At 37.6% G+C, this 250,716-nt stretch overlaps 3 protein-coding genes and 1 pseudogene across 20 annotated transcripts; 2 read left to right on the forward strand and 2 right to left on the reverse strand.

The window, feature by feature from the left end:
• Nucleotides 1-14,401: 14,401 nt before the first annotated feature.
• Nucleotides 14,402-43,908, reverse strand: METTL4 (methyltransferase 4, N6-adenosine). 14 transcript variants are annotated; one of them, XM_086373074.1, is made up of 11 exons: nt 43,571-43,908; nt 42,480-42,662; nt 41,592-41,726; nt 40,540-40,936; nt 38,727-38,789; nt 34,685-35,054; nt 32,139-32,208; nt 25,883-26,057; nt 23,400-23,506; nt 22,922-23,016; nt 14,402-17,861 (listed from the first exon to the last, which is right to left on the reverse strand). In XM_086373074.1, the coding sequence occupies exons 4-11, from the start codon at nt 40,927-40,929 to the stop codon at nt 17,716-17,718; spliced, it is 1,416 nt and encodes a 471-aa protein (XP_086229200.1). In that variant the 5' UTR covers nt 40,930-40,936; nt 41,592-41,726; nt 42,480-42,662; nt 43,571-43,908; the 3' UTR covers nt 14,402-17,715. The 14 variants fall into 14 exon arrangements, with proteins under 14 accessions (XP_086229200.1, XP_086229205.1, XP_086229210.1 ...); XM_086373079.1 differs by having other exon boundaries at nt 22,922-23,013; nt 43,571-43,887; XM_086373084.1 differs by lacking the exon at nt 42,480-42,662 and having other exon boundaries at nt 14,402-17,626; nt 22,922-23,013.
• A 13-nt stretch (nt 43,909-43,921) lies between these two features.
• Nucleotides 43,922-77,537, forward strand: NDC80 (NDC80 kinetochore complex component). Of its 3 annotated transcripts, XM_086373071.1 has the most exons (17): nt 43,922-44,111; nt 45,717-45,826; nt 47,532-47,609; nt 50,531-50,654; nt 50,760-50,932; nt 51,610-51,712; nt 53,552-53,641; nt 55,791-55,884; nt 56,932-57,038; nt 57,835-57,979; nt 59,378-59,583; nt 63,282-63,434; nt 65,765-65,854; nt 73,288-73,380; nt 73,890-74,020; nt 74,801-74,903; nt 77,099-77,537. In XM_086373071.1, the coding sequence occupies exons 2-17, from the start codon at nt 45,726-45,728 to the stop codon at nt 77,234-77,236; spliced, it is 1,929 nt and encodes a 642-aa protein (XP_086229197.1). In that variant the 5' UTR covers nt 43,922-44,111; nt 45,717-45,725; the 3' UTR covers nt 77,237-77,537. The 3 variants fall into 3 exon arrangements, with proteins under 3 accessions (XP_086229197.1, XP_086229198.1, XP_086229196.1); XM_086373070.1 differs by lacking the exon at nt 43,922-44,111 and having other exon boundaries at nt 45,711-45,826; XM_086373072.1 differs by lacking the exons at nt 73,288-73,380; nt 73,890-74,020; nt 74,801-74,903; nt 77,099-77,537 and adding an exon at nt 68,629-70,698 and having other exon boundaries at nt 43,928-44,111.
• A 4,730-nt stretch (nt 77,538-82,267) lies between these two features.
• LOC147346084 (small nucleolar RNA SNORA70) lies at nt 82,268-82,391 on the reverse strand (annotated as a pseudogene).
• A 29,199-nt stretch (nt 82,392-111,590) lies between these two features.
• Nucleotides 111,591-239,575, forward strand: SMCHD1 (structural maintenance of chromosomes flexible hinge domain containing 1). Of its 3 annotated transcripts, none has more exons than XM_086373087.1 (48): nt 111,591-112,650; nt 124,760-124,835; nt 125,579-125,740; nt 128,700-128,782; nt 129,424-129,554; nt 147,390-147,504; nt 147,627-147,746; nt 149,069-149,235; nt 152,697-152,787; nt 153,724-153,934; nt 155,881-156,001; nt 156,080-156,263; nt 158,235-158,429; nt 160,126-160,239; nt 161,045-161,151; nt 161,841-161,923; nt 162,104-162,217; nt 166,091-166,168; nt 166,248-166,367; nt 171,286-171,430; nt 173,958-174,054; nt 175,488-175,560; nt 177,093-177,232; nt 178,905-179,039; nt 181,139-181,366; nt 183,501-183,649; nt 184,524-184,612; nt 185,015-185,133; nt 187,175-187,342; nt 189,788-189,913; nt 195,242-195,321; nt 195,556-195,713; nt 197,521-197,636; nt 198,662-198,726; nt 201,412-201,499; nt 202,122-202,253; nt 203,153-203,302; nt 207,198-207,324; nt 207,490-207,609; nt 208,545-208,630; nt 209,211-209,333; nt 210,892-211,082; nt 212,802-212,911; nt 213,292-213,362; nt 220,016-220,187; nt 229,894-230,052; nt 230,349-230,451; nt 239,335-239,575. In XM_086373087.1, the coding sequence occupies exons 1-48, from the start codon at nt 112,474-112,476 to the stop codon at nt 239,387-239,389; spliced, it is 6,024 nt and encodes a 2,007-aa protein (XP_086229213.1). In that variant the 5' UTR covers nt 111,591-112,473; the 3' UTR covers nt 239,390-239,575. The 3 variants fall into 3 exon arrangements, 2 of the variants coding, with proteins under 2 accessions (XP_086229213.1, XP_086229214.1); XM_086373088.1 differs by lacking the exon at nt 239,335-239,575 and adding an exon at nt 236,894-237,934; XR_015153908.1 differs by lacking the exons at nt 183,501-183,649; nt 201,412-201,499; nt 202,122-202,253; ... (10 more) ...; nt 230,349-230,451; nt 239,335-239,575 and having other exon boundaries at nt 198,662-198,690.
• Nucleotides 239,576-250,716: the final 11,141 nt, after the last annotated feature.

The following is a 250,716-nucleotide window of genomic DNA, read 5'->3' on the forward strand; positions in this document are numbered from 1 at the left end:
TAAGAAGTTGTTAGAATTGGGTGGTGGTGTTAAACATTGAGGACATCATAGGTGATTTTTTATAATAAGGGCTAGGTGTCCTGAGGAGAGAGGGCCTAATTGAATCGGTGTTCAAGTGGTTGAAAGGAAAGCAATTTTGACCAGCCACCAAAAAGTGGTTTTGAGACCCAGATAAAAGAAAAACAAAAAAAAAAAAACTGTCTCTCCCCAAAAGGAAGGAGGAGACCAGGGGGAAATAGCTCTGTCCTTATACTAGAGTAACTGTTTCATATCCTTTTTTTCCAAGATACATGACAGATGACCAAATGATGTTTCCTTTTAAGATGTATCTCCCACAAGCAATTTTTTAAAAAAGCTAGGATGTAGATTTGCAATTTTTCACCATATTTCATCCTTGTTTCTTCAACTCTAGAACTGTTAATGTGCGACTGTACCATCTTTGTAGGGTAAGTACTACATGGAGAAAGTTAAATTATTCATTACATGGAATATTTACCTTATGATTTAGACAACTCAGGTTGTTACCGTACCAAACAGAGAGTGAGACAAACTAGGAAGGGCAACGGAGCTTCCTAGAGAAGGCCAAAGTATCTGTCCACTTGTCAACAAGTTCATGGAAGCCCACAGGTTAAAAGATCTGAAACCAGTCACTCACGACCAGTCCTCCACACCAGGAGCCAAGACACCTCTACCCAAGTCACACTGCCTTCTACTTTGAGGGTGATCAATAATGCGTGCTCAGCCATGTCCAGTTCTTTGTGACCCCATGGACTGTAGCCCACCAAGCTCCTCTGTCCATGGGATTTTCCAGGCAAGAATACTGGAATGGGTTACTCAACCCAGGGATTGAAACCACATCTCTTGCATCTCCTGCCTTGGGAGGAAGATTCTTTACCACTGTGTCATGTGGGAAGTCCATTTTGAGGGTAGGAAATCAGAATAAACAAAATCCAGTCTAAATTTTTAAAATTACAACATATGAGTTTTAAACTTGGAAACCTTTGAGAATCTATAAGCTCACAACTACCCCACATCACACCAACCAACACAGAATTTTCTTTAAAATACTAGGTAAAGAATAGATTGTGAAAACAAAATGTTGGCCACCCAGGGAACTTACCTGTGATTTGGAACTGGTTGAAAGTATGCATGTTAAATCGCTTCAGTCGTGTCCGACTATGTGTGATCCTATGGACTGTAGCCTGCCAGGCTTCTCTGTTTGTGGGATTCTCCAGGCAAGAATACTGGAGTGGGTTGCCATTTCCTCCTGCAGGGGATCTTCCAAACCCAAGGATTGTACCTGCATCTCCTGAGTCTCCTGCATCGGCATGCGGATTCTTTACCACTAGCACCACCTGAGAAACCCGGTTAAAAGTATGAAACTGGGGAATTCGCTGGAGGGCCAGTGGTTAGGACTCAGAGCTTTCACTGCCAGGGTCTGGGTTCAATCCCTGGTTGAGAAACTAAGATTCCACAAGCTGTGCAGCATGGCCAAAAAAATAAATAAATTTTTTGAAAAATAAAACCCACCATAGGGTACTGAAATATACAGAGAAAAAAATCAAAACAATCTTCCGCGTCTTTCAGAAAGCTTACTTGTCTCCCTTTCCAAGATGCAGTACTTATTGTTATCCCTCTTCAGATGCATCTACCCACATACTCCCAGCAAGTTTATTTACTGTTTCTGTTTTGTCTTATCGCTCCAGTTAAATTGCAAATTTCAAGTGATCAGGACTGTACCTCTCTCAGCCCTTCTGGCAATGCTAGACACCAAGAAGCATTCCTACTAAATTCTTTTTTTTTTTTTTTACTTTGGTAAATTCTTATATGATTAATTAATTAAGCAAATTTGATTAACCCCTACATTTCTCTAACATTGTTTTCTTGCCATCTATTATTTTTTGTGGTTTTATTTAAATGTAATTGCAATTAAAGTAAATAAAATACGTTTATGGCGGATGTTATAAACTTAAAAGTAAGAAAAATATGTCAGACACATCATCAAAAATTAAACATACTTTTTATGTATTTATAAATTCTCAGGTCTTAGTTGCAGCAGGCAGGCTCTTCCTCGCAGCGTGCAGGCTTAGTTGTCCTGACGCATGTGGGATCTTAGTTCCCCAATCAGGGATCAAACCTGCATCCCCTGCATTAGAAGGTGGACTCTTAACTACTGAACCACAAGGGAAGTCTCAAAAATAAATATACTTTTATTATTGAACGGCACCTGGTTTTAGCAAGAGAATAATGGTGAGCTCTTAGAAGAAATAGACCAAAATGTATATCTGATTAATAAGGAATGTTTTGTCCTACATATTAAACTCCTAATAAGTTGTTTTTTATTTTAATATATCATTCTAATAGGTTCTTTTGCATTAATTTTACTATTGAAAGTTACCATCTTACTTCCAGAGTCACTTCCTTAAAGATAACTTTTATCTCAATAAGTCTGAGAAAATATAAATCTAAGCAAGACAACTTAGAATAACTTAATTTATAGAGATTTGCATTTACAGCCACATTATTAAATTCAAAATTAAAGGTGAGCACTGCCTAATCGTATGTCCCTGGCCAGTTTTGCAGAAACCCCAATCTAGAAGACAGCACAAAAGCCAGTGATTTGATTTCTCATGTTTTGTTCATTACAGAGAAAATTACAATGAGGGAAAGAGATCAACAAAAAGTCATGTGTAAGGAACTTGAATTCCTCAAGGAACAGAGGCAAAATATTAGGTCAGATCAGTGATTCTCACCCTGTGCTGAAAGCTGAAACCTGACATGCTTCTAAAAAATAGCAATGCTTGGGCCCCAGCCCAAGATTCTAATTTATTTGTCTGGGAGAGTCCCAGGCATCTGTAGTTTTGAACGTCCCTCCAATGATTTTAATGTAGAGCTGGAGTTGAGAATCATTAGATTAAATGATATAAGATTACACATAAACCTTTAAAAAAAAAATCTTACATTTTCCCTCTGTCTACTTCCAGTCCCAATTCAGGCAAAGTTAGAACTGTCCTTTAAGAAGAACTTGCTTTATGTAGAAATAAAAATCAACATACACACACACATATAATATCCTGTCACTTGCAGGATATTCATTGAGGAGAGAATGCAGCCAACATCCACAGAGAAGCATAACTAAGGTTTCCCTTGAAATCCATCATCAAAATTATTCTGTGTGTAGCTAGAGCCAAAATCGTAAAAACTAAGTTTATAAATAATGTTAATTAACTCTTTTATTCTTTTGTATCTACATGGACTCTTTTGGTTTAAAGTGATAAAACTGAAATCAGCCTAGTTTAAATGAAAGAAAACGGGGGAGTGGATGAATCAGCTAAAAACTGCAAAGGATCGTCACAGATCCACATTATCCACATTAGATCCAGGGCCCAATGTTACCGAGACGTGCTTTCTCACTCCCCTAGAACTCCCGTGTTCCCATTCTTAGTTATGCTTCTCTGTGGATGTTGGCTACATTCTCTCCTCAATGAATATCCTGCAAGTGACAGGAGCCCCAGGTTCGCATCTTTGCAGCAACCTTACCTAAAAGGCAAAATGTGATCTCTCCTGCTCCTCCAGAAGAAAAGTCCCAGACAGTGACTCTGATTGACATAAGCTGTATCACAGGCCCATGCTAAAAATGTCAACATATTACCTATCTACAAATAAATCACTTGAAAGCCAAACTGAGTTTTAAAACATTAACAGGAATGGACATAGGAAAGAAGTAGAGAGATTCAAAGACCAATCAGCAGAACTCTGTTTGTCTGAAACAAAATAACATATTACAGGAGATGCAATAGTTGATTTACAGAAATAGTCAAAGGTCATATCAAGAACAGACTTTTATCTTAAAGTGATGAACTTGATTTTTATTCTGAGAGCTGAGAGGGCCACAAAAGGATTTCAGCGGAAGAATGAGATGATCAGATTTGTTTTAGCAAGATGACTTTGGCATGTGGGAATAGACGGAACAGAAAGCATTTTAAAAATAGAAATCCGTTAGAAAGATATTTCAGCTTTCCGCATGAAAGGACATCTAAACTCATACTAAGGCAACAGTAAAACAAACAAAAACAGGAAATGGACTCAAGAGAGTTTAAGGAACTGGTTATCTACATTAAACGAAGTGGTGTATGGAGTACTCAGAAAGGGAGAGGGTACAGAATGACTCAGTGATTTCTGGCTTGAGAAACTTGGAAGATAGTGATGCTATCCACTAAGAGAATTCCGGAATAGAGGCAGATTTGGAAGGGGATTATCAATTCTGTTTAACATATTGAAGTAGACTTATCTATAGGATCCAAATGGAGATCAATTCGTACTATAAATTCAGCCTAAAGATCAACCTTAATTGTAAAGTCATGGCGTTAGGTGATTTGTGCATAACTCCACTGACGTTCACTTTTCAGGACACAGGAAGAAGTAGGAGCAGTTAGCAGAATGGGGTACCATGTATTTTTAACAAATAAGGAGTTGGGGGGGGGTAGTATATAATCCCAACCAGAATGGTGTAAAGGGTATTCTAGCTGACAGCATAAGCCCCAAAGGAGGTCCAACGAGAGAGGAGAGACATTTTGAAGGGTTAGCAAGGACAAATGACCACGGACTTCACCTCACCCCTTCCCAGGTCTGTAGTTTGTAGCACTGAAGAGGATGATAAGGGAGTGGGGATTCTGGAGGAAAGCCAGGTGCTCAGGTTTAGATTTCTTTCTTTTTCTGGCTCCCCAGTGTCCAAACCATACCTTGGCCGTGGGAAGAAAAAAGAAAAGAAGCCAAAGCAGCAGCAGTCTCCGTCCCCCTTGCCCAGTGAAAAGAGAACTTGTGTCCAGGTCCGGCCAGCTCCACGGTTGACACTCCCCCTAGAGGCAGTCATGGAAGAGTGCAGCCAACCTGAGAAATTCTCCACGGTTCAGGTGGGGTGGGGCTTATTGTTTTGAGGAGAGTCCTAACTTTTTTTTAAGGTTATACTCCACTTATGTCTGGCTCTCCTCCCCCAGAGACTCGCCACCCTATCAGCATGCATGCCCATTTTCTTCTGAGCCTGGTTCTCAATCCTTCCCATTATTAGACATCTTCACAATGAATTTTTTCTTCTTAAGTTAACCAAAGTTGGTTTCTCTTGTTTGCAACAAGCAACTCTAACAGGTACAGGTGACAAGTACTTTCAGAGGCAGAATGAAGGATGCACTATACTAAAGTCCCTGGCTCTCCTAAGACCTCTAAACTGTAATATTAGAAGCGTCACAGAGTTGCTAGACATAAAAGCAAAAGTTCAAAGGAGAAAAGTGATGTGACAAAGGAAAAATTAAAGCATTTCCATGTCCAAATACACCATAGCTAAAATTAAAAGGCAAATCAAAAGTACATAAGAAAATGTTGAGGTGTCCTACGGCTTTCCAAAATTAGGAATATTTCTCTTCTCTCGTCAAGACCATGTGTTGGTTGTTTTGATCCCCATAAGAAAGAAATTATATGAGACAAAACTTGTCAAAAGATTTTAGTCTCTATTTCTCATCAAATGTGGAGCCTTGTAGTACTGCCTGCACAATTCCTACACGCTGCCTGGAGGTGAGATTCCACAACCAGGTAGGCATTTCTGGGTTTGAGAGATGGTAAAATACCCTTGGCAATGAGTCTCTTGGATGATTTTCCTTGACCTTGACAGTGAAGCTTCCACTGATGCGTCTACAGTCTTTTCAAGGCAGGGCAGAGGATGGAGGGAGAAGTAAGAAGAGGATCATGTTCCCATCGTTTCACTTGGGCAAGAAGTTACAATTTCAACTGCATATCTAGTTATAATTTCCCTTTACCTTACGTGGGCTACTGAAAGAAACACTTGAAGGCAAACAACCATGATTGCTAACTAAAAAGGTTTTTAGCAGATGAGTAGCCCTTCCATGTTTTCTTGTGATGATCACATAGCCCACCTCTGGGAAGGGCACAAAAGCGAGGGTCAACTCACTTACACACAGCAGGTTATGGTCACACTCTATAGTCTCCCATCTGCTTCCCATGAGAAGGAAAAATTATTTCACAGTCATTAGGTCTCATGGAGGAAAGGTTCTGATGTTCTTCCAATCCATATAAAATCACTTTGTCTCTGCTCCTTCGGCTCTTAACTGTTGGATTCAGCTGCACTTCCATGGCAGTAAACTTATATATGACTGATAATAACAACTGATATGTTACACTTCAATGAACTCAGTTCTGAAACTACAGAATCCTTTTCCATGATAGGCAGCCCTGTTAATCTGGACGACTCCAGCACGTAGGAGGTCCAAATAGCAGGTGAAAAAGCTGGCAAAGAGGGCAGTGAAGGGGACAGTTTGAGAGGAAAAGGTTGCTACACAGAGCCAGGCTGGAATAGCCACACTGGAAAGGGCACAGGCCTAAAGGGGCTGACATTTCAGGGACATGGAAGATGCCAGGGCTTGGAGGCACAGTGAGATTAACTAGTCATCACAGGTTACTGCGCTGGGACAGAATTGCTTATTGTGTGTTGCCTTTGTTAACTGCAGTGCAGGCAGAAATCTCTACTGTACAGAGGACTGATCTGATCTGTGCTCTGAATTGAACATCGGTTTAAAAAAAAAAGAAAAAACTTTTATGCTTTAGCAAATTATAGCTGCTAGTGGACTGAGTTCCCAAGTGAGAGTGAGGCCCATATCACAAGGGAAGTGACCAGCATTCTGATGACCTTTTAAGGAAGCAGAGTAAGGGACATCAAGGCGATGCTCTGTCCTTACCCACAAACTCACAGGACTCCCGTTCTACTTTCATCTTTACACAATTTTTCAATCACTTTGCTTCTATTCTATATGCTATCTGGTGATTATAAACTGTAAGCCCAGGAGGCCAAGGACAGTGTCTGTCTTTTTCCACACTATCTCCCCAGCACAGTTCCTGATAGGTAGGTATACAATAAATATTTGAGCTAGTAAATGAATTACATTGTTGACCCAAGGGCCAAACACTCTACCTCCCACTTTTTCAAGATGTACCAAAAAACTCAAGAGAAAATGTCTAAAATATTCTCACGTCACTTTTTTAGGCTCTTTTTCTCGGGTATGAGCCAAAGTATTAGTTTACAGGTTAAGGACTTAAAGCAAACTTAAAGCAAACAATAGAAATTGCACATAGGATGCTAAGAATATTATAAAAATGAAGTATATCAACACATGATGCCTTCTAGGTTTCACTGCTTTGGGGACAAGCTCCATATATTCATTTCATCCCTACAGACACTTTGCCTCTGCCAGGTGAATGCATGCTCTACTCTGTTTAGACGGGGCGGTGGTGGGCACATGACTACCAGATAGCAGCATTTGTGTGGTTTTACACAGAAATGTCTTCATGTATAGAAGGGAGTTTTCTAAAATATCGAGTTCCACAGATACTTCAGCAATCAACTGTGGAACACTGAAAAAAAAAATGACATGAAAAACCTGAATGATAACATAAGAAATACAGTAAAATCCTAAAGTATATTTTGCATAGTAACAATCCTTACCAATATATGTCTTTTAGCAAATATTTGTGACTACTTAAAGAAACGGGGTACAGATTTGTAGCCCTTAAATATTTCAGAAAATAATTGCTTCTAAGTGCAAAACAAATTGACTAATACTCTCTTTGTAAGTTTTTTTTTTTACTTTAGCAACTTTAAATCATTCATAAACTATACATTTACAATTGGGCTACTATTATAGGACATCTTGTGGAGTTATTCAAATCATTAAGTTTCTTCAGTTATTAAATTTAACTTAAAAAGGATTTTCCCCTTGAAGAAGGTAAGGTAAGAAGGTAAGGTACAGTCCTCTTCCCATCCTTAACTCTTCCAGTCTTTCTACTCCACTAAAATGGATTTTTCTCAGCAAAACCATGAAGATTATGGCAATATTATATCTTCTTTAAAATTTCTGCAGCTCTGAATCCTCTGCTAATCCCCTGCTTCTGGAAAACTTTCTCTCTTCCATTTGGGGAGAAAGGAGAACCGGGTGTGAGACCTAACTCCGCCTGCAGGTAGGACTTAACCTCTCTGGGACGCATAAATAAAAGAGGAATACAAGAATATCCTACAGGGTTGTTGTGAGGAAAACTAAGACCCTGTATGTAGCAGCCCTTTGTAAACTGTAAAGTTTTAGAGACACAGTAGTGTATTGTGTTTGGCATGTAAAATTTCAGCTCGCCCTGTCCAAGATCTCTCCCTGCTCTATTCACCTTCAACACAAGTATCTCCAATCCAACATTCAACATACATTTATTGAGTTCCTACCGTGCAATAAAGCACTATGCTAAGAGCTAAAGATCAAAAGAAGGAATAGTCAAGAGGAAGGAGGAAACCGTACAGGCTCAGCTGTCCCATTGTATTTGATAGAATAGAACAACCTTGAGACATATCATGTACAGAATAATCAAAAAGCTTGACATTTTTTTCAACCAAAGCTTTTTTTCTCATTTTCCTTTCTTTCTGCTTTTTCGCTTGCTAACTTTTAAGAATGTCAAGAAAGGAAACATACATTTTATCTAATTAAAAACTTTCAGAGCTGAACATGCTTTACAACAATGTGCCCTTGGAGACAATGAACCATCTTTTCCATCAGTACATATAACATCAAAATGTGATGTAATAACAAAAATATTATATTTCTTAGTCTTCACCAGTGGAAAGGCTGACAGAAGCTCTTGAGTCCTTGATTCCTCCATTTACTGCCTAACCTCAGCAGAGATCCACAAGAGCATGTTCCTGGTCCAAAGCCTGAGAACTCTCCTACCCAGGGGAGCTTGGACGGACCATGAGTAATGCAAAGCCCCTTCCAAGGCTATAATCGTACCCTCCCCTCATCCTCTGTACTCCACCCTAGTCCTTCTAGGCTTTCCAAGGGCGAGAGTGAAAGGGGAGGTAGCCCTGGGCCACACTGGAGAGAGGGGCAGTGAAAGAGAAGGAAAAGGGAGAAGAGATCCAAACTAGATGCTTGCTCCCCAACAAATCTTGCAGAAAAAGCACTTTTAACCTCTTTATACTTCCCTCTGAAACTTCCCTCTTTATGTCAAGTTCTACCCCACAGTCTAGTTGTATGTGCCTGAGGACTTCTTTAAACATCTAAATTACTTTTCCCTGGAAGGGAGGGACAAGCAAGCATGGTTCCATGAGCCCACAGAGAGTAAAGAGTAAGCCTCTACATTATCAATTTAACCAGTTTGATCATGTTTTCTTTTATGAAGCTCAGTACTGAATTTGTCAAAATGATAAAAAACCATTCACAAAGGAGGAAACATAAGTGGCTTTTTTTTTTTAATTTATCTGTGGGTGTATATGTGTGTGTGTGCTCAGTCGCTCAGTCCTGTCTCTTTTGTCACCCCATGGACTGTAACTGTTCTGGCTCCTCTGTCCATGGGATTTCCCAGGCAAGAATACTGGAGCAGGTTGCCATTTCCTACTCCAGGGGATCTTCCTGATCCAGGGATTAAACCCACTTCTCTAGTGTCTCCTGCATGGACAGGCAGATTCTTTACCACTGCGCCTCCTGGGAACACAAGATTTATTTGGATCTGCCCATATCTGCTATGTCTATTAAGCTTTTGGTTTTAGTTTCAATCTTGGTGAGCTAAGAGAACACAAATCTCTCCCTGTCAAATGGCCTGAGTACCTCTGAAACTCCACTTTAATTAGTTGAATTAGGTCAAAATACACGTAAAGATTAGTATTTAGAGAATAATTGCTACCAAGATGAAATCAATAGGAAGGAAACTTTACAATTGAAAAGAAGTAGATACAAGAAAATCTGTGTCCTCTCTCAATCTGCCTAAAAACAGGGTCCCTTCTCTTTATCTGGAAGGACAAAGGTTAGTCCTCAGAGACAACCTTAGACCCTATCAGCCTGGAGAAGAACACCAGAGGAATCTACATAACAAACTTTACCAACTAGCCTTTTATCTCCACCCCTGGAAGCCTGAAACTGCTTTTCTTTGTCCTGCTATTTCTCCACAAATTTATTATTGTTTGTTGAAGATGCTATATAAGCTGGAATTCTAAACCACCTAGAGGAGTTACTCTTTTCCCTCTGGGCATCTCATGTGTAAATTATATATACATATGTATATATATATATATATATTCATTATTCTATTGTTAAAAAATTTTGTGGATTTGGGTCTTGTCTGATGGGAGTGAATGGGAATTTCAAACAAGATCCATTGGTTCTTGAGAATTTTACATCAGTAGACACAATACTAACATGGACTGAACAGGAGAGAGTATAAAGTGAAAAAAGAAAAGGCTATCAAATCTCCCAAATTCTACGGACAGGAAGCAGGCCAATAAAATAATTCAACTGTAAATACATGCTACCTTTCATACAAAAGGAGAACTCAAACTATTAGGTATAAAATAAGCTACAAGGATCTATTATACAACATGGGGGATATAGCCAATATTTTGTAATAACTATAAACATGACATGTGCATGCGAAGTTGCTTTGGTCATGTCCAACTCTTTGCGACACTACGGACCGTAGCCCACCAGGCTTGTGTTAGGGTTAGGGATTCTCCAGGCAAGAATATTGGAGTGGCATTATCAGAGAAAAGCAAATCAAAACCACAGTGAGGTACCATCTCACGCCAGTCAGAATGGCTGCTATCAAAAAGTCTACAAACAATGCTGGAGAGGATGCGGAGAAAAGGGAACCCTCTTACACTGTTGGTGGGAATGCAAACTAGTACAGCCACTATGGAGAACAGTGTGGAGATTCCTTATAAAACTAGAAATAGAACTGCCATATGACCCAGTAATCCCACTGCTGGGCATACACACCGAGGAAACCAGAATTGAAAGAGACACGTGTACCCCAATGTTCATCGCAGCACTGTTTACAATAGCCAGGACATGGAAGCAACCTAGATGTCCATCAGCAGATGAATGGATAAGAAAGCTGTGGTACATATACACAATGGAATATTACCCAGCTATTAAAAAGAATGCATTTGAATCAGTTCTAATGAGGTGGATGAAACTGGAGCTTATTATACACAGTGAAATAAGTCAGAAGGGGTTCCCTGGTGGCTCAGAGGTTAAAGTATCTGCCCTCAATGCAGAAGACCCAGGTTCGATCCCTGGGTTGGGAAGATCCCCTGGAGAAGGAAATGGCAACCCACTCCAGTACTCTTTCCTGGAGAATCCCATAGAGGGAAGAGCCTGGTAGGCTACAGTCCACGGGGTCGCAAAGAGTCGGACACGACTGAGCTACTTCACTTCACTTAAGTCAAAAAGAAAAACACCAATACAGTATATTAACGCATATATATGGAATTTAGAAAGATGGTAACGATGACTCTATATGCGAGACAGCAAAAGAGACACAGATGTAAAGAACAGACTTTTGGACTCTGTGGGAGAAGGCGAGGGTGGGATGATTTGAGAGAATAGCATTGAAACATGTATATTATATGTGAAACAGATCACCAGTCCAGTTTCGATGCATGAGACAGGGTGCTCAGGGCTGGTGCACTGGGATAACCCTGAGGGATGGGATAGGGAGGGAGGTGGGAGGGGGGTTCAGGATGGGGAACACATGTATACCCATGGCTGATTCATGTCAATGTATGGCAAAAATCACTACAATATTGTAATTAGCCTCCAATCAAATTAATTAATTAAAAAAAAAAAATACTGGAGTGGGTTGCCAAGCCCTCCTCCAGGGGACCTTCCCCACCCAGGGATTGAACCTACATCTCTTACATCTCTCTTACATCTCCTGTATTGGCAGGAGGGTTCTTTATTAGCGCCACCTGGGAAGCCCATAAATGTGGTATAGCATTTTATAAACTGTGAATCACCATGTTGTACACCAGTAAATTACTGTAGATCAACTATACTTCAATGTTTCAAAAAAAATAATGACTCAAAGATGGAAACAAAAGCAGAGAGCAGAATCAGAGCTCAGAGGATGGAGCCAAGAACCCAAAATGCAGAGCTGAAAACCACACATTACTGCCTGGCCTTGAAGCTCTAATCAAGGAAGTCTGCCTGGAGTTTACCTGGCTGGACTTTTAAACTGCTTTGGATAAGGAGACAAGTAAAAATGCTATTTGCTCCCCATTCTCCCCTATTTTTTAACTGGAAAAGCTGTAACTCTTATGCCAAGCCCATTCAACCACTATGGAAGTGTTGGAGGCAGGTCACATTTTCTTTAGTTCCACAGATCCACAGATGGAGAACTTTGCCCAGGAGCTGTACTTAATGGATTACACCAGAGCCTGTTCTAATCTGATTTAGATGATGAGATATGGGACTTTTAAGCTGGTAGAATTTATGAGAGACTCTGGACTTGAACTGATGCTGTAATGGAATGATTCCATTTCGAACCTGAGGACAGGGTAAATGTATTTCACTTGTGGGACAGACATGGATTGTTGGGGGTCAGGGGTTGGGTTGTTAGGCAGAATCTTAAGAATGAACTCCCAGTGACCTTCTTGCTTGTATAACCCTCTCCCCTTTGAGTTTGGTGGGGACCTGTGACATGATGAATTATCACTCCCATGACTATGTTTCATTGTATGAAAAAAGGGAGATTAACTAGGTGGGTCAATCTAATCACAAAAGCATTTTAAAAACAGAATTTTCTCTAGGTGGCAACACAAGGCAAAGTCAGAGAATCAAAGGGTAAGAAGCACTCAATGCGCTACTGTGACCTTGAAGATGGAGGGAGTCATGTGCAAGGATCAGAGGACAGCCTCTAGAAGTTGAGTTGACTCCTAGCCAATGGCCCCCAAGGAAACAACTGAATTTTGCTATCAATCTGAATGAACTTGAAAATGGATTCTTCCAGGGAGTTCCCAGGTGGTCTAGTGGTTAGGACTTGCTTTCACAGCTGTGGCCTGGCCTCAAGGCTACAAACGACCACTCATTCACCTTAGCTGTCATCCAAAGCTACCTCATTGCTGTGTCACAGTTATCTGATGACCAGGCCAAAAATTAATCCGTAAAAGTGGTTGAAAGAAAGTTTTCCTCATGCTCTCCACTCCTAGAGATCAATTCATTTTTATACAGCCCCAAGTATTTGCACTGATACTGAAATAGTCCAATAATTTTCACTCAAGTTCACAAGAAGCCTTAGAAAATCTAGGTTAACTCCTCGGAATATTTAGAAGAAATATTCCATAAAATTATCATGGTATTCTGGTATTCTGACTTGCTTTCAAGCTGGAGCAGATTGATCAATAGAGTCATGAATTTAAGATTCTCTATGGAGTTTGGGGTTGGTCTACACAATTGAACACTGAAGGCAGATAACCAAGGTGCATCAAATTATTTGCACCTGTACTTCTGTCCAGTCCAAGTACCTCTTGCAGAAGGGCTTCCTTAAAAATGTGAATTAAAAAATGGCTATTCTGACTGAGGAAATGCAATTGCATGGTAAATGTGCTAACAGCCCATGTTAAAGGGTTTAGCAGCCCAGCTGACTCTTGAGTAGCACACAGGCTGTCAGTCCAGCTAATGTCACTAAAATCCCTAACAAAAAAATATTGTGTTCAAAATCCAAGACTGACTGGCATCATATATTGAAAAAGTTATTTTGGATGACTACCTATGAACCATTCTAAATTTGCTTCAGGCCACATGGTGGATCCTGATTAGTAGCTGATAATGCTTACTATTAAGACCTCAAGTTCATTAGCAAACATGGTACAACATGAAGTGTCCCAACTGAGGAAACAGAATAGAATTCACGTCTTGGTTATCACTTATTAACCATGTAGGCTCACCTCTATGAACCTGTTCCCTCATTATAACTTCAACTTCATAAGACTGCTTTGAGGATAAAGTGACATAACTGAAGTAAAAGAACTCTGATAACCAGAAAACTATGCCAATAGTGTTGTGGTGCTTCCCAGCATGTGGTAACCCAATGGGACATGATATGAGTCAAATGAGGTGAATTAAGCAGCATCTTCTGGAGAAGGAAATGGCAACCCACTCCAGTGTTCTTGCCTGGAGAATCCCATGGACGGAGAAGCCTGGTAGGCTGCAGTCCATGGGGTCGCACAGAGTCGGACACGACTGAAGCGACTTGGCAGCAGCAGCAGCAAGCAGCGTCTTCAATGAAGGGAAAGCCCTTTAAGGTGATTATAATCCTCCTCTGAATCACAGTCAGTAAAAAATCCATTGTCTCTCTGAAGCCAAATACATAAAAATTGCTGAAGATAGGTCTCTAGAGTTCCAAGCCTGAAAAGGTAAGATTTGGGGGCCTAGGGTTTTCTGGTGAGAGTGAGTTTGAGTCCAGAATCTTAACTAGAACAGGACAAGGCAGATAGAATCTACAAGGTCAGAACAAAGGCAGCAACTAAAGTAAGGCTCAAAGTTAAGACTCTGAAACTCACATACTCAAAGAATGAACAAACTTCAAAAACAGCATTTTTATTTGGCAAAATCAGCAAACAAATTGGCAATCCTGACAGTCAGTCAGTCATTTCAATCTAACATTTTACTTAGTAGATAAACATTTATAGAAAATCTGTAAATAGTACAAACACTTTTCTCAAAATGCTAAAAGGCCAAACACAATAGATTACATAGTCTATGTTTTCATCTGTATGAAATTCTAAAAAATGCAAAACTAATGATACAAAACAAATCATTATTTGCCAATGGCAAAGGTGGGAGGATATGACTGACTGCAAATGGACACATGAATTTCAGGGGATGAAGGAAATGTTCTATATAATGTTTATGGTTGTAGACAGACATCTATATATACATCTTCAAAACTCACTGAATTCTACACTGAAAACTGGAGAATGTTACTCTGTGAAAAAATATACCTCAAAAAAAATTGTAAAGGTTACACATAAGTCAGCATGCTTTTCAAAGAATCATTCCAGTAAAAATATTTTACTTGTAAAAAAATATTTGTAGAAAATCTGGAAATAAGATATAAAATTTTTTCACAATCATAAGCAGCGGTTACTTTTTTACTTTAATTTTCTAATTTAAATTTTACATTGGGGTATAGTTGATTTACAATGTTGTTAGTTTCAGGGGTACAGCAGTGATTCAGTTATACACATATATACATCCATTCTTTTTCAGATTCCCTTCCCATATAGGTTGTTTTAGAACACTGAGTATAGTTCCCTGTACTATACAGTAGGTCCTTGTTGATTATTTTGTGTATCTGTTAATCCCAAACTCCTAATTTATCCACCCCCCCAGCCTTTCTCCTTTGCTAACCATATATTTGTTTTCAAAGACCGTAAGTCTGTTTCTGTTTTGTAAATAAATGCATTTGTATCAACTTTTTAGACTTCATATAAGTGGTATTGTATGCAATTTGTCTTTCTCTGACTTATTTCACTTAGTAAAATAATCTCTAGGTCCATCCACATTGCCCCAGATGGTATTATTTCTTTTTTATGGCTAACAGTCTACTGTACATATATCACATCTTCTTTATCCATTCCTCTGTCGATGGACATTTAGGCTGCTTCCATGTTTAGACTGCTGTGAATAATGCCACAGTGAACACAGGGATGCACGTATCTTTTTGAACTATGGTTTTCTCTGGATATGAGCCCAGAAATGGGATTGCTGGATCACATGGTAGATTTTGGTTTTTAAGCAATGTCCATACTATTCTCCATAGTGGTTGTATCAATTTACATTCCCAACACTGCAAGAGGGTTCCCTTTTCTCCACACCCTCTTTTATTGTTTGTAGACTTTTGATGATGGTCATTCTGACCAGTGTGAGGTGATACCTCACTTCTTTAAAAATTAGCAATGCCGAGCATCTTTACATGTGTTTTTTGGCCATCTGTATGTATTTTTTGGAGAAATGCCTATTTACATCTGCCCTTTTTTTTTTTTGACTGGGTTATTTTTGGGTTTTTGATATTGAGCTGCAAGAGCTATTTGTATTATTTTGGAGATTAATCTTTGTTGGTCACTTCATTTACAAATATTAAAATATTCTTCCATTCTGTGAGTTGTCTTTTCACTTTGCTTATGGTTGCCTTTACTGTGCAAAAGCTTTTAAGCTTAATTGGGTCCCATTTCTGTATTTTTTATTTTATTTTCATTGTCTATGAGGTAGATCCAAAAAAATATTGCTGCAATTTATGTCAAAGACTATTATGCCTATGTTTTCCTATAAGAGTTTATAGTATCTGGTCTTACATTTAGGCCTTTAATCCATTTTGAGTTTACTCTTGTGTACAGTGTTAGAGAATATTCTAACTTCCTTCTTTAATATATAGCTGTGTTCCCAGTGTCACTTACTGAAGAGACTGTCTTTTCTCCATTGTATATTCTTGCCTCCTTTATTGTAGATTAACTAACCATAGGTGCATGGGTTTATATCTAGGCATTCCATCTTGTTCCATTGATCTATATTTCTGTTTCTGTTCCAGTACAATACTGCTTTGATTACTGTAGCTTTGTAGTATAAAGTCAGGGAGCCTGATTTCTCCAACTCCATTTTTCTTTGTCAGAATTGCTTTGGATATCCTGAGTTTTTCACGTTTCCATACAAATTTTAAAATTTTTGTTCCAGCTCTGTGAAAAATTCTATTGATAATCTGTTAGGGATTGCACTGAATCTGTACATTGCCTTGGGTAGTATAGTAATTTTGACAATATTGAGTCTTCCAATCCAAGAAGTATGTCTTTCCATCTGTTTGTGTCATATTCCATCTCTTTCATCAGCATGTCACAGTTTTTGGAGTTTTTCCTAGCTTTTTCCTGTAGTTGATTTCTAATCTCATAGTATTGTGGTTGGAAAATATGTTTGATGTGATTTCAACTTTTTAAAATTTACTGAGGTTTGTTTTGAGATCCAGCATGTGATCCATCCATAGAGTGTTCCAAGTGCACTAGAGAAGAATGTGTATTCTGCTGCTTTCAGATGGAATAGTCTATAAATATCAATTAAGTTCAAGCAATGTTTACTTTATAACATTATAAGAATTTTTTTTTCCTTCTAGAGGAACAAGCAAAAGTAAAAAGTACTTGAAAAGTGACCGTGAATGCAATTTAAAACCCTCCAAAAAAAGTCTCATGAACTCAGTACAATGACGTGGTACTTGACAGGTCTTTGAATGTTTTCCAGAATGTAACACTAAACAAGAAGTTCTAAATTCAGGTTGTACAGGAGTCAAGTAGAACATATAACTGATTGGCATGGGGCAAGGTTACTGAAGTAAGCTGGAGAGTACATGGCCCTTCCCGAATGAGTTGGCATCACTGGGTCCCACAGACTGATGTCAGGAAAAAGTACAGACTATTGTATAGCCAGAGTTGCTGATAATTAAAGACTTAGTATGTGAAATTTCCTGATTTCTTGAAATTCTCTGATGGTTCAAAATTTTTTTTACACCACCATGTGGGCTAAACAAAACACATCCATATGCAGAATTATGACTTCAGGTCCATAACGCATGCTTTCTGAACTTTTTCAATAACAAAGTCTTACCTTCTTTCAAACGGCTTACTTCTTTCATTCGTAGAGAGTCCAGGATAATGTGGAATACTAGTGCACCTGAAGTCAAATTCATCTTGAAATTATATGATGGTCAGTCACTTCTAGTCACTTTGCTGAAAAGCAAAGTTCTGTTTACATCTCTAAGCGTACTGGTTGGTAAAAAAAGGAAAATATAAATCAGAATGAAAGGAGAAGGAGTGAGGAAAAACTGAAGAAAAACACAATTTTAGGAGCCTAGTCAGCTTTTAGACTTCAGAGCAACAAAATAATCCATGTGTTGAAATTTGAGAACTTCATTGCCCCAACTAGTCCAACCTGGCTGTAAATTTCGAGCAAACAATTCCAAACATTCTCCCTCTGGCTTGATATAGTCTTTTAGAACCTCTGTCCAAAAACGAGAAAAGAAAAAAAAAAAAAACACAAAAATTATTATTAAGGAAGGAATCAAAGTCCTTTAGTAGTTAAGAGGAGAAAAGCAGAGATGTTTCCTTAAAAAAGAAAAACAGCAAGTTAACTTCAAGGATTTCATCATAGACTTCACTATTTGTAGTTAGAAAGTCATTTGAAATAAACACCCCTGAGATCGAGAACAATACCATCAGAACTTTCAATAGTCCTAATTTATCACTTTTCATTTTTAGAGGAGAAAGGAAGATTTTAACACCCACACCGGTGACTTTTCAGTTTTCCAATAATGCTGACATAGCTCCCGAGTACTAGCTTAATTTATTTTTTAATAAATGTAATCCATGCATGGACAAAAGTACATACGAATAATACAAAGACAATCCACTTTACAAACTAAGATAAATATCATTGTAAGTCTCCACAAAAACATACTTAAGTGTTAAGAGTTGGAAACACAGATAAATATTCAGAACATATACCTAACAAATAACTCTTACCTCCTCAGCTATAATTTGGCAGTACTGAGAACACTCCTTCACTTCCAAATTACAGATACTTCTTTACCTAAAATTTCACTGTATTATTTCTACAGTTAAATATTCCTTGTTCAATATATTCATAACTACTGAACATTGTATTTGTTGGGAAAACGGCATCTCATCTATACATTGGCTAAATAGCTGTAATCTACACTAACAGAAGCTTTTTTTTAAGCACATGTTCATTTGAATGACAAATATTTAAATCAGTTTAACCTTGATCATGTTGCTGGTTAGCTTATTCTTCAACAGGAACTTAGTATGAAAATAACAATTCAAGTATGAAAAGTCATTAGAACAGGCAAAATATAGTTCCTAATGGCTTTATAGGATTGAGCTTTAAAGAAATCCATCAAATTCTCTTTAGGAATGATAAGGGTTTCTTAGAAATACTTCATAGAGATTAGATTTAAAAGCTAATATATGAAAAATTTTATATTTCATAATGTTCTTTAGTTGCTCTCACAACAAAGTAATTGTTTGTCTGAAAGCACTGATCCTGTCTATCAAAAATCAAAGAATCAAAAGTATTCATTGCCTACAACTCAAACAAACTCAAGTCTGGACTTTGATAGCTTCTAGGAGATGCTGACATGACAGTTCTAGTCCTTTCGTAACTATGTAACTAAATGCTACTAAACTTGAGTGAGAAACATTTCCCCAGAGTCTTGAAGGACAATAAACTTTTATATCACATTTCCATGTTTTGCCCCATGAATTCAATGCCTCACCAGGCTCAACTCACTTTTAAAGTGGTCTAACATTATACTGAAGCAAGGTTTTGTTTTCTTATTTCTGCTTGTTTGTTCAGTTCTTCAGTACAAAGATGTTAATGACTCTACTTTGGCATTTTAAACTGGAATCCAAACTGGAATCAGCCAATCAAAAATGTTTACTATTTCTGAGCACCCATTATAAGTGCTACAGGACTTAAAAGAAACAGATATCCATGTTTTCTAAGACTTCACAAACTAACAGAAAAAGATGGTCAGGTATTTGAAGTGAAAAAAATACATAAAACCTAAACCCATTTATCATCTCCCACTTTATCAATGGAACACATTTTGGCATCACTTTTTTCCTTTTTAGTTGCAAAACACAGAAAATCAAGGAGTGAAGTTTTTACAGTGCTAACTACATATGTTTAATTTCAAAACAAAGCAAAAGAAACAGAAGAAAATTAATGGAAATGTTTTATTCTTACTAATTTTAAATATCAATTTAAATGAAAATGCAAGATCTTAAAAGTTCTCATCACAAGAAAAAACATTGTAATTATGTGTAGACTTATTGTGATCAGTGAAAATGTACATATACCTTGAATCATTATATTACACACCTGAAACTAATATGGTGTTCTATGGCATTTATATCTCAATTTTTAAAAGTAAATTCACATGTATAAATTTAAATATGACATATATATAAATAATTACATAACATCTGGCATTAGTAAAACATACTTCTAACCAATGGAGAGGAAATAATTTATATATAGCTAGTTCATTCCCCTTCTGCTTGGGAGCAAGAGGCGGCTGGGGGGAAAGTACTCATATGTCAGTGCATAGAATCTCATACAAACTGTTAGTGAGTAAAGCAGTGAAAAGCAGCAGAAATTTCTCTAAGGAGCAATATAAAAAACAAAATTTTGATTCAAATACTTTTATTTCATTATATTCCTACCTTAAATCTTTAAACTTAAAAGATTATAAATTTACATTAGGCTGGAAAGCCATAGCTATTGTTGGCTTATGTTTCAATCTACAGGAAGAAATTTCAAAACTTAAAAAGAGTAAATGCATCATTTTGATATGGAATATGCTGCCAATTTGGTGTTTTTTATATTTTGCAGTAGAAAAAACAAACTAAAACTTGTTTGAAAAAAAAAAAAACCACCTTGGTGCTTTTAGAAGCTAAGGAGAGAGGAGATCATTTCATTCTGTGAATTTGCAAAAAGCACTTTAAGAATATTTACATGTAAAAGTTCTAAGCATTACATAGACAGCATGTATTATACCAAATCCTAGGGTTATAATTTCAGAGTAAAACATAGGCAGAAATCTGAAAGTTGCTTTCTGATGGCTTCATGTAGGTCTACATCCAAAACACAGACACTTGCTATACAGAAACATGAACTCAAAAATAAAGGATTATAAATACTGCTTGTCTACCAGTACTTCACCAAAACATAAGAATTACATATATTGAATCATGCAAAAAATTTCTCCCCAAAATCTAACTTTTCTTTTTAAATAGTCTCAATCCTAAAAATGTGTTTGTGCTGCTCTCTACTGGGAATACAGAAGAACTGCACTTCATAAATAGAAGCTATAAAATATAGGGCTAATTTTTATTAATAGTAATAAAACACTAATTTTAATCACTATTTTATAAAACCTTGTATCTTAAGACTCATCTTTAAACATAATCTGTGTAAAATGAATTGAGAAATAGTTTAACCATCATTTGGGAATGAAAGGTTTTTTGGGTCTGGCTTTTGGATTTTTAAAAGTAAAAAAAATAAGCTCTAAAGACAAACCCTTTATTAAACTTTGATACTCACCAAATGATAAAGAAAATTCCAATGAGAAGAATACAACTTAGATTTCCTCCACTGAGTATAACTGGTAGCAAACATAATTTTTTTCTCAAAGAACAGTACAGATTTTCCATTTAAGTCAAATGTTTACTTGCATTAAAGACTCTATCATAGTCCAAAGTTTAAAGGCAATTATTCACTGAGAATGCCTCTAGGTCAAAAAATGGATCAACAGGTAGACATCTGAATATTTCTCAAATGAATTAACACTAAAGACTCTTCTGCATAGGAAATCTAAGATATAAGAAATCTGGAGTGTTACCAATAAACATCCTTTTGGGAATGTGAATTCACCTTCCTATGTATCCTAGCTCATGAACTTTGAATGTCAAATTTAGTATTTCTCAGGGACTTATATTCCTTCCTATTTTTTTATTCTTTCAGTTGAAAAACTTAGCATTTACTGATCTTCTACTATGTGTGACAGACTCTCAAATGCAACCAATCCTCACAGCTCTGAAAGACTAAATATCATTATTCGCTCTTCAAACGACGACTCTGAGGTGGAAAATTATGAGTACCTCGCTCAAGTAGCAGAGCCTGGATTCAAGGTCTTTTAGGTCAATCTGAAAAGCCAAAACTTTCCACTATTCCTTGCTGTTTAGTTTCATTAAATGATGAACATCATACTAAAGCATTAAGACTAGTAAGAACTGCAGGATACTACTACCTTTCCAACGGTTCAGAAAAGCAACACTACTCAACATAAAACTGAGACTGTCTACCATATATCAAGGGAATTGTAAGCATCTCTCTGACTGCTTTCTAAGCTCTAGGCTTTAGAACAAGCAAGGGGTGGAGCCCTGACAATACAATAAAGACCCCAGAACTACAGTCCTCAGAAGTACCACCAGTCTTTACTCAGTTGCGCCAGTGATGGGATAAGAGCCCCATTAGTCAGGGGACCCTAAAACACAGTGGGAGAAGAAAGACTGAGGTAAGGTAAGACGAGTCTACACAGTCACCTGGGTGTTCACACGGCTCCATTTCCGCTTCAACAGAGTTTGGACCTAACAGACCCTTTTTCCAGCCACCCTCTAGACTTCTTTCAGGTCACAACCTCCAAGACCATTCAGCACCATTTTTGCGGTGAGCCCCTTACTGCCAACCACAATGATGCGCTCCAAGACCCATAAGAATTATTCCACCCAGCGGAGGAGGTGGTCAGCCACTGCTGGGTGGGTCTCCAACACCCACCTCTCTGTGGGCTTTGATTCGAGGCCACGATGTGCCCCTGGAGGGCTCCCGACCCCGCTCCTCCCATGTGCTGGCCCGGCAGCCTCTGAAGATGCAGAGCCAGCGCAGTGGCAGCGGCAGCGTCCTCCTCTTCCCTGACACGCCCGAGCCGCCCCCAGACAAGTGGGACAAAGCACTGGATGCCGCCACAGGCCTGGAGAAGGCCGCTCTGGATCTGCATGCCCTGGGTTCTGCCCACATAGATCCCCCATCTCTCTGCCTTCCTGAAGCGCCACCTCCTGGATGTGGTGACCACCTGACCAACCTCTGCAGGCCAGCCAGGTTGGTACTTCCTGGAAAGGCTGACACTCCCACAGCACAAGAGGCCAGCAAGCCCAGCTCCGCTCGAAGGCCAGGCTCCCCCACTTGATGTCAGGGCCTCTGGCTGAGCCCCTCCCTGGTTAACCACCTGGAGCCCTCTCCCCAAAGCCAGGGACCAAATGCAAACAATAAAAGGTTTCTGGAGCAAAAAAAGAAAAAAAAAACAACAACAACAACAATCAATTCTCTATCTCACCAATTCTTCTATATGATTTTAGAATATTAATTAAAATAACACATATCGTATTGAATTTCCAAATCTCTAGACCATTCAAATGTAACATTCAATCCTTTTGTCAATTTCATAAAAGTCATAACAATTCTATTTTATAGAAACATACCAGCAAGAGGTGGCTTATGTGAATGGAGCGTACAGGGCACACTGACAATTAACTTGTGGTCTGGAATGGGCAGCTCTTTTACATCTGCATTCCTACTGAAACAGAACAACAATGTAATTGTATTTTAAAGGACAATTTATTACTTTTAAGCCACAGTTGTCTTTGATTTCTTTTCACCTTTCAAATAGCACCTCCATTTATAATAATTTAAGAAGAGAAATAATAATGGAAATCAACAATTTAAGTATTAAGAAATTTCAGATAGTTTTCTCTTCTACAATAATAACTATTGCACATTAGATAAAGCAAATGATAATATACAATTTCATGTGCCATTAGCATTCACACTTTTCTTGTTTGGGCCATTTCCAGATTTTCAAAAATGTAAAAACTAAGGAAAACCAATGATTACTGTGTTAAGTTTTGAAAGCCTGAAAATTAATACATTTATACAATTTTGAAAAATCACCCTTCCTACCTTAACAGTAAAGCAGCTTTTTCTGGAACTCTTCCCAATATAAGACCTTCATAAGGCTTTTTGTGTGGAGAATCTAATGGGAACACAAACTCTCCTGAACTGGTGATCTGACAAAAAGGAGACAGAAACAAAAACAACCCATACACCTGTAAATCCCATACACCAGGAAAGGATTGTTTTTTTTTCCTTCCAGTATACAGTTTCTACCAAAGAAAAAGAATTATTAAACCTCAAGGCTACTGCTATCCAATAAAAATATAATGTGGGCCACAGATGGAAGCCCATGTAATTTAAAATTTCTAGTACCAACATTTAAAAAAAGCAAGAAGAATGAGGCAAAATTCATTTTAACTATATTTTAATTTTAAATTATTTTTAATTTAATGTAACATATCTAAAATATTATCATTTTAGTATGTAGCCAATTCAAAAAATTACTGAGGTATGTTACAGTCTTTCATATTAAGTATTTTAAATCCAAAATGTGACATTTATTAGCTCATCTCAACGTGGACCAGTCACCTTTCAAGTGCTGAAGAGCTACACATAGCTAGTGACACACCACACCATACCATACCATAGTGGGCAGGGCAGCTTTACACGACTAAAAAATTATTTTAAATTTCTATCATCTTGCACATAAAACTCTTGGTTTTTCATTAAAATATGTTACTAGAAACCATGCCATCATTTATTCATTTGTTCATTCAAATAACATTTACCTGTATTACTAGCAATGTGACTAAGTACATGACGATAAAGTATTTTCCTTTATTTATAGGAAACAGTGTCATTAAATACTGTCAAGAGCTAAAATTAATAATGAAAGTAGCTTGGGAACTGATGAGACAGACAATGCAAGTTCTAACCTCTTGGCATTAAAAATCCAGAAATTCAATCTCATCATTTCATCCTGGAGTGATTGATCAGACTCCCAGAGACTCACTCCAACTAATCAAACTCAAAACACAATTTAAAATAATATTCAATTAGTTAATTAAGCATGGAGGCAGATATTTTCACTATCATAATACTCATATCTATCCTCTATGGAATCCTTTAGCGTATATCAAGGTACTAAAAACCAAACCAGTAAAGTCCTTTTATCTCCTCTAGGGCCTACAAATAGCAACAGCTATTCCACACAGTGCTGTATAAACACTGGCAAATTCTGATGCTTTGGATGTCCTTTATACTCAATGCAGACTACTCCATCTGATGTAACAATATGTGCAAACACCTAACAAGTATTTCATATTTTTACATATTTTATATATTTCATAAATAAGTAAAACATATTTTTGTTTTAAACTATCATACCACCTCTTAGAACTGATTCCTACCAGAAATGAACAGTCTTAGTTTTCATGTATTAACATTTTACTGGTTTTAATTTCAGAAGGTAACCTTTTCCTGACTTTGGTCCCAGTTTCTAACTATGAAAGGAAAGGACTGTCGTAACAGAGTAGAATGGAGTTTTATATGCCCATAACGATCCTATTGCAAATTAACCAGAGCTAAGCCCAAAGTACAACTGTAAAAGCAAACAATTATCAGCACTTGTTTGCCAAGTGCCATAAAATAGGTGCAAATAAACAATGTACACAGCTTTCAGAAGATACCCCAGTTACTACAAAGCACACAAAGCACATTAAACATAGACCTCTCCTCTGTCTAAAATGAATAGACGAGTAATATTAATGTTAAACATTCAGTCCCTAAAACCTGGTTTGTTTTTTTTAAAGTTTAGGAGGCTTTTGCGGAATTCATTTAAGTAGACAGTGTATCTTTAAAAGGACAGCCAATGAACTTTGAACAACACACCACTTTTCTATATTTTTGGTATTCTTGAAACCAAGCAAAGATTAATATTAAAGACCTTTCAACTCATTAAGGAGTTAGAATCATTTCTTTCAAAAACAAGCACTGAGGAACACAGTTAAGATTCACAGTATAAAAGGCCTTGCTTCCAGCATTTTCCCAACTCTTCCACACTAGGTTTCTTTGCTATTTTCCTTTCCATCCCCAGCAACATAAGGGGGAAAAAATGACAAAGAAAAGAAAAAAGAAAAAGTCACAAAGGGCAGCTGAAGTTTTGGATGAGTAAAGAGGAAGAAGATCAACAGTAAGACAATTTCTATGTTTAGTGATGGACAAATCCCCCAAGGTTTTTGCTTATTGTCTGTTAAACTACAGACCATCAGAGCTCTTTAAAATGTCATCCTGATATCTACCTGAGTGATTTCCTAAGACCAGGAGTTTGGGGTTCTACTCCAAAAAGATACAGAACAAAGAGGTAAAAAGCCTTGAGAATAAGAAGACAAAGGTATTTAGCAGCAAAGTAAATGTTTTAATTAGACCATGCTGAAGAAGTAGAGTGATGCCATGTTAAACATTAAAAAGTAGGAGCTATCTTTATGTGACTTGTACATTGCACCTTATGAACAAATAAAGTTAACGGATACGTTAACTTTGGAACTTACTTTTACCCAGTGCCATTCAGCAACTACCTCCACAGACCAAGACGGGTAAAGCTCTTCCTTGACAAAACGCAGGTGCTTCTGTCTATTTGTCACCCACGTAACAACAAGACAGCTTGGAGCAGCCAGCTTAGGGACAGGGATCTGCTTTATCTGCAGTGGTGATAAATAACTATATCTAAAAATAAACAGAAAAAAATATTAGCAAAATCGAGGCCAAAGAGAAAAATAAGCAAGGAGAGGACCTGTATAACACTGATTCCACAAACACAAAGCTCCTACAATTCTTTATTTGTGTAACTAAATACAAAGCCACAGTGACACCCAGTGGACATGCTGTTTCACAGATAAGTTGGAAATACCACTTTTCATTTTTACTAACTCAAAATGATCAGGCCATATTTTTTTATCACTTCTGAATGTATTACATTTCAGTAATTTTACTAATATTTTCTATATGTTTTTATACCATATAAAATTAAGCAAATATCATCTTGTGATGATCTGTACACTACACATGTGCTTGTGAATTCGCTAAGTTGTGTCCAAATCTTTTGGGACCCCATGGACTGTAGCCCACCAGGCTCCCCCGTCCATGGGATTCTCCAGGCAAGAATACTGGAGTGGGTTGCCATGCCCGCCTCCAGGGGATCTTCCCAACCCAACTCAGGGATTGAACCCGTGTCTCTTACATCTCCTGCATTGGCAGGGAGGTTCTTTACCACTAGCGCAATCTGGGAAGCCCAGAGACTCCATTAACACTCTGGAAACTGTCTCAATATCCCACCACATTTCCAACACTCAATCTATCATCCTGTTTCTTTCATCCTTCAGTCAATTCTACTGAGCTCTCTGAAACACTCATGCTTTCATTACAAAAAAATTCTACAGCCCTGAACCTCCTGGCCATCAGTAGTACAATGTCTAGTTTCTCTTGTTAGAACTCTACTTGTTCCATAACACCCCATCAAACCAGCGTGGTCATTTGTCCAATCCCAACATACACAGTCATGAAAGGAGAGGCCGGTATTCTCCTGGCTGCCCTCCAGTTTCAGGCTGTCAGTCATTTACCGTTGTGTGAAACCTCCTTCTCTTTGAGAATTATGCTATCTAGCCTCCAGCCTTCTTATGGAACCCATTACATCCTCACTCTCCATACTCAATAAAAACTTAAGTTCTAAGATCTTTATGCCTAGCCAACATAAATCTTGCAAGTATCCTGGGTGATGTCAAAGGACAATCTAAATAATGTGCATGCTCAACTATTCTTCCCCTAATAAATACAATTGTATGCACTAACTATGATCACCAGCCCCTTACTCCTTAACTCTACAACTCCTGCAAACCTCCAATCTTAAATTCAATTCAATACAATTCTATTCAACTTCATACAGAAAAAAATCAGATGGAGAAAAATGCTAAACTGAAAATTGGCAATCCATTCTCAGGCTCTCAAAACTACTCATCAATTATTTTACTTACCCTTGGTCAACTACTACAAACTCTCATCTCTTCTTAAGTCCTTTGCCCAAACACACTCTTGGCAGATGAAATATGCCAAATATCAGTCAAAATAAAGGTCTTTAGACTCTTTCAACCACCTAACCCTCTGCCAGGTGTATGATGAGGGTGTATAATAACCCTCATTGTACACCTTCACTTACCTATTTCTCTTATTTTTCTCTTAAAGGAAACAGCATGGTTTCATGTGTTTAAAGTATATCCCTCCAGCTGTGTTTATTCCCATCTTCTAGTCTATCAGTAATGCTAAGTACTCTCCTCCTTCTGTATTTTCAACCTCTCTAGTAGTTTCTTACTATCAGCCTATAAATATGCTTATACTATACACTTTTATTTTTTATTCACTTTTTTGTTATTGTTTTTCTACATACTATACACTTTTAAAGGAAGAAAGAAGAGAAAAGACTTGGGGGAGGATGGGTGGAGAAGAAGGAAAAAGAAAAGAGGAGAAGAGAAAAATAACAGAAAAGAAAAAAGAAATTCCCTCAGTTAGGTCTCCTATCTACAAATATGCTAGTTTACTTCAGTCACTCAATCGTGTCTGACCCTTTGTGACCCCATGCACTGCAACATGCCAGGCCTCCCTGTCCATCCCCAACTCCTGGAGTTTACTCAAACTCATGCCCATTCAGTCGGTGATGCCATCCAACCATCTCATCCTCTGTCGTCCCCTTCTCCTTCTGCCTTCAATCTTTCCCAGCATCGGGGGCTTTTCAAATGAGTCAGCTCTTCGCATCAGGTGGCCAAAGTATTGGAGTTTCAGCTTCAGCATCAGTCCTTCCAATGAATATTCAGGACTGATTTCCTTTAGGATGGACTGGTTGGATCTCCGTGCAGTCCAAGGGATTCTCAAGAGTCTTCTCCAACACCACAGTTCAAAAGTGCCAATTCTTCGGTGCTCAGCTTTCTTTACAGTCCATCTCTCACATCCATACACGACTGCTGGAAAAATCATAGCCTTGACTAGACGGACTTTTGTTGGCAAAGTAATGTCTCTGCTTTTTAATATGCTGTCTAGATTGGTCATAACTTTCCTTCCAAGGAGTAAGCATCCTTTAATTTCATGGCTGCAGTCACCATCTGCAGTGATTTTGGAGCCCCCCAAAAATAAAGTCAGTCATTGTGTCCACTGTTTCCCCACCTATTTCCCCTGAAGTGATGGGACCAGATGCCATGATCTTAGTTTTCTGAATGTTGAGCTTTAAGCCAACTTTCTCACTCTCCTCTCTCACTTTCATCAAGAGGCTCTTTAGTTCTTCACTTTCTGCCATAAGGGTGGTGTCATCTCCGTATCTGAGGTTATTGATATTTCTCCCAGCAATCTTGATTCCAGCCTGTGCTTCCTCCAGCCCAGTGTTTCTCATGATGTATTCTGCATATAAGTTAAATAAGCAGGGTGACAATATACAGCCTTGACGTACTCCTTTTCCTATTTGGAACCAGTCTGTTGTTCCATGTCCAGTTCTAACTGTTGCTTCCTGACCGGCATACACGTTTCTCAAGAGGCAGGTCAGGTGGTCTGGTATGCCCATCTTTCAGAATTTTCCACAGTTTATTGTGATCCACACAAAGGCTTTGGCATAGTCAATAACCAGCAACAGATGTTTTTCTAGAACTCTCTTGCTTTTTCGATGATCCAGCAGATGTTGGCAATTTGATCTCTGGTTCCTCTGCCTTTTCCAAAACCAGCTTGAACATGTGGAATTTCATAGCTCATGTATTGCTGAAGCCTGGCTTGGAGAATTTTGAGCATTACTTTGCTAGCGTGTGAGATGAGTGCAATTGTGCTATAGTTTGAGCATTCTTTGGCATTGCCTTTCTTTGGGATTGGAATGAAAACTGACCTTTTCCAGTCCTGTGGCCACTGCTGAGTTTTCCAAATATGCTGGCATATTGAGTGTAGTACTTTCATCTTTTAGGATTTAAAATAGTTCAACTGGAATTCCATCACCTCCACTAGCTTTGTTCATAGTGATGCTTTCCAAGGCCAACTTGACTTCACATTCCAGGATGGCTGGCTCTAGGTGAGTGATCACACCATCGTGATTATCTGCATCATGAAGATCTTTTCTGTACAGTTCTTCTGTGTATTCTTGCCACCTCTTCTTAATATCTTCTGCTTCTGTTAGGTCCATACCCTTTCTGTCCTTTATTGAGCCCGCCTTTGTATGAAGTGTTCCCTTGGTATCTCTAATTTTCTTGACAAGATCTCTAGTCTTTCCCATTCTATTATTTTCCTCTATTTCTTTGCACTGATTACTGAGAAGGCTTTCTTATCTCCCCTTGCTATTCTTTGGAACTCTGCATTTAAATGGGTATATCTTCTCTTTTCTCCTTTGCTTTTCACGTCTCTTCTTTTCACAGCTACTTGTAAGGCCTCCTCAGATAGCCATTTTGCTTTGTTGCATTTCTTTTTCTTGGGGATGGTCTTGATCCCTTTCTCCTGTACAATGTCATGAACCTCCATCTATATTTCATCAGGCACTCTATCAGATCTAGTCCCTTAAATCTATTTCTCACTTTCACTGTATAATCATAAGGGATTTGATTTAGGTCATACCTGAATGCGTGGCGCTGGAGTGGCAAGCCGCTGAGAGGAAATATCCCTGCTGTTTACCTGGGGCCAAACTATGGTGGAGGTAATATAGATAACGATGACCTCCTTCAAAAGATCCCATGCATGTACTACACTCAGTGCCCCCAACCCTGCAGCAGGCCACCACCGACCCACGCCTCCGCCAGAGACTCCTGGACATTCACGGGCAAGTCTGGGTCAGTCTCTTGTGGGGTCACTCCTTTCTCCTGGGTTCTGGTGCACAGGTTCTGTTGCGCCCTCAAGAGTCTATTTCCCAGTCCTGTGTAAGTTCTGGCGGCTCTGTGGTGGGGATAATGGCGACCTCCTCCAAGAAGGCTTATGCCATATCCAGGTCTGCTGCACCCAGAGCCCCCGTCCCTGTGGCAGGCCACTGCTGACCCATACCTCCACAGGAGATGCTCAAACACAGTTCTGTCTCAGTCTCTGTGGGGTCCCTGGGTCCTGGTGCACACAAGGTTTGTTTATGCCCTCTGAGCGTCTCTGGTGAGAATGGGGTTTGATTCTAAACACAAATTCACCCCTCCTACTGTCTTGCTGGGACTTCTCCTTTGCCCTTGGACGTGGGGTATCTCCTCACAGCCATTCCAGCACCTACCATCTTACTGGGGTTTCTCTGACCCTGGACATGGGGTATCTCTTCATGGCCAGTCCAGCAAAGCACAGCCACAGCTCATGACCTTGGACGTAGGGGATCTCCTCATGGCCGCTATCTATGATATGCTATGGACTGGCCTATCTATGTAATGCATAGTAATCTCTTTTCCTTGGCAGCTTTAATTCCATTTGGAATTTTAATTTCTCTTTACCATGTATCCTAACATACTCATAAATTCCAGGGATTAAGATAAGGACATGGAAGGGAGTGTGGAACAGGGGTAGGGGGTGGGGATGGAAAGAAACTATTTTGCCTATTACAGATGGTAAAACTGGGAACAATGCATCAACAATTACAGTATCTCCCTGTGTGATTCTTATTAATAAAAGAAACTATAAAATTGAAAAGGAAAATAATTACCTATTTTGATTACTGTACTACGATTATATAAGAAAATATCTTTGTTTTCAAGAAATGCAGAATAAATATTTCAGAGTAACTTACTCTTTCTCCTAAATAACTTATTCTCAAACTGTTCAGAAAAAAATTATATATATATATATATATATATATATACAGATATCTACACACACACACACACACACAAATACACACATATAGAGAATAGATAGATGAATTCTTTGTATGATCCTTGCAACTTTTAAGAGGAAAAAATCCAATTATTGGTACAGTTCATAAACAAAAAACATAAGGAAACTGAAGATAACTGTGGAGAAGAAGAAATTTCATATGAAGTTTAAGTCAAGGTAACAGAAATTGTTCAGTCTAGAAGACTGAAAAGTGAGACGAAATATAACCGAAGATATTCACCGGAACTAGAGGGGAAATTTTAGTTTTTTGAAAAGCTATTTAACTTCGTCTTATTTACTAACTGAACTTATCACTCTAAAAGGTTACATAAACTGAACAGTGGCATAAATTAAAACAAATTCAGAATGAATTAGACAACTTCATTCATAGCATATTACTAATACTATATTTTGGCACATAGTTCAAAACTTTAGAATTTGATATCAAAGAAGGCAAAATGAAAGGTGGAGTTGCGCAGTCATGCAACTGACTCTTTGCAACCCCATGGACTGTAGCCTACCAGGCTCCTGTCCATGGAATTTTCCAGGCAAGAGTACTGGAGTGGGTTGCCACTTCCTTCTCCAGGGGATCTTCCCGACCTAGGGATTGAATCCGTTTCCCACATTGCAGGCAGACGCTTTACCATATGAGCCACCAGGGAAGCCCCAAAGAAAGCAAAAATGTTGTCTTTTGGTGTTATAGAAACATTTCTGAACTAATTCAGTCAGCAACCTTCATCTTTAATATATTATTTTTAACATTCTTATACCTATATATAGTTCTAGTTTAAGAGACTTACCTACTTAACCTACCCACTTAATGGAATTAAACTTTTAAAACTAAAGTGTTTTAGTTTTTCAGACACTTTGTACCATAAAGTAACACTTTCAGTTTATGTAACTATAATGCACAAACAACAATAGCTTTCAGAAAGCATATGTAACAGATACACTTACCTGTTACTTCTTTTAACCGATTTGTTCTGCCATGGTGGATCTATCACAATCACATCATATGTTTTCTTACCTGAAAACAAAGAAAGGATTTCAGAAAATACCTTCTACTTGTATCACTTTAAAAACTAAACATGTTCTTCAACAATGAAGTGCATTCACTATGGACATAAATATGCTGGCAAATATATTTAAATATGCTGGTAAAAAAAGGATTTGTGGCATTTATTCAAATAGAATAGTTCATCCAAAAAAATTGAGATTCCCCTTATAATTTAGTACCTCTGGGATTTTAATGTAATTGCACCTGTTGCACCCTTCCTAAAAATAACTACAGCTCCCTTAGCTAGACATTGTGCTGTCACTTCGGTAATGTCTGATTCTATGACCTTATGGACTGTAGTCTGCCAGGCTCCTCTGTCCATAGGATTCTCCAGGCAAGAATACTGAAATGGGCTGCCATGCCCTCCTCCAGGGGATCTTCCCAACCCAGGGATCGAACCCGCATCTCTTCTCTTGCATTTGCAGGTGGGTTCTTTACCACTAGTGCCCCCTGGGAAGCCCCTAGCTAGACATCGATGATTTGTAAATGCCCTATGTAAGTCTTGGCAGCTATATTAAAATGGTCCTTTCAAACACAGGATGGATGTGGGGTTTTTTGCTTTTTTTTTCTTCACTTTTTACATGAAATAAAACTTAAATTTCTTAACTGACATACTGACCTTAATATTGATAAAATGTCCCCAGTTGTCTATTAGTATCCTTTTCCCTGGTCCAGGATCCCCAGCAAAATCACATTTAATAGCTATGTCTCATAAATTTCTTCCAATGTGGAAAAGTTCCTCAGTTTTTATCTTTTTTGACCTTAATACTTTTGAAGACTACTACTGGCTGGTCATCAGCAGGAAGCACAGGGTGTCAGAATGTCTCATGATTAGTGATACCACCTTGAGCCATTTGTTTGGTTAAAGTGCTGTCAGCCAGGTTTCTCCAGTTCTACCTCAGTAATTATTAACTATCTGGTAGGGACATACTTTAGGAGAAGGCAATGGCACCCCACTCCAGTACTCTTGCCTGGAAAATCCCATGGACGGAGGAGCCTGGTGGGCTGCAGTCCATGGGGTTGCTAAGAGTCGAATGCAACTGAGCGACTTCACTTTCACTTTTCACTTTCATGCATTGGAGAAGGAAATGGCAACCCACTCCAGTGTTCTTGCCTAGAGAATCCCATGGACAGAGAAGCCTGGTAGGCTGCCGTCTATGGGGTCGCACAAAGTCAGACACAACGGAAGCAACTTAGCAGCAGCAGCAGCAGCAGGGACATACTTGAAGACTCTGCAAATATCCTGCATCTCATCTTTTCACCCACTATTTTGACACCCAAGTACTATGCTATGTGTCAAACGGGAATTTCCTAGTTACATCATTCCACCTACATTTATTAATTGGGATTTTACTATAAGGAAAAACTGTCCCTTTCCCTTTTATACACAAAGGTATCTTTTTGTAAATGGAGGATCTCATAAGTAAGCAAAAGAATGCAAATTAAAATAAGGATGTAATGGCTGTTAAACAATTAGAGTAACAAAGATGAGAAAGACTGGGGGGGAAAAATGTTCAAATATTGCATGATTTTCTCATTATTTTGTCATCTTGTCATTTACCGTGAAGAATTTATGACACTGTGACATGAATAACCACTCATGTTTAAAATGACTCGAAAGTAATTAAAAGAAGCTTTTCATTAATAAGCTATGTTACTTTAATAACTTAAAATTTTGCTCCAAAATGTACAAGTAACAGTATATAGCAGATTAAATTCAATTTAATCACTATACCTCTTATCTCATCCCTTAGAATATTATGATAGTTATAATTTATTGGAAACATATCATTGAGCTAAGCTTGTGATGCAAATTATCTCAACTAATCCTCAAAATTACCCTCAGAAGTAGGTATCATCATATCCATTTTATAGATTAGGAAACAGCTCAGTTTTGTGAGGTGTCTAAAGACTCAAGTCTCATAGTTTCAAGCTTAAGACTCATAGTTAAGCTTCAGAAATCTAAATTCAAATTTACATGTAGATAACTCTGAACATCAATATCTAAATTTTCAACTTTATACATGAAAATACTTTTGAGAAACTTTAGATAATAAACTTGAAAATAGCTTAAAGGCTAAGAATAGTTTGGGAATTAACATTCATATCTGAAGCATTTCTACTTTGCTATGAATAAAAGTTAAAATTACTTGGTCAAACACAATTATACCCTGAATTCCTAAGTATAGAGCAGTAACTATATTTATCCTCTTGGGGACTAGTTAAGTTTTTGATACTTTGTTTGTAGTAAGATTTATTTTTTTAATTTTTAAAGCATAAGTCAGCACTTTAAAACTGAATTTAAAGTCTTAAATTAAAAAAGAAAATACAGAGAAAATTATTCACCCTATTCACAAAATGCTGATGCTCATTCAACATTCAGACTTGCTCTTGACTTTTGAGGCCACAGAAAAATTATCTAACAATAAACATAATAACTACTTACAGTTCAGAAGTGGGTGCATACAAGAAATGTCAGACAAAAGAAAACTGCTTTTTGGTGGCAGCAGGTATTTCTGTCCCATTAAAGTAATAATTTTTGTAAAGCCAGAGGTATTCTCAACTATCCGTGAAAACAAATCCTGCTCTGTAACAGAGGTATCATCTTCCATCAACTGTAACGTCTGAAGCTCCGTTTCATTCAGAGAAGGCAAATGCTTTGCCATTTCACATAATTCTGACAAATTACAGGTATCAAGTGGTAAAGTAATGGGCTCACTGCACTTGTTCGGTTTTTCAGAACATGAATGAAGAAAGCCACTTGTGAGACCTTCTTGGATTAACTGTGAAGATCCATCCAAAATCAGCCCCCTGATCTGTAAGAGAATTTTTTAAGTATATTATTAAAACATCACTGACATTAAAACAATTTTCTAAATAATAAAGTTTCCTACTACGCTTTGAATATTTCAACTTATGGATTAAAACCAACATTCTTAATGCTTACAATAAAATAATTTTATACTACAAGAAAAAGAAAGTGTGACTATACCTTTGAATGGCTATTTCCTAACTGTGGAATAATACAAATCTCGTAAACTCACTGGAAACTAAATAACCAAGCAATATATATCTTTAAAAATCCTTAAAAATTTATAAGATGAATTTGATAATGCTTCTAGAAGTGAAAATTCTAATCTATAAGAAGACTTAAGTTTTAATCACATTTAATCTTAATTTTTCTATTAATTTTAAAATAAACATATCTTTGATTTCATAAAAATATAGCTTGAATTGTTAAAGAAGAAAAAGTCAACTCTATAAAATGAATATATTAAATAAGTTTTGCAATAACAGAACCAAAATAATTATAAAAGTAAAAGCCAGTACTGCTTCTGGATAAGATGGAGTACTTTTCATCTGAAATTACTTTTAAAAAATTATTTTCAGAAAAAAGGCTTTCAGACTTTGGGTGGATGTCAAGCACTGCAGAATATTATTATTAATACAATTACACATGTATTATGTACTCAGTCATGTCCAGCTCTTTGCGGCCCTATGGACTGTAGTCCACCAGGCTTCTCCTCTCCCCATGGGATTCTCCAGGCAAAAATTCTCCATGGCTGACATTCTCCCACCATGTCCTCCTCCAGGGGATCTTCCCAACCCAGGGACTGAACCTGCATCTTTTGCATCTCCTGCATTGGCAGGCGGATTCTTTACCATTGCGCCACCTGGGAAGCCCCAGAATTGTACTCCCTAAATAAAAATAGAATCCAATTGCTCCAGCTTACTGCCTTGAGAAAGTTTTCATGTAGCAGGACAGGAAGGAGACCCGTTCAGAGACCAGCAGTCTCTCGGAGCCAAGGAACCAGAGCTGGGAGTCTGGAAAGGCCAAGGCGGCAAGAGTTTGCAGGGAGAACACCAGAGCAGAGAGCTGCACAGACAGAGAGCTCTTAAGAGTTGCAGAAGGTCAAGTTTCCAGCTGAGCAGTGATCAGTACATACATGTGACTTCTTAATTTAATAAACTCGTTACTTTAATACTTTGATCTAAATCTGTTTTAATAAAATCTTAGACCTAAACTCGCTAACTTGTTAGCTTCCAAATAAAGTAAAATCTCAGACAGTGCATCATTGTTCTTGACAGGGGTATTGGGTGCATAACAGATTTTGTGTCAGTAAAAGGAAATAATCATCAGCCTTAGACTAAAATCCTCATTCTAAACTCACCCAAGCAAAATCTACCCAACAAGTGATAGACCAATAAACCAAAAATCTCTAAAGACAGAAGTTCTGAACAACACTATCAATCCACTTAACCTAACTGACATTCATAGAACACTGTATCCAACAACTAAAGAATACATATTCAAAAATACATAAAAAATAGCACACAATACAGTCACAAAGATAATTCACACGCTGGACTATAAAATAAAACTCAATAAATTTAAAAGGACTGACATCAGAGTATATTCTTATACTCCAATGGATTTAAGCTAGAAATCAATAACAAGAAGATATTAAGATAAACATCAAATATCTGAAAATGAAATTGCAGACTTCTAAATAATTCATATAGGTCAAAGATCAAATCACAAGGGAAATTAGAAAATATTTTGAAGTGAATGAAAGTGAAAATACAACATATCCAAATACATGGAATGCAACTAAAGCAGCAATTCAAGGGAAACTTACAGCTTTACATGCTTATATTAGAAAAGAAAAATGATCTAAACTCACTGACAAAAGGCTCTACTTTAAGAAGTTATTAACAGAAAAAAAGCAAAGTAAGCCAAAAGGAAGAAAATAATAGAGGACAAATATCAGCAGGATAGAAAACAGACAATAAGGAAAATTAACTCAGTTAAAAGCTTGTTCTTTGAATATACTTGACATCACTTTATGTGTCTGATAAAGGATTAATATTTGGAATATAAAAGAACTCCAAAAACAACAACAAAAACCCAATTTAAAAATGAGCAAAGGACATAAACAGACATTTCTCCAAAGAAGACATACAAACGGCCAACAGCACTTACAAATATGTTCAACATCAAAGATCACCAGAAAAATGTAAATCAAAACCACAATGAGACACCACTCTTACCCATTAGGATGGCAACCGAAAAAAATAAAAACAAAAATAAGTGCTGACATGGATATGGAGAAACTGGAAATGCTTATGCACTGCTGGTGGGAAGGCAGAATGGTACCACCACTGCGGAATACACTAAGGCAGTTCCTCAAAAAATTAGAAACAGAATTATCATATGATCCAGTAAGGCCACTTCTGGGTATATTCCAAAAAAACCCTGAAAGTAGAGACACTCATGTTTCTGCGTGAGTGCATAAACATGTATGTGTTTACACATGTTTATATATACATGTTTTATGTGCACACTCATGTCTATAGTAGCATTATTCACTACAGCCAAAAGGTAGAAACATCCCAAATGTGGATGAACAGAACAGATAAATAAAATGTGGCACATAGCGGGAAGAGGAAATGAGGAGTTACTGTTTAATGGGTAGAATTTCAGTTGGGATGGCAAAATCATCCTGGATATAAATAATGGTGATGATTAGACAATGTGAATGTACTCAGTGCCACTAACTTGTACACCTAAAAACGGTTAAAGTGGTAAATTTCATGTTATATATATGTATAGCCACAAAAAAGAAAAAAAACTACCAAAAAAATTTTTTTAAAGACTGGTTCTTTGAAAAATACAACCAAAAAACAAGCCCCAAGCTAGAAAAGAAAGAATACAAATCACCAACATAGCAATGAAAAGGGTGATCACTTATCATCACAAATCCTATAAACATTAAAAGCATGGAAAAAGAATACTATGAACAACGTCATGCCAATAAATTTGACAACTTGGATGAAATGGACAAGTTTCTTGGAAAATATAACTTGCCAAAACTGTCATAAGCAAATCAGAAAATCTGAAAATCCCTGTGCTCTATTAAAGAACCTGATATTGTTACTAAAAAACCTTCCCCAAAAGGAAACTCCAGGCCTAGATAATCTCACTGGTGAATTACATCAAATATTCAAGGATGAATCAACATTAATCCTAAACAACTTTAACAAAGAATGTAGGAGGTACAGCAATGAAAAGACTCAACATTATTAGTCACTAGGGAAATGCAAGCTAAAAACCTCAATAAGATATCACCACACTCATACAGCATAAGTTTGTTTATGTGAAATATATGCTTAAGCAATGTAGCATAAGTTTATCCCATCTTTTACCTACTGATAGTAGACTCTTATAACTTAAAAAATTTCGAGACTTTACCAATATAGCATATGTTTATTTATGTTAAATGTATGTTAAGTATATGGAGTTCTAATAAAAATAGATTTAAATTGTTAATTACTATAGAAGTAACAATAAACCACTCCACTGTTAAATTCTAACCTTGATCAAAATGATTGCCTGATTTTTAAGACCACTCTATTCACATTGTCCATTTACTTATACTAGTTCACATTAACCTTCCAATGTCATCAATGAACATTTTACACCATACCTTTCTGTGGTATTCCATAGCATCCAGTTCACCTTGATTGAAAGCAACACATCTCTTACGCTTCTAAAGAGTAAATTACAGGGAAAAAATTTTGTGGCCATCCACCACAATATTCATATTTTGAAATACATTAATATTTCTTTTTTATTTACCACATTTTCCATATTGTCTATCTCATTCTATAAGAGGTAATAATTAACTGCTGCTGCTGCTGCTGCTGCTAAGTCACTTCAGGCATGTCCGACTCTGTGCGACCCAATAGACAGCAGCCCACCAGGCTCCCCTGTCCCTTGGATTCTCCAGGCAAGAACACTGGAGTGGGCTGCCATTTCCTTCTCCAATGCATGAAAGTGAAAAGTGAAAGGAAAGTCTCTCAGTCATGTCCGACCGTCAGCGACCCCATGGACTCCAGCCTTCTCGGCTCCTCCATCCATGGGATTTTCCAGGCAAGAGTACTGGAGTGGGGTGCCACTGCCTTCTCCAAATAATTAACTACTGAGGTTGAAATAAGTGCAAAGAGTATGGACTAGGGAGGTAAGCTTTCTCAAATAATAATAATTATTATTACTATTACTACAAACTTAATGGGTGATAAAAGGCCACCTAGCTATTAGAAAGAACTAGAACGATATAATATAAAATGTAGCACTGACATCCATGGACACAAGGAAACTGATACTGTAGTAAAGAGTCAACAGTGAAATCTATCAGTTGCTATGTGGGGTAATTATTCTGAACTTTCTTAATTTCTACACCAAAAAAAAATCTGCAATGTACTTTTAATAGATCTTTACACATAATCTGAAGATTGAGTACAGATAAGATATATCTGTTCTACATGTAACAACTCCAAAGAACATGTGAGTACAATACACAGCAAGGACTTTCTACTTGTTGTTGCTGAAATCTCAGTGCCTACATGGTTGCAAACTCCTAGCAGGCTAACAAAAGTTTTTTGGCTGATGAATAAATGGAATCTCTATTACTTTCCTTATTATACATCTCAACATGCTTTCTTATATTGGTATCTTTCTTCCTCACCCAACTATAAGGTCCAAAAAGCAGATTATATTTATCTTGTTTCCTCACTCTGTTTGCAACAGCACATAGAAACATTTATTGGTTGAATAATGAATGTAACTCCTATCTCTAACAACAACAAAAAAAAAGTTAATATAATCTATCTGAAATGGACTTGGTATAATCATCTCTGAATTCTTCAAGTACATAAAAAGTATTTAAAGCATAATTAATTTGACCCTAATGGCATTCTCAAAACTTCTGATAACACCAATATGTATACAAATATATATACTTTCAGAATATATACATTTCCCATAGTAACTTTCTAGTTTTATTACTAGAAATCTTTCAAAAACATTACCCTTCTTCCAAACATTTATTATACAAGTTTATCCCCAAAGGAAAAATCTCTAAAATTCCCCCCAAATCTATATACTGCTTTAGAATTTTATAGAGAACAAAACATGTTTTTAAGCAAAAATATATGTAAAAAACATGCAATTCATACAGAAACCTAAGCAGACAGGGTTTTTTTATTGTGTAGCTTTGTTTGTTAATTTACAGAGCATTCACTTTTGAATCAACTTTGCTTACTTTTGAGATACGCAAATTTGGTTTTCTAAAAATGGTAGAATGTTAGCAAAAAATTAAAATTACTCTGGATATGCTAAAGTATCACTATGATTTATTGACTATTCTTTAGAATTAGTAAATCACAAGATATTTAAGACATTGGAATGATACATTTGTGTTCTGTATAGAAAAATAAAAATTTCTTAAGAGTTATTACCTTGCCATTAATAGAAATGAAGATTTCTTTCTTAACATCATTTACTAGATCTTCCTTTTCTTTACTTTCTTGGCACTCTTTGTGATTAGCGGAAGTTATATAAGGTTTGCTGATATCAAACAGTTCAGATCGAAATACATATTTCTGTATGAACATTTCACAATTTCCTCTATCATCATTCTCTGGCTTACTGGTAGAAGGAACAAATGTAGCAGAGGCTCCAAAAGAGGACACAGAATCCATGTGAAGAGAATCAAGGTGAACAGAAGAAGTAGGCCGGCTTTTACTACAACAAGGCTCACGATGCTGGTGAAGTTCATAGCTTATCTTGTTAATGAAAGCGAGGTGATCCAGCAGCCATCCTGGTGATAGCTCATGCACCACAGACATTCTCTTCCTTTAAAACATACAAACACCTCTTGGAATTAGAGACTAGAAGTAAAATCCTAGTTTGACTAGAAGTAAAACTTCCCTGAGAAATTCTTAAATGTCCTGTTTTTCAATAAAAATATACTTCATACACATGTAGATTTTATGTGCAAGTATATAAACTTGAATGTACACAGAAGCAAATTTAAAATTTTTAAGTTGTTAATATGTATAGTAGGACTAAGAAAAACTAAAATAAAACATTGCAATGAAACATTAAAACGGTATAAACTTTTTTAATATTGATTTTTTAATTGAAGGATAATTAGTTTACAGAATTTTGCTGTTTTCTGTCAAACCTCAACGTGAATCAGCCATAGATATACATATATCCCCTCCTTTTTGAACGTCACTCCCAATTCCCTCCCCATCCCACCCGTCTAGGTTGACACAGAGCCCTTGTTGGAGTTTCCTGAGACATACAGCAAATTCCCATTGGTTATCTATTTTACATATGGTAATCTAAGTTTGCATGTTACTCTCTCCAGACATCTCACCCTCTCCTCCCTGCTCCCCATGTCCATAAGTCTATTCTCTATATCTAAAACAATGTAAACTTTTAATTTCAGGGTTGATAATTCAAAAATTTCATCCAACTTGACCAAAGAGGGTGAAAACCTGACCTTTTTTCTGGAATCCCAAAGAGATCCTCCTGTTTCTTGAGCCTCCATACAACCTCCCGCTTGGCACTTGGCTCTAGCCAGTAGGTCTACAGCCTACAAGTCACGAAGACACTGAATCCTAAAATGGTGAGTGTCCTGTCAAACCAAAGAATATTGCATTACCTATGAGAATTCAGCCTTTTAAACGACATAAGCCTAGAGAAGGCCACAGAATTTCCATAGGAGCTGTTAGGGTGTCAGCTCATTTTTAAACCACACTTACTACAGTAAGCCCCTCCAGCACAACTGCTTTACTAATCACTGCTACCAACGGAGTTCAGAAAGAGTCAAAACAGCAAAATGCAATTGTAACAGGATATCAGAAGCACTAACCCCTAGCAAAACTGCAAGGTAAAGAGTCCAGATCTGCGATTGGTTCTGAGCAGTCCTCTTCTGGCAACTAGGTTTTTTCAGAACTTATCTTTTCCTGAAAGACAGTTTTTAGGGAATTCCTTGGTACGCCAGTGATTAGGACTCTGGGCTTTCACAGAGTCTGGATTCCAGGTTCTTGGTTCCAGTCCCAGTCAGGGAACTAAGATCCCATAGGCCGAATGGCACAGCCAAAAAAAAAAAAAGACCAAAAAAGGCATTCAGTTCTGGATTTTGCTTACTAAAAGTTGTGTAGTGGAGAACTTAAAAGGTGATATAGAATAAGAAATAAAATAAGAAATACATTAAGCAGTTAATAGCACAGTTAATAACAGTAGCAATGTATATAGATTCAAATTTCTAACATCATTTGCATTAGCATTATGACCATGGACCAGTTATTTGATTTCACTGAGCTTCGATTTAATCATTTTAGGACATCTTAGGGGGCAATTCAGAGAATTAAATAAGGTAACTAACTTTTAAGTGTTGTGCTCGTGTTTCACACAAAGCAATCAAATAAACGCTGCTGGTGACAGTAATTCTGTTACTGGTCCTCCCTTCAGAATCAGCAAGACTTCCCAGGTGGCTCAGTGGTAAAGAATCCGTCTGCCAAAGGAGACACGGGAGACGGGGATTTCATCCCTGGATCAGAAAGATCCCCTGGAGGAAGAAATGGCAACTCACTCCAGTATTCTTGCCTGGAAAATCCCATGAGCAGTGGAGCCTGGCGGGCTACAGCCCACGGGTTATCAAGAGTCATCACTTGTGGCGAAGTGGTCCTAAAACGGAGAGTGCAAGCTAGAAGTGTAGATGGGAAGGCTGAAACTCACACAGGAAAGGTGACTTGCCCTAAAGTATGTGTAGGTGATCCCAGGACGAAAGAGCAGATAAAACCAAGGAGGGTCTTGGAATGCAAGAATAGAAAAACCAGACCCTTATGGTCCTTCCCTCTCCATACTGTAACTATTAATTGAACAGTATAACCTGTCTCCCCTCCTACTCCTTAAAGAGAAGGTATTTGCCCTACTCTTCCCCCACCCAGGATACACGCCTCATCCAATCTGCAAATGACCCGCAAGACCCCTATTCCACTCCTTGTACCCTAGGTATAAAAGTGGACTAAGGACCCCTGTTCAACGTCGGTTTTCCTTAGAGTTGGCCCGCTGTTCTAACAGCGTCTCCCATTCTAATAAACTTTATTTCCCTCTCATTCTGTCTCATGTCTGGAAATCCTTTTCCAACCCGCACCCGGACCACGACAGTATGTACAACTCGTTGATGGCACAACTGCTACAAGATCCAGGTATCCAGTCCTGGAGCTCTGAGCTCCCCTGTCACCCCCATCACTTTCCAGGTTTGGGGCTGTGTTTGACTCTGAGTTCAAACTCAGGAGAGCGGGTGATGTCCTGTTTTACCAAAGTAGCTTACTGGGCTTCCCTGCTAGCTCAGTCCGTAAAGAACCCGCCTGCATCAGCAGCGCGACCCTGAGGCGGACTGCGGCCACATTTCGCTGTCACTAACGCCTACCTCGCCGGCTTCCCAGTACTTCCAGTACTTCCCAGACTTACTTCATGAAACAGCACGCGTCTAACCCAGAGATCCTGAAAAACACGCCTTTCAGGACAAAGCGGGGGGGGCGGGGGGGTAAAAAAAATTCTCCTTTTCTAAGAGTCGACGGGAGCGACCATGTTGCTGTACGGAAAAAAAACGCGTTTCCAGGCCTGGAGCGCTCTGCTCGCTACTCAGTGACGTACAGCGCTCCGGCGTTCACCGCTAAATTCAAAGGTCGGACCTGACTTTGCAGAGGACGCTTACAGTGGCCAGGAAAAACCAGTGCAGCCAGTGAGGTGGCGGCGCGCCAGCAACACGCAAAACGTCCGGCGACGAGGAGCGGCGCGCGACAGTTGCGTACGAGAGCTGCGCAAGAAAATTGCGCACGCGCGCGCACGTCCTGCGCGATGACGTACACGCCGGCGGAGATTTTAAAATTCGAAAGGCGGCGGCGGGTGGAAGGAGTTTGTGTTTTGGCGGCTGCTATCCTGTCCAGCGGGCACTTGCAGGGTTTACAGCAATTCGGTCTTTGGATCGTCTCGGGAAGCTGGAAGAAAGGTAACTAATGATTTTTGGTTAATTTTGCTCCGGGCAGCTGGAGGGAGAACGCCAGGTCTCCAGGTTAGATTCACAAGCCCTAGGAGGCGACGTTTTGGTGTTTGTTGTTGTAACCGACCTCTCGAGTCAGTCAGTACGAGGCGCTAGTTTCCCGCAGTCCAGTACATTTCTTATGGCAGTGATTTTCCGAGGGAGAAGGGGTGGGCCAAGCGGACACTGATGGGAAGAAGAGGGCCTGGAGAGAGGAAAAAGGGAAAATTTGATGAGAGCACATAGAGGAAGACAAGATGAGGAACTGTTTGTTGTTTTTGCGTTTGAGCTATTAGTGTAACATCCCGATGCCGTGTACGGAGTACATGCAGAAGTATTAATCTCAGATTCTGAGAGTACATTTTAAGTGGAGATTGGGAGGAAACATATTGGTGAGAGTGGAAAAGTTTAATAGATACAGAAGTGTATACTGAAGAAGAAATGGGTGTGCACACAAAGAAGGAAAGAGTGTATCAGTTTCAAAGACAAAGGAGAGCTTAGAGAAAAGGATAACCACAGATGTCCATTGTCCTGGAAACCAGGGCAGGACCTGGAAAGGTGAGGAGTACAGTGTCTAATGCCTCGAAGACAAGATCCTGTTGCAGAAAAAAGCCAATTTTGACTCTAGTTAGAACTGTTTCTTTGACTTGTTTTCTGTTGCTTTTGTTATTATAATCATATATAATGGCCAACCTCAGAGAATCCTGCCCCTCTGCCTGTTAAACTAGAGTGCCTTTGTTCAGAACCCTGTCCACCTGTAGATAACAGGAAGGAAGAAATTAACACATCCCCTGCCTAAGACTTGCCATTCTAAGAGATATTTTCAAGATTAATGGCCATTTTACTTTATTTCCTCACCTCCCTGGCATCTCAGATTAATTGGCCTGTCCTGCAGCGATCAGAGTGAGGTTGGACTAAGCAACAATAGAATCCGAAGATTTGTCAGTGAAAGATACCCCAGGAGGTGGGAAGGGCGTGAGATGTGAATGTAGTCTGAGGAACTGGACACGGCCTGTAGACCAGATAATTTATCCTTGATAAAAGGGAGGTTGAAGCAAGAGGGCCAGTAATTGAAGACTATAAATGAGAAAGAGAAGGTGAAGGACAGAGCTAAAGAGGATGGCCATTAGGAAAAGAAAACAGGATGGTTTCCTTTGAGACCAAAGGAAACATCAGAGGTAGTTGTTGTCAGGTGGCCTCTGACTTCCCATCAAAATAGGCACAGCCAACAGTAGTAATGTGATCAGAGTTAGGATTCAGGGTTTTAACTACCATAAATTCCCTTGTGAAGAGGAATCATACCTTATTTACCTTTCTATTGTTTGTACTGCTTTGCACACTCCCTTGTACATGGTAGGCAGTTAGTAAGTATTTTCACTTGTTGAAAATTTTTAAAGGAAATCAAATAGATAAATATTCCCTGTAAATGAGGACTTAAGCTTACATGACAAGATAACCCAGGAAAGAACGATGAAACTTGTCTGCCTTTCTGTTTGAGGATGAAGATAATAGTTGAGGTTTAATGTACCATCTACATCTGGAAAGACTTGTTTAATACCAAATTTATGAATGCAGGTCATAAGCATGAAACGCAGTTCAGTTTCCACCGGTGGTGCTGGCCGCCTGTCTATGCAGGAATTAAGATCCCAGGACTTAAATAAACCAGGTCTCCATACCCCTCAAACGTGAGTACCTCATGCCTTATTGTCTTTGGCCGAGAAATCTGTAAACGTAGTTAATGCAAATATGTAGTGTGAGTAATAATGTGATGAATCTTGTCTGTTGTCAGCGGTACCTGATTTGGAGTCAGTGAAGGCTAGAGTGGGCCTTTACTCCACGTTGTGTCTTATCTCATTTGATAGTTAAATCTCAAAAGCCACAAACTTTGTAAGGCAATCCCTACTGCTACTGCTAAGTCACTTCAGTCGTGTCCGACTCTGTGCGACCCCATAAACGGCAGCCACCAGGCTCCCCCACCCCTGGGATTCTCCAGGCAAGAACACTGGAATGGGTTGCCATTTCCTTCTCTAATGCATAAAAGTGAAAAGTGAAAGTGAAGTCGCTCAGTCGTGTCCGACTCTCAGTGACCCCATGGACTGCAGCCTACCAGGCTCCTCCATCCATGGAATTTTCCAGGCGAGAGTACTGGAGTGGGGTGCCATCACCTTCTCTGAAGGCAATCCCTAAGGGACTGCTAATTCCCCTTCAGTGCTCTTATCATTCTTATTTTCCTGCTTTCCTCAGAGCTGCTTGTTTGAGCAGGTTCTGTGCTATAATTTTCAGTTTACTGCAGTTTAGTCAACTAGCACAGTTCTCAATCAAAACCATTACTTGCTCTGACAGTTAACTGCAGTTTAGGAGCCACCTATAGAACACTGCTTCTCTAAACTATTTCCTGGAGATTCATTGGTGTCCAAGAAAGGTGTCCAGAAGAACTTGCTATTATTGTATTCAATATCCTGTAATAATGTATAATAGTTGTAATGGGAAAAAATTTGAAAAAGTATATGCGTGTGTGTATATATATGTATATACATGCCAGCTATTACAGGAATCCCAACGAACTTTTTGGCCAACCTATATAATAAACACTTAGTTTGGTGTATACCTGTAACATCATAAATCAACTATACTTCAATCTTTTTTTTTAGGTTTTCAATAAAAAATCAACTGGGGGTGGGGAGAACGTTCAATCATAAACTAATTTTTCCCTGTGAATGATTTTCTTAAAATTAAGAGAAGGCTATTTGTAATCTATATGAGTTGTATCAATCCTATATTACCAAGGTACAAGTTACTTGCTAACTGCTCTTAAATTACTTAGGTTTACATTGTATGAGTCTCTGCTACTTTTAGAAATTTGAAATACTTATACGTTTTTTTCTTCTGAAATCAGAGAAATTTTTTGTACTTTTGCATGTTACTACTGCAAAAGATTTGTGCCTTAAATTGTCAGAAGCTAAAAGACTGCGTTTGTCAATATTTTTGGTCAGTAATTGACATAATGTATGTTCTTAAGTATAGCCACATTCTAATAAAGAGTAAGCCTCAAAGGAACAAAATTTGAGTGTGACTATCAGTCTATGATTGAAAATACCTATTTTTAAATTATTCATTTTCCTTTGAAATTGTTATCCATAAGTGTACATATTTTAAGATAATTAAAATAACAATGTAGATATGTTTTTTTTCCCTACTTCTTAACACTTTAGTTAAGCAAATGTATATTGTATTATAAGCCTATCCCATTTATAACAACTGTAATTGCTGCTGAAAATTTTCATGCTTTTGAATTATTTTTGTTGGGAATGGGTAACAAATTTCCAAAAGTCTCTTGAACTAATATTTTTCCATTCATTTGAAGAGTTTGTTTTTCTCCTTTTCTTAAAGCAAAGAGAAATCAACCTTTGGAAAATTGAACATAAACAGACCCACATCTGAAAGAAAAACCTCTGTATTTGGTAAAAGGTAATGATATTTTTTATTAATTCTAATGGAAAAGATTCTTATAGCCATACATTGAGTTAAATATTCAAAGTACAAAAAATTAGATATCATGGTCCCTTTCTACAGAAAGTTATAATCTTGTTTTCCTCTGTTTTAAATGGATAAATTGATTATATTTGCCTTAGATGATGCTGAAAGATACATCAAAACATTCAGACCACTGTTTCATTGTTACAAGTGAATTCTTGATGGAAAATTCACATAGACACTCTGGAATCAGCATTTTAACGTTAGGAATCATCATCTAGTCCAACATTTTAGTCACAGACTTTTTAATACTCTTAAATATTATCAAACCAGTCAATCCTAAAGGAAATCAATGCTGAATATTCATTGGAAGGACTGCTGCTGAAGCTCCAATACTTTGGCCACTTGATGCAAAGAGCTGACTCATCGGGAAAGACCCTGATGCTGGGAAAGATTGAGGTCAGAAAGAGAAGGGGACGACAGAGGATGGTTGGAAGCCATCACCGACTCAATGGACACGAATTTGAACATACTCTGAAAGGACGAGGAATCCTGGCGTGCTACAGTCCATGGGGTCACAAAGAGCCAGATATGACTTAGCGACTGCACAACAACAAAAACAAATATTATGGACTCTTATGGGCTATATCTGTAGATATTAACTATATTAGAAATTGAAACTGAGGGGGAAATTTTTAATATTTATTCAAGTTAAAATAACAATAACCTATTACATGTTAACATAAATAACATGCTTTATTTTAAAAAACAAAAGTATTTCACTAAGAATGGTGACATTGTTTTACGTTTTTGCAGTCTCTTAATGTCTGGCTTCATAAAAGGTAGCTAGATTCTCATCTGTTTCTGAATTCAGTCTGCTGCAGTATCTGGCATCAGGTAGCCCGCCTTTGGAAAACTCCACTGTACACTCAGGAGAGAGAGAATGAGGACGAAACGGGTGAAAAAGAACCTTAATTTTATTGTGAAAAGAGTTTTGACTTCTCAGATCCCCTAGATCACACTTTGAGAACCGCTGTCTAGAGTAGATCAGAGGTTGTCTGGAGTGAAGTAAGGATTGACTGTTTAGAGGGATGAGACTTTGGGATGATGGAAACGTTTGATCTTGATCATGGTAGAGCTTTCACAGGTGTGGACCTTGTCAAACCTCATCAAACTGTGCTTTAAGCAGGTGCATTTTACTCTAAGCAAATTATACCTCAATAAAGTTAATTTTCTTAAAGAAATTCCCAACTCCAAAACAAACTTTTTTTTTTAATCTCACCAAAACTTAAAATGTAACTTCAAGACAGGTGTTTATTTAACTACTTTGAAAATATTTAGAGATGACATATTTGTTACCTTATGAAAAATCTTTGTCATAAACCCAGGTTAAACTGTCTCTGGTGTTCATTCTAGCTGAAAAATCCTAAGGAATTTTTATAATGTAACTTTGATCTCAGAGCTAAACTTCAGAGATAATGGGGATAATGATGATAAAATCTAATGTTTGCTGAGCATTTTTGCAAGCCAGAAAAGTGCTATTTTATGTCTCTTCTACTCAATCCTCAGAACTCTCTATGTGTAGATAGTTATTGTCTTCATTTTATCGATAAGGAAATTGAAGCACTGAGACGTTAAGTAAGTTACCCAAAGTCATACAACTGGTAACAGAGATAGCATTTTTAACCACAGACTCTGGTTCTAGACCCTACACTCTTAAACTGTAAGTTGAATATTACAGTATTTTGATTGGTTAGGAAATACTTCAATAATTTCAAAAGCTATTAGTACTTTTGAAAAGTTATTAGCGTTTTGTGTAAAATAAGAGCTGAGTCTATACATGTATTCCTTGGTGAAAAAATATATGTACATATTAAAGAGTAACTACTAGCAGTAGGTAGGAGAGTGGTTCTCAAGTTAGCAAATCCTCAGGGGGGAAATTAGCTAATTAGTCAGAGCAGCAGTGAAAGAGGGCCCAAGTTACAGAACTTTGAGAGCCTGGGCAGAAGAGAATTTGTAAGCGGCAAGCAAACTTGCAGGGAGAAACTCCGTTTTGATGAACAGAGTTGAGATATTAGAGCAATGTTTGCTGTAACTCAGCTTTGTGGAGTCTGTCCAATAAAGAAAAGTACTGTTCCAAGTATAATAAACTACAATAGTTAGGTAAGTTGGGCCACAAAGATTAGCAAAAGGAATTATTATAAAGGTTTAAACAAATGAAGTTTTGTTTGGGGGGATGGCGCTTAGAATGGGGCATATATGCTATAGGTATTAATGACTAAAAAGTAGTAACATATATTTATGGTAAATCACAGTCAGATACATAATATCGCATGACAATAACATTCATGAAAAAAGCACACACAATCTATTTCAACATCTCAAAGGTAATTTTCTCACAATAAATAATGGCAAATAAAGAGATTGGAAGTAAAGGAGCCGTCATGAAGGGGTGAGTAGGGTGTTGAAAGGATCTGTGTTGTTGAAGAGACCTGGAACACTATTGGTGCAGAGAACCTGCTGGACTCAGAACACATATTTTTAGAGGATAACGTGTATGTTAGTGATGCAGAGTTAGAGAGTATTTTTTCCCGCCTCATTTTATACTTTAATCTTCATTATGTGCTCTTTTTTTCTCTGCTTTGAATAAGAGAAATCTGTTTAAATAAAAACTGAAGAATTTTAATCTTTGATGCTGATGTTAAAATATAAAATCATGGGACTTCCCTGGTGATCCAGGGACTAAGACTTCAATGCAGGTGGCCCAATGCAGGTTCCATCCCTGATCAGGGAATTAGATCCTACGTGCCGCGACTAAGACCCAGCACGGCCAAATGAATAAATACGTAAGATCGCCTTGAAATAATTCAGGCTTCACCACAGAAGGAAATAATTTTGACTGATTTTGTTTGCAGAACTAGTGGACCTGGATCCCGGAATAGTCAGTTTGGTATATTTTCTACTTCTGAAAAAATCAAGGACCCAAGACCACTTAATGACAAAGCATTTATTCAGCAATGTATTCGACAGCTCTGTGAGGTATTTTATATTCTTTAATATTGTAAACTGTGAGTGTTCTTTTTAAGTACTTTTCAATAATTTTCCTATTGTGAAACATTTGACATTTCTTAAAAATTATTGTAGTTTCTTTCAGAAAACGGTTATGCATATAGTGTATCCATGAAATCTCTACAAGCTCCTTCTGTTAAAGACTTCCTGAAGATCTTCACTTTTCTTTATGGCTTCCTCTGCCCTTCGTATGAACTTCCTGACACAAAGTTTGAAGAAGAGGTTCCAAGAATCTTTAGAGATCTTGGGTTTGTATGTTATATTTCTCTTTAGCCTAGAGAGATTATTGGAACACAGAGGAGAATGAAACTCAATAAGTGTGTAAAGATTTTGAGAAGTAGTATATTTTAAGATGGACCCTGTGGGTCACATATGCAAGGTCAATTGAAAAGACAAAAAACAACTATTTGGGAATTATTACTGAAGTACAGATGATAGATCATAAAACCCTCAACGACTCATGTGACAAGGAATAGATAGGATGGACTAGATACTGCAGATTTTATAGATCAGAAAAGACAGGTGTCAAAGCCTGGTGAGAATGGAGTGAGATAAGAGTCCAGAAAAGCCTGCGTAGGATAAACACAGGGAGAGATGGATTTGAGGAGAAGTACATACATGGGTTTTATTTAGGATACGTTGCATTTGAGGGAACAAATAATCTTTCAGAAGAGAAGTCCTGCCTATTTGATTGTAAGTCAAGTTTTGCAATTTAGGGGATACATGTACAAAGTAATTGTCAAAAAAATACACAAAATCATTTGTGAGTAAGATGACAAAGAGAATCTCAACAAATATTTTACTTCTAAACAAGTCAAGACTGTTGGTATATACTTGGAATTTTTTAAATGTAACTTCTTGCTTAATTTAGCCATTATTTTTATAAAAATTAACATGCTAGCTTATTTTTTCTAATTTTTTATAGGTATCCTTTTGCATTATCGAAAAGCTCCATGTATACAGTGGGGGCCCCTCATACGTGGCCTCACATTGTGGCAGCCTTGGTTTGGCTAATAGACTGCATCAAGGTATTTGATTTCTCATTTTAAATATATACATAGGAAAGATTTTTTTCCCCTCCTCCTCAGAATATTTTTCTCTCCCAATATTGCTTTTACCAATTAGCTCCAAGTCTGAGTCAGTTTTCAGAGCACGTTTGGTTTTATGTTCTTCAAAATGTTACTACATGAGTCCACAGGAGAGGAAGGGAAATATCCCAAAGGCAAGGAGATCGTTTGTTTTCATGAGGTTTTACAGCTAGAAACAAACAAAACCCCCAAAAATTCAAACAACAACAACAAAAAAAAAAACACAGCAAAATAATGTCAGTAGGAACTTCCCCCAAACATTTATCTCAGATTCCTCTGAGTCCTTTTCTCCTCTCATATTTTATAATATTGAGGAGTGGTGGTTTGTTAGTAAATGTAAGGGAAGTTTACTCAAGTCCATATTTCTAGTTTATATGATTTCAGATTAAAATTTTTTCAACCAAATCTTCTCAGTTCAGAATTTTCAGTTCTTGTAGTAAGGTCTTTTCTCCAGTTCTGGGGATCTGTTTGTGCCTCCATAAGGCTCACCTTGAACTTTGCAGAGTAGCAAGAGTTCTCACAAGGACCTTTGACACGGCAACAGAAACTGTCTTTATCTACCCTGATGACAGGTAGGAGATTCTGCTTTTCATCTTGGGCTATGCCCTGCATGTCTTTCAGTCTTAATTAAATCTGATTGTCACATGAGGCCTTGTCAAGTGAAGAAGAGGTAAAGGATGAGTCGACGGAGCTTGCCTGCATCCACTCTAGATACACAAAAGGGATTATGAGTGCCTTTGGAACAGGAAAGGAGCGGATAGGACAAGCAACTCTTGACTCAGGACAGTATCCCCACTCAGCAATCCTGTAAATGAGTGCTAGGCTAAGAAAATTTATTGTTCTTTTATACTCCTAATGCATAGTCCACTTTTTTTTTTTTTTTTTTTTTTAGCTCAGTGTTGATTATACTAGATATACATTGTATCTTTAGGTTTTATAGCAAATTCTTTTTAATTTTATTTTTAAAACAAGTTATAAAACAGATGTTCTGAAGTGGAATTTCTGTGCCTTAAAAACATTTAGGCATTTTCCTTCTGGCTTGTTAATTACAAACATCTGAATGTTTTGCTATAATTTATTATTTGCTATCACTTTCAGCTTAAATATTTGTTTAAATGAAGACTTTATATTGTCTTCAATATAAAATTCAACCTGAAGTACATTCTTAAACATTTTGAAGGAGTCAGTGTATAACATTTGAGCACCAAAATTAAGTTCATTTAAGAGAAATAATTATTACTGGCTTAGCTTTTTTGGCAGTTCTGTTTTCAATTCTCAGAATTATGTTAAAATGTGTAGCAATACATATGTTCTCAATGGGCTACTAACAGTGTAAAAGAGCAGCATATTTTTCTCTATTATTGTATCCAACTCTTTTGCGACCCCGTGGACTCCTCTTTTCATGGGATTTCCCGGGTAAGAATAGTAGAGTAGATTGCCATTCCATCCTCCAGGAAATCTTCCCGACCCAGGGATTGCACCTAGGTCTCCTGCATTGGCAGCCAGGTTCTTTACAACTGAACCACCAGGAAAGCATATTTTTCTGTGTAGAATAGAACTAAATATGGATCCCATCCTTTTTTAATCCTAAGGGACTTAGTTATTAAACTGTCAAAAGGATTATATTGTAAGGTTTAAAAGAATAACCTCTCAAGAGACTTTGTCATGCAATAATGTAAATGCTTCTAAAAATGACACTGAAAACAAGTTTGGCAAAACTTGAAAAATGTGTTTTTCCTCATAAAGTTAATCAGTTTAATATGTTTGTATACTGACCAGTTACATAATGCCATGAAAGAAAGCTCACCTTTATTTGATGATGGACAGCCTTGGGGAGAAGAAACTGAAGATGGAATTATGCATAATAAGGTACCTTACTTTACCATAAACATCAGTCATCTGATATTATTTACTAAGTGTGTCATTATTGAAATTAACATAGTCTTTTGTAGAACTTGTCTCTTTTGCTTCCTGAAAATCTAAAATTTATTTTTGGAAATACTAGTCAATGGATTTACTCTTGGATTCACACTATAGTTTCCTAAAAATAAATAAGCATAGAAATTTGGAAATGTTAAGTAAAAAAGACAAGGCAATTAGAATTAAAACATAACATGTTATTGTTTATGTGTAGATATAATATTTCTTTTTCTCCCCTGTCTTTTAGAATGAAGATAATCAGTACTGGCATCATTATTCTAATATATTTTGTCGACACAAAGCATAAAAGACTGGGTCTTAAAATAGATGGCATATGGGGTTTTTGTTTGTTTTGTTTTGACCATTTTAGCTAGGGTAGTTGCCACTTCTAAAAGTGACTGAGATAAAATAGTCTAAATTGGTTCCCAGACCGTCCTTTAATGGAGCCTAAACTGTAACTAACTCCGCCCTATTTCCTGAAACACACAAATTTATGTCTCCAAATGGAGCAAACACCCACCCCAAGGAATAAATTTATAGTATTGAGATTGAACATCAGTTTCCCCTAGCTTATATAAAAGACCCAATCACTATGCGGTTCCCTAAGATGAAAAATAAACATCCTGTGTTCTAATTGTGTTCTTCACTTTCTGGAACATTTGTCATAAAAAGAAAGTAGAAATAGCCTCAACCTCATCTTTTATTACTACCTAGGCAATGGTTCAAATTCAAAGGTAAATGTACTGACTGCCATGGTGTTGCCTAATTGTTTGTTTGTTTGTTTTAGACTTAATACTTCATTGGTGATCCCTGCTAGAAAAGCAGCTAGAAAGCCTCTGATCCTCTTGAGAGAATTCTCCTCCCATGTTGCAATATGTGTGCTAGACTAAATTTATTATACCTCAGTTTTTACCCAAATAAAATTATAACACCTACTAAATTAATTAAATACTAATTTCTTGATAGTCATCCTAAAGGTTAAACCAGTCAAAGTTATTCCTGCTATCTTAGCTGTTATTTCAGATGACAATATATATAAAGAAGCTCTTTGGAAATTATAAAGTACTATTTTTAAGTTATTTTAATTTTAAATTAAAAATTAATTTTTAATTTAATTTTAAAGAATTACCAAGATACCAAACTTCACCAGGTTCTGAGTCTCTGCTTTGTGGATATAGAGACTCAGTTGTTTTTTTTTAACCTTCAAAATCAAAATCAACCAAACTTAAGAAAACTGATTCACTCTTAGCAAATTCACATCCAAAGAGAAATGAAAATCTATTTATTTCCCCCCAGTGATCCGTCTTTCCAGTTACAGGAATACTCATGCCACCTATTCAGGTTACCCCTTCCGTATCAACCAAGTAATGAGAAGGTTGCTTAGTAAGCAGAGCATCAGGGCAGAGGGAATTGGTTTGTCTTAAGGGATACTGACTTCATCTAACTGTGGAAAATTCTTATCAGCTCTCCTTGCCTCCTAACAAAGGATACATCCTCAGTGACCAGAACACCTCAGAACTGCAAAATGGAGTGTTACTTTCCCTTGGCTAAATATTGAGTGCTAATATTCTACTGTTCAGATCTCCACTAACCATGCCATTTTTTTAACCTGAAGTTACAGTGTAAATTATAGCCTTTATTAATTATGTTCTGGCTTTCATAACCAAATCTTGTCAGATTAATTGGATTTAAATGATTAGCAGTTCATTTAAATTTTTCATAGGTTAGATTATCCCCAAAGATGCTTACGTTTGCATTAATAAGCATCATCTCACCTTCTCAAAACCCTTCTCTGAAGATATGGGCTTTTCTGGGTTTTTTGGTTTTTTTTTTACCATTTACTAAATAACACCTTTATTCAAATTTAAGTGTTCTTTTAATCCTCATTATTCACTTTAGAAGTAGCAGACTGAGTAAATCTGTGCAGCATAATTAATGATATTCCCTAGGTTTGTGTCTCATTTACAGGAGTTCATGTAACCACTTGGTATTCCTGACTTTCATTATTTTCATTCATATTTAAATTTTCACTTAGAAAAGTGAAACAAACTAAATAGAGATTCACAACTGAGTTTTTAAATCTGCTTCACCCAATCAGCTATTTTTGGACTACACCATAAAATGCTATGAAAGTTTCATGACTGGTGCCGACAGCTTTGACGAGATGAATGCAGAGCTGCAGTCCAAGCTGAGTAAGTGCTTTTGCTCCTAGTGTGCTGGTGTGTAGCTTATCTTATTATGCCGAATGTTTATATGAGCTCCTCACTTTGAATGTATTTAGATACCTCCTTATTTTTATTATAACTGCTTCTTAGGTGGAGAGAAATAAAGGATGTCCTTGCTTTATTATTTTAATAAGTAAAGTACCAGTTAGTGAAAAGATCTATGGTCTCCCATAATTCATGTCAGAAAGTTAAGGGGCCATTGTATTTCCAAAGAAAGAAATTATTTTTCCACTCAGCTATGATCTAGTGACATTCAGAACTTACTGGCTAACTTTTAAAAAATTTTCCATAGGTATTTTACATCATTTTCCTTTTTTTATAATAGTCATATATAAAATGCCAGAGTGGTAGGTAAAATAGATAAGTTTAAGATGTATAAAGCTATCCTCTAAAGACTATAGAATCATTCAGAATAGGAGGATACCTGCCACTCTCAACCCAAAAAATGAAAGCATTCTCTTGTGTGTCCGTGGGATAGACCTTCCTGAAGAATAGTGAGGACAGTTTCAGTGTGTCCACGTGAGAAAGGGAGCAAGCAGAGTATATGATGTTGGGTTTCTTTTTAAAGAGGAAAATTCATAGTGATCTGAAACCATAAGCACTAGTGACTTCTTTGCTATTTTGGTTATAATTAAGCATATAAATTATATTCATGTATTCAAACTATTTATTATATACACACTGTGTGCCGCCCACGGTGTCGGCACCAGGGATACAATAATGAGTGAGAGAAATCTCTGCCCTCATGCGCTTGCATTCTATTAGAGACAATAATCAAATGAACAGTAAGTCAGATGGTGGTAAGTGCTAAGAGGAAAATGAAGCAGGGTTGGGAGGCAGAGAGTGCAGTGGACCACGGGAGGGATTGCGGTTTTACAGATGGTAGGAGGTCCCTCACTGAGAGGGTTTCAAGTAGAGACTAGAGGAAGTGAGGGAGAGAGCAATGGTAAAAACGTGGGGAAGAATTTTCTAGGCAGATAAGACCTTATGAAATTTTGGGGTTTTTTTCTCCAGAGGATTTATTTAACGTAGATGCTTCCAAGCTGGAATCATTAGCAGCAAAAAACAGAGCATTGAATGAACAAATTGCAAGATTGGAGCAAGAAAGAGAAAAAGAACCGGTTAGTAAACATGGTTATCTTCAATAGGCTTACACATTTACTGACATTCTTGTATCTCCATGGAGAAAACTAGCTATTTCTTTATATATAGAGAAAAAAAAATTTTTTAATGCATTAGCAAAATGCATTAAAATGCATAAATTTGCATTAGGAAATGCATTAGCAAAATAAGCTTCTTAAAAGTTAGGTTTTTTTTATATAGGCCACAATTCCTAATGAAAACATGTTTGGTCTCCCTAGAGCTTTGTTTTCCCTTATGATCTATCTGTCTTGGACTAACAGTGTTCAGAATATGATGAAAGAATCTTATCTACTTACATCAGACCAAAAGGATCTTTAGAACAAGGTCCCCATGTTACATACCTCATGGGAGCACCAACAAGAGGCCCTGAGCTTTGTAATCAGTGGAAAGAGAATGATAATCAACGAGTTTGTATAATATATTGTATCCTGAGGGCTTTCTAAAAGCTAAATGATGATGTCCAGATATCTAATGTTATTTTGTGTATTATGATACTGAAATGTTCTATAAAATAACAGATTTTTAAATGTTTGTGCTTTTTCAACCTGGCCGTTGACTTTATCTATCCCAAATTGGCTTCTGAAAAGTACTCCTCTCGATTGGGTAATAACAGTAAACTCCCCTTCTAGTTCTTTTTGACTCCCTCTAAAACTGAAAAGAAAACTCTAATTTATTTACCTTTCTTTAAGATGAATTTGAATATTGCTTTACTTTCAAGTAAAGTATGGAATTATTGACAAGAATAACTAACTTCATATTCTTTTTCTTTTAAAGAATCGTCTAGAGTCATTGAGAAAATTGAAAACTTCTTTACAAGCAGATGTTCAGAAGTATCAGGCATACATGAGCAATTTGGAGTCTCATTCAGCCATTCTTGACCAGAAATTGAATGGTCTCGATGAAGAAATTTCTAGAGTAGGTAAGCACAACTAGTGCTGAAAGTTCATTTCGGATGGGGCGGGAGCATACACGGGGCTCAGCACATACGGAGCAACCTTGTCATTGATATCTTTCTGCCTCTTAATGGTAAATGTTGGTAGCAGGCCGCCAAGTTTTTAGTGACTTCTATATCCGTTTCCTGAGGTTGCTATAACAAATTACCACAAACTTGGTGACTTAAAACAGTGGAAATTTATCCACTCACAAAAGGCTAGAGGCTGGAAATTGGCAGGGCCACACCTTCTCTGAAGACCCTGTGGGAGAACCCATTCCTTGCCTCTTCCAGCTTCTGGAGTCCAATGGCATTCCTGAGACTGTGGCCACGCCACTCCAGTCTCTGCCTCCATCCACACACTGCCTTCTCTGTGTGCATGTCTCTCTTCTGTCTGTGTTAATTTCTCTCTGTCTTTTCAGAATATTTATGACCTTTAGGGCCCACTTCAATAATCCAGGATAGTCTCCTTACTGCAAAATACTTAATCACATCTATGAAGACTCCTTGTCCAAATAAAGTATTGTTAACAAATTCCAGGGTCTGGCACTTCACATCTTTGGGTGACCATGATTCAACCTACTATACCTTCTAACATGTTTTCAGATACCTGGCTTTTTGAAGCCAAGACCTAACCTAAGAACATATGCTGTCTGAATATAAACATATCTTCAATTCCACCTTGTAATTAATAAGCCAGGTTTTTAAATCTTTGCTAGCCTCAGTCTGCTGTATTTGCCTTATCCTCTATCGCTATCACTACCTCCTAGGCTACTCCATAGCTTAACCTGATTGAAAATAACATGAAAAGGTGCTATAAAAGCCCAACTAAAGTTTGTTTATATCTTGTGTGTTCCTAACCTTCGTTTCATAAACACATATGGATCTTAATCATAAAACTGAAAATACTGTGGCCCATGAATTGCTTCTATGGGATGCTTCTGTGGTGCCAAAGGTAGCACAAAGAAAGATATCTACACATCACAGAGCCATTGGCTGGCAGTTTACAAAATAAATAGCTATGTGGACCTACTATACTATTTTCCCAGGTCTCTGCCTAGTTTGATTTTACTCTTTTAAGGGTTTTACGCCTGAGCCTGTCTCATGTAGGAATTATATAGATACTCCTTAGGATATTTGATTTAACTCTTATTCTTTGGAATATTGATCATCTGTCATATCAAGGACAGTAATTATCTGGAGTATTTGCTAAATTGATTTATTTTTTTCCAAGTAAGTCTGATTATATATTAGCTTTGCTCTACATCAACTCTTTAAATAGTTCACACTTGGCCACTAATATTTGTTCTCCATAATGACAAGGAAATTTAGACATCTTAATCAACTAGAATTGAAGGAACTTAATTTATTTCTTTTGCAATGCAGAACTAGAATGTGAAACAATGAAACAGGAGAATTCTCGACTACAGAATATTGTTGACAACCAGAAGTACTCGGTTGCAGACGTTGAGAGAATAAATCATGAAAGAAATGAATTGCAGCAGACCATTAATAAATTAACCAAGGACCTAGAGGCTGAACAGCAGCAGTTGTGGAATGAGGAGCTGAAATATGCCCGAGGCAAAGAGGCGGTATGTCTTACCATTCCCAGAGCAGCACCTCATCAGAACTTACCTTTGTAAAGGTCCATCCCAATTTAGAAGAACTGAGTGGGTAGAATAAATTGGCTAAAGAGGTAAAATTTTTCAGCATTGACATTTTACTAAAAACAGACTCATCCCTTCATGTCAATTCAGTAACAGCCCAATTTCTCGGTCATACTTAAGATAGCCTGTATTTTCCAATAGTGAACCAAGAAATGAAGGAAAAACGTCTCTAAAGCCGTGGAAATAGTTTTCATAAGTCCCAGGCCTTTTATTCTAGAAGTGGACATGAGTCACTTCTTCATTTACGTCCTCACTGCTCAGACGTGTTTAACATCTGCTGTGTACCGCTCACCATGTCGGGTGCAAAGGGAGGATAAAAAGACATGGGAACGTAAGAAACTGCCGTTCTAGATGACGTTTCTCTTCCGTGAGGTCAGACCTCCACCACATGCTGAGGAAGCCTATAGTACACATGAGCAGGATTTTGGTGTGCGTAGTGTAGGGTGATGGATGGCGGTGGTTTTCAGAAGGCTTCCTTGCAGATGTAAGACCTGAGCTGAATTGGGAATGTGAGGAGGGAGGATTAGCCTGGCCAGGCTGGGGAGCCAGCAAGTGACGTGTGTGGGGAAGTTAGGGAGGAAGCAGCACCAGGCACTCTACTGTCCTGAGCTTTCCATGTGGCTAGAGCCTAACAGCAAGGGATGCGGCATGTGCAGAAGATGAGACTCAAGGATAAGAAAGACCAGGTGGTGAACATCCTTGTCACGTTTAGAAGCTCAGACTTTATCCTGAAAGCTCCAGGAAGCAGACCATTAATATGTTAAACACATAAGATCACATTTCAGAAAGATCTCATTTTTGATAATGTAATAAAATGGATAGAAGGAAGCAAAGCAGTCAGATAAGGATCTGTGGGAAGTAATTGGTAGAAATCACAGACTGAAGTTTAGATAAAGCTAGTGGAGATTCAAAGAAATGGGTGGATTCTGTCTGCTTAGGAGGTAGAATGAATAAGGAGATGAAAAAAAGGGGGCCGACACCAGGGTCTGGTTTGAGTGATGGGGCAGGTAATGAGTAGTATCATCCACTTAGGAACAGAAGAGATGGAGAAGTTGGCAGTCAGGAGAGGAGATGGTAGGCTAGACCTGTTGTGCCCATGCAGCATTTAAATGAAAATATCTTACAGACTATTTTACATGGGCCTGTACTGCAGCATTAAATACCTGGGTTTGCAGTATAGATTTGGTAAAAATCTGTATATACTGTCATTGGAGCCACAGGGTAGACGAATTCACCAAGGAACAATACAGAGGAGGAAGATAGAACTCTGGAAATATCAGCATCTTGGAAGTGGACAAAGGCCCCTTAAGAAAGGCCTGAAAGGAAGTAGGTTCTCGATTCCCCTACCAGGGATCAAATCTGCATCCCCTATATTGGAAGGGCAGGGCCACCAGGGAAGTCCCAGAAGGCATGTCTTTTTAAAAAGGCTCCTTTAAGCATCTACGTTTGCCTATGGGGGCAGTTCGGGTTTTTCACCCTGATCATATTGTGAAGTTCATTATAAGCATAATGAAACAGTTTCTTGGTCAGGTTTTAACTGTTTTACATTATTAAAAATCTGTATTTTACACAGCTGTGTATGTAATTCTTAATATGGAATGCACAATTCAGCCTGAGCAATAAGCACTGCCTCATTTTTTGAGCCATTTCAGCAGATTTTTGCTTTGCCTTAATTATCTGTGCTCCCTCGTACTCCTGACCTGCTCATCTCTGTACCTGTGTATAAAAGAGAAAAATACGTATTTCTAGCCAGTGATGGTGATCGCAAAGGTCTTTGAACCTAGAATTTGGTAAACCTTTGTTGTAGCCCTGGGTTTGCCAGCACGTTTATGTGACCTCAGCACAGCATCTAACTTCTCAGAGCCTCAGTTCCCTTCTTTACAAACTGAAGTGTGATTAGACCAGGTCGGTGAACCTGAAATGTCACTTCAACAGTTATTAGCACATTTTTTCTCTCAAGCACTGTGTGGGAGAGGGGAAGTCATGAATCTCTAGACTAGGTGAACTCTGTTTACTAGCTCAAACTAGCTGTATGAGTGCTGTTTTTGATTTGGAGGATCAGGCTGAAAGAAGAAAATTACCCAGGAAGTGGGTAAGCAGTGGCCTAATGAGGGGCCAGTTGGGCCATGGTCAGTGAGAAGAAAACCTTAGGGTACTGAGTAGGAGAGATTAAAGAATGGAGGCAAAATACTAAAGTCCAGCATAAAGAGTCCACCCCTTAGTTTTCTTTCCAGACTGATTTTTATCCCACCCACCACCTCTGACTGGGAATCTGCTTCTAGAGCTCTTTGCTGAGATGGGCATTGAGGCTACCTCCAGACTCTTCAGGAGGAATGTGGTGCATGTTCTCTGTCTGAACTGGCTGGGGGAAGGAGAAATGTATCTCCTCCTGCTGTCCCCACAATCTGGCAGGATGGAGCACATGGCCTTGTGAAAACTGCTTTATTACACCAACAAAATCCTAGTGAAAAACAACAATTTCTAGGATTATTTAGTATAACGCCAGAGAGAACTCCATACCTTAGTCATCCCTGGAGAGCTACTATATTACAAATTATAGTAATTGAAATGATTTCCTGATTTATTAATGTGAAATCTTAAATTTTGCATATAAGTGTTGCTTTTAAGTTTTTAGAAATTGAAGATTATTTAAGCAGGTTCTGATAGGTACTTTTGCCCTTGCCTTCTTTCAAAGTATTCATTTTATAGATGGTAACTATATGAAAACAAATTGCCTAGACTCTGCAGGTTTGTTTATTTCGTCAGATACTGAGTACTCTATGCCAAGTACTGTTCTAGTTGCAAGGGATGCAGCTGCTCTCGTGGAGCGTGCTTTCAGGTGATGGCGATGAACACATGAGTAATCTCTCTCAGGTGGTTACAAGTGCTCTGAAGGGTAAAGTAAGAGAGTAGAGAAATTGGGGGTGTTATGTTAGAGGGAAAGACTTCTGATGATGTAACTTGAACAGAACCCTGAACGGAGGGAAGAAGACCAGGAAATGTGGAATATGTTAGTAAAATATTTTTATCAAAACAGTTGAAATAACATTCAGAGACTTGAGTGACTACATTTCACTCGTTTTAAATAAATGAAATGTTTTATTTTGTACATTGACAAAGCTAAGGTTTGTTTCTGTTTGATAATTTCTCTGTCTGGTACTTTAAAAAGTGAATTTTAGTTAATACCTCAACATGGACTTTTATTCCAAACTCCTCGTCAGATAAATGGAAGAACAATACTATTTTGTTGTTGTTATTCAGTCACTAAGTCATGTCCGACTCTTTGTGACCCCATGGGCTGCAGCACGCCAGGCTTCCTTGTCATTCACTATCTCCCAGAGTTTGCTCAAACTCATGTCCATTGAGTTAGTGATGCTGTCTAACCATATTGCTTACTAATTAATTATGGTGTTAAAACTATCTTAAAATTTAGTGTGAATAAAATCTTTCATTCTTTATATTTTAAAACTGCTACTGTTACTACTAAAAATGCCAACTTTAAAACTAATGAAAAACACATAATCTTTGAATAAAGCTGCAAAAAAAAAATGCCAATTGAAAACCATATGGAATAGAATTGTTTGTTTTATTTCAGTGTTTCTTTTTGTGTTCTCTTCTTACAGATTGAAACACAATTAACAGAGTATCATAAATTGGCTAGAAAATTAAAACTTATCCCTAAGGGTGCTGAAAATTCCAAAGGTTATGACTTTGAAATTAAGTTTAATCCTGACGCTGGCGCCAACTGCCTTGTCAAATACAGAGCTCAAGTTTATGTACGTAATCGTGAGTACTTCGAAGGTTTTTAAGTGATATGATTGATGTCTGCTCATAATATTTATAACTAACAGTTTAAACTTCAGCAGGTCCATAACTCAGGACTAAATGTAGAAATACAACACTGAAACTTGCCTTCTTTCTTCCTGGTAGTAGACCCCTGCTCTCTGTTGTACCGTACTCTTCGAATTATAAAGCCTCATCTTCCTTCTCTTCCTCTAAAAGATTTTATTATATATAAAATAGATGCAAAGATTAAGACAAAAATGAGACCTGATGCTTGCTCTCAAGTTGCTACTACTCATCTCAAGGGAGAAAGACAAAATAAATACTTTATACATGCTTTATTAGAAGTCTTTACACGATATACTAACAAGATCAGTTCTTCTCAACTGAGAGAAGTCTCTACAGCAAAGGTGAACCTGGAATGAAATCTTCAAAGATGAGATATTTATGGGGTGATCTGTGGAAAGGTTTTCAGGCACAAGGACACACAGGAAGGCATGAAGTATAACAGAGCTTTAAGTACCACCAGCGGCCAATAATGAGAGTACTGTACATAATTTTCAGATATGGCCAAGGATGTAATTTGAGGAAGAAAAATTTTAAGTGCCCCCCAAAAAATGTTAATTTTCAAAATAGTTTTTAATATAAGAATGTCAATTAAAGTCTAAAACCATGTGTTTTTTTCTCTTAAGAATCATTCATTCGTTCCGTGAATTATTTATTGAGTATCAACTACATTCCATACCAGCTAGATGCTGAGATAAAATACCCAGAAAGAGGAATTCCCTGGTGGTCCAGTGGTTAGGATTCAGCCAGGTCCAGGTTAAATCTCAGGTTGGGGAACTAAAATCTCTCGAGCTGCACAGCACACCAAAAAAAAAAAAAACCACACACACACACACACATGTAAAGATACAGTCCCTACGTTCCATGTTGCAGTTTATTGGCAGACAGATTTTGATTAAATCTAAGCTTATTTTCAATAGAAAAAAAATGCATCCAATAAACAGTTAATCTTTTACTCTTGTTTCTCAAGCAGCTGCTTGGTAGGTAGGCAGATAGAGTTTACTCACCTGTGTTTTGAGTAGTTTGATGTATCAGTGCAAGAAAACAATTTCTGGATCAAATTACTGTAGAAAAGATTACCCAATGCAAAAAGAATGCATATTCTCAGAAAAGAAGAATCTTTTCTTTGCCCCCTGGAAATAGTTTTACATAATAATAGGACAATAAAAATAGCATCAAGAAGATGCAGCCCCCGCTGTCTACCAATAAGTAGTATTTGGAGAAAGGTTCTTAAAGAGATTAAAGAGGCAACTGCATCCTTCAAAAAAGAACTGCCAAAATTTAAAACTCAGCAAAGATTTCAGAAGACCTACTGAAAACATAGTAGGGTTTTGAAAACATGTAGGGTTTTGAAAACATGTAGAGTTTTCTTTTGGAGCAATGAAATTGTTACAGAATGAGAATACCTTGTGAATGTACTAAATGCCATGGAGTTGTATACTTTTTTTAAAAGAGTTGTGGGTGAGAGAACACCTCCCTCCTGCCTCCCAGTTTTGGCAAGCCAACTTGAGCAATCACCAGCTGGAAAACCATGGCCACTGAGAAGTCCTGGGACATCTGACAAAGGCAGGCATAAGCTAAGCTTTCTTACCTTGTCAGCCTCCTAGACCTCAGACTGAAAAAGCCGGTGGAAGGGGAAGTGGTGAGAGCCCCTTTTCTCTCACTCTTATGTTAAGTCCTGCCACAGGAACTCAGGAAAAGTAGAGAGGGAAATTGCCCTCTCCCTGACAGGGTCCAGATCTTCCTTGTTCCTTCTGCAGCCTCAGTCCTACTTTGCGCGGCTTCTACATCCCAGTCCTTGTTGGATAGACAATCGTCATGTTTCAAGTCTTCTGCTATTAACAACAGAGTTAGAATGAGGAGCAAAAAAAATGAAGAGGACATATAAGGCTAAAGAATTGGAAAGGATTAAGGGGAAAACGATGCATGGAGAGAACAGAGCATAAAAATAAAACCTACATATAATTTGTTTTCAAGAAAGATAACATTAAATTACATGTACTTAAAGAATGTTTAAGTAATAGCAGTGAATTTCCAGAATAGAGAAGCCAGTCTAGAATTTTGCAAGTATTCAAAACCAAAAGCAAGTTACATTCTATAGTTATGGAAATTCCAGTAAAATTAGTTTTATTTTCTTATTGATGGTGTATTAACTTAGATTTAAAACACCGTGGCTTCACTTTTCTCCAAAAGATTCCTCATGAGAGAACTTGTGGAATTATATCATATGTAACTGACATTCCTATGTGTTTTATAGGCACCACTCAAGGAACTGTTGAACCAAACTGAAGAAGAAATTAATAAAGCTCTAAATAAAAAGATGGGTTTAGAGGATACTTTAGAACAAGTAAGTAATGAAACAGTTGTTATACATACAATGTTTTGTGGTTTCCAATTGCTAAGGAATGGATTTTTAATAAAATACGAAAAATGAGTTATACCCTTGACCTAGAAACACTTGAAGTAACTTTTTAAGTAACTTAAACATTCTAAGCTTCACATATCATTAATGATGAAGTGATATGAAACTGAGTAAATCTCCCTTTTTTTCTAATGGCAAATCACCTCTTATAACTTGAGGTGATTTAGTAATATTCGTTTTTTTAGTAAAAGGAAATTGAAATAACTACCTTAGAAGTGAGTATATATCATTTGCAGTTAGAAGCTAACTAGCTATGATTGATAAGAGACTTCCGTTTACCAGATTCTTCATTCAGGACCATGGAATTCAGGGAGATTCAATTTTAAATGCCTATAAAATTCTTTTTCTGAAAGTAGGTTCAGAAAATTCCTGCTTCTGAGATACTTGAAACATACAATCACCAATATAGCTGAGAAAGAAGACTATTGTATTCGATAACCTTTAGGGTAGGGTAAACATTGTTATAATTGATTAAGAAAAGTTAAAAACTCCTCAAATACAAACAAAAGGTATTATTTACATGGCGTGGACTGTAGCCCACCAGGCTTCTCTGCCTAAGGGGATTCTCCAGGCAAAAATACTAGAGTGAGTTGCCATGCCCTCCAGCAGGGGATCTTCCCAACCCAGGGATGTAATCTAGGTCTCCCACACTTGCAGGCGGATTCTTTACCATCTGAGTCACCAGGGAAGCCTATTTGTTTATATAACACCAAACAATTAAAGCAACCGCCTAGCTAATTCAACTCTTTGAAAACTATGTTCTGGCTAACAGATTTTAAGATATAAAAGAAATCCTATCTTTTTTGAGAATAGAAGCTTGTTAACTTTTCCTCATCTGAAAATAAAATCTATGCATTTCACAAATAACTTTAAAAGTAACGCACACTTTTTTTATATTAACAAATTTTCATCAATACTTACTTTGTATTAGAATTTTTCACACCTCCCACACATAGAAAAAGTTGTTAGATAAGTGAAGAGTTTCATGATACTATTGTTATTGTAATTTAGGGCTTCTATAAATGTGTGGGTTTTGTGACTATCATGGGGAAAAGATAAGAATTAGGACTGCTTTAACGGGTGTGCCCCAGTGGTGATGGTTATTTGAGGTGAAGTGTTTAGCCCACTTCAGTACAGTTTCTCTCTGGTTGGAGTGGGCAGTAAGCCTGAAGGCTCAAAAAAGTATGAATTTCAAGCAGTAGGAGCCTCTTGACTGAAATCTGTTTCAGACTACTTGAAACTTTTTAAAGGCTATAGGCAGGAAAAATTGGGCAGGGTAGGGACGCAATTATGAAATGCCTACTATAGTTTAGGCACCATGTTAATGTCCCAAAGATCAATATAACCAAAGCTTATATGAAATACAAAGTCCCATTCAGAGAAGACTAACATATGCTATTATGCTAATCAGATTTGCTTTTTGTTTTTGTTTTTTTCTGCAAGACTCCTTTGGTCATAGAATAAAGTGACTGAGAGGGAAGGCAACTGAAATTAAGAGGTTAAGCTGTAGTACTCAAGTAGGAAATTATGGACATAAAGGGAGGAAACGAAGAAAGGGGACAGGTTGAAGAAATGTTGAGGCAGGACCCAAGCATTTTGTGGCTGAATGAATGCTAGGAGAGAAAGGAGGAGCAACAGTGACTTCTGTTTTTCTAGGGTAGGCAGCGTAAATTAGGAAGAAAACGAGGCTGGGAGTGGCCAGGGCAGTGCAGGAGATGTTGAGCTCGCTTTCCATGAGAGACGAAAAGGAAGCTGAAGCAATAGATTGAAATATAAAAAGGATACTGGGTCTGAAGCCAGGGATGTGGGTGACATTTCTTAGAATGTGTAGAAGAAAGTAGCAAAAGATTGGCAAAGGAAGGAAGTAGACGGAATAGTTGGAGAATAATCAGAAGGAGGAGGATACACTGTAAAAGTCAAGTAAAGAAGAAAGAGTGACCCTAACTAAACTCACTGTGGTAAAGAATTCACAGCGTATAGAAGGAAGTGAGAAGGGGCTTCCGTGGTGGCTCAGACAGCAAAGAATCTGCCTGCAATGCAGAAGACCCAGGTTCAAGCCCTGGGTCAGGAAGATCCCCTGGAGAAGGGAACCCACTCCAGTATCCTTGCCTGGAGAATTCCATGGACCAAAGAGTTCACAATATATACATAATCATCTTGCTGTACATCTTAAACCCATGCAATGTTTTTTTTTTTAATTGAAGGATAATTCCTTTATAGTATTGCCTTGGTTTCTACCAAACATTAACGTGAAACAGCCATAGGTCTACCCATGTAAACCCATGCAACATTATAGGTCAATTATATCTCGATAAAACTAGAAAAAAAGGGAGTGATCAGTGATGTCGTATGCTTGAGAGACTAAAACCTGAAACTGTTTTTAACTTTTATAGCCGATTAACAATGCGATAGTTTCAGGTGAACAGCAAAGGGACTGAGCCATACATATACATGTATCCATTCTCCCCCAAAACTCCCCTCCCATCCAGTCTGCCACATAACATTGAGCAGAGTTTCCTGTGCTGTACAGTAGGTCCTTGTCGGTTTCTAAGTATAACAGTGTGTACATGCCCATCCCAAACTCCCTAACTATCCCTTCCCTCCATCAACCTTAAGGTTCCCTCAGCAACCTTAAGTTCATTTCTAAGTTTGTGAGTCTGTTTCTATTTTGTAAGTTCATTTGTATCATTTCTTTTCAGATTCCACATTTAAGAGATGTCGTACAATATTTCTCCTCCTGTCTGACTTCGCTCAGTATGACAGTCTCTAGGTCCATCCTTGCTGCTGCAGATGGCATTATTTCATTTTCTTTAATGGCTGAGTGATATCCATGGTGTGTGTGTGTGTAGATATACATATGTATATCTTAATGTACATTTTCTTAATCCATTCCTGTGTCTATGGACATTTAGTTTGCTTCCACGTCTTGGCTATTGTAAATAGTGCTGCAATGAACATTAGGGTGCTAAAACTATTTTTTGATTTGACAAGTAGTTTAACCAAGTTAAGATGGCCTAAGATAAAATAGCAGTTTGAAATAGTAAAGGTTAAACAGTAGCAAAACTAATCAATCTGATAAGTACTTTAAAATAATCCCCAAAACCGTTCAAGAAAAAATGAGAAATGGATAAACTATAAATATGTAGGGAATTTACTTAATTTATGAAGTAATACAAAAATCTATCTTTAAGAAATTTTGCTTATAAGACTAGTTTAACCCTCATACCACAAAGATACCACAAAAGAAGAAAAACCAATCACACTTATGGGTATAAGTATAAAGTTTAAATAATAGCAATTAAAATTTGTTTAGCAAGTATTTTTCTTAAGAGTCTGCTATATATACCTGTACTATAATCAGTGTTGGTGATATAATATCTTTCTTTGTGAATTCTTATTTGTTTGGAAAGGTGAGTGTGAAAACAATTATAACAAATTCATAAGATTTTTGGAGTATAAATACAGCATGTTGTGGATTCTCCATACACCTACCTAAGATAAGCATAGGTTCTTTCTGAAGGAGGTGGTAGATGAGCTGAGTTGTGAATAGCAAGTAGGAGTTGGCCAGTGGATACACAAAAGGATACAAACACAGACACACATGCCTGCCTCTGAAGGCCCGGACACCAAAGACCATGATGTATTAAAGAATTACCTTGAGTCTAAGTAGGATAGGGAAGAAGCCTGGGAAAACAAAAACCTAATTCTGAAGAGACTTACTTGTTCTTACTTACTGGTAGAATTTTTATTCTGTAGGCAGCAGGTACCACTGAAGGTTTTTTAAGTAAGGGAATAAAACCTGTGTATCTTAGTAAGCTTACAGTGTTGACATTCTGAAGAATACTTTAGGAGGTACGTGTGACTGGAGACATACAATTAAGAGACCTAACAGTATCCTGAGCTGTAAATGGTAAGGAGGCAAACCAACGCTATTGCAGTGAGGATGGAGAACAGAGATTTAAAGGTTAAAACAGGGAATTCCCTGGTGATCCAGTGGTTAGGACTCTAAGCTGTCACTGCTGAGGGCCCAGGTTCGATCTCTGGTCGGGAAGCTAAAAATGCTGCAAGCTATGCAGCACTGCCAAAAAAAAAAAAGATTCGAGCAACATTAGTCATCCACTTAGAAGTGAAGGTTAAGGAAGAGAGTGAGATTAAGAATGTCCAGGAGTCCAGCTTTGGTATACAATATTAAAGAAAAGTTACTTAGGACACTTGTTAGCAGTGGTAAGTTAGACTCTGTTCAAGAGGGGCTATTACAGTGGAGTTTGGTAGTAGGTGAGAGAGATGGGGCTTATCCCAAAGGCAACAAAGAAAAGTGGGAATTTATAGCTAAGGAGCAGGGTGGGGATCAGCAGCTGGAAATATCAGAGTTGGGGTATTCTGTCTAAGCACCATCCTAATCGGTTTCTTTCTGAAGGCCGGCCAAGGTGAAAAGTCATCACCTGGAGTGTGGCACAGGATGAGGAACCTGATCAGATATTCAGGATGGGAGATTCTGGTTTAAGTGACTTGGCAGGATTCTTGCTTAAAATTGGATAACACAGAGACAAACATGAAAGCCCAAGTCAATCTAATTGAGAAGAGTTCAGAAGATCCTAAGTAGTTTGGTCAAAAAGAGATTCTTTGTCAGTGACAATGTTCTATAACCTTGATGAAAAATACAAAGAAGGTTGTAGAACAGAATTTCAGCCTGGGATATGCCGTTGCAGGTCTCTGGGACATCAAAGTAGAGAATGTCCAGTAGGCAGTTGAAGTTTGGAAATAATAAAGATACAGGTAGGTATTTTTAGCTTGCATGTAATTAACAGCCAGGAGATCCCCCAGGTATGAGAATGAGCGAGAGCTCTCCCAAGTGAGCAAATGAGAATACAGCCAGAGAGATTACTAGGAGAATGTCCAAAGTACAAGCAGAGAAAGAGAAATCTATTGAATTAGAAGAACCCCCACCCCCACCCCCAAGACTTAAAGAGGAAACAAGGAGTTTCCATGATCTTAGAGACCAGGGAAGAAAGTTTCAATAAGGAGTGGTCAGTAACCACAGGTCTTACTCAGATTAAGTCTGAAAAGCGCACATTGGCTTTAATCATAAAGATGTTCCTCCTGACATTTGCAAAAGCAACATGAACCAGAGGAGCCAGAAAGCATGTTTCTGTGGAGTGTAAATGGTGAAAAGGAAGATACTATAATCCAAATAGGTTATTCTTCATGGGCTGCTACAAATCTATTGCAGATGTTTGAATCCACGGAAAGGTGGTGAAACTGTGGCTGAAAAGTGGTGTGTGGGAAAGATTTTTGGTTTGGTGTGTGGTTTTCTTGTTTTTATAGGAGAGGGTTGTTTGGTTTTGAAGATGAGGGGGAGTTCAACAGGAAAAGGGTGAAGTTTAAAAAAGCAGGAACAAAAGACCTTGATGGATTTGAATGTGGTCCATGAAGAAATACAAAGGCATGAGATCCAGAAAAGAGCTGAAGAGGTTATTTCTCTTCATGAAGAAAATGTGTGCCCTGCATCCTTAAACTAACTGGAAGGAAGAAGGAAAGGTCTCATGTTGGTTGGTTGGTTGGTTGGTTGGAGGCAAGAAGTGATGGAATTCCAGTCTGGTGGCTTCTATCAATTATAGAAGGAAAATATCATCTGATTAATTGATGATTTCTTTGTGACTTGAGAGCTAAGAAAGAAGGGAGGGAGGAAGGAAGTCAAATATTAATAGTTAGGAGTTGCTTTGGTGACTTATTTTTAATTCCTCTCCTGTTTATTGCAATGGAATGTGTATTCATAATCAAGAGGAGGGAGAGGAAATGTCTAATTAATTGGTAAAACTGACATGGCAAGAAGCGCTGCTCAGTTAAAAGTAAACACATTTGACCAACCATGAGGGCCTAGTAGAAGTTCTGGTTATTGGAGTGTCGATTTTGGCCTTATTGCAAGTGAATTTAATAAAACAGTTTGTTTGCTTCAGAAGTAGCATCTTTAGATTGGAAGCAAAGTTTATAGCTTCAGTAACTGGTCTTTAAAATGTGAAAGGCGAGTGATGTAGAAAAAGTCCTTGGAGTTCATTTTGAGTTCTGGGCATATGCTAGTTGAATGATCCTGAGTAAACTGCATTCTTTCCAGCCCACTTTTCTCTCTCTTGAATAGGAAAGGAATGTCCCTTTCAAGATCTTTGGATGACTGAATGACAAGTACTGTGTGCAAGGAAAAAAAAAAAGACAGTACCATACTGCAAGTTTCTTAAATAAGTTTAGTCATTTTACCATCCTACCTTTCACCAAATAACAATAGCTTCACTAAATTTTTCCCAAATCGTGTGTTTTGTTTTAAATTTATGTATGTGTAGAATAATCCTTTTAAAGAAAGACATCAACTACTTTCTGTTTCCTGTTGCAAATACTATCCTCTTGATCTAGCTGAAAAACATTCTGTATTAATTACCAATATCAACTGGTATCAGCACTTGTCAACAGGAAATGAAAGAAACACTTTTTTTTTTTAAGGAACACTTTTTTTCTTCCCCATTTTGGTTTCAGCAGATCTTAAAGCTCAAACTTGAACAAGATTAAACGTTAACTTGATTACTCTTTGGAAGAATGCATTGACTATAACCAATTAGCAAATATTATCAAATAAAATCAGTTTGAGTAGTTCTCTTTAACATCCCAGAAAGTGAACACACAAATGAAAGCCACATAACTAAAGTAGATAAAAATCTAAATAAAGTTAAGACTTGAAAACGGCAGGGGAAGGAGTGGGTGGGACGAATTTAGAGAGATTCATTGACATAAATACACTACCATGTGTAAAATAGATAGTAGGAAGCGGCTGTAGGGAACTCAGCTCGGGGCTCTGTGATGACCTAGAGGGGTGGGATGGCGCGGGAGGGAAGTGATGTATGTATATGTACAGCTGATTCATGGTGTAGAGCAGACACTAACAACATTGTAAAGCAAATGATGTTCCAATTTTAAAAATAAATAAAACCTATCCATTAAATGGAAGAGAAAAAAATACCTAGAGAGCAAAACAATTTATATTTAAGGACTCTGACAGCTACAGAAAAATAGAAAAACAGATATTGGTATCTCTATTTTACTGAGAATTAAGCCAAATTTTTTTATTCCTAACTAATGCCCTACTATACCATTCTACATTTAAATATTATATATTTTTTTAAAATGCCACCTTGAAATTAACTTTTCTTGGAAAAAAATTAAATTTGTATGACATGAAAGGTAAAAGGCCACAAGAACTAGAAGAAACAAAATGGTTCAGTTAGTTGGTTGATAATACAAAAGTTTTATAACTTATGAAAAATTTTTTGGTGTATAGTTATGATTTCTCAACCAAAGTTTTATTCCTCAAGTTAAGTACAATGATCACAGAAAGCAGGAGAAGTGTACGAACTCTGAAAGAAGAAGTTCAAAAGCTGGATGATCTTTACCAACAGAAAATGAAGGTGAGAGTTTTGCCATTTGTTTAGGTTCTCCAAAGCCATGTTGATGGACTAGGCACCTGTTCCGACATCAAGCTTAAATCTTTGAGCTATATCCTATATCTTGTCTACAGTAATCTTCTTGTCCAAAGTTTATTGTAAGGAGTTATTTCTTTTCTAAAGAACTTTTTTCTGGAATTGCGCTATTTTACCATAGACCATGTTTAATACTCCACTACTACTTTGTATTTACATTTGTGATTCAGTATATTTCCTATATACAGGCTTGAAATCACTGCTAAATGAATGCAGTATAGGCCTGTTCGAAAGGTCACATTTACGTTTATAGTATAAAATTTCCAAAAGACCATTTAAAGTCTTACCACGTGTAAAGCAGTAAACAGTCCTGTGAATACAAATGATGATGCAACCTGATTTTTTTGAATGCTTGACATAAATGGTTTTTTTTCATCCCCTTGGAGTATATAGAATGTGAATATTGAAAAAACATAACTGTGACTTTATCCTGATAGGAAGCTGAGGAAGAGGACAAAAAATGTGCCGATGAGCTGGAGTCCTTGGAGAAACACAAGCACCTGCTGGAGAGCGCAGTTAACGAGGGCCTCAGTGAGGCTGTGAATGAGTTAGACGCTATTCAGCGGGAGTAAGTTCATCTCGCCAAGATCTGTGATGTGTATTTTCTGTTTAATTATTTAACATTTTTATAAAACTAGACCTGGTTTATTCGCTTGGCTTTACATTATAGAGCTGGCCTGGGGAGGAGGAGGGTGAGTAGAACTGAATGAAGTAGAGCAGCTTAAGATACTTCCCCTGGATGGTACATTCTTCTCCCATGACAGCTGTTGTCCCGTTACCTTTCCAGTCAGAAGAGAACTGAATAGTTATAATCCATAGGCTCTATGTTAATTTATATTCAAATACACTCAAAAAACTTAAAAAAAAACTTTCAGTCTGGCACTATAATCCTTAAAATCACATCTTTCTTGTTTCCTTACTTGTAGCCTAGGGATAGGAAAGTCAGGTGAAGGTGTTTGGGGCATATAGTTTTTGTTTATAATCTGAATCCAAATGCCTAAAAGTAGGACTCCCAATTCCTTCCTTCATCTGTATTTAGTGTCTTGTCCCTGAAAGCATTTACATTTATAATCCTTTTGGAGACTCAGGTAAACAGTATGCTCCCAAGTTTTATCTGTTAAAGCATGAAGGTTTGGTGCTGTTCGGTGCTGTTATTTGCATGGGATCTTTGGAAATGTTTTTATTTCTGTTTGATTGCAAACTGGACCTCTGTGAATTAGACACAGAGTAAGCAGAACATAGACAACCACACCCTGGTTTCATTGAAATACGAAAAGAAGTGAGCTAGCAAAATCTGACATATTAGGTTTTCTCCTAGACAGTTCAAACAAGAGTCTCTGTCCTACAGATACCAACTAGTCGTGCAGACCACAACTGAAGAGAGACGGAAAGTGGGAAATAACTTGCAGCGTCTTTTAGAGATGGTTGCTATACATGTCGGGTCTTTGGAGGTAAGTGTGTGAAGTCTTTCCTACAATCTAAGAAAGCTTTTTCAAACTCTGATTTATTTCTGTTTTGCTTCTATAGAAATTAAATGATCATTTTTATTTCTCTGGAGAATATGATCTAGTAAAAATTTATCAGAAGAGTCTTACATAGCGGTGTGTGTTTTGTAGTCATCTGTTTTACATAGATTTTTAACTAATGAATAATATACCCATATACTGGTATACGATTCATCGATAAAAGAAACACTGATGCATGCTACAACGTGAATGAATGTCAAAAACATAATACTCAGTGAAAGATGCAAAAGTGCGCATATTTATGACTCACTAATATAAAATGTCCAGAAAAGGCCGATCTGCAGAGGCCGAAAGTAGATTTATGTTGCCAGGGGCTAGGGTGGGAATAAGGGCAGATGGGCACAAAGATTGTGGTGAAGGTTGTGCAACTTTGTCACTTGATTAAGTTATTCTTCTTCCTTAAGGCATGTTTGTTTTCATTGAGTTATAATATAAATACAAAAAATAGCATAGCCCTTAATAAAAAATAAGTAATCTGTCTTATTTGCATAAGCAATATACAATGATATTTTACTACATCCAACAGTGTATAATGACGTGGCAGGCCATATTCTACACACCAAAAACATTAGTACATACAAGATGTAATAAAGATGAAAGAGCATGTTTTAATGACAAATATTTTTCCTGTTACAAAGCAAGAGTCAACTGAGTCAATCTGAAAATCAAATTGGCTTTATTCAGTGATTCATGTTTTGGGCAGCATCCCATGTGGCAGATAAAAAGGAGCTCCAGAAAAGACAAGGTTTAAAAAGTCAGAGGGGGTGGGACAGAGAAGTCATAAATTTAAACAGGGTAATTCAGGCAAAGTGGCAAGGTCACCTTCCTTTGTGGGACAGAAGTTCTATTTGGCAGATGACCTCACTGGTGCCAACCAGGAAATTCCAGAAGGACCAGTTATGATGACATTGCTGGGGAAGGTTGTAACTGCAGTTAGATTGAGCATTAAGTCCCACCTTAGTGATGTAGGCTTAGCTAAAGTGATTCCATTTTGAGCCTGATGTTTCTTTTTAACATTCCTTCCTGTTAATTTCATGTGTGTAAACACAGAATAAAGTATTTTGGAAACATGAAATTTATCTTATCTCCACCTTTCAAGTAGCTTGAAGGTTTAACAATAAAACTATCCCTGCAACCTGCTGAGCAGAGCTAAAATTGCTAAATCTAAAGGTCCTTAGAAATTCACTAGGAGATAAATTTAGGGGGGAGCTCATAATATCACATTAAAAGGTTTTCATTTGTTAGACAACAGAGCATGTGATCTTCTCTCCCCTCTTCTCTTCTGAGTGACATTGAACTTCCGCTCACTTGCTGGCCAGTGCTCTTCTCTGCTTAGTGGTAAAAGCTAAGAAAAGCACCCTGCAATACTGCGTCAGAAAACCTGGGTTCTACCCACGTCTTCCTAGTTCCACCACTCAGTGTCTCCGTAACCTTTCGTGGCTCCTTGTTCAAGAGTTATTGTTCATCTGGACCACAGACCAGAAAATGATTTGAGTGGTTACATTTCTGGAGGTCAGAAATCTAAAATGATCCCTTGGGGCTGCACTCCTTCTAGAAATCACAAGTAGTCCTTGGGTTGTGGTCTCTTCCTCCATCTTCAAAGCCAGTAACCCAGTATCATCTGTCCTCTCTAACCTCTCTTTGTCCTTATGCCTTCCTTCTCTGACTCCCACACAGCTGATTCCTTCTCACAGAGACCCTTAAAATTACGCTGCCCCACCAGGATTGTGCAGAATAATCTTTTCTCAAAATTCTTAACTTGTTCACATCTTCAAAGTTCCTTTGACCATGTTACATAGCATTCATAGGTTCTGGTGATCTATGGACAGCTTTTAGGAGTCACTTCAGCCTACTACACCTGGGAACAAACAAAAATTCATTAACAGTAAAATGGAAAAGTAAATGTTGGTACATTCATTCAATAGAATGTTATATAGAAGTACATGAATAAGCTATAGCTATACAAAAGGAACACAGGAGGGACTGACCAGGTAGATGTAAGAGTATTCAGTTTATTCTTATTCTTACAAACGTTGCAGTCTTATTTATAGACTTCACAATTAAATGCTTTAAAAGAAATCGATGTTTTTACATTAACAATTGCTAAATTTTTCCATTAGAAACACCTTGAGGAGCAGATTGCTAAAAACGATAGAGAGTGTAAAGAATACGCATCTGAAGATCTCTTGGAAAACATCAGAGAGATTGGAGACAAGTACAAGAAGAAAGCTGCTCTAATTCAGGCTCTTGATGAATGAAGATAAAGTATTGATTAAGCAAGAACTTTATTAGCAGTGTAAATTTTGAAACGTCCTTTGTAGGTCTGAAAACTCTTTAGCATATCCTATATCCCTCCTTACAATGAAGTCTCATGACCACATCCTCCCAAGCCCGTGAAGTATTTTTATAGCTTTTCTAAATCTAGTTCATTAACTTAAGATATGTAGAACCTGAAATTATGGTAACTTGTTGGATTGTTATATTTAGATATGAAAGACCAGTTATATTATGTACCTGGAGTTAATAAATTGCCTCAGTGCAGTGTGTTTTTTCCCCTGATTTCTCTGCCTAACTTGACATGGTTAGAAAAATAAGTATTTCGAGTATAAGAATTTTAAAGTATAATTAAACAGGAATCAGCAAACTACATAGGCCAAATCTAATCACACCCATTCATTGATGAGTCATCTGTGACTGCTTTCCCCCTACGAAAGTTTAGGGATTCTCCTGGTAGTCCAGTAGTTGGGACTCTGTGCTTCCAATGCAGGGGGCACAGGTTCAATCCCTGGTTGGGGAACTAGGCTCCTATATGCCACACAGTGTAGCCAAAAAGAAAAAAGAGCAGAATTTATTGTGTGTGACAGATCAGATGGCCTGAAAAGCCAAAAATGTGTACTATCCACCCCTTTACAGAAAGTTTGCCAGCCCCTGGGGTAAACTACACATGTTGACTCTGACTGACTGACTGAAAACCTTTCCTAATCATTCTGGACACATGGTCAGACCCACTCTTTATCCAGAGCTGAGAAACTAAATTTCTGGATCCATGCTGTCTTTACTCTGAATTTTTCAAAGCCGAAGGATGTGGAATGTGAGAATCAGAAGAAACAATCTCGTTTTTTAGAGATGAAAATTTATTCCTAGAGAAGTTCTGACTTACCTCAGGCCATGCCTCTTATTGGCAGAAGCCCCCCTCAACTGGAACCTGTGCTCAATCCTGACCACAGAAGCCCTGAAACACGAATGTTCTGGATGGGGAGGGAGTCACGTTGGAAAGTGAGGTTTTAGGGACTTCCCTAATGGTCCAGTGGTTAAGAATCCGATTTACAGTGCAGGGCATGTGGGTTCGATCCCTGGTTGGGAATCTAAGGTGCCACATACTGTGGGGCAACTAACCCAGCGGCACAACTACTGAAGCCCAAGAGCTCTGGAGCCCGTGCTCCACAAGAGAAGACTCCACACCGCATCTAGAGAAAGCACTCACACTACAACTAAGAACCCACCCACTGCAGTGAAGTGAAGACCCAGAATAATTTTTTTAAGAAGAAGCTTCTTCGACAGGTCTAAATTGTTGGGAATCTCCTTGAAGTGGCATCCGCCTCCAGTTGAACTTTCTATTCTTTGTATTCCAACTCTAATGCAAATCAGAGTGAAAAGCATGATATAATGAAGCATAAGCAGTATACAGAATGAGGCTCAGCAGGTAAAGAATCCGCCTGCAACGCAGGAGACACAAGTTCGATTCCGGGTCAGGAAGATCCCCCAGAGGAGGAAATGGCAACCCACTCCAGTATCATTGCCTGGGAAATCCCATGGACAGAGGGAGCCTGGTGCGCCATAGTCCATGGGGTTGTAAAGAGTTGAACACCATTTAGCAATTAAACACACACATGTACAGAATGGAATGTCTTTTAGGAAGGGCAGGGAGGGGGCATTCAGCCTGGAGTGTCCATTCAAAGACAAGTCATCACTGGGAGATAATTAATAGGTGTGGCAAGATTAATGGTTACCAATGTATTCAAGAATCTTGACTCTGACATCTAATAGAACCTTATTCAATGGTGGAAATGTTCTGTCTACACTAACCAGTGTGGTACCAGCCATATGAATCTACTGTGTACTCGGATGATATATATATATATATGACAAAATGCATACTCAGGGCTGTGCCACTCAGAACATAGTATGGAAACAGCATCAGCATCACTGGGGAGCTCATTAAAAATGCAGACTGTTGGCCCCACCCCAAACCTACTAAATCAGAATCTGCACTTTTTGCTGTGTATTGACACAGACTTAAACTTTTCCTAAGTTCTGGCGTATATATATATATATATATATATGTATCCTTCCATAAAATCATCCTCACAAGCTAATGAATATATCCATCACTGCTTAAGTTCCCTTGTGGCCCTTTGCAGTCCTTCGTCTTGCCCCTGCCTGACACCCCTCCCCAGGCAAACACTGATCTGCTTTCTGTTACTTTAGTTTGCATTTTCTATAAACAATCATTTTTGTTTCATAAAGCTGTGAGGTCCATGTTGCGATAGTTCATACCTTTTCATTGATGAGTAGTGTTCCATTGTATTTATTGAGTTTGTTTATTCATTTACCTGTTGATGGACATTTGGATTGTTTATAGTTTGGGCTATTTTATAAATAAAGTCATTATGAGCTTTCATGTACAGATGTTTATGTGCATATCCTTTCATTTCGCTTGGGTAAACACATAAGAGTAGAATGGCTAGTTCATATGTGGCAGAAAATGTTTCCTAACGTGGTTCCTACCTGCAGTGTATGAGCTGCTTACGTCCTTACTCACAGTTGTATGGTTTTAATTCAGCCATCCTAAGGGTATGTGGTTCTATCTACTATGATATTAATTTGCAGTTTCCTAATGAGCAAAGGTGTTAAATATCTTTTCATATGTGTTTTTTATCAACCATATATGTTATGTATATGTATTCTCCCAGCCTGTGATTTGCCTTCTCATTTTCTTAATGTGCTTAGTCACTCAGTTGTGTCCAACTCTTTTCGACCCCGTTTGTAGCATGCCAGGCTCCTCTGTCCATGGGTATTCTCTGGGCAAGATTACTGCCCTCCTTCAGGGGATCTTCCCAACCCAGGGATTGAACCCAGGTTTCCCCACATTGCAGGCGGATTCTTTACTATCTGAGTCACCAGGGAAGCCCTATTTTCTTAATGTGCCTTTTTTTTAAGTTCCCAATCTAGTCTCATATTTATACTTTTTGGGGGGAGCTATGCTTCATTGCTCAATGGCAACCCACTCCAGTACTCTTGCTTGGAAAATCCCATGGGCGGAGGTTGCAGTCCATGGGATCGCTAACAGTCGGACACGACTGAGTGACTTCACTTTCACTTTTCCCTTTCATACATTGGAGAAGGAAATGGCAACCCACTCCAGTGTTCTTGCCTGGAGAATCCCAGGGATGGGGGAGCCTGGTGGGCTGCCGTCTCGGGTCGCACAGAGTCGGACACGACTGAATCGACTTAGCAGCAGCAGCAGCAGCATGCTTCGTTGCTGCTTGGGCTTTTCTCTACTTACGGCAAATGGGGTCTAGTTTCTAGTTGCAGCTGTGGTAGGCTTCTCATTACGGTGGCTTCTCTTGTTGCAAACCCAGGTTCTGGGGCAGACAGACTTCAGTAGTTGCTGTGTAGGGCTCAGTAGTTGTGGCTCCCAGGTTCTAGAGCACAGGCTCAATAGCTGTGGCACACAGGCTTAGTTGCTCTGCAGTATGTGGGATATTCCCAGACCAGAAATTGAACCCGTGTCTCCTACATTGGCAGGCAGATTCTTCACTACTGAGCCACCAGGGAAACCCTTACTAGTGTCTTTTGAAGAATAAAAGTTTTAAATTTTGATGAGGTCAAATTTATTGCTTTATATAAACTACTTTCTGCATATCATGTAGTAAGATTTAACGAATCTTTGCCAAGCCCAAGAAATCTTTGCCAATACCACTGTGATTTACACCTATGTTTTTTCTAGAAGTTTTATACTTTTGACTACTAAGCCAAAATCTGAATTCAAGTGTGCATTTTTAAAAGGCCACTAAGTTGTTCATATGTACATTAAAATTTTAGGAGCACTGCTTTTTTTAAAAGAGAAACTCACCACTAGTTAAATATTATCCATAATGTCATACTATTTAATAGCAACTCTAGGAATGACAATAAAATTGCACTAAGTATAATCAAAATGATAACCTCAGCACAACTTGGAACATGCTCAGGAGGCAGAAATGATCCCTGTACTTTCAGTTTACACACTTTTACCTCACTCTACACACTTTCTTCTGAATTCCTAAGGACACACTTATCTCCAGAACTAACATCATTACAGTAAAACAGATATTGTTCCAGTTACAAGTTCCAAGAATCCTGGAGTCAGAAAAGGCTTTAGATATGCAGTTCAACCTTCCAGTCAATGAGGAACACCCCCCATAGCATTTCTGTAGATGGTTACCTGGCCATCGTCTGATTAGTGTGGTGATAGGACTGCTTCCAAGTGGTTCACTCCTTTGAAGCATTTAATGACAGCATCACTGCTTGTCATAACGTTCTATCTCATATTGGGCTGAAATCTGCCTTTGTGTAACTTCCTCCAGTTTCGACTTTTTGTCACAGAACAGTTGGGTGGTCATAGTTTCCAGTTCCACTCAGTGACATTGGTTGGTTATTTATTATTGTATATCTTATATTTGATCTTGTGTTTGATAAAGTCAGTCTTTCCCCATTGTTTTGATCTTTGTAATTTTACCTTGCTTTTGATGTTACTATTTTTAAGCCTTTCCTCTATAGGAGTATTTTTTCTTTTCTTTCTTCTTTTTTTTTTTTTGGACAGGAAACTGGGATTTATTGGTGGGCTTGAGGAAGGCGGGGACAGCACCGAGGGTCTCATGAGTGCAGGCCCGCCATTTGTCCAGGGGCCACGATTAGTGATTATTTGACCCCACAGCCATCCAGGATGAGCCGCTTTTCTGACATATTTTCAAATTCATCCACATGAACCTTAGTAAATTCCCACTTCTTGGAGATGTGGATCTTCTGGTGGCCAGGGAACTGGACCTTGGCCCTGCGGAGGGCCTCAGTCACATGCTCCTTGTTCTGCAGGCTGGTGTGGATGGACATTATGACTTTGCTGGTGTGGACCCTGGCCACTTCACCCTGGGTCTTTCCAAAGGCAGCACACATACCTGTCTGGAGCCTAGACTGGGACCAGCATGCCAGTTGTGACTGTCCACTGGAAAGGACTGTCCACTGGAAAGGGCTGTCCCCAAGTTCCCTGTACAGATAACAGGTGGCATACACTACCGGGAAGGCTGCTCTCTGCAGCCATTGCACATCAGCCCCCCATGGGGAACAGAACACAGTCAGTTTAATTGGCAGAAAATTATTTTCTTTTTAATTTTGAAATAATTTGACTTTTTAAAAGCTGTAAGATGAATACATACAAATAATCCCGTTCACATAAATACCATAGCTAATATTTTACTACATTTATTTATCATTCTCTCCCCCTGCCCTCCCTATTTACTTATTTATTTAGCTAGCTGTCTATCTTGACTCTCTTAGAAGCTGCAGACATGATACTCCTTTACCTCTAATACTTCAGTGCATATTTCCTAAAACCAAGGACAAGCTCTTATATAACCACAAGGCAATTTCAAAATCAGAAAATTAATATTGATATTACCTGATCTATAGAACTTACTCAAATTTTGCCAGTTGTCCCAATAATGTCCTTTATTTAGGACTTTTTTCTCCTGGTCTAAAATGCAATTCAGAATCACATATTTCATTTATTAATAGTTGCCCGATATATTTAATCTCTTCTGTACTGAAAGAAGAGATTAAATATATTGGGCAACTATTGGAGAAGACTCTTGAGAGTCCCTTGGACTGCAAGAAGATCCAACCAGTCCATTCTGAAGGAGATCGGCCCTGGGATTTCTTTGGAAGGAATGATGCTAAAGCTGAAACTCCAGTACTTTGGCCACCTCATGCGAAGAGTTGACTCATTGGAAAAGACTCTGATGCTGGGAGGGATTGGGGGCAGGAGGAGAAGGGGACGACAGAGGATGAGATGGCTGGATGGCATCACTGACTTGATGGACGTGAGTCTGAGTGAACTCCGGGAGTTGGTGTTGGACAGGGAGGCCTGGTGTGCTGCGATTCATGGGGTCGCAAAGAGTCGGACACGACTGAGTGGCTGATCTGATACTGAAAGAGTTCCTCATTCTGTCTTTGACTTTCATGACCTTGACATTTTTGAAGACTCCAGTAATTAGACTGTTGTTCAATTTTTTCTTAACATGTTCCTGTGATTATATAGGGTATATGACCTTGAAGGATATGACAGAACTGATGTCACATTCTTCTCAGTACACCGCTTCAAAAGGTACATGATGCTTATGGTTCCATTAGTGTTAACTGATTAATGCCTGATGAACTATGGACAAAGGTTCATGACATTGTACAGGAGGCAGGGATCAAGACCATCCCCAAGAAAAGGAAATGCAAAAAGGCAAAAGGTTGTCTGAGGAGGCCTTACAAATAGCTGAGGAAAGAAGAGAAGCAAAAGGCAATGGAGAAAAGGAAAGATATACCCATTTGAATGCAGAGTTCCAAAGAATAACAAGGAGAGATAAGGAAGCCTTCAGTGATCAATGCAAAGAAATAGAGGAAACCAATAGAATGAGAAAGACTAGAAATCTCTTCAAGAAAATTCGAGATACCAAGGGATTCATGCAAAGATGGGCTCGATAAAGCAAAGAAATTGCAATGGCAACCCACTCCAGTACTCTTGCCTGGAAAATCCTGTGGACGGAGGAGCCTGGTAGGCTGAAGTCCATGGGGTTGTTGAGAGTCGGACACGACTGAGCGGCTTCACTTTCACTTTCTACTTTCATGCATTGGAGAAGGAAATGGCAACCCACTCCAGTGTTCTTGCCTGGAGAATCCCAGGGACGGGGGAGCCTGGTGGGCTGCCGTCTATGGGGTCACACAGGGTCGGACATGACTGAAGCGATGCAGCAGCAGCAACAGAAGCAGAGGAGAAGGCAATGGCAACCCACTCCAGTACTCTTGCCTGGAAAATCCCATGGATGGAGGAGCCTGGTAGGCTGCAGTCCATGGGGTCACTAAGAGTCAGGCACAACTGAGCAACTTCACTTTCACTTTTCACTTTCATGCATTGGAGAAGGAAATGGCAACCCACTCCAGTGTTCTTGCCTGGAGAATCCCAGGGACAGAGGAGCCTGGTGGGCTGCCGTCTATGGGGTCGCACAGAGTCGGACACGACTGAAGCGACTTAGCAGCAGCAGCAGCAGGAGGAGGTGTTAAGAAGAGGTGGCAAGAATACACAGATGAACTATCCAAAAAGATCTTCATGACCCAGATAACCACAGATGAGTGATCACTCACCTAGAGCCAGACATCCTGGAATGTGAAGTCAAGTGGGCCTTAGGAAGCATCACTATGAACAAAGCTAGTGGAGGTGACGGAATTCCAGTTGAGCCATTTCAAATCCTAAAAGATGATGCTGTGAAAGTGCTGCACTCAATGTGCCAGCACATTTGGAAAACTCAGCAGTGGCCACAGGACTGGAAAAGGTCAGTTTTCTCTCCAATCCCAAAGAAGGGCAATGGCAAAGGATGTTCAAACTACTGCACAATTGCACTCATCTCACACACTAGCAAAGTAATGCTCAAAATTCTCCAAGCCAGACTTCAACAGTACGTGAACTGTGAACTCCCAGATGGTCAAGCTGGGTTTAGAAAAGGCAGAGGAACCAGAGATCAGATTGCCAACATGCATTGGATCATCAAAAAAGCAAGAGAATTCCAGAAAAACATCTACTTCTGTTTTATTGATTATGCAAAATCCTTTGACTGTGTAGATCACAACAAATTGTGGACAATTCTTCAAGAGATGGGAATACTAGACCACTTGACCTGCCTCTTGAGAAATCTGTATGAAGGTCAAGAAACAACAGTTAGAACTGGACATGGAACAACAGACTGGTTCGAAATAGGAAAAGGAGTACATCAAGTCTGTATATTGTCACCCTGCTTATTTAACTTATATGCAGAGTACATCATCTGAAATGTCAGGCTGGATGAAGAAGAAGCTGGAATCAAGATTGCCAGGAAAAAATATTAATAACCTCAGATATGCAGATGACACTACCCTTATGGCAGAAAGTGAAGAGAAACTGAAGAACCTCTTGATGAAAGTGAAAGAGGAGAGTGAAGAAGTTGGCTTAAAACTCAACATTCAGAAAACGAAGATCATGGCATCTGGTCCCATCACTTCATGGCAAATAGATGGGGAAACAGTGGAAACAGTGGCTGACTTTATTTTTGGAGGCTCCAAAAATCACTGCAGATGGTGACTGCAGCCATAAAATTAAAAGACGCTTGCTCCTTTGAAGAAAAGCTATGACCAATCCAGACAGCATATTAAAAAGCAGAGACATTACTTTGCCAACAAAGGTCCGTCTAGTCAAAGCTATGATTTTTCCAGTCGTCACATATGGATGTGAAAGCTGGACCATTAAGAAAGCTGAATGCCGAAAAATTGATGCTTTTGAACTGTAGTGTTGGAGAAAACTCTTGAGAGTCCCTTGAACTGCAGGGAGATCCAACCAATCCATCCTAAAGGAAGTCAGTCCTGAATATTCGTTGGAAGGACTGATGCTGAAGCTGAAACTCCAATACTTTGGCCACCTGATTCGAAGAACTGACTCATTGAAAACGACCCTGATGCTGGGAAAGATTGAAGGCAGGAGGAGAAAAGGATGACAGAGGATGAGATGGCCTGAGTTGGATGACATCACCAACTCAATAGACGTGAGTTTGAGCAAGTTCTGGGAGTTGGTGATGGACAGGGGAGCCTGGCATGGAGTCACAGAGTCGGACACGACTGAGCAACTGAACTGAATGTTAACTTTAATCACTTGGTTTGGATGGTATCTGCAAGATTACTCTTTCCTTGTAATTAAGAACTGGGGAGGAGGAACTTCCCTGGTGGTCTAGTTGTTAAGACTCTGCACTTTGAATGCAAGGGATGTTAATTCAATCCCTAGTCTGGAAACTGAGATCCCACATGCTGTGTAGTGCAGCAAAAAGACAAAAAGAGGGGAAGGGTACTTTTTGTTGTCGTTCAGTCATGTCCAACTCTTCACAACCCCATGGACTGCAGCACACCAGACTTCCCTGTCCTTCACTATCTCCTGAAATTGATATAATGTTTGTCATCAAGCTTTCACTTACTAGTTTCAACATCAGTATGTCCTGAATGAATGAATCATTACTGTGTTGCCAAAGATTGATTTTAATTGAGATATAGTTGGCACATAGTTTAAAGTGTGCAACATAATGATTTGACATTTGTATGTATTGCAAAATGACCATCACAATGAGTTTAGTTAACATCTTTCACCACAAGTAGTTACAATTTTCTGTGTGTGATGAGAACTTTTAATACCTACTCTTTTAGAAGCTTTTAAATGTACGATATAGTTTTATAAACTATAGATACCCTGTTCTAATTAAGCAATTTTAAAAATTTCTAGTTCTAGAAATTTAAAAATGCCAAAAAGTAATGTTTAAATTTCTAATTCTATTGCTTACTTCTACGTTAGTTAGTTGACATCCTACTGTAAGAAAGAACTTTCTCTTCTCTATTTATTCGTTTATATCAGTATGAACCCATGGATTCTTATTTTAATCAGTGAGTTGTAATCTGTAACTATCATCATTTATTTTGATGTTTAAAATAAACAAGATGGACATTCAGAGGGAGCGGTAGCCAGATCATTCTTGGTAGGTGGGAGTCTTTGCTTCTGGGTCTACACAGAACTCTCAGATTTGACCAGTGGGAGCCCCTGCAGGCTGGCTCCTTGTCTTTTTTGAAATTTCTCCAACACACTTTGAGCATTTCCTTGCTTTCTGGCACAAGAAAATGTTCCAGGTCCGTTCTATACTTTCCTGTCTACCCTGCAATCAGCCATTCCCTGAGGATGCCAAGTGTGTTTTAGTGGACAATAATATTTGGAAACCAAAACTAACACTGTGTGTGTTGATTGTACCTAAGGTGCCAATACATCTGGGTCATCTCCAAGTACAGAAGTAGAAAATGTAAGTATTTATATACATAAAGGCATCTATATTTATATTTATATCTGTATCAATATATTAAAAACCATGAGTTCACACCGATAGCTCCAGTTCCAATCCAACACCACACACGTGCTTGATTATGGGAGCCAGAACATAGGCCAGATATTCAAGAATTCATTGGCCTAAGGCCACTTTTTAAGAATGTGGGATTTAACCCCCTGGAAAGGACCCCAGGGGGTGGGATGAACTCACCACTCTTAGGAGGCTGGATAAGATGATGGCTTTTTCTCAGCGAAGTGGGAGTGCCTAGGTTGCTCTGACAGAGAGTACAGGAAGAAATAGAAAAGCCTTCCCTTGTGTCTCAGTGGTGAAGAACCGACCTGCCAATGCAGGAGACATGGATTCAATCCCTGGATTAGGAAGATCCCCTGGAGAAGAAAATGCGACCCACTCCAGTATTTTTGCCTCGAGAATTCCACAGACAGAGGATCCTGGCATGCTGCAGTCTATGAGGTCATAAAGAGCCAGACACGACTGACCAACTGAACAACAACAGGAAAGTCGAAGAAAGTGAGCTCACTGGAATACATAATTTGAAGCCAGATGGGCCCCCAGTGTTCCACAGGAGGACCCCAAGGACACCCCATCCATGGAGTCCATAGGGACCACCCTGGTGACAGGGGTAGCTGCACCACTGGGGAGTTCAGTGCTGGCTCCTCTGCAGGCCGGCATGACAGTGAGAGGGGTAGACAATGAGCTCATGAACATCCATGGGGATAATGGAGCGCCACAGTAACAAAGGCAGGAGGCTGCCCTCAGTGCAGAGAAAGTCAGAAAAGCAGTTCAGGGGGCTTAATTTGAACATGCCGTGGAGCTGGTTAATAGCGATGGTGATCCTGGGGCAAAAGAGAAGGGCAGAAGTTCCATATAGGTCCAGAAGCAAAGATTCCCACTTACCAAGACTAATCTGGCTACCGCTCCTTCTGAATGTCCATCTTGTCAGCCACAGAGACCAACACTGTGCCCCTGGTACAGCAAGCACTATACGCTTGCTGTTCAGTCGCTCAGTCACGTCCGACTCCTCGTGACCCCATGGACTGTAGCTCACTAGGTCTTTTCTAGCACTATCGCTAGAGGAGAACAGCTGGCCACTAGGTGGCAAATTGACCACACGAGGCCCTGTCTGTCCTGGAAGGGCAGCAATTCATCTTGGCCAGAATGGAAACCTATTCTGAGGGACAGTTTGCCTTTCCTGCCCACATAGCCTCAACTGGCAGCCCTGTCTGGGGCTTTGGGAATGCTTGACTCACCCGTGTGGAGTTCCACACACATAACATCTGATCAATGAAAGAAATAGAGGATTGAGCTCGTGACCACAGAATATACTGGTCTATTTTGGATTATCCAGGGGACTATTCTTTTTCTTTCTTTCTTTCTTTTTTGGCTGCACAGGCCTTCAGTTGCAGCATGTGAACTCTTTACTTGTGACACGTGGGACCTAGTTCCCTGACCAGGGATCAAACCTGGGCCCCCTGCATTGGGAGTAGGGGAGTCTTAGCCAGTGGACCACGAGGGAAGTCCCTCCAAGGGACTATTCTTCTAAACATGCAACTGAAATGCCAGCTTAGAGGAAGCAGTCTGAAGGGATAAGTCCCCAACCTTTAAAATACCACATATTTATGGGAATTCTCCAGCGGTCTAGTGGTTAGGACTCTGAGATTTCACGGTAGTGACTGGGATTTGATCCCTAATTGGGGAACTAAGATCCTGCAGGCCATTTGACCTGGCCAAAAAAAAAGAAAAGATGCAACATGTTTATTAAGTCAGAGAGTTCTGTGTGGAGCCAGTCGGAAGGCTTCACAGCAGTGGGAATCAAGGGGTAGAAGCCAGTGTTTCTCCAGCTACCGTCCCTCTCAGTCACCAACTGGGGACTGTGCTCATCTCAAGCCCTGAACTGCAAGGCTTAAGCTCCCATTTCTAAGGGACACATTCTCCTTGTAGGAGGTATGGTAGTACCAGATCTTCCCCACGTCATCAGGGTGGGTGATGATGCCCTGCTCCATGGGGTACTCTGGGGTCTGGACACTGAGCCTTCCTTGGATCTTGCCCCCCATGGAGCTGTCCTTCTGCCCCACACCCACCATGCAGTCTTGGTGTTGGGGCACCAGACGATGGGTGGGAACACAGCTAAGGGTATTATCTTCAGTAAAGCCAGTTTTGCATGTGTCAAAGCCACAGTCGACAACAAGCACATCCATGTCTCCCTGCCTGTGACCCTTGGAGGCTGAGTGCAGGAGCCCACAAGCCGGGATGGCTGCAGCAAGCCCTCCCCAGGTTCTCATGATGCTGTGTTTTCATCATCTACAGTTTCAGTTGGTGGTTTCTCTTTGTTCAAAGAATTGTTTAACATAGTTTGACATTTCCACATAAAAGGAGTTTTGTCCCCCTCATTTTTTTAATTTCTAGTTATTTTGCACCGTAAGCAGAGAATACTATCTCTACTATTCAGTGTTTGCACTTTACTGAGGTTTTTCTTTCTGGCCTTGTGGTTTTTGTGAATGTTCACAAGCAATTGAAAGGAAAGTGCATTTTCTTTTTTAGGATGTACTATGTGCTATTAATATATCATCAATCAGATCTACCTTATCAATTATGTTATATATAATTCTGTATTATACAATTGACAATTGTATTACTAAGGTTTCCATAATTTACTCATCTTTTATGTACTTGATCTCTCACAGACTGAGAAAAAGGAAAGTGAAGTGATTTTGCCAAGTTCTCAATAGTTAATGGTAAAATTCATCAGTAAACGGTGAAAGAGAATTGAGGCAGTTTGATTGCCGAACCTCAGCTCTGAACTATTATACCACCTGCCTTCCATGGATATTCATTAGATCTGTCTCTGTGTGGTGTCACTTGGGGTTTAAACCATTTAGTAGGAGACAGAGAAGTGTCCCGAGGGAACAATAGGAAAGCAATGGAAAGGGCACAGGAGTTTGTGAAGCAATTTAGTATAGTAGTCGGGAAGTCAGTTTATTCTCTGAGAAGCTGAATGATTGTACGAAATGTAACAAGACTCTCAAAAAAGGAACTGAAACTTAAGGGGATTATATAGGCCAGTGAAATTGCCAAGGGCATGTGTACTTAGCAAGGGTGCGGTGTGGCGGGGCAGGGTGCATGTGGTCAAGTTGGGAATGGTAAGTGGCTAATGTCAAGCAACTGAACAAGTGGGAGACACTCTCCCCCAATCATCTGCAAGAGGGTGATCATAGCCCTGGAGGTCCAGTGGCTAAGACTCCTCACTTCCAATGCAGGGGGTCCAGGTTCGATTCCTAGTCAAGGAACTAGATCCCACATGCCTCAGCTTAGAGTTCTCATGCTGCAATTAACACCTGGCACAACCAAAATAAATAAGTAAAAAAATATATTTTTTAAAAAAGAATTCCACATTTTTTTAAAAAGTAGGTGATAATAGAGGGTTATTTTATCCCTTGCAGACCTTCCAACCTCCAACTGGGAGGACCATTATCAGCTCTGAAGAGATCCCACCCACCAGACAAGTGTGGGTTGAGATACAAAGAGGGAAGGTCCCCAGTGGTTTGCCCACAAAAGGGAGGTGACGGTGCCACTGTTGTGGAGGGTGGGGTGATGAACTGCTCTCCGCTGGCAGGCTTTTCAACTGCTAAGAAAGGAGAAAGATATGTGTGCTCAAGAAGCTAGTCTTCTGCTGGCAGAAATGGGTCTGTCTTAGGAAAGTCTTTCAGTATTAGGTCTACAAGAAGACAGAGCAATGTCATTAGAGGGAAGAATTACTCCCTGCTTATCTTTCAATATCAGAAAGAGCATCAGTTCTTTACAAATCAGAGAATAAGGTAGCTATCCAGGCTCTTAAGGGAAGGTCCTTTGCTCATCAGAGTAGAGAAGGCAAAACTCCACCAGCATGAAGGGAGAGAATGGATGTAAAACTCTCAGTGTGTAGGGGGGAACTTCCCTGATGGTCTAGTGACTAAGACTCCACACTCCCAGTGCAGGGAACCCGGGTTCGATCCCCAGGTATGAAACAATTTTGGAGTAGGGAAGATGAGGTTAGGTCTCTTTGAGAGAACTGATTTTCCAGGCACCTTGGGGGAGGCAGAGTCAATGTTCAAGTTATTTGGATCCTGAAAGGGAATTCCAGATGAGCTGATCTACCTACACCTTCACGACTCACTTCTTGAAAGAGTGATTTGGAAAGGTGAAATAGCTCATCGTTTGAAACTATCCATTCTGAGACGAGCAAGGAAAGCTTTGGAATTGAATCAGGCCAGAAATGAAGCTGGCCGTGGAGAAAGGAATGAGGCTGAAGTGGCTTTAACACATCGAGCAGGAAACCTCAGATGGAAGGTAGTGAGCAAGGAGCAAATATTGAAGGCAGCAAACCCCAAATCCCGCTTTGTGGATGCTCTCAATCTGTAGGGGAGGAACTTCCCTGGTGGTCCAGTGGCTAAGACTCAGCACTCCCAATGCAGGAGGCCTGGGTTCAATCCCTGGTCAGGAAACTAGATTCCACATGCTGCAACTAAAGATCTTTAGTGCAGAGAAAGGGAACTTGAGAAGTTCCATCAAGTGAATGGGTTTCCCAGGTGGCATTAGTGGTAAAGAACCTGTCTGCTAATACAGGAGACATAAGAGACAAGGGTTCGATCCCTGGGTTGGGAAGATACCCTGTAGGAAATGGCAACCCACTCCAGTATTCTTGCCTGGAGAAACCCATGGACAGAGGAGCCTAGTGGGCTAGAGTTCATAGGGTCTGAAAGAGTCAGACATGACTGAGAAATTTAGCAAGCACATGTATTGAGTGAATAGGAAAATGTGGCTTCTAGGAGGAGAGAGTCAGGTGACCCCAGTTCTATGGTACGGCACTCAGTTGAAAAAGTCACCTGCTGCTGCTGCCGCTAAGTCGCTTCAGTCGTGTCCGATTCTGTGCGACCCCATAGATGGCAGCCCACCAGGCTCCCCCATCCCTGGGATTCTCCAGGCAAGAACACTGGAGTGGGTTGCCATTTCCTCCTCCAATACATGAAAGTGAAAAGTGAAAATGAAGTCGCTCAGTCGTGTCCGACTTGTAGCGACCCCACAGACAGCAGCCTACCAGGCTCCTCTGTCCATGGGATTTTCCAGGCAAGAGTACTGGAGTGGGGTGCCATTGCCTTCTCCGAAGAAGTCACCAGAGCCAGCCAAAGCCAGGTAAAGCCCACCAACCAAAGAAAAGATCAACAAGCCACACCTATAGGAAAAGGTTGACTTTATTGAACTTGCTGGTGTGCGGAAGAACTACTCATGGGATGTCTCAGTAAGACAGAGCGGGGTGCACGCTTGTGCCAGTCGATTCTGAGAAAGGATGGCTTGTTTGTCATTTTTCCAACCGCAGTATAGCCTTAAGTGTATTTGGTCAGAGACATTGTCAAACAATGTCAGCAAGACATTGTCATGTTTGCCTGACTGTGTCCTGTTCAAAACATTGTCTAACACAGTCTGACTAATAGCAGAGTGGCTTTGCACTTTCTCAGGTCCTAAGTGGGTTAGAGGTCGAAGATTGGGGAAGGTAATTTGGCCAACTGGAAGACCATGGAAAGGCCTCAGCAGGGTTGTGGTTCCAGAAGAGCATTTGAGGAAAAATTCAATTGAGCAGAGAAAAGGGGGGAATTTAGCTTACGTGAAGGAGGAGGCCACTCAGCAGTTATTGGAATACCTGAGATGAACCTTACGTAGAACACCCAGAAGCTCTTTCCTACACCTCCATGGGGACCCTACTCCGTGAGAAGACAGGCTCACAGGGCAAGAACAGCATTATTATGATAAGCATGTACTGTATTTCCCCCTTCCTGTTGTAGTTGGCTTTGTGCTAGAATACCTTGAGGAATTTGGCTTTTAGTTGCGAATAGTTTCTCTCTAAGGCTAGCAAAGTGGAAGACAATACATTATTAGGTTTAAACTTCCCTTTGTTCTGCAAAGGCAACAGGGGTTGGAAAGGCTTAGCTTTGAAATGAATGGTAAACACATTCTGGAAAATGGAAAGGGTTGAGAGGCTATGAATCTGAAAGTCATAAACATTCAGGGGACTCTGTGTGTATGTGTGCATGTGAATGTGCGTGCATGCACACATGTGTGTGTACACTTGTGATTCTGCTCGACTTCTTTCTTCTTTTTTGAGAAGCCTTTTTTTTTTAAGCTTTAGAACACAGGAACAGGAGGGACACACCCAACAGCGGAGGAAGCAGGAAACATCTACTCTAAAACTGAAGAACAGAAACATGAAAACTGAGAGAATCTTTTGTATATTTTTGTGTAGTTTGTTCCCACTAAACTTTCCTGAAAACATTCACACTTTGTCTGTGTGTGATTGGGAATGGAGGTGCTTGGATCTCTTTGTGCAATGAATCCAGTGTGATTTAAGCAGTTTCATTGCTGCAAACTTACTGATTGCTTTGGAGAATATTTCTTCTCTGGATCACATTTCAGAAGCATTAGGAGCTGAGTCCCACGGGGCAGCAGTGGGTCAGTTACAGGAGTAATGAAACCTCAAGCTGGAGGAAGGTCTGTAAAGAAAGAACTGGCTGGGCTGGACAAAGGTCAATTTGAATTAAGCTATCAATGATAGTGTTTACAACTTAAAAAAAAAAAAGTAGACTTGAGGCATGTGAAAAGTACAAGCCGTCCTTGTTTTTCATAATTTATATGGTTCAGTTCAGTTCAGTCACTCAGTCATGTCCGACTATTTGCGACCCCATGAACCACAGCACGCCAGGCCTCCCTGTCCATCACCAACTCCCGGAGTCCACCCAAACCCATGTCCATTGAGTCGGTGATGCCATCCAACCATCTCATCCTCTGTCATCCCCTTCTCCTCCTGCCTTCAATCTTTCCCAGCATCAGGGTCTTTTCCAATGAGTCAGCTCTTCACATCAGGTGGCCAAAGTAATGGAGTTTGAACTTCAACATCAGTCCTTCCAATGAACACCCAGGACTGATCTCCTTTAGGATGAACTGATTGATCTCCTTGCAGTCCAAGGGACTCTCAAAAGTCTTCTCTAACACTACAGTTCAAAAGCATCAATTCTCTGGTGGTCAGCTTTCTTTATAGTCCAACTCTCACATCCATACATGACTACTGGAAAAACCATAGCCTTGACTAGACAGACCTTTGACAAAGTAATATCTCTGCTTTTTAATATGCTGTCTAGGTTGGTCATAACTTTCCTTCCAAGGAGTAAGTGTCTTTTAATTTCATGGCTGCAATCACTATCTGCAGTGATTTTGGAGCCCAGAAAAATAAAGTCAGCCACTGTGTCCACTGTTTCCCCATCTATTTGCCATGAAGTGATGGGACTGGATATATTATGAGATGGCTGGATGGCATTACCGACTCGATGGACATGACTTTGAGTGAACTCCGGGAGTTGGTGATGGACAGGGAGGCCTGGCGTGCTGTGATTCATGGAATCGGACACGACTGAGCAACTGAACTGAACTGAAAAGTAAATGAGCTACTTGCTATAATATTTACGTATCTCTAGTGGGGATGTGCATGCATGCTAAGTCGCTTCAGTTGTATCCACTCTTTGCAACTCCATGGACTATATAGCCCATCAGGCTCCTCTGTCCACAGGATTCTCTAGGCAAGAATACTGGAGTGGGTTGCCATGCCCTCCTTCAGGGGATCTTCCCAACCTGCAGATCAAACCTGCATCTGTCTGTGTCTCCTGCATTGCAGGCGGGTTACCTGGGAAGCCCCTAGTGGGAATGCTATGTTCTAACTCTCTAACAAGCCAAGTGCTCTGCAGTAGGGAGGGTGAGTAGCATTCAGCTTTCAGGAAAAAGCTTAGATCTCTTTCAGGAAAGTGAAACCTAGATAGAAAATAGAAACTGTCCATGGGGAAACTTGTGTTTTTCTCCCTGGGCTTTGTTTGGGGAATACATTCAAAATAATGCAGATGTGTTCAGGGAACTACTCATTGTTAGGGAAAGATTTTTCTGCCCATTTTGGGTTCTTTTCTCAGAAAATCGTTGAGCCCTGTGACTGTGTTTGCAAACACTGATATGTACTCGGACACATCCAATTTAATGATAAATTGCATTAGACTTTCCAAGATTTAGAATATCTGGAAGAGCAGATTAATTACATCTAGTTTTCCTCATTTTATTGCTTTATGGTATATGTATTTTTATCCACAGAGCAGGAAACAACCATATTTTCAGAGCTTGAAGTGTCTAAAGATCATTTGGATCTAGGAGGTGTAGGGGAGAGAGCTACAGCACCCCCAACCCCAGGCCAGAAAGTCTTACTTGGGAGGTAAGATGTAAACTGAGTCCACTGAGTTAAACTAAGGATGTGGAGGGTGGTTGGTAGTGAAAGAAAGAGCTGGGAAGGACCATGGAAGTCTACTGAAGGGAGGAATGCAATGTCAGTGTCCTTCGCCACGAGGGCACTTATTTCCTGGGCCACTGACTCCTTGGGAGGATGGAGATGGGGACGGTCAGGGGGTGCTTTTTTTCATTCATTTTTGAAGCCCCAGTACCTGACACACAATAAGTATGTGATGGGCAACAAATGCTGCATGGATTAGTGAATAAATGAATGATCACTTCTAATAAGGCATCATGGTTATCTGTGTTTATGTGTCTGTTTTACTCATCTGTCTCAATAATTCTGTGCTGAGTATTGATGGAATCATCTTGAGTTACATAGCTTAGCAAGGAGGTAGGTTGGGCACTTAAGAGCCAGTGTTCTCACTCCTAGCTCAGTTTTCACATCCCTAACAACACATTGCTTCTTTAATGCTACCCCATTAAAACAAAATGCTCATAATAACTTGCTCCTCCTCTGAGTGCTTCTCAGAAGCTCACAAACCATGTTTTTTTTCTGACAATCCAGTTTCATTTCTTTTTAGTCATTCCTTTTATTAGTAAGCAACATTTTTTTTTTAAGCAGTGAGTTTCAATATTCAAAACTACCACCTTGTATTTTAGGTAACTATGCATTAAAATAGCACCAAAAAAAGTGGGTCCTTTTGAATTTGTCTTCATTCTTAATGTCGAACCTGTTACTATAATGTCTCAGTGATAGTAGGTGCCGTCTGAAGAAGAGTTCAGGGTACTTACCAGTATATAACTTTACCTCTAGATTCTTAATGATCAAAGCACAATGTATTAAAATTAAAACTTTCAGAAAAATTTGCCCAGAATTCAAACAAAACTAACAAGCATTCGTATCTATTTTGAATTAGATTTATGGTTTTGGGCAGACTATAATAAGTTTTCAAAAGAATGACACATTTTACTATTTCAGCACTATGTTCTATAGTTTTAGATGATTTCAAGGAAATTTAATACTTGCGAATATGCATAGAGGTTATACAGAGAACTCAACTAATGGAAAAATGATAGTTTACAATATTACATGAGCCCCAAATGAACTTATCTGTAATGTATAAGAGTTCAAACTTGGGAGACAGACAAATTTGACTTTTAGTCCTCACTGTGTGAATTCCTAGCCATATGATCCTCGGCAAGTGGTTTATCCTTTATGTTTTTGTTTCCGCAATTCTAACATAGGAGTATTCCTGGTTGCTCAAATGGTAAAGAGTCTACCTACAATGCAGGAGACCTGGGTCCAATCCTTGTGTCGGGAAGATCTCCTGGAGAAGAAAATGGCAACCTACTCCAGTGTTCTTGACTGGAGAATTCCGTGGACAAAGGAGCCTGGCGGGCTACAGTCCGTGGAGTCACAAAGAGTCTTATCTAGCAGAATTAATGAACATAACTTCCTCAATCACTCAATGAATGGCAGCTATTAATATAACATTCATAGTAAGAATATCAATCCCTAATGTATCAGTCGAGGTTTCTTAAAATATATATATATTATTTATTTAAAATTCTGACCACACCATGGGACATGCAGAATCTTAGTTTCCCACCCAGGGATTGAACCCAGGTCCCCTGCATTGGGAGTGTAGAGTCTTAACCATTGGACCACCAGGAAAAGTCTCCCAATTGAGGTTTTTATTTACAAGGAAAAGAAACTATTTCTGGCTATTTTAAAATTAGAAACAAAAAATGAAATAAAATTAGAAACAGGCCAGTGGTTAAAACTCTGTGCTTCCAATACAGGGGGTGCAAGTTCAATTTCTGGTGGGGAAATTAAGACACCACATGCTGCCCAGTGTGGCTGAAAAATAAAAACATAGAATAAATAAAAGCAGAAACAGTATTTTTGACTAGGAAGCTGAATTTGCTGGGGGGCTGGCAAACCTTACTTGAAAACTACTTGGTCAGAACACAATTAAAGCCATGAATTGGTTTTATGAGAAAAGCACAGCCCTTGCACGGTGCACACCACTCCACACTGTGGCTGCCGCATGCTGTTCAGTTCAGTTCAGTCGCTCAGTCGTGTCCGACTCTTTGCGACCCCATGAATCGCAGCACGCCAGGCCTCTCTGTCCATCACCAGCTCCCGGAGTTCACTCAGACTCACGTCCATCGAATCAGTGATGCCATCCACCATCTCATCCTCTGTCGTCCCCTTCTCCTCCTGCCCCCAATCCCTCCCATCAGCAGAGTCTTTTCCAATGAGTCAACTCTTCACATGAGGTGGCCAAAGTACTGGAGTTCCAGCTTTAGCGTCATTCCTTCCAAAGAAATCCCAGGGCTGATCTCCTTCAGAATGGACTGGTTGGATCTCCTTGCAGTCCAAGGGACTCTCAAGAGTCTTCTCCAACACCACAGTTCAAAAGCATCAATTCTTCGGCACTCAGCCTTCTTCACAGTCCAACTCTCACATCCATACATGACCACTGGAAAAATCATAGCCTTGACTAGACGGACCTTTGTTGGCAAAGTAATGTCTCTGTTTTTAAATATGCTATCTAGGTTGGTCATAACTTTCCTTCCAAGGAGTAAGCGTCTTTTAATTTCATGGCTGCAGTCACCATCTGCAGTGATTTTGGAGCCCAGAAAAATAAAGTCTGACACTGTTTTCACTGTTTCCCCATCTATTTCCCCTGAAGTGGTGGGACCAGATGCCATGATCTTCGTTTTCTGAATGTTGAGCTTTAAGCCAACTTTTTCACTCTCCACTTTCACTTTCATCAAGAGGCTTTTGAGTTCCTCTTCACTTTCTGCCATAAGGGTGGTGTCATCTGCATATCTGAGGTTATTGTTATTTCTCCCGACAATCTTGATTCCAGCTTGTGTTTCTTCCAGTCCAGCGTTTCTCATGATGTACTCTGCATAGAAGTTAATTAAGCAGGGTGACAATATACAGCCTTGACGTACTCCTTTTCCTATTTGGAACAGTCTGTTGTTCCATGTCCAGTTCTAACTGTTGCTTCCTGACCTACATACAGATTTCTCAAGAGGCAGGTCAAGAGGTCTGGTATTCCCATCTCTTTCAGAATTTTCCACAGTTTATTGTGACCCACACAGTCAAAGGCTTTGGCATAGTCAAACAAGCAGAAATAGATGTTTTTCTGGAACTCTTTTGCTTTTTCCATGATCCAGCAGATATTGGCAATTTGATCTCTGGTTCCTCTGCCTTTTCTACAACCAGCTTGAACATCTGGAAGTTCACAGTTCATGTATTGCTGAAGCCTGGCTTGGAGAATTTTGAGCATTACTTTACTAGCATGTGAGATGAGTGCAATTGTGCGGTAGTTTGAGCATTCTTTGGCATTGCCTTTCTTTGGGATTGGAATGAAAACTGACCTTTTCCAGTCCTGTGGCCACTGCTGAGTTTTCCAAATTTGCTGGCATATAGAGTGCAGCACTTTCACAGCATCGTATTTCAGGATTTGAAATAGCTCAACTGGAATTCCATCACCTCCACTAGCTTTGTTTATAGTGATGCTTTCTAGGGCCCACTTGACTTCACATTCCAGGATGTCTGGCTCTAGGGGAGTGATCACACCATCGTGATTATCTGGGTCGTGAAGATCTTTTTTGTACAGTTCTTCTGTGTATTCTTGCCACCTCTTCTTAATATCTTCTGCTTCTGTTAGGTCCATACCATTTCTGTCCTTTATCGAGCCCATCTTTGCATGAAATGTTCCCTTGGTATCTCTAATTTTCTTGAAGAGATCTCTAGTCTTTCCCATTCTGTTGTTTTCCTCTATTTCTTTGCACTGATCACTGAAGAAGGCTTTCTTATCTCTTCTTGCTATTCTTTGGAACTCTACATTCAGATGCTTATATCTTTCCTTTTCTCCTTTGCTTTTCGTTTCTCTTCTTTTCACAGCTATTTGTAAGGCCTCCCCAGACAGCCATTTTGCTTTTTTGCATTTCTTTTCCATGGAGATGGTCTTGATTCCTTCCCCCTGTACAATGTCACAAACCTCAGTCCATAGTTCATCAGGCACTCTATCTATCAGATCTAGGCCCTTAAATCTATTTCTCACTTCCACTGTATAATCATAAGGGATTTGATTTAGGTCAGACCTGAATGGTCTAGTGGTTTTCCCTACTTTCTTCAATTTAATGACTGACTGGTCACATGGGTGCCTCTCAGGGGCCTAGGAGACTGGAACAAGTTGTTTGCGACTGGCAGTCACACCTTCCACTGGAGATGTGCTGTCTGTCACTTAGGTTTATATGATGGGAAATTCTCCAAACATAGGAAGGGAGAGAGAGGGTGGATGGCCAAAAATATGCAAGTACATCTCGCACATCCCGGGAAGCAACACGTTTGGGAAACCAGTTTGACACTTCTCTTTTTCACGTGCCACATGCCCAAATCATTAGCAAATCTTTCAGCCTCATCTTCAGAATCTATGTAAAATCTGACCACCCCTCTTCAGCTCCACCATTACCAGCATAGATCAAGCCCTTATCTCCTGCCTGGATTACTGATTCAGCCTCCTGGCTGGTCTGTTGGTTTCTACATTTGGCCCCTTACAGTTTATTTCCAACCTAGAAGTCAAAGAAGTTCTCTTTAAAAATATTGTTGTTTAATCGGTAAGTCGTGTCCAACTCTTTTGCAACCCCCGGACTGTGGCCCACCAGGCTCCTCTCTCCGTGGGATTTCCCAGGGAAGAATACTGGAGTGGGTTGCCATTTTCTTCTCTAGAGGATCTTCCTGACCCAGCGATTGAAACCAAGTCTCCTGAATGGGAAAGCGGATTCTTTACCGCTGAGTCACCATGATCAGACCTCAAATCCTGTTTGAGTCCACTTATCCGAGGTACCTAGAATAGTCAAATTTATACAGGTAGATGCCAGCGGCTGGAGGTGAGGTGTGAGGAGGGGGAAGGGTGACTTGGGGTTTGATGGGGACACACTTTCAGTTTAGGAAAGTGAACGATTCAGATGGATGATGGTGAGAGGTGCCCAACAATGTGAATGTACTTGGTGCCTCTGAACTATACAGTGAAATATGGTTGAAATAGTATGCTTTATATTGTGTGACTTTTACCACAATAAAAAGCATTAAAAATATGTCAGACAGCCCCATCCAAATAAATAAAAATACATCAGACCTTATCACCCCTGTGCTCAAAGTCCTCCGATATGTCTTACTACCTTCAGTGCAAAAGCCAGAGTTATGACAGTGACCTACGATACCCTTTACAGTATTCCTTCTGTCCCCCGTTTGTCTCTGTTCACATCCTCAGTTACTGTCACAATGCCATCCATGCTTAGAACTCAGGATCTTTGTCCTTATTTTTCCCCCTGCCAGGATCATTTGTCTCACAGATCATTACAACTTGCTCCTTCACTTCCTTCAGTTTTCTGCTCAAATATCACCTTATCAGAAAATGTCCTCTGACCACTCTATAAAATTATGACCCTCTAGCCCCTGGGACTCCACATTCTTTGAAACTCTTCTCCATAGCACATTTATCTCCAACCAGACATTCTGTATGCATGTTAGTCGCTCAGTCGCGTCTGATTCTTTGCAGCCCGTGGATCGTAACCTGCCAGCCTCCTTTGTCCATGGAATTCTCCAGCCAAGAATGGAGTGGGGTGCCATTTCCGATCCAGGGGATCTTCCCAACCCAGGAACTGAACCCGTGTCCCTTTCATCTCCTTCATTAGAGGTGGATTCTTTACCTATGAGTCACCTGGAAAGTCCCATTCATGTTTATATACGAGCAAAATCAGCAGAATCCTGTTTTCCCATTTTGTTCAGTTGAGTGAAAATCATGAAAACCCAGGAAGGAGAAATTTTTATCTAAGCAGTCAGTGATTAGAAAATTTGATCCTTCTGTGCTGTTCAGGAACCTGGTATTTGTGCTGTAATTGAATCAGAATGCACAGGGTAATTAAGAACAAAATGAAAAAGGGTTTGTGCTATTTCACAATGAGCTTGATGTGGAGGCAAACAGCAACATTCCAAGCACAACTAAGTGCTTAGTATAAGCAATACCAGTCCATTTAAAAATCCTGTAATATACTCAGTTCTTTATTGAGTCATGGGCTTTGTTACCATGGAAATGCAGTTGACCACAACCTGAAGTGTCTCTTAAGTGAGAAAACACTGAGCGGGAAGAGGAGGAAGTTATCATTCTTGTGGTGACACTTAAGAACCAACTACATGACACTCCTGAAAAAGAATAAAGTGAGGTGGTTTGCTCAACAGGATCTCAAAACATACTAGGACTAGAAAATGAAGACAGTACAATAATAGCAGGGGTGGGGACAGAAATTAACCAACAGAACAGACTAGAAAATCCAAGAACAGGAAATTCTGTGGTGGTGCAGAGGTTAGGACTCTGCACTTTCAATGCAGAGGGCCGGGGTTCAATCCTTGGTCAGCGAACTAAGATCCTGCGTGCTGTGTGGTGCGGAAAACAGGGCAAAAGAAAATCCAAGAATAGAAGCATGCATTTACAGAAATTTGATATGTGATAAAAGTTACACAGTTATAGCATGGAAAAGCTGGACTACTGTTCAATAAATGATGCTCAGATACTTAATTATTCATTAAAAAAATTGGATCCCTTTTCAGTATCATGGGTAGAAATCAACTCCACACAAATTAAAGACTCAAATTTTTTAATGGAAAAATTTTAAACTTGAAGAATAAAATTTGAGGAAACTTTGGTAGTAGAGAAAGTCTTCTTTCTTTTTTCCTATTTGGCATGTAGGATCTTAGTTACCCAACCAGGGGAATAGAAGAACCTGTCCCCTGCAGTGAAAGCACAGACTCCTAACCACTGGACAGCTAGTGAATTCCCAGAAATTTTTAAGAGACAACTGTAATGGAGATGATTGACAAATTTAATCACATTAAGATCAAGTACTACTGTTCATTAAAAGATCACAGAAAGAGTAAATATAAACCATGAACTAAGGAAAGATATTATAACACATATAACCAACCAAAAGTTAATAGCCATGATATAAAGAACTTCTAAGAATCAATAGGATAAAAATAAATAAAATAAACCTATAGAAAAGGAAGCCCCAAGCATGAACAGGCATTTCACAGAAGAGGAAACACAGTTAGTAAGTAAACATATGGAAAGATGCTCAATATCACTTATAAGGAGGCAATTGCAAATTATAACCACAGTGAAACACTATTTCACATCCACCAGAATGACAATTTTTTTAAAGTAAAAAACACTCCTAAGTGTTGATAAAGAAGTAGAACAATAATAAGTCTTCTACCTGCTAGGAAACAATCTGGTGTCATTAGGTAAATTTGTAAACATACACACTCTCTTTGACACTTGACATGTATCCTGTGCAGTATATCCATTGCATAAGAACATCAGAATACACACACAAATGTTTACAGAAGCCTGATTCTACGAAGGCAAAAACCGAAAATAAATAAATAAAAAGACAAAAACAGCAAACAAGAAACCCAAATCCTGGAAATAATTAAAATGTCCATGGATAGGAGAATGGAAAAATTGTTGTGTATTCATTTCAAGAAATGCTATATAGCAGTTAAAAAAACAAATGAAATACAGCTATATGCATTAACATTATTGAATCTCATAAATATGTTGAGCCAAAAAAAGTTGCAGAAGAATGTATAAATGTATATGCAATTTGTGATTTTTCCCAGTATCAAAGGCCTTGATGCTGGGAAAGATTGAAGGCAGGAGAAGAAGTGGATGACAGAGGATGAGATGGTTAGATTGCATCACCAACTCAATGGACATGAGTTTGAGCGAACTCGGGGAGATGGTGAAGGACAGGTAAGAGAAGCCTGGAGTGCTACAGTCCATGGGGTTGCAAAGAGTCAGACATGACTGAGCGACTGAACAAAATTTATGTTTAATCTTTGTCTACTGTTCCTGGCACATAGTCCCCCAAACCCTGGAATTTCTTAAGTGATAAGAATAATAAAGGTGTTTTTGGTTATTTATAATTAGCCTCTTTCAACTACAAGTGTGTTTATGTTAACGAGGGGATTTTTGGAAAGCCTCTAAGGATGGGGCTGGTTGACAACGAAACCAACCTGGATTAGAGAGTTGGAACTTTCAGTCTTCCACTGTACCTCCCAAGATGGCAGAGGAGTTGAAAGCTGACCAGTCACCAATGGCCAAAGATTTATTTAATCAATCTTGCCTACATATGAAACCTCCATAAAAATGCAAAAGTCTTGGAGAGCTTCTGTGTTGATGAACACAGAAGAGTTTCGAGAGAGCAGAAGCCCAAAGAGCAGAGTAGCTCTGTGCTCTTTCCCCACACCTCATACTTTGCGTCTCTTCATCTAATTCTACCTGATTTGTAACTTTATTTAATTCTTTCAGAAAACATTTATTCATTTATTTGACTATGCTGAGTCTTAGCTGCCCCACATGGGATCTAGTTCCCTGTTGTTTTTCAGTCACTCAGTCACTTCTGACTCTTTGTAACCCCGTGGACTGCAGCACGTTAGGCTTCCCTATCCTTCACCATCTCCCGGAGCTTGCTCAAACTCATGTCCTTTGAGTTGGTGATGCCCTAGTTCCCTGACCAGGGGTCAAACCCGGATCCCCGGAATTGGGAGCGCAGAGTCTTAGCCACTGGACCACCAGGGAAGACCCTATTTAATTCCTTTTTAAAAGAAAGAATCTTTATTTACTTATTTACTTATTTATTTATTTTTGGCTGTGTTGGGTCTTAGCTACAGCATGCAGGCTGAGTATCTGCATCATTCAGGATCTCAGTTCCTTGACCAGAGAAGGCATTGGTGTCCCTTGCATTGGAAGGCAGATTACTAACCGCTGGACCACCAGGGACGTTCCCTGATTTGTACCTTTTATAATAAAGGTGTAAAGTAGTCAGTAAACTGTGTTCCTGAGTTCTCTGAGCTGCTCTAACAGATTAACTGAAACTGCAGTGGGGGTCACAGGACCCTCAGATTTAGAGCCCTTGGGTTAGAAGCACAGATAACAACCTACACCTCTGATTGGGCATCTGAAGTCAGGAAGGGGGACAGTCTCATAGGACCGAACCCTTAACCTGTGGTATCTGACATTTTCTCTAGGCAGATAGTGTCAGAATTGAACTAAACTGTAGGATGCCCACAAGGTGTCACAGATTGTTTCATGCATGCAAAACCTATATATCTGGTGTCACAAGTGAAGTAGAGTTATGGTAGACTATTGAGAGCAGAGGACACGCACAGCAGGAGTGTATGATTTTTCTTTTACGGTAAATAAATTCAAAACAGAAAACCTAAGGGATTTCCCTTGTGGCTCAGTGGTTAAGACTACATTGCTTCCAATGCAGGGGCTGTGAGTTTAATCCCTGCCTGCGAAACTAGCTGTGTGGTACGGCCAAAAAAATTTTTTTTTAATTTAAAAGCCAAATAACCTATTATAAACAGAAAGAAAAAGTACACATTTCAGATCAGAGAGATTACCTCATAGTAGTCAGTCAGTTCAGTCACTCAGTCGTGTCTGACTCTTTGCCACCCCATGCACTGCAGCACGCCAGGTTTCCCATCACCAACTCCCCGAGCTTGCTCAAACTCATGTCCATAGAGTTGGTAATGCCATCCAATCATCTCAGTCTCATAGTAGAGAGATGACATTTTGGGAGGGCTACACCAGGCCTCCAGAAGGTCAGGAAAGCACTTTTTCTTAAGTTGGGTGGTGGCTACACATGCTGTTTGTCTTTTAACAGACAATTAGATTATACGTACTCTTTTGAATGTATGAAATAAATATAAAGATGTAAGAACAGATTGAACAAGAAAATGTAAAGCCCTTGTAGAAATACTGGCAATTCAAGATCTTAATAAATGGTCAGTATCATTTTTCATATATAAAGAAAAAATTCAACTGCATGATTTTTATTTATTTACTTATTTATTTTTGAGCCAAGTCACCCACTTGTGGGATCTTAGTACCCTGACCAGAGATTGAACGCAGGCCCCCAGCATTGGGAGTTTGGAGTCACAACCATTGGACTGCTACGGAAATCCCTCAACTGCATGGATTTTTGAAGAAAAAAGAATCTGTCTTACAACCAAAATGTGAAAACACCAGCAGTTAATTTAAATTTTTTAAGATGCTTTATTCAAAGTTAGTTCCTTTAAATAACATGGAAATTAGAGGTAATACATCAGGAGAAAGTTGGCAAAGGCCCATGTGACTGGAAGTATATTATGAGATATTAACGTATTTTAATATGCTAAATTAAAGTCTTTGTGTGGATCACAACAAACTGTGGACAATTCTTAGAGATCAGAATACTAGACCACCTGACCTGCTTCCTGAGAAATCTGTATGCAGGTCAAGAAGCAACAACTAGAACTGGACATGTAACAACAGACTGGTTCCAAATTGGGAAAGGTGTACGTCAAGGCTGTATATTGTCACCCTGCTTATTTAACTTATATGCAAAGTACATGATGCGAAATGCCGGGCTGGATGAAGCATAAGCCGGAATCAAGATTTCTGGGGGAAATATCAATAATCTCAGATATGCAGATGACACCGTTACGGCAGAAAGAGAAGAACTAAAGATCCTCTTGATGAAAGTAAAAGGGAGAGTGAAAAGGTTGGCTTAAAACTCAACATTCAGAAAACTAACATCATGGCATCTGGTCCCATCACTTCAGGGGAAATAGATGGGAAAGCAATGGAAACAGTGAGAGATTATTTTCTTGGGCTCCAAAATCACTGCAGCTGGTGACTGCAGCCATGAAATTAAAAGATGCTTGCTCCTTGGAAGAAAAGCTATGATCAACCTAGACAGCATATTAAAAAGCAGAGATATTACTTTGCCAACAAAGGTCCATCTAGTCAAAGCTATGGTTTTTCCAGTAGTCATATATGGTTGTGAAACCTGGACCATAAAGAAAGCTGAATGCTGAAGAATTGATGCTTTTGAACTGTGGTGTTGGAGAAGACTCTTAAGAATCCCTTGGACTGCAAGGAGATCCCACCAGTCCATCCTAAAGGAAATCAGTCCTGAACATTCATTGGAAGGACTGACGTCGAAGCTGAAATTCCAATACTTTGGCCACTTGATGTGAAGAGCTGACTCATCTGAAAAGACCCTGATGCTGGGAAAGATTGAAGGCGGGAGGAGAAGGGGACAACAGAGGATGAAATGGTTGGATGGCATCACCGACTTGATGGACCTGAGTTTGAGTAAGCTCTGGGAGCTGGTGATGGACAGGGAAGCCTGGTGTGCTGCAGTCCATGGGGTCACAGAGTCAGATATGATTGAGCGACTGAACTGACAGAACATATTTTAACTTTTTTTTTTTTCTTTGATTTTCCCTCAGCCAAACACAACCAACCCCCTATACCAATTCAAGAAAATGGCAGACTCTATGCTTTCTTGCCCCAGGAGAACTTTGTCCCAGGCTACCACTTTGGTAGCCTCCAAAGAACCATGCTTCCCGTATTCCTGTTTCTCCCTTTTCATCAATCCAGGACGGTCCTGTGACCTGACTTAACCCACAGAGTGTGGCAGAAGGAATGTTGTTTCAAGTCCCAACTTAAGGTCTACAGGCTTCCACTTTTATTCTCCAGGGGAAGTCAGCCCTCAGGTAAGAAGTATTCCCACCTCTTTGTGAGAATCCCAACCTTAACTGAGAGGCGAGGTACAGAAAAGAGATCTTAGAGGTGCTGGCCAGCAAACAGCACCAAGTTGATAGCCCATGTGAGGAAGGCATTTGAAAGTGACTCCCCTAAGAACTGCCCAGACTGATACACCACGTGAACCTCGTTCCGCCAAGCCCTGCCCAAGTGGCATGAGCCAAATGAAGAAAATGATTGTTGTTTTAAACCACTGGGTTTGGAGCTAATTTGTGGTACAGTAATTGATAACTGAAACAGGGTGCAGAGTAGAAAAGATGCTTTCCCTCTGGGACTTTCCCCCCTAAAAACTGACGTTCTTAGGAGAATGCAGAGAGTTTTGGAGAGGGGATACAGAAAAGCACTTTGGAGGTGAGAAAAGGACTTAGAGGCATTCATACAGTACCTTGAAGAATGATGAAGAGGGAAGTTTCTCCAGATGCACAAGATTCCGTTTAGGCTGGTTAAGAAGAAATGGTCTTCCCTACCCTCCTAAATACATAAGCGGTCCATCTAGGGAGTTAGGATTAAAAGAGGCCTTGCAAGTGGTTCCCACATCCCAAGTGGTATAAAAGCAACAGTAAATCACTGGATCTAAAGAGGGTATATAGACAAGGGAGAGCCTCGAAGCTCACCACTCAGAGCCTGGAACTTGTTAAAACTGGAACCAGAGCTCCTAAATATTTGCTACCAGTTCCATAGATGGGGTCTCAGAGTCATATGTTACAGAAAGTGCAGAAATACAGCTGGCAAAGTCTAAACTCAAGTCACTAACACTGTCTTTACCTTTCCAGAAAGAAACACACTTACAAACTAAATTTGAGAAGATAGGAGTAGTTAAGAACTCACTTTCCTTGCCCTTTATTTTTTAGGTGTTTTCATTTTGGAGGAATTTAGTCTCATCAGCAAATCCTAACAAGATTACTCCCTTCTTCTTTCTGCCAATTTGTAATATTTTATCAAATTGTATTTGTAATATTTTATCAAATTGGCTTCATCACAGTACACACATATCAGTGCTAGCTTCCAGATTAACAGTGAATTCTGTAAACTTCCCTCTGTTATGGGAGGGGACTACTCAGGAGCTTGAACATGTGACTAGCTTTGGCCAATGACACCAGAAAACATGATGCGTGCTGAACTTTGACAGGCACTTGCATATTGGAGCTTTTTCTTTTGAGGTTCTGTGACAGCTTAAGTGGGAAACCAATCGATGCTATTAGAGATGTCTATGGAGGAATGTGAGATCCACTTCTTAACAGGCTCGGGCTAACTGCCAGCCATGTGAGTGAGACCATCATGGACCATCCAGCCCCAGTCAAGCTGCCAGTGACTGCTGCTTGTCATATGCAGTGAATTCAACAGAATTGCCCAGTTAAGCTTAGCCCAAGTTACAGAATCATGAGCAAGTAAATGGTTCCTATTTGAAGATCATGGCATCCAATCCCATCATTTCATGGCAAATAGAAAAAGTGGAGGCAGTGATAGATTTTATTTTCTTGGGCTCCAAAATCACTGTGAATGGTAACTGCAGCCATGAAATTAAAACACGCTTGTTTCTTGGAAGGAAAGCTTTGACAAACCTAGACAGCATATTAAAAAGCAAAGACATCATTTTGCTGACAAAGATCTGTATAGTTCAAAGCTGTTTTCTGGTAGTCATGTATGGATGTGGGAGTTGGACCATAAAGAAGGCTGAGTGCCAAAGAATTGATGCCTTCGAGTTGTGGTGCTGGAGAAGACTCTTGAGAGTCCCTTGAACAGCAAGAAGATCCAACCAGTCACTCCTAAAGGAAATCAGTCCTGAATATTTATTAGAAGGACTGATGCTGAAGCTCCAATACTTTGGCCACGTGATGTGAAGGGCTGACTCATTGGAAAAGACCCTGATGCTGGGAAAGACTGAAGGCAAAAGAAGAGGGCGGCAGTGGATGAGATGATTAGATAACATCACCGACTCAGTGGATGTGAATCTGAGCAACCTCTGGGAGATAGTGAAGGACAGGGAAGCCTAGCTTGTTGCAGTCCATGGGGGTCACAGAGTTGGACATGACTTAGCCACTAAACAACAACAACATCTGAAACTATTTACTGACCACTGTTCACCAATATCTACAATATAGTTAGCAATATATAGTTGGACAACATTCTGATTACTACAAAGTTACTGTTTTTCCTGATTTCTGCTGTAACACATATACTGAAAAGAACGAGCCTACATGTAAGGAATGGTTGGGTAAAGAAAAAACATACAGATCACTAGTCAAGATTGCAAACATTTGTCATTCATTTATACTACTGTATCCTAAACATCAACATCTCTAATCATCTGGTTAGTTTCACCAGCTAAGAGAGAGTCCATGCATGACTCACGATCTTTTATTTATTATGACATAAGGATTTCAAATTTTCATGAAGGAATGGTTCTCTAGAAGGAACTTTAAATGCCCATTAAAGCCTTGTGTGGCTAATTAAACACACCAGCATTTGTCTTGTTGGGCTTCCCAGATGGTGCAGTGGTAAAGCATCTGCTTGCCAATGCAGGAGACAAGACAAGTGAGTTCCATCTCCGGGACAGGAAGATTGGCTGGACAAGGAAATGGCAATCCACTCCATTATTCCTGCTTGGAGAATCCCATGGACAAAGGAGCCTGGCAGGCTACAGTCCATGGGGTCACAGAGAGTCAGACAACTGAGCACACACACATTTGTTTTCTTTCTCAGCAGTGGGGAGGTTGTTGGTAGTGATGCAATTTTTCCTTTCAGGGCTTGCTGCAAGTAAACTGTTGCATTTATATGGCCATAGATATAGATAGGAATTCTGATAAATTGTGTACATTAAATTACCCAATTTAAATTATTTGTATTTAAATCAACCAATTCATTACAGGATCATCGCTTTGATTTGAAAGGTTATGGCTTCAGGAAAAATTTCAGTTTAGCTTGAGGTGATCTGTTTCCTAGGTTTCTCAGGATGGTGGCATCCTGAAACAACACGGACTTACTCATGGTTGTGAAAAAAAATTACCTTTTTTGTTTCGGTGAATGTGAAAAAAAAAAATACCCCAAACTCAAACAACAAACATTTGTCTACAGGCAGAAACAAATCCAGAATGGTCATTGGGCATTATAGGTTAAGCATAATAAACATACACTCTGATTGAGTAACAACTATGGGAATTTTCTGTAACATTTAAAAAAAAGCTGTTCTCTAATGCAGAGGAAATAATATACCATGGTATCAAATGTTCTTTTCTCATAAACGAAGTTTTTATTTGTTCAGTGTAACCAGTACTATTGATGGGGGAAAAAAACAAAAAATAATAATTCTTCTAATACCACTCAAAATGAACATATCAACTTGATTTTCATTAGAATATTTTTCATACTAATAAGTCACAAACCAAGACCCAGATTTTTGTACGTATGGGTGAAGGTGCTAAGTTGCTTCTGACATTCGATTCACTCCAGTATTCTTGCCTAGAGAACTCCATGGACAGAGGAGCCTGGTGGGCCACAGTCTATGGGGATGCAAACTATGGGACACGACTGAGCACACACACACACACATTAAGATGAAAAACTTTGTTTTTTTGGTCATTTAAATCAAACACCATTATGTAGTGGCCTCTAATGAAAAGTTCAGTTGACTTTGAAAGCTAAAACAGAAGAGGTCAAAGAAAGCCCACAGGAGTTGAGGTTACTTTGTTCTTAGCCTTCTCCAGTATCTCTTCAGGAACATGAATGGCATCTGACCACAACACTCCTCTTCCCAATTTATCTTCCACCGTCTACTGCTCCATTCTCCCCACATGAACCCTATTATTTATGCCCCTCACAAACACATGCCCTGACACTTTTGTTCCAACTGCGTGTTCCATCTTTACTACCTTATACGTCTAGCCAAACATACAACACACACACACACACACACTCCCCTACACCCACACCCCTACGATTTTGGAGGGTCTTTATTTGGACAAGCATATCTATGCTTCTGACGTACACTAAAGATGGGTCGATCCACGTAATTAACCACGAGGGTTTGGCAAATCCAGTAAAACAGAAAATATACTTTATTACCCGAACTTTCGAAGAATCAAAAAAATCCCCCAATCTTAGTGGATTTGTTATTGTAAAACACAAATTATTGCCTAAACATTTTTAAGACCTTATGACTAAACCTAGTCCTCCAACAATGACTTTTATTTGTCGTTGAGTTAGGGTACTACAGACCAGGATTAAGATATTTAATGAAGCTCAATAAAGGCTTTCATAGGAAGCGTAGTCTATGTGAAGCCCTTTGCGAACACTATTTAACTTATTTCTGACAACTCTATAGCACAGGCGTTTCCGTGCTCGGTTCTCAGCCGCGTTTCGGCGACGGGTCGGGGAGGCGTGTGCAGCCTGAAGCGTCGGGCGCCCGGACCCTTGGAGGCGGCGGTGACGTCACACAACTGTGCGGAGGTTCTCAGGGGCCCTCTTTGTCTCGGGGGTCCACGCCCAGACTCACACAGAACCACTAGGCTCTTCGGCGTCGGTTCTTTTCGCGTGGGGCCCCACGTGCTCGCGGCAGAGGCAGGTCCAACCACGAGGACCACGGCCCTGACGCTCCCCTGAGGGCGCAGCCGGGGTCGCGGCGCCAGGAGCTCGAAGCCGGACGGGTTCGGTCCGGGGTCATGGCGAGGCGGGAAGATGCCAGGACCCTCTGGGCCGGGAGAAAATAAGTCCCTCGGGAGATTCCCTCCGCTGCTCCCGTGACTGGCTCTGCCGCCTCAGTGACTGGCTAGCCCTCCCAGAGCGCCCGCGCCTGTGAGGGATCGAGCTTCCCCGTAACTTCGTGAGGGTGAAAGAGGCCAGGCCCCGGGCAGCGGCGGCGGCAGCGGGCGCCGAAGCCCCGCCCCGGCCCGCGCGGCCTGCCGGATTCGCCCCGCCCCCTGCGCGCGGCCAGCCGCCCCTCTTCCTCCTGCGCCACAGTTCCTGGCGGCTGGCCTGGTCGCGGGTCGCGCTGCAAGCTCGCGTGGGCGGCGGCGGGCGCGGGTCCCGGCCCTGTGAAGAGCGCGCCGCGCGCCTCCTTCCCCCCCGGGAGCGGCGGGACGCGGAAGTGACGTCCTGCTCGGGCAGGAGCTCGTTTGAATCGGTTCCCGGGTGATCCTCGAGCCTGCCTCTGCTCGGCCGCCGCCGCCGCCAAGTGAGGAACTGAGCGCGCCAGGGTAGAGGCCTCGCGCCGCCCCGGGCGCTGGAGCTGAAGGCGCCAAGCGGGGCCCGCACTTCGGTTTTCAGCGCGGCGGCCACAGGCGCCGGCACGGCTGTTTGCTCTCCCCGTCCCCCAATATGGCAGCGGCGGGCGGCGGCGGGCCCTCGGTGGAGACCGGAGAGGGTGGCGGAGGCGACGGCCCCAGGACGGTGTACTTGTTTGACCGACGCGAGAAGGAGTCGGAGCTCGGGGACCGGGCGCTGCAGGTCGAGGAGCGCTCGGACTTCGCGGCGTTCCGCGCCTCCGTGTGTCAGGTACGCGACGGGGCGACAGAGGGATGCGCGGGTGAAGTTTGGATTGGGAGGGTGACGAGAAGCCCACGTTGCTCACCGCGGGGCAATAAACCTGTCACCCGGCCCGGGTCCTGCGGCCTTGGCGTCTCCCTCCAGGGTGCCCGCCATGCCCGAGGCGGCGGAGAAGCCTGGGGGCCGGGCCCGCCGCCGGGCCCGGGAGTGCGGGGCTGGCGGGTCGGTGGGCCTCCTTCTAACCCCGGCCTTGTGGCCGGGATCGCGGCGTCCGGGCGGTGGTACCGTGGGTTTCGAGAGCTCGACCTTTGCACTGAGGCCGTGCAACTCATCTTTTGAGTCGGGAAAGCTGTGTCTCTTTTGGGTGAAACTTTTTTTTTTTTTTTCAAGACAGCGGAGTTTTCCCCCGCTGGCTCTGTCAGGAATATCGTGATAGCTAGAAGTTGTGAGATTCCAGGAGTCGATTTTTCCTAGGTTCCTTCAGTGATGCAGTAATTTCACGGGTCGTGCTGTCAAGGTTTGCGGGCGCGCCCTGGCTGGTCCTTCCGTAGTGGAAACACTTGACCTAGAGTTCCTCGCAGGTGGAGCTCTCTGTGGTTTCCTGCACCCCCCAGCCCCTTGCGGGGGGAGGTCCTGAACCACTCGAAGGGTGTCCGAGGGTATCTGCGGGAACACCTGAGGACCGATATACTTCCTGTATTAGTTTGCGTGAGAAGTTAATAACTGTGTAGGCAAAGCCCTACTTTAAACTGGAAAGTGTTTTCTAGATCTGAGGTGTTGCTGGTGCCTGAGCTTTAAAGAATGGATGTTATTTATCATGAGCTGCTTCAACCACTTGGGGCTCTTTTTAAGCGACAGAGAACACCTGGCTAACCAAGAAAAAGGACTTAGTGTGAAGCAGTGTTTTAAACTTGATGTTTTAGGGCTTCCCAGGTGGCTCAGCAATAAAGAATCCGCCTGCCAATGCAGGAAATGCGGGTTCGATCCTTGGGTGGGGAAGATCCCCTGGAAAAGGAAATGGCAACCGAGTCCAGTATTCTTGCTTGGGAAATCTCACGGACAGAGGAGCCTGGCGGGCTACAGTCCATGGGGGTCGGGAAGATTCGGACACGACTGAGCACGCACGTAGGCTGATGTTTTAGTACTCTTTAATTCCGTATAGTAGTTGATGAAATAATTGAAATCAAGACCCGTAGGCAGGAAAAAAAAAAAAAAAACGATGTGAGAGCAAGCACTTTGATTTGTTCTGTTTTTCCAGGGTCTAGAATCATGCCTGGTATGTGGTAAATAGTCAAATTAGAATGACAAAATTTTACGAACTCAGAAGTTCATTCTCTGTCTGGATACAGCGCATTCCCATGTCCTTGAAAAGTGAATAAATGAATGCTCATTATTTTTGATGAATGTTTTGTATTTATCAGGGAAAGGGAAACTCTTATTTTTGTAGTTGATTATTTAAAGTATTCATATTGGTTATATAAAATCATGACACACAAAAATGACTTTAAAATGTCAGCGCATTAAAAAATTAAGGAACCAGAGAGGAAAAAATAAACCTTTTATTCACTATGAAATTTATAACCACTGTTAGTAATTGGAGTTATTTCTTTGTGTTCTTACCATCAGCCTGCATTTTTAAATAATCTTAATACATGTCTGTATTCCATTTTTTTCACTTAATATTGTCAGTATCTTTCTATTTTAATGCAAATCTTCGTAGTCAAAGTGGTCTGTTTTGAACCAGTCAGTGTTTACATATACATATCTCTTTTTGTTTGCACTTGCATTAGATTTTAAGCAGTATCGTGATAAACATGTTTGAATGCAGTCTTTTTTTTTTTTCTTTTTGAGATTTATTTTTGAGTTTAAGCCTTTTTTCCCCTCCATTTAAAAAAAATTAAACTCTAGTTGATTTACAATGTGTGTTAGTTTCAGGTGTACAGCACAGTGATTGAGTTACATATGTAAATGTTTCAAATTCTTTTCCCTTGTATACATAGGCTTATGGCTTTGTTTTCTTTGGTTTAGAATCTTAGAAGTCAAATTCTTGGATCAACGGTCAGGAATATCAAAGCTCTTGATGTGTATTTTTAAATTGTTTTTCAGAAAGGTTGTACTAATTTACCCTTCCTCTAGAAATAATTCTCCTATGTCAAAAGTGTCAGTAACTGTGTTACATGTATAGGGGAAGTGTATTAACCTCTTATTGCGGAAGTGGTAACTCACTTTTGGAGATCATGACTCACCTAAGTCAAACAGATAGTACAGAAGTTAAAATTCAGATCCAGAACCCAAGTTCTTTTTGTTACATACCATTCAAATGATATTCTTATTTATAGGGAACAGATATATTTGTTCCATTCCTTCAATATTTTAATAAGGAAAATATTCCCTTTGACTAATTCTTGTCCTCCTCCCTCCTACTTTTTCCTGCTAGAACAGAGAAGGCTTAACTTTAATTAGAGGGAAGAACTAGTAAAAAAATAAAAAGGAAGGCTAACTTTTTTTTTTTTTTTGAGAATTTAAAGCTAGATTATGCCACCTAATCCATAACTTTGTCTCCGTTACATACATGAAGAACTAAAATAAGTTCATAAGCGGTGAAACTGGGATCAGAATCTAGGTCTATTTGATTCTAAAGTTTGTTTTTGTTTTTAAACAATCTCCACAGGGCCCACACTATTTTCCATGTTAGAGGAGTAGGCAGATAGTGCACTAAATTAAAGTTTTTCATTAAAACTTAAACTAACAAGTGTTTGTAGTGCTAGGAAGTATTATGGGTCCTAAACTGTTATATGTGTAAAAGTTCACTTTGTAGAAAAAAGGAGCAGTCAAGAGGCAGGAATAGAATGTGGATTTGACAGAAGGCTTTAGACCTGTGATAAGCAGTTACTGATTCACCTGAGCCCTTGTGACCTCGCAAAATCAAAGATTAGGAAATAACTTATTTGGCTAGTTCTTAATATTCACAGTCATTAAGTCCCATTTGTGCAAACCCTCCTCTGCACACCTAATTTACAGTAAATGCCTACTTTTTCCCAGTGGTTCCACTATTCCTTGTCACCCCATTATAGCACTTGTTATAACATTGTACTTAAAAAAAATTGTCTCCATTCCTGGAGGTTAGGAGCCTTATCTAATAGTTGGTTTATAGCTGTTTAGTTAAATGAATCAATCTCTTCCTTCAAAAAAAATTTTTGTATATAGGGTATGTTATGTTAAAAATTCCAAAAGATGAAAAGAAAAAAAGTAAAAGATAGATGTAGGAAAGAGTAGAATAGTAACCTGAGAGCTAATTAATGAAAGTTCATTTTATTAAAGCTTATACCAGTGCTGATCCATGAAATCAGCTTTGAGTTTCTTAGAAGTGAAAACAAAGGAGAGATAATGAATACAAAACCCACAAAGTCTATAAAATAAAAGCATTCCAGCTGCTAAGAATGCAAACCTTTGAGAAAAATTTCTCCCTAAATTCCTCACAAATCCTGATAAAATAGACAACATTCTTATAGATAGGAGAGGCTCTTCTTATTTTGTCTTTTAATGCAAGGTACAGTCAGACATGATTTAGCAACTAAACAACAGCCCTTGTGTTATTTAGGGTATTGCAACCTGCTTTAACCAGTTACCACCCACATTTTTTTTTTAATTTATTTATTTTAATTGGAGGCTAATTAAAATATAGTGGTTTTTTCCATATATTGACATGAATCAGCCATGAGTGTACATGTGTTCCCCATCCTGAACTCCCCTCCCACCTCCCTCCCTGTCCCATCCCTCAGGGTCATCCCAGTGCACCAGCCCTGAGCATCCTGTCTCATGCATCGAACCTGGATTGGCGATCTATTTCACATACGATAATATACATGTTTCAATGCTATTCTCTCAAATCATCCCACCCTTGCCTTCTACAGAGTCCAAAAGTCTGTTCTTTACATCTGTGTCTCTTTTGCTGTCTTGCATATAGGGTCATTGTTACCATCTTTCTAAATTCCATTTATTCGTTAATATACTGTATTAGTGTTTTTCTTTCTGACTGACTTCACTCTGTATAATAGGCTCCAGTTTCATCCACCTCATTAGAACTGATTCAAATGCATTCTTTTTAATAGCTGGGTAATATTCCATTGTGTATATGTACCACAGCTTTCTTATGCATTTGTCTGCCGATGAACATCTAGGTTGCTTCCATGTCCTGACTATTATAGTTCAGTGCTGTGATGAACATTGGGGTACACATGTCTCTCTGAGTTCTGGTTTCCTTGGTGTGTATGCCCAGCAGTGGGATTGCTGGGTCTCATGGCAGTTCTGTTTCCAGTTTTTTAAGGAATCTCCACACTGTTTTCCATAGTGGCTGTACTAGTTTGCATTCCCATCAACAGTGTAAGAGGGTTTCTTTTTCTCTGCATCCTCTCCAGCATTAATTGTTTGTAGACTTTTGGATAGCAGCCATTCTGACCGGCGTGAGATGGTACCTTGTTGTGGTTTTGATTTGCATTTCTCTGATAATGACTGATGTTGAGCATCTTTTCATGTGTTTGTTAGCCATCTGTATGTCTTCTTTGGAGAAATGTCTGTTTAGTTCTTTGGCCCATTTTTTGATTGACTGCCCACATTTTTGTAGAGATTTCTCACTTAAGTGTACTCTGTGTGTTCCTGGTTTTGGGGTGATTCAGGGACAGAGTGATCGGATATAATACCAAAGCACACATCAGTAAAGGCTAGTTGTTTGTTCAAAGATATGCATTGAAGTATATAGCTTCTGATTGATCTAATCCATTAAACAAGTTTAAAGTATTTGAGGATTTTATGGTTTGCAGTTCATTAGCCCATCATAAATATTTCTTCAGACTGGCTTTTGAGAGAAGTTGGGCAGCAATAGTTTGAAGCTAACCTGAAGACATGGAGGGCCGGTTCTTTATGTTACTCATTAAATAAAAATCCATGTACTTTAACTTGAACCCAGAAAAAGGTGGAGTTGAAGTGATCTTATAAAAATGAAAAAGCCCAGTCAAGACTCTTGCCCAGTATAGAATGTCATCCTGCTTTCATTTAGAGAAGGGCAGACAATGTTTCTGTATTCAAGGCTATTTTGGTACTCATACAGGAAAGACTTTGTCAGGTAAGACAAATTTTTAGATCAAAAATATGGAGAGAGAAGGATATGACATCTTGAGTAAAAGTATAATGAATAATGTAAAAATAATTTGTTTGTGAAATACCAGAGCTAGAAAATATTTAGAAAAGTTATGAATTTGAGAAATAATTTTGTAAAGAATTATATATAAAGCAAAGAAAAAAGATAGCTTATGTATCTTGACTGAACAATAGAACCATGGAGAGAGTGTATGAAATACTTGTATATGCTTTTCAGATGTATATCAGTCTTAATTCAATTTGACACAGTTTTTTAGTAATTATAAAAATACATGTTTTGTTCTACAGGATATATAACCACATGATCTAACAGTTGGGATGTTGCAGAAATAAAGTAGTAAAGAACTGAAAAATAAAGACAGTCTTAATTATATAAAAACCTAATAAAGATGTGTGAAGACAATTTTTTTTTCTGTAAGCAAATAGAATCTTTTCTCCATCAGTCTATTGTCTATAGCTTCATTTCTCTTGGGTGTAATTGGGTAGAATATGAGTATTTTTAATTTTACTAAAGTATACCAGATTGCTCTTCAGTATGGTTCTAGCCCTGTCCACAATGTGTAAGTCCATTTTCCCTCTATGGAAAGCTATACTTAATTTGTTTTTCCTTCAAAATATAGCTGTCTTTTTAATAGAGCTTTTATTTAAATTGAAGTAAATAGTTGATTTATAGTGTTAGTTTCAAGTGTATAGCAAACTGCTTCAGATGTACACAAACACACAGATGTATATGTGTGTATATGTGTATATACACCCACACAGACTCAAACTTTTTTGGATTATTTTCCATTATAGGTTATTATAAGGTAATTGAGTATAATTTCCTGTGTTGTACAGTATGTTCTTGTTCTTTATTTTATATATGGTAGTGTATATCTGGTTTTTGTTGTTCTTTGGCTGTGCAGTTTGCGGGATCTTAGTTCTCCAACCAGAGATTGAACCCAGACCACCATAGTGAAAGCACTGAGTCCTAACCCCTGGACTGCCAGGAAATTCCCTAGTAGTGTGCATCTGTTAATCCCAGGCTCCTAGTTTATCTCTCTCCCCTGCTTTTCCCTTTGGTAACTGTAAGTCGTTTCCCATGTCTGTGAGTCTGTTTCTATTTTATAAATAATTTCATTTGTATTTTTTTTTTAAGATTCCACATATAATTGGTATCATGAGATATTTGTCTTTCACTTACTTCACTTCATGTGATAATCTTTGGGTCTATCCATGTTGCTGCAGATGGCATTATTTCATTCTTCTTTATGGCCGAGTAATACTCCATTCTTTGTGTGTGTGTCTACGTGTGTGTGTGTGTACACACACTACATCTTTATCGTCTCATCTGCTGATGGATATTCAGATTGCTTACACGTCTTGGTTATTGTAAATAGTGCTGCTATAAACATTGGGGTGCTTATATCTTTTCGAAATAGAAATTTTGTCTTTTTCAAGTATATTCCCAGGAGTGGGATTGCTGGATCTTACAGTAACTCTGTTTTTAATTTTTAAGGGAACCTACATAATGGTTCTTCATAGTGGCTGTAGCAGTTTACATTCCCACCAACAGTATAGAAGGGTTCTCTTTTCTCCATGTAGACTTTCTGATGATGGCGCTTCTGACCAGTGTGAGATGATACTTCATTTTAGTTTTGATTTGTATTTGTCTGATGATTAGTGACATTGGGCATCTTTTCATGTTCCTGATGACTGTCTTTGGAGAAATGTCTTTTTAGGTCTTCTGCCAATGTAAATTTTTTTTTTTTTTTTTTGAATACTGAGCTGTATGAGCTGTTTGTGTATTTTGGAGATTAATCCATTGTCAGGTTCTTCATTTGCAAATATATTCTCCTATTCTGTGGATTGCCTTTTCACTTTGTTTATGGTTTCCTTTGCTGTGCAAAAACTTATAAGTTTAATTAGGCCTCATTTGTATATTTTTGCTTTTGTTTTCATTACTTTAGGAGACAGATCCAAAAAAAATAATGCTGTAGTTTATGTCTAAGAGTGTTCTGCCTATGTTTTCCTCTAAGAGTTTTATGGTATTCAGTTTTATATTTACATCTTTACTCCATTTTCAGTTTATTTTTATATTTGGTGTTAGAGAATGTTCAAATTTCACTTTTTTAAACAGGTGGCTGTTCAGTTTTCCCGATACCACTTTTGGAGAGATTGTCTTTTTCCATTGTATATTCTTGCCTCCTTTGTGGTAGATTATTTGACCCTTAGTACATGGATTTATTTCTGGGCTCTATTCTGTTCCATCGACCTATGCATCTGTTTTTGTGCCAATACTATACTGTTTTGATGATTCTACTAGTTTTGTAGTATAGTCTGAAGTCAGGGAGTGTGAGTCCCCCAGCTCTGTTACCCTTTCTCAAGATTGTTTTGGCTTTTGTGTTTCCATACAACTTTTAAAAGTTTTTTTTTTCTAGTTCTGTGAAAAATCCCATTAGTAATTTGATTGGATTGCCTTGAACCTGTAGATTGCTTTGGGTAGTATGGTCATTTTAACCAAATTGATTTTTCCATTCTAAAAACCCAGTATATCTTTCCTGTTCGTGTCATCTTCAGTTTCTTTCATCCATGTCTTAAGAGTTTTTGGAGTACAGGTATTTTGCCTCCTAAGGAGGTTTATTCTTCAGAAGTTTATAAGACATTTTATTCTTTTTGATGCAATGGTAATGGGATTGTTTCCTTAATTTGTCTTTCTGATCACTTGTTAGTATATAGAAATGCAAGATTTCTATACATTAATTTGTATCCTGCAATTTTACTGAATTAATTGATGATCTCCAGTAGTTTTCTGGTGGTGTCTTTAGGATTGTCTATGTATAGTACCATGTTAGTAGATTTCTGTGGTGTCTTTAGGATTGTCTATGTATAGTACCATGTTAGCAGTTTTCTGGTGGTGTCTTTAGGGTTGTCTATGTATAGTACCATGTTAGTAGTTTTCTGTGGTGTCTTTAGGATTGTCTATGTATAGTACCATGTTAGCTGCAAGCAGTGACAACTTTACTTCTTTCTTTCCAGTTTGAATTCCTTTTATTTCTTTTTCTTCACTGGTTACTGTGGCTAGGACTTTCAAAACCATGTTGAATAAAAGTGGTGAGTGTGAGCATCCTTGTCTTGATCTTAGAGGGAATGATTTCAGCTCTTCACTGTTGAGTATGTTGTTAACTGAGTTTGTCATATGTGCGTTTTATTGTGTCGAAGTATGTTCCCTCTGTAGGGAGGTGTTTTTTTTTTTTATCATAAATGGATGTTGAATTTTATCAAAAGCTTTTTTCTGCATCTACTGAGATGAACATTCAGAAAACTAAGATCAGGGCATCTGGTCCCATCACTTCATGGCAGATAGATGGGGAAACAGTGGAAACAGTGAGAGACTTTATTTTGGGGGGCTCCAAAATCACTGCAGATGGTGACTGCAGCCATGAAATTAAAAGACACTTGCTCTTTGAAAGAAAAGTTATGACCAACCTAGACAGCATATTAAAGAGCAGTGACATTACTTTGCCAACAAAGGTCTGTCTAATCAAAGCTATGGTTTTCCCAGTAGTCACGTATTGATGTGAAAGTTGGACTCTAAAGAAAGCTGAGTGCCAAAGAATTGATGCATTTGAACTGTGGTGTTGGAAAAGACTCTTGAGAGTCCCTTAGACAGCAAGGAGATCCAGTCAGTCTATCCTAATGGAGATCAATCCTGAATATTCATTGGAAGGACTGATGCTGAAGCTGAAACTCCAATACTTTGGCCACCTGATGCGAAAAACTGACTCATTGGAAAAGACCCTGATGCTGGGAAAGATTGAAGGCAGGAGGAGAAAGGGATGACAGAGGATGAGATGGTTGGATGGCATCACTGACTCAAAGGACATGAGTTTGAGTAAACTGCAGGAGTTGGCACTGGGCAGGGAAGTCTGGTGTGCTACAGTCCATGGGGTTGCAGAGAGTCAGACACGACTGAGCGACTGAACTAACTGACTGAGATGATAATGTGGTTTTTATTCTTCGGTTTGTTCATGTGATATATCACATTGATTGATTTGAGGATGCTGAAAAATTCTTGCATCCCTGGATTAAATTCCATTTGAACATGTTTTATTCATTTAATGAGGGCAACCAGTCTGTTCTGAAGGAGATCAGCCCTGGGATTTCTTTGGAAGGAATGATGCTAAAGCTGAAACTCCAGTACTTTGGCCACCTCATGCGAAGAGTTGAGTGAGTCTGAGTGAACTCCAGGAGTTGGTGATGGGCAGGGAGGCATGGCGTGCTGCTATTCATGGGGTCGCAAAGAGTCGGACATGACTGAGCAACTGAACTGAACTAAACTAAACTATGCTTTATGTTATCAAGACTTATACTTTTTGCCAGCCTCATGGGAGTGATATCTGCTGTGTGCTAAGTCACTTCAGTTGTATCCGACTTCTTCCACCCTATGGACTGTAGCCCGCCAGGCTCTTCTACCCATGGGATTCCCCAGGCAAGAATACTGGAGTTGGCTGCTATGTCCTCCTCCAGGTTTAATTTCTCTGATAACTAGTAAAGATGAGCATCTTTTCATGTTTTCTGGTTTTTCTCCTTTATGACTTGGATTTCTTGTGTATTTTCAGGAATGCTTTTCTCTCTCAATATTATTTCTGTATTTTTCCTCCACAATTTTGGATTAAAATGTAGCTGCTTTAGTTCTCTTGGGGTTTATTTTCACGTATGTTGAGATGGGGATTTCTAAAATCTGTTTCTGTACCATTAACTGTCTCAGTATTCTTTCTCATCAGTTTGTAATGTCATTCCACTAAAATGAACCTACATATACTCATCCACATTGAACAGTTCTTATTTGCCATGCTTGCTTCATTTTTGCCTTTTGAAGCATAGTCCAGGCCTTAGTTTACTTCACTCCTGTATGCTTCAACATGCATTTTATTATCACACCATCAAAATTAACATTTTTAATGGTATTATCTAACAGTTAATTCCATGCTTAGATTTGTTTGTCTCAAAAATGTCTTTTTATTGTTGGTTTGTTTAATCAGGGTCCTTGTACTGAACTTGGTTTTTTATGTTTCTTAACTTCTTTTAAAATTTAGAGCATTTTAGCAAAATACCTTCCCCCAGTCTTTTTGTTTTTCCTAACATTGACTTGTTGAAGAAATCAAGTTGGTTTGTCTCTCATATTCCATATTCTGGATTTGTCTATTCCTTTATGGTGCAATTTAGCTTGTTCTAACTCCACATATCCCACAAACTAGAAGTTATTTTTAAAGACTTATAATTAAGATTTAGGCTCAGCTTCTCTGGGGTGGGGGAGAAAATACTTCATGGGTGGTGCTGGGACTTCATATGACATCACATCTGAAGGCACTTAATATATGGCTGTTTCACCCACTCTGTTTCTTACCACTGCCAAGTGGTGTGATCGAGCAAGTGGGATTCAAATGGGTTCAGCTGGCTTCTTTAGTAATAAAGCTTTAATTTAATGGTTCATTCATTGATAGTGCTGTTCTGATTGCCATTCCTCCATTTTTATTAACAGAAATTCTCTGCCTCCAATTGATGAGGCAAAAGAACAACTTTGCTTCATCAGTTAGAGATACATGGCTACCTAGAGATACATGGTTACCCTGAAATCTGATTGGTACAAGAAAGCAGCATAAATGGTCTACTTGCCCTTTAATTTGCTGGTGTTCAGAGTGGGGAGTTGGTTTTCAGTTAGTTTCAATAGTGACCAATAGGATTTTTAGATCACTATTGAAGACTTGAATATCATTAGTCTAGATTTTTTTTTTTTAGTAATCTTCTGTGTAAGGTTGGTTTAAATTAACTAGTTCATCATTACCTGAAATAGAAGTCAAGTCTTTTAACTGTGTGTTGCCCTATTGTTTGATTTTGGAACGAGGATGTGTTTTTTAATTTTAATGACATGTAATATTTTAATGAAAAGATTAACTCATTTTTCTAATTCTTATATTTGTTTTTTTTGTGAAATTTCAGGTTTTCATGTGTTTTTTTGGTCATTTACTTTTTCCCGTCCTTTTATTGTTCATGTTTTTTCCCTCTTTGTTGACTTTGATCTTGATTTATGAAGGCTTTTTCTCCTCAGGATGTTAGCACTTTGTTTTGTGTTGCAGTTTACTCCCCTCGTTTATAATTTGCCTTAGTTTTTTTAAAGTTATACTTTTGGAAGAGGTTATAATAGATACAATGGAGAAGGCAATGGCACCCCACTCCAGTACTCTTGCCTGGAAAATCCCGTGGATGGCGAAGCCTGGTAGGCTGCAGTCCATGGGGTCGCTAAGAGTCGGACACGACTGAGTGACTTCACTTTCCCTTTTCCCTTTCACGCATTGGAGAAGGAAATGGCGGCCCACTCCAGTGTTCTTGCCTGGAAAATCCCAGGGACGGGGGAGCCTGGTGGGCTTCCGTCTATGGGGTCACACAGAGTCGGACACGACTGAAGCGACTTAGCAGCAGCAGCATAATAGATACAAAGGTTCTTTATACAGACATCCTGCATAGCCTGGCAGTCTTTATCTCAGTGTTGTAAAGTATTAACCTCTATTTTTATTTAGTACTTCTGTTTTTACATATTTAAGTATTTAATATATATGAACATAAGTGTTAATGCTTTCCTCCAAATAAGTTTACTTTATATATCGACACAAAATAATATGTCTTTTGTCTAAGAGAGCTCTGCTGATGTTAAACACTTTCAAAATGTTCACTGTTCTTAGGTGACGTAAAATAGCAGAAAAATCTACCTTGTTAATAAGCAAATAGGTAATTTATAGATAGATTTGTGGTTAATTATGCAAAGGCAAAATTTAAAAATGTTAAAACATATTTCTCAGAAAAATGTAGTACTGTTATAATATTATAATATCCTTATCGGTATTTTCATATTTTTGTAAACTTGACTAGGGCATTTACTTCCTTTCTATAATAATTGATTTTATTCTGTTATTTTTGGTAGACACTTGGCATTTCACCTGGAGAGAAATTTGTCATTACAACAACCAGTAGGAAAGAAGTTACCTGTGATAACTTTGGTAAGCAACGTTGCGTTTATGCTTTTATATTTAATATGTTGGACGGGGGAGCCTGGTGGGCTGCTGTCTATGGGGTCGCACAGAGTCGGACACGACTGACGCGACTTAGCAGCAGCAGCAGCAGTACATTACAGGGTAATGACTATTTTATTACCTAGATAAGCATCAAAAACCATTAATATTTTTGTTTACTTTGTTGGAATGGGGGAGGAAACTGGCTCTACACATCTACTTTGTGCAGAGCTCATACTTGTCGAGCATGGTTATAAGAAAAGAGTTGATATCACTTAATGGCTATAAAAGATGAGACCTTGCTCAACATCCAACCACAGGTCTTCTGCATGGACCCTTAAGAGCTACTTCTCCTGACCCACTTGGATTCTCCCATTATCTTTTTCTACCCGGTTATGTTCTAAGATGTGCCAATTTTTCATGCCTGATTCCTTTTTTGATTTAATCATTCTTCGCATTCATATGGATAACCACTTTAATTAGTTCCTCATCTGATTTTCTGTGACAGTTTGACTTAAGAATTGAGTGTTTCAGATGAGTGGAAGTATTTGGACCTATTCCACTGATATTCTTAACACAGCATAACTGATTATAGATCAGTCCATTGTTTGGGGATTTGCCTGTATGATTTTTAAAGTCATTTCATAGATACAATTTATATATTTAAAATTATAATTTCATTGTGTTTTGGATGCTGACTTAGCACTTAAGATGTTACCTCTTGATTTCAGATGAAACTGTTAAAGATGGAGTCACTCTATACCTGCTACAGTCAGTCAATCAGTTACTACTAACAGCTACAAAAGAACGAATTGACTTCCTACCTCACTATGACACATTAGTTAAAAGTGGCATGTATGAATATTATGCAAGTGAAGGACAAAATCCTTTACGTAAGTATTCCCTTTGTACTAATTGTGATAAACTGTCACTTACCTTTATTCCCTTGATCAGACTTTTAAAAAGTTCTTTCATTCTACTTTACTCAAAGACTATGATCAGTTCTTGTGAGCCTCCTTACTTCATCTCTTCATCACAGTGTATTTGTTTTTATACCTAAGTCATCTTACATCAAAGTAAAGATACCTCTCCTTTTAAAACTAACGTAGAATGAGAATTCATTCCTTTTCAACTCATAAGAGATGGTTCCTTACACGTCTACCTCCTGTACACTCTCCTTTCCTGTTATTCTTCCTAGCTTCCTAAACTCTTCTCCCAATTATATTTATTTTACCTTGCATATTTTTTGTAGCTGAACTGCACAGCTAAGTGGTTTGTGTTCCTTATTGTTTCTTTATAATTCCCTCCCACCTTTACTATTAGACAGTTTTTATCCTACCTTAGATTATTTTGATTTAGAGAATCTCTTCCATCTGGATTCTGCGAAAGTGTTCAGGTATTCATTATAAGCTTTCTTTCTTTCTTTTTTGAACATATGGTTTGTGGGATCTCACTTCTCTGACCAGGGATTGAACCCGGGCCTTGACAGTGAAAGCCTGGAATCCTAGCCACTAGGTTACCAGGGAGCTCCCTATAAATTTTCTTTCTTTTTAAAAAAATTTATTTGTTTTTGGCTGCGCTGGATCTTCATTATGGCACATGGGCTTAGTTGCCTTGAAGCACATGCTATCTTCCCAGACTAGGGATCAAATCTGTGTCCCCTGTGTTAGCAGATGGATTCTCAACCACTGAACCACCAGGGAGGTCCCCTGTAAACTTTCTTACTAAATATTTTTTTCATTGTATATGCATTAGAGTTGGTAGAAAATTAGAAAACATAGATAAACAAAAACAACACAGAGAATATTCCCATCTCTGCCACCCAGATGTAACCACCACCAACACTTTGGTGTTTATCATTTCTGACCTTTTTATATATATATATATATATATATATACACACTTTTTTTTTTTTTGGTATTATATGGTGCATACTTTTTTTTTTCCTTTTGTTGTGCCACGTAGCTTACAGGATCTTAGTTCCCCAACCAGGGATTGAACTCAGGCCCTTGACAGTGAAAGCCCAGAGTCCAAACTACTGGATTGCCAGGGAATTCCTGATGCATTCTTTTTTAACCAACCTTTTAATTTAAGATGTAATGAACATCTTTAATATGTATGTCAATATATATTTATTTTAGGGCTTACACAGTATTTAGATAACATAATTTATTTGAACACTATATACTATTGTTGTTGGGACTTCCCTGATGGCTCAGAAGGTAAAGAATCTGCCTGCAATGCAGGAGACCCACGTGGCGCTAGTGGTAAAGAACCTGCTTGCTGGTGCAGGAGATGTAAGAGACATGGGTTCAGTCACTGGGTTGGGAGGATCCTCTGGTACGGCAACCCACTCCAGTATTCTTGCCTGGAGAGTCCTAGGGACAGAGGAACCTGGCGGTTTATAGTCTATGGGATCTCAAAGTGTCTTCCATGACTGAAGCAACTTAGCGCACAGACACCCACACACACACTGCTGTTACTAGACTATTCAGGTTATTTCAGGTTTTTTTTTTTTAATTGTTACAAATGACTGAATATTCTCGGGACTAATTCTTCTTGTACATCCTTACCTTGACTGCTGTTGTTACTGCTCTCAGCTGCAGAGCCAGGCACTGTGTCAAGCACTTTGTGAGCATTTTCTCATTTGATCCTTAATCCTGTGTGTTAGCTAACATGAAGGTAATGACCTTATTTTGCAGAAGTAACTAAGATAGCCACAGTTTTACTCTCTATAAAGTGTGGTCTGTTCAAGCTCCCTGTACATCACCTCTACTCATTATTGAGCTTGATACAGTGGTCGGGCATCACACCTAAAACTGAATTTTTCTGTCCTTCGTCTGAATTTTCCCTTTACGGAAAAAGAGGACCGTTTTTCCAGTCTTCTAGAACAAGCACTCAAAGCCACCTTGGATTTCTTTTTCTTTCTCCTTTTATATCTAATCAGATACTAAATTCTACTCATGTTTTCCTTTGAAATTTCCCTTAACTCTTTTTCTTCCCATTTCCTACAGTGTCCCTACTTTTCCATTTTCTAGTTAATACCCTTCACTAGATCTGTATACATACCTGATTTGTGATGACTACTTTCCAGCTAGTTTATAAACGGAGCCATCCCCTACATGTTTAGCGTTTGGAAGTGCTTGCTGGAATGCTACTTTGTGGGTTAATTACAGCCTAAGTTATGCTTAAGTGAAAGAGACATTAATTTAGTATGCTCACCCTTTTAATTAAGGAGATAAAAGTGGGAAGTAGTTTGGATACTGACCCTGCCGAAAGGAGAATGTTAGAAATAGTGCTGAGCCACTGATAAACTGAAGGTCAGGCTGGTTGTATAGTAGGAAATTAAGAGCAGTTTTGTGTCAGTTAAGCAGATACATTCTGCCATTTCACAAGTTGGTGTTGCAAGATACCTATATTTAAATCAGCCCTTAATAGACACTTTTATATTTGTCCCATATCCCTAAATGTGCTTAGTTTGACTTGTGCATGATGTAAGTATGTACCACAGACTACTATTTGATTTTATGGTTATGGTCTTCTGTTTGTCTCTCATGTGTGTATGTCTGTCTTTAGATTATAAACTCCTTGAAGCCAGGAATCATGGCTGGCTCACTCATGCTGTGTAGTGCCATACAAGTACTGGTTGGTAACTGCTTTTTTATGCTGGTGGTGATTGATGATGCCTTACTATGTTTGTGTCATTAGGATCAGGATAATACTTTAATTTTAGCTCTTTGGAAAATAAAAGTGATGGCTTAAGGTACTTCAGAATTCCTTCTACTTTGAACTTTTATATGAAGTATTTAGGAGGGAGAACTTAAGCAGTAATGTTTTCTCACTCTCTTCCAGCATTTGCTCTTGCAGAATTAATTGACAATTCATTGTCTGCTACTTCTCGTAACAATGGTGTTAGAAGAATACAGATCAAATTGGTAAGAGAATAATACTCTAAATCAAATTAACTTGTGTTTTTATGGAAGTACTGCAGGTTTATTGGAAAAAAATTAAAATATAAACTAAAAGTAGAAATAATTGTCTGATGTCTCTTCATTAAAATTTTTTCACTTGCCCTTTTCCTATGGATATATGTATACATGTATGTGTGATTATAGTGTACATTTTGTTTGTGATCTTCTATTTTCCCTTAGAAGTAGATTGTAAACATTGCCATATTATGGCTATTCTGCAATGTAATACACCACTGATGCAATTTGATTTATTGACTAATATAAATTATGTAATCAGTCTGTGGCTGTTGAACATTTAGATTTGTTTCCCTTTGTTTTTGCCATTGTAAGCAGTGCTGGTAGCAGGAACACCCTTATAGATCTTTGTACACATCTCTGATTAGTCCTCAAGCTACATTCTGAAAAATGGAATTTCTAGGTTAAAGGACATGAAGAATTCTAAGGCCTTTGATTCATACAGCTGGAGTGCCTTTTAGAAAATTATATTAATATACACTTCTCCAGCAATGTATGAGTGAGCCCAATGAATCACATTTTTTATATTGAACTTTTCATGTTTTTAATATTGATACAACTTTTCCTGTCTTTTTGAACTTATTTCATAGCATTTTGATGAAACACAAGGAAAACCTGCCGTTGCAGTGATAGATAATGGAAGAGGAATGACCTCTAAACAGCTTAACAACTGGGCCGTGTATAGGTTGTCAAAATTTACAAGGCAAGGTGACTTTGAAAGGTTAGAGAACCTTACTCACTTTTTTTATGGGCAGCTGGGTATTTTAATAAGGAGAAGAACTCTTCTATTTCTTTAGTTATATACATTGTCAGCATATTTATTTAGAGTTTTATAGTAAAATAGTTTTTAAGGTCAATACTTAAAAAGTCAAAACTGCATAAATCATATTGTACCCTCCATTGAATGATTTTTTCTGCATTTCCTGAAGTGTGTAGGAGTTATGTTGATATGTTGCCTACTGTGGAGTTTTCCCCCTTTTCTTAATAACTTAAGTTTGAAGAAAGCTGTATAGTGTCTAGAGCAGTAGAATGTTTTTTAAGTGGGCTTTAGAAATCACCTGATACCTCGTGCAAAATGTCCAAGGGAACCACATGTAGTTCTCTGGAGCTTACTGTGGCTCTTTCAGGGCTCTGCTTTACAAAATGTTCACAGCTGTTAGGGAGTAGAGTCTAGTCAAGAGTTTTGTATGGGAATATGTTTGTAGAAAATATCCTGAATGAGAATGTCATAAAGGAAACAATGTATACTCAAAGCTGTCAGGGATATAAAGATTTAGCTCCTTGAGATAGTTGAATTCTACTTAGAGGCATGACTCACTGTGGGATTGATGTATAAGCTATGTTTTATAATTTAGGAAACACACTTGGGGAGAATCTGTTAACATTCTTATTAAGAAGTTAGTATTTATTCATGTCCTATTTCCTTTGCTCTTAGTTGTGTCAAGGAAAGTCACCCAAGTTTAAGGATCTGTCTCAATAATGTGTAAAATTAATATAGTTAATGCATTTGCCTTCTCATTTCTGAGATTTCAGCACTCAGAATTTTCATCAACTTTGTAAAGCCTTCCAGTGCCATGATGAGAGGCAGTAAGTAAAAAGCAAGGGCTCTGGGATCATTTGGCCTCGTCTGAATTCTAGCTTTATTAGTTGTATGACACTGGTCAAGGTACTTTACTTCTATCTCAGTTTATGTATCTGTAAAATGGGGATAATACCGCCTAAGGTTTTGTGAAAACCAAATGAGTTAGTGCATGTAAAATCCTCAGAGCCTGGCAAATAATGATAAGCAGTCAGTAAATACAAGCTATCATGGTAGCTATTCGGAGAAGGCAATGGCAACCCACTCTAGTACTCTTGCCTGGAAAATCCCATGGACAGAGGAGCCTTGTAGGCTGCAGTCCATGGGGTCGCTAGGAGTCGGACACTACTGAGCAACTTCACTTTCACTTTTTACTTTCATGCATTGGAGAAGGAAATGGCAACCCACTCCAGTATTCTTGCCTGGAGAATCCCAGGGACGGGGGAGCCTGGTGGGCTGCCATCTATGGGGTCGTACAGAGTCAGACACAACTGAAGTAACTTAGCAGCAGCATGGTAGCTATTCCTTCTCATTCTTGGCCTCAGATTTTTCTGCAACTGTTGTTCTTCACCATTTTCATGAGTACATGCCACTTCAAGGATTTATAAAATAGCCATAAAGAAGACAGTGATCTTTTGTAGTCTAAAGATAGAATTTAGCATAAGATAGAAATATTCGGTAGAAATGAAAGGAGGACAGATGGCAGATTGGGGCAAAGGGTCAGAAAAATGTTAGTTAAATCAAGTGGAAGAGTTGAAAGAAGTGGAGCCTACAGTTTGTTAAAATTTCTTTAGATTTTAGCACAGCACAAACTTTTAAACCTAATTCAAATATTAGGGAAATTTTAATTTTTGGAAGAAATCTACCTGTTGCTGGGTCTGATCCTAGCTTTATGGATATTGCATCCAGAAACACAATTGTTGTTACAGCTGTCATGTACTCATACTGTATTTGAATCTAGTACCATCAGTCCCTTAACTCAGTCCAGTTTCTGTTAGTGTGAGTTGTAACCCTCCTCCCCTGCTCTTCTCTAACTTCTACTCCTATAGAAAAAAATGATCAGTTGTTTTACTGCTTCCAGTTAAGTTGTGTGTGTTTTTTTTTTTTTTTTACTGGATATAAGGATGTTCGTATATAGGGAATAGGCTATGGAAGAAAAGGAAGGATAGCCTAAAAATACAAAGCAGCTGACTGTCTTGACTATAGTTTATGTTGTAGTAGAGGAAAAGCCTAAAGTAAACCAAAAAATATATAAGCCCTTCAGTTATCGATAAGAAAATATCAAGTAACATGTTAGAGCCTGATGGCTGTCTTCTTTAGGTGAAGTGATAAGGAGAAGTGACCTCTTTCAGGTTACATTTCACTTGAGGCTGGAATGATTAGAAAAGAAACACCCAAAGTGAAAATCTAGGGGAAGAGCATTCCAAGTAGAAGGACATCAGCAAAGACAAAGACCCTGAAACTGTGATCACCTTGTTTCATTTGAGAGACAAAAAGAAGACCAATGTACTTAGAGCATTTTGAAGAGGACAGTAGGGGGGGATGAGTTGAGAGTTCTATTTTGACAATATTCTTTATAAGTCTCATTCACTTTGGTACAACCCTTTCCTCTCTTTTATTTTGAAAAATTTCAGATTAATAAATATGTTGTAAAAACATATCAAATAAAAACATGTCAAATAAAAAGCCAGCAATAAGTCAGAAAATCAGTTGTACTACTCCTGTATCCTTCACCTAGATTTATGTTAACATTTTGCCACATTTGTAATCTTCTGTTTATGTATGTATGGGTGTACACATGCATGTACACAGAACACACAGTTTCTCTTTCTAAATCATTTGTAAGTTGTAAACTCGATGATATTTTACTGCTTAGTACTGTACCATGTATTTCCTTCACAGTTATGTTCTCATAAATAGCCATAATTTCATTATTACACTCAACACATTTTTCAGTGATTCAAAATAGCTAATTATAATGTCCATATTCAGATTTCCCTTTGCCATGTCTTTCATGTCTCCTTTATTCTATAATTCCCCATATTTGTCTTTCATGAAGTCTTTTTTTTTTTTTTTTTTTTAAATAGAGTTCAGGCTAGTTGTAGAACAGTCTACCCTCTGGATCTGAGTGTTTCCTGAACACTATTCGTTCCCTCAACATTTTATAAATATTTTCAAACATACAGAAAAGTTGAAATTCTGTAGTCAATACACAACATATTCATACTAAGCTTTACCACATCTCTTTTTATTCCACTAACCTTTCAGTTTAGTTCAGTCTCTCAGTTGTGTCTGACTCTGTGAGCCCATGGAGTGCAGCACGCCAGGCCGCACTGTCCCCATGATCAACTCCTGGAGCTTGCTCAAACTCATGTCCATTGAGTCAGTGATACCATCCAACCATCTCATCCTCTGTTATCCCCTTCTCCTCCCGCCTTCAGTCTTTCCCAGCATCAGGGTCTTTTCCAGTGAGTCAGTTCTTTGCATCAGGTGGCCAAAGTATTGAAGTTTCAGCTTCAGCATCAGTACTTCCAATGAATATTCAGGACTGCTTTCCTTTAGGATGGACTGGTTGGATCTCCTTGCTGTCCAAGGGACTCTCAAGAGTCTTTTCCAACACCACAGTTCAAATGCATCAATTCTTTGGCACTCAGCTTTCTTTATAGTCCAACTTTCACATCCACACGCAACTATTGGAAGATCCATAGCTTTGACTAGACTGGCCTTTGTTGGCAAAGTAATGTCTCTGCTTTTTAATATGCTGTCTAGGTTGGTCATAGCTTTTCTTCCAAGGAGCAAGTGTCTTCTAATTTCATGGCTGCAGTCACCATCTGCAGTAATTTTGGAGCCCCCAAAAATAAAGTGTCTCACTGTTTCCATTGCTTCCCCATCTATCTGCCATGAAGTGATGAGACCAGATGCCATGATCTTAGTTTTCTGAATGTTGCACTTTAAGCCATCTCTTTCACTCTTCTCTTGCACTTTCATCAAGAGGCTCTTTAGTTCCTCTTCACTTTCTGCCATAAGGGTGGTGTCATCTGCATATCTGAGGTTGTTGATCTTTCTCCCGGCAATCTTGATTCCAGCTTGTGCTTCTTCCAGCCCAGCATTTATCATGCTATACTCCACATAGAAGTTAAATAAGCAGGGTGACAATGTACAGCCTTGACGTACTCCTTTTCCTATTTGGGACGAGTCTGCTGTTCCATGTCCAATTCTAACTGTTGCTTCTTGACCTGCATACAGATTTCTCAGGAGGCAGGTCAGGTGGTCTCGTATTCCCATCTCTTTCAGAATTTTCCACAGTTTATTGTGATCCACACAAAGGCTTTGGCATAGTCAGTAAAGCAGAAACAGATGTTTTTCTGGAACTCTTTCTTTTTCGATGATCCAGCGGATGTTGGCAATTTGATCTCTGGTTGTTCTGCCTTTTCTAAAACCAGCTTGAATATCTGGAAGTTCACAGTTCACGTATTGCTGAAGCCTGGCTTGGAGAATTTTGAGGATTACTTTGCTAGTGTGTGAGATGAGTGCAGTTGTGTGGTAGTTTGAGCATTCTTTGGCATTACCTTTCTTTGGGATTGGAATGAAAACTGACTTTTCCCAGTCCTGTGGCCACCGCTGAGTTTGTCAGATTTGCTGGCTAACCTTTAGGTCATTAAAAAAAAACCTGATAGACTTTAAAACTTTAAAAAAATTACTAAATTATTTTTGACGGTGCTGGCTCTTTGTTGCTAATGTGTGGGCTTTCTCTAGGTGTGAGAGCAGTGGCTTCTCTTGTTGCAGAGCACTGGCTCTAGGTACACAGACTTCAGTAGTTGCAGTGAGGGGGCCTCAGTAGTTGTAGCAGATGGCCCCATAGTTGTGGCTTATGGGCTTATTTGCCCCACAGCATGTGGAACCGTCCCAGAGCAACGATCATACTTGTGTCCCCTTCTTTGGCAGAGGGATTCTCATCTACTAACAACCAGGGAAGTCCAGGTCAACTTATTTTTTGGTTCAGTTCAAAGTAAATTACAGATACCAGTAAACTTTTCTCCTGCTGAGTCAAGTATTGATATCATTATGTAGAATTTAATTTTTTCTTCTGAAGTAAAATTTACCTTGAAATTTTACCCATCTGTCTTAAGTATATCTTCATTAAATGGTCGTATTTTTATGGTCATATAATTAATACCAAAGTTGTGCAGCCATCACAACTAATTCTGAACGTTTTCATTACTCCAAAAGAAACCCTGTACCCATTTATAGTCAATTCTGCCTCTCATTACAATCACTGATATACTTTGGATAGTTGTTAATCTATATTTCACTTGTGTTTCTTAGTGATTTCAGTTAACATTTTAAACAGTCCACTTTGGATAAATGCCAGTTTAATATCAATAATGCACAAAAACTTTGTTTCTATATAACTTCATTCCCCTCTCCTTTGTATTATTATTTTCATATAAATGACATCATTATACATTATAACCCTGTCAATACAGTTTTATAGTCAGTGCTTTAAACAGCTGTTTTTTAAATCAGGTTGGTGGAGAGTTGTAAAAAATACACTGTCCTTTTCTATTTATATAGTTACCTCTACTTTATTCTTTATTTTTTCTTGTATTCAGATTACTTTCTGAAGTCTTTTCAGTTCGTTCAGCAGACTCTTCTTTAGTAGCTGTTTCATAGCAGATGTGCTAATGACATATTCCCTCAGATTTTATATGTCAATATCTTAATTTCTCCTTCAGTTTTGAAGGCTACTTGTCCTGAATAAAGAATTCTTGGTTGACAGTCTTTTCCTGGCAATACTTCGAATATGTTAACCTACTGTCTTCTGATTCCATAGTTTCTGATGAGCAATCAGCTTTTAATCTTGAGTATCCCTTGTATGTGATTATTCACCTCTCTCTTTCACTTTCAAAGTTCTCTTTTTTCCTCTGGCTTTTGATACTTTGATTGTGGTATGTCTGGTTTTTAAGTTCATTATATTTGGTGTTTGTTGAACTTCTTGGAGGTCTAGATGAAGATTTTCATCAAATTGGGGGAGTTTTTGGCCATTACTCAAATATTCTTCCTCTCCTGTCCTTATGTGGTTCATCTTTGTTTCATTTCTTAGACTAAATAATTTCAGTCAACCTGTCTTTAAGTTCACTGATTCTTTCTTCTGCCTATTCATATGTGTTCATGAGTCACCTATTGAAATTTCTTTTGAGTTTTTCTTTTTTTTTAATTCCAGAATTCATTTGGTTCTTTGTAGTTTCTGTTTCTACTAATAGTCTGTATTTGGTGAAATACTGTTTTCTTACTTTTTTTACTTCATTAGAAATAATTTATTAGTTCACTGAATGTATTTAAAATAGCTGATTTATTTTTTAAATTTTTAAAAATTGAAATATAGTTGATTTACAATGCTGTGTTAATTTCTACTGTACAGCAAAGTGATTCATTTATACATACATACATATATATATATATATATTCTTTTTTAAAAACAATTATTTTCCATTATGGTTTATCACAGAATACTGAATATAGTTCCTTGTGCTATACAGTAGGACCTTGTTAATCCATCTTACATATACTGGTTTGCATCTGCTAACTGCAAACTCCCGCTCCATCCCTCTCCCACTGTCCACCCTTGGCAATTACAAGTCGGTGCTCTATGTCTTTGAGCCTGTTCTGTTTCATAAATGTTCATTTGTGTCATATTTTAGATTCCGCATATCGGTGATATCATATAGTATTTGTCTTTCTCTTTTCTGACTTCAGTTAGTGTGGTAATCTCTAGGTTTCATTCATCTTGTTGCAAATGGCATTGTTTCATTCTTTTTATGTCTGAGTAGTATTCCGTTGCATATACGTACAATACCTTTGTCATCCATTCCTTTGTCAGTGGGTATTTAGGTTGTTTCTATGTCTTGACTATTCTGAGTAGTGCTGCTGTGAACATAGGGGTGCATGTATATTTTTGTCCAGATATATGCTCAGGAGTAGGATTGCCAGATCATATGTCAGCTCTGTTTTTAGTTTTTTGAGGAAGTGCCATCATGTTTTCCATAGTGACTGCACTAAGTGACATTCCCACCACCAGTGTAGAAGGGTTGCCTTTTCTCTACATCCTCTCCAGCATTTGTTATAAAATAGCTGACTTAAATCTTAGTCTGGTAAGTCTAATTAAGACTTGGGCTTTCTCTGGGACAGTTTCTACTGAGAGCTGTTTTTCCTGTGTTTAGGTCCGATTTTAATATTTCTTGGTGTGGCACATAGCTTTCTGTTTAGAACAGGACATTTTAAATAATGTAGTGTGGCAGATCGGGAAATCAAATTAATCTCCCTTCCCAGGGTTTATTAGAACTTCTCTGTAGCTCAAACAATAAAGAATCTGCGTGCAATGCGGGAGACTTGGGTTCAATTCCTGGATCAGGAAGATCCCCTGGAGAAGGGAATGGCAGTCTTCTCCAGTATTCTTGCCTGGAGAATCTCATGGACAGAGAAGCCTGGCGGGCTACAGTCTGTGGGGTTGCAAAAAGTCAGACAGGACTGAGCGACTAACTCGCACACATACCCACAACTTATTGTTCTTTTGTCTTTTTGTTGTTTATGTAGTGACTTCCCTAGACTAATTCGGTAAAACCTGTATTCTTTATATTGTGTTGCCTCTGAAGTCTGTGCTCAGTTAATCTAATGGTCAGTTGATGATCAGACATTTTTCTTAAGTGTCTGGAACCACTGAGTCTTCCAGCTCTTGCCAAGGGGTTCTGTGTGCACATGGGCTATGTTTTTAATGTTCCTACAGGAAGTTGACTGCTCTGCCTTAGCTTGTAACTCTTGCTTGCACTGAATATCAAAGTCAGCCAGAAATGAGAGATTAGGGCCTTTTCAGTACTTTCTTGAGTATGAATACAGTCCTGAACAGGAGTGTGATCTTCTTGATTCTCGTGAATGTGTTGGAGCTTTTCAAAACCACTATTGACCTCCCATTCTCCAGCTTTTCCTTCTAAGTTTTGGGACAGATCTGTGTTTTTTTCCAACTGTTTTCATTGCCTCAGTCAGCTATGATGATAAACATCTGCCACTGATTGTTTCTGACAAATGACCCAGGGAAAATGCATTTCACACTGAGCAAATTCTGAGTTAGATCAAATAAAGACAGACCCTGCAAGTGGAGGTTTCTAGGGAACTGTCAGATCCAGTAATGGCAGTTCTATGGGGAAGGAACTTCTGGGAAATTCCAAACTTATTCCAGCAACTCCTAGGCTGTCAGTTTTCACCATGACTGCAGGGCTGTTGGTTTTCAAGGCTTCTCTAGAGCTGGTGAGAGGGGAATGGGATAGGGTATGTGAACACGTACCAGAGCTAGCAGTTTTCACCAAAGACTCATCGATGTGTCTTAAATAACCACTCCTTGGATTATTGGTAAGACGTAAATATTTGGAGTTTTGAAAAAGTTGATTTTGACAATTTTTTCAGGTATTGTTTTTGCTTTTAACAAAGTGGATTTTCATAGGTTCTTAATGTGCCATTCTGGAAGTGATCATTCAGTTAACTGGGTTTTGATGAGTGTGTAGTACACTTGTGTAATCCAAACCCCTAAGATATAGAACAGTACCTGGATATAGGAAATTTGCTCATGAATGAGGCACTGTTACAGTCATTGCCTTCCTTATAAGTTAAGTTAGATACCTAAGGACATTGTTGTATTATTGTTTTTTCATTTAATCTATTTTGTGGAAGAAAGAAAGGTGACATTAGTTAGGTCACTGGGTGGCCATAATTCAGGTATGTGTTGGATCAGTGCTACTTTCTGCACCATCAACTTGCTCAGTAATTGAAACTCTCTCAACTCAGTCAGCCATTTTTGGGAAAAAATAGCATGCCACGTGGCTCACTTCCCATGCCATTATTAGGTTGTAGAAATGGACTTCTGACAGGATTTTCCCTGATTTTTCCTAAAGAAAAAGCTCCTTTGTCTTCAGTATTTTTCTGCAATGAAGATGATCTTTCAAGTAGATACTTGTATTTACTTGAATTTAGAGACTGAGAATGTAACATGTAGCCACCCTACTTTGATTTGGTTATTTCCATTGTGTCTCACAGGCTCAGGGATATGTGGCCATTTGTCACTTTTGTTGAAGATGAATATGTCTTCATTGAATCTGATTTTTTTTTTTTCCTTCTGGTAGATTTGAGATAGATATAAATGTACATACATATAGTCACTTTACCATATTTCCTGCCAATCACTTGGATTGTTTTGTTTCTTTTTACTAATTTGATCTCTTCTATTCCTTTTTCTTTCTTTCTACAATTTTTATGATGTGGTTTCATAAAGATTTTGCTTCTCTTTTCTAACAAATAACTTGTTTCACAAAGATAATGTGTCCTCTTACATTGAATCAAGAATAAGAGTCACACACACACACACACACACACACATATCTAGTGATTTCTAAAGATTTGTTTACTTTGTGTTTTGTTTTACTGTGCTAAGAACTTGTCCTCCCTCCTGGAATCAAAGTAGGACATGTGTATCCTGCCCCTGAATTTCCGCGTTGGCTCTGATTGTGAAGCGGTGCGTTCGCCCTCCACCCCGGCTCGGAGCACCCGTGAGGGCACCGGCTGTGTTCAAGCGAGGCCGCTCCGGCTTCTCTGGTTGTCGCAACAAGCTAGAGATTTTCAAAGCTACACTTTTGAGTAAAAAGCCTTATTAAAAGGAAAACGTGATTTAAAAAAAAAAAAGAATAAGAGTGAGATATTTTCTGAGATTCTTTTAGACTGTGATATAAGTTTATTTTGAAGGAGGCAACTTTACTACTTCTGTGATGCAAAATTGTTTCTTAAGGTCTTGAATTGTATTTATGCTTGTATTTCTCTTCATGAAGGGAGATTTATATTTCCCTTGAGTGTGGGCATAGGAATTTTCTGGACTTGTGTTTACACAAGTCTAAAACTTACTGGAAATTACTATTTTGGGCCTTATTTGTTATCATAGGGTTTTTGCTTAGATTGGGCTTTCATGAATGGAAAAGGAAGCTTACTGCCTGGTCATTATGAATGTCCATTCCTAATCAGTGAACAGAATTCCTTAGTTTTGAATCAGATTAAGTATGTATTGTTTTATCTCTGAGTTGCCACAGCCCAAACTTTTGATATACTTTCCCTTATGTGTTTTAAGGAGAATGTTTAGGGGAGGGTATTTACAGCTTATTTGCTAGAAGTATTGTTACAGTAATTAAAGTCTTTGAACCTATTTAACTGTTTTTTTAATAGACATTATGTTCATAGAATTTAATTAGCTATAATTCTTGATTTATGATAATTTATCAGTTCAAGACATGCACTTTTAAAGTTTATTTATTGAAAAATTTAATAAGCTGAATAACCAGAATTTGCCCCCAATCTGATAAGTAGAATATTTCCTGTGACTTCTGTGTCCTCCTCACTTATTCTACCTATTCCCCCACCAAAGTTAACAAATATTTTGCATTGTTTTTGTTTCCTTTTTTATTAATAAAATGTGTATATCTAATTTTGCTTGTTTTTGATAATACAAAACATAATCATACTGTATGCTGACCTACAAGGGACTTGAATTTTCATTGAGTATTAGATTACTAAGATTTCTTATTTGTGTGGGTCTGTAGTTCATTCATTTTCATAACCATGTAGTCTTTTGTGTACACCAAAAAGAAATCTCATTCTATTTATCCAGTCTCCAGTCCGTAGGCATTTGACTTTCTCCCCCAGTTCTTAGCAGTTGCTGGCAGTATTATCTTACGCGTGCACTGTGTGTGGAGTGTTCTGTTATGTATGTTTCCTGGTCCAGATCTACATAAGCTTTTAGGTGAATACCTAGGAGGGAATTTGTAGGTTATAAAAATGAATGTTCCAACTTACAAAGTAGTGGTGAATTATTTTCCAAAGTGATAAATTATAATTTATACCTTAAACCACTTAATAAAAGTTTGATAAAACTCACTTGGGAAACCATTTGGGTCTGGTATGTTTTTTGTGGGAGGAATTTTTAACTATTGCTTTGACTTCTTTATAGGGTTGTAAGTATATTTTGGCTTTCCACTATTGATTTAGTGTTGGTGCATTCTGTTTTTATTAGAAATTACTCTGTTTCATTAAATTTTCAATTTTATTGGCATATAGTTATTGGTAATGTTGTAAGAGCCAGTGTTTGGTTTGTTTTCCGTTTTCTGTTTTCAAATTCTCTGATTTTTGCTCTTTATCATCATATATGCCCTTCTTACTTTGGGTTTACATGCTTTTTTTGGTAGTATCTTGATGTAGAATCTTAAAAGAGTTTTATTCTTTTTTTTTTTTACTTTTCTAAGTTGAGTATTTTGTGTTATAAATTTTCGTCTCAGGACTACTTTTACTGTATCCCACAAATTTTAACATGCTTTAATTTCACTTTCATTGATTTTAGTGTAACTTTTGTTTTCCTTGCAGCTTCCTTTTTTTATCCATGAATCTTTTTTGGAATGTGTTGTTCAATTTCCAAATGTTCCCAATAGATTTTCTTGCCTTTCTAGTTTGACTTATAGTCAGAAAACATGCTCTATATTGTTTCAATTCTTTTAAATTTGTTGAGATTTGTTTTATAATGTAGGATATGATCTATATTTTGGTGAATTTTCTGTGTCCCTGGAAAGAATGTGTATTTTGCTGTTGTTGGGAGTAGTGTTGTGTCAGTTTCAATCAGAGTCCATCAGTGAATGATACTGTTCAGTTCTTTCTTCTCCTTGTTGATTTTCTGTGTAGCAGTGACTTAGGGGTATTGAAGAACTCCACTTATTTGCAGGTTTGTTGATCTTCTCTTTTCAGTTTTCTGAGTTTTTGCTCTGTGTATCTTTAACTTGTGTTATTTTGTGTATGCACAATTAGGATTGTTAGAACTTTTCTGTGAAATGACCCTGTAATCATTTTATAATGCTGCTGTATGCTGTGTTTAGTCACTCAGTTGTGTCCTACTCTTTGCGACTCCCTGGTCTGTAGCCCACCAGGCACCTCTGTCCGTGGGGATTCTCCAGGCAGGAATACTAGAGTGGGTTGCCATACCCCTCCTCCATAATGCTGCTCTGTCCCTGTAATTTCTAGCTCTGAAGTGTATGTGCTACTTTAGCCATTCCAGCTTTCTTTTGGTTCATGTTTGGTATATCTTTTCATATCTATTTTCTTTTAAAATACCTGTATCATTATGTTTGTTTGTAATGAGTTTTTTATAGACAGAATATGGTTGGGTCATTTTTAAATTCAGTCTGCCAATTTACTGTAATTATTGATACATTAGGACTTAGATATGTCCTGTTTTAACTTTTCTGTTTGTTCCCTTTGTTTTGCATTTGTCTTTTCTGGGCCTTTTTGTGGTTTACTTGAACATATTTTACTATACCATTTTCTTTATAGTGTTTTTGAATATATCCTTTATTTTTTAATGATTGCTCCAGGGAATACTGGACATTTGCCACTTAAAGTGAATTACAGAAATTTCACCAAATTATTTAGGTATTTTAACTGTCTCCCATTGATTATTTAGTTTTAAGTGTTACCGCTGCACACATTGAGAACTACATCATACAGTGTTACTTTTATTTCAGTAGTCTAACGTAATTTTAAAATCTCAAGCAGAGAAAAGTAGTCTGTTTTATTTACCTGCATATTTGTTTCATTGTTCGTTCTTCATTTCCTGGTGCTACTCTTACTGTGTGTGTGTGAAAGTTGCTCAGTTGTGTCCGACTCTTTACGACTCCATGGACTATACAGTCCTTGGAATTCTCCAGGCCAGAATACTGGAGTGGGTAGCTATTTCCTTCTCCAGCTGTTTTATTAACTTTGTCTAATATTCATATATCTCCTACAGGTTCATTCTCCTTAGTACTAAACTGATAACTCTTTCTCCAACCTTTTAGTCTGCCGTCTCTTTATATTTAAAGAATTGCTTTGAGGCAGCATTTAGTTGTATATTGAAATTTAATGATCTCTGCCCTTTAATGGAGCTGCTTAGACCAACTGGGTGTCCCTTGTGGCCCGGTAAAGAATCCGCCTGCAATGCAGGAGACCTGGGTTCGATCCCTGGGTTGGGAAGATCCCCTGGAGAAGGGAAAGGCCACCCATTCCAGTATTCTGGCCTGGAGAATTCCTTGGACTCTATAGTCCACAGGGTGCAAACAGGTGGACACGACTGAGCAACTTTCACTTTCACTTTCTTTAGACCAATTACATTTAATATGATTATCAGTATGCTTGGTTACTATCTTTGTTATTTATCTTCCCCACCCCCCATTTCCCTTTTTTCTGCCTTATTTCAAATTGGGTTTATGTGTATGTGTGTCTCCATTATTTCCTTAATTAGCTGTTATTCTGTTGTTTACCTGGTAATTAGGATTCATAGTATACATCTTTAATTTATCACAGTTCTGCTCTCTTAGCAGATTTCAGTTACACAATACAGTGTTATTGGCTGTACTTACGGTGTTGTATACATTAGCTCCTCAGGCCTTATTCATCTTATTGCTGAAAGTTTGTACTCTATTTCCCACACTCCCCAGTCTCTGTCAACCACTTTCTGCTCTGTTTCTATGTAACAGTCATTTTCTTAAAAATGTGGTAAAAATACAGCATTACATTGAAGTGTGTTATTCATTGACATTAATTATATTCAGTGTTTTGCAACCATAACCATTATGTATTTTCAAAATTTTTGTGTTCCCCAAACTGAAACTCTGTACCCATTAAGTAGTAACTCTGTATTCTCTACCCCTCCAGCTGCTGATAACCACAGTTCTACTTTCTGTCTCAGTGAATTTGCCTGTTCCTGGTACCTCATTTAAGAGGAATCATACAATATTTATCATTTTGTTTATTTCATTTTTTATTTGGTTTATTTCACTTAGCATAATTTTTTCAAGGTTCACCTGTGTTGTAGCTTATATCAGAACTTCATCTCTTTTTACGGCTGAATTATGCAGCTATACTACGTCTTTTCCATTCATAGGTTAAAGGACAGTTGTCTTGTTTTCACCTTTTTTTGCATATTGTAAATAGTATTGCTGTAAACATTCATACACAAGCATCAGTTTGAGTCCCTGAGTCAGTTTATGTTTACCCACATATTTACCATTTCTGGTAGTCTTCATTCCTTTGTTTAAATTCACAGTATAATTTTCATTTCTGCAGGTCTTTCAACAGTTTTTGTAATTCAAGATTGCTGTCAGTACATTTTTCAGCTTTTGAATATCTGATAAAGTCTGGATCTCTCCTTACTCTTTCCCCCTTTTAAAGAAATATTCGTTGAGTATAGAATTTTAGGTTGACTCTGGTAAAGAATCTGCCTGCAATGTGGGAGACCTGGGTTCGATCCCTGGGTTGGGAAGATCCCCTAAAGAGGGGAAAGGCGACTCACTCCACTATTTTGGCCTGGAGAATTCCATGAACTGTGTAGTTCATAGGGTTGCAAAGAGTGGGACATGACTGAGCAAGTTTCACTTTTGCTTTCTAAAAAATTTCAGTACATTAGAAATGCTGTTCCCGTTTTCTACTGACTTGCGTACTTTACAATGAAAAGTCTGTTGTCATTCTTATCTCTGTTTCTCAGAATATATGGTGTCTATTTTCTCTCTTTAAGATGTTCTATTTATTGTTGGTGTTATATACATTGTGTGTGTGTGCTGGAGCACTGTAAATGTGCATACATGTTGTGTGGTTTATTTGTATATTGTGTGGAGTGTTTGTATATACGCATGTTTTTTTGTCGGGGGGGGGGCAGGTTTATGTTTTGTTATGTGGAGATTGAGTTTGTGTATGGCAGTTGCTTTGTATTTTGTGAACGGAGGTATTGTTTGTGTGCTTTGTTTTGTAGGTCTAGTATTATATTGTTTGACCTGGTCATTGTTGTCTTTATTTTGAAAATTGATACATAGGTGAAAACTTTATACCAATTAAAATATTTTTATTCCATTATTTCTGTTTTTTTAAGTAGTTGCAACTTTTTGTTGTTGCTTTTGAAAACACTGTTCTACATTTTTTCTCTTTTAATATTTTAGAATTTATATGTTTACTTTCCTGCTTGTCTTTGAAATTTAAAAATGCATATTTATCTTCAGGTATCTCACTTCTCCCATATTAAAGAATTTAGAGTACTTTATCTCTAATCATTTCCTTCCCAAAGTTTTCAGTTCAGTTCAGTTGCTCAGTCATGTCTGACTCTTTGCGACCCCATGGACTGCAGCATGCCAGGCCTCCCTGTCCATCACCAAGTCGCGGAGCTTGCTCAAACTCAGGTCCCTTGAGTCGGTGATGCCGTCCAACCATCTCATCCTCTGTCATCCCCTTCTCCTTCCACCTTCAATCTTTCCCAGCATGAGGGTCTTTTCAAATGAGTCAGTTCTTCACATCATGTGGCCAAAGGATTGGACTTTCAGCTTCAGCATCAGTCCTTCCAATGAATATTCAGGACTGATTTCCTTTAGGATGGACTGGTAGGATCTCCTTGCAGTCCAAGGGACTCTCAAGAGTCTTCTCCAACACCACAGTTCAAAAGCATCAGTTCTTTGGTGCTCGGCTTTCTTTACTTATAGTCCGACTCTCACATCCATACATGACTACTGGAACAACCATAGCTTTGACTAGGCGGGCCTTTGTTGGCAAAGTAATGTCTCTGATTTTTAATATGCTGTCTAGGTTGGTCGTAACTTTTCTTCCAAGAAGCAAGTGCCTTTTAATTTCATGGCTGCAGTCATCATCTGCAGTGATTTTGGAACTCCCCCAAAAATAAAGTGTCTCACTGTTTCCATTGCTTCCCATCTATTTGCCATGAAGTGATGAGACCAGATGCCATGATCTTAGTTTTCTGAATGTTGAGTTTTAACCCAACTTTTTCACTCTTCTCTTTCACTTTCGTCAAGATACTCTTTAGTTCTTCTTCACTTTCTGCCATAAGGGTGGTGTCCTCTGCATATCTGAGGTTACTGATGTTTCTCCTGGTAATCTTCATTCCAGCTTGTGCTTCATCCAGCCCAGGATTTATCATGATATACTCTGCATATAAGTTAAATAAGCAGGGTGACAATATACCCTGATGTACTCCTTTCCTGACTTGGAACCAGTCTGTTGTTCCATGTCCAGTTCTAACTGTTGCTTCTTGACCTGCATACAGATTTCTCAGGAGGCAGGTCAGGTGGTTTGGTATTCCCATCTCTTTAAGAATTGTCCACAGTTTGTTGTGATCCACACAGTCAAAGGCTTCGGTAGAATCAGTAAAGCAGAAGTAGATGTTTTTCTGGGTATTTATTTTTGTGACTATGCTTGTCTTTGTTGCTGCACATGGGCTTTCTGTAGTTTCAGCAAGTGGGGGCCACTCTCCTTGTGATGTGTGGGCTTCTGCTCGCATTGGTTTCTTTGGTTGGAGAGCACAGGTTCTAGGGCCTGTGGGCTTCAGTAGTTGTGGCACACAGTCCTAGTTGCCCTCTGGCGTGTGGAGTCCTCCTGGACTACAGATCAGATCTGTGTCCCCCATACTGGCAGGTAGACTCTCAACCACTGGACCACGAGGGAGGTTCCCAGAGTTACACTTCTGTTGTACAGTATTTCAAGTCTGACTTGGAATTCCCCAATTATATACAACATTTTTTCTAACAAAGAATTAAAAAATTTTAACATATATTTTAAAAATTAGCCTGTGTACTGATAATATTATGATTCCCTTGTGTGTCAGATTGTGCTTGTAGGAACATTGCTTTAGAGCAAATCTCTTAATGGTAAATTCCCTTGGTTTTTGTCTGTAAATTCTTTATTTAGCCCTAGTTCACAGTTCTATACTGACATTTTCTCTTGGCCCTTTGGAGATAATATTCCACCGTCTTACACTGTTGCTGTCAAAGCCTGCGAAGCCGTTTATCTTCTCAGTGTGTTTTCTAGTTATTCTGTTTTGTTTTTAGTATTCACTGTGAAGTGGATTTCTTTTTATGTTTCCTGTTTGGGCTCGTTTGGTCTGAATCTGTGGATCTATGCCTTTTAGTGATTTGAGAATATTTGCAGCTATTTTTCATTCTCTCCTCTCTTTCTTGAACTGCATTTAAACTTGTGTAAGATATTATCTTTTAGTTATTTGTTTTTAGTCCCACTTGATACTTTTCATGTTTTTTTTTTTTTTTTTATTCTGTTGTGTATCTGTTCTTTCCAGCTGTGCCAGCTCTGTTCTCTGACCTTTCCACTTGGTGTTGCGGTTCCAGCCTCACCCTAGTTTTGTGGGTGTCTTATATTGGGAAACTGTCCGTGGAGATCTTCCCTGTATTCAAGAGACCAGGGATGCCTGCTCTCCACAGTGGTGTTATGCTGCAATCAGAGGCTGAGTCTCAGCTCTTCATTTGTCATGATCCATTGTAAATGAGAGGGCTTCTCTGGTGCCTCAGACAGTAAAGAATCTGCCTGCAGTGCGGGAGACCTGGGTTTGATCCCTGGGTTGGGAAGATCCCCTGGAGGAGGGCATGGCAACCCACTCCAGTATTCTTGCCTGGAGAATTCCATGGACAGAGGAGCATGGTGGGCTGCAGTCCATGGGGTCACAAAGAATCAGACATGACAGAGCAGAAGCACATGGAAATGAGAATCTCTTTGTTGTAATTCCCACTAGTCATGAGACAGTATTTTAATGAGTTTTGAATGAGTAAAGGATTTTAAAGGGAAGACTGTAGAGTTACAGATATTTGAAATTTTCTGATTTGAGGGGGTGAGCCCAAGAATTTGCATTTCTTAGAGTTTCCAGGTTTGCTGATGCAGCTGGCCTGGGTAACAAACTTTGAGAGCCTTTGGACTAGATGCTGTTTTGGCTTTGGGCTCTGATTCTTTTACATTTGAATAGGGGTATTATCTGGCTTGGGGATCATTTTATTAACTCTTAATAAAACTGCTAAAACAGTTTTCATTAGCACCTGAGTCGTTTGTTTAATAACACTGCATTAATGTAATGTTTTATTTTAGTGATCATTCAGGATATGTTCGACCACTGCCAGTACCTCGCAGTTTAAATAGTGATATTTCCTATTTTGGTGTTGGGGGCAAGCAGGCTGTTTTCTTTGTTGGACAGTCAGCCAGAGTAAGTAAAAAAGATTTCTTAAAAGTGAAAGTTGGTCAAAATATTTTGAAGTTGACTGTCTAATTGTATTATTCATTTTAAATTTTGTCAATTTAAAAGGTAATCTTTTTAATATTTAACAGATGATAAGTAAGCCTGGAGACTCCCAGGATGTTCATGAACTTTTACTTTCTAAAGAAGATTTTGAGAAGAGGGAGAAAAATAAAGAGGCAATATATAGCGGATTTATTAGAAACAGAAAGGTACAGTACATTTTAACTCATTGTAAATTTATACCTTGGATGGATGATGGGACAAGAACATTTTTTTTCAATTTCTAAGATACTTATGTTATTTTAAAAACTTGAAAATATGGAATTTTCAAATTAAATTTTAATTTTGTGAATAGCAAAAGTGATCATTTGTGTGCTTTCTTAGGCTGAAGTCTTCAGAAAATAACTTTTCTCATAAAGCCAAGTCAGCTTCCTGGAAATTGTTCATAAGATTATAAACTGTTTCCTTGCTCTGAGTTTGAGTTTTTAAGTATTTGTTGTATAATAATCACAGAAGTAGAATACAAAACAGTGATTAAATTTGCATTCAAACTCTCATGTTAATAAGTGGAATGTTAATAAATTTGAATCGTGGTGAGCACATGGTATTTGTTGTATTACTCATTCAACTTTGAAACGTTTTAAAATTTTCAAATTTTAAAACCTTTTTTAAAAGTAAAACTTAAAAAAATTTTTGAGTCTAAAGTAACTTTTGTAAAGAACATAAAAATAGTCTCAAATGCCAGATAAAAGTCCTTATGATATATTTAGTTGAATTTTCTCCTAGTCTAACTTTAAAAGGAATTGGAACTTATAAATACTTATGGTGTTTATTTCAAAGTCACTTTTCCTAATAGTTCAGTGTGTATCTTTATCCTTGTAAGTTTTTATGTGTATAGCAACTTACATAGTACATATATGCATACATATGCATGCAATTTTTAATATACAGGCTCATAGTAAAATAAAAGCAGAGACGTTTTAAATTCTTATCCTTAAGCACATCCCTTCCTCCCCCCACAAACTATGGATATTCTCTGAAAGTGGACTGGGGCCCAGGATGGTTTTACTCCCTTTTAAACACAGTGCCTTTGGGCTAAGTCAGCTGGGTTCAGGCTGTGTCCTAGTTTTAATGAATGTGGACCGGCTGGGCGTTGGTTCTGACCAAGTTAAGTGGTAGGTACCCCAAGCAAGGACTCATTCCGCTTTAGGGTAAGTGTTCTCAATTTGGGAGGTATTTTTAAATTCAGTATTTATTTTTCTTTTCCCTTTTCTTTGTGATTCTACAGTTGGTTTAGCATTATGGTATAGGATTCTCCTTTTTGTATGCCGTTTTAGCTATCTCTGTAAAAGGCTCTCTGTCCTCACAGCTTTGTCACACACTCAGCTGATTTGTATTTGGTGATTTTCCTCCAAAAGATTTTTGAAGCCTGTATTTGAAATTATCCAAGTGAATGTTAATGGTTGATGTAAACTTTGTTAACTACATTTGAGCTGCATGTAATCTGCTGTACTTATGTTCACTCTTGTAGCCGTCTGATTCTAGTCACATTACAAATGATGATGAAAGATTTCTACAGCATCTTATCGCAGAGGAGAAGGAAAAAGATAGCTTTACTGCTGTGGTTATCACAGGGGTACAACCAGAACACATACAGTACTTGAAAAATTATTTCCATCTTTGGACCAGACAGTTAACGTAAGTATTTACATTGGATCCAGGACATGCTTTTTCTTATCTTTTTTTAAGATAGAAAATACTACAAATACGTTGAAACCTCTTGGCTGTCTGCTTTTATCCGATCCCATTTCTTCCCTCAGCATAGGAACCATTACTCTGATGTTAGCTGTTAAAATGGTTCTCTATTCTGTAAATATTTACTGGTCACTTGGCTTCCCCAGGGGCTCAGTGGTTAAGAATCTGCCTGACTGCAATGCAGGAGCCACAGGAGATGCAGGTGCAATCCCTGGGTCAAGAAGATCCCCTGGAGAAGGGAATGGCAACCCACTCCAGTATCTTGCCTGGAGAAGCACATGGACAGAGGAGCCTGGTGGGCTACAGTCCATAGGGTCACAGAGTCAGACATGACTGAAGCAACTTAGCACACATGTAATATATTGGTCATTACAAATAAGAGGCCCATGCTTCTTGACAACTGTGATAACATTTAAAATAAACTTAAGAGTTTATCCAATTCAGCTAATCAATCCCACTTCCCCCTTTCGTGCTTTTGCTATGCAGCATGGACTATAATCCATGTATTTTACTTATTATTTTTTCTTTTCATCTGCCTCCCACCTTGGGATGTTTATTGTTTTTTGTGCACTGTTATATCCCCAGTGTTACATTTCCTGTTACATTATTCAGTTCAGTTCAGTTCAGTCGCTCAGTCGTGTCCTACTCTTTGCTACCCCATGAATCGCAGCACACCAGGCCTCCCTGTCCATCACCAACTCCCGGAGTTCACTCAAATTCATGTCCATCGAGTCGGTAATGCCATCCAGCCATCTTATCCTCTGTCGTCCCCTTCTCCTCTTGCCCCCAATCCCTCCCAGCATCAGAGTCTTTTCCGATGAGTCATTGTAGTTGCTCAGTAAAAGTTTATTGAATGAATATATTGAGTCTGTTAAAATAAAAATATGCATATGTGCTGTATGAAATGAGTAATCTAAAAATAAATCTTTGTGTATCTACTTGAGGAAAACTTTTAGGGAGTACATATTCTGTTAGATCAAATCAGAAGTATATATATTTAAGGTTGTTAAGTTTCTTCCTCTGTAATTATATGATACAGATTGGATTTTTTCCATAATTTGTATTAGCCTGAATTAGTCTCCAAAAGTGGGTATGCTGTACAAAGTTCATGTTTAAAAATAAGGTATCTTTTCATATTTTTTCTACTTATTCAAGGGCTGTTAAGATTCTGTTTTGCACATAAATATATATTAACAGTTAAAAATTTTTATGAAGAAATAAATTTGATTTTAGGAATGCCTTTTTTTCTTGAATATTGATGTTTATTGGCCCTGTAACACAAGAGTTTTAAATAGGACTTTGACTGTTTATTAGCTATTTTATTATTTCTCTTAACTGAAAGAACTCAGTGTACATAATAACATAACATAATTATAACTCTTGTTCTTAAAAAGAATGACATAGAAACATACACTTGGTAAGCTATTTATAGCACACTTTCTTAATATATGCTTGTAAACTTATGATGTTAACACTTCTGAGATGTTTGAAGGAAGATCTCAAGATTTTCAGTGATTTCTTTTTATTTTAGTAGTGTTTTAAACTAGGACAATTAGTGTAATTTTGAAAAGATATTTGGACATGGAACAACAGACTGATTCCAAATAGGAAAAGGAGTACGTCAAGGCTGTATATTGTTACTCTGCTTATTTAGCTTATATGCCAAGTACATCATGAGAAACTTGGGCTGGAAGAAGCACAAGCTGGAATCAAGATTGCCAGGAGAAATATCAATAACCTCAGATATGCAGATGACACCACCCTTATGGCAGAATGTGAAGAGGAACTAAAAAAGCCTCTTGATGAAAGTGAAAGTGAGAGAGTGAAAAAGTTGGTTTAAAGCTCAACATTCAGAAAACGAAGATCATGGCATATGGTCCCATCACTTCATGGGAAATAGATGGGGAAACAGTGAAAACAGTGTCAGACTTTATTTTTTGGGCTCCAAAATCACTGCAGATGATGATTGCAGCCATGAAATTAAAAGACGCTTACTCCTTGGAAGGAAAGCTACGACCAACCTAGATAGCATATTCAAAAGCAGAGACATTACTTTGCCAACAAAGGTCCGTTTAGTCAAGGCTGTGGTTTTTCCAGTAGTCATGTATGGATGTGAGAGTTGGACTGTGAAGAAAGCTGAGCGCCGAAGAATTGATGCTTTTGAACTGTGGTGTTGGAGAAGACTCTTGAGAGTCCCTTGGACTGCAAGGAGATCCAACCAGTCCATTCTAAAGGAGATCAGCCCTGGGTGTTGTTTGGAAGGACTGATGCTAAAGCTGAAACTCCAGTACTTTGGCCACCTCATGCGAAGAGTTGACTCATTGGAAAAGACTTTGATGCTGGGAGGGATTGGGGGCAGGAGGAGAAGGGGACGACAGAGGATGAGATAGTTGGATGGTATCACCGACTCGATGTACGTGAGTTTGAATGAACTCCGGGAGTTGGTGATGGACAGGGAGGCCTGGCGTGCTGCAGTTCATGGGGTCGCAAAGAGTCAGACACGACTGAGCGACTGAACTGAACTGAGCTGAAAAGATAAAGTTTGTATTAAGGAATATTTAATACTACTGCTTGAGAAATGATTGCAGATGGGCTATGTGATTTGGAGATATGTGAATAATTTCCCCAGAGTATAATCTTTTTAAACATTTTCCAAAATAGCAAAAATTTCTGAAGTGGTGGTTTTTGATGGGATGATGTTGAATTTATTAATTTTAGGAGTATTGGCATAAGATTGTTTCATTTCTACAGGAGAAAAAAGATGAGACAGAATGATACTCTCATGTTGGGGACATAAGTTAAAAATACCCAATTGTGTATACTCCCTGATACTTGAGTCTTTTCTAGAAAATCCCTGACAAGTAGAATTATAGCCTCTTACCTTGCAGTTCGGGAGACCTCGGTTCGATCCCTGGGTTGCTATCTTACCCCTGGAGAAGGAAATGGCCACCCACTCCAGTACTCTTGCCTGGAAAATCCCATGGACGGAGGAGCCTGGTGGGCTACAGTCCATGGGTTCGCAAAGAGTAGGACACAACTGAACGACTTCACTTTCACTTTGTAGTTGTAGGTTTTTTTTGTAAAATACACTTTAAGTATGTGGGATTTGAAGTTGAAAAGACTTGGCTTGAATCTGCTCACACTGTAATTCTGTGACCTTAAGTAAATTAAATAATTTCTTGCATTCCCAACTTCTGTATTTATAAAATGAGGGGAAATAATACCTGAATCTCATGATTGTTTTTACCATTATGTGGTTTACTATGTTTAAAAATGCTTAATATTGTGCGTGGCACCTAGTAGGTACTGCCAAATAGTAGTAATAAAGTTTTTTTTGGTAGAATATTGGATGAACTGTAGTTTTATGTGAATTAAAAGTATAAAGTTATTCTTTTATATTTTAGGCATATTTATCATTATTACATCCATGGTCCAAAAGGGAATGAACAGCGTACATCAAAGGAAGCTGGACCTTTCAACAACATTGATATTGAAGTAAGATAAAATTCTTTCTTAAGTATTGTGAAATATTAGGTCTGTGTTCTAGTTCCAAGTTAATCTGGATAAGAAAAGTCAATCAGTAAATAGGCAACTTCTCTGTCCTTGTCTTTTACCAAACCACTTCTCTAGTTTGATGTCTAAGTAAAGAGATAATTCCTAAGGTGTACTTTTCTGGATATCTTATTACCCTAGTATCTGGTTTCTATTTTCTTTGTCTTCTATAGAGATATGAGCCATTACTGAATGTCATGTCTCAAAAGCAGGGAAGAAAAGATATAAATCGTTTCCCTTTTGTTCATAGAAATCTCTTAATAAGAAAAAAATAAGTAAAGTAAAATGTAGAAGAACAGAACATTTCAATGTTGAGTTCTCAGTATCCTTGCCCACATGTCAGGCGGAATTTCATGTATGTCTTCATCCTACTTCCTACCTCTAGGGCTTCCCAGGTGATGCCAGTGGTAAAGAATCCACCTGCCAGTGCAGGAGACACAAGAGACGCAAGTTCTGTCCCTGGGTCGGGAAGATCCCCTGGAGTAGGAAATGGCAACCCACTCCAGTACTCTTGCCTGGGAAATTCCATGGACAGAGGAGTCTGGTGGGCTATAGTCCATGGGGTCACAAAGAGTCAGACATGACTTAGTGCACAGACAGACACACCTCCAGCAGGAAAGCTTAAATGAAATAAACTCGTGACTTACATATCCTTCAGCGCTTTCTTTGCTTACTTTCAGTTTTTTGGTAATATATTTCTTAATTAAGATGCTCCTTAGACCTATTTAACTGAGATAGAAATATATATGTATTTTGTTAATCTAGATGATTATTTATACAAATAAAAATAGTTTTTGCTTTTCTGTTGTTGGATCATAGATGAGAACAAAAGTGCAGTCGCTGTCAAATTTAATTGTTTTTATTTTATTTTTATTTTAGATTTCTATGTTTGAAAAGGGGAAGACACCTAAGATTATCAACCTGAGGGAAATACAAGATGACATGCAGACATTGTATATAAATACAGCAGCTGATAGTTTTGAGTTCAAGGCTCATGTTGAAGGAGATGGTGTAGTGGAAGGGATTATCCGATATCACCCTTTCTTATATGATAGAGAAACCTACCCTGATGATCCATGCTTTCCATCAAGTATGTTAATCTGTTACCTTAGCTACAAAATACAAAGTTGTGATTAATTTTCATAATTATTAGTTAGGCTTAAGGTTAGATAAATTTTAAACATTTTTTCCTCATGCAGGTCTTAAGTTGTTAAGGTAGTTGTAGTTTTTATAATTGCTAATTTTTGTGTATATTCACACCCAGATAAATAAAGCTGTGGTGCTAAGAAACGTTACATGTTCTTATATCGTACTTCTCTTACTGAACTGAACTTTTAGCTATGTACCACATAGTATTCCTTTATATACTCCCCATGTTGTCTTCCTGTTATCTTTGTAGATATTTATAAAGTAGTTTTAAACTTTATGTAGTCGCATTGGTTTTTTTCTTTATGCTTTCTGATAGGCCTTGCTGCAGAAAGGCTTCGTACATCTCATTTTTTTATAATTTTTTTTATAGATTCTGTAGCTTTTATCATTTTATGTTTATATCTTTAATATACCTGTAATCTTTTTTGTTTTAGGATTAACTTAATATTTTCCATGTGGGTTTTCAGTTTCCTAGTACCAATTTTTGAATGTTATATATAAATATCACTTTCATAATAATATAAAGTTCCCATAAGTACATAGAACCCAGATTGTTTGCTATAAGTCATTGATATGTTTTGTGTTTTTATACATGAATAACATGTCCTTTATAGTGAATCTCTTGTCCTTTATAGTGTATATTGATATCAGTAGGACAAGACACTATTGTTCTTTTTTGAGAAAATTCATAATTCTTAATCTTTTGCTCTTCTAGATAAACCTTGGAATCACTTTGTACTGAATAAAAATGTCCTAATGGGATTATTGAGATCACATTCAATTTTCATAGATTAACAGTGTTATATTTTCTCATTCAGAATGATTTCTTAGTATATCCTTAGTATTGTGTTTTGGAACCAGATTTCCTGGTTTGAATCCTGTCTTTGCCACTTTCTATTGTGCAAAATTTGACAAACTACTGCTTCAGTATCTTTGAAATGGGAAATAATAATTCTTATAATAATCCTTGCCTCATAGACTTGTAGGGGTTTAGGACCCGACTCTGTTTAGTAAGTGTTCATACATATTATTACTTAGTGACTCTGCCTCCCATTCAGTCTCTGGCCTGTTTTTCATTTGTCATTTGTGATTTTGGTATGCTTACAGATAAAAAGATAAAGTTCTTAAAAATGATGTCTTAAAATAATAGCCAATTAATTGAATGATGATCAGAGGGGTTCTCTAAGAGCAAGTGAAATGTTTTGATTGGAAGGAACTTTTACTTATGAACTTCTTATGAAGATTTTTTTGGAGAAAAAGACTTTATTGGGGGTCGGGGGAATGACTTAATGCCAGAATAACTGAGATATTGCTATATCAGGATCATAATGCTTGAATCCAATTTATTTGAGTATATGAAAAGGTATTACTAAACATAGAAATGTGTAGACAGTTGTGCTTTATAACATTGGATATAACTCTAACTGTATCATAATGTAAACTTGAATTAGTATTATTAATTTGTCCAAGCTAAGCAAACTTGCTGTTCCTAGACATCGTAGATTTTCCAGATGATTTTTATGTGAGTGTGCTGGTTCCAACAGAGTTGTGAGACATGATTTAGGTAGAAGATTCAAGCTCCCGTATTTATAAATAGGTTTTTCACATGGCAGGCTCAGTAGCTAGTATGGTAATCCTAACGCAGATTCATGAGTATGTAATTATTACTTTTTAATGAGAATCACTGTTGGTAATGTGGAGCCACTTTGAAAATCTGCCTTTTTGAGGGCAAACATAATAAAGGTACTTTTAGGTTTTACAGAACACAGTGTTAAAGATCATAAGAATTTTTGTTACCGTTTCTCCGAAGAAGCTTTAACATTTCATTTATCGAAATTGATTTCTCAGTGGTAAAAATTATTTGTTCCACTTGTTCCTTTGTCCTAGAATTAAAAGATGAAGATGATGATGACGATTGTTTCATACTTGAGAAAGCAGCAAGAGGGAAAAGGCCTATTTTTGAATGTTTTTGGAATGGACGGCTAATACCATATACATCTGTTGAAGAGTAAGTTCTGATTTTTGCTGAGATTACATTGTTTTATGATCTTATCTTTTTACTAACCAGTATTTTGTTTTATTCAAGCTTTGACTGGTGTACTCCTCCTAAGAAGAGAGGACTTGCGCCTTTTGAGTGCTACAATAGGATATCTGGTGCATTATTCACTAATGACAAATTCCAGGTCAGCACAAATAAACTGACCTTTATGGATCTTGAGCTAAAACTGAAAGACAAGAACACCCTTTTTACAAGGATTTTAAACGGACAGGTATGACTTTAAATATCAAGTTTTGAATATTTGCAGAAGTGTTCTATTTTAAGTTCAACAAAAGTCACTTGTAGATTTGTACTGACAATTTGCATAGTTTTCATTTTATTTACTCAGAAGAATATAAATTTTAGTTCATGAGCATTTATGTGTTCACTCAAAAATTTCAAACTGATTAGCTCTTACTGGGATAAAACTTATCAGATCTTCATCAATACTTTGACATGGTGAATAGAATCTTCAGAAGCATGTCTGTTTGCAAAGAGCATGTAAGAATTGTATCTAATAGAGAGGCTTTGTTTGTATATTAGTAACCTAAATATACAATTTTAATCTAACTTTGGGGGTAAAATTTAGGTAGAACTGTGAAATACTTTGGGCTAAAGGGTAATTTGAGATTGATCACTATTAAAATCTGCTTTAATCAATAGAAAAAGAATGATAAATTTTTTTAAAAAGTTGAATGGAGCTAGTGTACTTTCCTTTTGCCTAAACACCTCAGAAACTTACTTGATGCTACTCTTTCAGTAATGTAATGTTAAGTTGCCAAGAGATGGGTGCATTTATTCTAAACTTAAAGTTGCTGGACAGTAAACACAATATATGACACAGTATTTGTATATCCCTATAACATGTTGACATTCATTTTGCTCTTAATAAAAAGGATTCTGAATGTGATGTAATTTTATCTAATACAGATGAGGGCTGAGCCTGAAATACAGCATAAAAATTTGGTAGGCAGACAGTCTCATTCCTAGTTAATAATTTTAATACTGTTGTCAAGTTGTCAAAGTGACAACACTAATTTACTGATTCAGGAAGGAGTTGGTACCTGGGAACAGATTAGGGGGAAAGTTTCTTTGAAAAATATATGCCATTTTTTGGTGTTTACCATGTACATGTATTTCTTATTTTAATAAGAAATCTAATCTTTTTAAAATCTAATTTTTTTTAATGATTAATATACTGGTCATCTGACTTCAAGTTGCAAAAACTTAAGCTGAAATCAGTTTTAATTTTGCCCCATTTTCATCTGGAAATGGTGGGTTGTGGAGTAAGGTGTACAGAGAAAACGAACTTCTGTGACTTTACGCTTTGTCTTCTGTGAAAACATGTAATGCGATGATCTTCCCCTACTCCTCCTGAAGACAAGCATTAAACCAGTATATAGTAGCTTACACTGGAGTGTAAATCTCTAGGGTCTCTCAGCAGAGTGAAGAATGATAAGCCATAACACATTTTCTTCCTATGTATTACAAGAAAGCAAATTTTATTTTATGATCTATTTTTGAATAAATGTATAAAGCATAATTTTTTTTAAATATGTTTTGCCATAGCTTTATTTCTCAACCTTTTTTTCACTGTCACCTTATAAAAGAACCTTTTTAAACTTTTCTCTCCCAAATAACCCCCTAAGACATTTTAATACCATAGATATACCATATCTATATTTAAGTATGTGTTTAAATCTGTGCTTAATTTATATAAAGCTTTTTATTTCCCTGTTGGAATTTGCGTGTTTCACATTAAGAAGGCTTCCACTTACCCTTTTCCCCTAATCAGTTCTCCTTTTCCAAGGCACGCAGTGTTTATCTTTTGTTGGGGGTGGGGGGAGTGTATCCTAGGGTTTAAAATAGGGAAGGAAATCTATGTTGATATTGACCATTGAAGTCTTAGGTCCAAGTGTGTGCTCAGTCACTTGAGTCGTGTCCAACTCTCTGCGACCCTATGGACCAAGGATGATGGCAGACCCTGTGGACCAAGGATGATAGCAGAGATTTTTCTTTAGTAATGTGTTGATAGAAATCTAAATTTGTATAGGAGAAAGAGCCATTAAAATATTTTAGTTTTTTATTCGTTTTTCTGGGGTGGGTGGGTATTTGGAAGGAAACATGAATTGAACAAGAAGTGTCTGTGGTTGTATTTGTTTATGAGTAGCTAAGTTTTGTGGAACATTTTAAAATTTTACAGGAGCAGCGAATGAAAATTGACAGAGAGTTTGCTTTATGGCTGAAGGACTGCCATGAAAAGTACGACAAACAAATAAAATTCACCCTTTTTAAAGGAGTAATTACACGTCCTGATCTTCCTTCTAAAAAGCAGGGCCCCTGGGCCACTTATTCAGCGATAGAATGGGATGGAAAAATATACAAAGCAGGACAGCTGGTAAGTTTAACTTATTTTTAGGTTTAATTTTTAGTAGAATTTGAATCTAAATTAGAGTTATTAGAATTTGTCAACAACCAAAAATAATGTATGTAGTCTTGCCTCCTTAGGAGCCAGAAAAGAAAGGCAAGGCCAAATTGATTATAACTATGTAATTTAATAGGACATTAAGGAAAAAAACAAAATGATTTTTGCCAAAGGCTCAGTTAACAAAATTTTTATTGTTTCTTATACTTCACTTTACTCAAATAGAGAATTTAGTGTGTTTTTTTAATGTGATATGAAGAAATGGTTTTTCATCAAATTTTTTAGTGTCTGCAGCTTGTAAGTTACTGTGCTGTTGACAGCATTATGGAGATTATAGAGATCTAGGGGTATCCTGTTGCCTTCAGGCTCTTACGGCATGAAAATACAGATGACCTAAAAATAAAGAGAGAGAATGAGTAGTTCTCTCTCTAGTAGAACTAGAATTCTCATAGTTTAGAAGGAGAGAATTTTCTGACTGCAGATGGGCCTGGAATAAGAGAATAAATCACGCAGTTCTTTGTGCATGAAGTGACTTCTGTGTGGAACTTAAAAGAGGTAGTGGCTCAGGTTTACAGAGGTAATTATGAAGATAACTAACTTAACTTTACATTGCTCAGTTGTGTCTGACTCTTTGTGAACCCATGGACTGGAGCCCACCAGGCTCCTCTGTACATGGAATTCTCCAGGCAAGGATGTTGGAATTGGTTGCCATGCCTTTCTCCAGGGGATCTTCCTGACCCACGGATTAAGCCCAGGTCTCTCCTGCATTGCAGGCAGATTCTTTACCCTTTGAGCTACCTGGGAAGCCCAGAGTGGGTTTATTATGAAGTGGGTTTATTATGAAGGTAGTAATAAACCCACAAATGTGACACTATCATCATTATATAGTGAAAGCTTTGGAATCAGATGCGGTCACCATGAAGTAGTGAGTGTGGCTTAAGCCTGCTTTTCCAACAGTTAGAAGCTAGAAACTGAAAAGGAGGAGCTGACAGGAGAAAGAAGGGGATAAGATGGTGAGAGAGAAGAAAACCAGGAAAATAAGGTATCTGTGAAGTCAAGTGGAAAGTTACAAGGAGGGAGTGATCAGGAAAAGCAGCAGAACTGGGTTACTGCAAAGTGTTATATGTGAAGAGAAATAGTTCAGAAGTGAAATGAGGCTGGAGAGATAGATTGGATGTAAACTCTTGCTGTCCTTATAGTTGAGAAGTTTTGAATTGGACTAGTGGAAATTACTCCTGGTGTTTTCAGGCCAGGTAAGGAAAAAAAAAATATATATATATATAGAGAGAGAGAGAGAGAGAGAGAGAAATTTTGAGCTAATTTATTGGAAAGAAACAATAACTTTGTAAGTCACTGTTCACAGCCTGCAAGCAACATTTTATGGGGATTTGCGACAGCTTGCATTCATTTGAAGGTATTATGGACCTTTTAGACACATGCATAACTATGACATTTTTATATGAAGAAGCCACTGTCTTTTCAAAGATGTTACAAATAAGTGGAGAGCTTCACAAATATAACTTTATAGAATGCTTTTTTCATTAAATTTTTCTAATAATAGATTTCTGGGTTTTTCCCCTTGTATAAAATAGTTCTGTTAAATAATTGTTAAACCTGTTTTTCTAAGTAAATATTAATACTAAATCCTTGTTTTAAAACTGAATGTTAGGTCAAGACAATCAAGACACTTCCTCTCTTTTATGGAAGCATTGTGAAATTTTTTCTCTATGGTGATCATGATGGAGAAGTATATGCTACAGGAGGAGAGGTTCAAATTGCAATGGTAAGATCCCCAGGTAACCCAAAATAGTCTTCAAAGTCTCTTGGTATTACTACTTTGCTTAATTCTTAAAGATGCAATATTCTAAAAAAAAAAAAAAAAAAGATAACGGTATTCTATTTTGACTTGTATTTGGCTTTTACATTGGTTACAGGAGTGGGAGCATGATGTTTTATGTTTCATATTTGATGTTTTTAGTAGTTTGTAGAACTTAACATCTATGTGCCCAGTGTTTAACAAATGTTACAATATTATTGCCAATTTTACAGTAATTTTAAAGTGCACATTTCATTCAAGGCTCATAAACATAAACATTGGAGCCAGACTTCTATCTCAAGAATGAAAAACAAAACTAGAGTGGGCTTTATCCTTATAAAGAAGTGTTAGTTGCTCAGTTGTGTCTGACTCTGTGACCCCATGGGCTTGTAGCCCACCAAGCTCCTCTGTTCGTGGAATTCTCCAGGCAAGAATATTGGAATGGGCAGCCATTCCCTTCTTCAGGGGATCTTCCCAGTGCAAGGATCGAACACTGGTCTCCTGCATTGCAGGCAAATTCTTTACTGTCTGAGCCACCAGGGAGGCCCTTTATCCTTCCTGATACTATGCTCTTGTTAAGATTTGAAGGTATTTAATTAGACCTAGGGTGTTTATCTGAAAAATGGAAATAAACACTGTGGTGTAATATAATAACAGTTATTATGATTTATCTACTTAATTAGGGTAAAAATATTTTTTGAAAGAAATCAATATTCTTGTGACTAAATTTAAATAGCTTTTTGAAATGTTGGTATAAATTTTGCTTATTCAGGAACCTCAGGCACTATATGATGAAATAAAAACTGTGCCAATTGCAAAGCTGGATAGGACAGTTGCTGAGAAAGCTGTGAAAAAATATGTAGAAGATGAAATGGCAAGGTAATTTATGTTTCAAGATGCATGGTAAAAAATGACAAGAAAATTGAAGAGGAATTGTCCTTTTAGTTATTATTGAGTGTGACATTATGCTTTTGTATTTAGGCACTTGTAGTCTTCGATGTGTGTATTGTGACGAACTTCTTGCTGTTAAAAAAAAAAAAGCGCTCTAGTTATCAAAACAGAATCCTGTATTTGTTTTATAGAAAAATAAGGAAGGTTAGCACTGTTAACAGCACTATGATTAAGTTTGTTAAAAAACAATGACTTTGGCCTGTAACTAGAAGAAAATGGTGAGAGGTAAAAATAAGAGCAAAAGAAGTAAAACATCGAAAAACAAAACTGTGGCTTTTGTGCGGCTAACGATGCAGTTATTTTGATTCTTACTGAACTCACTGGTAATTCTTCTGTTTCTAGAGTTATCCTTTCTCCGAAAGGTAGCTCGTACTACAAATTAGTAGAAAAATCTCAAAAAATGGGGACAATTCCTGTCTCTTAACATCAAGAGGTTTTGTTTTACTTTGTAGCCACAGCAGTGATTAAAGCTTTGGTGTATTAATCATACAGAATTTCAGATTTAACTATTGGGGAAAAAATTTAGAACTATTAAAGTTTCTAGTAACTTTTATTTTTAAAAATAAGACCATAATTAATACATTTCATGAAACATTAATATGCTGTTTTAATAATAGACTCCCTGATAGACTGTCAGTGACTTGGCCTGAAGGAGATGAATTATTGCCAAATGAGATCAGACCTGCTGGAACCCCCATTGGTATGTTTTTGGTTTTTCTTATGTGTGTGTGTATTTTAAACACTGAAAAAATGCTTTTCTTCTTAACATTTCATGGTAAAAAAATGATAAAAAATTAAAACGCTATGTGAAGACCTGGCAGATTCATCAGATTCATTGGGTGTAACTAAGATGTTCTTATTTTTAATTTTGGACTGATAGGTGCATTAAGAATTGAAATATTAAATAAAAAAGGGGAAACGATGCAGAAGCTTCCAGGAACAAGTCATGGAGGGTCAAAGAAACTCCTGGTTGAGCTCAAAGTTATATTACACTGTAAGTATAAACACTGATTTGTATGTTTGGATCTTTATTGTTGTTCGTAAATGTATATACATATTTTAACATCTTTGTGGAATTATTGATGGCCTAGCAATCTGATAGATAGTGCTTTGAAGTTAAGAGTTTCTAAAGTGTTAGAATAATTCATTTTTTAAAAACTCAGTTGTTTTCTTAGGGTTTTTTGTTTGTTTTGTTTTTAACACTGTATTCTGAATATTCCTATGGAGGTAGCTATGGGCTAAAATAAAGATATGTGTATGCATATCAGTTTGTACTGAATAGGGATTTAGATTGGATAATCCTTAAGGTACCTTCTAAATCAAAAATACTGTCTCTGAACCTATGGGTGAGAAGTACTTGTTTTGAGTTGAGAAATGGGAGCCACTCTTTGTTAAAGGAAGAAGAACTACATGTTATCACTCATCTTGTATTTTCCTAACTTTAATCACCTTGTAATTCTCGTCTCTTGTTTTTGTCTTGACCACCTGAAAGTATTTTCAATACTTGTTTTCCATAATCTGTTCTACCACTATATACTTGCATGTCTGGTCTATGGATTTTACAGATACAGTGTATTTTATTCACTGTATGTTTATTTCCAACATTTATAAACTATAGTCAGTGGTAGTGTATACTTTCGTCTTATAAATGTCTTTTTAGCCTCAGCAGCATTGAACAGTTTGACTAATTCATTTTGCTGCAGTACTCTCTTTTTGGCCTCTGTGACACACTGTTCTGTATTTCTCCAGGGTTTTTTTTTTTTTTTTTTTGGTGGCTTAAAACAGTATGTTTATTATCTACAGTTCTCTTGGTCATCTGACTGCTGAAATCAAAGTGTCAGCAGGATAGCAACCTTCTGGAGGTTGTAGGGAAGGCTTGCCTTTCCACTTCTAGAAGTCACCCATATTCCTTGGCCTTGTGGTCCCTTTCTCCATCTTCAGAGCCAACAGTGTGGGATCTTCCAACCTGTTTGTAACTCTGACCATCCTGTCCCCCTCTTATTTAAAAAAAACAAAAAAAAACCCCACAAAACTACATATAGGCATCAGTTCAGTTGCTCAGTTGTGTCCAACTATTTGTGACCCCATGGACTGCAGCACATGAGGCATACCTCATTTATTGAACTTTGTTTTATTGCCATTTGCAGATACTGCATTTTTTATGGATTCAAGGTTTATGGCAACTCTGTGTTAAGCAAGTCTGTTAATGCCATTTTCCCAACAGTATTTGCTCACTTAATGTCCCTGTGTAACATTTTGGTCATTCTGGCAACTTTTCAGACTTTCTAAAAATTATGTTTGTTATGATGATCTGTGATTAGTGGTCTTTGATATTATTGCTACAACTTGCTGAAGGCTCAGGTGAACATTAGCATTTTTAGCAATAAAGTACTTTTTATTTTTGACTGTGTGGATCACAATAAACTGTGGAAAATTATGAAAGAGATGGGCATACCAGACCACTTGATCTGCCTCTTGAGAAATCTGTATGCAGGTCAGGAAGCAACAGTTAGAACTGGATATGGAACAGCAGACTGGTTCCAAATAGGAAAAGGAGTACGTCAAGGCTGTATATTGTTACCCTGCTTATTTAACTTATACGCAGAGTACATCATGAGAAACACTGGGCTGGAGGAAGCACAAGCTGGAATCAAGATTGCTGGGAGAAACATCAATAACCTCAGATATGCAGATGACACCACCCTTATGGCAGCAAGTGAAGAACTAAAGAGCCTTATGATGAAAGTGAGAGGAGAGTGAAAAAAAGTTGGCTTAAAGCTCAACATTCAGAAAACAAAGATCATGGCATCCAGTCCCATTACTTCATGGCAAATAGATGGAGAAACAGTGGAAACAGTGGCAGACTTTATTTTTGGGGGCTTCAAAATCACTGCAGTTGGTGGTTGCAGGCATGAAATTAAAAGACGCTTACTCCTTGGAAGGAAAGTTATGACCAACCTAGATAGCATATTCAAAAGCAGAGATATTACTTTGCCAACAAAGGTCCGCCTAGTTAAGGCTATGGTTTTTCCAGTAGTCATGTATGGGTGTGAGAGTTGGACTGTGAAGAAAGCTGAGTGCCGAAGAACTGATGCTTTTGAACTGTGGTATTGAAGAAGACTTTTGAGAGTGCCTTGAGCTGCAAGGAGATCCAGCCAATCCATCCTAAAGGAAATCAGTCCTGAATATTCATTGGAAGGACTGATGCTGAAGCTGAAACTCCAATATTTTCGCCACCTGATGTGAAGAGCTGACTCATTTGAAAAGACTCTGATGCTGGGAAAGATTGAAGGCAGGAGGAGAAAGGGACGACAGAGGATGAGATAGTTGGATGGTATCACCGACTCGATGGATATGAGTTTGAGTAAACTCCAGAGTTGGTGATGGACAGGGAGGCCTGGCATGCTGCAGTCCGTGGGGTCGCAAAGAATCAGACACAACTCAGTGACTGAACTGACTGACTGTCATTATTCTTTAAAAGAAATAATGCTATTGCACACTCAATAGACTATAGTATAGTATAAACATAGCTTATATGCACTGGGAAGGGAAAACATTTATGTAGCTTCCTTTATTGTGATCCTTGTTTTGTTGTGATCTGAAGCCAAGCCTACCATATCTCTAAGGTCGGCCTGGTATATGTTTCTATATAAAATAATTAAAAGGTTTATTTTTTCTGGTAAAATATATAACAAATTTACTGTCTCAGTCATTTTTAAATCTATACTTTATTGTACTGTATAGTGTTGCACATACTTGTCTGTTTCTTTGTAATGTCATTTAACTTATTCTGCTGTTTGTTCTATTCCCTGAAGACTAGAAATTACCCCAAAACCTTGAATTGATTTAGGTTCACTATTTTCCCCCTCCTAAAGCAAGAATCAATACTTTGTAGTGAATTTGTGTTTTTAGGTATTATATAAGAGGCATTTGATAGCTATAGTTAATTGTCCCACTTTTAGTGCTACTGGGATGGATTATTGAATTCACTTGGCTGGTATGACTATAAAGTTCTCCTTTCATCCATGTTGTAAGAGTTTCATCCATTAGTGATTTTTGCTTTGTTATTTGGTATGCATGATACAGTGGGTTTTCCCACTGATACTTTCATTTCTTCCTAATTTATTGTCCTATTATCTCAATTTATTATCCTTTTTGGTTTATTAATTAGTAAGAAATTTCCTGTATCAGTTATGGTCATTGATTTATTTTGAAACAACTTTTATAGGAAAGGCAGTGTAAAGGCTTAATTAAAATTACTGATAATAAGACTATTAGATTAATTTTTACTTCTTTGCAGTGTTATTTGTCTTTAAAGTTTTTATATATTCTAAAGTTGAATCACTTGAAATAATTTTTTTAATGTGGTCATATCACCTACCTACAATTTGCTTTTGCTTATGAATTGTTTTAATTCCATTTTGTTAATTATTAAAGTCATTTACATGATTCTAAAGACAAAAATAAATAGCAAAGAATATTTCAGAAAAGTGCTATCATCCGTTTCCTTTCTCCTTCATCAGACCTCTTAATAGGCACTAGGTCTTAGAGATTATGTAAACAAACAATTCTGTTTTATTCTTGGAGAAAACTGTCAAAGAAATGATTTTTAATATAAAAAAATTATCTCTATATTCTTTATACCAGTTAAGCTTATTTACAGATACATTTTTAAGAATTAAAGGAATTTTATTGTCTGAATGAGTAGTTTCATTATGCTATTGACTTGCATAGGATAATTTTAGGTCTTTTGAAGTTTAAAAGCTATTTTTAAAAATGTACAACAGATATTTGATGCCACTGTGACATTTCATTTTCATGTTCTAAATTTTGTTTCTCAAAGTATAAATTTTTTTCTTTTATTAAGCTTCAAGTGGAAATAAGGAAATAATTTCACATATTAGTCAACATGGAGGAAAATGGCCTTACTGGTTTAAAAAAATGGGTGAGTTGTTATTCTGAATATTAAAAATTATATCAGTATTGTGTTTACTTGAATTTTAATTTCTTCTTAATTTGTCCAGAAAATATTCACAAGTTGGGGAATTATACATTGAAATTGCAAGTTGTCCTGAATGAAAGTAATGCAGACACTTATGCAGGAAGGCCACTACCATCTAAAGCAATTAAATTTTCTGTTAAAGGTAAGCAAAACACCAATATGTAACTCTGTATGCTAAAGGTGGCATTTTAAATCAAGAGGAAAATAGAAAATTTGATAAAAGATGTTTGACCAATTGTATAACCATTTTGGTTTTAGAAATGACTTTATAACTCTGCTTGATAATCATGCTCCTTATACATCATTGTTTTCTAGCTTCCTTTGTTACTGGTAGACTTTAAAGTTATTTTGATTCCTGACTTTTGTATGTTAAAAACCCACTCCCAATCCAACTATCCCCATTCTGTCTCTCCCACAATCCTCAGATGTTTGAATAATTTAGAGTTTGGGTCCCCATCTCTGACATTTTAAGTTCTAGGGGTTCTTCTGAGTCTCTTTGATTTTGGGTCTTTTTTTCCTTCTATAGCATCTAGTGTTCAGACGTTGGACCTGTCAATTGGTATACTGTGTTTTCTACTTTCCATCGCTTAATTCTATTTTTCTACTTTATAAGAGACTTCCTTAGCATGATGTTTGATGTTTTCTATTGATTTTTTTCTTTCTGCTATTATTTTTCACTTTCTAGAGTATTTTATTCTCCAATATTTATTTATTTGTTAGAATAAAATATTTTATTCTAAAAAGGTTATTTCCTTTTCAAAGCATTTTCTTCTGACTTTGTGGATTAATATTTTTATTAATTCTCTGAGGCTATTAATAATGGTATTTTTTTTCTTTGATGTTTTTAAACTTGATTCATAGCCTGTTTCTTCAATGTTGTTTTTTTTTTCCATCCGCACTGGGTCTTTCCTATTAGATGATCTCTTACATTATTAGTGCACATGTTTAAGAATAGGACATTTGAGAGTGTTTATTTCATTTGGGGAGATTATAATAAGTGAATTTTAGGTTTTTTTCCTCTGGCTGTTCAGATTCTCCAGAGTGGAGTGTAAACACCTAGGAGCCAGAATTTGGGGAGCCAAGCTGGAAAAGATTGTTATATATTTCACATTCAGTATTAATCTTTCACTTGATTTACATGTTTTCAGTAAATTGGCACTTTCAGTAGTGCTATGTCCAGTGTTCAGTAGTAGGTCACTCCTTGGACCTACTCTAAGCTTTCCCAGAGGAGAAACCTTCCAAATGTTGTTGAAAATTAAGGAGGTAGTTGACTGGCTCTGTGTATCGAGGGGTGGGGATCTGAGGAACTGATTCTGACAGACTTGAGCTAGTCTTTCTCTTTTATTTCAGTTTCACTCCTACTTGATAGAGCCATGCTTGAGATTTTTGAATGTTATATACTGCAAATTAAATTGGCTCTCTGCTAGTTTTGTTGATGATTGAGGATTTGATTTTTTGAGTCTTACTGTTAGGTCCATAGTGCTTCCCCAGTAGCTTAGATGGTAAAGCATCTGCCTTCAATGCAAGAGATCCAGGTTCAGTCCTTTGGTTGGGAAAACCCCCTGGAGAAGGATTTGGCAACCCACTCCAGTATTCTTGCCTGGAGAATTATACTTGTTCATATGCTCACTAGCTTTCAAATTCTGTTACTGTTGTCTTTTTTCTTGTTCTTTCTTTTTGAAGGTTTCAGTTCAGTTCAGTCGCTCATTAGTGTCTCTTTGTGACCCCGTGAATCGCAGCACGCCAGGCCTCCCTGTCCATCACCAACTCCCAGAATTCACCCAAACCCATGTCCATCCAGTCAGTGATGCCATCCAGCCATCTCATCCTCTGTCGTCCCCTTCTCCTCCTGCCCCCAATCCCTCCCAGCATCAGAGTCTTTTTCCAATGAGTCAACTCTTTGCATGAGATGGCCAAAGTATTGGAGTTTCAGCTTTAGCATCAGTCCTTCCAATGAACACCCAGGACTGATCTCCTTTAGCATGGACTGGTTGGATCTCCTTGCAGTCCAAGGGACTCTCAAGAGTCTTCTCCAACACCACAGTTCAAAAGCATCGATTCTTCGGTGCTCAGCTTTCTTCACAGTCCAGCTCTCACATCCATACATGACCACAGGAAAAACCATAGCCTTGACTAGACGGACCTTTGTTGGCAAAGTAATGTCTCTGCTTTTGAATATGCTATCTAGGTGGTCATAACTTTCTTTCCAAGGAGTAAGCATCTTTTAATTTCATGGCTGCAATCACCATCTGCAGTGATTTTGGAGCCCCCCGAAATAAAGTCTGACACTGTTTCCCCATCTGTTTCCCATGAAGTGATGTGACCATATGCCATGATCTTCGTTTTCTGAATGTTGAGCTTTAAGCCAGCTTTTTCACTCTCCTCTTTCATTTTCATCAAGAGGCTTTTTTTTCCTCTTCACTTTCTGCCATAAGGGTAGTGTCATCTCCATATCTGAGGTTATTGATATTTTTCCTGGCAATCTTGATTCCAGCTTGTGCTTCTTCCAGCCCAGTGTTTCTCTTGATGTACTCTGCATAGAAGTTAAATAAGCAGGGTGACAACATAAGCCTTGACGTACTCCTTTTCCTATTTGGAACCAGTCTGTTCCATGTCCAGTTCTAACTGTTGCTTCCTGACCTGCATATAGGTTTCTCAAGAGGCAGGTCAGATGGTCTGGTATTACCATCTCTTCTCAGAATTTTTCACAGTTTCTTGTGATCCGCAGTCAAAGGCTTTGGCATCGTCAGTAAAGCAGAAATAGATGTTTTTCTGGAACTCTCTTGCTTTTTTGATGATCCAGCGGATGTTGGCAATTTGATCTCTGGTTCCTCTGCCTTTTCTAAAACCAGCTTGAACATCTGGAAATTCACAGTTCACGTATTGCTAAAGCCTGGCTTGGAGAATTTTGAGTGTTACTTTACTACTAGCATGTGAGATGAGTGCAACTGTGCAGTAGTTTGAGCGTTCTTTGGCATTGCCTTTTTGGGATTGGAATGAAAATTGACCTTTTCCAGTCCTGTGGCCACTACTGAGTTTTCCAAATTTGCCGGCATACTGAGTGCAGCACTTTCACAGCATCATCTTTCAAGATTTGGAATAGCTCCACTGGAATTCCATCACCTCCACTAGCTTTGTTCGTAGTGATGCTTTCTAAGGCCCACTTGACTTCACATTCCAGGATGTCTGGCTCTAGGTGAGTGATCACACCATCATGATTATCTGGGTCATGAAGATCTTTTTTGTACAGTTCTTCTGTGTATTCTTGCCACCTCTTCTTAATATCTTCTGCTTCTGTTAGGTCCATACCATTTCTGTCCTTTATCAAGCCCATCTTTGCATGAAATGTTCCCTTGGTAGCTCTGATTTTCTTGAAGAGATCCCTAGTCTTTCCCATTCTGTTGTTTTCTTCTCTTTCTTTGCATTGATCGCTGAGGAAGGCTTTCTTATCTCTCCTTGCTATTCTTTGAAACTCTGCATTCAGATGCTTAGATCTTTCCTTTTCTCCTTTGCTTTTCGCTTCTCTTCTTTTCACAGCTATTTGTAAGGCCTCCCCAGACAGCCATTTTGCTTTTTTGCATTTCTTTTCCATGGGGATGGTCTTGATCCCTGTCCCCTGTACAGTGTCACAAACCTCCATCCATAGTTCATCAGGCACTCTATCTATCAGATCTAGTCCCTTAAATGTATTTCTCACTTCTACTGTATAATCGTAAGGAATTTGATTTAGGTCATACCTGAATGGTCTAGTGGTTTTCCCTACTTTCACGTCTGAATTTGGCAATAAAGAAGAGTTCATGATCTGAGCCACAGTCAGCTCCCGGTCTTGTTTTGAAGATTTAGGCCTCTTTAAAAAAAAGCTCTGTGGTGTCATATTATTATGGGGTTTTGGAGAGCTGATTTTTAAGTGCCTGGGAGTATTTTGCCTTCTCTAATCATAAAGCCACTTTGGGGAGTGTTCCTTTTTTGTTCATACAGATCTACCATGTTCTTTAAATAACAACTGTGGAACTTTCCACAGTAGGGACTTGCTGTAGTTTTAGCAGTTTTCTTTGGTGAACATTTCATGTATTTCCAATTTTGTGACTGTTACACATCACGTTTCTATATGAGGGGGTGGGGAAATTATGTTTTGTGTACACGTGCTAGAATTTCTCTAGAGTGGATCCCAAGAAGTAGAATTGCCAAACTGAAATTATCAATATGTGCTTTAACATTTTATATATATTTTTTGTCAGTTTACCCTTCTAAAAGATTATGTACCCTCACCAACAGACTGAGGGTTCCTATTTCCCTATGCTCACTGCTGGCCAAGCTATATTACAGTATTTATTTAGCTTAGTCGGTAGTTAAGTTATTTAATTATTAGGTTGTGTATCTCTTTAGGCTTTATTGGACATTGTCATTCTGTGAAAGTCTATGCCCATTTTAATAGTGTAAAACTAGTTCTTAAGTGTGAGTTTTATCTGAATCACCTGCAGGTTTTATTAAACTGTAGACCAGTGGGCCTCATTCCTAGGGTATCTGACACAGGATAAGGTGAATCTTGGAATTTGCATTTCTAATAATTTCACAGGGGATGACTTGAAACTATTAGACTATAGACTGCATTTTAACAATAGCTGTTTATAGGAAGTTTTAATGTATTTAGGATTTAAATCCTTTATGGCATACATTGCAAATACTTTCTCATATGGAGCTTCTCTATTGACTTTGTATCTATTAAAATATTTTAATCTTTGTCACATATATCCTTGAATAGCTATTGAATATTGTGTTTTGCCTTACTTTTTCCTTTGATAAAATTGTAAACATTTCTTTATTATATTTGAATAATTTCATAGTTTAAAAACACATTTATCTCTGTTTCTAGGCTTATTTATATATATAAGATAACAATCTGTAATTTTCGCAGGTATATTGTAGATAGAATTTATGTAAATTTTGCTTATTTAAAATGCCATCTTTATCGTAGTTTAATCTTCCATATGTAAATAGATGTTTTTACCTTCAATGAATCTCTGACTGATGAATTTTCTTTTCGTGTTTTTTTTTTCAAGAGGGTAAACCAGAGAAATTTTCGTTCGGTCTTTTGGATCCTCCTTTTCGTGTTGGAGTCCCATTCAATATCCCTGTGGAGTTTCAGGATGAATTTGGTCATACTAGTCAACTGTCTACTGATATTCAGCCAATTTTTGAAGCAAGGTAATCTGAATGTTCATATTTGCTGAGTATTCACTGCATTTAGCTTAAATTATTTGTGTTAACTTCAGATTTATTTAAAATGTTTGATATTTTATGATATCTGGGGGATTTAGTTAGTCCCAAGCTATACTCTGCAGCTGTAGTGTCATATATGAATTATCTCAGTAAAGTTTGGACTGAATTTTTGCTGTTACAGTTACTTGGTTGAGACTAATAGGTCTGTCTTACTCCTTTTTTTTTTTTTTTGCAAGTACGATATGACGTCTCTTGGCAGTTCTATGCACTATACAATGTTTTTATTTTGTTGTTTGCTTAGAAATTATGGGCATTTAAACTTAAAGGTTACCTACTGGTAGGCTTTTAACCTGCTAGTAGAATTATTTTTAGTTTGTTTTTAAAACTATAACAATAAAAATTATGCTTTCCATGGAAATTTGGTTCTTCCTTGGAATTTGCCTTTACTTAGTAACCCTGTAGAATGAAATGATTGGCTAATATCAAGAAATAGCAATGAAAAGTCCAGTTATATAATTGAGGATGTTCATTGTTTTCCATTACCTGTTTCTAAGGTGCCTAGGGAGAAATTCTTTTTCTCACATTTTTGCCAAATTTGTCTTTGGGGCCCACTTTTTAATGTATGCTTTCTTTTGCTATTGATGTGTACTTTTTCCCCCTTTTGGTGTAATTGTTTGCTCTTTTAATCGTTTGAGTATGTATTGTATTCCAGGCATTTGCTAGCTGGAGACATAAAAATGAATAAGAATATAGGATTTGCCTCTAGAAGCTCACAGACTAGTGAGATATAGCTTAGTGTCCAGATTTGTACCATGGTTTAAGTTCCTGAAAAACAAATCAGTTATAAAAAATATTGCAAATGAATTTTTCTAAATATTCTCTTAAGTTGCTAAATATGGTTCTTGTGCAAAAAGTGATTCTTTTGCAAAAAGTGATCTTTACATATTGCATTCATTTGAATATTAAACCATAATGGAAGAGTTGAATACTTAAACATCTATGTTTAAAAATAGCCTGCCAGTCTCCTCCATTCATGGGATTTTCCAGGCAAGAGTACTGGAGTGGGTTGCCATTTCCTTCTCCAAGGGATCTTCCCCACCCAGGGATTGAACCCTGGTCTCCCACATTGCAGGCAGACTCTTTACCATCTGAGCCACAAGGGAAGCCTGTTTAAAAATAAAGAACACTAAAAATGTAATCCATCTAGTCACAAATGGGAAATATTTGTGTGTTAGTTGACCCCTGTTTTTAATTATATCTTCCATCTTATCCTTGATAAGATATTCTTACAGAGTCTCTATCACACATACATATTGGTAATTAAGATTTGGGACTTAAAAAGTCTTGGTGGCCTGGCTGTGTGTATTTATCTTCATTATAGTAAGATCTTTGTCTAGTAGGTTTTTTTTTTTTCCCAGTGTTAACTAAATTAAAATAAAAATAATTCACACATACAGCCTAAAGAATCAAATAGGGTTGATAAGGCTTATTAAAAAAAAAAAAAAGAGTAGTTCTTCTGCCCTCTCCACCTCACCAACAATCCACTTCTCAAAACCACTTTCAGCTTTCTACTTGAATTTTTTGGTACCTGCTGCCATATATGTTAATAACTTTTATGTTACTACTTCCTGATTCTTCAGTTTTAAGCTTTATCTCTTGACTTACGGCTAAGGAAGATGAGGACACACTCTCTTGTTGCCATTTATATTACAAATAAGCCTCCTTCCTGTTCCTACATTTTTTAGTAAAGTTATACTCTGGCTTGATCAGTATTTAGTGCTTGCTCTATTAAAATTATGTAAGTGCTAATTACTTTATTGCACAGCTGTTATACTTTTTTTTATTTTGCCAAGTAGCTTTCTGCCAGTTATCTGGTCTCTTTTCAAGATGCTTTGTACATAGATAACTTGTCAGTTTCATATTCTTTAGACATCTTCCTTGGAACTTTGTGATGGTGGTCTGTATAGATCAGCTCTTAAGCTTGTTACGTTTGTCCTTCTGTGGTCTTCTTTCCTGTTCATCCTGGGAATTTCCTCTGTCCTTTGTGTTGGGAAAATATATAAGAATAAAACCTACTGTGAGCCTAGAAAACTTCTTCACAAAGGTAGAAGAGAAAGGGAACAATTTTATGATTGAATAAACAGTAAACCAGACTGTGATCCTCATCACAATCTGATAAAGAGTTTGTAAAAACTGAAGGAAATCTTAACTCTGTTACATGGTAAAGTGAATATAACCTATCACATTCATGTTTTCAAGAAAAATTGCCAAGTGTCTTGATGACTGGGTGTAGAGTTTGCAGTTTGGGATCAGTTAATTGGAGTTAGGGCTGTGTGCTTTCACTGTTGAGGACCGATGTTCAGTCCCTGGTCAGGGAACTAAGATCCTGCAAGTCGTGTGGTGCAGGCCCACCTCCACCCCACCCCCCCACCCCCCAAAAAAGAAAAAAGAACATTTGCAGCTTATTTTTAGATAATGGAGGAAATGTTAAAAAATAATTTATTTTTTCCAGTGGTTTAACTTTACATTATGACGAAATAACCAAAGGACCAAATTGTGTCATTCGAGGTGTTACAGCTAAGGGCCCTGTAAACTCTTGTCAAGGCAAGGTAAGCATTGTACGTACATGTTATAATGCATGTTTATTTCTTACATGGTAAAAATAAAATTGGACATTTAAAATTGAATAACCTAGTTTGGTGGCAAGATGACAGTAGTGTCAGGTTCTTAGGAATTAATCAGCATCATGTCACCTGACATACCATTACCACTTTCATCTCTGAGGAAGACCAGCACATTTGCTACTGTTCTTTTTTAAATGGTTATGAGCTAAATATGGCAACCCACTCCAGTGTTCTTGCCTGGAGAATCCCAGGGACGGGGGAGCCTGGTGGGCTGCCGTCTATGGGGTTGCACAGAGTCGGACACGATTGAAGTGACTTAGCAGCAGCAGAGCTAAATATTTTCAGCTGTCTTTATTTTCATTCCAGTCTCTTCATAGTCAAAGCCATTTTCAACAGCTGTCTAGTACTATGTTGCTTCTTCTCTTGCTCTTTTTCTATTTTTCAATATTTTTCTTAGAATAGGAACAAAAATATAAGAAACTTTACCTTTGTAAACATATTGAGTTTGGTATTTGGATAAAGGAAGAGGGAGGAATAAAGTTAGGGATGGTAAAGGCAAACTGCAATAAGATAATTTTTCAGTTAAGAGTATAAAGTAGCTAACAGATTGCTATGACTAATGTGAACACTGTAACTAATAACTTAAGTGATATGTTACTTTTTCCCCATTATATCATTACCTTCGATACATATTTTAAAAATTTCCCCTGCCAAAATAATGTTTAAAATAGCACATGTGAGTTTACTGCATTAAAGCAAAGAGCAAGTTCTGTCCATCCTCCTGAATTAAGCTGTTTCTGGAACAAGAACTTGAAATTCATGGAAATTTTGACTTTAGTAAATGTACTTAAAAAGATTTCTAGGTTTTAAAAACCTTTTTATTTTGAAATAATTATTTTTACAGAAGAGTTGCAGAGATGGTATAGAGAGTTCACATGTATTTCACCCAGCTTCCTCTGTTAAACATCTTATATAAACATTGTATATTTATCCAGTATTATCATTGATATAATACTTTAACAAAACTGTGGACTTTAACATTTCACCAGTTTCTCCACTATATTTTTCTATTCTGGAATCTAGAACATGACATTATATTTAGATATGTGTAGATTTGGGGTTTTTTCCATTTTGCTACTTTCCAGATTTTTTAAATGCCCATACTAACTGTAGTAATTATTCAGAGGGTATGCCTTTTGAATTTGAAGATAGTATTGTCTGTAAAGAAGCAATATGAGCCAGTTTTTTTCACCTGCGTTTCTTTCATACATACATATGATAATTTTAGTCAATATAAATTTGCTGAGTGACTTTCTATAATGGTATGAAAATGAAAAGCAAAAAATAAATCAGAATTGAGGTGGTAAATTACTTGAGTATTTAGGATTTGAATTTAATTAAAATAATTTTTTTAACAGAATTTTAATCTGAAGGTTATTCTGCCGGGTTTAAAAGAAGACTCACAGATTTTAAAAATTAGATTACTTCCAGGTAATATTACTTTAAGAAATATTCCTAATACTTACCTTTTAAATGATATTCTTATGTTAAAGTATAATGACACTTATAAAGGTGAAGTGTTTTTTGGTTTGGTTATGGTATAAGTCTTGAAAATACGTTTGAATGTCATGCATAACACTAACAAATAATCAATTAAAAAACAGGGTAACATTTAGGAAGACTTGAGTTAAGTTCTAAAAATAATCTGAAAGAATAATGTGAATATTGAAAACACACTGTGAAACTATTCTTCAGGGTGTACAACTAGGATTATATTAGAACTGGATCTGTCCTTTTTCTGATATAGCTAAATATTTCATATTTTAAGAAGAAAAGTTTTTTATGCTTTTATGTTGTTGAGTAATGATTTATCAACCTAAAAAGTGATTTTAATGAAATTTTTAATGAAAAAGAAACATATTAACTATTTCCTTTCACAGATTGTTGTAGTTTGAGCTTGCTCTCAAGCATGAATTCATAAAGAAGTAAAGATTGGCCCATTGGTAGAAGTACAAAAAAAAATTGTTTCATATTAATACTTATGATGCTTTTATTTTGAAAGGTTAGCTAAAATGTATGGATTATTCAAGTCTCAGGGGAAGTTCTTATTAACCAGATAGTGCTGACAAATTTTTTTAGAAGTTGAGAGTGATGGTTGTGAGGTGGAACGTGGGACTGTGTAGTCAGAGTAGTCACTGACTCAAGTCTGCCCCTTGTAGCCATGTGACCTGGACAGGATACTTACTCTGTCTGCATCCCAACTTCCTCAGGCATAAAATGGGAATGATAGTAATAGTACCTTCTTGGTCAAGGTCATTGTAAGGATTCTGAGAAAAGAGTTGGCATGTGGTTAAAACACAAATATTAACTGATATAACTTGTTCTTTGTAAGCTTGTGTTCCCAGTATTTAGTACAAATTGTATTTTAAAATATCAGTGTTTATAGGGCACACTAGGTCATGCTGCTATTGAAGTGTAAAACCTCTTTTATTAGTTTAGAGGAAAATTATGGTGCAGCTTGCTTAGGATATCAAAGGGTTGTGGGTGGTCTAACGAGTAAATTATCTGGTTATGTCATTACATGAACTGATCCTTTGAGCAAAATTACGTAATAGAGGTATGTAGTGTGCCTGAGAAATCAGTCATTGTGTAAAAGATAGAAAATTTAAAAAGTAGTTTAATAAACTTTTACTTTTTTCTTGAATACTGTTTTCCAGGATCTTTTTTAGTATTTTACACATTTGAGTGATTTCTAGCATGAGTTACCACATGTCTTAGCTTGTCCATAAAACCGAGGCTAGATCTCAAACATTTTAATACAATTGGAAATCTGTGCATTTGGGAGTTGTGTGTAGAATCTATTCATTTGGGGGTAGAAATGTTTAAACATGGATATTTCTTCTTTCTCAGCATTATTTAAAAGATACTAAAACTTAAAATGTTAAAAGCTGTTTCTTTTGCTGTTTTAACATTTCAGTTTTGGAAACCTGAATCTCATTTTCATTATATAAATTTTCTGGTAGGTCCTCCTCGTCGATTGAAAGTGAAACCTGATTCTGAAATTTTAGTTATAGAAAATGGAACAGCTTTCCCATTTCAGGTAGAAGTTTTGGATGAATCAGACAATATAACAGCACAGCCAAAGTTGATTGTTCATTGTAAGGTAAGCTGTTGTAAGATAAGAATGTGTAGATTTTGAGTGCCATTGTAGTAACTGGAAATCACTGTCTTTTGGCTCTTTTATAGTAAGCCTGATAAAGTATCTAGACTGTGTAATAATTATTCCATGCAGAAATTTGTGGGCTGTCTCATTGCCAATAATTTTCAACATCTCTAATCCGATAATGACACCAACTATGCCAAGTATTGAACTACAGATTACTCCCTGCTCCTTCCTTTATCCATCCTCCTCATTTCAGATGAAGTACTCAGTTATGAGTAGAATGATACAATTATCCTTGAGGATTAAGGATGGATGGGTAAATGAATATGAGTAAAAGAGCTCAAGAAGGAAAGGAAAACCCAAATAGGTAGAGTAAAAGAAAGAATGATGGTTAAGGAAGTTGATTTTTCTTCCAAAATCAGCATATTTTACCTAGAATTATAGAAACTTACTCTTTTTTTTTTTAATTTAATTTTATTTTTTAACTGTACAATATTGTATTGGTTTTGCCATATATCAACATGAATCCGCCACAGGTATACACATGTTCCCCATCCTGAACCCTCCCTCCTGCCTCCCCGTACCATCCCTCTGGGTCATCCCAGTGCACCAGCCCCAAGCATCCAGTATTGTGCATTGAACCTGGACTGGCAACTTGTTTCATATATGATATTATACATGTTTCAGTGCCATTCTCCCAAATCATCCCACCCTCTCCCTCTCCCACAGAGTCCAAAAGACTGTTCTATACATCAGTGTCTCTTTTGCTGTCTCGATAACAGGGTTATCGTTACCATCTTTCTAAATTCCATATATATGCATTAGTATACTGTATTGATGTTTTTCTTTCTGGCTTACTTCACTGTGTATAATAGGCTCCAGTTTCATCCACCTCATTAGAACTGATTCAAATGTATTCTTTTTAATGGCTGAGTAATAACTCCATTGTGTATATGTACCACAGCTTTTTTATCCATTCATCTGCTGATGGACATCTAGGTTGCTTCCATGTCCTGGCTATTATAAACAGTGCTGCGATGAACATTGGGGTACACGTGTCTCTTTCCCTTCTGGTTTCCTCAGTGTGTATGCCCAGCAGTGGGATTGCTGGGTCGTATGGCAGTTCTACTTCCAGTTTTTTAAGGAATCTCCACACTGTTCTCCATAGTGGCTGTACTAGTTTGCATTCCCACCAACAGTGTAAGAGGGTTCCCTTTTCTCCACACCCTCTCCAGCATTTATTGCTTGTAGACTTTTGGATCGCAGCCATTCTGACTGGCGTGAAATGGTACCTCATAGTGGTTTTGATTTGCATTTCTCTGATAATGAGTGATGTTGAGCATCTTTTCATGTGTTTGTTAGCCATCTGTATGTCTTCTTTGGAGAAATGTCTATGTAGTTCTTTGGCCCATTTTTGATTGGGTCGTTTATTTTTCTGGAATTGAGCTGTAGGAGTTGCTTGTATATTTTTTAGATTAGTTGTTTGTCAGTTGCTTCATTTAGAAACTTAATTCTTTTCATTCAGAAATTATCTAGTATATTAGTGAATTATACTTAGTTTTCTAATTTATAGTCAGAAGTAGTAGCTATACTATATTATTTGAAAATTTAAGTTATTGAGTAACAGTTGCATTTGATTGGGATCTTAAATTATTTTGTATGCTTCCAATAGTTTTCAGGTGCTCCAAACCTTCCAATCTATGTTGTGGATTGCAGTAGTTCTGGAACTAGCATTTTATCAGGACCAGCAATTCAAGTTCAGAATATTAAAAAAGACCAGACACTTAAAGCAAAAATTGAAATACCTGTAAGTTGTTATTGTTTTTCATTGGTATTATATTGAATTTTTATTCAAATACTCTTTAATAACTTTATAATATTTCATGTAAAGTTGTTTGACTTTTTAAGATGAGATATTTGTGATTCTTTTAGCCAGAGGGAAGAAAAGGCAAAAATGAAATGGTATAGTAAATAATACTTTGTATCAGATATTAGAAATTTCTTACTCAAACCTTTTATAATATCTATAGCTATTATTGATTATATGTTCCTAAAATTATTTTTTTCCTATTATTAGAGTGTAACAACTATCCGTTTTATTCGTTTGTTTCTTATAGTTACACCTATTTCTTAGAAAGTTTAATAAATGTCCCTGTTGAACCACTACTGAAGGATATATGAACATTTAATATGTATGTATAATTTAAAATAAATACATGGTTTTTCTTAGTGTTATCCTATAAAGAGAGTGCTGTGTTGATGTGCCAGGAGGACCCTTGTTCCTGGACGTTCATCATGGCTGAAGGTGAGGCCAGCCTAGAGGAGGGCAGGCAGGTGATAGAAGCATCTGCTTTCCGAAGATTGCTAAATGAGACAGTAGATACTTAAGCAAGTGAAATACCTGTACGTGATTTCTTCATGATTGATGTGGTGGTAGATAGCGAATTACCCAATCAGTTGATGAACCAATGTTTTTCCAACTAAGTATACATCAGCTAACATATACTGAGCCTCAAAAGGGTAAAAACTTTTATTTTTTAAAATTAGAATGAGATGATTTGACTTTATTCTAATTCTTTTCTTTTGAAACTAGTTATGTTTGATAATCTTAAAACATTTGTTATGCATTTCCTTTTTTTCAGTAATGTGAGCAATGTGTTTTTGAGTATATTGTCTTGCAAAAGAGCAAGACAATTCTGGAAGAAAAGATTTGTTGTTAAGGAGAAAGCTGGGCTTGAAAGCAAGGGAGCATTTACATACAATTATATAAATACTGCAGAGCAGCAGCATGCTGAAAATCAAGAGTACAAGACAGTTAAAACAAAGACCACAGTATACCTGTAATATGCAGTTTAAAAATGTTATCACAAAGCAGTGACTCTTAATTTTGAGTCAGGCAAATAAGATGTGCTTATGATAGCAGCAGGTGGGTTATTTGCCTGATACTCTGTGAAGTAGTAATTTTGACTGTGTCATTATTTGTGTGAATGGGCTTTGATAGAATGACCTCAAGTAGATGAGGAAGGAGACATTAGCAAAGCAGGATTGTAAAGGTATTTTAGGTTTAGACTTGAATTTTTTGTATTCTATGGAATGCACTATACCTAGATTCTGAAATGATTGTGTAGTGTTTTAATTTTGTGTGCCTAAAATCAGTTTATGTAACATAGCAGCTCATCTCTGCTGATTCTTAAAACACTGCTGTTCTTATGACAAATTACAAACTGCTCAGCCTTGGGGCACCTAGAGTGCCCCATCTAGCTACAAGCAACTCTGTCCACTTACCCCAATAAAAAATGAATTGAAAAAGCTTTAGAAGCTCCTTAAGTAATATATTTTATGGCAGTTGTTTGTCTCTGATTTTGTAGAACATTCTTAATTTATTACACCTTTGTTCTTATTAATAAATGCTGACACCAAATCTGTGTCACATGTTAAACTTTCAGAAGTTTGCAACACTTTTAAGCAGATATACCAAGAGGAATGTTCTTTTAAGTCCAAATGTGCTAGTTTTAGGAGAAGGAAATGGCAACCCACTCCAGTGTTCTTGCTTGGAGAATCCCAGGGACGGGGGAGCTTGGTGGGCTGCCATCTGTGGGGTCGTACAGAGTCGGACACAACTGAAGCGACTTAGCAGCAGTAGCAGCAGCATGCTAGTTTTAGGTTTTAACAGTGTGACCACTTTCATTATTTATAACTTGATGGTATAAAATATGGGCTTGCTAATAGTACAGTGTCCTCTTAATGAGAGAACCTATAATTTTTAACAATATATAAGATGATCTCCCATAATATTGGAAATAAATTCCTAAGCAATACAAAAGAGTCACCATAAAAGCCAAAAATGATGTTTTCAGTACAGATGTTTTCATTCAGTATGTTATTTGTGTTTTTCTCTCTTCCCAGAGTTGTAAAGATGTAGCACCAGTGGAGAAGACTATTAAGTTGCTCCCCAGTAGTCACGTTGCCAGATTACAGATATTCAGTGTGGAAGGACAGAAGGCCATCCAGATCAAACATCAGGATGAGGTTAACTGGATAGCAGGAGATGTTATGCATAATCTTATTTTTCAAATGTATGATGAAGGAGAAAGAGAAATCCATATAACATCAGCTTTGACAGAGAAAATTAAAGTAGGTATCTCAAATAGATTATTTGCAAGAATTTTGTACATTTTTTGCTTGGAAGACTGAACAAGTTATATAGGTTGTCCTCTAAGAAGACGCTCATCCTAGCAAAACAACATTGTTATTTAGAACCCCAGGCTAAATAAAGTTTTGTGTTTTTTTTTAACGTGCACTAGATTGGAATGTTGAATGTGTCAAATCTGTGCTTAGAGAAATGATTTTGACACCTAAACAAAAATCCAGTCCTGATGAACTGTATTTATGTTCACAATTAAGATCTCTACTTGACCAGAGCAGTATTTTTGTAGCTCTTCTGAAGGCAGTAAAGAAAAGGTCTGTTAAAGGCAAACGGTAGAACAGTATTGTAAACCCCAAACCAGACCCCTGATTTGGCCATTTGAAATTGGTATAAGCAGTCTCTAAAATTGTTACCCGTACACAATGGTTTTGTCAGTTCTCACTAGCTTCAGATGGTCCTCAGCCATCTAAATGTAGCGTGTGTACCTTGAAAGGGTGAATCTATATGCTGAAACTGGAACAGCTCACCTCACAGAACCCAATTAAAATGGTGGTGTTTTTTTTTCCGTCATGCTGCATAGCTTGTGGGATCTTAGTTCCTCAACCAGGGATCGAACCCAGGCTCTTGACAGTGAGGAGTCATGACCACTGTACCACCAGAGAATTCTCCTCTTTTTGCAGTATTAAATTCTGTAGCCATTCTGAGTCTCCAAGATATAGGATCTGATATCTTGTAAGAATTGTTTACCAGGGTTCAGCTGACATGATTTTTAAAATCATATTTGGAATAGCCCTTGCGCCAGCCGGTTTATTTTTTCCCTCCATAATAAGAGAAGGGAGGATTGTGAGAGAAATAGTCCTTATCCTGCTTGGAAGGGAGGCAAGCCATTTTTATCTCTCAGCAGATCTGAAGGCAAGTGGTTTAAAAGTGGTACTAGCAACCTGGCTTCTGAACTGATACCTTGCTTTCTCATAATAATGTTTCCACAGTTTAGTTTCTTATTGGGATTAAGAATAAACATTGACTTGAGAGCCTCTTTCTGCATATAACCTTCTTTTTGCCATTCTCTAAGCTCATGGCCTGCTTTTGACACATTTTCCTCAATTTTAGTCATGATACATTTCTTGGGTTCCAGATATTTTAAAACATGTAGCTTTATTGACTATAAAGGATATTTATAATGTACACACTTAAAGTGATTGTGTAGTCTTTAGAGAATTATCTATTACTGAGGAAAGTCAACCCAAACTGATACAGAAATCCTCTGAGCAGACATAGGAATTCTCTGAGCAGACATAGGAATTCTCTGAGCAGAGAGCACAGCTAGGGTGAAGGAAGACAGCCATTTTGTGCAACTCCTGCTTGCTGCTTCCACTATTTAAAAAAAGAAAAAAAGATATAAAGAATAAACAATGGTTTACAAAGATAACAAGGTAACTAAGAAAGTTAGAATGGTGTAAACTGGGATCACAATATTAGAATATCAGTGATTTAAGAATCACAGTTATAAAGGCTAAAAGCATAAAGTTGAGCTAAAAGTCTTAAATAGAAAGGATTGGAAGTTTAAAAGTAAAATAGAGTGGGGTAGTCAACTTAAAAAATGGATCAAATAACAAAATATGGAGTTTAAAATTAGAGCTAAAAACATTTGAGAGTGGATTAAGATCAAGATGTGGCCAGGATGGTAATTATATAGTGAATTTAACTTTTCTCACCTTGCTGAATAGGGTCCACTTATATCTCATTTAAAACCTGTAATAATAAGATTCTTTTTGAAAAAACAAAAACAATTGACTATAACTTCTCAGAATTGATCACATAATTTGATTCCCATGGTGTTTTTAAACTATAATGACCAGAGTAATAATCTTATGGCAAAGTGCTAAAGGAATGACTTAGGAATATTTATTTCATTGCATTGAAAGATGTGGCAGTATTAACAGGGAAGACAATGAAGATAACTTTTTTCTCTTGGTAATATATGAACCACCATCATTTATAGTCATAAAGGGCCTGCCTTTTTCCTTAGAGTTGGGGAGCATGGGTTGGTAAGATAACTGGCAGTAGGAAGACATTGAAGTAAGCTTTATATGATTCTTAAGTATATAATTTCCCTTCTAGGTTAATTGGACTCCTGAGATTAACAAAGAGCACTTGCTGCAGGGTCTGCTTCCTGATGTGCAAGTGCCGACATCTGTGAAAGACATGCGCTATTGCCAGGTTTCATTCCAAGACGACCATGTGTCTTTGGAAAGTGCATTTACAGTAAGGTGTGTGGGCATATTACATTTTGAGATGTTCAGCATATGGTGACAAAAATGCTTTTCACCAAAGCATACGTATCAAAGTCATTTTTTAATGTAGAAATTTCCACAACTTCTTGGAAACAGGTTGTCTTTGGAATAAAGCTTCACTGATGATAGTGATTCATTCTTAGTATCACTCTCAGCCTCCACTTAACTTGCCCCTTTAGTATCTGCCACACTAGAACTTTTGTTAAAGGAATATCCTCCTAGGACAGACAACAGTGAAAACTCCTAGAAAATGACAAAAACGTGAGAAATATAAAAGATGCAGTGTGATCAGTCAATGTATTGCTCAGAAGGAGTTCTTTCATTAGTTAGTGGCGATTTTCGAAGCTGAGTCTACCTGATAGAAAAGGGGAAATTTTAAGTAAATATATAGAAGACCTGTCCTTCACCCTGGCCTGTCAGTTCCTTGGCTGCCTCTTTTTTATTAACCTTTTCTACTTTAATTCTGTACACATTTCCATACTATTCCAACACTTAGAATAGCTCCATGTCTGAGACAAAATGATCAGATGTACCACTCTTCAGTCAGAGACAGATCTCTTGATGAGTCATTCTTACCAACCCATCTGCTTTTTTTTTTTCAGTGCTCTCATGTCATAATTTCCTTCTAATCCAGGATAGATAACTGTGATCTAACATGCGTTTATTTTTTTGGTCAGTATTCTCTACTGTCTTTGCAAGCTGTCTTTTCTGTATTTCCCTTTGGGTTAATAGTGATACTGTTTTTTAAGTTTAAGAAAATGAGCATTACATATGTTACTCCTTAGCATGTTGAAACTGTTTTCTACAATAATGGTGTAATTAAAGCCTTTAATTTGTTAATCAATTTCAGACCACTTCCAGATGAACCTAAACATCTAAAATGTGAATTAAAAGGAGGAAAAACGGTACAGATGGGTCAAGAGCTTCAAGGAGAAATAGGTTAGTATGACCTACTTTCTTTCTTTAAAACACTTCTATAATACGTCCTTATGTTCATGTTTTGGCATATATAATCTGAAAGGAAAACTTTGGATTTATATATGGTTAATAGTTTAAAATCCACTGTTGGAAAGATTGAAGCATTTTCCCTATCTTTGCCTATGCTGACCTAATTCTGAAAACAGTTAGTTGAAAAGAATGTTGACTTTTGTTAGAAAAGAATGTTGACTTTTGTTAGCATAAAATAAATATGTGAGTGTGATTCATATCCTATATTTTTCTTATATCCAGATTATTACATGACACTAAATTGTTTCCTTCAAATATTCATGGTAAAACATGTGACATCAACATCATGTTAAATTAAGATACTGTAAAATTAAACTTCCTCCCCCTTTTTAGTTATAACTGTTACAGATCAGTATGGGAATCAGATTCAAGCATTTTCACCAAGTTCTCTGTCTGCATTGGGAATTGCTGGGATTGGACTTGATAGCTCACATTTGAAAACTACTTTTCAGGTATGACTGTTTCCCGTTAACAGTTGACTATTCCATTCAAATTATATATAACAGAAAGTTTGGGAAAAACAGAAATGAGAGAGATTTGATTGTTGCAGTATTTACAATGAAAAATTGTAAAAGTAATTTTTATTATGTAAAGAAAATTGAAGTAATTTTTATTATGAAAATTTAAACATACACAAAAATTTTGAACATACACAAAAATAGCATAAGTAGTATAAATAATTCCCATGGTCCTACCAGTCAGCTTCAGCATTCATCACTTCCCCCTTACCTGTCACTTTGAAGCAAATTCTATACATCATACCATTTCATCCCTAAGTATTTTGACATGTGTACAAAGGTCATTTTTCATGTAGCTATTTAAGTAAAATTTCTTGGTGCTCAGTCCCTGCATTAAATAGAATACCTGGGAGAATACTAGTTGTAAAAGTATGCAAGTGTGCAGTTAATTGAGATTAGCTTGAAAAATAAGAATCCTGGTGAAATGATTTCTGCAAGCAAGGAGACACAAGTATTCTTGGAGAGATTAAAGATGGTTTTCTAGAAAAGATGTTGGAGTTGAGCCTTCAAGGAACCTACCAGCCTAGAGCAGGTCAGAAAGAAGGAATTCTAAGGCTCGAGTAAAGTTGAGTCCATTTAGGGCATTTAGTGGTTTTTAAACCTCTTCTTCCTTTTGGAGCCTCCATTATCCCTCTTACCCAACAGAAGAATCATGAGAGTCTCATCATTGCCCTTCCTAACTGGAGTTTTTGTTTCCACTAACCTACTAGGCTGTTGTTTTCTAGTTTTCAGAATGCCTTTTCTACAATATCTTAGCACTGCTGAGGAACTTCTAGTCGTGTTTTGTTTACTGTAAAAGATCAGGTTTGATCTATGACTTTCAGATGCTCTCTTGTCTAGCTTCACCCTCTGTGTAGATGAAGTCAGATAATAACCACTGTTGTACACGAACAGTCTCTTCTTCCTGTCACGTTATGCATAGACACCCATCCTCTTTCAACTAATTGTTCCTAAATTATAACCTGTTTTCCTACATCTTGTTTTCCCTGTCTGTTAGAGTCCCATCAGCATATAAACATGCCGTACTCTCTGTCCTTGGCCCTGAAACATGTCCATCTAGTACTGCCCTCTTTTTCTCCTTTTTATATATAGAACAACTCCTTGGAAGAGTTATGTATTCTCTCTGTTTTCACATTTTCAGTCTCATTCCCAGGCAGGCCTCTTGGGTTTTTCTGCCCTGTGCCACCTGACCAAATCTAGTGTCATTTTTCAGTTCCCATCTTATGCCACCTGTCAGCATTTTATACTGTGAGGTTAGACTCTGTCTGTTTAGGGTGCCTAAGTACGCCATAGTATTCTGCTACAGCACACCTGTCTCCTCCCATGGCTCATTCTCCAGTCAAGTTGACTTTCTTTCTACTGTCATTTTACAATTGATAGGTACTATCTTGACTCACTTTCATAGAAACAATGGAAGTCTACCCCTAGTCTCTGCATAAAAAAAAGAACCTTCCAGTTTTTTTTTTTTAAACCAAAGTTGTTTTTAAATAACACTGTTTTTAAAGTCTTTTTAAAATAAAATATTGATTTTAATGTGCCATTGTTTCTTAAGATTATTTCCACATCTTCATAAAATGTACTGCTCTTTTGAAGCACATTCCCTTGGTAATATCAACATGTAGGGAAAAAATGTGGCAAACAGGGAAGGAGCTTGTTGGGCAGGCACATATGTGGCTATTTGGGGAGCAGAAAGGAGACAGTGCAAGTGTAAAGAAGAGGGAAATTAGGAAAAGATAAGGAAAAAGGACATAGGTTGAACCTTTTCGATCTCTCCCTCACAAAAGAGAATTTCAGTTTCTTGTCTCAAGGAAATGAAATTCAGGGCACGCCAATATTGGCATATGTGTGTTACTTGCTGCTGTTTTACCAGAAACACATCTGTATGCACATAGGTAGTGACAGCATTTTCTTTCTTTTTTCTGAAAACTAAACATGATCTTCCTGGTGTTTTTTTCAATGTGCTTTTCCTCACTAGGAAAATACACAAAGTATAAATGTGAAAGGCATCAGATTTATTCCAGGTCCCCCTGGAAATAAGGATCTTTGCTTTACTTGGCGTGAATTTTCTGACTTTATTCGAGTGCAGCTAGTTTCTGGGCCACCAGCTAAACTTCTCCTTGTAGACTGGCCGGAGTTAAAGGAGGTAAGTACCTTCCTGCCTTGATTGAAAGAATTTAATATCAATATTTTGACCTACTAACTGCTTCAGAGTGTTAGTAGATCAAAAGTTATATTTTGTTGTTGGAGTACTAACAATAGTAACAATAACAAAAGGACAAAGGAATATGAATTTTAATACTTTATTATTCATCACTGTGCCCTCATTTGTTAAAAAAAATAGTGATACTTCAAATTCTAAGAGTTTTATTATAGAAATTAAAAATATGCATTAAAATAAAAATAGATAATGAACCACCAGTTTCAACAGTTACTGATTTTCACCAGTTGTATTTCTTTGTTCTCTCTCACTGGCTTATTAAAAAAATGTTTTTGCCGGAATTTTTAAATGCATGCCAGATATCAAGTCATTCATTACACTCTTAAAAACATCAGTTTGCTTCCCTGTGCTTATAGTTATGCATATCTTAAATACTAATTTGCAAATCTCTGTCAAATCTGTTACCTTTCAATTTTCATTAAATTTTTAGAATTCTGATTTTAAAATGTTCACATTCTGGTGTTCAGTTATGGTGTGGCAGAGCCTTATCTGTTGGTACGAAAGGTTATTTTTTCTAATGGAAAATCATCTCACATGACCATGGTAGTAGATGAAATTATCCCACAAAGGAACTGATGATCTGAGAAAAGCTTACATATCTCTGCTCTAGTCCTTTTTTGATGTTGTCCTTTTTTGAGTTGTAAATTTAAAAAATATGACAGTGCTTTAAAAACAATTTTTTCCTTAACACTTGTTGACTGAAGAGTTGTAGTGCAAATCCAGTGCACTTGTTTTTATATAAGCGTATTTACTGCATAAATCAATGCCTTCTTAGAAACCTAATGATGTCAATAAAGAATTTGTTGACTGACAGTATCATGGAATAATTGGGTACCTTTGAGGTGGAAAAAATCTTTACATGTTCATATTTTTAAATGATTTTGTGGAGGGGAATAGAAAAATTAATGACAGCTTGTTAACTCAAAAATTTATTATAGGATTTATTTGCAGATACCACTGAAATCCAAAAGCTTTAAAAATAAAACGTAAAACCAATTCTCTGTTAAGAGATATGTTGTATATGAGTAAGGCTGAAAATGTTATCATTGAATATGTGGTTTTCCTAGAATTTTCCAATTTAATTTTTGACCTACCTCCCTCGTCCACACACAGGATCTTAAATAGAAAGGGGAACTAATTTAACACCTAAGCATGATAAATAGAAAAATTATATAAATATACATATATTTTCTCAGTTGATCTTCAACATTATGATGTATTGTCCTTCCTTATAAATGAGGAAACAGATTCCTTCCTTACAAATGAAGAAACAAATTCTGAAACGTTATATTGCATGACAGTATTAATAAGTGGCAAATCATGAACGTTTGGTTTTGGTTATTTCCTTTCTCCACTACTACCCAGAAGAATTTTCAGCTAACAGCTTGGGCTGTAAGTTGTTTACTGAAAGATATTCTTTACCAGGTAGTTGCTGTTTGATAGATGGACAATTATGTAACTAGAAATAAAGACCCTGATGTGTTTACATTTGGAAACATTAGCACTTTTTGTGTATTCAGGCTTTTTATAAACTTTAGCACATAGAATATAGTCTATCCATGAAAATTTTTTTGGTAGTCAAGCATAAACCAGCTTCAAGGGTATCTTTTAAAAAAAAGTTCCTAACACATTATTGATGTTTCTCCCACTTGTTAGCAACCTCCTAACATAATTGGAGGGATGGAGGAAGCAGAGGGAACATTACTAGTAGGAGAGAGGTGATAAATCACTTTCCTTTTTTGCTAGTTATGTCTTTCCTATCTTCTTTTTTTCTTTAACTTTTAACATCTGATACAGAGGATTGGACTTTTAACAGGTTTCTTGCTTGACAGTGGGTTTTCTTTGATATACCTAGGTCAGCATACAAATTCCCAGAGTTACACAGGCCTTATTTGGATTAAGGGAAAGGCAAGAATCATTTTAAGTCTACACTGTTTTGTTTAAGTTTATCCATGACTAGCCCTATTTGACTAGGAGCTGGAAAGCTGTGCATACTGCTTCATGTAGACTTGACAGAGTGCCAACAATTGGTGGAGGAGTTAGACTGTAGATTGACCAGTGCTAAATATGAGAGCCTGAGATAAACTTCTGTTTCCATTGCAGTCCTTGCAACATGTAATTTTCAGAATTCTTGACTAGCTCTGGAAGCCAGTAATGTCAAATATATTTTCCCTTTTATCAAATTTTTAATCATTTCTATAAGAAGAGTATTATTAGTGACAGTGTAATTGAATTTCAGAAGTTTATTTTAATGGATAAAAGGAGCTATTTGTGAGTAAAACAGATAAATTCAGTGATTGTTTCACTTAAACAGTAATCATATTGTTCGGCATGTGTTAGTGCTTCTTAAAAGATTTGTATATGTTTTAGTCCATTCCAGTGATTAATGGAAGAGAATTGCAGAATCCTCTCATTGTTCAACTTTGTGATCAGTGGGATAATCCAGCACCTGTGCCACAGGTTAAAATAAGTCTTGTAAAAGCTAACAATTTAAAGGTACGTTTTAAACATCCTTAAATAATTCTCACTTAAAATTTTGGCTTTCATTCTCAGGATCATCGTATCTTTAGCTGTTACCTTTCTTTTTTTTAAAAAATAATATCTTATATAATCTTCACTATTGCTTAGTTTTGTTTTTGTTATTCAGTCACTAAGTTGTGTCCGACTCTTTGTGGTCCCATGGACTGTAGCATGCCAGGTCTCCCTTACCCTCACTCTCTCCTGGAGTTTGCCCAAGTTAATTGCTTATTTTGTCAGTCTAACATTTTAATAGTTATTTTGAGGAAGTACAGTTTATATCTTGCAAACAGTGTAACAAGAGATAGCAGTCTCTAATTATGACTGTTATTACACAGTATTAATAATATCTGAATTTCAGATTACGAATAGGTAATGCTGACAAGGTGGAAGAAGTTAGATACAATGACCTGCAGTCTGGGTTATGAAACAGGCATTATTGGGGAAACTTAAAAGCTCTAAGGGTGAAGCAAGAGAGTCATATGAGTAGCTGTGCTCTGCCTGCCTTTTGGAGAGCTACCTGGGTAGAGCTGTTGAACCTCTACTGAGACCTAGTCTAGGGAAATCAGCAAGCATGAACATGGCCTTGTAATGTTTGGGTGCAAACATAGTGCTTGGATACCAGGAAGTCCAGGATTAGGTTCAGTTCAGTTCACTCGCTCACTCATGTCCGACTCTTTGTGACCCCATGAACCGCAGCACGCCAGGCCTTCCTCTCCATCACCAACTCCCGGAGTCCACCCAAACCCATGTCCATTGAATTGGTGATTCCATCCAACCATCTCATCCTCTGTCGTCCCCTTCTGCCCTCAATCTTTCCCAGCATCCGTCTTTTCCAGTGAGTCAGCTCTTTGCATCAGGTGGCCAAAGTATTGGAGTTTCAGCTTCAACATCAGTCCTTCAATGAACACCCAGGACTGATCTCCTTTAGGATGGACTGGCTGGATCTCCTTGCAGTCCAAGAGACTCTCAAGAGTTTTCTCCAACACCACAGTTCAAAAGCATCAATTCTTCGGTGCTCAGCTTTCTTTACAATCCAAGTCTCACAAACGTACATGACCACAGGAAAAACCATAGCCTTCACTAGGCGGACCTTTGTTGACAAAGTAATGTCTCTGCTTTTCAATATGCTGTCTAGGTTGGTCATAACTTTCCTTCCAAGGAGTAAGCATCTTTTAATTTCATGACTACAATCACCATCTGCAGAGATTTTGGAGCTCAGAAAAATAAAGTCAGCCACTGTTTCCACTGTTACCCCATCTATTTGCCATGAGGTGATGGGACCGGATGCCATGATCTTCGTTTTCTGAATGTTGAGCTTTAAGCCAACTTTTTCACTCTCCACTTTCACTTTCATCAAGAGGCTTTTTAGTTCCTTTTCACTTTGTGCCATAATGATGGTGTCATCTGCATATCTGAGGCTATTGGTATTTCTCCCAGCAATCTTGATTCCAGCTTGTGCTTCCTCCAACCCAGCTTTTCTCATGTTGTACTCTGCATATAAGTTAAATAAGCAGGGTGACAGCATACAGTCTTGATGTACTCCTTTTCTTGTTTGGAACCAGTCTGTTGTTCCATGTCCAGTTCTAACTGTTGCTTCCTGACCTGCATACAGGTTTCTCAAGAGGCAGGTCAGGTAGTCTGGTATTTCCATCTCTTTCAGAATTTTCCACAGCTTATTGTGATCCACACAGTCAAAGGCTTTGACATAGTCAATAAAGCAGAAATAGATGTTTTTCTGGAACTCTCTTGCTTCGATGATCCAGCAGATGTTGGCAATTTGATCTCTGGTTCCTCTGCCTTTTCTAAAACCAGCTTGAACATTTGGAAGTTCACAGTTCTCGTATTGCTGAAGCCTGGCTTGGAGAATTTTGAGCGTTACTTTACTAGCATGTGAGATGAGTGCAATTGTGCAGTAGTTTGAGCATTCTTTGACATTGCCTTTCTTTGGGATTGGAATGAAAACTGACTTTTTCCAGTCCTGTGGCCACTGCTGAGTTTTCCAAATTTGCTGGCATATTGAGTGTAGCACTTTCACAGCATCATCTTTCAGGATTTGAAATAGCTCCACTGGAATTCCATCACCTCCACTAGCTTTGTTTGTAGTGATGCTTCCTAAGGCCCACTTGACTTCACATTCCAGGATGTCTGGCTCTGGGTGAGTGATCACACCAGGATTATCTTGGTCATGAAGATCTTTTTTGTACAGTTCTTCTGTGTATTCTTGCCACCTCTTCTTAATATCTTCTGCTTCTGTTAGGTCCCTACCATTTCTGTCCTTTATTGAGCCCATCTTTGCATGAAATGTTCCCTTGGTATCTTTAATTTTCTAAAAGAGATCTCTAGTCTTTCCCATTCTGTTGTTTTCCTCTGTTTCTTTGCATTGATCTCTGAGGAAGGCTTTCTTATCTCTCTTTGCTGTTCTTTGGAACTCTGCATTCAAATGGGTGTATCTTTCCTTTTCTCCTTTGCTTTTCGCTTCTCTTTTGACAGCTATTTGTAAGGCCTCCCCAGACAGCCATTTTGCTTTTTTGCATTTCTTTTCCCTAAGATGGTCTTGATCCCTGTCTCCTGTACAATGTCACGAACCTCTGTCCATAATTCATCAGGCACTCTATCAGATCTAGTCCCTTAAATCTATTTCTCACTTCCACTGTATACTCATAAGGGATTTGATTTAGGTCATACCTGAATGGTCTAGTGGTTTTCCTTACTTTCTTCAATTTAAGTCTGAATTTGGCAATAAGGAGTTCATGATCTGAGCCACAGTCAGCTCCTGGTCTTGTTTTTGCTGACTGTATAAAGCTTCTCCATCTTTGGCTGCAAAGAATATAATCAATCTGATTTCAGTGTTGACCATCTGGTGATGTCCATGTGTAGAGTCTTCTCTTGTGTTGTTGGAAGAGGGTGTTTGCTATGACCAGTGCATTCTCTTGGGAGAACTCTATTAGCCTTTGCCCCGGTTTATTCTGTACTCTGAGGACAAATTTGCCTGTTCATGCAGGTGTTTCTTGACTTCCTAGTTTTGTATTCTGGTCCCCTATAATGAAAAGGGCGTCTTTTTTGGGTGTTAGTTCTAGAAGGTCTTGTAGGTCTTCATAGAACCGTTCAACTTCAGCTTCTTCAGTGTTGCTAGTTGGGGCATAGACTTGGATTACTGTGATATTGAATGATTTGCCTTGGAAACGAACAGAGATCATTCTGTCGTTTTTGAGATTGCATCCAAGTACTGCATTTTGGACTCTTGTTGACTATGATGGGTACTCCATTTCTAGATGGAGATATAATGGTCTAGTAGATACAATGGTCATCTGAATTAAATTCACCCATTCTATTCCATCTTACTTCGCTGATTTCTAGAATGTTGATGTTCACTCTTGCCATCTCCTGTTTGACCACTTCCAATTTGCCTTGATTCATGGACCTAACATTCCAGGTTTCTATGCAATATTGCTCTTTACAGCATCGAACCTTGCTTCTATCACCAGACCCATCCACAACTGGGTGTTGTTTTTGCTTTGGCTCCATCCCTTCATTCTTTCTGGAATTATTTCTCCACTGATCTCCAGTAGCATATTGGGCACCTACCGACCTGGGGAGTTCATCTTTCAGTGTCCTATCTTTTTGCCTTTTCATACTGTTCATGGGGTTCTCAATGCAAGCATACTGAAGTGATTTGCCATTCCCTTCTCCAGTGGACCACATTCTGTCTGGTACCAGGATTAGGTACCAGTTGTTAACATGAGTATTGGAATAGTTAGGTTAGGATCTAGAGGAGAATTTGGATGTCTTGCACAAAGTTGGATGCCCTCCTGCGAGGGGAAGGGGAAGGTGCTGTCAGGCCCTTGCAGGGTTGTATTTTGACAAGTTTTTCCTGTTGGTTGAAGGGAACTCATTTGTCCTAGCCAGGTTGTTGCCAGGCAACACAGAAAAGAGATCTTGGAATTGTATTTAGCCAGGCTTGAGTATCCCTCCAGAGATTTTATAATTTTAGTGGATACAAACAGTTTATATTATGTAAATACACAGTTCTCTTGAAATTAATCCATTAGTTAAGAATTTCAGTAAGGATTTCACAGGACCCAACTTGTTTATCTTAAAAGCTGTACAGAAGAGTATTCCCTGGTGGTCCAGTGGTTGGGATTCCATGCTTCCAGTGCAGGGGTCGTGGGTGCACCTTGGTCAGGGAACTAAGATCCTATAAGCCATGTGTGCAGTTTTAAAAAAAAGTAAATAAAAACTATACAGGGGGTTAAAGTGCCAGGAATGACTGGTCATCCACATGGACTAGTTTTCAAGGTAGAGTAAAAAGGGTCAAAAGTCTTATGCCTGTCAAAAAGGACTACAGTATTGGTGTTATATAACCTGAAATAGAAGACTGACTTCTGGCTTAGCAGCAAAGATTTAGGACCCAGATGGGAGAAAGACTGAAAAAGATAGGTTGAGAGAGGATAGATTGGAAGGTAAATGAGGCAGATACAAATGCAGGGTTTTATTTTAGCAGTTAAATTACTCTTTCTCACTTGTGTCTCACCAACTATTGCTTTTTTTTTTTTTTTTGCATGTACCATAATGACCTAATCTTTAGGTTCCGTTAAACAGAAGTTAAGTATTAGGATTAGGAGAGAGTCTGATTTTCTGCTACTGCAGTCTTCAAATTTACTTTTGTTCTTAGTGTTTGCTTCCAAGAGTGTTAAATAGTGATTAAATTGTACCCCAAATAAGAGTATGATCCTCGTTTTTAGAGAAGCATCTGCAAAAGACTGAAAGATTCTTCTAACAAGTGATTAGGGAATGTGGCCATTGATTCTTAATCATTTAAAAGTAAAAGCTTGATTATCACTACAAAGGTAGTATTGCAGCAAAGATTTAAGAAGCACATCTGTGTAAACATTAAGAGAAGGATGAAGTAACTAATGATAGACATGGTGTTATGCCTTGACTTAAAATTTTGTATGAGTATTTATGTTTATTTCTCCTGCACTGTCTCCCACAACCCCCCGATTTTGGCACATACCTTCTGTATTTATGTGACCAAACTTCACTTGATATATCAGCATTATTGAAAGAGTAAACACTGAATTCTGCAACTTAATAATTGAAATACACAAAATTCTAGTTTAACTGATCAATGTGAATGATCATTATCCTTTGTATTATGTGATTACATATTATATTATTTCAGCTAGTTTAAATTAGACAATTTTAGATTTTAGAGTGTGTGCAAATGTAGCTTTTTAAATAGTAATAGAGGAAAAGAATTTGATTTGTAGAATTTTCTAATTAACCGTTTTGTTTTGTTTTTAGCTCACTCCTTCAAACCAACAGCATAAAACTGATGAAAGGGGCAGGGCTAATTTTGGAGTGTTCAGTGTTTTGGCCCCTAGGTAAGAACTGAAAGTATTGATAGTTATTGGTATTATAGAGATTGATTTTTATTATTACTTGAAGTTAAGAGTAATACATAGCTGCTATTTAGTGTTAGTTAGGAGTTGGAATGAAACAGGAGTAGAGAGGTTTCCTAAATGAGTTAAACTTTGTATAAATTGTCTCAGAATTTTTAATTATAACTAATACAATTTGAACCCTGCTCCCCACTCTCCCTTTTTCTTTCTTTTTAGAGGAGAACATAATATGCAGGTTAAAGCCATTTATAACAAGAATACCATAGAAGGACCCATAATTAAGTTGATCATTCTTCCAGACCCTGAAAAACCCATTCGTCTCAATGTTAAATATGACAAGGATGCTTCCTTTTTAGCAGGGGGTATTTTCACTGGTGAGTAATTCAGTTTTAAAATAAATTTGTGGTGATAATTTGCCTCTTGGATTAATACGGTAAATTATTTATCCCAGGTGTTCAACATGATAAAAAAGCAATCATGTTGTGGACTTTTAAATGGCAAAGAAAGTATATTTGACTTAGCTTTATTTTCCCTCTCCTCTATATCCTACATTGCTTTAATGGTCAAGAATGAACTTAAAGTTCATGTATAAGCTGATAGCTTAAAGTAGTTCAGTTTGTGTTTATTAATTCACTGAATTGTGAGATTCTGCCAAAGAAGTATGAACTGCTGAATGGCAGGAGCTGTGAGGGTGTGTTCCACTAAATATGTTGCACTGTTAAACCAAATTGAGGACTGTTCAATTTAATTTGGATAGAAATGCATCACATAATTTACAATTAAAGACAAGGCAGTGGCACCTCACTCCAGTACTCTTGCCTGGCAAATCCCATGGATGGAGGAGCCTGGTGGGCTGCAGTCCATGGGGTCGCTAAGAGTCGGACACAGCTGAGCGACTTCACTTTCATGCCTTGGAGAAGGAAATGGCAACCCACTCCAGTGTTCTTGCCTGGAGAATCACAGGGATGGTGGAGCCTGGTGGGCTGCTGTCTGTGGGGTCACACAGAGTCGGACACGACTGAAGTGACTTAGCAGCAGCAGCAGCAGCAAAGACACTTCGTAACAGCAAAGATTTACTGAATATCTGCTATGCCCACCCACTATGCTAGATTCTTAGTTCCAGTAATGAACATGGCAGTTTTCATTGAGTTCAGTCTAATGTAGGAGACAATCAACTAAGCAGATGATTCCTGTGTAATATGGCAGCTGTCAAGTCAATAGGAAATTATATTTGCTTTGCATAGGTCATTTTCTTGAAGACTTTGATTTTCTTGAATGGATGAATTCCTGTGCGGTGAAAGAAGCAGACCAGAAAGTTTAAAGTGAAATTTAACACTATTTTAAAATAATTATGTATATACATAAACTTTTAAATCTGTTTGAGGAGATAAGTCCTATTTCCTGTGTAAAAACTGTAATAGGTGACCAATGAATATTATAGATGATACATATAAGGGAATATTACTAGTTTAACTATGGTATGCTATTGAAAAATCATAAAAGAAGGTAAACACTGTATTCGCAGACTACATAAAGCATATAGATTTGTAACCATTTGACCTAGATTGCTGAGTCTCAGTCTAACTTTTCTTTTTATTTTTTACTGAAGTATAATTGACTTACAGTGTTGTCTTAATCACTGCAGTATGGCAGAGTGATTCAGTTATACATACATATACACGTTCTTTTTCATATTCTTTTCTATTATGATTTATCACAGGATATTAAATATAGTTCCCTGTGCTGCAGATAACACAGCCTACCCTTTTTGGTCTTGCTTGGCAGACTGTGAAAATAAGACAAAGGACTATTAATGGCAAAAATGTGTTTTTCTTTTTCTCTCTTTATATAGCATCATTTATGGCATGAAGTAGGAACATAATATGTTTATACAAACACATGAGAGTTGTACATCATCGTCTTTACAATACTGAAGGATCAAAGATGTATTTATTAGATTTCTGTGGGAGGTTTAGCACTATTGATCTATATCCAATACCTGTAATGGTTGTATAGTTCTGTAGACAAATAGTTGGGAAAGACTAATTATAGTTTTATTTCTTCATCAGAATTTTATTATTAACATTTAAAGAAGATGTATGCTTTAAGACATAGAATTATTTAACCAAATCCACTAATTGAACTAGAAAGAAAATAACTTTTTAATGTTCCCCATTACAGATTTTATGATTACTGTTATTTCTGAAGATGACAGTATCATTAAAAATATTAATCCAGCACGTATTTCCATGAAAATGTGGAAACTGGCAAACAGTGGGAACCGACCTCCAGCAAATGTAAGTCATAGAAAGCATTTTAGAAGTTAAAAGTAGCTCTTAGATTTAACATAAAATTAAATGTAGTTTAATATAAAAATGCAGTGTGTATATCCTGTAGAACTAGAAAGTAACCCATTTCATCACTTAGATTTTTAAAAAATATACCAGGGTAAGTTTCAGAAGTAAGTCTAAAGAGCAGTAGCACAAGACAGAAAACCACTAAATATTATTAAGAGATAATATAGAAAGTGAGAGAAAGAAAAATGATTGATAGAGTACAGAGTAAGTAGAGTGGACAGACGGTTTGAGAGTCTAAAGCTGCCCAATCTGATAGAAATACAATACTAGCCACATGTGATACTTAAATTCTGCTAGTAGCCACATTAACAAGAAATAAATAAAATTAATTTTAATATATTAATATATATTAGTTTTAAACTAATATATTAAAAAATTACCATTTCACCATGTACTCAGTATTTTAAAATTTAATAATGATGTTTTGCATGCTCACATCTTTCCAGGTCTTTGAAATTTGCTGTGTGTTTTACGCTTACACTCCTCAGTCTGAGCCAGTCACATTTCGGGTGCTCAGTGGTCACTATGGGCTGCCATACCAGACAGTGCCAAACTGAAACAGACTGCACAGTGAACAATAAACCAAACTATATCAGGGGTCCTCATTTGATAATGCCTTTTAGGATTTATGTTTCAGTTTAGTCATCTGTTTAGGAAACTAGCTTCCTTAATTTATACCATCAGTCCCACCAATCTGCTGTTACCTTAAAATTATGTCACCACCATTAAGATCTGTTATATGTCCTTTAATAATTAATGGTATATCTTTGCACTGTGACTAATCTCACTTTTGTGTCACACACGCATGATAAAGATACATATATGTAGACATGTGTTTGTGTTATTTATCAATCTACATGTGATCTGGATTCACCCTTGGTAAAGGTAAAGTAAGTTTCTGTCCTAAATATACTATGCTAAATGTTTGTGATTTCTCTCTCTTCCTTTGCCACTTTTCCTTCTAGGCAGAAATATTTAGTTGTAATAAAATAAAGGATAATGACAAAGAAGATGGCTGCTTCTACTTCAGGTATTTCTCAAATCATTTTATATTTTAATGCATATTTTGTTACAGAGTTAATCAGCGTTGGCAACATGTGCCTGTTTAGCTAAAGAGAAATAATTTATGATCAAATAGAAAATATTTTGTCTACAAAGTTTGCAAAATGATTTGGGGAAAGATTGTTGTGATAGATATATTTGCTTTCAGAACTATCAAAAACATCAGAAGAATTCTGTTGTCAGAGCATTTATAATATTTTATTATATAGGAGATTTCTATAATTCTAAACTTAAGATCTTACAAAATAAAAAAACTGAACTAGTTTTTTTATTTAACTATGTGACTTCAAGTGTTGCTTCTTTCTTCTGTACTTTGAAATCTGTAAATGGTTTTGGATACATGGTGTCTAAGGTTTCATTTATTAGAAATGTCTTTTTGCCTTTTGAACTAATAATTGCTTTATTTCATTAAATGTATTAGTTTATTAAGCCAAATAGAAAACAAAAGGTACAAATTGTTCACAATAATACCAGCATTCACAATTACCTGTGTGTTTAACTTTGTTGAGATCCCTATTTTTCCACATAGCTTCAAGTTACTATCTATTATTATTTCATTTTACCTTGACCATTTCTTCTTGGCCAGGTGTAGTGGTAATGAACTCTCTTAGCTTTTGTTTATATGAGAATTTTGCCATGCTGCATGGCATGCAGGATCTTAGTTCCACAACCTGGGATCAAACCCTGCCCCCCGAACCCCACCCTGGTGCCCCACCTCCCTGCAGTGGAATCACTTGTGTCCTAACCACTGGCCAACCAGGGAATTCCTTTCTGAGAATGTTTTAATTTCTCCCTCATTTTTGAGGGACAGTTTTGCTGGAAGTAACATTCTTGGTTGACAGTTTGTTTTAACACTTTGAGAACATTGGCCTACTGCCTTCTGACTTCCAAACTTAGTGATAAGAAATTACCTTGTTGAGGATGCTGTGTATGTAATGATTTGCTTTCCTCTTGGTGCTGCTAATATTCTTTTTCTTTGTCCTGTGAAAGTTTGTGTTAGTGTGTCTTGCTGTTGGTCTCTTTGAGTTTTATATTACTTGGAATTCCTTGAGCATCTGGGATATTTATATTAATGTCTTTCATCAAACTAGGGAAATTTCCAGCCATTTTTCAAAAATTGTCCCTGCCATCCTTTTCCCTTTTTTCTCTTTGAATTCCCACAGTGTGTGTTGGTCCACTTGATGTATCTCAGATCCCTTACACTCTGTTCACTTTCCTTCTATCTTTTTTCTTTCTGTTCCTCAGACTGTATAATTTCCACTGTCTTATCTTCAAGTTCATTGATTTCTACATACTTGAATCTGCCTTTGAATACTTGTAGTGAGATTTTCACTTCAGTTATTGTACATTTCAGCTGCAGAACTTGCTTTTGGTTTAAGTTTTCTCTTTAATTGATATTTTTGTCTTTTTCTATACATTACTTTCTTGACTTTTTTCACATCTTTTAATTCTTTGAGAATCTTTATAACAGTTGTTTTAAAGTCCTTGTCTAGTATATCAGCCTCCTCATGTTTTTCAGGGACAGTTTTGATTGACTTATTTTCCCCATACTTTACTATTTATTTGCCTTCTGGGGTTTTTGTTATTGAAAATTACACATTTGAATCTAATAATGTAATCACACTGGAATGGAGTCCTTTCAGTGTGCACTTATCAAGGCAGTGTCAGATTACTATATATATATCTAACTGTTTTGAGTTTTGTTATCTTATTACAGACCAGTGACAAAAATGAAGTTTTAGGTATTTATACACTCATCTCTGTGAATAATGATAGGTTTATTGCTTTCTAATCCTTAGTTGTTTTATTTCTTTTCCTTGCTGTACCTCACTGGCTAGGACTTAGAGTAGAATGTTGAATGGATACGATGAGAGTGATTATTCTAAAATCATTCCCAGTCCAAAAGGGGCATTTCAGCATTTCACTCATAATTATGATGTTTGCTTTAGGGTCTTTATTTTGGGTAAGTATCGTTATCAGGCTGTTCATTTGTAATCATGGTTTCATCATTTGTTGAGGCAGTAGGTATTGTTTTTCCTTTTCTTAATATATATATATATATATGGATAGATAGATACAGGTATATAGTTGTTTTACTCCTAAATTTTATTTATTTGGCTGCTCCATCATTTATGTGTTCATTGTGTTTGTGGCCAAAATAGTTTGGCAAGTCTACCTCTTACTAAGTTTCTTATTGGTAATTTAGTTACAATAAATATCTTTTATATATATAGATGTATAATTACATAGTTATTTATTTAGAACATATAAATGGAAAACAAAGCAGTATAAGATCAGTTGGATAGTTTATAAACTTGAAATATAAAACTGAGATGGAAATTTGTGTGGAAATGAAGCTAAATTCATTTGATACGTAATTCAGCGTTTATTGTGTTTACTACTTTATCAACTTTATATTCAATTTTTACCACATCCAGAGTTTTTGTTCTAGATGTTTTGTGATAGAATGTCTAGGTAAGAGGGCCTGATATTAAGCTTCATATTGCAGGAAGTATTTGATGAATGAAGTTGAATGTAGTAAAGTAACTCTCTTACTCATTTAGTTTTCATGGAAGGAAAAGAAATGTTAATGCTTTGAATTTCTTTCCCTTTTATTTAAAAGTTACCAGTGATCTTATCTCATTCTTCTTAGGGATAAAGCAGTTCCTAACAAGGTGGGGACATACTGTATCCAGTTTGGTTTTACGATGGATAAAACAAATATTCTTAACAGTGAGCAGGTTTGTTTACTCTTTTTATGCATGGCAGTTAGCTTTAGTTACCTTCACATTTTCTTACTTGGTTGAGGAATGAAGTGTTTGAAGTGTTTTGTTTAAAAGTGGTTTGATTATTGGATGGAAGGTATAAATGCCATCTTTAGGAATTTTAGAATAATATATACTTAAATTATGTTGATTAAACTTGACCTGATACTGAAGTTACTTTTTTATCCCTGTTTATATCGAGGACTTGATTAGTAATTAATCTATATCATGGTCAGGGTTGCTTCTATCAGTTGTATGTGAAAATGTTTCAGTTAATAACATTTCAGGATTCTAGATAATGAAGTTTTAAGGTAGTTTTAACATACATCATCTCCATTCATTATTGTTAGTGCACTGATTTTTTTTTAACAATTACATGTATTGTTAAGTGTTTCTAAATTTGTTTTTAAATGGTTAACATTCAAAAATTAATGTTACACCTTTTATTTTCAGTTTTAAAAAGTTGATTGGTTTTAAGAATTTAATGGAAATATGTTTTGGAAGGTAGTATTTCATTTCATTTAGGATATGCTCTGTTTCTTCATCGTTAAATACTAAACCATTAATGTGTTGTTAATTAGAATGCTCCTTTTCTTAGATTATAGTGGATGTTCTACCTAATCAACCTGTGAAGTTAGTTCCTGAAATTCAGCCAGCTACACCAGCTGTTTCAAATGTTCGCTCAGTTGCCAGTAGGACCCTGGTCAAAGATTTGTATCTTCATATCACGGTAATGTTTATTTACTTCCAAATTACCAAGGGTAACAAACATTATTCCTAGTTTCAAGGTGCGAGATAGTTACTATAGAATCCTATCTGAATTATTCTGTTTAAGTTTATAGGAAAAATTTATGCAAGTTAATGAAAGGCTTATCAGTATCTTTATACTTAAATACAAATAGAGAATGAATTCAGTTATACATAAAATAAATCCAGATATACTAAGTAGAAGTGATTAGAAAACGCAGAAATCTGCCTGCCTTTACTAATGTATATCTTTAATCCACTATTTCATGTAAGCATTATGAATGTGTTAAGTAAGTCAGTTCTTCAGTGTCCATTTCAGTGAGGGGCAGGAAGTAATTAAGTATGTAATTTGAAGAGATTTGCCATCATGACTGATCATAATGAGCTCTTTAAAACTTTCTGGTTACCCAGAGGGTAAGCAAAAATAGGGCTGCTAAGAATATTAACAACAACATGTAAAATAACACTAGTGGGACTTCATTTTTTTAAAAACTTGGCAAATAGGGTTGTTAACGCCTTCAGTGTGTTTTCTTGTTTTTAGACCATGAAACTTAACTGGTTCTTAAACTGGTTTTCCCTTGATCTTAAATAGATGCTGAAGGTACATAACACTTTTTAAAATGTGAGTCCTTTTAATAAAGTTGGGAGTCATTGTATTAGGTGAAAACTTTTGGTTCTTTTATGGTTTCTGGGATTATTTCCTGCCTGTAGAGCTCTTACTCTGAGATCTGAATTCTGTATTTGGAGTAAGAAGGATCAGGGTGATTTAATATTTGGAGCTTCATAAATAGATCATATTTCTGATTTTCCCATGTCCTTCTCTGTGTTTGATCTTTTTTCTGCTTCTTTTAATTAGTTTTCTGAAACTTTTCATTGTTTAAGGATGACTACAACAATCATACTGGAGTTGATTTGGTTGGCACTGTAATGGCTACCATCAAAGGTTCTAATGAGGAAGATGACATACCTCTGTTTAATGGGAAAATTAGAACACTTGAATTTCCCTTTGTGAAAGGTTCAGCTGAAATCACGGTAATATTTTTGTCCTCTAGTAGATAAGGTTTTGGTATTTAATAGTTTAAACCACAATATTATTATACTTGTTATTTTGTGTGTATAGCTATGATGATATTCTAATTATAGCATTAAATTGGAAAGTCAGATATTTTGATTTTTGTTCTGAGCTATTATGCATTGAACCCACTATCATTGTTACTGTTAAAAAGACCCTATTTTTCTTTTCCCTGTGGATGACTGTTTTCTGTGACTGGATTATTTTAACTTCACTGACAGTATAATCATGTTTCATTGAAAAGCCAGCATCCTGTGGATAGAAATAGAATCAAACATAGCCCAGGTAAAATGTACACATATCTAGAAAAGTTTAGTAAAACTAGCTTATCTTTGTCATTCTTTTTTTTTTCCAAAATGGAAATAGCTTGCTTATATAAAGCATACCCAGTGAGAGAACATAAAAAAGTAATCACTGCACTGTCACCATTCAGAGATACTGACGATTAGCAATTCAGTGTATAATCTTCCACACTTTTCTATATATACACTAACACTGCATGGATGTCCTATGAATGTGATTTATATAAACATGGAGGAGGGTGTAAAGTTTCATTAATATAATAGAACTCTACTTTAATGAAATCTTTTCTCATTTCGCACATCCTTGCTATATATCTGTCAGTTCAGTTCAGTCGCTCACTTGTGTCTGACTGTGACCCCATGGACTGCAGTGTGCCAAGCTTCCCTGTCCATCACCAACTCCCGTAGCTTTTTCAGACTCATGTTCATCAAGTTGGTGATGGCCATCCAATCCTGTCATCCCCTTCTCCTCCTGCCTTCAATCTTTCCCAGCATCAGGGTCTTTTACAGTGAGTCAGTTCTTCACATCAGGTGACCAAAGTCTTAGAGCTTCATCATCAGTCCTTCCAGTGACTATTCAGGACTGATTTCCTTTACACTTGACTGGTTTAATCTCCTTTCAGTCTAAGGAGACTCTCAAGAGTCTTCTCCAACACTACAGTTTAAAAGCATCAATTCTTTGGCCTCAGCTTTCTTTATGGTCCAACTCTGACATTCATACATATATCTTTATCTTGAGAATAAATCTACATTGTTGTGTTGATGGTTATAATTTATTTGATCAATCCTAAAGTGAAAATCTACTTTTCTTTGCAGAGTTTTATCAGCAGTGTTTGCATCAGCTTTCTTCACATTGTTTTAACGATATTAGGCTAACAATTGGGGAATCTGCCATCTTGCACCTGGTCTACAGTTCGACTTCTTGGTTGGTCTGGCAAAGACTGACCATCACAGCATTTCCATTTTAATTAGTTTTCAACACTTTAAAAATTCATGAATTTTCAGAAAGAGATCTTTTTCTGTAATGCTGTAATGGTCTTTGCCAGACCAACGAACAAGCTGAACATCTCTAGATTCCTGGTTTATTTGGAGAATTCGAAAGACTTGGCAGTACTGGGCCAAGGTTCTCTTCAGGTAGTAGGATTTTCCAGTCAGCTGCATCCATGCTGCTGCTTTTCATTCCTTGACATTGAGGGCAAGTGTCAGTTGCTACTTATATTTACCCTTGTTCTTTTATTTTTATCATGGTTGAGGATAAAGTGAAATTTTCTTACACTCTAACAAAGATTGGGTAATGAAACCACAAGTTTAAAAACAGAAGGGCGGGGAAGACATTTTGAACATGCAGAGTCGATTTGCATTGGAAGAACACAGGTGCCCACTCCCTGTATCCAGGTTACCGCTGTCCTGTTTCCTTGGCCACAGTTACAGGCATTTGGTTACCCTGCTGTACGCATTTCTGAGGTTGGGACGGTGACATAAACTATTCTCCCACAGCTACATGTTCTGTCAGCTTCGTGTCATGCATGTGAATTTCCACTAGAGGTTCCTAGTATCATGTTGAAGAAGCAGAAATCTCTCAGGTCCTACTTGGCTCCTGACCATGTATTAATTTGGTAGGTCTGGGGCAGGGCTGTGGAATCGGATCTGATCTGTGCAGGTGGTTCTTGTCATTAGGGACATTTAAGAGACACTGGGTCTAGAACATAGTCATTTGTAAATGTTCCCGTTTGTTAGAAAAGAATGTATACTGCTTTCTTTAAAGCTTTAATCTAAATTTATAATTATTCATGTTTGTTAATTGTGTTATTCAAATTCTTTATCATTTGCCTTCTTGATCTACATTTTACTCTGCTGTATATTTGTCCATTGCTTGCATTTCAAGTTGCCATTTGTATATGAATCCAGTTTTGGACTCTTCAGTTCTCTTCAATTCTGTTATTCCATGGATTTTGGTAAACTGAACACATTACAAACTGTAAAACTTTGAGATAGAAAAGGCCTCCTTAAATAAGACATCAAGGATAAGATTTTATATTTAATTACATAAATAGAAGATTAATAATATTTTTGTATAATAATGTATTAGTACAGTATATTGAACATATTTTTAAAATATTCTGAAGAACTTCCTGCAAATCAATAAGAAAAAAGACAATTTAGTAGAAAAATAAATGATAACGAATATAAACAGGCAGTTAGTGGAAGAGAAGCTATAGATAACTAATGAACAAGAAGCATGACTTCAGTAGTAATCTGGGAAATGCTAGTTAAAACAGTAATGACTGGTTGTTTTTAATACATTTTTTTTTTAATTAAAAAAAAAATTGATGATAAATGTTAGCCAAGCATCAGGGGAACTGGATATTACACACTAATGATGAGAGGATAACTTGATGTAGTCATTTTCAAGAGAAATTTGATACTACCTATTAAACTTTTAACAAGTCATTATATTTCTTTGGCTAATCTAGAGAACACACCAAGAGGTATATAAAGGTTCTTTCTTTGCTGTATTATAAGTACTAGCTAAAATTTTTTACTAAAATGTTCATCACCCAGTGAAAGAATATTATATCTATACTTTGCATAAATGTAAAATATTGGTAACTAAACATTTACTTGAATTGTTTGTAATCAAATTAAAATCAAAATTAGTGCTGAAAGCAAATTGCTACAGTAAAGTTTGTCATATTTTAAGTGTAAGAAGTTTTATTTTTGTGTTTATATTCATATACGTACATTGAAAACAGCTTTCAGAAACCAAGTGGGATTGGGCATTGGTTTAATGATAGACTTATTTTATTATTTCGTGGATTGTTCTGTGGTGTTCTGTTGATTTAGATTTTTAAAAATTTTATTTCTCTGAACTTGATTACTATGGTCTAAAAAAACAAAACAGCTAATACCCATTGTTTCCATGTAAGACTGAAAAGATTATTTAGGATATAGATATTTGTATTGCATTATTTACTAGCCATATGCTATAAAATATATCAGGAGTTTTTGTGTGTTTGCATTAATGAAGAAAAATACATTAAAAAGCCCAAATCTTTAGAGCTTTTCAGGACCTCTTGTTTGGTCACCTGGGACTGATGGGTCTGCTTCCATGGTAACAGCGTAACTTAAACTCAGCACTGGGCTTTGTGTATTTCTTTGTGATTATTTTTATAACTTTCACACCATCAGTTGTTTCACACTGCTTCAACTTAAAGATAGAAATCAAGCCATTTCTGGTCAAGATATAAGAAGCCATTGTTATTTCTGGTCTGGAAGATACTTTTTCTCGTAGTTTTCTATAGTATATAATTTTTGCATAAGCTATTTATTGATAAGATAATTTGGCTTTCAAACCAATACCAAAGAGTTTTATGTCTTGGATGGTGCTGCTGATGTTTGAGTGAATGCTTAATGAACCTCACAGGTCAGTCAGTTTTGCCTTTTAAATTTACCAGTTACTTGAAAACAGAGTATAATGAGATATATAACATTTGTGTATTTACAAATACGTTTTCAAAACTGGTTTTTCCTTACTGCTCTTCTCTTTATACAGAGTCTAGTGCTAGCAGAAAATAGTCCTGGAAGGGATAGTACTGAGTATTTTATTGTGTTTGAGCCTCGGCTGCCAGCTTTATCAAGAACGTTAGAATCATATATCCTACCATTTATGTTTTACAATGGTAAGTTTCTAGGAAACTAGAGGATAAACTCTTGAGTTTGTGGTACTTTGAATAACTGTTTTGCTTTCCATTAAATGGTGCTTACTAGTTATCTAATCTTGTGATGACATTTTGGAAAAGTCACATTTTAAAAATTGAAATAAATTATCTGAATGTTTTTCTTAGATGTTAAGAAGCAGCAACAAATGGCAGCGCTTACAAAAGAAAAGGACCAATTATCCAAGTCTATTACAGTGTACAGAACTTTATTTGATACCAGCAAACAGCTTCTTGATGAGATGAAGTGTAAGTCATTTTGTGTTCAGAAGTGCTAGAAAATGACGCTTTGGGTAACAGTGAGATAGAAGGTTGAGTCCATGGGACTCAAACATTGTCTGCTTCCCTTGGACTTAGGAGTGAACTGCAGGATGCAGCAGAAGGGTAGCAGCAGTGGTTCATATGACTCATCATTCAGTCTTAAGGTGAAGTGTTCTTGTCTGTAAATAAACATATAGCTTGCTTACCTACAACATTTTGCAATTTTTATTAGGAATCTGAATCTATATAAATGTAAGGGTTTTGACATAATAATAAGGTTTATATTTAGCTTTAGCATTTGGCAAAAGATACTAGATGACAGTTTAACTGAAAAAGTGATGTGTAATTTAAGTTTTAGTTTGACTGTGTGTAGTTTAATTTACAAACATCTGCAGCAGAGAAATAGCTAATTTATTTTTTAATAAATACATGGCATATTTGCTACAAGTTTTTAATAATGTCTGTACTGTTAGGGTGTTTGCTGAGTTGTGCACTATCATTGCTTTCCATTTGTCAAATTTTTTCACATGTCAGGGATATTTAGAGGATAATGTGAACTAAGTAATGAAATAATACATAATTTGTAGTACTAAAAATTGTTCTTTAAAAAGTCTTATTTTCTTAGAATATGCTTATGTAATTATGTATATAATTATGGTGGATTAGAATTAAATAACTTATCCAAGATTACTTGTAGTTTGCAGTTTATAATACCTCCAGTTGCATTCATTTTGTGTTTTCTTTTTGTATATTAGATGTGAACATTAATTTTAGATTTTTAATTTATTTAAGATTTCTATAATAGTTATCATTTTTCATTTTAGCATCAATCATTAAAAGGAAAAAAACAAGAGATTGAAAACATTTTCCAAAAACTATTATAAGAGCTATCACAAATTGATAGTTTTTATTTTTAATTTTAGGCCAAGTTGAAGAAGCAAAATTAAAAGAGGCCCAGTTGCGAAATGAACTTAAAAAACACAATATTGACATTTCTACAACACAGCAGGTACAATTTCCAGGTGTATGTGAAAGGTTTTTTTTTTTTAATTCTAGCCTATAATTTGTTTTTAATCATTCATATTTTATTAGGAATGTTGACACTATTGTTTTGGGGTCCTAAGCCATATGGGAATTATAATCCAGTCACTTACTGGACATTGAAATAGACTAACAATAATGGAGTGCTCTTTTCAGAGAAATTGCAGTTTGTGTTGCTGATCTAGTAATACTAGTAAGTTATATTAATAATACACCAAGTTGAGAACTTGCACTGAAGTGTCCTAAGTAATAATCAGTGGCAAAGAAAATGAGAGTAAGTGACAAAAGACAATAGTTTTTTTTAGAGCTTATATTCTTTATGTGTATAACTCATAAGTCTTATTATAGGTCATATAATTCTTAACTAAGAAAAAAAGAATTAGTGAGGTTGATGCTTTACATTTCTATGATCATATTCTCAAAAGAAAAGAAATGTAGTAACTTTGTACTTGAGTTGTCCAAATTGTTGAATTTTCTCTGCTGTTTTCTCTACCTTGTACAAGAGTCATTGTAATTGGCCTTGCATTTAATTATTCTATAAATTACAGGTGCCACACATTGAAGCACTTTTGAAAAGAAAGCTATCAGAACAGGAAGAACTAAAGAAAAAACCCAGAAGATCATGTACTCTTCCAAATTATACTAAAGGCAGTGGAGATGTTTTGGGAAAGGTTTGTGCTTCAACCGTTTACGAGGCAGTACATTTTATTGTCTTGTTTTCTGTAGGCTTTGGGTGATCCTGGGTCTTGGAGCCATGATGGTATCAGTGGTTGGGGATCCCAGGCAGGATGGAGTGGAATTTCATCACACTGCTGAGACGGTGTGCAGTTAAAACCTATCAACTGTTTACTTCTGAAATTTTCATTTATTGTTTTCAGACTGCTATTGATTGGGTAACTGAAAATGGAGAAGGAGAAACTGCAGATAGGGGGGAGTTGCTCTACAGGGTGGACACTGTGATGTTTTTAACAGTGACACAACATTCCCATTGTTAGGGCAGGTGTTTGCTACCAGATCAGGTAAGAATAAAGGGTAAATGTGACCATACCAGTGTAATAAATGACTTTTGAAATCAGCCACAAAAATTAAGCCTTTGAGTAAGGCTTTGAGCAATGTTGGACTTTGAGCAAGAAAACTTTGAACAAGCTTGTGACTAAAATCCAGTGGGTCCTCTGCATCCACAGGTTCTAATTCCTCGAATTCAGTCAACTGCAGAGGAGAAATATTTGAGGGGGGAAATTCTAGAAAGTTCCAGAAAGCAAAACTTGAGTTTGTCACATGCACATGCTGGCAACTGTTTACATAGCATTTGCATTGTATCAGGTATTATAAGTAATCTAGAAATGGTTTAAAATATACTTAATGTTATATGCAAATACTGTGACATTTTATATAAATGATTTAAGAATCCACAGATTTTAGTATCTAAGGGGATTCCTGGAACCAGTTCCCTGTGGATACAGATGGATGGTTGTACACTTGACCCTTCAGTAGCAAAGGTTTGAACTGTGAGGGTCCACTTAGACACAGACTTTTTTTTTTTTTAAACTAAATACTGACTACAGTACTACCTAATGGTTAAATCCTTGGATGTAAAGCTAGGTATGGATGACCCACTGTGAAGTTACATACAGATTTCCAGTTGATCAAAGGGTCGGGGGCCCTAACCTCCGTACCCTCCATATATAACCTCCGTACCCTTCACACATAACCTCCATACAGTTGTTTGGTGGTCATCTGTTTTTGTAAATAGGGGAGTGACTATTAATTCTGAGCCCTACAGAATTTATAAAAACGGAAGAAATTATTCTTATTTATGATATTTAGATTTATTTTCTAAAAAATCATTGGCATAAATGATCAACTTAGAAGGGTATAACTATATTTAGGTTTAAGTGTATTTTATGCTTTAACAATTGACATACCCACTAGTAGAGAAATGAATGTGAAAAAAAAGGTACATCACCTAGCTGATAATATGCCAAATATTTTTATTTGGTTATTGGCAAAATTTACTGTAGTTTAATCTGTAAAATGGTTTTTTGAAATTAAATAGCATAAGAGACTATTTAAAATATTTAAGCCAGTAAGCCTCTACAGTTCGAGAATTTTTTGTTAATTCATATGAATGTTTCCCAAAATAAAGTGTTTTTGCTGTTTAGATGTTGACTTTTAAAATATTTAATATATTTAGAAGTTTTTTACTTGATTTTTTTAAATGGCTTCTAGATTGCACACCTGGCACAGATTGAAGATGATAGAGCCGCAATGGTTATCTCTTGGCATCTGGCAAGTGACATGGACTGTGTGGTCACCCTGACCACTGATGCTGCACGTCGAATTTATGATGAAACCCAAGGTCGTCAGCAGGTGTTGCCCCTCGATTCTATTTATAAAAAGACTCTTCCAGATTGGAAAAGGTTAGAAAAAAATGCAAGTAGTGATTAAAAAAAAAATACCTGTTCTATTTTTTATCAAATCATAGATTTTTAAAATTTCTCTCAAAGGTACTTAAAACAGAGAAGTGACTCACATTATCTACATTATTTTTTGTCTTCCTCACAAATATGATCTTCATTAAGATCAGTGTTACAGTATATTTCATCACATATGCTGGCCAGGTTTAATTTGCCAGTTAAATGTTATTTGTTTATATAACAGATACACATACAAACATACAACAAACAGGAAGGATGGTGAGATGTCATTATCATTAACAGACTATTTAACTCCTTTATTTGGAGTAAGAGTATAGATCAATGTCTTTTGTCCTATTGTAAGTCCTATAAAAATAAACAGCCATCATTTAGGTAGAGAAGGTCTCTATTGGAACTGCCATTAGCAAAATTGAAATGTAAGAGACCATCTAGTTAGGATGTTACATCTGTGTTTTAATATAAATCTGTTTTCTCGAATTGTTTTCCCGTATACTTTTCAAAATAAGTTTTTCGGAATAACCATGCAAACCAGTTAGCCATTTAAGTATTTTATGTGTACTCTAGTTTTGACTATTTTTAAAAATCTGCCTTAAAAGACTCAAGCAAAATGGTGATAGCAAAGAAAAAAAAAAATTAAAATATATAACAGAATATTGACCAAAAATTTTCTCAGATTCCTAAACAGAGTTTTGCAAGGCCTACAGCTGAGTAGGAATGGGATTTGAAGGAGAATAGAAACTATAAATTAAGAGCTTACTGTGTCATTAAACTAACATTTTATTTCACTTTGTAATCTAAACATAAATCAAGCAAACAGCTGGAATTTGAACTCAAATCTTTCTGCTTCTAAAATCTCCCACTCTGCTCCCAGTCAGTACCCATTTTAAATAACATGGGATGTCCTATCAAATCATTGTAACTGTGTTGAAAAGAGTAATAATTTTTCTGAAAGTAATTTTCCCTTCAGGAGGTCTTCTATCTTTTTTTTTTTTTCATTATCCCTGAGGATCAAATGAAGAATCCTTTATTTAGGGAAAATATGAATTTGGTATTTAAGGCTAATGCTTGCTCTAAAAACTAGTTATCCTTACTTCCTGGTCTTGTGCCTCCTACTGGGATTGAGTTGACTAGCTCTTAAAGCCACTCCCCCCTCTACTCCTACCTGCACAATTTGGGGAAAGCTACCCTATGTGGGCAGAGAAGCCCTGACACCCCAGTCAGCCCCCATCTCTTGAATCTCACTGTTATCCCTGGATTTCAATTGCTCATTCTGTACACTGTGTCAGAGGACAGGTGGCCAGAGTACTGGGCAGCTGCTTTTCCACGTTCTCAGCCTTGGCCTTGCCCGTGCCCTCAGCCATTCTAGGGCCACTGTCTGCATGAGACAGTCATATCATTGGCATTCTAGGTTAGGGCCAGCTTGAGAGGCTGCATCTCTTCTTTCCTTGTCAGAACTAAACAAAGCTTAGTTTATATCAGTTTTACAAACTAATTGAGGACAGATAAAACTAAGCAGATATTTTTTTAATGGTAAATATTGTTTTCATTTCCAAAGGCGTAACAGTTAAGCATTTAGGAGTATTACCTGTGCATAGGGAGTTGTGATCACAGAGATAATCAGTATATTCATATGTTTTTCATCATATATGTATTTTTTGATAATAAATTACATATTTTGTTTAAAATCTTTTTTAAATTTAGACCTCTACCTCATTACCGAAATGGAAAATTGTATTTTAAACCCATTGGAGACCCCGTCTTTGCCCGAGACTTGTTGACTTTTCCTGATAACGTAGAACACTGTGAAACAGGTAAGAAAGTTGTGACATTTTTTATACATATGTTATGCTTGTGATTCAGATACTTAAATTACTGATTATGGAAAATTATGTTCTTATTTAGTTTATAAACGATAGTTGTATTAATATTTACTTCTCTTATTTTTCCTGTTAGAAGAAAGTATTGAATAAAATTCCTATGTTAGCATTATTTCTAAGAAAACTTTTTAATACTATATGTTAAATTTTTTTTTTTAATATGTTATATATTTTTTTTCCAAATGTTTCATGTGCATTGTATTTCAGCTTCTGGGTACACAACAGCATGCTTACCAGCAGAAGACTGTGTTAATATTTTAATATGACCAAAAAAGATACCATAATTTTAACATTTTGTTTGTTGAAATTTTTAGTATTTGGTATGCTGTTAGGAGACACTATTATTTTGGATAATTTGGATGCTGCCAATCATTACAGAAAAGAGGTATGTACTTGAATTCTTTTTTAATTTGTAGCTCAAATTTTACTGTGTGTTTTAAAATTTAATGTTAGAGATCTATAAAGAATTTTATTTTGAGATACATGTGCAAATGACAGCAACACCAATTTAAATCCTATAAATTGATAAGCAGCATGAATCTGAGCAAAATATATGAATGAATTTGCCAAGATGCAAATTAAAATGAAATGTTTGCGGGCTGTGAAATTGTCTGAGTTTCCACATCAATGTCTATTAATGGTGGTATTGAAAAAGAGTTATCTCAGATAATGTCGTTGGAAACACAATTTGAGGCAGCCCTTGTTTATTGGTTGTTAGGGCTGTAACAAAGTACCACAGACTGGGTGGCTTAAACAGTAGAAATGTGCTGTCTCACAGTTCTGCTGGCTTGAAATCCAAATGCAAGGTGTGAGAAGGGCCAGTTCTTTCCAGGGGTTGTAAGGGAAGGAGTCTGTTCCATGCCTTTCTCCTTGGTTGGCAGATGGTCATTCTCCCTGCATCTGTTTGCATCTATGCTTATGTACCCAAATTTCCCCTTTATTTAAGGACACTACTCATTGGATTAGAGCCCACTGTTATGACCTCATTTTAATTTGATTGTTAAGACCCAGTCTTCAATTCACATCACATTTTTGAAGAACTGGGGGGGTTAGGACATTAACACAGGGATTCTAAGGGATACAATGCATCTGATGATAACTTTGCAGAGCATTTAGCAATATAAATGTTTATCGATTGCTACATAACAAACACTTCAAAAGTTAGTGGCTTTAAGCAGTAGCAGCATGTTAGTTCTCATTCCTTGCTGGGTTTCTCTAAGTGGTGTTGGCTACTTGCACTGGGATGGTGAAAGCTCCAAGCGCCTCCCTCACACAGCTGGCAGCTGATGATGCTTGCCACTGTGATTTAGCTGTAGCTGGCCAGAGCCACCTCCGGAGCTGTCACCTGCACCATTGTTCTCAGCCCCCCTCATGGGTGTGTGAGGTAACGCCATTAAGGTTTTTAGAAACCTTTTTCTCGCTAAAAGCATCTGGAAAACAGTGCCTTAAATCTTTCTGAGGTCTTAACGTAGGGGCATCCTTCAGTTCAGTTCAGCTCAGTCGCTCAGTTGTGTCCAACTCTTTGCGACCGCATGAATTGTAGCACACCAGGCCTCCCTGTCCATCACCAACTCCCGGAGTTCACTCAAACTCACGTCCATCGAGTTGGTGATGCCATCCAGCCATCTCATCCTCTGTTGTCCCCTTCTCCTCCTGCCCCCAGGCATCCTTCATTGACTTGGATTCCAAGGCTACATTATACTGACTGTGCACTGGGTTTGATCTTAGCCCGGAGGCTCTCCGTTTCTTTTTCAACAGCATTTTTTTGGCCAAACAGTCTGGAAAGGAAAAACTGTCCAACTCAGCAAATTCTTGATTAGAAATATTTGAAATTATTTCTGAAAATGAATTAATTCCTACTTAGTTTATCTCCCATTCATACTGGCTCGTTCATAACTGACTACTGGCTGGGCAAACGGCAAGGGTTATAGGCTGGCAGACTTAGATCTCTCCACACAAGCCACTCCTTGTGGCTGCTGGGGATTTTATCAGTGGCATCTGGGTCCTAAGAAGGAAAATTACAGTGGTGAAGACAGAAGTTACAGTCTCTTAAGTCCCAGTGTCGGGAAGTACATTTGGTTGGTCAGAATCTGGCCAGCCTAGATCCAAATGGGGGAATAAGGAGTTTGGAATAGACTCTTTCCTTTCCATGGGAGAGGCAAAGTAGATGCCACCTTCTTTATATCATCATATATTAAGATAATTTATCTTACAGGCATACTCTCACAAAAATATTCACTGGAATGTTTAAGAATTTTTATCAGGAAATTTTGAAAGCAGGTAAAGGCCATCAGTTAGGATTGCACCACTCCATTATGGTAATTTATACAGTAGAATAGTATATCTATTAAAAAGATTTAAAGCAGATTGATGTGTCCTAATGAGGAAGACTTGCAAAATACATTGTTTTGTTGAAAAGCTGCAAAATGGTAATGTACAAAATTAAGCCCTTTAGAAAATAAGTTTATGTAGTTTAAACAAGATGGGAGAATATATTGTATACTGTTGTATTTATTAAGAAAGATTAACCTTTCTATATTACTTTTAAGTTTTTCTTCATGAGGAAAGAAAGGCAATCTATTGTGAAGAAGGGCCTTTCAGAGGGCTGTTGTCAAGACTGAATAAAATAAGAAAATAAGAAATGAATAAAATTTCAGTAAAGGAATGATCTATTTGGATCTGAAATCCAAAGGTCTTGAATTTGTTGATATAGAAGAAGTACTAAATTTAATAAATATGGTGTTAGGGACTTGGAAATAGCAGGTGATAAACATGTATATAAACATTATAGGCTTGCAAAATATTATAGCTGAAAATGAGTGAGAGTAGTTACTGAAGAGAAAACAGAAGTCAGTTTAAAATATGATCTAGTACTCTTAAATAGTGTATTATAAAATCATGGATATCTTAAAATCATATAGTCTAATAATCTAGATGAGAAACCTTAAGTACAAAACAAATAGTGGTTCTGTATCAAGTCATAGTACTAATTCATGGCAAAACTAGAACTACTCAGAACAGATTTTCTATGCGCCCAGTTAGAAGAAATAGTAAGTGTGTCTTCAGTTTAGGAGAGCTAAATTAGTGAGATTACTGAAAATTAAAGAGCTAATTGGGGAAAACTATTTGGCGTCTTCATGAATGGTTCCTTATGAACTTAAAAATGGTTCTAATATACTGTATCAGAAAATGGCTGTGGATGAGGAAGTTGCTATATTCCGATGGTGGTTACCATGTTTATATGTCCTGAATTATAAGTCAGAAATCATACCCATTAGAAGTTATGACAATATATGATCTATTAGGAGAAGGTGAGTAGCTTACTAGTGAGGATGAATTAGCAAGTTGAGTAATAATTGGTAGATTCTGTCAATAGTTCAGTCTGTTATTTGGACATGTACAATGTATGAGACACAGTGAGGTGCTGTTAATTACTGAATAACCAGCTCTGTTGAGTAGAGTGGTGGGACCCTGATTTGTAGCTTTTGCCAGCCCCCGCAGTGTGAATACTCATATCCTGGCTGACTTCCAGCAGCCTCTGTGTGGTCACTGACTGAGGCGTTCAGGAGGACCTGGTTCTCCTGACCCAGTAAATGCTGGTTCTAGCATATCACTAGCACAGTGCTAGGCTTTGAGGGTTATACAGAAATGGACTAGACAACTCAGATAGCCAAAGAAAGTGCTAGCAGAGGTGAACTAATAGGCCATTTCAAAAGGCTGATTCTAGCTATATATCATTAAGATATCTTACTGTAAGAACTGGCAAGAATGTAAGAATTCTAAGTGAAGGTGAGAACCCAGAGAGATGAACGTAACACTGAAACCTAATTTTTCTTTGAGAATATTTGTCAAACTAATGGAACTTGAGCATCAGTTGTCTCTCCCTTGGAAGGCTCAGAGGATAAGACATACCAGAATGTGGAATCTGCTCGAAGAACCTCTTTCCCGGTAAATTAGAATCCCCAAGAGGGCTAACCCTTGGCATAAGACTGAACAAAAGAAATGAGCTTCCTCCTCCATCTCAACTCCAGGCATTTCTGGACTGAAACAAAACTGCCTTTCTTGAACTTTAGCACTAAGTAGAAAATAAACAACTATTTTCCTAGAGAATGCATTAACAAATTGGTTGTCATGTATGTTTGCAACCTGCATTCATAATACTTGAATGGTCTTCAAGGTAATACTTAAAGGTAAACATTTGATTTCATCTAATGCTGGACTTGTAGTGTCCTTAGATATGTCATCAGAGCAAACAAAATTCTCTCTGAAAGAATTCACCTTTATCTTAAAACTGAAGTAATTTTTATATTGAACACAAGAGCAAATATTTTAAAACATTTAAAATATATAAATGTTATAAACACGTTTAGTAATATTTAACAAATATTAATAAAAATATTAAACATTTTAAATACATTTCATAATATATTTTACGAAAAAGTGTTGAATATAAGAGCAGGTAGATTTGAAAAAAATCAAAAAGAGCATCTAAAAATAAAAAGTATAATAAAAGTTAAATACTGGGCAGACTTAACAGCTTAATAGAATATTTAGTCAATTGAAAGATAGGTCAGAAAAATTATCCAGACTGCAGCCCAGAGAGAAGGAATGTAATAGAGAATCACTAAGGATAAAGTTAAAAAATCTTTTTTTAAAATGTTTAATCAGAGTGCCAAAGAGAGGAGGATAAAAGGATCATAGGTAATACCTGAAGAACTAATGGCTGAAAACTTTGAAGAACTGATGAAAAACATCAATGCATAGCTTCAAAAAAGTAATAGACTATATGTGACAAAAGCAGGGACAGCATTTGTTCCTTACAGTTCCAGCATAGTTCCTCATAGTGATGTCTTTGCTTCCAAAGTTAATGAAATCACTCCACTTACCAAATATTGTTTTCAAACTCTTCTAAGAAATGGCTTTTATGACATCTCTTGGTCAGATCATTAGGTTTCAGTAGTCTTTTTATTGTTTTCTCTTCGTAAATTCTTCATGCCATTTATACTGATTCAACCTTTGTTGATTCCATTCCTTGCTAAATCCTTCCAGCAGTTGCAAGTACTGCCCAGAACTGTAGCTCTGTTTACTCACTGAATTTGCAAATGCTGTCTTGATCTTTTCCAGGTCAGTGGCAGTGGCCTTGCAGCAGAGGCCTAGTGAGAGCTTAAGTTGTTTTTTTTTAATGGTAAATTACAGTAAAATACATGTAACAAAATTTAGCGTCTAAATCATTTTTAAGTGTACAGTTTCACTAGTGTTAATTACGTTCACATTGTTGTTCAGCCAATTTCCAGAACTCTTCTTTTTGTAAAACTGAAATTGTACCCGTTAAATAGCAGCTTGTCATTTCCCCTTTGTTCTGTGCCATTTGAGAATTGGAAGACTGTCCCTTTAACCACAGGCCTATAACTCATACTGTCAGTGCATTAACAAGAGGAGACAAGAAATTTGAGTGTGTTTATTATTTAAGATGGTACTAAATCTGTAAAATCATTGCCTGAATCTGATTTAAAATAACAGTTATTTGATTTACTATATATATGATTATTGGATAATAATAATATGGTAATAATATGTGAATTCAGTCTGTATTTTTTTTAGTCTGTATTTTTAATGTTCACTTGTAGAAAGCATACAAATCCAAGCCAAAACTAAGAAAGTAAGATGTGATACTTTATTTTACTAAAAGATTCATTTCACCAAAGAATTCACCACAGATTTTCTTCAAGTAGACATTCCATTTTATTTAAATTTTATAGGAAGTATCTAATTTGGGAAAGCATCTGTCAGTTACCTTGGAATTATGTCAAAAGAATAAATATTAGTCATAATTTTCTGTTACATGTCCTATTGCTTTTCATTTTGAAAATTGAATTGTATTTAATCTTTTATAATTCAGAAACTGCTTGATCTACTGTGTTAGATTGAATTAGGTGCTTCTACATGTTGCTAAATTGTCTTCTTTTCAGTCATTTTTTGATGTATGCATCCTGTTTCATTGCGTGGATGTGCCATACTTTATGTAACTTATTGAATGTGCAAGATTCATACTTTTCATTATTAAAAGGATGTTTCAGTCTACGTTGTTCACATCTGTGATGATTTTTTCTGGCATATTCTTAGAAGTGGAATTTTTAGGTCATGCAGATTGTTAATCTTTTTAGCACTTGTCATGTTTCCTCTGAGATGGGCTGTCCCAAAGCAGATTAATGTTAATACAAGAAGACCCTTTCTCCAACATTCTGCCTGGGTGTGTGTGTTGTGTGTGTATTTTAACATTTTAAGTAGTGAAAATTCTCATTTGAGCTCCAAGTTATTTCAGTTTCACTTCTGATTACCAGTGAATTTGAACATTTTTTGTATATATCTCCTAGACTTTTTTTTTGAAAGCATATTCCTGAAGATCATGAAATACTAAATCTAAGTGTTTCTCTTTTATTCCCTAGCTTCTCTGAAAAATTTAATTCTTGACTAACACTTTCTACTTCCCTTTCCATGTCTTAGGTTTTACTACATAATTCTAGTTTCCCCAGCTCTCAGATAACTGGCTCTTTTTCTTTGTACAGCTGAAATCCTCTGAAGATTCATCCCTTTGCTCTTCGGTTTGTATTTTCTTAAGTCTAATACAGTACTCTTTTTGCTACCCTTTGGGCATCTGGAAAACTTAGGTCTAACAGAAGGAAACTAAACTAAGTGATACAGCCTGGATACTGCTTTGGGTTTCTAGAAGCACACAAGTCTCTGGCTTGTCCATCTCTCTTCCTTCCTCTTATCAATCAAGCCATCAATCTCAATTTCACTTTTTCTGTCTTTTCTCTGTTCTAGTATAGGTAACGCTTATGAGGCAGTCTAATTCATCTCTCTGTCTCTCGTTTTCCCCCCAGTCATCTTACACATCACTAGCTAATTAATTTTGCAAAAATAGTACCATAATCATTGTCATTTCTTATCTCAGAATCCTTAAATGATTTCTCCTTTCTTAGAGCAGTTGAGTTAAATTTTATAGACTCACTAATTATATCCTGTTACTTACAATAGGTTGTTAAAATTACACACTGTCCTACACTGCTGACCAGAGATGGAGATCGCATTCGAAGTAATGGGAAGTTTGGGGGCCTTCAGAATAAAGCTCCTCCAATGGATAAACTCCGGGGAATGGTGTTTGGAGCTCCAGTACCGAAACAGTGCCTGATCTTAGGGGAGCAAATAGGTAGGTTAAATAAGTACTTAATAATTTCTCATTTGATTTTAACCCTTTATTTGGACCTTATTTATTGAGACTCTAGCATTGAAACTTAACCATTAACAGATACAAATAAGATGTTTTTATCCAGTACTTCCAGCATTCTAACACCAAATAGTTTTGAAATACAAATATAGGAAGTAGGTTTTCCCTCCTGTTCTCATTCTTATCTTGAAATAAAGGAAAGATTGCCTTGTTGAATAAACCAGTATCTCATCAGACCTTAATACTTCTTTTTATATCAAAGTTGTTAACTATCTAGATTCATCTTTCTGGTGTGCGTGACATGTGACCTCCCTCTGCAGGCTGTGTCGCCTGGTTCTGGTCAGTTGATACAATTGTCTGTACGTCCGTGCTCTGAAGTGCTTATACTTTACAGGGTCCCAAATGGGCCATCACCTAAGAGTTGTTTGCTTTTAACTTTGTATAGTTCTGATAGGCTTGATATCTACTTTCCCAGCAAAAAGTAGTCTGTTGCTAACTCAAGATAGTAAATTGTAGTTAAACTGTAACAAAGTTTATCATCTTAATTATTTTTAAATGGGTTGCTCACTAGTGGTAAGTACATTCACACTCTTGTGCAACTAGTCTTCAGAAACCTTTTCGTTTTGTAAAACTGAAGCTCCATACCCATTAAGCAGCAACTCCCTGCCTCCCCTCTTGTCACCTGCCCGCCACACAGGTTTCTGTCTCTGAATTTGACTCTTCCAGGCACCTCTGTATGTGTCAAATCAGAGTGTCCCTTTGCGACCGGCTAACGTCACTCAGTGTCATGTCCTCCAGGCAGGTCAGTGTTGTAGTGTAACTCTTTGTGTGTCACAGTGTGTGTCAGAATTTCTTTTTAAGACTGAATAATATTCTGTTGTATGAATATACACATTTTGTGGGTTTTTAGAGTATAGTATACATAGAGAAAGGTGCACATTTCAAAGCATACACGTTTTTCACAAAATGAACGTTGCTTCTGTATTAAGAAACAGAACGTTATCAGCCCCACAGAAGGCCTCTAGGCCTCTTCCAGTCATAGCCCTATCCCTCTCAAAAGGATAACAACTTTTTTGACTTAAAAGAGCATAGATTCGTTTTTTCCATTTTTGTACTTTATCTACATGGAATTATACAAGCCATGGATTTTGTGTCTGGCTTTGTTCAGCCCTGTGTTGTGTGTGTGTATAGTTGTAGTTCATTTTAATTGCAGGATAGTATCCCATTGTGTAAATACACCACAGTTTATTTCTTTATTATTATACTGCTGAGGAATTTGGGTAGTATCTAGCTTGGGGTTACTACTTCAGCCCCCAACTACGTTTAAAATAGTAACTGAGAAAGATGGTAGGAAGAAGGCTGTTTTGTATTCTTTATGAGAGAGTCAGGTGCAGCTGCAAGAGGATACATGGGAGAGGCTCAGACAGACAAAGTTGGTGTAGTCACAGGTCCTAGGACAGGAGTTACCGCCTGCCACTCAGGGCCACATGGAAGACACTGGGGTGGTCAGGACGCAGAAGACAGGAGCACGGAGAGTGCTTCTGCCACAGCCTTTATATGGGGGATTTACTGGAAGCACAAGCTGGAATCAAGATTGCCGGGAAAAATATCAATAACCTCAGATATGCAGATGACACCACCCTTATGGCAGAAAGTGAAGAGGAACTAAAAAGCCTCTTGATGAAAGTGAAAGAAGGAGAGTGAAAAAGTTGGCTTAAAGCTCAACATTCAGAAAACAAAGATCATGGCATCTGGTCCCATCACTTCATGGGAAATAGATGGGGAAACAGTGTCAGACTTCATTTTTGGGGGCTCCAAAATCACTGCAGATGGTGACTGCAGCCATGAAATTAAAAGACGCTTGGTCCTTGGCAGAAAAGTTATGACCAATCTAGATGCATATTGAAAAGCAGAGACATCACTTTGCCAACAAAGGTCCGTCTAGTCAAGGCTATGGTTTTTCCTGTGGTCATGTATGGATGTGAGAGTTGGACTGTGAAGAAAACTGTGCACCAAAGAATTGATGCTTTTGAACTGTGATGTTGGAGAAGACTCTTGAGAGTCCCTTGGACTGCAAGGAGATCCAACCAGTCCATTCTAAAGGAGATCAGCCTTGGGATTTCTTTGGAAGGACTGATGCTAAAGCTGAAACTCCAATACTTTGGCCACCTCATGCGAAGAGTTGACTCATTGGAAAAGACTCTGATGCTGGGAGGGATTGGGGACAGGAGGAAAAGGGGACGACAGAGGATGAGATGGCTGGATGGCATCACCCACTCGATGGATGTGAGTCTGAGTGAACTCCGGGAGTTGGTGATGGACAGGGAGGCCTGGCGTGCTGTGATTCATGGGGTCGCAAAGAGTCAGACACAACTAAGCAACTGAACTGAATGTAAAACTTGACTAGAGGAAATCACAAGTAGCAGTATTAGTGTCAAGGCAATGGCACTAAAAGCATAAAGATGAATTCATTTTGATAACAGATATATTTGATACTAGAGGTCCAAAAGTTAATGAACTTGATACAGTAAATTACAAAATCAGAATTCTTAAAACTGCTGATTGTACAAAGACAGAAACCTTATTATGAGAAACCATTAATCCATGACAGGTCCTTAGTCAAAAAACAAGACATTTTCTACCTAATAAGTTGTAAGACCAGTACTTTAGGTATTTATAGGATACGTCACAAAAAATGGTCATAAATTCAGTTGATCAAATTGCTACTCAGCTACAATGAGACTACAAATTATAAAAAGCAAAATTTACTTATATTTTTAATATAATGTAACAGAACTAAAAATAACTTATTTCTTCCCAAAGTAAGCTCAAATAGGTAGATATTTAGAAACAACTATTTTTTCAAAAAAGTTTTAACTATTAAAGAGAACAAGAACATTACACATTATATGTAGGAGGCATGAAAACACCCAAGATCAAATGTAAATCCACAGGCTTAATGCTTTTATTATTAAATGAGAAAAACAAATTTAACCATTCAACTCAAATGACAGGAGGAAAAAATACATCTCAAGAAACAAGTACAGCCAAATTAATTGGGAAAAAAGAAAACCTTTGTATCAAATAATATATAATTCCTGAAGGTGGTCTTTGGGCAAAATAAATACAAAAAGTAATGGCTCTGAGAATACATTCAGACAGAGATTTCTTAGGTTTCTATAATATTATAAATACATTTAGTATGTCCAAATAAAATGAACTACATTCTGGAAAATTGCAAATCAAATGAACAAAATTGATTTAAATAAGGCAGAAAACTTATATAGGCCATTGCCTGAGATATGTTCAGAAAGCTAACTCCATCCTATAGGTTTTTAATGAGTGAATTTCAAATATAATTTGTTTCAGAATATAGATAAATATAGAGATCACTCAGGCCATCTTATGAAACTGATAGCAAACCTGTTTCCAAAAATGGCACAGGCAAAGAAAACTTCTGTGACCTCTGAAGCTGTGTTCAGGAAGTTCTTAACACGGTAGGACAGAAATCAGAAAGCTTAATCTTGACAGTAACACTTTATTTTATTGTTCCTTTTATCTGCAGTGGTTTTGCCCCAGATAATGTGCATGGCTTGCTTCTTTTCTTTCCTATTGTGTAATGTCACACCTTTGTGGACTTCTCTGACCAGCCAGTCTAAAATAGAAGCACCCACCTTGGAGAAATGGGCTTCTTGACATACAAGTACTGGCAGATGTGAGAAAAGAAAACATTTTATAGTTATTTTTTTTTAAGTTTGCATAATTTTAATGCACCTTGAAGAAAATAGAAGGGCAAATGACAAACTGGGGGAAATTGCATATATGGTAGACAAAGGTGTAGTGTCTTATTAACAGCAGCCTTTAAAAGGCAAGAAAAAGGACAAAGACTGATAGAAAAATGGGTGACATGAATAAGCAATTTTCAAGGGAATAATAGTAGTTACTGTTGGAGGGCTTGTTACGTCCCACATACATTATTAAGCTTACCACTTCAATTTCATTTACTGCTGTTCTCCTCATTTTACAGATGAGGAATTTGAGTCTTTAAAAGGTGAGATAACTTTCCCAAGTTCAGGATAGTGTATGCGTTCATTTGTCCAGTGACACAAGAGAGTAGAAATAAAACATTTTTTCCCTGAATACATAATTGAGATAATTTACTTCTCCATTACCCTTTTCTGTATATTTCCAGACCTGCCTCAGTGTGTGTCACTTTTACAATCAGAAAATGTTACCAATTGGTGTTTTTGTTTTTCTAACTAATTGTTTTTAATACTCATTTTCTTTGAACCAATAATTGATCTTACAGGAAAGAAGCCTAAGTAAACAGTTTTAAATACAAGCAGGACTTTCTTTTTTTCTTTCTCAGATAGATAGTATAGCCTTGTTTTTCAAGGAAAACATAAGAAATGTTAAATGCTTTAACTGAATTTATATTCTGAGAGATGTCTATTAAAATTTCATTTGGAAAGTACATAGAAAATAAAATTACAAAAATCACACACGTTAAAAATCAAACCTGCAGACATGTGGAATGAAAACAAAAAAGTGAGGTGGTAAACCTATCAGTTTTTTCCCAATCTCTCTCTTTTCTGTATTAGCCCGAGTTTTCTGTAGAGATCATATAAGTAGAAATAACTTTTTTTAAATATTTAAAATAACTCCGAACATTGTAGAAGCCAGGATATGACCGTAAGAAAGGAGAGTGGTTCATAGCAACTAAAGAAAGAAAAGGAATTTTAAAATTTCCAATAAGTAATCAATGTGTAGTTTATAACTGTGACATCATCAGTCTCAACACTTTCATATACTCCAAATACATAGTATGCACCTGGCCAGCCTAGACATTATTTATGTTTTATTATGTCATGCTTAATTTGTTAATACTAATATTTAACCTCTCTGTACATTTATTGGGTTTTTTGTTGTTTTAAGTAAAACTATTCTTAATTTTTTATTTTTAATATTTTTAAGAGGTAGCAACCAAGATTATTGAAGGTTTGTGGTTTTCAGGACAAAGATATTTTGTTCTGTTTTGTTTTATACTTACTGGAAATTGAGCAGATTGAATACCTGTGGACCTGTCTACTGGCCACCCCTATTTCATTTACACCCACCCCTCTCTCAGCTTGCCTTCTTCCTGTTCACCCCTGCTGAAGGCTTTTGGAACAGATCAGTTCTAGTAAATTTTTTCACCAATTTTTTTTACCCAGTTTACAAGTATTTATCAGTTTTTTGCCAATGCAGAACACAAAGTTTTAAGAGACCTAAATGCTACTGAATAAATCTACTTACCTGTCTAACTGCTTGCATCCTCCAGTGGTGAGAAGATGGCTTCTGCCTTCTTCAGTTCAATTCAGTTCAGTTGCTCAGTCGTGTCCGACTCATTGCGACCCCATGAACTGCAGCACGCAAGGCCTCCCTGTCCATCACCAACTCCCGGAGTTCACCCAAACCCATGTCCATTGAGTCAGTGATGCCATCCAACCATCTCATCCTCTCTCGTCCCCTTCTCCTCCTGCCCTCAATCTTTCCCAGCATCAGGATCTTTTCAAGTGAGTCAGCTCTTCACATCAGGTATCCAAAGTATTGGAGCTTGAGCTTCAAAATCAGTCCTACAAATGAACACCCAGGACTGATCTCCTTTAGGATGGACTGGTTGGATCTCCTTGCAGTCCAAGGGACTCTCAAGAGTCTTCTCCAACACCACAGCAAAAGCATCAGTTCTTCGGCTGTCAGCATTCTTTATAGTCCAACTCTCACATCCATACATGACCACTGGAAAAACCATAGCCTTGACTAGACGAACCTTTGTTGACAAAGTAATGTCTCTGCTTTTTAATATGCTGTCTAGGTTGGTCATAACTTTCCTTCCAAGGAGTAAGCGTCTTTTAATTTCATGGCTGCAGTCACCATCTGCAGTGATTTTGGAGCCCAGAAAAATAAAGTCAGCCACTGTTTCCCCATCCATTTGCCATGAAGTGATGGGACTGGATGCCATGATCTTAGTTTTCTGAATCTGCTTCCTTAGCAACCCCAAATACTTGTCTAGTAATAGCTCTTCAGATATAGGTATTTTCAACTATTTGTATTATTTTTAGTAGTGTTGTTTCTTTCCCTGGATACATTGAAATAATCTATATATCTTTCTTAATAAATAGCATACAGAAATGAACGCATTGCAATTTGAGCTTTTGTCCTTTCATATGAACTAATTTTTTATTTTAAAGTATTTTTTCACTATTTTATAGTAAAGCATCATTAGTTTTTTCCTATATAATTAAAATTTTCAAACAACATATAATGTATGAGCTCTGAAATCATTTATAAACAGAATTAAATATGAATTTTTGGTTTTTCTCTTTTGAAAAATTTTATTAAATGAATTAGAAAAGACTTTTTATAAACACCATGGTAAATAGGAATTACATTTCATATCAAAAAATTGGGAGTTGCTAAGGCATATTAGCTCAAAATCCTCCAAGCTAAGCTTCAGTAGAAGCTGAACCTGAATCAAGAACTTCCAGATGTACAAGCTGGATTTAGAAAAGGCAGAGGAACCAGAGATCAAATTGCCAACATCTGCTAGATCATAGAAAAAGCAAGGGAATTACAGAAAAACATCTACTTCTGTTTCATTGACTCCACTAAAGCCTTTGTCTGTGTGGATCACAATAAACAGTGGAAAATTCTTAGAGATAGGAATACCAGACCACCTTACCTGCCTCCTGCAAAACCTGTATGCAGGTCAAGAAGCAGCAGTTAGAGCCAGACATGGAACAACAGACTTTAAAATTGGGAAAGAATTACATCAAGGCAATATATTGTCGCCCTGCTTATTTAACTTATGTGCAGAGTACGTCATACAAAACGCCAGGCTGGATGAAGCACAAGCTGGAATCAAGATTCCTGGAAGAAATATCAGTAACCTCAGATATGCAGATGACACCACCCTAATGGCAGAAAGCGAAGAGAAACTGAAGAACCTCTTGAAGAAAGTGAAAGAGGAGATTGAAAAAGCTGGGTTAGTAACTCAACATTACAAAAAATGAAGATCATGGCATCCAGTCCCATCACTTCATGGCAGATAGATGGGGAAACAACGGAAATAGTGAGAGACTTTATTTTCTTGGGCTTTAAAATCACGGCAGATGGTGACTGCAGCCATGAAATTAAAAGATGCTTGCTCCTTGGAAGAAAAGCTATGAAAAACCTAGGCAGCATATTAAAAAGCAGATTCATCACTTTGCCAACAAAGGTCTGTCTCGTCAAAGCTATGGTTTTTCCGGTAGTCATGTATGGATGTTGAGAGTTGGACCATAAAGAAGGCTGGGTGCTGAAGAATTGATGCTTTTGAAATGTGGTGTTGGAGAAAACTCTTGAGAGTCTCTTGGATTGCAAGGAGATCCAACCAGTCAATCCTAAAAGAAATCAGTCCTAATATTGGAAGGACTGATGCTGAAGCTGAAGCTCCAGTACTTTGGCCACCTGATGTGAAGAGCCAATTGATTGGAAAGACCCTGATGCTGGGAAAGATTGAAGGAGAGGAGGAGAAGGGGACAACAGAGGATGAGTTGGTTGGATGGCATCACCTACTCACCGGACATGAGTTTGAGCAAGCTCCGGGAAATGGTAAAGGACAGGGAAGCCTGATGTGCTGCAGTCCATGGGTCGCAAAGAGTCAGACACAACTGAGCAACTGAACAAAAACAACAAAGGCATATTGAGTTAAGTTGCTTCTGCCCATCTTAGGCATAAAATGTTTGCTGTTAGTGTTCCATTTAATAGAAAGTATTTAATACTCCATCTTTCAGTTTTATAAATAACAAGTTGATTAATATAAAGCCTTTGACTATATTGTTTCTTGAGTATTTAAAAGGACTCACAAAGTAGGATTCAACCCTTAATCACTTAAAATTTTTTTACATTGTCTTCTGAGTTAGGTAGCATCCCTGACATATGGGTCTGAACATCATTTTGTACCTTATTCACATAGAAAATAAGCACTATTTTATGCACATAGAAAAATGAAATTAGAAGTACTTTCAAACCAGAAAACCAGACTTTTTTTAGTGGCTACCTTTGAGTTCTCAATAAGTCATAAGGAATCAAGACACATAAGGACTTTGTCATTACTGAATTACATATATGGAATTCGTATTTAAATATACATGAATATGCTCATAATGTTCACAGGTGTGTGTGTGTGTGTGTGCTTACTCATTCCCAGAAAGCTGGATATTTTTTTAAAATACTGTAATTGATCCTTAAAGTATAGAAAATCTCATATATCATATACTCTTGACTAAATTGATTTCTTCCACAGGTTCATATGTAAACCCACTGTATATATTTATTAAACATATGGGTGTTTATATGCCCATTCCCATGAATACTGAACATTTTTGTGTGACTAGAGTCTCAAAGGGTCAAATAGTAAACATTTTAGGCCTGTGAGCCAGGAGACAAAATTGAGGGTGTTATGAACATATTTATATAACCATTTAGAATGGAATCATTTAAAACTGTATAAACCATTCTTAGCCCATGGACTAAAGTATAGTCAGTGTATTTAACCTATAGTGTCTAGTAATTCATACAAAAAGGCAATAAACAGTCTCAAACTTGACTAATATAATATATTTTTAAACAAAGTTACATTTTTTGAAAGCTGAGTGTCAAGAGTGTTTGAAAGCTGTGTTTAAGGAAATGGCCATGTCTGTTGGAAGCAATGATGTTCTAATAATGCCATGTTTAATGCATTCTTCCCCCAACCCCAAATTTGTGTGGAATTAGATTGAATACTGAATATCAAACAGGATGTAAACACTGACTGAGAAGGTGAATTTTTTTTTTTTTTAATTGTGGTAAAAGTCACACTCAGTTGAGTTCAGTCACTCAGTCATGTCTGACTCTTTGTGACCCCGTAAACTGCAGCACGCAAGGCTTCCATGTGTATCACCAACTCCCAGAGCTTGATCCAACTCTTGTCTATCAAGTTGGTGATGCCATCCAACCATCTTATCCTCTGTTACATAAAATATACTATTTCAGCCATACTTAAACTATACAGCTCAGTGGCACTGAGTACACTCATATTGTTGTGCAACTCTCACCATCATCCATGTCCTGAGTTTTTCACTTTCCTAAACTGGAACTCTGTCCCCATTGAACACCAAGTCCCCATTCTCGCTCCAAACCTCTCTTCCATCCACTAGCCCCTGGCATCTACCAGTGTACTTTCTGACTGAATTTGACTATTCTAGTTACCTCATATAAGTGGACTCAAACAGTATTTGTATTGGTGCAGACAAATACTGTTTGACTCCACTTATATGAGGTAACTGGAATAGTCAAATTCAGTCAGAAAGTATACTGGTAGATGCCAGGGGCTAGTGGAATGCATTTTAAGGTTAACATATGTCCTACAAACAGTTTGTATCTTCTTTTCCCTGTACAGTAAATTTATTAAAGTCAAGCAGCTGAAGAAAATTAAGATTTAATAAGCACCAGTCTTGTGCCAGGATCTAAACTGTGTTTTTTTCTTTCATTTGTTTACTGTGAATGTTAAAAGTAGCTCCATGTGTTACTGTAACACAACACTCAGTGTTGCTGGCTCTTCTTTCCTAAAATACTGTTTTGATATGATATCAGTAGTTTTAATCGAATATCTCTGGTTTCTTTGTAGATCTTCTTCAGCAGTACCGCACTGCTGTGTGCAGGTTGGGCAGTGTGAACGAGGATCTTAATGGGCAGCTGAAGTACCTTCACACTCCCGATATGAAGAGGAAGAAACAAGAACTTGATGAACACGAAAAGAATCTCAAACTGATAGAGCAAAAACTAGGTACTGTACTTTTTGCGAGATCCTTCTCTGCAGGAAGATAATGTGCATGATTGGAGAGAATTGAGCTCCAGGAAGAAAGAGTGTGAATGACCCAGAACTTAAATCATAGACACTCTTGACCTCCGGGTGAACTGACAAATGTTTGTAACTATTCTCTCAGCAGGCATAATAAGAAGCATTCCCAGTATTATTTATTAATTCTTCTTCTATAAATTAAGAGGTATTTGCTTTCATTGCTTATAATAATTCTGGTCCTTTGAAAGTTAATTTTCTCTGTTTTCTTTCTGTCTTTGCAGGAATGACTCCCACACGTAAGTGTAATGATTCACTGCCTCACCCAATGACAGACTGTCCAGTTCCTCCCAAGAGAATAAGAAGAGAAGCTGCAAGACAAAACAGGTGAGGCTACTGTGCCCTCAAAGCTCTTGGCTCATCATACTTTAACAATAGCATGAGGGTGTTTACTTGCCTGCCCTGAACCAGAATTAATTTTGTTTTCTTTTTAACCGAATTGAGTGATGGCTAATGAAAATAAGATGGAATTATTTTATATTTCCTCCTAGGATACTCTAAAAAAATCATTTTCTAAAATGATTTTTTGCAGATTATTTGAAAACTTTCAAATACATTACATTCTGCTTTATAGGCTCAGCAACTTGACAAATACAGACTATGCAGAATCACTCGTACATTACTCATTTAAAAGTTGCTTATAGTATATTGTTTGGAAAATCACATGCCATTTGCACAACTAACCAAGAAGCCAACAAAGCCATCTGCAGCCTAACTCAATGAAGAAAATTGTCCATTTCAGATTAGATACTAGTAAGCCCATCCCACAGAAAGGCACATAGTACTGGGGTTTCTTGTATTTCACGAATGTTCATTTGGAGTCTGCCTGAGTAAGTTTCTCCTATTGACCTTTGAGGAGTTCCACTGAGACCATGATATTTAGAATTGGTATTCCATGCCCTGTCCATCTACATAGTCTGTATTTATTGTAACTATTTGATTATTTTGTGCTCTGTGTTCCTGGGTAAATAAATGTGACATGGTTCTTGCCCCCATAGGAGGTCTGTAATCTTGTACCGAAGGGGGACAGTTCAAAAAAGTAAACCTTTTTCTGTATGTAAAAATATAGAATGATGTTAAGTTTTTACAACAGAACAGAGCACAAAGTGATACAGAACAGTGGGAGAACGTGATTGGCTGTTAGGGAAGATGCATTTAGCAGAGAACTGAAGGATGGGAAGTCAGCTCTGTAGGGATGGCTTATAGTCAGAGGGAGAAGAGGCGTGAAAGCACTAAGAAAACAACACACCTGGCATGCCTGAGGAACTGTAAAGATGCTTGTGAGGCTAAAGGATAGTGGGTAAAAGCGAGGAGCCCCTAAGATGTGGTTGGAGAGCTAGACGGAAGCCACAGTATGCCTCTCCCCAAAATAGTATCTTGAAAAAATGACACCAGGTCCTTACAGTGAACATTGATATATTCATATAGAAAAGACATGTTCATTCTTTCCTTACATGAACATTCTGGCTAATCAAATAACTGAAGAAAGTTCTTTATAGAAGTTCTTCTTTATAAAGTTCTTTATATGAGAATGAAGTGTATAAGAAGTCGGATAAAATGAAAACATCACTTTAAGCTTCCACTCAGTCTTTCTCAACTGGAGTTCTTTGCAGGAATTAAGCACTGCAGAAAACCATGACACTCCTGGGACAGTTCACACAGCTAACATTCTGGATGAATAAAAGGAGGTTAATTCATTGCATAGAATAGATACCTTACGGTGTTAGAGTGTAAATCTCTCATGAATTGGAGATTTAACTGCAAAAGTATACAGAAAAGAAGGGAAATTTAGGAACAAGTTAAATGATGCCACCAGGCAGCAATTAGCCAAATCTAGAATGTCAAGAACGGGACACTATAAATGATGATTTTGTTAATAAATCAGTGACATTAAAAGAAACATAGGGAGGGACTTCCCTGGTGGCACAGTGGGTAAGAATATGCCTGCCAATGCAGGGGACAGGGATTCGATCCCTGGTCCAGGAATATTTTACGTGCCACAGAGCAACTAAACCCACGCGGCACAACTCCTGAAGCCCGTTGTGTCCTAGAACCCTTGCTCCACAGCAAGAGAAGCCGCTGATGAGAAGCCCGCATGCTGTGACAAAGATGCCTAGGGAGAAGGATGAACCATTGGTTATAGAATAAAAATAACCGAGAGGTGTAACCGTCAAGTGCACATTGTACAGCTTCTTTGGACCTGGATTTGAATCTTCAGGATGACAATTTTGAAAAAATTGGGGTAAATTTTCAATCACCTGGATATTAGATATATTGAGGAATTGTGATTTTTGTGTATAGCAGTATCATAGAGTTTACAGTAAAATAAATATATAGTTAGAAATATGTACAGAGGTATTTAACAGTTGAATAATATGTCTGGGATATATTCTAAAACACTAGAAGACAAAAAAGTGACAGTAAATCAAAACAAGAAAGGGCAAAAGGTTATTATTTCTCCTGCTTTTCTGTAGGCTTGCCATAAATGGTAAAGAAGTATTTTATGGTAGATGGGGAACATTTTTCCAGTTTTTTAAGAGACCAAGTGAGGAAGTTCCTGCCAAGCAGTTCTAGACTAAAGTCCATGTTCATAGGCTCTCCTGCATGGACTTAACTACAGTTAAGACTTACAGTCACTGCAGAACCACAACCGATGCCATTGATCTGGACCTTGTTAATTAAGATTTTGTAGCAATTCAGAGGTGGTATGGGCTAAAGTTTCTTTTTTTAGTTTGTTAATAATGGTATTTAGTAATAGTAATGGTATTTTCATTAAAGTAATGCATGTATATAAATCAAATGGTGTATATATTTAGTATACTGTATAATGTGAACTGCTGCTGCTGCTAAGTCACTTCAGTCGTGTCTGACTCTGTGTGACCCCATAGACGTCAGCCCACCAGGCTCCCCCGTCCCTGGGATTCTCCAGGCAAGAACACTGGAGTTGATTGCCATTTCCTTCTCCAATTCATGAAAGTGAAAAAGTGAAAGTGAAGTCACTCAGTCGTCTCCGACTCTTAGTGACCCCATGGACTGCAGCCTACCAGGCTCCTCCGTCCATGGGATTTTCCAGGCAAGAGTACTGGAATGGGGTGCCATTGCCTTCTCCTAACGTTAACTACACATATAATTTAACATTTTCTAGGCACCATTTTAAAAGAAGCAGCGAGATTAAATTTTAATAGTATATTTTATTGAACACAGTATACAAAGTATTATCATTGCAACATACTGCCAGTAGTATAGAAATTATTAATGAGACATTTTAAATTCTCTTTCATACAAAGTCTTCAAAATTCAGAGGACAGCAAATCTGTTAGGACTAGCCACATTGCAAGTGCTCTGGAGCCACACGTGGCTCATGGCTACCAGACTGGACAGCACAGGTATCAAAAGAACTCATGGTGATGAGATCTTGTTCCTCTGTACCCTTACCCCATCCTGGTTCCCAGAGGCAGCCTTGGTTTTAACTGCTTTAGTTTTTCTGTTTTTGGTACACATTTATGTATGTCTTGTTTTATCAGTTTTCAGACAGTGCAGTCCACCCAGCACCTTGGTGCGGAGGTCTGTCTTGTGTTGCCCATCTAATGACTTTTGAACTAAATTGTTCTTGTGGTTATTTGGTTACGTTCTCTCTTGCAACCAACAACGAAGACCTCTGTGCTTTTTTCAAAGTTATTGAGTGATAAGCAACATATATTATTATGGCTCTGACTATGATACAGGCAGAGTTGTGCGCTAGGATTACATTTCCCTCTGTAAGATTCTAATGCCATGACCCCACTTAGGCCACCAGTGTTCCAAACATCAGAGTCAAGTAAATCTTCTAAACAATCAGTTCTTAAAATCATGTTGAATTTTAATCCAGTTCTTAGACTGTTTCTTGAATGTTGTGAATGTCTCTGGAGTTTCTAATAGTCTTTCTTTTTTCCTTCACTGTGTAACTTGATCATGTATTCTTCCACCTGCTTTAGTAACTGTTACTAGTAATCCTGTAGGTCTTCTGGGTCCTTGCTGGCTTCCTTGTCATTCTCTTATAACTTCTTAGGAAAGTGTATAAATAGAAACTGCATGTCTGAATCTGTCTTCCTCTGCCTTCACATTTGATTAAGGTTTTCTGGGGATTACAGGATAGAAACAAGGCTGGAATATCAAGGAGGAGGTTCTGGGAATAATCAAGAGACAGTGGGAACCTTGGACTCAGTCAGAGAAGTCCAGCCCAAAACAGGAGGGAGCGAAATGGAAGAGGAGAGAAAACAGAGCCTAGACCATGCCAAGTTTTCAACCCCAGGCTTTAAGAGCTCTGTTCTCTTTTTTCTAGGTATTAACACTTTCACCAGGAAGTTAGATAACAATGCTAATTAGTTAATTAAAAGTTGGTATCATGGCTTCCGATGTAGTTGGTGGCGCCCTAGAGGCTTGTCTGTTGCCAACATCTACACACTAGCAACCTGCTAGTTGGCTCTCCAGCCATACCCTTAAAGCAAAGCCTTCTTGTCCACTCCCCTGCTCCCTCATCCCTTAAAATTCCTACTCAGAGAGCAGCCTTAATGGGAAAACAGTTCTATTTTTATTAATAGTAGACTAAATCCAGACCAGCAGCACAGTCCTTTTTCTTAAGTGTAATTGTACAGCTGAGAGTCATTATGCATATGAGGGGAGTCAACAACATGTGAGGGGAAATCCAAGATAAATAACAAAACCAACCCTGGAAGATGATTCAGCTGAACTCTCTTAAAAACTGTGTGTAATTTCTGATTAGATTGTGGAAGGAGTTACATTTGTGAAACCAAGAGGATATTAGGAGAAAGATACAGCCAGGACAGGATTACAGATCCCATTGCTGAAATTAAACTCTTTAAAGGACAGCAGCAGAAGCCAGGCAAGGAGGGGAAAAAAATTTAAAGGACTAACATAAAGAAAACTTCCCAGAAAAATAGGGGGAAATATGTGAAGAGAAAGGGGGAGATGTAGAGAACCAATTCAGACTATCAGGAATCCTAGAAAGAAGAAAATGGAGAAGAAACAACTTGTGGAAGAGAATTCCCAGGGATGAAAGGGCCTGTTGAAGGCCCAGTACAATGACTGACAGAAGATAACACCAAGAAAATTCATAGCAAATTTGTGGAATAACAAGGGTGAAGAGTGTAAATGTTTTCAGAGATAGACCCATATTGTCAGTACAGCTTTTTTGCATACACAAAAAAACAAACATAAAAAAGCTGTTGTCATCAAGCTTTGTGGTGGCAGGTGAGAAGATGTAGATCGCATATTTGCTGTATTCTAACCTGTGGCTTCCTGTTTACATCCTGCTTATCTTTGGGAAATCTAATATCACTTTAAATTTCTATTTAAAATTTAAACCACTGTTTAATTAGTAATTTCCTCATCCCCAGTCTCTACCTGTTCTCCATAATTCACACTATATCAAAAATGTTACTGCATTTGAGATGAAAGTATCTTTAATATTGAAATAGTGATTTCATCCATACAATGGAAAACAAATTCAGCAGTAGGAAATAGCAACATACGATATGTGTTTATATGTTATTATTAGTGTGTGTGTATTACCTATTTATATATTGTTGGCTTTTATAGGGATTATATATCATATTTCATCAACTGTAAGATGTCAGTAACTATTAAAAACATCATTATTCCATGAGGCACTGAAAGAAAACACTGCAGATTAACTCATGACATTATAAGGTGGTGTCAGAGATGTTAAATGTAGGAAAATGTGGATTTTAGAATCAACAGAATATACTTAGCAGTATATATTTATGCAGTAGACTCATTTCCTTCAGTAGAGACTTCGGTTTTCTAATCGATTTTCTACTCATAAAGATAACAAATTAGCTCTTTACCAAAATTGTGTGTCTTTTATTTGGAGATGGCAGTTCAGGGAACTGTTGTTTAAAAAGAAAGTATAGGGCTTCCTTGGTGGTTCAGGGGTAAAGAATCCGTCTGCCCAGTGCAGGAGACACAGGTTCAATCCCTGGTCTGGAAAGATCCCACTAAGGCTGTGTGCCACAATTATTGAGCCTGTGCCCCAACTGAGCCCATGACCCCAACTACTGAGCCCATGTGCCACAACTGCTGAAGCCTGTGCAGCTTAGAACCTGTGCTCAGCAGCGAGAGAAGCCACTTTAATTAGAAGCCCTTGTACCACAACTAGAAAGTAGCCCCTGCTTGCCACAACTAGACAAAAAGCGATGAAGACCCCAGCACAGCGCCCCCCCCAAGAAGAAAAAGAAAATATATCTGAGTAAGAAAATATCTGCATAAATATATACTAAGATGTTCACCCTCTGTATGTAAATAGAGTTATAAGTATTTTTGAATGTTTTTGCTTTATCTTTGTGACCTTTCTCTAATAAGCATTATAATTCTTGTTAAAATTTTTAAATGGTAATTTCATTTTAGGAAAGGGGAAAATAAGCAATAATCTGCAAAATTTGGATCTAGGATATACCACTCCAAAGAACTATGCTACACAGAATTTATCTCTTCCTCTGTATATGTTAACTTCTGCTTTGCTGTCAAGCTTTTGTTTGTTGCATACATGTGAAAGAAATGCTTACGTACAAGGATTTAATTAAGTCTGTTTATACCAAGAATTACTATAATTACTAGAACACGGTTCCACTGCGTATTTAACCACCCAGGTCTGATGAAGGAGTTACAGGGGAGGTCTGATGAGGGAGTTACAGGGGAGGAGAACTTTGGTATATAAAACTTAACTGTGTTTTTTTTCCACTTTGATCAGGATTATAACCAAAACTGATGTGTGAGAGATGACAGAAAGGAGGCCATTAGTCTCCCTAAGAATGCCCTGCCTTCTGCAGCTCTGTTTCAGAAGACCAAGAGGGTGACTTATGATGAATATTTCTGGGGATGATACAAGAACCTAGGCTTGCATTTCCATGTTTAGCCAAACAGGACTGGAAGCAACCATTCAGTTTTGTCAATCTCACTGGACAGTGTGGGCTTACTGGAATTATTCCAGTTGTCAGGCCTTTTGGTTGTCGTTATCTTGCAAATGTGTCAGAGGAAAATACGCAATTACAGCAGTGACTGCACAGCTGACACATAGCATTTATTAATCCTGAAGACAAGTGTATGTACTGTTTTTCAGTATGTTTATCATGAATATGCTAGAACTGTTTCTTGAGAGCAGACCTTTTTATTACTTTTGTGTGAATTTATTTAACAAAACTTTTTGTTGTGTCTAAGGAAAGTTCTAGAGGTTAGGTATTTAATTGGAAATTGAGAGGAAACTTGTAATTCAGAATAAAATCAGAAAAGCACAGGTATCTCGGAATTCACATCTTAAGATACATGGAAAAATATTAAATTGATGGGTTAACTTTTGACAGCATTTTAAATTTCTAAAGATTTATCTTGTGTATATATGTATATATATATAATATGCAGCAGCATCAGTTTTATAAACATCGTTTGACTTTATTAATACTAGATTATATAGTCTCAGCCTTAATTCTACATTTATGTTATTTTGTAATTTTTTATTACTATTTTTAAAGAGTTAAAGAAGTTGTACACTCCCTCATTAAGGGAATAAAGGTCTGCTAGAAGTTTGCTGCAAAAACATTTGAATTGTGTATTAATTCATGCTAATGTATGTCGATATATGTCTTTGTTGTCAGTCCAGGACTATTGGTTTATGTAGTTATTTTGTAAGGAAATACTTTTGGTACAGTTTTGTGGCCCAGCAAATGTGTGTGTTTTTTAATCCTTTCTGAATATACAGTGAGGTTAATAAAGAAGATTGTTCCTTCCTGTTGAATAGGTGTGTTTTCCTTTTTCAAAATTTAAAGTTCCATGAAAATTACCTTAGTGTAAATTATTATGATGTTTAACCTCGCTTTATAATTGGAAGGCATTTAACTGTTTTGTGAAAGAAAGAAGCAAAATGGCAGTAATGAGAATTAGTTAAAAGAAAGAGTGGATTTCAAAGAGTGGATTCCTTTTAAGTAAAACTAACTACTTATTAGTTATTAAATATTAGTGTCAAAAAGATAAGTTTCATCTTCTAAGTGTTTTTAACTTTTTGAGGTTATGACTTGGTTACTTACAGTTATTATGAAATGGATAGGATTAATATTTTTAGTCTGTAACTTTCAGATACTTTTAGTAAAAAAGTTTTAATTTGTCTCATTTTACTACATCTAATGTCTGCTAAACATTTTCATGGAATCATTTCATAGTTATATAGTTATAAATTTACTGTTATAGATGTTAATTTAAGATAATATTATTTTGCATGTCTTTTGAACACTTCAGAAAGAGATTGTTACATTTTAGCAGGCATATGTTTAGATTTAGAGATAAGTACCACAGAGTCAGACACGACTGAAGCGACACAGCAGCAGCAGCATTAAAATTTGTGGGAGCACTCTTGGCCTAAAAATTACTTATCTTAAATATAAGGCGAAGTTTCTCCACATCTGACTGGGGCAGGCAGTTATTTCACTTATGAATTCATCAATAACTTGAGTTTCTGAAAATACTTTACTAGTTAGAATTAATTCCCTTTTAGAGAGAAATCAAATTCATGTTAAAGAATCACTATTCCAAGGGACAAGCAATAGAGAGGCATTGGTTATATTGTTTTACATTAGGAAGCCTAATTTCAAAGTAAAGTAATGTCTGATAATAGAAATTCCTAGTGTTCTGATTCCTTACAGTCCAGTAACAAATAGCATGAGGTAGAAAATATTTAAATTTTTGTATAGTACCATATTTAAATCTTATTAGTAGAATTTGTTTATATCTTTTTCACTTGTGTCTCGTCAGTTATTCTTAACTTCTGAAATTCTTGGTTGAAATGGAACATAATGTCTCATTTGTCTGATTTCATCTTAGTGGGAATAAAGAATTATGTTGCTTGACCTATTTATTTGATATCCACTATGAATATTTGAATTTTTTTATTAGGAATAATTAAACAATAGGAGTTCACTTTTATACTATACAAGACCATTTGTTATGTTGGGCTAGAAATGACAGGATAATAAAAGATGAATCTTATACTTTGCATTTCTTATGATTTCACTAGTTCTACGATATACTGATAAATAAATGCCAAATTCAGTGAAAAAATACACTTCCATGTTTTTGTAGACTAGAAATATGCCTTGATTTGTTAATCATATTGCACATTTCTCTTCTTCAATAATTTTGCAGAGTGAATTTCTTCTATGAAGAGTTGCTGGGGGTTCCTTTATGGCCTAGTAGTTAGGATTCCGGGCTTTCACTGAAATCCATCCATGGTCGGGAACCAAGATTCTGCAAGCTGCACAGTGCAGCCAAGAAGAAAAGGGAGAACTGCTGACAGTTCAACTATGGTCCTTGGATCAAATACTAACAAAAAGTCAAAAGAATCATTTTTTTTAATGTGTTTAATAATAATATTGAGCTCTGGCTACATTTGTGTTAAATGTTCATGTGTCGATTGCCTGATGTTTTTATAGTAGAATATAGATGTGAAGGACAAAGTAGCCTGGCATGCTACAATCCATGGAGTCACAAAGAATCGGACATGACTTAACAACTGAACAGCAACAATTGGTTAGAATGAAATACCAATTTCATGAGACATTTATAAATAGGATTACTGGGATGTTTCAAAATGTAAAATTAAAAAGTACTTGGCCTTAGTTTGAAATACAGAATGGTTTTTATCAGAACATTCATAAATTCATTAATGTAGCAGATACATATATCTGCTATATGCAAACCAGTGTGTCCAACCTATGGAAGGAGATAATAGCTACCACATGCTGAGTAAAACATTTACATATATTTTCATACATGTTTGATCCCCAAGTTAAATAAACATTGTATAAACTCTGCCTATGCTAATCTAGGCTTTAAAACTCAGCAGCTTCAAGACTAGGACAAATTATTTAACCTGTCTGTATCTCAGCTTTTCTCATCTTTAAAATGAGGATAGAAAAATCTGGCTTAAAACTCAACATTCAAAAAACTAAGATCATGGCATCTGGTCTCATCACTTCATGACAAATAGGTAAAAAATGGAAGCAGTGACAGATTTTCTCTTCTTGGGCTCCAAATTACTGTGGATGGTGACTGCGGCCATGAAATTAAAAGTGAGCTTCTTGGAAGGCCATGACAAACCTAGACAGACGTCACTTTGCTGACAAAGGTCTGTCTAGTCAAAGTTCTGGTCTTTCCAGTACTCATGTATGGATGTCAAGAGTTGGACCATAAAATAGGCTGAGCACTGAAGAACTGATGCTTTTGAACTGTGGTGCTGAAGAAGACTTGAGAGTCCCTTGGACAGCACAGGAGGTCAAGCCAGTCCTGAATATTCATTGGAAGGACTGATGCTGAATCTGAAGCTCAAATATTTTGGCCACCTGATGCAAATGGCTGACTCATTGGAAAAGACCCTGATTGCCAGGAAAGTTTAAAGGCAAAAGGAGAAGAGGGTGGCAGAGGATGAGATGGTTGGATGGCATCACTGATTCAATGGACATGAACTTGGGTGAACTCCAAGAGGTGGGAGGAACAGGGAAGTCTGGTGTACTGCACTCCATGGCGTTACAAAGAGTCTGACACGACTTAGCAAATGAAAAACAATATACCTATTTTGTAGGGTTTCATAATCAAATGAAACAACTGAATGGTGAATGTTGTTTGGCATGTAGATTTCCAGTGGATGTCATTTTCTTCCCTTTGTTAGGCAGTTATACAGACAGTCACTACATCTGATGAGAGGTATGTGTGAATTGTAGGGAGATGATGGAGCATGTGACACTGAAACTGGACCTTGATGGGTTTGTAGGATTTATGTGTGCTGCGATTTGGGGAAGGACAAGTAGAATGCTACGAGTGAAGACAATGCGACATAAAAGGCAGCGTTTCTTTGGAAGGAGCTCAAACTGACTCGAGTCCAAGGGAAAGTAAAATCAGATATAATCTGGAAGCGGATCTCTAAGACCTTGGGCTTTTAAGGAAATATTGAATCAGTACAAGTAAGTTTTTCAGCAGTCCTAATTAAACCTGTGCTTTAAGAATTAAATGTGGGGGAATCCCCTGGCAATCCATTGGTTAGGACCCTGTACTTCCACTGTAGGGGCAGGGTCGGGGGCACATAGGCTCAACCCCTAATCTGAGAACTAAGATGCTTCATGGTGCTACCAAAAAAGAAAAATGAATTCTATGACAATATTAAAGAGTTAAATGTGCAGGGTACAACTTTTGCTAAGACAGCCTGAGGAGCTCTGCTGACCCTGCTCCCCAGTAACTGGTAAGAAGTATTAAAAGTAACCATTTAAAATCTCTAGGGACTTGCCTGGTGGTCTAAGGGTTAAGAATCCACCTGCCAGGGACGCAAGTTCAATCCCTGGTCCGGGAAGATTCCACATGCCATTGAGCAACTAAGCCTGTGTGCCATGACTACTGAGACTATGCTCTAGTGCCTGTGAGCCCCAACTACTGACCCACAATGCCCTAGAGCCCGTGCTCCACAAGAGAAGCCACTGAAATCAAAAGCCCAGGCACTGCAACTCGTGCAGCAAGGAAGACCCAACACAGCGATAAATATTTTTTAAAAACTTACCTAAAACTTCTAAGACTCTAAGGACAGAATTAGTAAATGAAGAAACATCTATTCAAGAAAATATAAGAAAATTCTGCAGGAAAGTTGAGAATCTGGTATTTTAAACCAAACCTGATTGTCCCACCTCCCAGCTCAGTGAGGTTGGAGGCCCCAGTCCAGACTGCTGCAGCCAGGAATCTCACGCCCTTGTCCCTCTACCTCCCAGCCAGGAGGAGCAAGACTTCAGTGCTTTCTTACTGTGCCCACAACTGCCTTTTGCTTCAGTCCCAGGTCAGTGTGGTCAAGTGTTGAGGGCTGTCTCCTTCCTCCCAGGCCCCACTTGTAGGATGGAGGCTCTGCCCTGGATGTGGCGTGCTGAGAATAATGTAGCCTTGATAGCCCTTCCTCCGGCCCATGAGGTGGTGGTTCCAGCCCAGGAGAAGTAAGCCAAGAGGACCTCAAGTAGTACCCCCCCCCAAACCATGTTTAGCCACAAGAGTACAGTGTTACTCAGAAATTTGCCATCATCCCCAGCTTCAGAATACTGGCTCTGAGATTTTGTTTGGAAGGAAGGAGGGGAGATAAATAGTTCCTAATTGCTTCACAAAGGAACTGGCTTTGTTTACAACATGGAGAAATTTAAAGAGAATTCTCAAAAAACAATGGAGGTTGTATAGGAAATAGGGAAGAGGTCCATGGATCTAATGAAGATAAAGTATATAGGCTGGCTAGCTTTCAGGAATAAGACACCTGGAAGAAGCCCTCCTTGGGTCTTTAAATATCAAACACTGGGAACAAATATCAAAGAACAAATGTCAATCACCAGGAGATAATGAAGGACAGTGAAGCCTGGCGTGCTGCAGTCCATGGGGTCACAGAGTCGGACACGACAGTGACTACACAAGAACAACCTCAGAAACTTAATCCCCCTCAAGAAAAAAGCTATAATCTGATTAAAAATTTTTGCTTTAGGACATTGATATAAATAATAGAGCAATGAACCAGCTATTCATGGATCTAACACCTTTAATATCTGATTGTAGGGTCAAGGAAAGAGAGTCCCAACAACACCTCTGTTATCCCAAAGTGACTTGGGGCATACCTGGAGCTGTGCCTCCCTGAAGAGGAACGTCCAATTTAACACTGGAGGATGGATGGAGATGTAGATTTCACTAAAATAATCTGGAAAACGGGCTTCCCTGGTGGCTCAGACAGTAAAGAATCTGCCTGCAATGCAGGAGACCCAGATTCAGTCCCTGGGTTGGGACGATCCCCTGGAGAAGGAAATGGCTACCTACTCCAGTATTCTTGCCTGGAGAAGCCCATGGACAGAGGAGCATGACCATTTACTAACTTAGGAAATAAGCCCCAGAGAGGGTTGAACCAGTACCCAAAGTTGGAATACGTTATCTAAAATGTTGCCCTTTCCAACAAAATATTATGAGATGCAAAGAAATTGAAAAGTATGACTCCCACACTGGAAATAGGGCAGCAGAAACTGCCTGTGAGAACTACTAGTTGTTAGGTTTAACAGAAAAATATTTTGAAGTACCCATTGTCAATTTGATGTTCACAGAACTGAAGAAAAGCTTGATTAAGCAATTGAAGGTACAGTGACAATGTCTTTGTCAAATTAAGGATATCAATAAAAGATTTTTAAACTATATAGAAATTCTGGACTTGAATGATAACAAATAAGCAATTCACTAGAATGACAACATTTATCTGGCAGAAGAGAGAATTAGTGGACTTGGAGATAGAATAATAAGAGATTAGGCAGTTCAAACAGAAAAAAGAATGAAAAATGAGTAGAGGCTAAGAGAAAGTGCACCTAACAAAGTAGGTGGACATATTTTTCAGTTTATTCACAATTTATTATAAAAAGCAATAGTTATGCAGACAGTGAGAGTTCAGAAATAAACCTCTGCTTCTATGGTCAATTGATTTTCATAAAGGGTGTCAAGAATCAACCAAAGGGAAAACAGTCGTCTATTTGACAAATATTTGACACTATTTGACAAATAGTGCTGAATCAACTGGACAGTAAGCAAAAATGAAACGATCCCACCTCACACCATGTACAAAAATTACCTTAAAAAAGATCAAAAACCTAAATAGAAAAGGAAAAAATTTCAACTCCTAGAAGAAAACATAGAGGTAAATCTTCATGGCCTTGGATTTGGTGAAGAATTCTTAGATACGACACCAAAATCTAGAGCAACAAACGGGGATAATTGGATTTCATCAAGATTAGACAATTTTGCTTCAAAGTGTACTCTCAACATGAAATGGCAACCAGCAGAATGGTGGAAAATATTTACAAATCATATACCTGATAAGGGACATATCTAGAATATATGAAAAGCCCATGTAATTGAATAATAAAAATACAAACTCAATTTAAAAGTAGACAAAGGATATGAAGAGATATTTCTCCAAAAAAAAAAAAAAATAGATGCTTAACAAGCACATGAAAGATGTTTTATTGTTCATCAGGGAGGGGAACAAAACCACTCTGAGACACTACTTCATGTCCACTAGGATCGCTAATCAAAAAGTCAGATAACAGCAATTTGGTCAAGAAGATGTAGAAATTGGAAGTCTTATGCGTTGCTGGTAAGAATGTAAAATGATCCAATCACCTTGGAGAACAGTGTTGATGAGGCAGTTTCTCAAATGATTAATCATAGTATTACTATTTGACCCAGTAATTCCATTCCTGGGTTTATACCCAAGAGCAATGAAATCATTTGTCCACACAGAAACTTGTACATGAATGTTATAACAGCATGACTCATATAACTAAAAGGTATCCATCAAGGAATGAATGAAATTTTTAATATCCACCAGGAAAAAATAAAAAATGAAGGAAGCACCAATACATGTTACAATATGGATAAACCACAAAAACATCAAGTGAAAAAAGTAAGTCACAAAAGACCACATACCGTTGTGATTCCACTCCTATGAAAGTTAAGAATAGGAAAATCTATAGAAACAGGAAGATAAGTGGTTGCTTAGAGTGGTGGAAGGGTGTGAAGGAGTAGGAGTCATCTGATAGACAAAAGGTACAGAATTATCCATATGGATTGAATTGTGTGCCCCTAAAAGATTCTGAAGTTCAAACCCTAGTACCTCAGAATTTGGTCTTGTTTGAAAAAGTAATCGAGTGAAAATGAGATCATTAAGGTGGGTTCTAACCCCCATGGAACTGATGTTCTTATGAAAAGGAAAACTCTGGACACAGACACTAACAGGAGACAGAGAAGACACACAGGGAAAGATGACTGGATACACATCTACACTGAGCAGCTAGAAACCAGAAGAGGAAGGAGGGGGCAGACACTGAATGTGCCCTCCCCAAATTCATATACTGAAGGCTGTTCACAAATGTGAGGGTGTTTGGAGGTGAGATCTTTGGTTACGAGGGTTGAGCCCAGGTGAATGGGATTAGTGCCCTTATTTATAAAAGAGACATCAGAGAGATCCCCTTCTCCTTCCACCATATGAGGACACAGCAGAAGGACAGCCACCAAGAAGCAGGTTCCCATCAGATGCCAAATCTACCCACACCCTAATCTCGGACTTCCCAGCTTCCAGACGGTGAGAAAGAAATTTCTTTAGTTATGACCCAGCCAATCTATGGTATTCTCTTTCAGCAGCCTAAACAGACTAAAACAGAAGGATTCTTAAAGCATGTCACTGCCAGGACCTTGATTTCAGACTTGTAACCTCCAAAACTGAGGCATTTATGTTGTTTCAAGCCATCTAGTTTTTGGTACTTTATAATGGCAACCCTAGGAAATTAATACCAGAGGTGACAGCTAAAGAATATAAGATTTCCACATGAGATGATAAAAAGGTTCCCAAAATGACTGTGGTAATGGTTGCACATGTTTGTAAATGTACTGAAACTATTGCATTGTTAATATTAAATGGATCAATTGTATAGAACATGAATTATACTTCAATTTTAAAATTAATGAGAAATATTGGGTTTAGCCAAAAAGTTAATTTGGGTTTTTCTAACATCTTTCTAAACAAACATTTTGGCCAACCCAATAGAAGACCAGAAATTCATGAATTTGTGGAAATTTAAAAACACATTTTAAAAAAATCAATGAATCAAGGAAAACACAAAGGAAATTAAATACTTAGAGATTAATGAAAATGAAATATAATACACCAAAACACATGAAACACAATGAAAGCACAACTGAGAGAAATTTATAGCTGTAAATGCTTATATTAATACATAAGAAAGACTGAAATCAACTCTTCCTTTACAACCTAAGGATCTAAAAAAGAACAAACTAAACCCAAAGCTAGTTGAAGGAAGGAAATGATAAAGAATAGAGAAAAGTAAAATAGAATATTAAAAAAGAAAATGATTGATATCAAAAATTGGTTCTTTCAGGCTCTACTACAAAGCCACAGTCATCAAGACAGTATGGTACTGGCACAAAGACAGAAATATAGATCAATGGAACAAAATAGATCTTTGACAAAGGAGGCAAGAATATACAATGGAGAAAAGACAATCTCTTTAACAAATGGTGCTGGGAAAACTGGTCAACCACTTGTAAAAGAATGAAACTAGAACACTTTCTAACACCATACACAAAAGTAAACTCAAAATGGATTAAAGATCTAAACATAAGACCAGAAACTATAAAACTCCTAGAGGAGAACATGGGCAAAACATTCTCCAACCATAAATCACAGCAGGATCCTCTATGACCCACCTCCCAGGATATTGGAAATAAAAGCAAAAATAAATGGGATCTAATTAAAATTAAAAGCTTCTGCACAACAAAAGAAACTATAAACAAGGTGAAAAGACAGCCTTCAGAATGGGAGAAAATAATAGCAAATGAAGCAACTGACAAACAACTAATCTCAAAAATATACAAGCAACTCCTACAGCTCAATTCCAGAAAAATAAACGACCCAATCAAAAAATGGGCCAAAGAACTAAATAGACATTTCTCCAAAGAAGACATACAGATGGCTGACAAACACATGAAAAGATGCTCAACATCACTCATTATCAGAGAAATGCAAATCAAAACCACTATGAGGTACCATTTCACACCAATCAGAATGGCTGCGATCCAAAAGTCTACAAGCAATAAATGCTGGAGAGGGTGTGGAGAAAAGGGAACCCTCTTACACTGTTGGTGGGAATGCAAACTAGTACAGCCACTATGGAGAACAGTGTGGAGATTCCTTAAAAAACTGGAAGTAGAACTGCCATACGACCCAGCAATCCCACTGCTGGGCATACACACTGAGGAAACCAGAAGGAAAAGAGACACGTGTACCCCAATGTTCATCGCAGCACTGTTTATTATTATAGCCAGGACATGGAAGCAACCTAGATGTCCATCAGCAGATGAATGGATAAGAAAGCTGTGGTACCTATACACAATGGAGTATTACTCAGCCATTAAAAAGAATACATTTGAATCAGTTCTAATGAGGTGGATGAAACTGGATCCTATTATACAGAGTCAAGTAAGCCAGAAAGAAAACCACAAATACAGTATACTAACGCATATATATGGAATTTAGAAAGATGGTAACGATAATCCTGTATGCGAGACAGCAAAAGAGACACAGATGTATAGAACAGTCTTTTGGACTCTGGGGGAGAGGGAGAGGGGGCTGATTTGGGAGAAGAGCATTGAAACATGTATAATATCATATAAGAAACAAATAGCCAGTCCAGGTTCAATGCAGGATACAGGAAGCTTGGGGCTGGTGCACTGGGATGACCCAGAGGGATGGTATGAGGGAGGTGGGAGGGGGGTTCAGGATTGGGAACACGTGTACACCCGTGGCGGATTCATGTTGATGTATGGCAAAACCAATACAATATTATAAAGTAATTAGCCTCTAATTAAAACAATAAATAATAAAAGATCAACAAAATTGACAATCTTTAGCTCAGTGGACTATGGGAGAAAGATACAAATTACTAAAGTCTGAAATGAAAATGGGGACTTTACAAATGATTCTAGAGAAATATAAAGGATTATAAGAGAGTGCTATGAACAATTGTATGCCAAAAAAGTTGGATAACCTAGATGAAACAGACAAATTCCTAGAAACTGCTAAACATGTTGCTTTATTTCTAATCACAACTCTGTGAAACCATTTTAATTCACTGAGAAGAACAGCAGTCATTGTGCACAGAGATAGAACCATCACTATGGCATTGGTCTTACTGCTGAGTCTGGGCTTGTTGAAACGAAGAGAATGATGAGGCTCTCCCCTTGGCAACCCCAAGTTTATCATCCAACTCTAGATTTTGCATCTAGGGGTGCAGTTGATGGGTTTTAGGGTATGTGACTGTGCAACTGTAAAAGTAGTGCAGAACTGTTTTCCAAAGCACTTGTACCAGTTTACACCCCCACCAGCAGTGAGGTAGGGTTTCTCTGTGTTCACAGTAGCACTTGGTGCTGTCAGACTTTTAGATTTTTGTCAGTCTGGTAATGCGTAGTGGTAGCGGTATCAGTTTGCATTAGCTATTCATTAATTACTTAGATATTGCTCTGTACGTCCATGATTTATTAATGAGGCTGAACATGTTTTTTTATTGACCGTTTGAGTTTCCTCTTTTGTGAAGGGCAGATTGCTCATTTTTCTATTGGATTGTTTGTCTCTTTCTTGTTGACTTGTTGATTTGTTAAATCAATTCCTCTATCCGTTCCTTATCAGTTATATATTGCAACATGTGAGAGAGTCCAGCTCCTGGAAAGCTTCAGAGAATGAACGAGGACTGTCAGGATCTTGTAGGTGAAGCTGAAGTTCTCCAGGCATAGAGAAAATTCCACACAGAGAACAGTTTATGCAGAGATGATATTTGCTTGAGGGCCTCCAAAGTAACTAGAAAAAAAAAAGGTAAAAAGACCTGCTTTCCCTCCTTAGGCAAATGAGATTTGTTTCTGGATTTCATGCTCCTGTTTTTGAAGACAAGTTTTAATTTGGACGAAATGGCTCTGGTGGATTTGTGTGTTTCTCCAGTCTGGCCTTTATCTCTGTACCTCAGCCTTTGAAGGTTCATCTATGATAAAGCATGACATATCTGGAGGGAGTCGCACATTGGACTGAATCACCCTCTAAACAAAGTACTTTCCATTTCCAGACTTGTTCCCTTTCAATGTTGGAAATATTTTAAAGAAATACTTAAAACCCCACCTTTGGGAGGTTTTTCATAGTGGATCTGTCCTTCTAAAGACATAATTTATTTGTGTTTTCCTTGGAATCATTTAGGAACAGCAGTTTAAAGCTCAAAATGGATTTTCCTTTTATTTGTTATCTCTATGGTTGACAGATGCCTCTGACGAAGCTGTGCTTTGGCAGGGCTAGGTTCTTCGTTCCAGTTTTGTAACAGTACAGTGAAGAAGAACTGTAATTCTGAGGCGACATATCAATGCCTCTGAAACCTTATTTGGCCCCTCATTACGTCATTCATTAGGGCAGGAGGCACTCCGGCCAGAGATCACATGCTTTAGCTGAGGGAGAGTGTGACTCTTATTTTGTTTTCTGACAGACGGGGCCTTGGAGTGGGGTGGAGAAGGGTTGAAAAAATTCTTGGCTACATGGGTCCATTTACAAGTGAGAAAGAGAAACAAGATCTCTGGAGGTTGGTCTCCCCAGTTACAGTGGATGAGGTGTAAGCAGAGTTGGCTAAGGCCCAAGGAAAACTTAGAGGGGATAGGATGTTTTCACATTGTTTATATTTGTTAAACGGTTAAACCAAAGCATACGCTTCTGTTCAAAGTTTGAGTTTTCAACTTGATTCTAAGTTAGCATCCCCAGATTATGCCAGTTCTCACTCAAGTTTAATGCCCCTTGCTCCAATATATTATGTATGTTAATTTGATCCACAGTCATAAAAGTTAGACACCTGTCTGCTTTCTGTCACTCATTCAACCAATGTTATTCACCAAGTATTCTGTGCCAGGCACTGTGCTAGCTACTACCAACAAAATAAAACAAATCAATAGTTTTTCTTCAACAAATGTTTAAGCGATGGCGTTGGAGGTCAGAGTTGCTGTGTCTTTTGGAAAGGAAGGGTTAATGATTGCAAGGACCGTGAGGGGCCCTGAGTGGGGCTGGTCATGTTTTGCTTTGTGATCTGAGTGCTGGTTATGTAAGCGCCTGCATTCAGTGAGCTGATCATATTTTATGCATTTTTTGAAAAAAATGCCATGCTTTGATAAAATTGCATTAGAAAACCACGATCAACAGAGATTTATGTTTTAAAAACCTTTGTGAAGTTGGAATCCCCAGTGAGAAAGTAAAGATTCTTAAAGGGTTGAAACCCATTGGAACTGAGTCCTGGTGCCTTTTTTCTAGTGTCCTTCCTATTTCTGGGATTATTCTGGGAGACTAATCCCAGAATCTGCCTTTAATGCAGAAGACACAGGTTTGATCCCTGGGTTGGGAAGATCCCCTGGAGAAGGGAACGGCTACCCAACTCCAGTGTTCTCACCTGGAGAACTCCACGGGCAGAGGAACCCGTGACGAAGAGTCAGACTTCTGACAGACTAACACTTCCTATTTCTCCCAGGAAACCTGGCACCACACTTTGCCCCCAGACGGCACTTTAGAAAGCATAGCCTCAGAATGCTCAGGGAATGAACTATTTAGTTTTTATATTTTTGAAAAGCTGGAGGAAAACATGTGAGGATGTTGTAGAGAACGAAGGCATTTTCCTCCTCGGCCCCTCAGCATTCTCTGAACGTGAAACTCTGGTCTCACCTTGTATTTTCCGTTAGTCGTAAGACATTAGCAACTTCTATCTGCTCACGACTTATTTACGTTGTTTTAGTCTCTGTAACCAGTAGGTGTTCAGAGATGTCAGTGGGTTCAGATTGTGAGCTGCTCTTGAGAAGGGCCCTCCTAGTCTGCTCCATTTAAAGGAGCTGTGGCCGGAGCGCTTAAAGCAGAATGTCGTCACGGCACTGTTTTTCTTCCTTCGCTCTCAGGGA

Source organism: Bos grunniens, chromosome 24 (genome assembly GCF_055505025.1).
Source record: "Bos grunniens cultivar Pamir isolate PY7600 chromosome 24, Bosgru_T2T1.0, whole genome shotgun sequence".
Lineage (NCBI taxonomy): Eukaryota > Metazoa > Chordata > Mammalia > Artiodactyla > Bovidae > Bos > Bos grunniens.

Coding starts and splice junctions, on each gene's coding strand:
- NDC80 (XM_086373070.1), top strand. CDS start 45,711: ATGCAGGTCATAAGCATGAAACGCAGTTCAGTTTCCACCGGTGGTGCT. Junction 57,980..59,377: donor TGAAGAAATTTCTAGAGTAG/GTAAGCACAACT, acceptor TTTGCAATGCAG/AACTAGAATGTGAAACAATG. Junction 59,584..63,281: donor ATGCCCGAGGCAAAGAGGCG/GTATGTCTTACC, acceptor CTCTTCTTACAG/ATTGAAACACAATTAACAGA.
- METTL4 (XM_086373073.1), bottom strand. CDS start 40,929: ATGTCTGTGGTGCATGAGCTATCACCAGGATGGCTGCTGGATCACCTC. Junction 26,058..32,138: donor TCGGTTAAAAGAAGTAACAG/GTAAGTGTATCT, acceptor GTTTATTTTTAG/ATATAGTTATTTATCACCAC. Junction 17,862..22,921: donor ACATAAGCCACCTCTTGCTG/GTATGTTTCTAT, acceptor GTTTTTGGACAG/AGGTTCTAAAAGACTATATC.
- SMCHD1 (XM_086373087.1), top strand. CDS start 112,474: ATGGCAGCGGCGGGCGGCGGCGGGCCCTCGGTGGAGACCGGAGAGGGT. Junction 166,368..171,285: donor AATTAAATTTTCTGTTAAAG/GTAAGCAAAACA, acceptor TTTTTTTTCAAG/AGGGTAAACCAGAGAAATTT. Junction 189,914..195,241: donor TAAAAGCTAACAATTTAAAG/GTACGTTTTAAA, acceptor TTTTGTTTTTAG/CTCACTCCTTCAAACCAACA.